The sequence below is a fragment of the Cheilinus undulatus genome, linkage group 2, assembly GCF_018320785.1.
Source record: "Cheilinus undulatus linkage group 2, ASM1832078v1, whole genome shotgun sequence".
Lineage (NCBI taxonomy): Eukaryota > Metazoa > Chordata > Actinopteri > Labriformes > Labridae > Cheilinus > Cheilinus undulatus.
The window spans coordinates 14,333,322-14,602,154 of NC_054866.1; the positions used below are offsets into that span (position 1 = coordinate 14,333,322).

The following is a 268,833-nucleotide window of genomic DNA, read 5'->3' on the forward strand; positions in this document are numbered from 1 at the left end:
TCATTAGCCAAGTAAATTGCAAATGGACCAGTGTTTGGTGTTTTTCTTGTCCTTCATTGTGTCTTTAAATGTTTTTTCAATTGAAGGAGGCATTAAAAAGGTTTTAAATTTGTGCTGTGAGAGACCTGCAGGTCCCAAATCAGGGAATCACACAGTAGAAGAAGAATTAGAAGAGGAAGCAGAGTTGTTTTAGGCTGAAGTTGAAAGTGAATTTGATATTACCTTAAAGTGAAGACTACAGATCTCTTAAATGGCCTGCAATGGTCTAAAGCTTTTATAGAATATCATATTTTTTATAATGCAACCTCTGTTGCATGAAGCCAATCTAGGAGAGTAAAAGAACTGAGCTTCCTTGAATGTCTGGCTTTCAGGCTGGCTGCAGAAGCTCTGGATGTCCCATTTGAAATGCAGAAATAAACATTCTTGTAGCCTGGTTAAAAACATTTGTCTGTCATTGTGTTTATCAGCGCATACTTTACATGGGAAGAATTTTGGCTTAACTTTTATTTAATGTCATGAATGGTTTGAGTTGTGCAGGTATATGGGCGTGGCTGACTGATGCTAGTGCACTTCAAAGTTGTTAGCCAGGAAGCTCAAGGCTTGTTTTGCTCCTGTTCTTTGTCTTTTATCAGGTTGATCTAAAGTTAATTTTAAATGGGTAATGTCACTGGGACTACGCCCAGTTTTATTCAGTCAACCAACAACAGATATCATTGTTTATTTATCTTTATCAGTAGATCAAGCCCGGACTGATGGGTAAAACAAATAGCAGAGAAATATGTAGTATTATGTGTGTGTGAACACTACAGGTTTTTTTTTTAAATTGTCATAATAGTCATTTTATATTAAAAAAAAAACAAAAACAAAATCAGAGGTCTCATGTGAATTTTATATCAATTTAACACTTTTTTTTTCAGCATTTTTATGGGTATGTGCTTGTAGAGTGGTATTATCACCTGATGGTGGCTGTAGTTTATCTGTAAGCTCTTAAATAACAAGATTAAGTTCGAAAAGAAGCAAGCCGTGAAGTTGCCGTATAATATAATATAAGTATTGACAAGAAACATGCAGCATATATTTACTGAAGTAAACTGAAAATAGGTTTGTAGGTCGGGACAGAAGATGCTGTGATTGAGGGCGTATCCATGACACTCGCAGCGTCACTTCAATACAAAAATATATTGTGCATCTTTGTGTTAAGCAGCGTTGTTTCTGGTTGCCAGTTGACCTAAGTTGGTAGAGTAGGCATCCACATACTGAGGCTAATGTCCTCCATGCACTAGTCGCAGGATGGATTCCCAGTCTCGGGGCATGTTTGGTCCATGTCTTCCCCCATTCTCTCTCCCCATATTTCCTGTCTCTCTTTGGCTGTCCTATCAAATAAAGGCAAAAAACTATAATACAGATGCGTCTTCGTCCCTGCTTTATTTGTTTCCCTCTTTTTACCTGGATTGCCCACCACTGCTCGCTTCTCTCACTCTCTTGACCTGTACTCAGTCCTCTTTTCTCTGCATGCTCTTGTTCCTCACTTCCCTTGCTGATGCCCCCACCCCCTATCCCCCTGCAATGGTCCAGCCCGACAAGATTTCAGATGAGAAATCAGTGACTAACCAGTTTGGCAAACTGACTGGATGGTGTCAGCCCTTTAATTTCAAGGGGTTTCAATATCTTTGAAGTTGGAGTGCAAAAGACACTAGGGTAGATATTTTTTAATTTTAGTATGTTATAAGCTCTACATATCACTGGGGTCGGGCCATAACCTTGTATCTTAATTTTTCATGATTTGAATTTGTCTTTATAAATCAGTACAGTCAGTCACCCTTTACATCTGCCAGTGGGTTTATTAAATTAAGCCGCAGCAAAAATGTCAAAAAGAGGCTGACTATTACCGTTCAGTGTTACATTTATAAAAACAAAAAAACTGTGTTTTTTTTTTTTCAATTCCCTAAAAAGTGGGGATTTTGGAAATTCGAGGTTTCTGCCTGACTGCAGTAATATACAAGTTTGTGGTTGTCTCTTTTGAAACCTGCAGATCCAAACAGCTGATCATCACTGAGCTTTAAAAACATAAAGTCTGTTTGTTGCACTGCAAAAGTGCCAAATACAGTAGCTTTCTAGGAAAAAATGCTTTTTAAAATGTATTTATCATTTTCTTTATATTGAACAGTTGAGTCAAAATTGATTCTTGGCCTGTTTTACCCAAAGCTAGACTTGACTACATGGAGCAGCTGTACCTGTCCAAAGGTAGCCTAACTTACTAACACTTTACCCTCTTTCCTTAAAGGGGCAACACAGACTGAAATCTATAGTAGCTATTATAATAACTATTACCAAGTACCTTATGCAACCCAGTTTGAAAAATACTAAAATATCCCTTTAACTAAGAACTATCATGGGAAATAGTTCCTTAAGTTAATATGAGTTCTAAGCAATGCTAAGTCTTTTAGCCTGTTGATGGCAATTTCTATTATGTTTTAGCATCAAGCTAAATAAACTCAGATGTACGTCTTGGTCCATCTTTGCATTAAAAAAAAAATTGCCAGTGTTTTCAATTAAAGTAAACTTCCATGAAATCCACATCCCCATTAAATGCTCAACAACGGATTTTCTAAAAGCTGTTTGTATCATAAATAAGGAGATGGCCTATCCTGAGACAGCAGCTCTACACCAGAGGAAGATCTGTTGCGTCTGACCAGACTGCTGCACACCGCCACCTTCACTGTTTAGTCAGCCATACTGACCATGCAGCAGCCATGTTATCATTTATGTTACACCCACGCTCTTACTTACAGACTGAAGCTAAAGAAGTTGAGTTTTTATGACATCTTTAGACATCTCTTTGGGTCTTACTTGCCACAGTCAAACAGTTGTCAGAGATTGAGTTAAAACATGCGGGTTAAGCTGTAAACTAAATACCTTTAGGGTTATCTTTAGGTCATAACAGACCAATCATAAAATGATGACATGCTGGCAGAATAGAGAAAAGTGGGTTAAGTCTGTTACGTCAGTTTTGATGAGATGAAAACATCTTATCTTATCTCTCAAGCATCATACAGGTCAATGATTGATGAATATGAGGTAACATCAGTGTTAATGGCACATATATATTACATATTAGCCCTTTGTGCTTCAACTTTAGGGAATTCTTACATAGCAGTAACATGGAAAATAACAAATCAAGTCTCTTGATGCTGTATAATCCCCTCTCTAATAATGTTTCCTGGCACTAAGTTGCCTTTCTTTTATATCTTTAAAAACCATGGTTAATTGTTTCACCTAATATCCTGTTTATTTTAATTGAATCAGCATAGTAAGAGATTGGTATTTTAAAGATTTAATTGGTATTAAATGTATGCTGACGGCCTCATTAAAAGGTTCTTAGTGTTTGATGTCCTGGTGGATCAAATGTAAACAGAGCTTAAAACTCTTGATTTCTAGATCAGCCAAACTGCTCTACACTAGAGTCTAGTCCGCTGAGCTGGTTTATATCTGGGTGAGGAAGGGTAGTGCCTGCGACAAGCTTTGATGCATCATTTGACCAGCCTTGTTGGTCTTGTTGGACGTCCTAATTCCGCAAAATATAGTGCTTAACAATGTTATATTTGAAGAAATATGCAGCAGTGCATGTACAAAATGACTAACTGAAGTCCAATGATCCGTGTTTAACGTGACAGCATTGACACTTGTCAGGAGTTTACATTTAGAGTTTTTTTTTAATTCTATAACTTGTATATAAAATGTTTTTGTTTCAGTTGGTTTGTTTTACTATCTCATTTCCATCAAAGTTCTTCTTTTGCTCTTTAATAACACTCACTTACCTGAAAGCAAGCTGGTATCAGCAGGGCGGGAAAGAATATGAAGTTTGATGTCAGGTAAACAAAGTAATCACGAGTGTGTTGGTTCACAAGGGAATTTCACACCATCACAGACACACACACAGTCATGGCCTTTGAACTCAATAAATTCAGTCACTATGGATGCCAAAATCCTGAGCATCTCTGTGTGTTTGTTTTTGTGTTAGCCAGTTTGACCCAACAAGCTTAAATATCACGTCCCACGTGCCTTTCTGCCTGTTTGTTGAAGAGTCAGTTAAGGCAACAGTGGCTTTATTCCTCCCTCTAGGACCAAAGTATGTGTGTGAAGCTGCTGACTGATGTTTGTGAGCTTCATTGGTCACTTTGTTTTCGTGTTAGCTCAATATGACCTTACTAAGCCTGTACAAGATCCCCAATGACGGCACCTTAAACACATATACAAGCACACGTGTGCGTTATTAAATCCCAGTGTCCAACTTTTGCTTATACTTATCATAATATTATGCAGCGTATATGTGGCTGCAGCATCAGAGCAGCCTGTGATCAATTCTTTATTCCCTACTCCATGCATATAGAAACACTCACACATACACACACCTCTGCAGTATCAGAAGCAATCAGTAGTCCTAGTAACTTGCCCTGTGTTGTGAAAGGCTCAATCAAAGGAGATTGATGAGATCAGGCAGCTTTGTAAGTAGTGTGTGTGTGTGCACATCAACCGCCCACTTGCTTTAAGATAGATGGGCATCATTAACCTTAAAGTAATTATAACACACACCTTAATCTCCCTTACTTTTTCTTTTTAAGTTAAAATGTTGAAGGAGGATTCTGGATCACTGCAGTCAGAGCAGTGACAGACGTGGCTGTAGCATAGAGACAAGGATGATACAGAGAGTTAGGGCTGAATAATCAATCATCATTTTATCATTTCTGAAATATAAGCCTGTTTAATTTACAAATCCCCAAAGTCTAAACAATTGTAATAATTAAGAAAACTGAGTTTGTGCAAACAAGCAATGCTTCCTCTGTAAGCATTTTCTAAGCCAGGAGTACACTGAGCGGATTTCAGCCGGTTCAGACACAAATTTTGAATCACGCGACTCACTTGGATGTTGGGACAACTTTTAGCCTGACTGTGCGTTGTTTGTCATGTGGCGTACGGGGGACACAACAGCTGACTGCAGCCCAACCAGCTGCTTATGACCAGGGCTGCCCACAGGGTAAGCGGGCCCTCCCCAGTTGTTATTTAGGGATGATATCGATGCCTGTGTGCAGGATCAGTGGCATTGTTGCTAATGTCCTATCGAAAAGTGATCTCATTTTGAACCTGAAAAGTTTGTTGAACTATTAAGTGGTTCTGATGCTGGAATTATTTATCCATGCTACTTTGTAACCCCTATTCAACACATTTTCATCCTATTTTTACATTTTTTTAATGCCAGTTTATATCCATCTGTGATATTCTTTGCCTTTTATTGCCATGTTTTTGCCACCACTTGCGAATTTACAACCTTTTTTGCCACTTAAACCCTATTTTTGCTGCTTTTCACTCAGTTTTGCCACTTTTTGCTCATGTTTGCCACATCTTTTGGTCAGTTTTAAGCCCATCTATGCTGTATTTTTGCCTTCAATTGCCACATTTTGTTGCTGCTTTGCCAATTTACACCCATTTTTCCCCATTTTTTCCCCCTGCTTTGGCACTTTAAACCCATTTTATGGCTTTTGCCACTTTTAGCACATTTGACACATTTTTTTGCCAAGTTGCAGCCATTTTTGCCACAATTTACCAATTTTACTCCCTTTTTGCGACTTTTGAACCATATTTGCCAAATCTCTTTGCTCGTTTTAGCCCATTTTTGCCATTTTATTCCCATCTTTGCTGTTTCTTGCCCTTTATTGCCACATTTTTGCCACTACTTTGCTAATTTACACCAGTTTTTGCTGCAATTTGCCAGTTTAACGTCCTTTTTGCCACAAGTTGTCTTAGTCTCATCTGCTTTATTCTCTGGCATCCTGACAATTGTCTGACATTACTTTCCAAATTTTTAAGTCCAATATGTCCACCAACAATAAAAAGGTCGTTTTGTTTAAGAAAAGGTGTTACATCTTGAAATTGGTTACATTTTAACTTCAGCATTAATAAATCAAATTCATTGTTGTTGTTGCTTTAATAAGAGTTGTCTGGCAAAAAAAAAAAAAGACAATCACAGCTAACCTTTACGTTGTATCATGTTTTTGCTGACCTCAATAGGCTCCCAACTTGGCTGGGTCCCAAAAGCTCTCTACTTTATTAGATTTGTGCCAGAAAACAGTACATTTAATCCCCAACATCTGTCTCTGCTTTGGCACAGAACCAGGCAGCTGCGCTCTGATCAGAATTTTTTTCTTTTTTTTTAATTTGAGAGGATCATATTTCTCATGGGTGGGTGTGGCTTCACCTGGTTTAACAAACACGCCCACACCATGTTAGAGCAGGTTTACGGCCTCCTTTTTTATGATTTTTTAAAATTTTAATTTCATAAATTTAGGGATGCTTTTCATGAGTCCAATTTAGCCTGGTGATTCAAAACACAGCGGCCTGTCATACAACAAACCTAAAAAAGATTTCATTATCACTTTATGAGGACTTTAAAGTCCAAAACACCTAAAGTATGATTGCATGATTCATTTAATCCAATTTTATCCAATATTTTAGCCAACAGAGACTCACTGTCTTTTTGGAAGAAATTGTTTTTTATTCCTTAAAATGTATCGCAGAAAGAAAAGACAAAACTGTCACTTTTTTCTAATATCTTTCAATCTTAGAGAGAGTACAACTGAACTCAGACAGGAAGTTGTTTTTAAGCCAGAGTTAATCAGCTCAGCTCAGAAAGCAGAACACAGCAGGCCAAATCTGAATAGGTAAGAGTCTGAGCTCAGCCTCAGCAGGTAGAGATGCTAAGTTTGGGTGTAAATGAAATAAAGCCAAACCTTTAACTCCAGTCATTAAGTAGCTAAAGTCCTTCATCAGTAGTTTGGAGTATTAAGTAGAAATGCATTATTTTTTTTATTTTTATTTTTTCGTAACTGGAAATCCCCCCAAAAAGCCTAAATTGAAGCATAACGAAACTCATGACATTTAGAAAAGTCTGTGTTTTTTTGCTCCCAGCAGTAAGGCTGAACAGCAAATCTTTCTGCCTGTTCTCTCAGTCCAGGATTTAGAGCACATTAGTTTTCACTTAAAACTTTAATAGCATTAAGTTTTTTTCTTTTTTTATAGGGTTTCAGTTCCATGGTCTGTATCTGGCATAACAGATGCCCCTTTCTGCACAAAATTAGCTACAAGTTTTTGTTTAAAGAAAATGCGCCTTTTTAATCCTTTTCATTCTTTCATGGATCTCTTTCATGGCCAGGCCTTTGGCACAATCCCTTGATGCTACGCCTGGTTTACCCTTAATGTGCTTGTAAATGTAATACAGCTCCTTCCATACACACATGCAAGCTTTACAAGCACCATCGGCAGTTTTAACAGGATCGGAAACAGATATTTAATTATTAAATCTAAATGTTTAAATATTATTAAGTCTAAAGTCACTGGAAAAAAATACAGTAAAATTTGAATGAAATTGGCGCAAGTGCCAGTGTCTCATTTTCTGGTGTATTCATCTTAGTCTAATTGCTTGGTGCTTAATATACTGGAGATAAGCCGCATTTGGGTAACAAAAGGAGAACTTTAATGACTGGAATGTTAACATAGAAACTATGGATTTTACTTACAACGAAGCAAAATAGATGGTTATATTGATCATTTGCCTAATTGTGAGTTTGGCAATTTCTTTCCTAGTTTCTACAGTCATGGTTATTTGCATTCTTCTTCTTTTGTCAATCAGTGGCAGTAAGTGAACAATTTGCAGATGTGCTGCAGCTACAGCCACCATCTATATAACCATGCACTGGTAAAAATAATGGATAAATATACTTTCAATATAAGATAAAAGTCACAAACACTTAGGGATGGGTAGAGTCAGTCTTTTCACAACCAGATGGTCGAGAGTTCACTCCCCAACCCCCACATTCTCATGTCCACGTGTCTTTGGGCTCAACACTTAACCCCAAACTGTTCCCACTGCTGCTTCAGTGGTGTGTGGATGTGGACAAATGGGATCAGCTTTGCCATCAGTGTGTGAATGTGGAGTGAACAGTGTGAATGGTTAAGTGTGTGAAAAACACTTTGAGTAATCAGATGACTAGAAAAGCTCCATACATGCTCAAGTCCATTTTACCATTTACCACTAAAGTCACTGACTGTTCAAATATGAGAAAATAGAGCCCACTGCACCAAACTGAATCTTAACCTTTATTTTTTTTCACGAAATGAAAGTGGTTGAAAAGCCGGGCAGAATGTTGATAGTCATCCTTTTAACAAAAAAAAAAAAAAAAGAAATGTATATTTTTCCAGTTTTTTTGCATTGACTTTGTTAGGAATGGAACAGTTATCATTTGTTCTAATGATAACTGTTCTCTACTGTTGTGCTAACTGTGCTTAAATATCATGGCATACATAGCTCTGGTGTCTCCATTATTCACGATTTATTTATTCATTTTCATAAATCAGTGCTTTTAGTCACGCTTTACATCTGTCAGTGGCTTATTTCAAATTTAAAGCTAATAAAACATGTGGAAATGATGCTGACAATAACAATTCTACATTTATTCTTTGAAAAATACTTTTTTGTTGTTGATGAATTTAAAAAATGTATCATGATTAATCACATACATATGCTGTGATTAATCATACATGTAAGATGCTATCATTTACTTGCATTTTGGTTGGAGAAGTACAATCATGGTGTTTGAATAAAGAATTTTGTCTCAAACTGGAGTTTTTAAACTTTATTTAACATCTCAGCTTAGTTGTTATAGTTTATAAAATGCAATATCTTAATTTTCTGAGCAATAATAGCCACAAACTGCAAACACATCAGGTGCAAAATAACCTGCAGCAAAATGAATATGAACTGCATCCTAAACTGTTTATACTGCATGGTCTGAAGTCTTTGGCGAACCATTTAGTGAGGATCGGTTCAGGAAATATCCGGGTAAGCATGAAACCACTGGAAATGACTGAAAATGCTGTAGTTCATATGCCAAGCCTGTATGTGGTGCTGTGTTGCACTAAAAGAGAAGAAGAACATCACAGAAAACTGACACAAGCTTTCTTCTAGTTGCCCTTCTGGCTGTTCTCCGCGTTGGATTTAAGAACATAAGATGTGTGCGTTTCGCGGTGGTGGTAAAGGAGCATCAGATTTTTCTGTAAAAGCCATAACAAGCTCAGTAGCTTCTGCAGCATGAACACAACCATGTAGTCCGCTATTATTGTTTTGGCCAGACTTGCGCAGGCGCCTTAAGGGAGCTACGCTGTGTGTGACGTAATCGTTTGGGTAGCTGTCCACACGGAGATGTCGTTTACGGATTTGTGCACTCTGGGACCCATTTTCAACAAGTATCGTTTGCAGTCACCCAAAACGCTGTTTCCGTCTGGATGAAATGCCAATAAGGCAAAAAAACGTTTGCGTATACGCCTGAATTTGCCTCTGTATAGACGGGGCCTGAAATTTGCTGTAAAGCAGATCTGGGGCTGTCTCCTCACTGCTGGCTGTGATTGCTTCACTTGTCACCTTTTCACCTCCCTGACATGTAAACATCCACGCTGGAGGACTACGAGAGGAAGCTGTGGTCAAACTTGGTTATATGATTATCTTTTAAATGTGCTAAGGTTTCCACATTAATCACAGGCATTAATGCGTTAACATTAACAGCCCTAGTTTTTTCTCTTCAGAAAAGTGGTGAATTTGCAGGTTTTGTCCCGTCTGCAGGGATGGGATTGTTTACTGAGGTGAATGGAAGATAAAGCTAACAAGTCTACTGGAGACATAGGGAAAAGCTTTTATGGACCGTAGATATTGCTGTCCTTCTCCTCTGCTCCTCTCTTGTTTGCAGCACAACAATGACTGTCAGCCTGAAATAAAAGAAAAACTCCGACTGTGGGAGTAGCATGCACTAACTAACTTTAGTGTCTTCACAGATCACTGTGAAAAGTACTCACAAACTTTTTAAAAACTAGTTAAAAATATTAACTCAATGATAAAAGCCATGTTGACATAGGTTAATTAAAGTTAGGTTTTTTATGTTTACTTTTAACACATTAATTTTTAAATGTCTTACAGACAAAAAGTGTGTAGCCATCTGTGCTGCTAATTTGATTTATAATGTTTTTTGATTTAAACATGATGAAATACTTCAAACATGATGATCAGTACTTTTGAACATTTTCAGTATTATAACAATACTGTGATAATACTGATATTTTTGTTCATTATTATTGTGATATGAAATTTGATGTCATCATTCTATCTCTAGACTTTTGTTCTAAGCCATCCTTCAGCCTCATTTAGCTCCTACACAGACTTTAAAGTCCCTATAACCTGTTTATATGAGTCAAGGACACATGTACATGTCTGCTTATGTAACTCCAAAGATAGCATAAGGTAATGTACACCTCATACCTATTAGCTCAGACCTCAGCAAACACAGTCTGACACGTAGATCTCCCCGGTCCCTTCAGTTTACAGAAAATCCACCAACATAGAAAAACAACTTTGCTATCTGAAGACTTTTATTAAAGACTGAGCCTCTCCCTGTAGGGGTTTATGTGTGCGGTGCACTTTGGACAACTTTTTTCTCTTGGATCAGTGGACGGGCAGTGGGGATTTTGACAGGGATCTCTGTGTGTTTGTCTGCAGATTTCAGTGTGTGTGTGGTTGTGTGTGTGTTGTGGTTAAAGCAGCAGGAGTGAGGGTACCTGGGGTCTGACAGCAGAGCCTGGACAAACGGTCATCTCACCGTGCCCTGACAACACGACATATTCTGTGGGTGAGATCCTTCACCCCTCTGCCTGGAGTCAAACCAGCTTTATACATTATTTAGAGTATAGATGGCGTGTCTGGACAGAGCCTATGGTTGAAACATCCCTCAATTAATAACTCCTACTCTTCACACACTGCTAGATAGAAACAGTGGGGCTGACGACAGGAAAAGGTATCTGTGAAAGTAGTCAAGGAAAACAAACAATTTGTCATATTATATATTTTTTCTATTACTGTGAGGGATATTCCCGCAGCCAGCTTCCCTGTCAATCAATCAGAAACATTTTCAACACAGAAACTGACGTATATATTTAATGTCTCTTAAATGTGTAGGGTAAAATAATTATTTCCTTCAGCCTGCAGTACTGCAAAGGCTTGTATTTTACATGCTAATGTCCTACGTTGAGAATGATGCGTTAATAAACTAAACATAATGGGTTATGAACGTTGCCCATATGCTTTTAAAGGCTCTATAATTGGTTGAAAGATCCCACTCTATAACCTGAGATGTCCCAGTTATATTTTGCTTCCTGGCTGGACTGCCTGGTTAGCGATATAATCACATTCGCCATAGGTATAATGAATTAAACCAGAGGATGAGGGAAAAAATTGCACTGATTTATGAAAAAAATGAAATTAATAAAAAAAAAATAATAAAGAGAGATAAGAGGTTATGGTCCAATGGCAGGGATATGCTGTTTCAGCACTTTGCCACATCAACCCTGGCTCCCTGATGGCCAGTATCCAGGCCTGCACCAAACCCGTGCCCCATGCTTGCAATCTTTCCATATCTTTCCATGCAAGAGTCCTCCAGAAGAGGAGTCACGTTTCAGGCACCGACTGCCTCAGGTTGAGCTGAAACAGATTAGATCCGGTCTAATACTCCTCAGCACCAACAGTAATGTTCAGCCTGCTTGTACATGTCTGACTGTGTGTATGGAGCTCTGGCTGTGTCATGCTTTCAGTGAAATGACAAACATGACATGGAGGACACACATTACTATGGTGTTGTGGCATCATTATAAATATCTCATGGTGTAAAGAAGGTGAATCTTTGTCACGGCGCTGTTGCACTGTACTGTTTGGCTAAGATAAACGTAACATAAAAGTTACACTTAAAGTAAAGATGTGCTACCTGCAGGATTTTGGATCCCTTGGATAAACTCTCCCTCCAACCAGATGGGTTGCAGCCACAATGTTCGCTCTGTGCTTCTGTTTGGTAAAATATAGATCCTAAAATTTGGATTTTGAAGTTCATTTGTAGTACAGAAGGCCTCACAGCAGCTCTTTGGTATTTGGGCTAATGGTTTGTTTTCCCCCTCAATGCAAAAAAACAGATGTGACATTTTCTGGGCAATCACACTGATTCCAACTGTTTCCATTATGGCAGCATGGCGGTTGCTGTTTACTGGAGCTACAGTGACTACTAGTGGCAGGCCACTGCTTTACAGTTTAGATACAACAGTCACCTGGGATTGCAGGCCTGAATTGGTCAAAAATATTAATTGTGTGGTGTGAGCAACTGCTGGCCTGGCAGCTCCCTCTCTGTGCGTTTTAGTCCTCTAGTTGACTGCAAATAGAAATAAATCGTAAGTAGAAGAAGTCATGGCAAAATCTGCCATGAAGAGATTCATCCTGAATTGCCAGTGCAGCACTATGTACAAATTAGAACTCACAAAAAAAGAAATATTTGTATGCTTATTCTTGATTATGGTTTGGATTTTTTGTCTTTGCAAGAATTAGAAGATAAAATTGACTGTAATCGTTTCATAAAATTATTTTTGAATCAATAATTAAATGCGTTTAAATTACAAACAGTAAAATATAGTTGAACAGCCAAATACTTTTGTCTTTTCTTTGAAAAATGCCCTAAATTCTGGGTTTGCTTTTTAAAATAATCAGATCCATAGGTGATGAAATGAATTCTGCTGAAAACGTCATATTTGCCTCTTTTTACTATTCAGTTGCTTTTTTATTGGTTTTTAAAAACATCAAGAAGAAAAACAGAAGAGATTCCTCACATCATCAGAAGATATTGGAACCACCCCCTTCCTGAAGACTGGCCAACAAAAGGATGAAAATAAATACACTTATCAAAAAAAAAAAAAAAAAATTAAAAATTAAAATAATTACAATAAAATGGTATGAAACAAAACAGGGCAATAAATAAGGCAATAATTACATAAAAATTCCATAAGAAGCAGCAGAAGGCACTAAATTATTTTCCTTTAATGTATACATGATCATAATAGTTCAGAAATACCTGCCATATTTTGTAAATTCCTCCACCGAGCCATGAGTTGTATATCTAATCTTTTCCAGCTTCAGATGAACCATAACATCATTGACCCATGGACTATGCAAAGGTGGCAGGTTGGACTTCCAGTTAAACAAGATGAGGTGTCTTGCAATTAGGGATGAGAATGCCAAAGCGCAGGATTGAGCTTGTGAAAGACCTAGATCTGTCAGAGCCACACCAAATATTGCCAACTGAGGCTCCAGTCCTATGGTCTTATTACACATGTATGAAAAAGTCTCAAAGATCCTGCTCCAAAATTGTCTTATCTCTGAGCATGCCCAGAAAGAGTGGAGAAGCGTTGCTGGGTGCCGATTACACCGCAGAAAGGTTGGATCCAAATCGGGAAAGAGTTGTGCAAGTCTAGACCTTGACGAGAGCCTGTGAAGTACTGTAAAGTACTTTGGCTTGAATAACATTATGTTTGACACATATGGATGCATATTTGCCTCTTTTTAGATTATGATCAGTCATAATTGACTTTCTGAGAGTGTCCTGCATTTTGTGAACATTATAACCCTTAGCAGAGAAAATAAAGTGTCCTTCTTTGTAAAAAGTTGACTATCCCTAGTATAGTTAACGTTGCAAAGCAGATGGATACCCCCATTTCCTTATTTCTCACTGTTGAATCCATCTTGCAAAGCTCCCGTCTGACCGTTTGGGCCCAGTGACAGGACCAATCAGCGACAAGGGGCAGTACTTTCAGGCGCAGTGGAGTCGTGGCGTAAGCTAGCAGCAACAAGAGGCCCGTGCAATTATGGCGGAAGAGATTAGCGTGGATGCTGCTAAAGCGCCAGTTTTATCAGAACTTGACAACATTTCTTTGTTAAAAGAAGAACAAAGAACAGCAGTGAGTTGTTTTCTTTTCAAAAATGACAAAAGTAGTGTACTGACATGTCTATTGTCGCCATGGTTTGTGTTTTCCCTCGGTAGCTGCGCACCTCAGTCACAGCTACCCCACGTGTTTTGTTGCTCTGATCAGCCCGTAAAGATGTGATAGACAGAACGTTCATCCAATCACCTCAGAGTTTTTTTCTGCCCTTTCCCAAACGCTCAGTATTGAAGGTTCGCCAGATGGATGTGTGTCAGGCTACTGTATAGCTGTTTGTTAGCACACATACCTATTTTAATGTTTAGAAGCAGAATGTGATGATCTCTTAAGCACTGACACCCCATGTTTTATTGGAAATAGGAAAATGCAATCAAATGCTGAAACAAAGACATTTCATAATAACAGTGTGCCCTTTTCCATTTTAATGAGAATATGATTGTTTTTCCTCCTGATATGATGTTGAAGTGTACTGGTGTAGTTGTGCTACTGACAATCTCCCAGAAGGATTTTCACCAGGCTGTGTTTTTCACATCAATATGTAGATTATCTTGGTTATAAGTTGTGGATTTTTTTGGCTTTTTTCTGCCTTTAGAGGATGTTTCTCCACCAAAGCTGCTATGATTGCGCGCTCAAGTGTGGGATTGGTTCACATCAGACACACACTGATGCACAACTAATAGTTCTGTTAGTTTATTCATCTCAGCCCCCCTCCTCCTCCTCCTCCTCGTCCTGTACACTTGATCTCTCTCTCTGTCTCTCTGTCTTCCCTCTGCTTTAATTTCAAAACAGTTTTGCTAAAAGCTTTCTTTGTTCACCTTCATGCGTGCGTGAGTAAACATGATTCAGCTAATCTCATCTCACGTGATAAAGCAAAAGAAGTTAATCCCTCACAACAAAGTAAAAGTCACTGCTGTGTGTGTTATGGAGAAGGCTGACCTCTGGGCCTGTGTTTTTAAACTGACAGTGGGACTAATGATGGTGGTGTAAAGCAGAACTCTTTTTAAGTGTATTAGTGTTTTTAACTGGAATAAGATTAAAAGCTAAAAGATACTGTTTTTATTCCAGAGTGTATCTGGACTGTTGATGTTCTGAGATTCATGGAGATAATTTTTAATGATTTCTATGTGATCTTTTTTTTTTCCATGTATGATGAAATATTTTCTTCAAACTTTGCATAAATGTCCACTCTGATTCAGGGATTAATTGATTGGATTTGGATGTCAAGGTCAAAGATCAAGGTCGTTTGGCCTCATATTTAATCCTTACTTGCCAATGGGACATCTGAAGAATGCTTTGAGGGAAACTTGCATGAAGTCATACATGCATTTTTCTGCTTTTTGTATGCTGAGTAAAAAGAGTTTTACAATCTAACAACAAACTAACAACAAAGACGGCCCATCTTTGAGAAATTGTGAACAAATAAGAACAAATAAACTCACCACTGTTTTTCTTAAATGTCCCCTTTATTAACGATGTTGAAAGTTCATTCTAGCTGACCTGACAGGGTCCATGAGTGTAACTTCTGATAATGAAAGCTGACAGTATCAAGCTAATGTGGTTGTCACACACTGCAGCGCACACATGAAGCTATAAAATAAACAATCGGCATGTCTGTGCTGTGAACAGATTGCATATGAGCACTGGAACAAAATGCCACTTAGAGCGAGCAGTCTTACTCACCTGGGATCAAACTTGTGTAATTGAGCATCTGCTGGAGCTTCATGTTGGTGTAGCCAATCTGTGATGTGAGCAGCGTCACCTGTGGCCTGAGCCTACATGCAAGAGACACACTTCCTGCACAGTGCTCAGTTCTCTGACTGCTGTTGGCAATTCATGCTGACTCCAATTCAAATTATACGACAGACTCATCAGAGTTCACTCAAATCCCCTCGTAATGTCAATTTTTATACCCACTGTGTTGTTTTTTTTACACTTTTAAGTGTACTTTAACACAATATTGTGATTTTCTGTTCACTTTGGATGTTAAGTGGAGGCATTTATAACTTAAATGCACCTTTCATACTTAGTTCAAATTGCCACCTTTCATTGAACTCCCGCGGCAAGGTCAGTTGTTTTATAACACGGATGGAGCAAAGATACAGAATGATGCAGAGCTAAAATACACCCTGAGTTGCGAGTCAGACTCATCCTTTGATATAGATCACACCCTGAAACAAGCAGGAAGTGACCAACATAGTGGATTACTTTACTCATGCTGCAGAAGTGTCCTGCATCAAAAACAACAATCTGCAAGAAACATGAGCGAAGAATTCGCAGAAATGATCTGTGTACAACAGACAACATCTGAACACATCTAGAACACATCTTAACACTCTGCCACAGGGTATATGGAGAAAAAAATCCCCCCAGATGTCAAATGGCAGTGGGCCAAGCTTAGATCCATTGACTCTCCATAGAGTTGAATAAAATTGAATGGATCGTCACTGTCAACCAACTCCACCAAAGAAGACCATTTAACTCAGAATGGAGTTAAAATTACACTCAAGGATTTAAAATCAACTCTGAAATGTCTAACACTGAGGTGTCAGTCTGATGTGCTTCAGGTGATGTGACAAACATTGCACATCCTTGCTTGTGACTATTGTGCATACGCACATCATCATTGTGGTTGAAAAAGCATATATCACTCAGCCCTACCACACATGATGGCATATAATGACAGATTTAAAGGGATACTTAAACATTTTGGCAAATTCGCCCATTGCCATAATTCCTATAGTCTTAGTAATAGGTTTGTTTCCTTTAGTTGTCGGTGCAAGCTGTTTGTAGATCTGGGGGACCGATATACCAGCTACACAGCTAACGCTGTGGAAGCAGACAGTATTTTTTGCTTTCCCTCATCAAACTCGTCAAATACACAATCCAACAACTCCAAGATGCTGTCATGGACAAGTTGTGACCTGCACATTCACCTAACCCATGCCTGATTGATATAACATAAACTTAGTGATATAATAGAGCGGTGGCTCATAAATGTTGTGGGTACCTTGAGCCAAGTCTTGGTGTGCCGTAGCAATTTGTACAACCATACATAATTACTGTAACTAAATGATGACTTAAGCTCAGTCAGGACCACTTTGTCAGGAGAAACACATGATTTGAGGTCCTAAATAGTTTTTCTTTATTTGCAGTTGTAAATTTTCACTTATTGCTATTATTCATGTGTGGCTGTTTAAGGAAGGAGGAGCTGGGGGGGAGGAGGATTGTAAGGAAGTGGCAAGCATAGTCATGTTAGAGCAGTTTAAAGTACGTTTAGCCAAAAGGGCTTGCATGAGATCAGCTGATCTTAATTGTATCAAGAAGTGCTTGGCCTGTCTGAAGTAAAGCCGGATTTATTGTAACATGTTTTTATTTTATTTATTTATTGTAACACTGGAATAGAGGAATTAAATGTGCCAGAAATTGTTAATTTTCCTCAGTTTTGGTCTTGATTTTGAAAAGTGTGCAGGAACCATGAATGTATATCCAGCAGTATTTAACTGTGTGGTAGAGTTCACCATAAAATATGCACAGAGACGTGCACACAGGTATGACCTTAATAATCAAAGTGAGACGACGCTCTTTGCTATAATTGGAGCTAAAGGTGTAGAGGATGGATGGATGATGGTGGTGTGCAATGAGGAGTATGCTGACGTCTGCAGGTTCACACACACACTGGTTGATTGGATCCTGTCTCAGGCAGCCTTTATTCCATTACTGATATTGACACAAAACTTGCTCGCCTGGCAATAAGCCGCTCCAGCCCCCAATAAGTCCCTCATCCTCCCCTTCCTCACCCACCGCTCTGAGGATGTGTGTATTTGTGTGTGTGACACTGCAGTCACTGAGTACCAGAGCATGAGGCATTCTTATGCTCTCACCTGGCTCTGTCTCACTGTCTCATGTTCTCTCTCTGTGTTTGTTCTCTTCCTCTCTGTGGAGTTGTGTTTATTTTATGACTCTCAGATTTCAGATTCTCACCTCTTTCCACCTCTCTCTCTCCATCCTCGCTCCTTCAGGGTCAAACCACCTATTTCCATCTCTTCTTGTGTGTTTCCTCCTCTTTCTGTCTCTCAGTCTAGCTTCTCTTTCTTCTCTACTTTTGCTTTTCTCTTTTCTCACTTTCTCAGGCCCGTTATTGTCACAGCTGTGTTTTCTCAGTCGGACTTCAGTGATGAGTTTAGTGGACAGTGTGTCCTCTCCCCTCGTGTCTGCGTGCGTGCGTGTTTCGGGGCCGGTACAGGGCAGTGCCATGGCGATGCCTTCCCACGTCCCCACAAAGCACGTGTGGGAGACAAAACGAGCAGATAGAAAGAGAGAGAGAGGGGAAAAGAAAAACACAGGGAGTCATTGTGCCCAAATGTCTTCTCTCCCCCCTTTTTCTCACTGGGACTCCATTGTCTGCTCTGTTTCTGTTGCTTCTCTTCATGTCAGTTTCAGTATCAGCGTTTGAAAACGAGAGAAACCCTGAGAAGGAACCCTGTGGATAAAAAATGAAGAGGAGGGTACTAATGACACACGGGATGATGAAAAAATATTGATCTACTGATGTATCCCAATATTTAGTTCAGTGAGACTGTATTGATTCTCAAAAACAACATTCGGCCTCTTGCATAAACCGTCCTTAGGAGGAAATTTGTTCCTTAAACCCACTTATCTAGTTTTTTTAAGGAACAAAGTATGTTTAGACATGTGGACCTTAATGGACTAACATGGGACTCATTTATTTGTATGTTGTACAAAAACACCCTATCTCCATTTGAAAAAATGTGAAATTTTAAACTCACTGGTAGTTTTCCCTAGAGTTTTCTCCTACATCACCCTGTCACAAGACCCCATACCATCGGAGATGAAGGCTTTTGAACTGTGCACTAATAACACTGGATATTCCCCCTCCTGCTTTGTCCACAGGAAACAGTTTCCAAAAAGAATTTTAAGCGGTCTGACCACAGAACAGTTTTCCATTTTGACTCAGTCTATTTTAAATGAGTGTTGGCCCTGATTAGATGGCGGCGTACCTGGGTTGTGTTCACATATGGCTTCTTTTTGCATGATACAGCTTTATTTTGCATTTGTGAATGGTACAGTGAACTGAGCTGACAGAGAAAAAGTTCTGAAAGTGTTGCTGAGCCCATGCATACGCCACCTCAGGGCCCTCAAAACCCCTATCACCAGCATCCAAAAACTGACCATTGGCCTTCGGCAATTGTACATTGAACCTTTTTAAATGTTTTTTTTTTTTTTTTCTGAAATCTCTACTTCTGAGAGACTCCGCCTCTCTAAAATGCTTTGTTTAAACCAAGTCATGTTGCCAATTAATTTAATTAGTTGCAAAATGCTCCTCCAGCTGTCTTTCATTCGTACCACTTGTTTGTCCAACTTTTTTTGCCCCGTTCCAACATTTTAAATAGTGCTAACAGGACTAACAGGAGACTCTAATGTCAGTGTTAAACTGTTGGACAATCCATTCTAGTTCTCTAATTTGTATATAACCTGTAAAAACACAAGTAGAGATGAGAGATCATTCAATGTGTGTCTGTATTTTTTTCAATGTATTTAAAAATGAAATAACTATTGATAGTAAATTAAAACACTTAAAATGAATGCAATTGTAAAACAAAATGCAATTTCAGATCAAAGAAAGAAAATTGTTTTGACTAAAAGACTAAAATGTTAGTCATTTTCATTGATGAAAACTGGACTCAAATATTTTTGGGAGTACACTGACTTAAACTCGTCTAAAACTTTCAACTGACTTAAACTGATGAATATTTTAATCTTGGAGTGACTAAGAAGCCTGCTAGTGTAGGTGCATTGATAAAACTTCAGATAACTGGGGTGTAACCTTTTTAATTAATTGGTAAAAAAATAAGGAAGAGGCTTTATTCTAATAGGGATACACAGATGCTTTAACTTTGGAATTGACCAGTAGAGACCCTTTTCACAAACATTAGCCATTGGCGAATAATGTATTACCAGTGTCAGCAGAAGACGTTTATCCATTGTGTGGCGTCAATTTAAACCTACCATTTAGCACATATGGCCGAATCAAATTGAGATTTTATTATTGGACAAACTCTGATTTCTTTTTGTGGTCAAAGATGAGAAAAATTGTTTGCTTAATGGGTGCGTTACACCAGAAAAAGCAATGAAAAAGACATTAAGCCTTGGCTAAATTCTTATAGATTTTTCAAGTTGTGCATCCTAAGTTTCAATGTTGTGACTCCCCATCACTAGGCTTCATAATGTCTCTACATAAATAAAATGGGTGACTTCACTGAGACTAGGTCCATGTTTGCTAAAGTCTGTGATTTGAAGTTATGTCAAGCTATGGATGCCAGACGAACGAGCTAAGGTGATGCTACCAAGCTTGTGAAACCCCGCCAACAAACTCAGGCGAAAGCAAGGAGACAAGGAGAAAGCACTTTTTCATTGTTTTACTCAACTGACTGATTAATGTTTGGTGTACATCAGAGAGAAGTCTCTGCTGATTATTCACTCCTAGCAGAAAGTTTGTGATCAATACACACTGAAGTAATCCGGAGCTCTAATCTGAGCCAATACCGTCTGCTTACAGGCTTTAAATTTTGCACCAAATAGCAGCTTTTTCAAACAAACTAGACTAAAATCTATTGATCAGCAGTTGTAAAAATATTACAAGCTTCATTTCTTGCTATTATGGCCTAACTGTATTTGGAGTTTTAACTCTAAAAGTATTAAACATTTCACGTTCCATTGCTCATTTTACCTTCACAGACTGAATCCATTCACCTGGTTATAAACTACATAAAGGCTGTTGTGCATGAGGGAATGATTTTGCTCCTCCATTTATTTTTACTCCTGATGTGTGTCTTTGAATTTGTGCTGTGCTGAGCTCGCTGTGGTTTGCGTCACAGTGCACTGCTGTCAGCCATGTCACCTGAACAATTCCCCTAATGGGAATCTGTCCACCAGAGCTGCTTCGCCGCTGACACGACACCACCTCTGCTGTGTGTTGGAGTCTGTGTGTGCGCACAGTGTGGGATAAAATGGTAAAAAAGAGGGAGGGGATGGAGGACAAAATCACATTGTATGGGAGGGATTTATAGCCATAAATGCTTGAAATGGGTCTGTTATGGAATAATGTGCTTTCGTCATATTGGGTAGTAAACCTATACCAGTGACATCACTGGTATTGCTTCTGCCACAAAATGGGTTTTTAAAATACCATAATTTCCAGTTTAACACAGACTACGTGTTTGAGTTTTCCACTCTGTCTCAAGTGCAGTGCTGCATTAATATGAAACCCCAATGGCTTAAATACCTGCTTAGGTGTGTTTCAGCTCATGTTTGTGGGCCCTAGTCCAAGATGATCCAAAGAAGCAGGCTGTGAATCTGATCGTGGTCAAAGGAGCTGCTGTAAATACTGTAACTCTGTTTACCATCACTCTAAGTCAGTTGATCTTTTAATAAACACGTTATTTTAGACAAGCTCTTCACAATTAAAGTCCCCTTTTGTTATATTTTTCAAATGTTTTAAGTATGAGACAGCCATATCAAGAAGTGGGGTGTTTTTGGTCACAGCTTAACACAACCAGGCAGGACAGGAAACAAAGCTACACACACACACAAGAAAGCTAAAGCTACAACACTGAGAACTGAGACACTTACAAAGCATCCTTCTGGGATTTTGTACACCAGCATGAGTTGAGTATTTCACCAAGGGCACATTTTAGTGGGGAAAATAGGAATTCTAGTGCTTGAACATTCATTTAAATGCATGAACCTTTGAATTTGTAATACCACAGTTTTATTATGGTACCAAAAAGAGGAAATAAAAAAAATCAGTGGTACAAAGTCATATAATTCTTCTTTATTTCGTCACAATTTTCTCTGGTCCCAGAGCAATGTGATCAACTTTCTAACATCTTGAATCTTTGGCAAAGTTTTTCTCACGCTGCCTGAGCTGCAGCTGCTTAATCACTTGAAACCGTCCTTAATTATACTTTTTTGAGCATCTTTGCTCCAAAGCTACTTTGCTTTAAAAAAGCATTTCAAACATCCTTAACATTAATATTTTCATTTCAGTGTTTGATTTTTGTTGTGTTTAGTGGATAATTTTACATAATGAGGGAGAAAAACAGTTTAAAGGGGCCTTTTTGGGCACCCATTTGACTTGGTTGGTGGAGTGGGTGGTGGGTGGCCATAAATGGAGGTTGTGGTCCTCGATGTGTTGGTTGGGGATTAATTCCAGTCTCTCAACGGTTTAGTTTGTGTCTTCCCCCACTCTCTCTCTCTCTCTCCAGGTTTCCTGTCTCTTTTCAGATGTACTTTGATAATGAAGGCAATAAAGCCCCCAAAAGTGCCCTTCCTGATTAATGACTTGAGCTGCTTGGGAGGCATTTTAGGTCATTTGCAGCACAAAGCGAGAAGCTTGTGCCACTTTTAACAGATTTTCTCCCTCATCATGTGAAATCTGTAACAGGAAATGACCCCGAACTCTGCATGAGATACAGCAACAGAACGGCACCTTTCAGGAGCAGTTCAGGCTCTCTCTTGTAGCAGTCTATGAAGTAACAGGTAGGGGTGTAAATCACCAGTTTCATTCCGATATGGTACGATATCGATATTTTGGAGAACGATGCAATAATTTCTGATATTACAAAATCTGCCACAATAAGATTTTGATGAAATTCAATATAGTGGGCATAGGTTCACTTTCAGGTGATTTTGTTTATAAATTTCACACAGTTACTGAAAAAAGTGTTTCTGCAATTAAATTATTTACAGGTCTCTGTATTCAACAAATACAAATATTTTCTCATTTCTTTAAACTAAGACCCTTGATTACCTTTAAATTAGGAGCATAAAATAAAGATTTGTGTTTAACATGTTAATTTAAAACCGCAAACATTTTCAGTACCACATCCTCAGATCACTCAACAGCACCAATATGGATTTTTTTTTTGCAGCCTTTATAATAAGAATCAAAATGTTTGGCCTGTGTTCCCATTTTAGATTTTTTTTCTTAAACTTATTTACACACATGTGGACTTTAACAGATATTTCTGCTCTATATCAGCCCGCCATACTTTACACAGGGGCCTATTAATGTGGCAGATAGCTCATTTGTAGTTTATTTGTACATTATGAGAATTTAATGAGGTTAAATATGTGACATCTGATATAGTGATTAATTATTATTACTTTAGATTTATTGCAATCTTTGATAAATTTAGAGGTAAGACAAGAGCAAAGTTTTATTCCAAAAGACACTCCTGAGATGAGCAGCCCATAAAAAGATCGAGGGAGTGGGAGATTTAAAGAGAACAGCTGTCCTGCTTGAACCACGTTAAGTTTTGACAGCTCATATTTTCGTTATAAATCTGACGTGCGACATTGAAATAAAATCAGTGTATGAAAGGAGAGATGCAGCAGTGGACTTTTCCCTCTGTTTATCTGGAGACTGCAGCATCAGACAGGGCTAGCGCTACCTCAGCCATGATGAGTTGAGTGGTTTGTTTTATCTGTGAAAAATCTCATGTGGCAGTTGTATGCAGATGAAGATGTAGATGTAGTCGGCAAACTAAGGGGAGAGACCGGCCAATGGTGTCTGTCTGAAATATATCCACGCAACTGAGAGAGGAGCAGGTATCCTCTTTCCCTTATCTGCAAAACTTTAAGTGACTGCCGCTGCTGGGCTAGCTTGCAGCTAGCTTGTAGCTAGCTTGTTGAGGACGCTGCCTGGAGCGGAACCTGTCTGCAGGCGTAAGGGGGGAATTTCTAAATAAAAGTGTAGCATGAAGCGTTGTTTTAGATCAATGTTTTGACTCTCCATCAATGTGATTGGATCATTAATCAACAAATCGATATATCAATATACATCGATGAATCGTTACACCTCTAGTAACAGGACTTCCACAGCAATGATGAACATGTCTCTTCTTTTCATAGCAGCTCTGTTATTATGGCCATCATGATGACACGTCATGTTTCAGCAGTAAAAGTGGAGGGTTGTCTGGTCGTGAAAACCATTGGATGTATTTGAGGTAATGTACTGTATGTATACAACTACAGAATACCTGACATAGGTCTAGTTGTTCTTTAAATTAAGGTAGACATTTCGGAGTAAAAACTCTACATATTGTACCTTTAAGTTGTGCTCTTTTAGTGGATTTTTTCTCATGTTAGATGTTGGTGTTAAAATGTCCAAGTATTGATTCTGGAATAATTATGATTGATTACCAGTCTGCTATGCTGGATGTAATTTCTTGCTGGCTTTGTTTCAGTTACAATAACTTGTAATATGGCGACTATTCTGCTCCCCAGATTCGTAGTGATGCAGTTTTGGAAAAACTAATTGGCCAAAGGTTGATTCAAAAACAAATCAATATCCTCATCGGTTTACAAACTGCATGCAGCTCTAAGCCTCGGATAAAGGGACGGACTGTGGGGAAAGTGGGGTGAAGTATTTGTAAAGAGCTGAGCTCTGTGTGCCAGCAGCAATGAATGTGTCCAAGTAAATATGGGTTTTCTTAATGAGGCAACAGGAGAGAGCACCTGCTGCTCTCTCTGACACACACACTCACACGGCTCAGTCCACAGGTGAATAGAAGTGCTCTCCTGGGTCTGTGGCTTCTCCATAGGGCAGTGGTTTAAGACGTGGCGCTCATACAAATGTGCAGCTGCTCGCCTGCCTTTGGAACTGATTAGTGGAGCGACGGAACGAGACTACAATTCAGTGACAGAAGAAGAGAGAGAGATTCATGGTGTCACTTTAGTGCAGCATCAGTGCTCCTCAGTGTCTGTATAAGAACAGACGGAGCTTCTGTTTTCATGAGTGAAGTCAAAGTGGAAGTGACTTAGAGACTTGATTTTCTTGATAGAAGCATGTCCACCTCTGCTGTGGTATGGCGAATGCCACCGTGGACTTTCTTCTTGTTGACCACTCTGACAAGTTAGCAAGCAGTAAACTGGCTGTATGCTCAACAGTGAAAGTTTTACAGCTCTGTACAATGTGATATTTAAAGACAGACAACATTGTGACCTCTGCTATGCATTTATGCTAATTATCCTCTTTGCTGAAGTCCAGTATGGAAACTGTTGAGCATGCTCAGTAGAACTTCTTTTCCAGTTTGGGTCTGCTTGTATTTTACAAGTGAGTTGGTCCCATCTAATGTAGCTTTGTCAGACTTACACATTTACATGTATTATAAAAGTAGTGTCTTTTTGGACTAACGCAATAATTTGACATTATGGAAACATACTGAGTGATAACAGGACCTTAATCCGTGCTCTATGAATATCAAATTGATCACTCAGTCAAAATGAACATTTGCACTAAGTTCCAACAGAGTCCCTTAAAGCATTCTTGAGCTATGGCATTCAGTATCGCCAATGCACTGATGCATCCTATGACATACTGTAAATGGGCCTTTCTAACATTTGAAAACTTTAAGCATCTGATCTACAATTTTTAAGGGTTAAGAAAGAATTACGAATCATGTTAAATTATTCTGCCAATTTAACTTCTGCTTCCTTTACAGTTACTGTGACATTTTGTTTGACATACACTTTTGACAAAAGTATGACGATTATGCCAACAGGGCCTGTTGGGACTCCACTCTCCTTGAAAGGCTTTCCACAACACTTGGACTGTATCTCTGGGAATTTGTGCCCAATCAGTCATTCTGTTGAGCATTTATGGGGTCAGGCACTGATGCTGGACGAGAAGGCCTGGCTCTCGATCTCCGTTTCAGTTCATCCCAAAGGTGCTCTGTGCTGGCCAGTCAAGTTCTTCCACACTGAACTCATCAACTCACCTTTCTTTGTGCACTGAGGCACAGTCATGTTTGTCCTTCCCCAAACTGTTGCCACAAAGTTGGAAGCATAGCATTGTCCAAAATGTCTTAGTATGCTGAAGCATTAAGACTGGCCTTCACTGGAGATTCAAACATAAACAGCTCCATTATCCCTCCTTCACTAGACTTCTCAGTTGACCCCATGTAGTTTCCCTGGCATCTCCTGAACCCAGACTCACCCATCTGACTGCCAAAAAAAAAAGAATCAGCAGAGCTTTGGCGACCACCAACACCATGCGCCTTAGCAGTCATTGGCCTGCTCTGTGATTTGCTTGTGGTCTTCTGCTTTGTGGCTGAATTGCTCTTGTTCCTAAATGCTTCCACTTTCCAATAATGTCACTTTTGGTTGACTGTGGAGCATCCAGCAGGGATGAAATACCACACACTGATTGCAAAGGTTGCATCCATCACAGACCCACACTTGAAGTCACAGAGCTCTTCAGAACGACACATTTTGTATCACAAATGGAGACTGCATGCCTAGGTGTTTGATTTTATACACATGTGGCAATGGGTCTGATTGAAACACCTGAGTTCAATAATTAACAGGTGTGGCCAAATACTTTTATCTATATCATGTATACACATATATTTCTGTATAGATTAATACAGGAGGCCTTTCCACTTTGATGGAGTGAGTTTATGTAGGCTTAAATATGAGTGTTATAAATTTCATATTATTATCATGATTTAATTGTATTGGATGAATAACCTAATATTGAGAAATCTACAGTACTTTCACCTTTAACTTTAACAACTTAAGACAGTTCCAAACATATCCTATAAATTTGTTTTAGGCCAGTTTAGGGCTCCTCCCTCCCTTGTGGCCCTGCAGTTAATCCAACTTTTACAGCCATGAGTACTCCCATGACCAGGAAGCAAGACTGTTGGCCTAAAATGTTTGCATTTGTGGAACATAATTAAAACGCACTGTATGTATGGTGGAGTGGAGTTTTTTAAGGATAGCAGAACAAGCTAAGATTAATGCGTTTGCACTTTATTGTGTGCATTAGTGTGTGTATGCTGTAATTTGCTGCATTTCTTTGCTCTCCCTATAGAGCTAACATCAGACAGGTGTGAATACTCTATCATTAATCACTAACAACTTTCACTGCTACCCTCTTCTATTCCCCCTTTCCTCCCTCCCTCCATCTTTTTCCCTTCTTCCCCCGACTTCTCTCTCCTCCTGAGTCCACAGTTTCGATCTAAATTCAGCTCACATTGCAGGATGGATTCTGTGTTTAGTGCCAAACTTTAACCGCCCCCTCCTACACACGCACCCATCCTCTTTCCTTTCTCTTGACCTCTCTTTGCATTCTGTCCATCACTGCCCTGCTGCTTTCCTCAAACACCTCCTGTAGCTTTTCCTGCCTCTTATTTTTCTGTCGTCCGTCCATCCATCCATCCATCCTACCTTCTTTTCTTCCATCTGTTTGTCCAGCTCCGGGTCAGTGTGAGAGAGGCCCAGAGGGGTTGGCATGGCAGCCTGGCAGGAGCACACAAGACTCCCAGTTGGCCCCCTGGGGTGCCCCATGGGAGAATTGGGAAACATTTATTTACTGTACATCGCTCTACATCTCACTCCTTCAGCCTTTCTCCCTTTAGGTCTCACTCTGATGCTCTTTTTTTTAGTCGGTTTTATGGCTTCAGTGCAGCTGTTCTTTGTGTCCATTCTGAATAAGAGTCATGCATTTAAGCGACCTCAACTTTATCCAAGAATAATTTATATAGTGGTTATTTTTTCACAAAAACATTGTAACATTGAAACCTTTCTGCTTGCTTCTTCACACCAAACTGCAACTTTTAATGTGCAGTTCAAAATTTAAAGCTTTTAATAAAGAAAAAACACAACATTTTCAGAAGTTTAAGGCCGAGGGTACTTCCTGATAACTACATGTGTGCATGCGTGATAACTGCCATTTCTCCTCTTTGTTGATTTAGCCTGTCAGCTTTCATGTCCTGAAAAACATCTGTGTTGTGGATGCTAGACACATCCATTTGGATGTGAATGATGAGCTGAAACAGTTACCGGTTACCAGCTACTGTAAAACGCCCCCTAAGATTAGTCATACACATCAAATTTTATCATTATTAGAACAGTGCAATATAGGTTAGTCTATTGAGGTGAATCTTAAAAAATTTCAAGAATTAAAGAAAACTTCCAGGGACCAGCAGACATGGCTGTCTCTCTCTTTTGCCCCATCTGACTGAGGGCAGAGCAAAATCACACATACGTTGGAGAAGGAAGGAACACTTCAGCAACCCTCAAACAAACACTGCACCTCTGTGACAGTTTGTGTCTACATGTTTGTGTTTTTTTAAAGTTCAAACACTGTTAAACAACAAGAAAATAACATCTTATTTCTCTGTATTAATGCCAACTACCATCACTCTTTCTTTCTCTATATAATCTCAGTGCCTAGTATTTTAGATCCAGTAGAAGTTAGAATAATCTGATTCAGGTGCCTTTATCAGAGACTTCTAATGTTTTCAATCCAGCCGTCTTTGCTGCTGTAACAGTCAGCAGGCATCAGCCACTGCATTTACCAGCATAGTGAACTTCCCTCAAGGTTAAGAAGGTATCTAGCTATTTATGATGGCCAGACTAGATGACAGTACCCACAAATTGGCAGTGATAATTGGTATTTATTCTGATCTCTGATTTAACATTATAGTTACCTCCTTGAGTGTTACCATGTTTGTAGTGTACATCCCACACAGTAGGTTTGTATACAGCCTGAGCTCTCTTGTGTGCCCTGTAGACTTGTCCCTCAGTACAGTGCGTCACAGAGTCAAGTATATTTACAGTTTTCATTGCAATACATATTCACAAATGGAATATTAAACAACAATTATATTTCCAGCCTAACCCTTAAATTCCACATACTCCATCTGCACAAAGATCCACAGGCAAAGTGAACTCCTTAGCAGATTACACCTTCTCTAATCAATCTTTGCAGTCTGACAGCAGGTGTTCCAGTCTGTCTCAGCTTAATGGGAGTGCCTCTCCAGTCCAGTCTATTTCATATTAATCCTAGTCTTTAGATCAGGGCATAGTGAACCACAGTCATGCACATTCAAAAATAGCCATGTGCATGCTTACATTCTTACATTCTCACCAAATGACCATGTTTTTTTTATATGGGTAAAGTAAACCATTTGAAATCATGTAAAAATATTCTTTGTTTTTTGGAAGACATCTAGCAACCCCCATTTAGTGTTTTTTTTAAACTTTATAGTTTTACTTGATAATTTTAGTCAGTTTTAGTCAATAAAACATCCCTGTATTTTAGTCTCTATTTTTGGTCACATTTATTTTCTTTGAACTGATTAAATTAAGAAAATAATATAAATGTAATTACTGATGTTAATGAACAGTCAACATTTTTTAAAAGTTATATTTTGGGGCTTTTTATGCCTTTATTCATATATGAGAACAGTGGATAGAGTCAGAAACAGTGATGAGAGAGTCAGGGAGAGACGTAGGAAAGGAGCCAGAGCCCGGACTTGCACCAGAGCCGTCGCATACACGGGACGCAACTTAACCGCTAGACCATCTGCACTTTAAAGTATTAACATTATAACTGAGTAGAAATACACTGCAGAAAATACTTACATACCTCATATACCATGGATTTTAAAAGTCTAGCAGTCTGCCACTGACATTTTAGTCTCATTTTTAGTCTCCCTGACAAAATCTAAACTTACTTTTGTTCAGAGTTTTATCAACAAAGACCTTTTTTTAAGCTAGGCTCAGTCTAGTCTTCCTCGTGGAAAAAAAAAACATTGTCCACGATCAACTTTAGTGATAATTATAATCGACAAAATAAACACTGAAACTAGATCTATATACAACAGAGACCACTGACAAAACAGGTCACTCTCTGTTGAGCAGATCAAGTAAACAAAAAAAGAATGAAAATGAGCCTAGTATCCTGTCAACTTCAATATAGAACACAGACTCCTGAGTGTAAATGTAGTCATTAAGTCATCAGTTGGTCACTGGGTCATAGATGTAACTTGGTGCTATGGACAAAGAAAAGTTCAGTTTTGAGTTTTAAAACCACAGAATTATTTGAATTATAAACACTTTAACCACCAAATGTACTCATCCATGGAGGATGCAAAAAAACAAGTTGAACAATAATAACAAAATAAAGGAGAACAGCAAATCAGCTTCAGATAGGCTAGGTAACTAGTTTTTTTACATGCTGTTCTTATTTTGGAAATGTTACCATTTGATTTCACTGCAGCTCAAAGCCATAGTTCTCCCATGAGCTCTAGTCTCCAGTTGCTGAGGGCTGTACATCACTCCAGAAATGCAAACTGTGGCAATGTTGCAGACAGAGTATGTGGAATTTGCAGGTAAGGGTGCAAATGAGAGTGTGAATACTTCAAACTCATTCAAAGGGGTTGAAGACAAAGTACCTTTAGAATATTCCAAATACTTTCCTCAACCCCAAGAGCAAGGGGCTGCAGAGTTCAACAGCATTCTCTGAACTTGAAAAACTTTCAGAGGATGTGGTGTTTTTCCAAACATTTAAATGTCGTTGGGAAATAAAAGTCTTTACACCATCAAATTCCTTCCTCAGTCCCACTCGGTCTCACCCTTTCTTCCCTCAGTCCCCTCAAACAGTCCCTCCTTTAGATTAATTACACAATGACTCTTTCAAATTCTCTTCTTCCTTCCTTCCCACATGAGTGTGCTGACGCAGTGGCACTCACACACATAAAAACAGCAGGAAAAGGTGTGTGTAGCGCTCCCTCCTGTACCTGTTATTGTGTCGATCAGTGTTTTGAAAAGGAAGGTCGGAGCACAGGAACGAGCACCATCTTATTTGTCTCTTTTCACAGCCGTGCTGGCTCTTTGAGTATAAATCAATGTTCTTTGTTTCGTTTTCTTCACACACTCACATGTGCACATGCACACGCACACGCTCTGTCAGGGAGCTCATTAGCTGCAGTGAGTGGTGGCATGCTGGGCTCAAACGGTGAGGCTCTTGGTCATTTGGGGTTGACTGCTTGGACTGGAGCCAACTCTTTCTCGCTGTGTTTGTCTCTCTGTGTTTGTGTATGTGTGATATCAGCTCTCTTGTCTTGTTCTTTTATATATTAGGCTCTTGTTCCCTCATTTGGGGTCCACACTACGGCTACGCCTGACGTGTGTAGTTGGCATCAAACCACATGCAATGCCACACAGGGTGGCAGACACATACACCCACACAGGCTTTTCCCAGTGGCCCCACTCTGCCATCATTTTCACTAACTAGGGTGTCCAAATGATTGAATCTTTTATCACCAACAATCACTGAATGTTGATAGTTACTCTGTATTGATCAAAGTATTAGTCAGATTTACGATGCTTTTATTTTTCTTTAATTTTAAAATAAGTTTTAGAAGACCAGTGCCCCTATTGAGGGAGGTCTGACTGCAGACGGCAGCTCTCAGATGCCCCTGTTGCACTGTGAGACAGAGCACCATCCACAGGGAGGAAGTGATGTAATTTGCCAGTTTATTGTATTTCCTATTTCAGAAGTAGTTACATGAACGTTAGCTCCGTGAGCTCTTCTATGTAAGACAATGTAGCAACAGCAACTTTAGCTCTAGCATTGTTAACTTTAACAAACGTAGCTAAAGCAATTGTAGCTAAACCTTGGTAAAATTTGCTTTAGCCATGCAAGTTAATGTAGCTTTGTTAGTGTTAGCTACGTTTGCTGTGTTGGAGTGTTTTCGTGAAGGACAAGCTTTAAGTCTGTAAGCAGACTGTTTAGTCAGCTACATTAAATGTACTAGTATTATAATTGTGTTTTGCTAGATAGTTTTTTAGCTTTTAACTTTTGGTGTCTAACCCCACCCTAACCTTTACCCTAACTCTAATTGAAGTTTAATTTGACTTTATTTCTACGTTTTTGGGTGTGTCATTATCCTGACAGAGGTGGTGTCTGACAGCAGTGGCCTGTAGAGCAGGCATCTGAGAGAGGCGGTCTGCACCTACACAGTCTAATCTTGATTTGGGAATGGAATGAATGCAAAGATATGCATTTTATGATGGTGACTTTAAGATTTATTATTTAAATGAAAATTGCACTACGTCACTAGTATGGTATTATACCATGGCTTAGATGTACGAGACAGCTTATATCGTCAAATACAGTATTTATCACAGTAGTCATTAAGAAACTTGTAGGAGTGCATGTGCAAAATGACTCATTGAAATCCACTGATCCCTGGACTGCGATAGTATTTAAACTTTTTAGGAGTTCCAGTTTAGCTGATTTCTCTGCTAAAGTAACACAGTTAAGATTAACAGTTAAGCTAAAAGCTTTTCTGAATTAACTTCAATTTTTCATGCTTTTTCTTTGTAATTTACTCTGTCTTGCACAGTATGTCAAATTCCGCCACCAGGGGGATCTCAACTAAAGTAATAAGACAAAGTGATAAGAGCCAACTCTGCCATCCCTGCTCATCTCAGCTTCTTGTTTTGAATCGTGACTCTGTTCATTGAAACAGCACCTCATGAGGCGTATTCGGTAAACGGAAAACCGTTTTATTTCCATTGGTAGAACAAGCAGTAGCATTGCAGAGGTGGGCAGTGCTGAGCAGTGCTGGTCTTAACTTACTGGAAATGTCGAGTATGGCAGGGACAATGTTAAAGATTACAGAAATTCTACATATTGTATCTTTAAGCTAAGATTGCTTTACTTCGGGTTAGGATAAATACCTGCTTCTACTTGGAAAAATCATGTATTGAGTTTCTTGGGGGTAACAACAATAGCAATACTAAAAAAAGAACGTGTAGCAGATTGAGAAGTAGTTAAAGCTAAAGGGAATGGTAACAAAGTGATACGTGCAGAGCAGTGGAGTCCATATTTTACGTCACTGTGAAACAGGGAGATTCTTACTCAAGTAGCACCGTAGTCGTGCTACCAAAGCTCTAGTAGCTTTTCTATGACATGCCTGAAAAACATGATATGAATGCAGCTAGAAAATTTGATCCATTAATTTGTACCCTAATCTCTTCTTGATTACTGTGTTAACACTGAGACCTCTACTTTTTACCACTTTATCCACACAGCTGTTTGTCAGCAGTGCATTTTTATTGGCTCAGTTTTTAATCCATAGAAATATACATGAACAAAACGATAACAGTGAAGTCAATCCAATGCTTGGTTAACCCTCGGTCCCTACTATGTCCGTTTTGAGGACATTCATCATTTTTATCATCGTTTTTTTTTTTTAGTTAATAGTCACATTTTTATAGATTGAGGCATCAAATTTGGCCAAAGTTATTATTTTTCTTCATATTAAAAAATAATTTTAAAAAATGAAAACCGTGTCACCCATAGAACACCCATGACGCGAAATAGCTACACCCAGCCTTGTTTGTCCAAAATCGGACACATAGACTTCCATTCAAAACATGTTTTTTGACTGTGTGTCTAGGGCACCAAAACAACTTTTAGCACCCATTTTTTTGCAGTCAGTCGATCACCAGGTATCTAAATTTCACCATTAAACAGTGATCCAGTGGATAGTGCAGCGCACCATTGTAACCCTTTCAGCAGCGCAGACATGGTTTTCTTTCCATGCGCTCAGAGTGTTTGGAGCGCTATTTAAACATAACCAGAATTAAATGAACTGATTCATGCCACTAGATATGGATGTCTGAGAGTGGGCTAGATGTGTAAGGAAAAGTTTGTGGGCTCCTACGTGTGTGATCGGGATGCGAATCTGCGTGTATGTTTACAAGCGGACATGCCGTAAGTGAAGTGTTTACATTAGGATATGTTACCTGTGGATTCTGCAGCCTGGGACTAAGAAAGAGGGACATTTGGACAATTTCAACTTTGCCCTCACTTCATAGCAAGTGGATTAACAAGCATGAAAATGCACGGGTCCTTTCGATCAATAGGTAAGAATATATCATATCTCAAAGATGCAGTACATTTTGTATCTGCACATAATTGGCGTATTTTGGTTAGAGATGGAAATGCGCGTGTTCTTGGTTCATATCCTGCATATATCCTCTGATTCTTAATGCCTGTACATAAAATAAACCTAACATGAACAAATGCATTCACTCATATTAGATTTGGTAGAGGAGGAAGCGCGAGAAAAGGAGGGTAAAACTGGCGTGTTTTATGTACGGATGGACTCATCTGTTTAGCACGGACGAATCCAAGTCGTAGGCATAGTGTACAATAAGTGGCATAAAAAGGGTGTAACATTGAATTCTTTTAATTTTTTTTTTTTCAGTAGTCAGGGTTGAAGTTGTTGAAGAGATCTGAAGCAGTGAAAGTTTTTTAAAAAGTTGAAAAATTAGTATTTTATTGCCACCTTTCTGCATGTCTGTTTTTGGACAAACAAGGGTGGATGTAGCTAAAATATGGCATTCGGCACTACAGAAAAAATTTTAATGCATCAAAATCAATTTTACTACTCATCATTGGCATGGCCCAGACTCTATTTATTGAAAAAAAGATTTTTTTTCTAGATCATTTTTATATGGGATTTATGGTGTTTTTGTGTTTTTTTACCATAAAAAATAGCAGTGACGTGGTGTACAATAACTGACATAAAAAGCATGTAACATTGAATTTTTAATTTTTTTTTTTTAGTGGTCAGGAAAGAAAGAAGCAGTGAAAGAAAAAAAAAATGTTGAAAAATGATTATTTTATTGCCACCTTTCTGCATGTCCGTTTTCATGACAAACAAGGACAGATGTAGATAAAAATTACAAGGGACCGAGGGTTAACACTATTTAGTGGGTCTTAATTTGTTGTTTCATCATAAACACTGCTAACATTAAATTGTTGAAACATCAGTCTGATTTAGGAAGTAGTAGTGAGTGTTAATCAGTTTCACTTGCTTGGGTGCAAAAACAATAACAGTTCTAGTGGTCCATAACTTTTATCATCACTGTCAGGTGGATACAAAAATAGATGCACAATTATAAAGGATGCTGTCCCTGTTGAAAAAATGAATTTGTTGATGTATGTCTTTTGTATTATAACAGTGCGGTCACTCAAACCCGCAACTTAAGATCTTAAATTACATATAGTCTGATTTCTTTGTGAAAAACTGTAGAATTTAATTTCAGATCAAGCTTGGAAAATAAATTTGTGAATGTGTTTGTGTATCTGAGAGTCCACTGAAACCACGCTGAGCTGATTTAACCCCAGCTGTTAGATCACTCATTAACTGTTGTAAATGGCAGTAGCCTTCGAAGGTGGGGCTGCAGCTGAGCTCCTTGATTGGCTCTTGGAGAAAATGAGGACCTTTGTCAACAATCAGAGCCCATCCTCTTTCCTAGACTTGTTTTTTTCTTCCTCACTGCAGTTTTCTTATAAATAAAGCATGACTTTTCTCCTTATCCCTTGTTGTTTTCATCCCTGCTCTGAGTCCAGAATCCTAAACAGTTTTTCACACTTTTACATAGTCACAAGTCCTGCTTCACTTGTGTGGGGTGGAAATAGTATGACATCAGTTTTGGTACAGTCCTTCTCTGATCCTGTGGGTGAGGATAATGCAATGACCCATTCAATGAAATTCAAAATAACTAATTTCCAGGATTTTTTCCCCAAAGTTTTTTTTCTGGAACACTCCACTTGGTCCAATTTTTTGATGTAAACACAGGATACTTATGCCCTTTAGAAAAATTAAGCTCTCAGTGTCAGGTCAGGCGTGGGAGCATCTGCTGGTTTGGCTCTTTGCTGCATCAGCCTGGTCTTGTACTGCTCTGGCCTTCTGACTGCCATTGTCCAAGCCTGCACCGGGTATCCTCCCAGCTGACCCCTCCACAGCCTACTCATGGTATGGTCCAACCCACTGGGTTCTGGGCACCCAATATGTGGTGAGCTGGATCAGGCCCAGGGAAGGACGCCAGGTGGGAAAGTGCAGCTCTCTTTCCTGTATCAAGTGGCTGACCCTTCCCATCCCAACTTTCTTATGCGTGTCAGCATTAGGCTCATGGTTTTGCCAATAAAACCCAAATATGCGCCGAAGGGAAGTCGTCACAAAGGTGTCCAGTTGGCACCTCTGGGCACTGGTCAACATCCAGGCCTCACACTAGTATAGTAAGACTGGGAGGGCCAAGGACCTAAAGAAAGACTCTTACTTTTGTCGGTATGAGTGAATTCAGCTCAGTGTAGAGCTCCCTAGACCCAGCTAAGCCATCAACATTAACCCCCACAAGTCAACTGCACAGATTGATGGGAAACAAGAAGCCAGCACTTTGCAGGTCGTCAGGTGGGAACCCTCCTTTGCCAATGTTTGGTTCAGTTAGAACTTTCTAGATCCACCCTCTTCCATGCCAGTACTCATTGCCCACCATGCCCACACAGACATTCTTCATCTTAACCACCATACCACTTTGCCAACAACAGCATATCCAGCTTGATCAGACCAATGATTTCTACATGCAAGTTCCATGTAGTGACAACGTTAATACTACCATCCCTAGTTGCACCTACAAAAAGACAACTATTCATGTCTCTACCTTCCCCTCCTCCTTCATTTTCATAAGGAAAAAGAGAAAAGAAAAGAAAAGAGAAAGATCAAGGGAGTTGAGGGTTTTTTGTCCAATTTTATTTCGGCCCTAAACTGACATTGTTCTTCTGCGTACTCCCACCTGTCTATGAAACTGCTGACCTTTGTATAAACCCCTTACTTCCCACTTCTACCAGACAAACCGTCACTTTCCATCCTCATTATTCAGCTTCTGCTCCTTAATGTGCATATCTCAGCTTTTTCCTTTCATACGGTGAATTTTCCCGGGAACATTCACTTTTAAAGGATAAAAAACGTATTTGTTGACTTGCAGACCACAGCACTGTTAGGCCACAGATTAGCGCATGCTATCTCCTGTAGCACGACGACTCTTCCTCTTAAACCGACCTAAATCTCCCAGTCATTAGCACCCTTTAAGTGGCCTCACTGATGCCTGCCTGCAAACCTAAACCTCCAAAAAGCAGGTCAAGGACAGAAGTGGGAGTTCCTACCCATGTCTGTCTTACCCGTTATCTCACCTATGTTGTGCGCCATTAAACGCATGACCCTCGGGGGATATTTATGGTTTATGTCTGACTTGTTAAGGTTTACTATTCAGTCTTTGACCTCTGTTGTTGCACTTTGAAAGCAGATTTCTTGGCTTAATTGTTTTATGGCCCTGCACCATGCAACGCTTCTTGAATTCTTGAATACTCAATTAATCAACAATACTGTTCATATCTACTGTACACTTGTATTATTTGTCACCCATGCCCTTTCCTTTGCCCCGGCTGTCAGGACAATGAGTCCAGGAGAACCCGTTCATCTGGGATCAATTAACCCAGTTAGGCAGGCTCAGCAGTGCCTGTTTTCTGACTGTACTGAGCATAATGATAGGCTTTCAACCAGTAATGCCTTTGTTCTGGATGGGCTTGTTTGTTTTCTTCCTCCAGTCAGAAGCAAAATTCAAGGGGTGCATCTGAGAAGGTCTATTTCTGCCCACTTGTTTTTGGGTCTTTTGAGTTTCCTTTGCGTTTGAACTCTCTATACCTAATTAAAACTTAGGGTTGGAGATCATGAATGCGGCTGAGAATGCAACGCAGAATGGCATCCTGGGTAGAACAGCGGTTGGCATTTGATGTCGGAAACCCCAAATCGCTCCCCAAATGTGTCCCTTCATGATTTGGCCTCCGTTTCCAACTGTTTGTGTTTGTTCTCTTCCTGCTCTCAGATGGGGCTTTCACACGGATCCAGGAAGGTACTTTGAGGCAAGTTGGTCAATTAATGCATCCAGAATAGCAGGGCATGGTACCGACAAATGGTTTCAGTTGAACCGATAACAACTCACAATTGTTTTTCATTCTGTTTTTTAAGGCTAATTTCAAAGTTTCTGATCCCCCCCCCCAACCTTTCCCATACATACTGTGTTCTAAAAGTAAAGCCAGTTTTTTCTTTTTCATCAGTAACAACCTCTTAGGTGAGAGCTTAAATATTCATATTTTTACATGTTCATAGTTGGCTTCATCAGGGAAGAGGTCTTAAGGTCCTCCCCTGAACACACATTTGGACTTTAGACAGAACTCATTCAGCTGCAGCCCTATAAAATTACCCTGTCCATATGTCATTTTCATATGACGGAGTAACTTTAGTTTGTTTATAGACTAGTAAGAATGACATAATATGTAAATTTATGACATATAGTCATGCAGTGAAGTAGTGACCTTGTTTCATTTTTTTTAGTGTCTTGATTATCATTCATAAAGCGGTTTGGAAAATGTTTTACAAAGACAGAGCGGTGACATTTGTATTACTCAGACCTCCCTACACACTGAGGGAGATGAAAGGGAGCTGTAGACTGAGACCACTACATGCAGCATGCCTGTAAATAAATGCATTGTTACCACTGAGGTGGAGACGCTTGCCAACAACAGGATTAGATCTGTCTGCCATGCACTCTCCTTTGCTGACCGTAGTGTGGCTAATCTTCTCTTCCATTTGACTCTTGAGATTTTCAGAAAGTTTGCAAACTTTGTGCAGATTGTGTTTTTTTGTGCCCTAGCAGTGTAGATAAACATGCAGCAGTTCATTATAGCCCAGTTTACAGTTCTTTTTAAGCTCTAAATCTTACATTTATAATTCATTTTTTCCCATTCAGCCTCTGTCGGGAAGCAGAAAGGGATGGTTTAGAGAGATTAGATATGCGATACATAGAACATAGGTCACTTAAAAGCAGATCATGATCTGGATCTGTGCATACCCTAGTGCTACTATCTCAACCTGTGCATCTTTTTTAACATTTACAGCAGTCTATTTTAACAGTCGTCTTTGCAATAGCTATTGCTCAGCTTATCAGATCCCGCTCTCAGCTGAGGAATGGTAAGTGAAGAGAGAGGACAGCAGGTGTATGAGCAGCCAGCCGCTGCAGAGACACAGAGAAGTTGGGGAAGTCTCAGAAACACAGTGGAAAAGGTTTAACAGTAGAACTGCCAACGGGTAAAGGCTGTTCATTAATTGCATCTTACTTGATGTGTATGCAATTTTAAAAACTGTCAATCTTTGACTTTCTTTAATTTTCTATGTGATAGATCATCTTCAAACAGTGATCTGGTTTGATATCTGTGGTTAATAAGCTGTTCAGAGTCAGTGGTTAATTAACAGTCCTTCATCAGTGCTATTTATGAAAATCAAGGCACTTTAATGAAGGGTAAATTTGACCTGTTGGCTGTTTTAGGTGTATAGACATCCACGGTGGTTCTAGTGTTAAGGGAAAAGTAGAGTTGCTTTACATTAACAAAAGAGCCTCTTTATTCAAGTGATATGTTCATATGTTAATAATAACCTTGGGATCATTAAATGATCATTATTAGATTAATGTTAAACATTACTATGAGTCAAAGCACACGTCTTCGAACAGCCACACTGACATCTGATCTGGGGAAGCAGAAAATAAATGAACTTAGAGCCTGTTATACTTGATGACAATTATTCTCTGATCAGCAGTGCTCCCTTAAAGTTATTTTGGCTTCAGGTTGACATAAAACCCCTTAGTTACGCCTAGATTGTGTGCCTGATTTCAGCTCAAATTTAAACTTTTAACAGGATGATCAAGAGAGAAAGATGGAGGAAAGCACAGAGTAAAACTGGTTAGTGATTTGAGATGTTTTTATTTAGAAATTGTCTTTTAAAACTAATTTGTAGAGACAAGAGTAGGGGGAACAAACACTCCATGTTTACCCATGTACATGTTTTTTTAATTAGGTCTTTTATATAAACACTTTTAAAGAGCTGTCTGAAGGAAAATGATTTTATATTTAAACAGTCTATATAGCTTTTTTCACTTGGCAGCAAAAATAATTTATTTGGATTTTCAATGGTTGGATTACTGTAATTTATTATTGCCCTCAGTTCATAAGATATTGTTGTTTTCAGTGTTTTTCATGATCTAGACTGAATTAGTTTACTGGTTAGATGAAATGATGTGCCAGACCTTTGCTTTAGGACATTTTGTCAATTTGGACCTCCAATGATTTTAAATGATGACCCCTGACCCCATAGAATGTGATTCCAAGGTCCATCAGCTTTGGCAGAGTGTCTCTACTCTCTGTTCCTTCACAATCTAAGATTGTCCTCTCGTACACCCCAACTTAGAGGAAAGTTTGGAACTGATGATAAAGAGTTTCTAGATGTGACTAGATACTCTTACAGACTTTGTAAATAACATCCAGAGGGCTTTCCACTGCTGACTCTGAGATCCTAACTCAAAGAGTCAAAGATTGGTGCGAGCAAATAGCTACCAAGACAGAAAATGGGACACTCTTTCTTGTCAACCCCCCATCCTCTTCATTTCCATAATCTTCCTCTTTGCATGACTCAGTTTTCACATGAGGTTTCATTATAAAGGAGTTGATATCACACTGCTTGTTTCTTATTAAAAAGTGCATGCCTTCACACAGAAGACAACTTCAAATCCTGCTCAGTGGTGTAAGTAATAAATTTACAGGAAGTGGCAGTGTTGACAACTTAACTTGACATCACTCATTCACTAGAAAACCTAGAAAACCTGTAATTACTGTGTTAACAAGCATGGAATGCACAAGAGGCCCAGTGACCTTGACCTTTGACCTCCAAAATCTAGCGAGCTCCTCCATTAAAAACATGAATCTCCATCAGCCAACCAGTTCTGATCACTGACCCTTAAGACCGCGACCAGTGAACCGGAGAGGTTTATACTTTACACAGATTTGTGCAACAGTGACTGTGTGTGTTTATGTGTGGCTAAAAATACGAAGCTTGGCTCCTGTTTCTGTCCACAGTAAACAGTACCTTTAAGGTGCAAAGAGCCATTCATAGTTCACCTCTCTATGATTGTTTCCGTCTCTGTGTGTTATTTCAACACATTCTTCCTCCAGGTCATAGAGGCCATGTTTCCAGGAATGCAGACCAGGATCGTCAGTCTGTTTTATCCTGATATGAATTTAAAATACTGAGGACTTGATATCCATGTTCTCTTTTTCCTTGCTGTGTAGAAAATGTATAGGAATGGAAGTGAAAAAAAAATCAATTGTTACGAAATTTCTTTAGATTCTATGTCCAGATTTTTCATGTTTAGCTTTATCAGGACAGGGGATCTAAACACTGCTCCACAATTTGCGGCTTTAGAGTCTCCCAGGTCTCGACCCCACAACAAACCGGTGTTGCAGCATTGCCCGTCAGAGGATGCACCTTAATTGGCACCTCTAGCACACACCAGCAGCTCACATCAATGGTCGAACTCCCCATCAGCCACTGCTGGCCCTGGTGATTGATACCAGAGTTGAGAGCGTGCCAAGGACTCGCCTCTCAGCCTTACTGAATAGGTGAAAAAACAAGAGCAGTGGTATTTCACTGATGAAGGCCTCCAACGCAAGAAGACTCTAATATTCTTCTTTTGTGATCTCAGACAGAGCTGCTACTTTGCAGCCGAGATATATACAAAACAGCAGTGCTCTCAGGACTACACTTTGCCTGCCATGGCCAGCTATGCTGGGAATAGAGTACTTTCAATTTAACAAGATACACTATCTTGATGAAAGTATTTGGACACCTGACCTCTGCACCAACAGGGACTGTAATGACATTGTAGTCAAACACATGTACTTTAATATGGAGCTTGTCCCACTTTTGCAGATATAACATCTCTTCTTGGAAGACTTTCCACAAGATTTTGAGTGTTTCTGTGGGAATTTGTGCTGTACTGTCACATCCATCATGCCAGCTAACGGCTGTCACTGCCAAGTTGTGACTAGGGATGCATCTGATCAGCCAGAATTACTAGTTTGTTAAACAAGTATTTCTGATTGGCACTCATGTCTCTGATGGCCCTGACCAGCTGGTTTATCACTACTTTGATCTAGAAAAAGGGGATAAAGTTGTGCATGAGCTGTATCAGGTTATGTACGCATATGAAAAAAGCATTGAGTGACCAAGTTCAGCACAGGACTGTGGATGTTAACCTGCTAAGAGTATTGTAGACTGCTAAACTTAGCCTATTTTGACAACTTTCTGGAAGTTGTCTTGACCAGGATTACTCAGCTTAACACAATTATTATTTGCATTTAATCAGATGTAAAATTCTTTACATTGGATCAAATCTAGTTGTAACCAGTTAGCTGGAGGTTTGATGGAGATCAGTGCTGCTGCTGTTTATCTCTTCTTATGGTGACTTAAAGGTTGTTACTTTTCTCGCTAGCACCATATTCCATTGCTATTGCACTGCTCTGCAAATGCATACCACCATAACTAGACAGTCTAAACTGTAGCACTACTTTATCTTAAGTGGTGGAGGTTTTGATTTTTGTTTCATCTATTTATCACTGGAAATGTTTCATTTGTGCAACTTAACGGCACTCCTGTCATAACATTTGCTTCGTCTCTTCAGCTTTTCATCTGCATCACAAAAAGACTTAAAAAGACTCTTGCTTCAATCATTTTTCGTTTAAATCAGTGTTGGCATTAACAACCAGACCTCCAATAACACAGACAAATGAAATCAAACTTGTGCATATTTCATTCAAACCTCAAAGGACTGTAGCTTTGCAAATGCTTTGAAATCACCCCCAAAGACTGAACTCTCTAAAAACCTGCAGATTTGTTCAGTGTATACTGTTTTCAGTATGACTAAATGTAGTGTAACTCTCTTTGGTTCTCTCACAAGCAGAGAGACTCTTGTAAAGTTAGAAAATGCATTTAGGATTGAAGCTGCAGTCCTGCAGAGTCTGTTCCCTGTTTCTCCCCTTACCGTGAACTCTAACTGTGCACAAGATGAACTCAACTGAAGTATTCTGGGTGCAAAATGTTCTATCAGTTATATGATTTTGCATAACATCTGTTGATATGAAGTCATAACTGACTAAAAAACGCTGACTCAATCAATCACTTATTTAACAGACTGTACAAAAGTCTTAATAATGTCACCCATTGGTTTCTGAAGAAGCTTTTAAGGCAGCATGATTCCAAAGAGGAGGAATTGAAACAGGTTTTTGATGTCCTGGCAAACAAACATACCATTCTGTCAGTTCAAATGGTCACACACTTTATAATGCAAGATAAGGCCTAACTCTGAGCCTCAGTAATCAAACCAGATAAGTTATCAAAAATATATATCCAAATGCCTTCAATCACTTTTCTTCCTCATTTTGATGCTTAGTTTGAACTTCAGCTGATCGTCTTGACCATGTCTCCATGCCTAAATGGACTGGCTGTTTAGATATTTGTGTTAATAAGCAGTTGCATTGGCTTAACAGAAGCTGCAGTATGAACTCCCCTGACCGGCTCATTTTATGTAAAAAGTTGTCAGTTTGATTGGTGAAGTCATTCACATATTTTCAGATGTTATACAAATAATCAAGTTTGGAAAGAATAAAATCCCAATCAAGCTCATCTCTGCCTGATGAAGGTTATGTAGGGTTATCACGTTTACTGAAAGCTCAGCTGACTCTTGTTTTGCTGTTTTCCAGATGTATGGCCGCTACACCCAGGAGCTCGGGGTGTATGCCAAAGAGGAGGCCGCTCGGCTGAGGGAGAGCGGACAGAGGCGATCGGTCAGCGACCGAAGCCGAACTCTGGACCTTCTGGAGTACGACAAGGGGCGCTGTGCCAAGTGTCGCAGTAAGTTTCGTACAGGGGGGAGTGAAAGATGAAACTATTTGAAGGACTTCAATATAGCACAGATGACTTTTGAGTTAAACTTTTAAGATTTGAGGTAAATTCAAGAAAGAAGAAATAACTTCTTTCTGGCCCAACTAAAAAGAAAAAAGGAACATTATGTCCTTATGAATGGTTTTCTGTGAGAATTACAGTTCAGAGAAGGACTTTCATCTGTGTTACAATTGTGTATGATACCATGGCTCAGTCCCATTTCTAACTTTACCTCTTTCCCCAAGTGTAAATGCCCCCCTGCCCCTTGAATCAGAATCACAAGGGGGGGTGGCTAAGTCTTCCTGTACTTAATGGAATGACCCTTCGAGCTCCTGACATGCCATCAGTAGTCATCATTCTATTTTCAATGCCAAAAGGCCTCAGTATTACAGATTACTATTCTCAATTAAACCATTGTGATTTCTAATAATTAAATGAAAGGGAGAAAATGTTGCATCTCATGATAATTTATTACACCAACATTTGTGTTGTGGGTGTAATAAATTATTATGGTTCAACATATTCTCCCTTTCATTTAATTATTATAAGTGCAAGTAGAACTTGTTAATTTGATGAGATAAAACCAAATTTAAGATTAATTTCAAGGTGCTTTTTCAATTCAGGAACATGAAAGTTACTTGTAATTTTAGAAGTATTTTACTTACATATTTATTCTTCATAAGTGCATATATCTAAAATGTTTTACAGAAAAAATGCAGCCAATTTAATGAAGCGAATTCTTTTAAACAACTAAACATAAACCAGTAATCAAAGATAAGAAAAATGATCTAATTTCATGTTTTGATGGCAGATTTCATGTTTTTTGTATATTTGTACTCATACAAGATACTCATATATGGGAAACATCAAATCATCTTTGTATATAAATTCATTTTTAAGTTGCTGATCAATACAAATAAAATAATCAATAATGATTTAATTAAAAAAAAGGCATTGTACTGGTAGAAGCAGTCCACATGCAGCTTGTTCTTTATGTTCTGGTGTTTTAATCACACAGTTACAGAGACAAAACACTATTATTGTGAGTATTTAATTAGATTTTTTACTGTGCATATTTGTGCAGAATCAAACACCCTTATCAAAGATGTATCATCTCTCTTAAAACACATTTCCTTGAATCTCTCCTTACATCTCTGGTGGGAGGGACTAAGACGCAAAGAAAAGACGCAAGTGAGGGATTTAATGAAGGGAACTAGGATGCAGCCTAAACGTTTCCTGAGTGTTTAAAATTCTAAGCTTAAGGCCCTTTTTTTGCTCTGAAATTGACTAATTTACTCGGGTTTTGCTCTGTGAGATCTGATGTCTGATTGTAGGATAAAAAATAAAGTAGAAGAGATGTTTCAGTGCTGAACAAACATCACAGCTATCATTTGCTGTGCCTCTGCCCTGGCATGTGAATGAAGCCCATATCTAAATGCACGGGTGGATCCATGTGCTCCTGCCAGCTTTCTCCTTGTACTGTTGTTAATGATAATAATTACGTGTGCGTGTACCTGTGTGTGTTTAAAGCAGCTGATAATGAGATTAGATAAGACCGTGTGTAGGACACACAACAGGATATAAAGGCTGTAAACACAAGAGAGGAATGTCATTCAGCTGCCTGAGGAAGACAGAGAAGACTTTAAAGTTTACATTACCCACATACAGGCACACTTTAACAGCAACAGATGTAGATAGTGTGTGTTTGATTGACCTGTAGACATGTAAGAACTAACCTAAGAGAGATCTACCTTAACTCTTGCTTCCTCTCTTTCTGTCATTCTCATTGTGCTTTCTGTCATCACATTGAACCTGCTGTTCTTATATAATCAAGTATGGTTGATCACAAAGGCTTGAAAATTGGTACACTTTTTAAGAGTCTGATTATTTTAATCATGACCTGCCAGGTGGGATGACCAATCAGCTGTCTGCACCTGGTGTTTTATTCTGAAATTGACTGTGTGCTTGATGTGGTGACTTCCTGTTTGGGTCCATCTGCTCTGCTTGAATTGATGTCAGTGTCGCTTCCTGCTCTCCAGAGTGACCACACTCCCTTTTTGGTGAAAACCAACCCTGAGAATGTATTTTTGGTATATAAGAAAACACTAGCCATGTTATTGAACTCAGTTATGTGGTATTATGTGCTGTAAATGATTTAAAAACACAATTCAAAATATTTTTGCCTTTCTCAAAGGGCAAAGGAAGAGTTCTGTGGCTTTGGGATTAAACTTCCGAAATGTGGTCAAATGTGGGACTGGTGTGTTCTTACTAATGGTTTTATGATCCACAATGGGGATTATTCAATCAATTGGTTCATCAGATATGCAGTCAGATTGATAGAAAACATTGATACGCTACCCTTTTATTCTAAAATTCATCATGCTCACCTGTTGACAGTTTCCACCCAGCTGTGTGTCGTCCTGAACCTTCAAACAAATATAGCGGTAGCAGCAGCCAAGCTTGAAAGAATAAAGAGGATGTCCACTCCTCTCTCAGCTCTGGACATATTTTGCACATAGACTACACCAGGGCCGGCCTTTCACTTTTACTTGCTGACTATGTTTGCGTTTTTATTCATACTGTATATGCTCCACAGTCATGTACGGATGGAAACTTCTCTTCCCTCGTTGTCTACCCATTGCTGCAGTTGTATGAGTGGTGTCTGCTTTAGGCTCTTCAGCTAAACAGAGAGGGACAAGTCCACTGCTGCATGCCTCCTTTGATACAATGATTGTAGTCTGACATCTCACACAAAATTTTGCTAAATAAGATTAGGCTGTCCAGCCCCTAAGTGATAGTCGCTGGACACAGCTTTCTTTCTACACCCCCACTCCCACCACCTTCTCTGTGGTCATGAGACTGCTTTGTGTCTTTAAAAATTTAACTTTGTCCTAACACCTCCGTTTGTCAAAATCTAGATTACAGTTGAGCAAAAAGTGAGTGAAACAGTGCCGAAAAGGGTGCTTTAAGATTTATCAGATTACTGGAAAAGAAAAAGAAATGTTGAGGCCTAAAATGTTTGCTGTTTTAAAGTCAAAATGGCTTAATACAAATGTATATTGTCACATTCTTAATTTTAAAGTAATAAAGAGCCCTTAATTGTAAGTGTTGAACAACATCATTTGCACTGTTAAGAGAAAATTTGCTTTCACTGAAAACAGAAATCGTTTAACAGTTAAATTGGCTAACTGCTTTGTTTCTTTAACTGTGTGAAAATGGTGCATAACATCGTCTGATAGTAATTGCTGGCTTCTGATTCAAAATTAAATTCAATTCCAACTGGAATCCTATCATCACACTTTTTGATGCTGGAAAATATGATATTGTTGTCAGATCAATACTCAATATTGTGGTGAAACTGGTGATCCACAGCCCAAGTTCCTTCTGACTTTAAGCCAGTGGTGTCCCTCTAACAGCAGAAGCTATTATTGATGTACCTATTATCCGATTTTCCACACAGCGACCAATGTTAAAACCTCATTTTAAAAGTTAAGATTTAGCTCATTAAACATAGTTGAAATTCACACATATGTGTTTTCAGTCCATGACATCTCTGGTCAAAAGATGGGGCTGTTTGTCCAATTTGATTGAGAGAGTCTGAACAGACACTAATAGATGTCTTTTTTATCTTATAATGCCAGTTCCTGTTCAGAAAAGTCATCGTTTATACGTATAACTCAGAGGTCATTGGATTTGGGCTCTCAGCATTGACTGAACTGTACAGTTTTCTTATTTTAAGCTTTAAAATCGTTAAAGACCCAATCTTGTCCAATTACTGCTGTTCACTACAAATTGATTTTTTTTCACCCTGAAAGCAGAGGACTGGCTCCTTTGAGCAAAGGATGGATCGATCCAGCCATTTAATGCATTGTAGCCACAGAGTGGTGCTTCTGACATGCACCAGAGACGGGCTGCAGCGCATGCTGTGGGAACCTAAAGACTGACTAAAACAGGTGCAGTTTTTCTCTACAGCCCATGTTGGGACAGACTGCTGTATAGATGAACTGTGAAAATTGAAGGTAGTGAAATACTACAACAGATTTGGAAAAGTTGTTCTTATAAAGCATTTTTTGGTTTTAAGGTGAAAAAAGGAAAGATTGTTTTCCAGGAGTCCCCTTTCCATTTTCATGCTTCTTCCTCCCACCTGTTTGACATATTAGTTAAATACTTAAAACAAGTGAACAGGAGGAATATTTGTTTTTTGTAAAAGTAAATGCAGAAAATGTCTGTGGACACAACATGGAGCGTTTTTGCAATTTATTACCAAAGTAAAGTGCTGCAGATCAATGAAGCATCACTGCCTATAGATAAAAATAAAAGTTACTAAAGTGCCAGAGGTTAATAACCTGTGCTAAGCTTTGTGCCTGGATCAGTTCACTATTGAAGTCTACTTTTGTCTGTTTCTTAACAGAAAACAAGTATTCTCTTCTATTGTGGTGCATGTTGTGAACACTCTCCCTCTGCAGCTACCAGTTCAGTGTAAAAGGAGCTCCCTCTGCTGTTTAGAAGCTCTTATTGCACCCAGAATTAATCTAATAGACGCTCATGCTGCAGACCTGAGTGTGTATGAGTATGTGTGTGCTCTGCTCTCATCTCAGTGATGAGTTTCATTGTTGTTTCACTGCTGGCTGATGAGTCAGCTATCAATCTCCCCCTCTTCCCCCTTTTTTTTTTCCAACCTCTTTGGACAGATCAAAACACGAACATGCCGACAACCAAATCGATCCGTTCCTCTGCAGGTCGCTGCAAAGAGACCTGATCTGGATTGAACTGCACACTTTTCACTCTGCATGAGAGAAAAGCCTAAAATAAATGCACTCAGAGTGAGGCAAAAAGCGTGAAATAAAGAGACAACTGGCTGAAAATATATGTAAATATAAAGTGACACACAGTCTTTGTGGCTGCTGTGGATAATGACTGCAGCTGCTGTGAGGGACACGGACGTACTCTCACTCTCACTTCTCACATTAAAATACACTTACTCAAATATTCAGTGCTCTCCTGCTAGTGTTGGCACAATCTCTCTCTCTCTATTATTGCTCACTGTACTGTTTCTGCATCATCCTTTGTATTTGCTGCTGTTAAATGTTGCTGAATGATTCAGGTAGCAACAGAATCTCCAGCATCTCATCAGCACTCTCTGGCCCAGGAGGAGCTGTCATCATTCTTACTCTGCATGCATGCGTCTGTATGAGTGTTTTGATGTGTTTTGCAGCTTTAACAACAGGTAGCATCTCTCTAACTATAGCCTAAGTAGCTGTGCTGCAGATGGCACAAGTCTCAGTTCCAAATCACAGCTGGAGTTCACAATGCTGGATGGCAGGGTTCCCACACGTCCTAGTAAACCTGGAAGTTGTTGATCACAGTTGCAGCCATGGAAAACATGGAAAAAGAAAGGGCAAGGCAACATTTCCTGTAAAATCTTGTGCCATCCAGGAAAATGGTGTAAATATTCTCCTAATTTATTATCACAATTCTCCCAGAAGTGGTCCTCATCATCTGATGGGGCTAAATGATGTGAGGGATCATATAAAATAGTGACAGGAGATCATGGACAGACTAGGCTTCATCTTATAAATACCCCCACATAAGGTTGTCAGGATTTTCAAAACTTAATTTATTTTTCATTACCACTTGCTTTAAAATATACAATAGCTGTTTTATTGAAGTCTTACAGAGAGTGAATATATTTCAACCCAAGCAAGTAGAGAGACTGTGGGCCATGAAATGAGAGAGTTCTGGGTCCTGCTGCTAAAATGGTACAGTGATACAGGAAGATGCCATCTCCTGATTTTTCACAGCAGTTACTCCAAAGAAGTGAGAAACAACAGTAGCAATTTATTTTAGTTGGTCCTAGTTACCCAGTAATTTACCAGTAATTTAATGATGGTGTAATAATCTGAAAAAAAAGCCTTGTAATAAGTTGGACTTTTACTAAGTAATAACTAAAATTGAGAATTTACTGAGTAATAATTGATTAGTAAGCAATTCCATGATTCCCCAATTGCTACTATTGTGGCAGTTCTCTGGTAATTAGTTGATATTTTATCATCACTAATAACTCTGACACCCTAACCCTAACCCTTGTAATGCTGTGGAAATTCTCTGGTAATTAGGTGGTATTTTACCCTAATTTGCACCCCTAAACCTAAGCCTAACCCTCTTAATACTGCGGCAATTCTCCGGTAGTACAGTGGTATTTAACTCTAACCCTTTTAATATTGTTGAAGTTCTCTGGTGATTAGATGGTATTTTTCATATGTGTTGCATGATAATCCCTTTTTTTTTTTTTAATTTTGGCCCAGTAAATTAAAGATGAGTCCTTCCTGAATAATTTTCCAGTAATATTTAGGGTTAGGGCAAAATACTACCTTGAGAATTGCCTCAATTTTACATGGAATTAATTGATAATTGTTACATTATTACTGGGTAAAATGCTTCCTTAATAGTACTGTATTTAAAAGTTATTACTTGGTCAAATGCCAGCTTATTACAAGGTAATTACCACCTTATTCTTGAGAAATTACAAGATAATTACACTTGTCACTATATAATTACCAGGGCCACTAAATAAAGTACTTTACACCGCAACTCCTGCACAAACACAAAGAAAATTCAGGGTTTTTATTTGATCCTGATAATGTGGCCATTTCTGCCAGTTTAGGGCCAGCCTCTATCCTTGCCAAATGTTTGATTTACTGATTGCACATTATTAAGTCCCTTTAGCATCTTTTAGAGACACATGCACTAACAGAGTGTCTGTTACAGACAGGTAGAGCAGGTAGAGAGAGGCAGTGATGTCTCCATATTAGTTTCCCTTTACCTGTGAACTGATGACAGCCTTACTGCCCAGCACATAACCCAACACCCATGAAAGAACTACATATGAGGAAAAAAAGATATTACGGAGAGCTGAATCACTGAAGACATATCTTGTAGTTAGTAATAATTATTCAGGGGAAATTTAGTTTTTAGTAAGAAAAATTAAATGTTTTCTTTTTAAAATCAAAATCACGTTTATTTTGCCTTTTGTTGCGATAAACAGCACTTTAATATGTATGTTTATTTAGAATAGGTGGTAATAGAGTAATACGGTATCCCAGGGGTATGTTAACAGTAGCTATGGTATTGCTTTAATTACAGCCATGAAGGCACTCCTGCATACTGAGTGCATGTTTATAATAAATGCCATAAGAATGTGTGTCTATTTTTAGCAGCAGCACCACTGCCTGTATGTAAAGATGCTATAGAAGTGATGACAGCTGCTGTTAATAATGTCAGACTAATTTGTCAAATAACATACTTATAATTAAAAGGACTCCCTATTTAGACCTGAATCAGCTGGGTTTTTTAATGTGGTAATTAAAGGGACATCATGGCTATTTTCAGCTATATAGGATAGGACATGACTGCCCAACCATATAATTTTCCACACCTTCAGTCATGGTAGTTCTCAGTAAAGAGGCTGAGTTGACTGGCATCTCTTGTAATATACTCAGTGACAAATTCTCCATGCAGTCCAGCCTGAAAAACAACAAACTGTCCCTTTAAGAAAACAACACATTAGTCAAGCAGGTGCACTGGAAAAGCTTTGAGACTAAATTCTGACTTTATATGGATAAACTTTTCAAAAACCTTGAATGAAAGTTTACATAACAAGAAGACTACAGAGACTAAAGTGTAAAACCGGCTCTAACTTTCTTTTTCCTCCACACCTCTGAAGTCTGTCTGGCATTTCTGCAGCTTAGACATCACCTTGCTGCTGATCCTGAAGTCCAATATAACACCTGTGAATTTTTACTCATTCAATTTTTTAGCTTTTAACTGGTGACTTTTAAAGCTTCACTGGCTTTCCCCCTGCAGCTACACTCCACATCTATCATCCCTCTTATGAGGCAGAGTGCAGTCGTGCATCATCAGCTGGGCCACCTTTGGCCTCTCCAAAGCCGAGGAAAAGCTGAGTGGATCTTTTTTGGGGGAGCTGTACATTTGCTCGAGATCAAACAATCACAAGAACTTGTTCTGAATCATCATTTGGAAAAATAGAGATTTATGGGGAACTGGCCAGACCCTGAGGCAGCTTCATAAAGCTGCTTTATCTGCAAGTTTTCTATCCTTGCAGTTTAAGCCAGCCACAGCTACTTCAGGTTTAGTCTTAAGGCCCATGTTTGCTGTAGGTTTGAAACCCATTCGTATAAGGACAGCGCTTCCTGTCGGTACTCATCTTTTATTTTGACTCTACTCTTGCACATTCTTTTAAAGTTTACAAGTACAAACCAAGAATAGCTGGGCGGGCGACAGATGGAGCAGCAGCTGGGGCAGTTGTTGAGGTCCATGTTAGAGAGGTACATATTACCAGCCTTCACTCTGGCAGAGCAGAGAAATATATAAAATTGTGTTATTTAAGCAGCATTTCACAATAAAAGCACATCAGTCAGAGATGGGCATTTTGTTCAGTAAGCTCTCTGGAGCACATGAGGCTGAATGCCCTTACTAAAAAATTACATCAGCAAAGCTGAGTTTAATGACAGGTAAAGGTTTCAGTAATCATCTTTGAATTTGAGGTCCATGTCAAAAACAACATATCTTCATTTATGTCATCAGAAGAAAAGGCTTTCTTTGTCAGTTTTGTGTTTATTAAAGCCATTGTTAGAAATAAGAAGGGTTAAAGCCTAAGACGCTATAACTGTCCAGTCAAAGTGCAGTCTGGTAGATATAGTCCATGTAGATACAACTCCACAGGCAGAGGACTGAAACATATTCGGTCCGTACTGCATTTAGGGTGGAGTGGAAAATGGTCATTTTCACAATGCATGATGATCGATGCAGAGCCAGTGATTAACTGTTGCATTCTGGTGTTGCTTGCATATTTTACCTCTGCAGCTGCACCTACTGTAAATACTGAAATGATAATGATAACCAGTCTCCCTTTCAAACAGGGCTGCTCTCAGTGCACCTAAACAGTAGTCTTTTTCTCAATTTGTGCAGCTTTTTTTTGTCTTCACATGAGTTGCTATTTAACCAATCAACTCCTGTGTTATGACCGGCGCATCAACCTGGAAATGCTAGAGTGCAGTCTACTGACAGAAACATGGTAATGCAGAGGAAGTTAGGGAGAATTAGAAAAGCAGAAATGTCAAACAATTCTACGATACAAAACAAATATGACTCCTTTCTGTGCCTTTATTTTAAGACCTGACTACTCATTTTGTATCTATACTTATCGATCCCCAGTTGGTGAATTACACCTTCAATTTTGCTGGCTGACCACTCCAGTATATTTGTGATAGGTGTTTGGTTCAGACTTTTAATATCAGCCAAAAGATGATCAAAGAGTTGAGCATGTTAAGTCTAATTTACCTCTGATTTAGAGCCATCTGAGGTCCTAGTTTTTTGGGGTTTGGGGGTTTATATCATGAGATTGATACATGTCCTGGTTGTATGGCTGGATTATGAGATAGAGGTATTAAATAGTGAACAGTTGAGCAGACTATTTTGAACAAACTGAAGGGTACAAGCTGTTAAAGTGTAACACCTTTTCTATAGGACTGTCTTTTGGTCATGTTGAAAGTGCATTTGATTTGTTGGCATCCAGAGCGTTTCCTTCTTTCACCCAGGCAGAACAAAGCAGTTTTAACAGACCTGGACATCGTGACTGACCGGTTGACATCGCTATTTGTAGTGCTGTGCTGCTGCTAAAAATAAATAAAATTTAACAAGAGTTGCCAAACGTTTTCAGAAATCAATATGGTCACTCCTCAGGGGGCACTTGGATCACAAAACGTCAGATGGGATGTCACGGGGACGTGCTGGGTCAGGTTAGCTGTCTTCATACGTGGCAGAAGTACTCAGATGTTTTACTCAAACAGAAGTATTATGAGCCAAAATGACTCAATGGGAAAACAAATTACCCATATGAGCCACTTAGAATTAAGGCTGGCACTGTTAAATGGTGCATAAGCATTTTTTAAAACTGTATTGTTAAAGATTAAGTCATCATTATGAAAGCAAAGTGACCTTCAAAATCACATGGGCATCAGTGGTTCTGGGTCTGTTTTCTTTTGGAGCCAAGTCTACAGAATGACAATCCTAATTATGCACTAATTTAAAGGGGGGATTGATTAATTTGTTAATTAAAATATTACCTAACTACAATCATACTTGAGTAAATGTAGCATTTTCCCTCTATATCCGGTTTTCCTTCTTTTTTCTGTCACTGAAACCAGTGATCTTAGTCTTTTGTAATACTCTCTTTCTAATCGAGCCTCTGTAGACGGAGGCTTTGGCTGGCCATAAATTCTCCCAGTTACACATTCTGGCCTAATAAAGGCAGCTGGCATCTTAAAGCAGCCAGGCTGGATGGGTCTCCATGCCCACAGCGCCTCCATTTGGAGACCATAAACTGGAAAACAAGTGCCACAAGAAGGAACAGACGGTGTTTTCACTCACTGTTGGCTGTTCAACCACCCAGTGTGGCCCTTTGGGAGTGCTTCATACTGCGTCAGCTGGACACAAGGGGGCAGCATTGAGCTTTACAGCGACACACACAGCAGGATGCTGAGGGTTGTAAGAAGTGTGTGGAGAGAAGACAGGGACCACGGAGAGTGTGTGATCTTTGTTCTTTATTTCCCAGTTGTGTGTAAGCATCCGTTTTTTTCCCCTTTTAACTTTAACATTGATATATTTTTTCCTGAGAGCGGTCGATTGTCATTCTGTTTGGTCATCTCAGGTGAAATGCAAAGAAAAAATGGTTACATAATGATGTGTTCAATGTCGACTCAGTCAAAAGATTATCAGGCAATGATAAATAATGAAAATAATGATATGATGTGATTAATGTTGTGTTCAAATGCTGCATCAAGAAAAAGATCATTTAGGGTTTGCTAAGAAACTTTAGTATTTTTTTTTAAAGATTTTATTTTTGGCCTTTTTGCCTTTATTTGATAGGACAGTGGTTAGAGTCGGAAACAGGGGAGAGAGCGGGGAGAGACATGCAGGAGATGGTGCCACAGGCCGGATTCGAACCCGGGTCGCCTGTGTATATGGCATGCGCCTTAACCACTCGACTACCAGCACGCCAAACTTTAGTATTTTTCTTTTAGGGGACACATGCGAGCAATTAGAGCAATTTAAAACAGATCTGTTCAAATGCATGGTTTCGTATTTCCACCAAATCGTATTGATAAGATATTAATCAAGACGTAAGATTGCTTAGTAGTATAAAGGTATTAATGATAATAAGAGATGTCAAATGATTACAATTTTATCACAACTAATCTCAGTATCTCAGAAACCTCACTTAAGTCTTTTTTGACATCCCACTATTTTGCATTTAAAACAGTTTTTGTTTCTATTTGGAATTTTGTGCTACCACTAAGGGGTACTGACTTCCTGTTTGGATAAAGGCCTGCTTTTATTTTGAAAGAAAATAGGTAACTACCTTACAAAGAATATAGATTGGTCAGATTCCATGTCTGCATTCAGGTAGATCGCATCTTGCAAAGCTCCAATCTGAAACGTCTGTGCCATGTCCAGGCACAGGCAGGGTTTAGTTACACTGTAAGCTGGTACATATAATGGCTGCTGCTGGAGTGATAAGCCCAGATGTAGCTGTAGCTGTAGTACATGCTGCACATGTGTACGACCACATTTTGTCTTGTGATTGGCCCGTTCCGTAATGAACATGAAGATGGAGAGAATGTTCACCCAATCATGTTTCAAGAATTTTTGAAAAGTCCTGCCTAGAGATTTCCCAGTTGAATGTGAAATATGTCCATTAAAATGGATAGGAACAGCCTATCTGGCATGTCAGGTTAAGGACCTAACTGGAAATCGAAGTTTATGACATAAACTAAGGAAAAAGGAGAGTGTTATGGATCAAAAAAGGATATAAGTGAACAGTAAAAGGGTAAATGTTTGATAAGGATGATGTAAATGACTCCACTGAGCTGTGTGTGGGACACTAAGCCTCAGTGGTGTTCTTGTTTTACATTAATGTTACTGCAGGGAGATACTTTAGTAGCTCAACCAAAGTGTGCCGAAAGGAGCAGTAAAGCATTTGAGTTATGACAATATTAAAAAATATTAAATGCCCTTATTCTAAACCTTAGTTAATTGTGCTAAATAAATTAATTCTGACAGCCTTATAACTATAAAAAAGTACTTTGAGTATTGAGTACAGTGCACTGATTTGAGTGTTTAAGGTTAATTTTAAAAATTTGACTTGAGTGAGTTTAAATAGAGTAAATGTTTTGACTTTAAGTTGTGACTAAAGTAGAAAAAAAAAAAAAATTAAGTTATGGTGAAAACAATTAAAATTTGACCAAAACTAATGGGCATTTCATCCAGAGACTACATCTAAAATAGCTGTCCAAAGAAGTTCTCCATGTCACTTTGCTGCTAGGGTTCATGGCATGAAGTTACTGCATTTAACAGGATGACTTTTTAGATTGAATCCCACAGCAGACTGGCTTAAAAAGGTAGGATTTCATTACTGTTGGTGTGCAGAGAAACGGATTCTGTTAAAGGAGCTCAGCCATGAGAATGGACATAAAATATTCAGCTGACAACAGGAACTTGCTCTGCCACTCTCACCCAGCACAAACACAAATACACACTAGACTACGGTACTTTAAGCACAGCTCACCGATTCAAATCTCAGTTAAGCCCTATTTATCCACAGCGGTGACACAGTGATCTGATGGGAGATGCTGAAGAAAATTCACATCAACCCCATTCATGTGGCCTCCTTTTCCCTCATGGAGATCCTTGCTCTGCTGTTTCTTTTAGCTTCATTTCTCCTTCAGAATCAATTGTGTCATGTTTCCTTTAGGACCCAGAGATCTTTAGTTACAGGACTGCAATTAAATTTATGTCAGTGGCCAACTGAACATTTTCTGATTATATGGATAGAGTTTAGGGGAATAAACACATCAGGACATTGAAATAGTTTCAGTGTACAACTTTCTGTTAAAAGTCACACTAAGTTTATATTTATACAAGGGCTGTCAAAATGAACGCGTTAATGCGGATTAATCCATCATCATGATTAATCTGATTACAAATTTGAATCGTTTGACAGAACTAATTTATACAAACCACTATTCCATAAAAGTTGGAACGTTGTGTAAAATGTGAATGTGAATGTGAATACAGCTGCATTTGAGCTAAACACTTTAGCGGCAGCAGCTATTGTATACACTAGCTACCAGTAAAACTGAACCTGTAACAATCACAAATTAATGCTGAGGCGAGAGGAGAAGGGCAAAAACACATTTTCTGTTCTTTTTTGCTTTTTAAAGAAATGTTTCCTGATTCTGATAAAACTGCTGCTATACTACAGCTAAATTTGACCTAATCGCTCCACTATTGTTTATAACTTCTCCCAGTACAACAACCCTCCTCTCACCCCTCCTCCTGTAACTATCGTAAACTCACGCCAAAGCAGGCCAGCAGAAGAGCAAAATCATCTCTCTGCCATGGTAAGCTTTCAGTGCTGTTCTTTGTTCTTTATTTAATAAAGAAAATGCAGTGACGTTCGAAATAAAATGCTGCCACACAATGGCTACATACAGGTTTACCGTTACCTCAACTCCACTCAACTTTATTTATTTATTTGTATAGCACCTGTCATACATGACATGTATGTATGGGCTTTACGCAAAACAGACAGACAGCAAAGATCAATAAAAACCAAAGAGAACAAAAGATAGTAAGGAATATAAATGATATTTGATATTTTTTTGTGTGATAATATTTCCGAGTGGTGGCATGTAAAGTGAGAATAAAATGACTCCAAGAATGCTTCCTTGTGGGATACCATATTTAAAATCATGAGGCTGGGATACTAGCAGCTAACTAACGGCTTCAAGTACAATTAAACCCCGCCCATAGCTACCACCTAGTTCTCCTCAAATGATTCTGATTGGTTCAAACTGTGTTCTGTTCAAATGTTGTGGACTAGAGTTTTTCAAGATGGATTAGTCTGATGACAGAGATGGAGGCTGGCCCATAAATCTGCTTTGCATGGTTATCAAATCAATGCCTTTTAGTAGCGTTTTGCTATGCAAAAGTCACCACTTGCCCCCCAAGGGGAGCTCTCAGCTGCTGAATGACGACATCAAGTACCTATACAGGGATTTATTTATCCTCTCCAACCTACATAAAATTAAATGCAGCAAAAGACTTTTTTTTTTTTTTCTGAAGATAAAACCTAGCCACAACCTCTGTTATTGAAAAACAAAGTCAATGAGGAAGTGAAACAACTGCTGAGTCCACTTGAGGACACTGGCTTCCCCAGAAGTCCCCTAGATATCCATGTTGACATAGAAGTTAGTCATTTGAAGCTGGGTTCCTACAGGTTTTCACTATTGCCACTTAGCCCAGGTCTTTTGTTTTTTTCCAAAATGACATATAATTCCTTTTATGTCTTTGTATTAATTCCTCTGTGTTTCTCTGTCCCTGGAAAAAGAGGTGAAAGCAGCTTTATAACCCTACTTGTGTGTAGAAACAACCAGGCTTCAGGCTGCTGTCATTCACTCTCACCGCTGGTGTCTCAGGCTCCCACATGGGCTCCTAGCCTTGTGACACATGCCTGTTAACACACAAACAAACACACCAAAGCAGCAGCAGTGTCCATGAGGTGTTGAAACGCACACAGGTGTCTTTTCTCCTCCGTCTCTCTCTGCTCGGTCCACCTGCAAGGCTACACCGTTTAATTGGTTTGGAAACGAACTCCCGTGCAGAAATCCGCAGACAGTGTTTCTCTTCAACAGGTGTGATGTCAGCAGGCACTCAGTGTGGCACCACATGTTGCTATGGTGACCGGCAGGCACCTAGAGACCAACATTTTCTCACACGCTCTTGTCGACGTCTTCCTTTTTTCCTTTTCTTTCGTTTCCTGTCTGTTTACTTTATGTTGTCTCTTCCCCTTATTTTCTTCCTCTCTCCCTCATGTCAGACGCCTCCTGCTGTTGTAAAAGCTGGATTGAAATGAAGCAGAAAAGCAGCTGACAGGCTGATGGAAGGTCCAGGTGTGGGAATCTGACATGATTTGTCACGGGACTCTAACACGTGGATGTAGAGGTGTGAAAACATACACTGCAGAGTTCAAAATTAACTTTTAGACTCAGCCGTCAAAGTGGTGGTCCTACATTTAAAAAATCCAAACAAATTTGGTCACCAATCAGAATAATGAATCGTGTTTTGTGTCACATACTTGTGGGTCATATCATTTCACTGAGTAAACAAGATTTAACCCTCTGAGACCAAGTATGTACATATGAGGATTCTGGCTTTCCCACAGCATTGTAATAAATTCTGCCAGTAGGATTTTTTTTAGATAATTTTCTGGAATTTCCATAAAAGTTGAAGTTCTTTGTTTGGAGTGATAGGGGAATGTGTTAAAAAAATTAAGGAATTTTTTATGACATTTTTTGAGGTATGTTTGTATATTTTTTAATGTTTGATTTTAAGTTTGTTGGGGGTTGCTCTGAAATTTTTAAGTTTTTGCAGAAATTTGAGGGATGTTTTTGTTATCTTTTCTTTATTTGATCCAAAATTTGGGGGCAATTCCTTCTGAATTTTTCCTGATTTTTCATTTAAAATATAGGGATTTGTTTGGATATTTTGGGGTAAATTGTTTGGAATTTTTACATAATTTTCCATGGGTTTTGGTAAATTTTACTGGTATCTTATGGGGAATTTGAATGGAAATTTTGGGGGAAAATTCCTTCCAAATTTTTCCTGAATTTTCAGTGAAATTAAAGGGAATTTATGTAGATGTTTTAGGGTTTTTTTTTTTGTTCCATAATTTTTTGATGGATTTTGGGAAAAAATTGTTGATTGATTGGAAATAAAATGAAATTGAAATTATATGATTGGAAATTTTGAAAGGAATTTGTGTAAAACTTTTTGGGGACATGCTTCAAAATTTTTCTGGAATAATTATTAGATTTGGGGGAATATTTTGGTTAAAATCTTCAGGCTTTTTCAGAAAGTTTCAATGAAACAATCCAGGAATGTTTAAGCATTAAAAAAGGGATTTTAAAAAGATGTTTGAGGATTTTCACAGAAATTTTGGTAATGTCTTTGAAATGCTAGAGAATTTGAGTTGTCTTTTTTAATGTTTTGAAAATCACTAATGATATTGAAATACATTTCCTAAGACCTCAAGGACTTTTAGGGGAAACATAATCTTTGTCACAATTACATCCAAAAAGTCAAGAAATAGTTTAGTTTTGTACTGTTCAGTACACAGGTCTATTGTACTAATAAGCAGACATCATTTTTTTGTGAAAGCTACACCCTTTTCAAAAGCAGGGCTTGTGTTTTATACTTAGCAAGTGCCAAGTTATCTCAGATAATTGAGACTCAGTGATAATTGATTACAAACAAAAGCACAGGTCTTAGGAGGTTTTTGTAATTCATATCAGATCATGTATGTTACTCGTGGATCAGAATATTTTTTAGATCAGCAAAATAACAAAAATGTAAGAAAACATAATTATCCCAATCTACTCTGCTAAAGATGTGTGTGGGGGGCAAATCAGCATTACAGCTAATCTATTTCATATCACTGTGAAAAGCACTAATTGCTAAATCAAAGTACTAATTACTAATTAATCACATTGCTGTCAATGCATGAAGTTACTATGACTGCCACACACTGCAGCACCGCACATGTGAAGCTGTAAAACACATGATCAGTACATCATTGCTGTCAACAGACCATTTATGAACACGAGGGTAGGTTGCTGCTTCTTGTGGGAGGCCACTCACCGAGGATCAGCCATGATAATTGAGCGTCTGCCTGGAGCATCATGCACGTCTATCTGTGATGGTAGCAGCATCACCTGGAGCCTGAAGACACATGTAGAAGACATAGAAATTCTCCCTGCATGATGATCAGTTCTCTGACTCATGGTGATATCAGGTAGACTTAAATTGGCAGCCTCGTGTGTTTCAGTTTATATGTCTTAACATCGCATCCTATGATTTGACTGTTATGCCTGTTAAAGAAATGAAGAGGAAGAGTGGTACAATGCTAAAGCTGAGTGTTTGACTTGAAATTAGCAAAGTTAATCATTCTGCACTTATTTTAGGCTAATCAATAAATCAAGAGGTACTTCTCCCCATGAGAGTGCTAAAAAGTTGCTGGGAACTCAGAAGTAGAAACATCAGGTAAAGTTTTTGCTCAAGGCAAAAGAAGCAGTTGCTCGGCTCTAAATAAAGCAGATTAAACAACAAACAACAACAATAAACTGTGTTCAGTACCAACTGGAACTTCTAAAAGTGATCACAGCGTAGTTTTATCAGTGCCAAAAAGAGCATAGGCTCACAGTAAGTGTGCTCAAACTTTTAACTGCAAAATCTTTGGGACTCCACGTTGTTAAACATGTTTGCTGTTTCATTTGAACATAACATGATGATGTTTAAGCTACCTTAGACCGACAGTCATTTTCCAGAACCAGCCTTAAACACATCACATGCTGCATTTGACTCAGATCTGAGTATCTGTTGAAATGACATATTAACAGAGATTTCAATCAGTCAAACTTTATTTGTATAGCCCCCTTCAGACAAATTCAGTTGCATTTCAAAGGGCGTTACAAGAGAGCAAAAGTGATTGACAAAGAGGTAGCATGATAGATTTATGACAGAATTAAATTCAATTCAGGCATTTTAGATGGGAAGTGTTAAGTTGTAAGGCTTCACTTAATGGGCACTGATAATGATTTGATGTTCACTATCTTTTAATCCATACAGAGTTGGTCTGGGACAGGTGTCATGCCAGGATTAGACTTTGGACTGAGCCTATTAATATCAAAACTTTAAACTATTTCCCCTTTTAATTGCCTTCTAGTTTCTACACTTTTTATGCTGAAGATAAATCTGTATATGTTTCTTTGAAAAAGTAAGCTTACAGTAAAGATAGCTTTTTGTTTACATGCAGACAACTCAGCCATATATAAATGTATTAATTGATGTAAGTAAAGAAAGCAGCGCTTATGATCTTGTTGATTTTATTTTTTGCTAAAGACACATATTAAACACACATCTCTCACTTCTCTTACTATGTTTTCTAAGCTTATTGAAAAAGAAAACTTTGATTGTTCCTTTTAGACAGTCAGATCAGATCATTCAGCACTAGCTCTTGGTTTTCCGTTGGTTATGACTTCACACATGGCACTTTCATAACTAAAATATCCATACAGCTTTCATTGTATTTTAAGAGGCATTTAAAGATCCAATATACATCAGTATGAGTATAAGCAAGAAGAATTTATCTCCCAGTCCTTTAGGGTTGGCCAGTCTAACAAGCAGGTAAGCCCAGGCCTATAAATTGGGATAAGAATCAAAACTGGTACCGAAAAGTTCCGGCAACAACCCCTCATATTCACAAGACCCAAGATTTTTTTTGTCTCAGCTAATGTAGCCAGTCTTTCAGCTAAAAATGTCTCTTCATTTAGTATCGTTTTTTATTTTTTAAATCTTTCAAGCAACAGCAAACACTCTAAAAGAAGGAAAACAAGTTCAAACAGAATTTCTTTTATAAATGAAAGTGGGCATTTCTTTTCCTCAATGGCCTTACCTGGTACCAAATTTGGCAGTTTTTTTTTAGAACCATTTGAAAAAGTAAATAAATCAGAGCTACAAAATGATTCCGGAGCAAAACGTTTCATTGCAAAAAGTCATACCATATACAGTAGCTCAGCCAAAAATCAAGCCACAGAGTCAAGCACTGCCATATATTTGAGATCACTTGATCTTATGCAAGTCATCAGCTAGCCAGCTAATTCACTCTTCACAGGCTATTGGCTAATTGCACTCATGCTGCCATATCTGCACTGCTCTAGCCTAGCTATGCTTTGCTGCTCTCTCTGCAAGCTGCGCTGTGCAACCCTCCTCCACCCCAGCTCCTCCTCTATGCTCTCTCTGACTTGATCAATCGGTTGTCATTGATGTTTGCTCTGCTCTGGGTTTATTGCTGCTTCTCTCCCTGCCTCAGACTTTCCTTGTAGAGAGAGGAAGAGCAGGAATGAGTGCTGTTCCTGCATGATGCTTTCCACATAGGCCCGTGGAAGGGCAGGGCGATCCCAGAACCGCCACACCGCCGAATACAAATAACGGCATTGACAGCAAATTGATAAATGCTAATACAGAAAATTCAGAAACTGCAAATCATGTGTTTTTAGACTGTAATGAATGATAGATAAAAATGAAAAATGTCCCCTTTTGGATGAAAAAGTCCAAAGCCAGACAGCTCATGTCACCCAGCCTGCAGGTATTTCTGTGTGATAGCACTGCTATTCATACTATTGTTCATAAACTGCTATCACTGTTTAATATGATCCTTCATCATCTAGCCTCCAGATAACACTGTCGTATCAATGTTATGAAGAACTGCAGTATGATATTAGGAGTATGCTCCAATAATTTCACGGACTTTGTTTTTTGTCACATTTTGCATGTTTCTGTAAACCTAAAAATCATCTACTGTTTATCCAGGACACTTGGTAGCTCTGAAGAGCCTGAACTTGATAAAGATAACATGCACTTATGCACTGGCATACCAATCTCCACAATCCAAAATCTTTGATAAGGGAAGCCTGTGATACTTTCCATTCTTTTTCTGCTACCTGTGGTGACTCAAAACACTCGAGAGTGTTTAAATTACAGCTTCGATGGAAAGTAATGAAGCCGAGACGGAGCGTGATTGGATTACTCACTTCACTTAAACATAGACTGTATGCACCAAATCAGCAATGAAGGAGGGAATAATGGAGGAACATGCTCTGTTCAGCCTTTGACAGACATTCTCTGACATAAACATGATTTTTAAACATATATGTGAGCTCTGTGTCTGTGAGCGTGTGTTGGGCACCCTGCTGCTGACGCACTGTGGGGGTGTTCAGACGTCATTCGCATTCAGCTGCCAGCCAAGTCCAGGAAGTAACACAACTGATACACATGCACATACACACTGTCAAACTGTTGCCTGTGTGGTTGATGGAGTGTGTGTTTGTGTGTGACAGAGGGAGAGAGAGAGGGAACTTTCACTTTAATATATCAAGTAACCAAGGAGACTTGGGCCTCTGATCAATATTTGATTCAGTGCCACTCGAGCAGATTGTGTGTGTTTATGTGTGGTGAGTCTATTGCTTTTACTATGGAGGTTGTGGCTCTGCTCCAAAGTTAGTGTCAGCAGAGAGAGGGCTCTGTATCCACAGCGTTAGCTCACATTCACTTTGACGTCTAAGGACAGCAGCCTGAGCCAGATTGGAGGCCGTGACAACAATAGTTGGAGCATTAAGATCATTTTTTAATTTTCATACACCTGTCCCAAGGTGCCAGGGGTCTAAGTGAGGGTTCTGTTGGTTTTACTTACAGACATTCAGTTTGAGAGGGACTGCTGCCAAACAGACATAAAGTGTCTAACACCAAGTATGGCGAGTGCCCAGAGTCTGGGTCACAAAACACAGATGGGTCATGGGAGATTTCTTTTTTTTGCCCAATGAGTTTTCAAATTTCCTTCCTATAGTATTAAATGTGACATGTACATCTGCAGTACACAATAGCAACATGTTCTCTGATTCCTGTGCTGTTAGGCATGGGGTGCCACAGGGGTCTGTACTTGGTCCACTGTTGTTCTCGCAAGGGATAGGTGCGGTGAAACAATTACATTTATTTATCAGAATAGCTGGTGTGAGATTTACGAGTTAGTTAAATGATTACCTATAATTTTTTAGAAACACAGGCTTGAAATCCTGGTCTAATAATGTTTTTAAAAACTACACTGAACCTCCTGCCACTAGAGGCCGCTGTAGCTTAGCAGTTATCATGTAGTATGGAAATAAAGAGCTTAATATTCTGTTTTCTAATTATTATATCTTAGATTAGTCGCTCAGACACAGTTTCAATGGGTGTTCAGCCAAATGGGGAAAAAGATGCCAGGGAGCATCCTTAGTTCTCCCTCTATAGGTCAGAGGTTGGGTTCATGAGGAATTGCTTTTCAGTGTTATGCAGATGATTTAAAGTACATGCCAGTCATCCTGAAAAGTGGGTCTGATATAACTTCAGGGCTGTCTGGTTACCAGTTGGTTGAGCAGTTCACCTACCTTGGCAGTGTAGTCCATCAATCTGCTAACTGTGAGGCTTGACATCAACCGCAGGCTTGGACTTGTCCATGGGGGGATGGGTTCGCTGAGCAAGACAGTGTGGCATTCCTGGTATCTGAGCGTGCAGATGTAAGCCAGAGTCTTTCAGTCCTTGGTACTCCTGGTCTTACTATACTTGTGAGGCCTGGGCATTGACTGATAGCCTGTGGTGCTTGACTCCTTTGTGACAACTTTTCTTTGGCGCGTCTTTGGGTATCATTTGCAAGACTTTGTGCCTAATGATGATGTGATCAGGAGAGTGGGTATGGGAACGGCAGCTGTGCTTTTACGGGCACCAGGTCTTTCCGGCTCACTGTATACCGGGTGGCCAAAATCCCAGCTGGCTGGTTCTGGATGCCAGAGGCGACTGTGTGCGTCATGGTGAGGTAGCCTGGGAGGGTGGAGAGATGAGGCCTTGATGATGGCCATCAGGAGACCAGAACAGTACAGGACCAGGGTTGACGTGGGAAGTGCAGAAGGGGCATATGCTCCCATACCTGAGTCTCTGAGGTCAGTGCTGGCCTCTTTTCATTGGCATCCTGTTCAGTTCAGACTTTAAGGTGCTGCTTCCAACTCATAAAATTGTAACTGGTGTTGCACCATCCTATCTTTCTGATTTGGTGAACCCTTATAAAGCTACATGTGGTTTAGCTTCTAGGGAACTGGACTGTTGAATGTCTCCAAGTTCAGTAAGAAGATGGATGGTCAGCAGGTTTTGTCCCTCCTTGCACCAACATTGTGCAATAACCAACCTGTTGACATTTAATAAAAACACAACAGGATGTATCAAACATTACATTATGTTTTGCATTTCTAATGCATCTATGTTAAAATCTTAGTTCTCAGTTTTATTGTTTTTTTTTCTGGCAGAATCCCTTCAATCACCCTCTTTAGAGAAACTTCTGAGGCAGACAGGTAGAGTTTCTCAGTCTTCAGTTTTTTTTCTGATTAAAACCTTTTTCCAGCTACATTATTCGCTTTTCATGATGACAGCTTGGCCATCTATTCTTCTAGGGCTGTTTGGAAAGAAGTCTACTTTTTCCAGGAGTGATACTGTCACTGAGAGACTCACTAAGAGTTGCCAAAGTCATCAAGTTTCTCAGTCTGCTGGGGGCAGTAAGAAAGAGTAATGCTGTACCCAGGTGGAGTTTCTCTTCGCCTGCTCGAAGATTTTGAAAAATGCAACACAGTTAAAGTTAAAGAATGGGGCAGAGTTTCAGCTTTGCTGTTTGGGGCAGGGCAGGGTGGGTGGGGAGGGGGGGTGTTTTCAAGTCAGTCAGAAAAGACTTGAAAAGAAAAGTTTATACAAAAGTTTACTTCCAAAGTATGGGGAGTTAGTCAGAAATGTTCAATATTTTTGTTTGTTTTTTAAGTTACGAAGAGCGAAGAACCACACCAAAAGCATTTATTGCCAGCCTAGGCATGAATTTGTGGTAGATATGGGTGTGTTTAAGTTGTACTGCAAACTGGTAAACAATGGCTGCCATTGCAGCAGTAAGCTGGGATATAGGTTAAAAAAAGGGTAAAAAAAAAACCAAACTTTTCATTTTTTGACAGAAAATATCTTTTTGTGCTTTTTCTGACCAGCCTGATCAAGAGTTTTATTCACCAACTGTCTCCACTGATTAGCATCAACAAATTGGGGACCCATGGAGGTCTGTAAAATCACAGTCCATTGTAATGTTAGGCTGTGATAACTATATTTATTATTTAACCTGAATAATAACCATTCTTATCAAATGCACAAAAAGAAATCATATTTTTATGCTTTTCTGAATTATAGCTTGTTTTCAAAATGAGAACCCCTTTACATAAGACAGAAGTACCTTTTTTATTTGTAATATTAACAGTGTAGATGGGCACACAGAACTAAACCATTAGGAAAGTAATGTCTAACTTCATAGCTACAGCATGATGTTCACAAACAACAAGGTGCCAGAAAATACAGTAAAAGAAACTATGACTTTTTTTTGGAAAATAGATAGTTGTGAAGAGAGGGAAAAAAATATCCAAAAGTGGCAAGAAAGAGGCTAATAGGGGTAAAAACTAGGAAAAAACTTTCAAGAATGGATTAAAAGGAGCAAAAGGAAGTGGCAACGAAGGGCGAAAAGTAGAAAAAATTGATTAGAAACTGCCCAATATAGGTGGAAAATGGCAGAAATGGGTGAAAAGGGGCAAGAAAATATATTTAAATGGTTTAAAATGGCAAAAAGAAACAAAAATGAATGTAAAGTGGCAAAAATGGGTTAAAAAGGGCAAGAAAATATTTAGATTGGCACAGATGGGTGAAAGTTTTTTAAATACGTTAAAAGTGGTTGGAAATGGTTTAAAGTGGCAAAAATCAGGGGAAAAGTGGCAACTAAGGGTTAACAGAGGCAAAAATGGATGGAAAATGGCAAAAAGTGGTGAAAAGGGGAAAACGTGGAACAAATGGATTAAAATGGCAAAAAAATAAGACACTGCTTGAAACATGGTAAAAACGGACTGAAAGGGGCAGAAAAGTGGCATTATAAGGCAAATTCTGTAAAAAAAAAAAAAAGATTAAAATTGGCATTCATTGGCAAAAAGTGGTGAAAATTGGTTAACAGTGGCAACAAGAAGTGACAAAGAATTGGTGAGAGAATTTATGAAATGGATAAAACGTAGCACAGATAAATAATTTCAACATCAGGACCCAATAATAGTTTGAGACTCTTCAGCAACAAACATGGTGTAACCATTAGCTAGGATGCTAGCACCAATGCTTCTGAACCAACACACATAACCATTGTAGAGGGCTCATTCTGTGGGATTTTCACAGTCCTGTCCCAGTCTGTGGGCATGCCTGGGGGCACAGATTCCCCTCTGGCCTGCATCTCTTTTCCTGCATGCTTCCCTGTTTCAGGCTCAATTCACTGTCCTCTCTGCATAATGACATAAAAATCCTAAAAATCTATAAAAAAAAAAAAGAAGAGAAAAACATACAATTAAAACTTTGATTTATCCCAGTTAACTATCAAACTTTAGCAATTGATGGAATCTGAGATACTCAAACATTTTAATATCATTTCAAACATCATTACATTATTCGTGATAATTTGCGATTAAAAATAAATCATTTAACAGCCCATGCGTGTTGTATGTATGTGGTGCTGTGTATTAAAAACCACTAAGGACTTAGCTTTTAGCTTTGCATTTTAATTTCACAGTAAAAGCAAGAATATAGACATATTTCTTCACAGTTGGACCCTTTCTTTCCAAAAAAGATTTAAACAAAGAGAAAACTCTCCCTCACTCTCTTATTATTCCTCCTCCTGTGTTGTTTTAATGCCTGACCCTGATAGTCTCGTGCAGGTGGAGACAGTAAAATCTGGTTTTATTTCTCTGTTAGATACAGTCTGAGGTAAATTCAGAGGTACTACGGTTCCTCAGTGGAGATCAACAAATCAACAAGCTGTTGTGGACAGTCTTTACTGCAGCTGTAACCATGCAGACCAAAGTTTTATTCATGCTATCATTAATTTTTATGTGTTTAGGTTGTGGTTTGAACCTGTGGTTCCTTCACTGTAAAATCAATGGTTATTTAACACCAAAAGCCACGGTGAAGTCAGCGCCGTGTTTCTCTGTTACTTTGCAGGGCTGCTGTTTCCTGCTGTGGTTTGATCTTTTCTGCTTTTTGATCTTCGGGCCCTCATGTTTTTTCCTCATTTGCTTCATTTTTATCTTCATTTATCCTCCATTACCTTCTGTTTTTCCTTATGTTATCTCTCTTTTTTATTACGTATGCTTCTTTTCTCTTTTTCCTTTTTGTGTCCCATCTTTTTTCTCTGTTCCTCCATTCCTCATCGCGTCATCTCCTCCACTACCTTTTCTTCTTTTACCCCCAATCTCCAGCTATTCGTCTTTCAGTTACTCCAGGCCCCCCTCCTCTCATACCCTCGGCTCCCTCAATTCCCTTTGTGAATGTAATCCATCACCGCCTCCTACAGCCCCTATTTCTCCTCTGATCTGAATATGAAATGTGTGTTTGTGGGTGTTGGTGTGCTCCCCACTCTCCATCCATCTCAGCCGTGTTCTGAGTTATTACTCTCTAATCATCAGCGAGCCCAGAGCTGATTCACAACACAGATTTTTCCATCCTTTGCAGTTTTGTATCCAGACGGGGATAAGAAGCAGAAACATTTCATCACTCTTATAAAAGATATGCTTTTCTGTGGGGAAATCTTATGTGGTACCAGCTTTTTAAGAGAAATTTGCTATGAGTTTTTGATTCTTTGAATGTCTTTAATATCCTGATGTAGCGATTTGTCTCTAGTTGATTTCCTCTGGTGTTTTTTTGGCGCCTCATATGATGGATTTGATCCTTTTCACTACTTTTAAGCCACTCATCATGTATTTTTAGCCTGAAGAAAGAGATAAAAGATAGTTTGATACTTTATAGATGTGCCTAAAACTCTTGTATTTAAGTCAAGCTGCTATGCCTGTCAAGTTTTTATTATTATGGCAGGGTTTAGGTTTAAGGTTTGGATTATTACATTTGAAAATTTAATGACTGTGACACTTGATTTAAGCGCGTTCATTCCAAAATTTGACAACAATGACTTTTAAAAAGTCTTGTATTTCACATTAAGGTAGAAAAAGGTATTACCTAATCTCAGCCAGCAATGCATAAGTTAATCGATTTCCGACAGTTTCGTGATTCAATATTACACAGAGGCCATATTATATGTCACAATTCATGTTGATTTGGGAGAGAGACATGTTCTACTCAACAACAAAGGAAACGTTTTAAGGATCCTACACTTTAAAACACTAAATTCAAGATCCTCGAAGATCAGGGAAGTAGATTATTATATTATTTTTAAAATCACTGAACTATGAATGAATGCAAATACAATATTTATTACCTTTTTAAACTTGAAATGTCGCTCACTGTGGCCCTTTTTGTTGTTTTTCATACCTTTCATCAAATAATAATCTGGTTTCACTTTACAGTAAGCCCACTTATATCTGCAAGAATATTTTACTTTACGTCTGCTTCAAACAAAGGCACCAAACTTTCTGTAATAAACCTACAAGTGGGGGTTTAAGCAGCATCAGTCGCACTCAATAAAACAGCTGCATTCGTTATCAGCAACGCTCTCATGTCTTTACAAATAAAGCATAAAGTGCTTGTGTGATCTTAAGGTCCCTTTCAGAAATTGAGAGAAGTGTTGAACTTTACCACATCATTCATCGCTACATGTTTCTGCACACACTAGCTCAGTTAGGGCTGGACGATTATGGTGAAAATAATAATCACGATTATTTTGACTGATATTGAAATCACGATCAATAAACACGATTATTCATTTATTTCAAAATTTAAGTATTTATTGAACCACAACTTAAAAGAACAATCAAAAATGAATTAGTAACAAGTAAAATGATAACAATATATTAAATAATAGCAATAAAAAACAATAAATAAAAATAAATATCCAATCTACATGCACTCCTGTAAAACTTGCAAAATTTGCAACTTTGCAACTTAATACATTTTGATGCAGAGATGTAAATGCATTATAAATCATGGACACAATTAAGTGTCAACTTTTAGAATAGTTTGCCAAAAATGCTATTTTCTTTGATTTTTTATAGGTTTGTCCTATGAAAAATAAGGGACAAAATCACCATTCCTTTTAATGCGATTCATACCGAATTTGCAATAGGAGTCAAAATGATTGCTTGTTTTTAATTGTCCAGACTTCGTTTAATCTATCAAATAGTGTCTTTATTATAGTACAAATGATTTATTGCTTGTGCATTGACAAGTACATACAATGTGGGGGGGGGGGGGTGGTCAATTAGATTTAAACCGTTCAGCCCTACTTCCCTTCAAACTTCCAATTTTCTGTAAAAATCCTGTATGTTTGCTTTCAGTGACTCTCTCATCCATGTTAGCAATTACCTGTTTTGGTCTGAGGCGAGGGCTGCAGTTGGCTTTTTGTTAGCTGCCTTTGCAGTAGGGCTGGGCAATTAATTGCAAATTAGATTAAATCGCAATATAGCCAGCAACTTTCAAATCACAGAGAGTTCAGTATTTCTCTAACCTAAAATTTGAGTTAAAATACAAGTTTAAACCTGTCAAACCCTCTGCATCCCACCTTGGTGGGCTCACATCTTGCTCCCAACCCGCAGCGTCGGCACTCCTCCACCAGCCCGGTATATTTGGCACTCCCTCTTTCAGTGCAGTCCTCCCAAGGGACAGTGAGCTCCAGGAGGACAACCCATTTGGAGGCTGCTGAGATCAGGACCACATCTGGCCTAAGTTGTGGCTACCTTATCTGATAGATAAAAATGGCAATACTAATTTGTAAATAATCACAAGTTAGCTATGAAAGTTGGGAGCTTAATCGCAGTTAAAAATGTTAATCTCTCGACAGCCCTAATAACCATATTTTAACAGAATAACATGACCTGGCTTCATAATCTGGAAAAACTACTTTATACATCAGTTAGTTCTTTCAATGCAAACTCACTGGACAATCAATTTTGTTACAGGTTGTGCTTTATTTTGACTCAGCGATGCATTTTCATTCTGCCAATGCTCCTACAATCACACCTTGTCTTTCATGAGATCATAGAAACTGTTTTTTTCTGTTTAGGTGTTAAAGAATAAAGAAACAGCTCTCAGCCTTGCTTCTCACATTCAAAGAAGTGTTTTAGTGTAATCTGAAGGAAAGTATGGGAATGTGATGCAATTGCCTCTACAGCTCACAACCACAGTCATTGTTAAGGGGTTCAGTTTATCAGTCAGTACATTTATTTATTAAATATAGCCTCCATTAATATGTTATTTTGTGTTTTTACCTAACATGATTATCAGCTACATCAGCCCGAAATCATCCATAACTTGAAGATATTATTAATCTGCCTGTCTTTATTTCCTCTTCTGCCTTATTTCTGTCTTATTTTCTCCCTCCTTATCTCCCTCCCCTCTCCTCCCCCTCCTTCTCCTCTCATATCACCCCTCTCCCAGCACTTATCCATCTCTCTCGGAGCGTTTGCATTCTCCCGTATCACTTGTTCGCCCCTCTCTCCTCGGCCGTTTGTTCATTCGTCGTGCTGCTGAGTTAGCACAGGGCCGACATCAATCACAAACTAATAATGTTATGTAGAAAAATAGTAAAACCGGAGACGTTTCTTTTCTTTTTTTGTGCAGAAACTTGTTTAAAATGAAAGATGGATTATATGGTTAAAACAGATACACAAACAGTGCTTGTGTTTAACTTTGTTATGTGGTCTATCTGTCCTCCAGGGTCAGGGTATCCGTATGTTCTGGAAGGCCCAGCCCAGGACTTTATTTCTGGTAAACAAGCAAACAAGAAAAATGTCCGTTTCATTCCCTTTAACTGCCAGCTCCACTTCAACGCTCACTCTTAGCTAATGCTCCTGCATTAATACTCCATCATTTATCTTTAATAAGTGGTCAATAAGTATGATAGTGCTCCCCTGCCCCCTCATTTTGCGACACATTAATCCTGCCATCAATTAAAAATCTCATGGTTGGTTCCTGCAGATCTAAACTGTGTGTGTGTGTAAGTCTGTGTGTGTCTCAAGGCGTGAAAAACAGAAGAAATAAAGCTCAAATCTGATGATCCTGCAGTTTGTAAAGTGTCGCCTGCTAACACACACAACCCACACATGCACACACACTTTCACCTCCCGGCTTCATATTAATCAACAGGCAACATGAAAAATATCTCCCTGTGCATATTATTCCCATTTCGCTGCCAGAAAAGACTAACTTTCCCAGCCCAGCCTTATTACTGCTCGCCTCGAGCCCTAATAGAAAGTAATAAGGAGCTCTGAACGTCTTAGTTTAGCGCTGTGTGTGCGCTCACATGTGTTTATGAGGTAGGGGGAGATGAATGGTTCTGATTAGGAGGTGCAAGCTGCAGACAAGCACAGTGATCAATGCCTGCCCTCCTCCTGCTGCACCAGGACACACAACATACATGATCACACATGGTCACACACAGGGATGTGTTTTAAGGTTTCTACATGAGCTACAGCTGCTGTCACTGAACCATCTGGCTTTTACAACACATTTTCAAGTCCATATCCACAAATAAAGCATTTTTATCGGTGTTGTACTTGAAACTATCACAGTTTTTTCATTGCATTTTAAAACTCCATTAATTTGCATTTTAAACTTTTATAAGTAATTTTGGATTTTAAGGTCTCCTGTAGCAGATTCTAAGGGTGTAACGACCCAACAATGTATATCAGTGCATTGATTTGTTGATTAATTATCCAATCAGATTGATAGAAAGTAAAAAAAAAAAATCTACACTGTCATCTTTAAGCTATGCTTTTATTTTGAAATTCCTCCCCCATGCCTGTTGACAGTTTCCGCACTGTTGCCAACTTAACGACTTTGTCACTATATTTGGCGAGGATTCAGCCTCTCCAGTGACTCTCTTTCAAAAAAGTAACTGGCCACAAATCTAGCGTTTTTTTCAGGTGTTTTTGGAGACTCCTAGCCTTCACTTTTTTTCGATAAAAGTTGTGGGGAGAAGGGAAGTTTGGTACACTCTGGTTTGATTGAATGCTGGATTTAAAAATGTAAACAGTATTTGCTAAATTTAGGCCAAAGACATTTCAAAACAACTGTAGTTGAAAATAAACGACTGTGGTTTAGCAGTTTTGTCTGCTTCTGCTTTTTTGCTGAAAGTTCTAGCCATAACTATATCTACAGTTGAGGCCCCAGAAAAAAGTGGATACAGTAAGAAATGTACAGGAGTACATGTACAAAATGACTCATTCAATGCCAGTTATACCCAGTTAACCCTCTGAGACCAACATTGTCCCTTATGACAAGAAGAAAGATGAGACAGGTTCTAAAATGTTGGATAACTTTTTATACAGAAAGTGTTGCCACTTTTTCTCTAGAAGCTAGCTGTTGTGCCATTGTAATGTCGCTATCAGGGTATTTGAAGATTAATTCTACACCAGTAAATCCAGAACAAAGCGTCTTTTTATCCATTTCTGAAATCCATTTTTTTATTGTTTGTGGCACTAGCAGCTAATGCCAGCTGTGTTTTTATGTCCCACAATGCTTTGTGAAGGACCTGTTCTGTCGTTGTGTCATGCTTTGTCAAACTGCGCAACTCTGCACAGATCCTGGTGGTGATGGCCTGAATAGCTCATAATGAAGAGATGTGGCCCTCTGTGTTACTAAAGACAGGACCTGCTTTGAATAATGGTTCAAACAGAGCTAACACAAAGAAGCCCAAGGATTCTTTTTTGTAAATATCTGAAATTTTTTTTAACATTTTTTGTCACAGAATGGTCATTTTTTTATCACTTTTTGGCCCCTAAAAAATTGGAGAACAAGCTTATGCTAAAAAATCTTAATCATTATTGTTGACAGTGTGTCACACATAAAAATCGTTGAATTTTTCTTTTGTCTTTTTGGTCTCATAACTTTTTTAAAATTCAAGTGAATGTACTGCAGCACATGCATTCTTAAAGGCAAGGTTGCAATGAAAAAAGGATGTTTAGAGCTTGACTATGCACCACAGGGTTGATGTTTGTACGCTTTTTAAGATGATAAGTCCAGGTGAGACAAAATGGTTAAAAAATTGATTAATGTGACAGCATGTACACTTTTCAGGAGCTCAAGTTTAGTAACTCCATGTGTGGAAGTTACCCACATAAGGTTAGAAATTAAGTTAAATTATTTCCTCATTAAATTGTTATTGTAACTTGTTATATATACTGTCTAAAGCTTAGATAACTTTATTTCTTCTTTAAGATTGAACACTAAAAGCGTTAACATTAAAATCCCTGCTTCAAGCCTCATTCTGAATATTTTTTTTTTGTTTTGGCATTCATCTGTAACTTTAATACTTGTTGTGTCTCCTTAGATTAATAGTTTTCCCCCCATTTTCCTGCTTCAGTGCACACATATGCCATATTTGTAACCTTATGTGTGCAAAACATCCGTCTGTCTGTGTGGTGCTGTCTGTTCAAAGATATGTGTGATGAAAAAACTCTAAAATTAGTTGTGCCAGAGTCTAAAAGTGTAAATCAGTGCACTTGTGTGGCTGCAGAGTACTGCAGAACGGAAGTGCTGACTCGGCAGTAGCAGAGATGGGGGTTGGAGGGAGGGAGGGGATCAGTGTGAGGGTGTGCAAAACAAACAGAGAGAAAGGGGGAGAGAAATTAAAGGATGAGGAGAGGAAATGAAAAGATGATTTAAGGGAGAAGGAGGTGTAAAAGTGAATGAAGGAAGGAGGTGGACAGAATGAGTAAAAAGGAGAGGAATAAGGGAGGGAGAGAAGAAATTGAAAAAAAAAGAGGTGGAGAGGGAGTAAGTGGCAGAGGTTTGATGATTAGATGTTCAAAATCAATTGAGATTGAAAGAGAGTGAAACAAATGAGGGATAAAGAAATGGACAGAGGGATTGCAGCATGTCCTTTTGCTTTTGGTTCAGCGACTTTTATCCAGGAAATGGAACGACTTACCTCTCTCCCCTGTGTGATCGGTTTGGAGACATGCACACATAAAGAGAAGTGATAGACACACTTTTCCTGGGATCATTTGAAAGCCAGGTGCACAAACTCACTCTGCATTTATGTTGGCAGACCTCCATTGTCATCGCCCATGCCTCTGTCAGCCATTTTTGTGATTTTGTGTTGAAAGAGGATTATTGTGTGTTGTAATAAGAAAGTTCATTCTCCTGTTTATTATTTTTGCTGCAGCTTGTCTATTCAGTGTAAATTTTGAATTGTCAAATTGTCAAATATTAACTTTAATCAATATTTATAAAACCATGTCATCATCTTTTAAGACATGAACTTGTGTGCGTTAATTGTGCCTTTGCTATAGCAGGGGCCAGATGCATCATGGTTTCATGTTGTCCATATGAATGTCCATGTGTCATTCTTGTGACAGGACCTATGACTGCTCTCAAGTGGTTTTTTTCTAACTTTGCACAAATGTCCATTCTGACATGAGTTATCTTGTCCAGTCTTTGAACAAATGTCCACCCTGACTCAGTGACAACCTCAGAAGATTTTTTTAGGTCATGATCAAAGTCATTAAGACCCATGTTCATCACATTTTTCTGAAAGGTATTTCCCAAGAACATTTTTGATGGATTTTCTTTAAACTAACCACAAATGTCCAATTCAAAAGAACTGGGTACATTGTGGAAGTCATGGTCTGAGTTCAGGGTCATTGGTCTTTTAGCTAAAGACCACCTTAGGAGATTTCCTTCAAGCTTGTCAACTCTGATTCAGTAATTTACAAAGGAGATTATGGTCATTACAGGTCTGAGTAAAAGACCTTTGGGACTCATGGTCATTCTTGGTTATAATCGCTTTTCCTCAAGAACATTTTGAAGGATTTTCTTCCAACTTTGCATACATGACTCTTACTCATGGCCTTATGTTCTTTCTATCCCCCCTAGGGCATTGGGCCTCATGGTCCCCCCTTGCTCCATGGTTCATGGGGCTTAATGTGCTTCCCTTTCTTCTTAGGTAATTGAGCCTTATGTTCTGTCATTGTCTTCTTGGGTCATTGGGCCCAATTTTCCTTCCTTGCCTCTAGAGTCACTTGGCTTTAGGTTCTTCCCTTGCTTCTTGGTTCACTGGACATAATGATCTTTCCTTGTTTTTTTAGGTCACTGGGCCTCATGTCCTTCCCTTGCTTCTTAGATCACTGAGCCCAACATTCTTTCCTTCCCTTCATGGCCATTTGGCCTTAGGTTCTTTCCTTGCTTATTGGGTCACTGGGCCATATGTTCCTTCTATCCCCTTTAGGACATTTGGCCTTATGCTCGCCCTTTACCCCATGGTTCAGTGAGCTTAATCTCCCTCACTTCTTAGGTAATTGAGCCTTATGTTCTGTCATTGTTTTCGTAAGTCATTGAGCCCAATTTTCCGTCCTTTCCTCTAGGGTCACTTGGCCTTAGGTTCTTCCCTTGTTTCTTGGGACACCTGACATCATGCTCTTTACTTGCTTCTTGGGTCACTGGGCCTCATGTCCTTCCCTTGCTTCTTAGATCATTGGGCCAAATATTCTGTCCTTCCTTCCATAGTAACTTGGCCTAAGCTTCTTTCCTTGCTTTTTAGGTCATTTGGCCCTATCTTCTTTCCTTGGTCCTTGGATCATTGGGTCTCATGTTCTACCCTTGCTTCTTAGGACACTTGGCTTTATATTCTTCCCTTTTTTACTCGGTTACTGGGCATTATGTACTTCTCTTGCTTCTTGGGACACAGGGCTTTATGTTCTTCCCTTTCTTTTATCACTTTGCCGTATGATCTTCCCTTGATTCTGGGGTCATTTTGCCTCTTGTTCCTGTTTTTGACTCTTAGGTCATTACACATTTCACTCTTCCCTTATTTCTTGCGTTATTTTGCCTTATCTTCGTTCTTTGCTTCTTAATTTATTTGGTCTCATGTTCTTTCCTTGTTTCCTGGGCCACTGGGCCACATAAGCTTTCCTTGTTTCTTGGCCCACTAGAGCTTATGTGTTTCTCTTTTTTCTTTGGTCACTGGGCCTCATGTGTTCCCCTTGTTTCTGGGGTCACTGGGCCTCGTGCTTCCCTTTCTTCTTGAGCCACTGGGCCTCATGAGCTTTCCTTATTTCTTGAGCCACTGGGCCTCATTAGCTTTCCTTATTTCTTGAGCCACTGGGCCTCATGTGCTTCCCTTTCTTCTTGAGCCACTGGGCCTCATGAGCTTTCCTTATTTCTTGAGCCACTGGGCCTCATTAGCTTTCCTTGTTTCTTGGGCCACTGGGCCACATTTTGAGGGATTTTCATCAAACTTCTAACAAATGTTAACTCAACGAAATGATTTGATTTTGGAGGTCAAAGGCCAAGGTGTTATAGCCTGATGACCTTACCTTTTTTGTTGGTGCTATTTCTAAGGAAAACTTTAAGGGATTTTCATACAACTTTACACTAAAGTCAACACTTACTCAATAATGGGTTGTTTTTGGAGTCACATGTCTTAAGGTCAAGCTCATTTGGCCTCATGTTCTCCCATTGCTTGCCGATTCTTTTTCTCTGGTAGACTTTGAGGAACTATCCTCACTTTCTGAAACAAGAATGTATCTTTTGGAAGTTGTAGGTCTAAGGTCAGGGTCACTGAGCCTTATGTTCTTCTTTTTGTCAATGCTTTTCTCAAGAACATTAACAGGGATTTTCTTCAAACTGTGTGCAAATGTCCACTCCCAAGCATAAGCCAAATGCACTTTGGGGGTTTTAAGTCTAAGTGACTGTGACCTCACATCTTGTGAGCAAAGTGTTTAAGCAATGCATGGGTGTAATATTTTCAAATCTGGCACAAGCCTGCACTTGAGCTTTGAGGGTGAACTGGTTAGATTTTGGAAATCAAAGCCCACTGCAGTAATTGTATACCTCCTAGTTTCTCATGATAGTCGGATGGTGCTTCCAGTTCTTTAGTACACTCTGAATGCATGGCTGTGTGTATTAGATGAAAACATCAGTTGGAGAATCCTCAGAATCAATCAAATCACCCTGAGTCCCAGATACATTCATTAGTGTTGCTGTAGGGACTGAAGTATTGATCTTTGTGTGTTGGATTGAAGATGAGAAGCTTTATCAATTCAATCCTTATATATGGTGGGAAAAGTTCATCAATCAGACCCAGAGTTAAATGTAGTGCATTAGTGACATACAGTGCTCAACAGATTTATAAGACCACCTGTCATATTTGTCTCAGAGACCATCCAGCATCATGAAGTGCTTTAATGCAGACCCTTTCATTTCCAGTGAGCTCTCCACGTTTTACCATTTTGAACAGGAATGAGGAATTTCAAACTAAATTCACCTTTTTATACCCAAATTTGAGTCAGCTCACTGGGCTTCTCTGAGAAGTCAGAAATTAATCAAGCACAACATTCAACCACTAAAACTCATTTTTCTGTTCAGGAATGCAAGTAAATAACTATAATTTGACGTATTAATCACGAAAAGAAAGATTGAATTTTTTTTTTAAAATGATACTTAATGAAGAGACATTTTTAGCTGAAAGACTGGCTACATTAGCTGAGACAAAAAAATCTTTAAAACAGCCAAAACTCCCCTAGCAAGGCTGGAGAGACGTACAAAAAAACATGCTTTTGGTTTACTAGCAGAACACAGCAGATCATGTCAGTTGGCAGAGAGGTCTTTAGTGAATGCCGGCACTTGATGCATGTACACAACCAAACAAATGTGGATGAAGTCATTCCAGACCAGAACCAGCCTTATGGGTGGGCCTTATGGGTAGAGTTGGGTATCGTTTGGGTTTGTCCTGATACCAAAACTGATCCTTTTTTAATGATTTTTTTGGCTCTTTTGCTTTTATTATGATAGGATAGCTGAAAAGAGACAGGAAGCATGCAGAGAGAGTTGGGGGAAAACATGCACCAAACAGCTTGAGATCAGGAACTGATTCCATGACCAGTGTGTCACAGACTATAGCCTCTGTAAATGGGTGCCTGCTCTACCCACTGAGCCAAGCTGGCGTAGCCTAAATGGTGTCTGACTCAAGAAAAAAGTGTATTGAAAGTTGTTGGGAAAATTAAAATTGTCTTGGTGCAATGAATTACTGAGAGAAAGATTTTCAAAGTGCCAGTAGAGCATGGGAGAAGAAGAGGAAACGGATGTAACTTCTTCATGAAAGAGCGTCAAACAAAGCTATTTTGCTGGTGTTGTGTCAGAGACAAACAATAAAGCAAAAGTGACAGTCAGTGTGACTGTCCTTGGAAGGAAAAATGAGGAGAGCAGAGCCATTGTTCCATACAGCAAAACAATTAAAACACATTCATGGAGTGTTGAAGAACAGAAACAAAGCATTGATGTCTGTGCTGTATTTTGGTCTTGTGAATATGAGGTGCTGTTGCCGGAACTTTTCGGTACCAGGTTTTGATTCTTATCCCAACTTATAGGCCTGGGCTTACCTGCTTGTTAGACTGGCCAACCCTAAAGGATTGGGAGATAAATTCCTCTTGCTTATGCTCATACTGATGTATATTGGATATTTAAATGCCTCTTAAAATACAGTGAAAGCTGTATGGACATTTTAGTTATGAAAGTGTGATGTGTGAAGTCATAACCAGTCTTCTCAGGCCATTTTTTTGCTTCGTAAAAACTTGCACAGGTGCACTCGCACCCCATGCTTCTACACTTAACAGTTGGATCTCATGTATAGTGACTGACTCTGCATCCGCTAAGAGAGTCACATCCAAGTATAGCTGGATTAAAGTTTGCTTATATCCAAAAAAAATCATAATGGAAAGCCAGGAGCTAGTGCTGAATGATCTGATCTGACTGTCTAAAAGGAACAATCAAAGTTTTCTTTTTCCATAAGCTTAGAAAACATAGTAAGAGAAGTGAGAGAAGTATTAGGAAAATTAATATACAGTGCTTAACAAATTTATTAGACCACCTGTCATATTTGTCTCAGAGACCATCCAGCATCATGAAGTGCTTTAATGCGACCTCTTTCATTTTCAGTGAGCTCTCCACATTTTACCATTTTGAACAGGAATGAGGAATTTCAAACTGAATTCACCCAAACTCACTGGGCTTCTCTGAGAAGTCAGAAATGAATCAAGCATAATATAATAATAATAATTATATTTTAGCATTAAAAATATCATTTGGGTTAAAGAGCTTCTACATATTGGTGTATTAACCATTGCAGAAACATAAGAAATGATTTTGGTAATTACCAATGCTGTTAATTTAGGGCAGCTGTGGCATAAACCTTACTTTGGGTGGTGGTCTAAAAAATTTGTTAAGCACTGTACATATGTCCAGACTATCATCCAATAGTTCACCTTGATATGTCTGATATTCTGGTCAAAAAGCAGCTATCCATACACAGTATTTTTTGGAAATAATCACGAAAATAAAGACCTGCTGGTGCCAAACATGAAAGTCCATACCTTTTTATTACACAATTAAAGAGAGAGTACAGAACTGCTTCTCTAGCTATACAGAGGGAAGTACACTTCTTTAATTTAATCTTTACTTCAGTGTGACAAGGATATCCAACAACCTACCTTGCAAGGTCTTAACTCATTGGATATTCAGCTGTAGGGTAATTAAAACTCAGTGTCTGTTTTCAAAATTTTAGTTAACAATCTATTTTTGACAACCTCACAGCAGAGTCACTACTCTCTGTGGATGGCAGCTGGTGCTTGAAGTCTTTTCCTGAAAGACTGAATGTTCATTGCCTTAGCCCATGAGCTCGTTTGCTATCTTTTTGGCTTTAGTGGCGTGATAGGATTAAATGAAACTCATGGATCATATTAGATTGGAGTTGTAATTTTCTGATCTTGCCGCTGATTCACAATGCATTTAAGGAGATTTCACTTGGTTTGAAGTGCACATCTGGAAAATCTCTGAAGAGTCTTGTGCCTCTAGCACTTCGTCCTACACGCTACATTCCTACAAGAACTTGGATAACTGGGCACAACCCATTTTGTGTCACAGATGTTTGCAGATAGAGACTGCTTGAATATGTGATTGATTTTATACACAGGAATTCAGTCATTGGCAGATTTGACCAAATGCTTTTGTCCATATAGTTATCTTACCAACAAAATTAAATCTCTGCACATTTCTGATACTTTTCCAGGCTACACAAGTGTCTCTTCCCTAGAATCACATCTGTAACAGCAGGAACTTAAGCAATTATGGTGATTATAACATAGTGATAATAAAAACAGATCTTTTGGAAGTATTGTAATAAAGAACAACGGTCTTCAGTGATAAAAATTGAGTTTTTCTGCACTGTGACAAGCAAAGGTACAAATATTCAGAATGTTTTTGATAATTGACAGTGTGTTTCTTCATGCTAAGTACACTTTGTACCAATTTATGAACTTTGTAGCATGCTCTGCTTTAAAACTAGGAGAAGTCTCTCAGTTGTGTGAGTAGGTTTTAGTGTCAGTTTCCAAAGAAATATTGAACATCAAAAACTTTAAGTGTCTACTCAAAGAAAACTTTGGTGTTTGTTCTGGTCTGTTTGTGTTGTGTATGTGTGTACTAAATTTGTGTTTGTGTACAACATAACAGCTCATTAAGCAGATGTTGTACTGCAGCCATAAGACACATGTCGCTACCGCCGTTTGTCGATGAGCAAACGCAGTGATTGAGAGCAAGGCGAGGCGCTTTGCCCGCTCGCCTGGGACCAAAAACGTTACAGCGCTTTTACATCTCATTAGCATAGAGAACACATCAACATGGAGGAAGGAGCGGAGGAGGGAGAGATGGATGGATTAATGAATGGATAACTGGGGAGGAGAACAAGAAGGAGATGCTCCAGTTATGGTGTGCTGAGGGAATGAAAATGGCCGTATTAAGTACCAGAGGAACCATTTACAGATGCATTGTTGATTTTATTACTCCTACATAGTTTCTCTTCCGTCTGTAGGGGCCAATTTGTCTTGTTAGTTTTTGCCCTTCTTTTTTCTTGCAGTTAACATTATTCTCCCTTGAGTTACTTTTTCTTTTCTCTTCTCTGTGTCTGCAAATGCAGCTCATTTTCAAATTAAGCTTGTGTCAATGAAACTGGAGAGAGCTCTTGATTCACTCGGGTAAACTTGCTCTGAGCTGTCATAGAAGCCTTTTTTGTTTGTGGGCAGAACATTGACGCCCATGCATCGTCTTTAACTTCACTGTAAATGTCACAGAGATAAGTACGTAAGTAAAACTTTTTAAACAGCACCTTTGAAACACTCAGATAAAAAGTGCTTCACAAATAAATAAACTCGGACAATCAAAAAGGAGACAATTCACATTAGTACTGAGCCATGGAAGAATCAGGCACAAAACACGATCAAATGAAGCACAGATTGAATTGAGTTACATCATCAATCAATCAATATTTGGGGTGCAGGTGGCCTGGTGGTTTAAGGTACGCCCCATGTATGCGGTCAGCCCGGGTTCGAATTCGGCTTGTTGCACTTTCCCGCAGCTCCCACTCCCACTCCTGTTTCCGATTCTATCCACTGTCCCCCGCTGTCAATAAAGGGATAGTAAAACCCAAAAATAAATCTTAAAAAACTTGTAGTCCTTTTCTTTTACCTAATGAAAACCATTTTTATAGCTGACCCTGAAAGAGTCAGCGATTTGAATTGTTAGATCAGAAGAAAATGAGTAGGCTTGGGTTTTGACAGCTTGATCCAAAAAAAAAAAACCTGTTAAATTTGTGCAATGTTTGAAGCAAATCTCAGAGCATTCTTGAGATTTTGTGCTTGCAAACAGGGGGTATACATGTGGCTCAGTGGCATTAACTGTTGACTTTTGACCTCCTAAAGCTGATAAGTTCGTCCTTTATTCAGAGTGGACAATTGTGCAAAGTTTGAAGAAAATTCCTCAAAACAAGAGAAATATGGCCTTTACAAGGAGGGGATGAGCATGTGACCTTGATCCTGAAAACATACCTCAGGTCTATTGCTTGCACAGGGACAAAGAGATATGTTCAAGGTTTTTTAAAGGATGATTTAGAGGTTCGGATCAGAAAAAGTTTTAGTTTAAACAGCAGAAGAGCTGAATGGTCAGATTTTCCTGCCTGAATTAGTTCTAATCTAATTGAGATGCAGGCCTGGAACACAGTAAGGTATTTCTATTTGACTACCCTCCCTTATGCATGAAGCTACATAATGAATGTAGGGGCACATTCTCATGAAATGGGGAACGGGCCACAACTTCATGACTGTGCAAAATACAGTCATTAATGGTTAGCTCATTTACACCAATATAAGACAGTCACCTTCAGTAACATGTTACAGTGTACATTACAGTCACTGTAATTATGTATTTTTCACCGTTACTGTCAAACATCTGTCTTCAAATGTCCCTTTTCATGCTCACTCCCCCCACAGTCATAACTTTACATATGTGATGAAGGCTCTACTACAGGTATCTGTACCTTTGAAAAAATGCTAAATTTACTCTAATGGACCTTTTAAAGGTTGTTGCATCACTAATATCAGCAGTTTGAGTCTAAAATCACAAACTGAACCAAATAAACACAAGCAAACTTGTGTACTCCCTCAGTGTTTCATAATGCAAGGCCAAGAAGGAAGATGCATCGTGTATCCATGGCAACCTAAATTAGTCTCAGCAGGTATGTGGGCATTATGTGTCTTGCTCTGGAGAGGGTGAGCGAGGGTTTAAAGAAAAGAGAGAGGAAGAGGGGGCAGTAGTAATGAGTGATGTGGACCAAAAAGGACACCTTTTCAGCTAAATGGTGTATATCTCAATACTTATTTTTTAATTGTACAGAAATAATAAATGGCTGTCACAATAAGCAAATTTTAAACTCTCTCTAGTAAAACAGTGCATCACTTCCCACTCTCAAGAGTGCCAACAATCCTTACTGGGTAAAACAAGTCCTGAGAATGAATGGCTGTAGAATGGAAAACAGTCGTAGCAATGTGATCAAATGCTACTGTGTTGCATTTTATGATTCAAACAATGAAAAAAACATTTTTTCTGACATATTTTTCACCCTTAAATGTCAAAGGGGTGTAAAAGAAGATCTTTGTGGTTTTGGGCTGAAAGTAGAAACAAATAAAGTGATGAAATGTCAGACTTGTAATAGTTTAGATCTGTTTTTCATGGTAGGAATACACTCATAAGGTATGTTGTTGGTCCAGCCTGAAACTCCATTGACTTATTTGTTCATACGGCCAGTATCTACAGCTGATAGAGGCAGATTTTTGCAGCCAAAAGATCATTTGTTAGTATTTCATATCTGCGTATAATGATGATAATTGACTTTGTAAGCTAATACCTGCGGATGCCAATATCATGTAGATAATGTTATGCATTCCTGTAGATACAAATCTCTCCCATTTACAGCTACTGATTTCAGTTCCACCCAGAAAGAGGTGTGGCCAGCATTGTTTGGGAAAAGTTCATGGATAGATTGCTCTTAGTTGAAACCTGTTAGATACCACGGCACAGCACAGTGGTACGGTGATGATATAATTTTGTAGGCAAAACCCAGAAGTTAGTGTCGCATTGGTTCCCTCTGCAGTGAGCCTGTGGGAAAATAAGTGACTTAGATCATTTTAGATTATATCATTAACTCTAGCAAAACAAAGGAAATTGTTTTGTATCGAAAGGGAAATTTTGGGGAGGAAAAGGTGAAATGTTTAATATCACAACATGCAGAAGACTTTTGACTGGTCCACTGAGCCGTCTTTGTATCTGGATTAATTGAGTGTATTTGAAGCATAATACAGCCAGTGGTTCTTACTGTAAATGATACCAAGCATAAAGCCTGACAAAATTAATATAGACATAAATTATATAAGTGATAATATCGGATGATATGTCTCATTCCATCTTAAAAACTTCATATATTACCCAGCCTCAGGTGAAAGTGCAAAGAATGAAAAAGTAATGTAGAGAGTAGGAGTGTATGGTGGCATTAAAGGAGAGGAGAAAATGAGAGGTAGAGTCAGAGGTTGGATGTGATTAGCAGGAAACAGCAGAAGAAGAAGAAAAAGGTGGAGATGGAGGAGGAGGAGATGATTGGATCAGGAGGGGGAGGGGTGAAGGGGGAGAGAGGTGCAGAGGGTGAGTCAGAAGGCAATGAGAGTGATTGGGAACTAGCACGCTGCTTATTGCATGCCATGAAGAATAAAGTCAGCAACCAGTCTGCAGGGTCAACGTCTGTGTGTATTTGTGTGTGTGTGCGTGTGTGTATGCTGCAAAAAAAAAAAAACTATTAAACAATAAGAGCAGAGACGGAGCAAACCAGATTACAGCTCCAAAACTACAAGATTACACTGCTGTAGACTCACTAATACACACATCACATGAGCAAACACACTTTTCATGTTACATGCTAGCTCTTAGACACAAACACTCATTTACATTGACTAGTGTGTGGGTGACAGGGTCCAAGAACACAGACGGCCTGTGGCTGAGATGACGCACAACTACAAGCACAAACACACACACACAAAGGTCTAAATATACTCTTGAACAAAGCTTTTCTCTCTGAAGTGTCACAGAACAGAGTCAATGAGTGTGTGTTTTTTTGGGATTGTGTACGTGTTTGTCACAGCTGTGTCTGCATGTTTCTGTGCTGTTAAGTGTGCTTCTTTTTTCCCTTCCACTCCTTTAGTATTGATCATTCCCTTCCTGCCCCCTTTCAAATTTGAATTTGGAATTTTGATCAATTTAATCTGTGACAGGTTCCTTTTGCACCTTCCTTGGATCTAACTCAGTGATTCTCAACTGGTCAGGAAACTACCAGTATCTTTGACAACAATCATGAGCCAAATTTCCAAGAAATTCCCACAATGCACATTTAGTAAATGAAAATGTTGCACGTAAGATCTTGGATGGAACAGAATTTATGACACGAGCAACAGACAGGACAAAACTGATATATTCTATACCCCCTTTCCCCATGATAACATGTACATTTTAGCCAATTTTCCAGAGATCTTAAGAAATTACTTAATCAACATGGTAGAAGCTGCTCTTTTATTGCAAGAAAAGGAGAAAAATTAGTTGAAATATTGATAAAACATTTAAATTGTCCAATTATCACAATAAAACAGAGTAAAATAAACGGTATGGTTGCACGTTCTTCATAGACTTTTACTGCCATTTTTTCCAGACACACATTTGTGACCCACTGTAATCTGTTCCGTGACCAACTTTTGGGTCCCAACCCACCAGTTGAGAACCACCGGTCTAGATGAACTCAAAAATGAACAAACTTTTTTCTGCATTATGAATTATCTCTGACCTCTTTTTTAACACTGAAATAAAGGATTCAGAAATGGTCAGGATGCACCTGTATTCATATAACTTCCCTAGCATGATAGCTAGTCAGTATTATAAAGCCTATGAAATATCTCAAAATATTTGTTTTTGTCTTTAAGTCCCTGTAAAGTGAGATCCGAACTTTGTGTCCTAGCACATCAGTCAGGAACACTCTGGTCCTACATATTACCATTTTATTGTAAAATCGATTTACAATTTTACTTTGCAGAAATGGCTCTGCTCCAAAGAAAGGCTGGATGCTTCCTAGTTTAGTCAAGCAATGTGTTAGACTTTCTAGACGTGCATAGCTAGAACCCCCATATGGATGGATACATCAATCACAAGGTGTATTGAATCCAATGCAGTTAGTTCAAAAGCAGTCCATAGTAGCATGAATCTGAATATGAGGAAGCAATAAGCTTTATGCTATAAAGGAGGAGTCTGGGGTGGAGGATGTTATACTTTGGCAGCAGCAGCAACGTGGTGGTGTTTTTGTTCATTGTGGAGCAAATTTTTAAAAATCTATCAGCTGCGGTGGACTGCGGGTCATTAAAAGTATCATAACAGAGAAATTTGGGACAGGAAACAGACCTTGTCTCTGCTCTGGCACAGAGCCAGGCAGCTGTGCTCTGATCAGAAGCGTTTGTTAAATTGGAGAGGATTGTATTTATTGTGAGTTGGCTTCAGCTCATTAAAACAGACACGCCCACACCATCCTAGAGCAGATAATGCTGCCTAATTTTTCATGATTTTGAAGTCTTATTTATAAACTTGGATATTTTTTTCATGACTGAAATTTGGCCTGGTGGTTAAACCCTTAGGGGTCCAAAATCATGCTGGTGTGATGTGATCATGTGCTATTTTTTGACATGTATCATTAAAAACAAAGCCATATTTTGCATTGCTACCACTGAGTGTGGAAAGCATGATTTTTAAGCTTTCTTTCAATTTTTGTGTGATGTTAATAGGCCAAGTAAAAGAGAAAATATGATCATTTGAATTTGATATAAAAATGGAGTTTATACATAGGGGACAGTGGACCATATTGTACAGGACTAGCACTGGTAGTTTTTTCATAATTTCAGCTGTTTGTCATTTCTTTAAAAAAAATGTCAATATATCGTTTTTAAGTAGGAGTCTTAAATCTTTTTTTTGGGGGGGGGGGCATAGTATACATTTTTTTTAAGTGGTTTATATTGTCAAAAGAAAAGTGGCCTGTATCACAACAAACCTAAATTAAAGCTTTTTTTATTACTTCACAGGGTCTTAAATTATGATTGTATCTGTTCACATCAGGGGTGTCGCACTCAATCACAGAAGAGACCGGATTCTGAATTAAGGTCTGACCTGCGGTCAGGGTCCACATTTAACTGTCAACCTCATTTTTTCACCAGTAATAAATTATGGGGAAAAAAAGTAAGCAATGATGATAAATGGTTTTGAGATTTAAAAAGTCAAAATGATAAGTTAAAAGGCTCAAAATCTGAGATAAAATATCAAACTTATTTGTTAAAAAGGTCAAATCATGACGTTAGATGTTACAATAATGTTTTTTTATAGGCAAATATATTAAAAAGTCAGTCACAATCATGTCTTTAAGGCAAAAATATGGCCTAAAATTGAAAATGATGCAACAAAAAGTTCAAAATATGATATCAAGGTTGGAATAATAAATTGAAAAGTTCAAAATATTAGATAAAAAGTGAAAATAATCAATTGAAAAGGTCAAAATATTAGATAAAAAGTGAAATGATAAATTGACGGTTTAAAATATGAGTTAAAAAGTCAAAAATTGTAAATTTAAAAGGTTAAAATATCAGACAAAGTCAAAATTATAAGTTGAAAAGGTCAAAATATGAGACAAAAAGTGAAAATAATAAATTGAAAATGTCCAAATAATAGATTGATGTCATAATTCTAAAATGCAAAACTGAAAACATGAAATTAAAATACAAATTAAATTGTTTTCCCACATTTCTTCTCATCTAGTTATTTTTACTCTTTAATTTCTCACATTTTTATGACTTAAGGATATTTCATATCATCAAGGTTAAGTTTACATTTTTATACTGAAGGAAATCTTTAAACGTCATATTTTAGTTATAATAAGAGTATGATATTATCTTGCAGGTCAGGTGTAACTGTGCCATGGGCTGGATTTGGCCCCTGGGCCTTGAGTTTGACACCCCTGGTTTACATGAACTACTTATCCCAGCCTGCACTGTGTAGTACAAGCATACCAGACAGGAGGCTGTGCTGATTAAATGAGGTGAAGTGAATCTAGACTTCAATACAAACACAGCATCTTTGTGTTGAGTTGAGGATACAGTATGTTGTTTCTTAGTTCTTTAAAGTGTAACTTCTGCGAAACAATCAAAAAATAACTTTCTATTCTGCTTCACTGCTGTTTGTGTCAGTCTTTCTACCAGGATTTTCTAGTGCTGTACACTCCTCTCCTCTCTCCCTCGGCTGTACATCTCTATTTCATTTGCTCGACTTTACGCTCCTGTCATTTCTCATCAAATAAGGTTATCTTCAAGTCAGAGAGGACTTTCATGTAAAATTTGAAAAAAAAGTTTAAAAGGTGACAGACATAGAGACAGATGGATGGACATCCTGAAAACACAATGCCTCAAGCTCTGCTTTTCACCATCATCGATGCGTAATGGCAGGTGCATGAACAGAGGTGGTTTGTGGATGGTATGAAGATAAGGAAGGAGAAAAACAACGGTGGATCCTTTTCTGCCCTGTTACTAACAGTTCTCAAAAAACACCAGAAGAATAGTATAGAAAGTAAATCCAGGCTTTAACTTCTATCTGCCTTACCTTACAACGTTGTAAAGTCTTTCCAGGGTTCACTGAAATACACCAGGCCAGTGAACAAATAATCTGAGCATTACATAAGCTGTTTCTGAATGTCGGAGATGAAAGGAGAACAGAGGAGGAGGACGCAGCGTCTGCGTTGTGAGTTCCATTAGTGTGAGTGACACCCCGCTGTGACCAAGTGTCATTTTACTGCAGAGAGGAGAAGAAAGGAGACAAATCTGGTGTGGACAAGAGACGTTGGCAATTAGTGTGTGTGCATCTCCATTTGAATAAATCACCATTAACCTTATACTTTGTTCTATTAATTAGACTCTTAGTAACTGCATAGGCATGCCTTGTATTAACTGCAGTGCAAAATCCAGGCAAATGTATTGGTCTAATTTGAAAATGTCTCATTACACTTACTATTAGCCACAATACTTGACAACTCCTGATAGCTGACAGGAATTAGCTTTTGTGAGGACAGTGAGAAGGTAGGGTAGTTTCATTGACAGCTTGATTAGAAAAATCGAACTTCTCTGGTGACGTTTTGTTAAAAATGTATTGAGGGTCAACTATGGCTGTTATGATGAAACCTTTTAAAGAACTTTCTTTTTTTTTTTTTTTTTTTTTTTTTTTACATTTTTTCACGCTTGGAGTGCCTGGTTTCCTTTTTGTATATTGGACGTATTTTCTCTGTTTCTAAAGATCACCAAACTTTAAGTTCTTCCTCTTCAGCCACATTGAGCTGTCAGTCATCCTCCCATCTTCTCCCCCAATGCATTGTTGAAGATTTGATCTCCATTCATCCTTGAGTCAGAGAGGTTGTAGGTGCAAAGTTGAAAAGATGCCCTTACCAGAGATACCCTGTCCACATGTTAGGGATAAACATTATGCTCAGTGACGCTGACCTTGAACCTCAATAACAGGTTAAAATCCCTCATTTGTGAAAAGTCTGAGGTCTGCACAATCACCAGCACAAGTATGCATACAGCTGAGGCTGTCCAGAAAATGTTGACATAAAACACTTGGGTACTGTGTTAGTTGCAAGTGCCTTAAAACGGTGAATTAAAAAATAATGTAAAAATGAATAATATACCAGTTATTCTAAATCCAAGGTCATCAACTACATTTGTACAAGCCAGCTTTTTTCTTAGCAAACTCTTTGTAAGCCGGACTTTTGAATAATCCAAAATAACATACTTTAATTTCATCAATTTATATTATTGGATAGGAATTTTTATTTTCTTCCTCAGTGTAAGTAATTTTTTGGCATTAACAATGAGATCAGACTCTATTACCCATGCTACAATTAAAATGTAGCTCCATGTTTTTGGGGCTGCTGTTTTATCTGGTTTTAGGCTAATTTGCTTGACTCCTGATTGCTGAAAAACATGTGTGGGAAACAGGTCTTTTGTCTTGATTCTCGTGGAAAACTGTACTCTACAAGAGCCTAAAGTGGAAAGTTGATACAGAAAAGTGCAGTTTTATGTAGGACTGGACCAGGGCTTGATATTAACTTTGTTGCTCCTTTTGCCTGTTTCTCACTGCCTCAGTGAACTGATTTAGTCTTTTATAACCGTTAATTATCGATTTATGGCAAATTTATCATTAACCCTGAATATACAAACATTTAAAGTTTCAATAACATGGGGAGCAGGTGGCCTAGTGGTTAAAGGCACTCCCCATGTACGCAGGCGGCCCAAGCTCGAATCCGGCCTGAAACCCTTTACCGCATGTCTCTCCCCCACCCTTGACCCTGTTTCCTCCTCTATCTAATAAAGGCACAAAAATGCCCTAAAATAAATCTTAAAAAAACAAAAAAACAAAAGTTTCAATAACATTTAAAGTATGCGCACCTTTGCGGAGGTTTTTATCACTTAGATTGCCCTCAAAAAACAAAGAATATAGATGGAGTATTAATTAAACAATATTTAGACACTCCGCCCACCCTGGCTCGCACGAGCGACAGAGACACATAGCTAGAGCACACACACACATACACATAAACGGCGCTGGCGCGCTGATCCTCCATGGATGGAGAGGCGCTTTAAAGCAGAAGGAGAAAGTTCAGGTCTGAGTTTATCCTGCAAATACTGAAACATTTTCCCTAAACAGACAGAAGCCTTCACTCTAACCAACACATCAGTGTGAGTGTGTGTCCATATATGTCTGTGAGTGTCGCGTTTATGTGTATTATACAGCATCAAAGCCCTTGGCGCTGCGTAAAAACGCATGAATGGATGAAGAGACCAGCCACTTTTCTGTTATATTGGAGGGAAATTTGAGCTTTTATGTGCCGAACGGCCTCTCTGTAACAAGCCTAAATCATAAGGGCTAACAGACAAGCACTTTAAGAGTGAAGCATAAGTTGTGACACTGATAAATTCAACACGCCATCGTGGCTAGAGTCACGCTGCAACCCGCCACGGCCGAAATCAACCCGCATTTGGCTAGTTGGCGGGTGTAAATGTCAAGCCCTGGCCTGGACTAATAATTATGTGTTTATCATGCATCTTAGTTGCTTTTAATGTCCAACTATTGGATTTCTATTTTTAAAAAACAACATTTTTTAACCTCCTTATATTATCAGAATTTAGTAATCTTTTGGGGCTGGATGGGGAGCTGTGGGGGGCCTCCAGTTGATGATCACTGCTCTAAATACTCATTCAGTTTTTTTCCTCTGGCACAGTTGTCTCTATGATAGCTGCTGACTGACAAAGAAGTATTCAGGTAACATAACAGTATGTAGTAACTGAAGTACCACTTGTCCTTCCTGAAATATACCACTACTGAGATGCTTTTCCTCTCCTTTAACTACATTGTTGAACCTGATAAAATTCTATTGAATCATGTTGAAAGCAGCACATCACTGGTGTCATATCCCCCAAATACCAATTAAGACATTAATTTACTACAGGATGTTTTCAGGAAGTGAAATATAGTATAACTCTTACTTATTGTTAGGAATATAGTGAGTGGTTTAATAGCTGGTTTACAAAACCTGCCTCTTAAGGCAGTTAAAAAATCCCCAACAACTAATCATAATAAAAGATATCTCATCCTATGAACTAAAACTTAGGTCAAATAAAACCCTCAAAGATAAGCTTCTGCTTTCAATTGGCAATAGTCAGAATAGAACTGATCCATAAAATAGATTTTTCCAGTAATGTAGTGGTCCATTTTCACACAGTTGTTATTGCATTGTGTGAGATCTCTAAAGAATCATCCATTATCCAAGCCTCAGTGTCAGTGCCTGGGAAGTGTAGTCTTTGTGTGTGCTCTTGTAGTCCCTGACATGTTCTGTTGTGTTCCTTCCATCCCTGTAGTCTGCACGGTTCGCTGTCAGAAGTTCCTGATCTCGCGGGTTGGGGAGGACTGGATCTTCCTCATCCTGCTGGGACTCCTCATGGCCCTGGTCAGCTGGGTGGTGGACTTCTGCATCGCCATCTGTCTACAAGGTGAGGGGGGAGGGGTGGGGGATTTGGCTCGTACCTAAAAAAATGAGTAAAACAAATGTGATTTAAGAGTCTAAGAATTGATATTTTATTAGATAGATAGATAGATAGATAGATAGATAGATAGATAGATAGATAGATAGATCTCAAAGCACAGGAAAAATATGACATAACATGTCATCAACATAATGTGATCACTTGTTTTAAATGAAAATTGGACATTCAAAGACATTCATGGTTACAAATTAAAACTTCTGCCTTTATATGAAACTTTGAGACTTTATCTCTTGTCTCAAAGAAAGTTTTGTGAGAATTGTTTTGGTGCCACTCCCTGGAGTAAATTCATCAGACAGACTCCAGCCTCTGGTGCGCAAAGCTAATTAAACCACTGGTTGGGTAGAGGCAATATTTCTGGATGTGTCAGATGCTTTGACTTTCTTATACTTACTGGCAAGACTAGTTTTATACATACCAGTCAAAACAGACCTGACATCTGCAGTCAGGAGAACTAACAACTCTCCAGCTCTCACCTACAGTACCAAAATAGCCAGAGGAAAAGAGGAGCCGCACAACTTCAACACTCTGGATGATTGCTAAGCTCTTTTAACATACAACACATCCACATAATGCTGTAATTAAATGTGATGTTTTGTGCTGAGATGAGCTTACAGAAAGAGACAAATGCTGAGGTAAAAGCCTGAGGGACAAACATTGAAAACCAGTGCAGAGGATAGTAATGCACTGTCTCTCGTCACTGGAAACACGCATTTAGGGGAGGAAGGAAAAATGTGTCTGAAAGAGGAAATAAAAATGGTTAAGACAGGGTTGATGAACAAGAGTGCATGAGAGTCAGATGAGGAGGGCAAAAGATATCTACCAACAAACTTTATGTGTGGTAACGTAAGAGAGGAGACGTCAGATGAAGGTATAATCAAAGTGGATGTCTAATGAAGGTCAGAGAGAAGTACTTAGAGCTTTAATTCAAATAGATGCCTCTTACTGTTGCGTGCATTTGTGTGGTATGTGGGTGTGCATGTGTTTGAGTGCATTGATTACTGGACTCTCAAAGGAGAAGAGAGTCTCTCAGTTTCTGTTAAAGGATTTAATTGGGTAAAGAACTTTAAAAACCATCACACACACAATTTACACACACTACAACTACTAATAAAAAGGGGTGTGAGTCTCTCCTTCTCAAGATGATTCGGTTTGAATGTCACTGTTCTAGGCTATGATTTGCTTCACTGACAGTTCATCAAAATGTGATTTGGTCTGATCCGAATCGATTCAGTTCAGACCAATTTGATTGTAGGAGTGCGGAGATGAGTATCTGTACTTGTAACTTCGCTTTATTAGGCTTTATTTTAAAAAAGATAATAAATTTTCTTCTTTCATACCTCCTCTTGGCATGAATATTTAGTCTACATGATGCTCAGACATCGTTATCTCCTCTCGCTCTGTATTTGACCGTTCTTGTTTGTTTTATTCTTGGATTTATCTGCAGCTCAGCAAAATACTCTGTGTTTAACTGAAACAGAGAGCATTTCTGTTCGTATTGATTATGTCACCAAATCAATCATTCTGAACAACATATTAAGGGTCAAACCCTGGAGATAAAACGGGCTGTGGGTTCTATGATAAAGAAGATTTTCCCGAGTTTTAACTACGAAAACTATTAAATATTCAGGTGTGTTTACGCTAGTGTTAGTAACTTAGCTAAACTTTAGCTCCACCGTCCCAACTGTTGAGACTTATGTGCTGCTGTGGTAATTAGTGGCTTTTCTCCAAAGGCAGATATTTCGAAGGTTATTCTTCCTTCATACTGATTCCATGTGACTTGATTTCTGTGACTGAAGGACGTTTCAGCGGTGATTTGTGCTACACATACTGCTACCTGGCAAGCACCTACGGCAGGGGTGTCAAACTCAATCACAGCAGAGGCCAGATTCTGGATTCAGGTCAAACCTGAGGGCCTAACAGGGTCAACTTTTAACCAGAAACTGTAAACCTCATTTCACCAGTAATAAAATATAAAAATAACAAACTTAGCACTGATGAATGATTTTGACATTTTAAGAGAAGTTAAAGGCTCACAATCTGAGAAAAGTAATTTTATATGTACAAAAAATGTACAAAAAATGTACAAAAAGGTCAAAACATGAAAATGAAAAATTATGTTCTTTAAATGTAAATATAGTAGAAAGAAAGTCAAAATCATTAGTTTAAAAGGTCAAAATATGAAATAAAATTTGTATTCATGAAATTAAAAGTCCAAATATGATTTAAAATTTTAAATTGTGAGTCTAAAAGGTCAAACTGTGGTGTTATAAGTCAAAGTTTGGAGTTGAATATATGAGATAAATTACAAAATAATTGGTTAAAAAGGTCAAAATTTGACTTTGAATTTAAAATTTGAATCTTAAAGCCCAAAATATTATATGAGAAGTCAAAATAATGAGTTGAAATGCTCAAAGTATGAAATTAAAAATCAAAATCCTAAGTTTGAGTCCTAATTATGAGATGAAAAATTGAAAATATGAATTTAAAACACAAATTATTTTCTTTTCCCACATTTCTGACTTTTTATCTAGATATTTTTACTCCTTACTTTTTCGGATTTTGTGACTTAACGAGGATATCTTAAATCGTCAAGGATAAGTTCACATTTTTCTTCTTGAGGAAATCTGCAGACCTCGTACTGAAGGGCCAGTTACAGTATAACAGAAATTTGAGATCATCTTGCAGGTCGGATTTAACTGTTCCACAGGCCAGATTTGGCCCCCAGGCCTTGAGTTTGATACCCCTGACCTACAGCTAAAATAACTCTCATTTACAGGTAAAAGATGAAAGACTCTGAGCCAAAGCATTGCAGAACAATCTATAATAACTAACAGGACCTCAGTGAACCAATCTCTAACATTAAAGCCAGTCAATAGACTGATTCACACTACATTTTTACAGATCCAGGGCTCCACAGACCAGTGCACTCAGACCTTTGATGTTAAGAAGGGTAAACTGATTTAGATCAGTTTATCTTTACACCACTACTAACTAAAAAAGATGTCATTTATTTTAAAGGCTTATACAAGAGCTCACCCTGATGTGCATGTGTGACATCTTAAGAGCAATTCAAAATGTTTTTGGTAAAGAGTATCATAAACTGTTTATTGATGCTTAATAGGGCTGAACAAAACTGGAAAAAGTGACATGCAATTCCTTTCCATCTGTGATATATATTTATTGAAAAAAACATGCAAACTTCTGTTAAATAGATGCAGTTAGCCTAAATTTGGGGTAAAATTAGCCAAAAATGCTTATCCAGAAATACACGTTAGTCGCTAGCTGTAAACTAAAAATGTCACTTATCTGAAACTTACAGCAGCTGTGTGTGAATAACCAAACGGTTAAAATATAACACTCAGTGTGACTGTGAACCACGTGGATTTAACCTCAGAAGCGAGAGTCACTTTTTAGTTTGTATAATGTGGTATGATGGATGAGGATTAGGGCAACTAAAAGAAAACAAATTGAGAGGCAATTTTTTTTTTTTTACTTGTGAGAAAAAAAGTGAGATTTCTGAGTTTTTCTCACAAGTGAAAAAAAGTGTTTCATTTTTTTTTCAATGTCAGTGTCTTCCATGTGGTGCCTATATACTTATGAACAGTCATTTAATAACTAATTGAATAGTTACAAAAACAATCTTTTGGCCTTCTGGTGGGCCCTCAGATTTTAGATTGGGATTTAAAAATCTAAATCTTACAATTATGATTTTCTTATTTTGGACTGCATGTCTATTTTTATCTCGGACTCACTCAATGAGGGTTCTCAGATGTAGCAGTTTAGACTGTTGATGCCATGGCAAAAGCTGAATTAACATACACATAGTCCACATGCAAACACTTACTAAACATCTATTTTCCTTGTATGTTTTGTGTTTGTGTTCCAGTTAGGGTTTATGTCTTCTCTTCTTTTTTTTTTTTTTTTTTTGTTTTGTTTTTTTGTTGTTTTTTTATTTAGTTGTGTTGCTCCCCAGAAGAGGTAACACTTTCACTTCTGGTGTTGTTTATGTCTTCCAATTGGATCCAAAACATTTAAAAACCACCGTCTTGAAGAAACACACACACAGCCACACATATTTGCCTTTTATTTGAAAAATATGTGATGTATTTGGCCCTGTGTTTCTCTGTATATATGCGTTTTTTCTTTGCAGACAATGCCCAGACTGCTTTTCTTTCTGCATTTTCATGTGTTTCTTATGTGGTGTGCTTGTTTTCTCTTGTTTCATGTGTATATCTTTATGTGTGTGTCCACAGCACAGAAGTGGATGTACGGGGGTCTGGACAGCAACGTGTTTCTACAGTATCTGGCCTGGGTCACCTACCCTGTAGTCCTCATCACCTTCTCTGCCGGCTTCACACAGATTCTCGCCCCACAGGCTGTTGGTAAGACAAGCACAAACAGAACACACACAGATTACTGAGATAAACCACCTATTCACGACATGGGTACTGATAGCATCACAATAAGGTGCCTGATTGTATGCATATTACAGCAGAGTACAGTTCTTTAACTGATGTTTTGCAGATAATTCAGCAATAAACCATGTAATCAGAAAGTAACTATGAGCCATAATAGTGTTTTATCTATGTGAAAGCCATTAACTTAGGCCTTTATAAATACAAACACAAAAACCCCTTCCTTAGGTATAGGCCAGTGAGTGTAAAAATACCTTAGTCTGCAAGGACACCTAACACTGTTTAATATTTAAGTCATAGCACAGAAAATCAGAATCAGCTTCCGGTAGGCATTACAGGTTACTGCATGCAATAACAATTTAACACAGATAAATTTTCTTCCTACAGGCTGTGACTCTGATGACACAGAACAGTCACAGAGTTACTCTGATAATGACTTAACAGTTAAGGAGGTACTCTGATGACTAATCAACAATCCCAGAGTTGTGCGAATGGCCACTCAACAGGCACAGAATTACTCTGATGAAATATCAATCTGCCCACATCCTTGTGTGTGTGTATATATATATATATATATATATATATATATATTTTTTTTTTTTTTTTTTTTTTTTTTTTTTTTACTTCTGATCATGTCTAGTCAGTATTTTTGCACCCTTTGCAAATCTGGCAATCATACCATCAATGCACTCAGACTTGTATGGATTAGAAAAACATATCTAACACAAGCTAACCAGAGTCAAGTTCCTTGGTGTGTAAGCCTTGACTAATAAAGCTGATTCTGATTCTGAAAAAAAAAATAAGTACAAGAATAAAGTATTATCCTGTAATCACACCTCTAACCTTAGATACTCAAGAAGTAAAATTTGACTCCTCCATTGGTAGAATTTCATTATATATTATTTGAACACATTAACAGTCTTACTGACTCCCTCAGTGGAGATAGTATCATATTATTGGTCTGATATTGAAACCTTGCATTTTAATGATCTCTAAATATCTGTGTGTAAACTCTGCTTTGGTGTAACACCTGCCAAACACACTGTATTTCTCCACATCCCATCAGTGGCAGGACAAAAATCATTCTGGAGTTCCCCAAGGCTCCATTCTAGGGCCTATTATCTTTGGCAGCTGGTAAATGGACTTCAGCTTGTGAAGTGCTTTCTAGTTGTCTGACCGCTCGACGTGCTTTTATACCACAGGTCACACTTAACCATTCACACCAATTTACTCGACATTCATATACTGATGAAAAGGTTTCCATGCAGAATGGCAATTACTAATCCCATTCATAAACAACTTTACAAATACAGATCTCACTGATGCAGCAGTGGGAGCAAATTGGAGTTAAGTGTCTTGTCCAAGGCCACACTGACATGTGACTGTAGAAGCTGGGGATATATTGTGATATGAAACGATGCAGTGAGCTAACGTTGGCTTTTCTTTAATATATATAAGTCCATGACTATGCAGATGACATATAGTTCTACATTTCAATGTCTCCAAGTGATCATGGCCCAATAATTGTCCTGGTAATGCATTGAACAAGTATCAAATTCTAGGAATATACTGTAACTTTTATTCTCCCTCTTTGACAAAATGTATTCGTGACTTATGTAAAGCTGTTTGAATGGCCTTGTTACTGAAAGGTGCTATGAAAAGTGCCTTGCCTTGCCTCTCCTCTGGAGGAATTATGGAAAGGAATCCTCCAAACCTGTGTTAACGATTCAAGCATTCAGGTTGGGTTTGTGTGAACACAGTGTCAGTGTCAGTCACAGCACAGTCCTTCGTCAGCTGCCTAAAGTAACCTGTGCTGCAGGTGTAGAAGAGACTTTACCGTCACTCTACATTAAAGAGATGGATGTGCCCCTGAGAGTCTGAGCTATCTCCTTCTATCAGTGAGGCACATCTTCTTTTCGCTTTCTCTCTTCACCACACTGGATTACTGTTTCTCAAAGTTAAATGTTAGGTAGAGGGTTTTCTCACATTGTTTTCTGTTAAGAGAACAATCAGTCAGCCACAGACTCAAATTAATTACCGGTTATTAACGATTGCTTGATGTGTCTTTAACTATCACATGCATGCAGAATATAGAAATTTTCTAGAGAAGGGCATTGCATTGACCAAAGAAAAAAGGAATCTGTCTGCTTTGCACTGGACTAATTCTCATTTTAAGACAAAGACACCAATGGGTGCTATTTGGAGTGCAAGTTCATTTGGTATTCAAAGAAAATGAGCACATGGTGGACATGTTCCCAGTGAGTGTTGGCCTCCACCAGGGCTGCCCCTTATCTTTGATTCCGTTTGTGATTTTCATGGACAGGATCTTGAGGTGCAATTGGGGGGGATTAGGGTTTTCAGTTTGGTGACCTCCAAATTTCACCTCTGCTTTCTGCAGAGGATGTGGTTCTGTTTGCCTCTTCAGCCAGGGACCTTGAGCACACACTGGGGAGGTTTATAGCTAAGTGCGAAGCAGTCGGGATGAAGGTCGGCTCCTCTGAGTCTAAGGCCATGGTTCTCTGCTGGAAAATGGTGGATTGGTCTAGTTCATGAGTGAGGGTAGAAGGGACCGTAAGACTGACAGGTATCAGCAATATTGCAGATAGTGTGACAGACTGATGTGGTAATACTGTGTATGTGAGCTGGAAGGTAAAGCTCTCAATTTGCCTGTCGATCTTTGTTACAACCCTCACCTATGGGTATGATCTATGGGTAATGACAGAAAGAATAAGATCGTGGCTTCAAGCGGTTGAAACGAGATTCCTCAGAAGGGTGGCTGGCTCAGCCACAGAGATAGGGTGAGGAACTTGGACATCTGAAGGGAGCTGGAAGTAGAGCTACTGCTCCTTCGTCTCAAAAGGGTCAGTTGAGGTGGTTCGGGCATCTGATTATGATGCCACCTGATAGTCTCTTTGTGGAGGTCTTCCAACAAGAAATAGACCCCAGGGTAGACTCAGGAATAACTGGAGGGATTATATATCTCATCAGGCCTGGGAACGCCTTGGAATCCCCCAAGAAAAGATGGAAAAAGTTGCTGAGGAGAGGGATGCCTGGGCCTACTAGCTTAGCCTTCTGCCAACATAACTAGACCTCAGGGACACAGAGGAAAATTTTCCAATCAGTTAACAAATAAATGAAATAAACTGCACTTTGTGTTATACGTATTGATTATTTGCCAGATTGGATAGTGGAAGGAGGCCACTGTACCCACAACATCAGCTTCAAGTTGAATTTTTTATACTTGGGACATACCTTTCTGTGGTCTTATTTTAAGTTTTTGATGCATTTAGCCATTATTAGCATCCAGCTGATTCCATTATCAATAGTTGACTGTTAGTAGTCTGACTTGACCAGGTCAGGCTTCTCCATCATACTAAACTGTAGGAGAAGAAGATGTAACAAAACCCCCCTGGCTGACATATCTACCTTACTCCACACTAAAGGTTTTTCAGGTCATGCTGATAAAATTTGAGCTTCCCACCCTGAGCCTGTGTGACATCACAGGAACATAGCCGCCATGGGACTATGGCTTATTGATGAGCATTTGTCAACTTTAAGAGCAACTGACCTTTACGTGAACACACTCAGACTTCATAAGATAACAGCTGTTAACGTCTGCCCTGCTCCCTACAGGTTCAGGCATCCCAGAGATGAAGACCATCCTGAGAGGAGTTGTGCTGAAGGAATACCTCACCTTCAAAACTTTTGTGGCCAAAGTCATCGGACTCACCTGCGCCCTGGGCAGTGGCATGCCTCTGGGCAAAGAGGTAACACATTCATAACATACTCACATGAAATCCCCATCTCAGTCATACTGACTTTGTAAGGCTGAATAGATTTTCAACTTTGCTGCTTCATGTTAGCAAAGCCAGCCAAAGTCAAAAGCTGACCCACATTGGTCATGTTGTTTGCTAACACAGTTTGATTCACAACATTGAATCTCTGTTTGTGATCAAATACAGTCTTGGCTGGCACAGAGCTGTCATCAGGTTTGAATGCCAGCTAACACAGCATCCAAAACAAACCTTCCCTATTAGTATACCAGCTGTCTGCTGCTCCAGCACGGATCATTATCAGTCACTGATGCAGGTCAAAGAGACGCTGCTGGAGCAGGTGAGAGAAACTCACAGGAGCTGTATCATGCCTGTATCAGTGAATAAAACGCTAGAATACACGGAAATATACCCATCTCTGACTCACATAGATTTCTATTCATAGCTTTAAGTTATCTGACTGGCATAGATGCCTGGATGGCAAAAAGAATTTAGGAAAGAGGCAGCTATTATTGGCCACAATGTGGAGCTGTGGCATAGGCTTTTTAATTTTCCCTCTCTTCAACACAGCATATTTATTTCACAAATAAAACAACAGAAAAGCAAAGATATTAACTTAGAATTGAGTTTTTTCTCTCTTTGGACCGTTACACAGCATCTGAGATACTATTTACATTGCTTAGGATGGAAAAGCCCTAGACGGAAGTTTACTATGAAAATTGTTTTTCTCATATTTAATGATATTTACACTGCCACCAGGATGAAATTCTACATATGTAGAGACAGCATTATGTATTTTATGTGGCTCAGTCAATAACCCTGTGATTTGGGTTGTTAAAGTATAGAAATTCTTCATCATTACAGCATAGGCAACTGCAAGCACACTTATTGAGCTAGTTAGTGTTCCCAACAAAAGATAACTGTGACCTGTCACTTTTAGTCAGTGTTTGGGGGCAGTATGGTAGCAGTATTAGGAGAACTCTGTTCAGTGTTTTTGTCTATTATAACCTGCAGAGACAGTGGAACTATTTCCACTGTCTCTGCAGGTTATAAATAGAAGTACTTCTCATAGCATTAAGACCTGTGTCCATAGCCAATGTTACAAAAATCATGCTACTTCCTCCCAAGAAAAACAACTTTGAATGAATTCCAAACATGACAACATAATGTTCGAAGATATTCAAACCCCCACACAATTAAAATATGAACTTTCCCCCATCATTAAAATAAATGTTTGATAAAATATATTGTGTTGTTTGTGTAAGTAATTAATCGACATTAAAGGGTTATTTTGTCAGCGCTTATTATTACCATTATATGCGTGCAAGAAGTAGCAGGAATATGCAAGAAAGATAAAGAGAAAAAAGACAAGTCAGCTGGTTGTGTAACTCTCCAATAAGTTCACCTTGTGTGTTGCTTCATGTAAACCCTTTGGTGTCCACGATCACGCTGGCGTGATTTCATAACCCAATATTTTTGTTACATGATAGCATAAAAACAGAGCCACATTTTGTATTGTAATCACTTAGTGTGTAAAGTGAGATTTTTAAGCTTTCTTTCCATCTTTGTTTGATGTCAATAGGCCAAGAAAAACAGGAAATATGATCATTTAAATTTGATATAAAATATTATTTTACTCCTAGGGCCCTTTTGATCATACTCTGCAGGTCTGACATTGGTATTTTTTTCCCATAATTTCAGCACTTTGTAATTTCTTTTAAAAATGACAGTATATTGTTTAAAATAACTTTTTTCAAAAATCTAGTTTTTAGGGGATTGCGTATTTTGGAGTTCCTATATGTAATACAGTAAATTCAACTTAAAAAATAAATAGTTTTCATTTTGTGGTGCCAAGAAAATGATACCAAATATGAGCTTGGTATACATTGTCTGAGTGGTTTATATTGTTAAAAGAAAAGTTTTAACAAAATGGCAAAATAACCCCTGGACCTCTAAGGGTTGAAACAGATATTTCTTATGCCTCCATTTTAATCATTTCCGATGCTCTACTGCATCCATATTGAATGATCCTCACTGTGCCATGGGTCTTTATCAACAAGCCTTCACACATGCAGATCACCTGTTGTGATAGAACTGTGGCTCCTACAAAAGCAGTTTTTCAGCAATTTGGCTCTCGTTAAGAGCAAGGTTGAGTACCACTGCTATAATTCCACTTGTATTTAAAAGTATGTCTTTTTTCCTTTACATCTGCACTCAACATTGGCACAGCAGTTTCAGATTTAAACAGTGTGACTCACACTCAGTAAACAGCTGCTTGAAGCCATTTCTGTCAGCTACACTGGACAGCTCACGTCTTTACAAATAAAGCATTAAAGTGCTGCTTGTTGCTGTTTAGAAGTTGAGGGAAATTATGACTTTGTAGCATTGTTCAGTGCCGGTGTAGTGAGTCTAGCTTTTGTTGCTAACTAGCCTGGTGCTCTGTCATTTGTAGAGGAAGATTGGTGTTGCTGCAGGGTTTCACCTTGTTTTTGCACATCTCGCATATTACATGACTCATGTCTAACCCCTGACTTTCTGGTTTTTGAAGAAACTGAAACATCCCAGTCTTTTTTCTTTCCATGTTGTCCACAGTCCATAGACTTTTTCAGCATGACGTTTTTTTGATCTTAGGTATGTAGCAGATGCTGCCCCTTGTGGTTCAGCAACTGCTGAAGACAGTTGGCTTTTTTCTCAACTGCATCCTCCACAAAGCATAACTGGCATCACAACATTTGCTCCCAAAATGATTCTGTAACATCTGTATGGATGCGTGTATCAGCAAGGAGTACACAACAGTATATTGCCAAATGGATTTTTTTGAGAACAGGCCCAGTGTTGAGCTCTGAAAATGTAGGGCTATATTGAAAATTTGTCAAAATGCTAACAATGGACAAAGGCTTTTAATCTTCTATTTTCTCCTTTCTGCCTGCTATTTGTGTATTTTTCAATTTTCCTTATGGAGTTCTGTATATGCAAAACCCGGATTTGCCTCCTCATCTGTTAATCCATCTAAGTAAGCGGTAGTCACTAATTTAAAAAAGACATAGATGGCATTTGAAGTCATCAGCTTCTCTGCAGTGTTCAGCAGTAAGAAGCCTTTCTTGCCAGCAAGGTAGCCAGTTCTATAAATGTGTGACAGCCAGTGAAAACTATGAATTCCCAGCATCCCTCTGCATGAATTAAACATGATTCATGAATGGCACATGATGGGCTCATATGCTCAGGATCAGGTCAAATGCAGGGCTGTGAAATCTGCAGTAATAAAGGATAAAGAAAGTAGTTTGAGACCTCTTCTTTAAACCCAGGGAGAGGTAGAGGAATGTTTTTTTCTGGAGGTTTTTGGATCCCCTCCTCCTGCTGTGCAGATGTTGTTTATGTCTTGTGGACTTGTTTCTGTGCATTTGTGGATGAACCAGTCATCCACACTACAATATACCTGGTGTTTTTCAGCAAAAACAGACTCAGGTAAGTATGGCATCACCCCAGAAGACTGTCTAGCCTGAAGACATACTCGCAGGGAAATATATTTCTTCCTAATACACACACTTACCCCCACACCAGCACAAGCCTCAGGCCTTGTTGGTAGCAGAGGCAGCCACAGTTCTGATTCAGCGCAAGCCTTCTTTAACTTAAGCATCACTTTTTCTGATGTGACGCTCTCACTTTTAATCCTGTTAGTTTCACTTTGAACTTCCTCCACAGAATTTTAATATTCACTGCAGATGTGTCTGATGTTGATGTGTTTTCAGAGAGTTTTAATGTGCCGTCTGGTGTGAGACGCACAGCAGGGGGCTGCATTGCTTCTTGACTTGTAACATTTGCACCTGTTTTTCCTCTCTTCCTGCCAGGGTCCGTTCGTTCACATTGCCAGTTTGTGTGCTGCTCTTCTCAGCAAGTTCATGTCTCTGTTCGGAGGGATCTATGAGGTTAGTCTTTCCTCATGTCATTGACATTTATCCCATGAATTGTTCTTGTTTGTCTCTTAAGACTGATGTCACGCTGTTCACTGAGGTTTCGGACATAACTCAATCTTTATCCATTTGTTATTTTCCGTCTTGTTTCATTGTTGCTGTGCACTTCCTATACCACATACAAAAACCATTCTTGTGCTTTACCTCTTCATGTTTAAAATCTGGAACTCAATGCTTCTAAATCTCCCTTTTTTAAGGCCAGAACTCATTTGTACACCATCTATGTACCAGTTTTTAAACTGTGACAGACCACACACACGTAACAAATAATGACAGATTAATAGTTCTGTTCTGAAAGTGTTTAGTGTACAACAACATCACCAACACAGCAAACCACACACAAACAGATCCATTCACCAAAAACTAGTGTCTCCACTCTAGAAACTTAAATTCTTGCTTGGTCAGACACCACTAAACGAGTTAAAACCAACTTAAACAAGGAAAAATGTCTTGCTGTTAGCTACTTGCTACATCGTTAGCGGTAGCAGTTTTGATCCAGCTTCTGTCCTTGTCAGTCTTTTGGTATGTTTTACAGGACACATTGTATAAACACTATATAAATGTATATGTATAATACACACTATATGTATAAATGCTGTTGACACTGTTATCTTCTTTGTATATCCACGATTATCCGTCCTCTTTTATATTTACTATCCTTGCCATGACTGTGTTTGGCCCGCCTCTTTCTTCAGTCAGCTTGGCTCCTGATTGGCTCATTCCATTACACATCACAATTCAGAGGACTTTCAAAATATAGTTTTTTTCCCAAACAGGCATTAAAGTACACTTAGCTTAAGACAGTACAACGTGCAATGTAAAAACATAACAAAGAACAGTTTGTTGAGAAAATCCCATGGATTTTTTGTTAACTTTAACTGTGTTACTTACACAGAGAAAATAACTAAACTGGAACTCCTGTAAATTGTAAATGCAGTCACATTAATCAGGGATCACTGGACTTTAGAGAGTCATCGATTGTGTGCATGCGCCCAGGCATATTTCTTAAAATAATTAAAACACCTTGTTTGAGAGAACTTGAAAGCTGTCTGGTTTCACAGAACAATGGCAGACCAGTGCAGCACTTAACTAAGCAAATCCAAAAGTCATGATATTAAAAATATTTCTTTGCATTCATTCAATTCCCAAATGAAGACACTGGCAAGATTTGCTTTATATTGCCAATATGGGACATGTGATTATATAAGCAGTTCATCCCAATCTACTAGGGATGTTAGAAAATATTGATACAGTAAAATATTTCATGGTGCAATACTGTTGTGAGATTTTAAAATGCTGTATCAATATTTTATTAATCAATAATTTACTTTGTTGGTGCTGTAGTTTTGTGATGTAATTTCAACCTCCGGCCACTAGTTGGCAGCAGGCATTAGACTCTTCCCTCTTCTCCTCTGTTCAGACAGTGATCATGTGAGTCTACTGGCCTAAATGAGCTGGTCGCTCGTTTCTACCCAGCAGAGCGATTCTGCCGCATTCGTAGCGGATGCATGGACTTATTTTGGCTTCCAAAAGTTTAAAGGCAGTACAGACTTAAACAGGAGTCGTCGTTTGCAAAATATGTCATACCAGAGTGAAATACTCAGACAAGATGAATCAAGCTAGACATCATAGCGATAACATTGCAGCTAACGGCTAATGTGAAGGAGCCTGTTGAAGATACTGCTTGTCTCTACTCATGCAATCATACAGTAAATACTTTGTTTTATTTGTAAGGACCTACGCTGTCTTAGTGTTGTTAAGAATGACGGCCTCCGTAATACGATGAAAACACTGTAGCCTGTATGGTCATGATTTCCCCACAACACAGTCCACCAGTCCTAAAAGCTTGAGATGAGGACCAGCTTGTCTCCCATAATCATCCTCCACAAAAACCTTGACATTAAGTGATATACAAACTGATGTAACATGAAATATAGTTTGGAGTACGTTTACTTTATGTTGGTATATTTTTTCTATTTTCTTTCAAAGGCTCTGCAAGCACTTTAATTCATTACAGCAAATGAGGATGATCCTCATCTTCAGATTGCACAAAGATAGTTAAAATGCTAGATGATGCAGGACTATATTTTTTTGTTAAAATCTTCATTCTGTTCTGATATATTATATATTTATTCACTTTAAATTACATAGTAGTTATATTTTATAGATGTATGTGTATACTATTGAAAAATATCACAATATATGGTCCTTGCTCATAGTGTCGCAGCATATCGCTATTAGCACCCCTGTATTGCAATACATATCGTATCGCCAGAATCTTGCTAATACACAGCCCTACAATCTACTATCAAAATTCAGCGATTAATTGCAGTTCAAATTTTTTTTTTTTTTTTGTGCTGCCCTTCAAAGGAATTAACTAGTATTGCAGGTGTTTTTGCATAATTTTGTGGATATTTCTAAAATACAAGAACATTTAGACACTGACAACAATCAGCAGAAGAAATTCTCTGGGTTTTATTCACACCTGCAGATGGGCACAACAACCATGCCTTAAATGGGCCATGGCAGAATATGCAGTGTACATTTTGTCCAGTCCTCTTTTACAGCCATCAGCATGCAATTAGATTACAAAACTGCTTACAAAACAGGTTGCAAAACAGGTTATAAAACTAACTAAAAAAAGGTTATACATTTCAGATTCTTGTCCCAAGGGGCCATAAAACTCCAGTCCAGGTGCCCCCCTTTTTCCCCCAGGACAGGTCATGTCCAAACATAGATGTTCCAAGACACAGAGTAGATGTTTTACCCTTCATGAGTTTTTTCAGAGGTTCTGCCGTTCCCCAACACAATCTATGCGTGGTTACCCAGATGGCTGTGAGACATACCCCATCCAATGTGTACATTAACCAGTCTGGTCTGTCAGCTTAGTTTTTGCAGACAGTTGGGCTGCAGTCTGATGCTGCATTATTATAATTAGGTTGTTTTGGCTTGGCTTTTGCATTCAACTCCTGAAGGCATTTCTTTTTAAGTGGGGCTCTATTTGACCACCTTTCATTTAAAAGCTCAAAAATTGGAGAAAAAGTCCACACATTTTCTAACATCTGTCCTCTTATATTTTTGTCCAATATGTGTAAAACCAAATAGCAGTGAAAAATAACACTAATATTAGAAATGTTTAATCAATTTGTCATCTGTCTACAAAAGATCTTTTCATCTTCAGAGCTAACTTTGCCCAGAGACAAATGCAGCAGGATACAAATGGAAGCTTCATTAAAGGACAGGAAGAGAGAGATGACGAATGAGGATGAAAAAGATGGAAGGAAAGCAAATCATTTCCTACTCCATCTCCTCCTTCTGCTCCTGCTCTTCCTTCCTTTACATCTTCTCTGTCCGTTGGGATAGGAGGTAGAGAAGTTGAGGGAGGGGGAGCAGAGAAAATCTTGACTCTCATCTCTCCTTTCTCTGAAGATGTGAGCACCTCTCATGGGGGGGGGGGTTGAAGAAAGTACAGAGGGGCAGTGAGACAGAGACTTCAGCTGGTGCCAGGGCCCCAGAGTCCCAATGCTGCCTATATAATACACCCTTATACTTATATACACTGTTATGAAGTCAGCTATAATGGCCAAACTGATCTTTTGATTCTGTGATGCATCCAAAATAAGAGTGAAACATTAGAACGACCCATTCTTGTGTTGACCTGAGGTAGAGAGAGTACGAAGACATTACACTCAAATAGAGCTCACTGAGAGTTACAAAAGTTGCTTGATTGAAGTGATTGCCTCAAAAGGTTATGCAACAAAATATTAGGTCAAGGAGACCAGTATGTTCGTCCAGGCCAGTTCATTAGTTTGTTTTTTACAATGATTCTGTTGAACCAGAATTTAGAAGCCATGTCTGATTTTCATTAGTTATGTTTCAGTACATTTTTATTTCTTGTTACTTTTGTCAGTTTCAAGTTGTTTCAGTGACCATTGTGGGTTTTTCTCTCTTGAACAGAAGAGTACCAACATTTTTGTCCACACGTGTATGAAAGCCGCGATGCCAGGAGCTGAAGCTGACATGCACAGCAGCCAAAATACACACTCAGTCAAAAACAGCCATCAAGAAGTAAAACTGCTCTTTGCAGCTGCCATGCTGCTACTGTTACTCATATGTTTTTTGCTACTTACTTGCAATGGACCAAGATTTTTTTCTGACATCGCTTCCACGCTCCGTCCCTACAGCTCCCCCTTGGCAATGCGTAATTCCAGCACCAATTCCCTGGCTTCCATAACTGTGTCGCCCCACTATACATTTCCAAGTTGAGTCTGCACAGCTCAGCTCCGCTCATCTCTGTCCAGCTCCACCAACCTTTGCTGCTCATGACTTCTTTTGAAATGAGGAGTCTTAAAATCGGCTGTATTTACTAAATAGTAAACTACTGTTTTTCTGTTTGTTTTTAGGTTATTTTGGGGCTTTTGGCCTTTATCTAGCTAGGACAGCCAAAGAGAGAAAGGAAATATGGGGATATAGAGCGAGGGAAAGACCTGCACCAAGCTGTAATGACCAGGAATCCCATGACCAGTGAGGACTATAACCTCTGCATATGGGCACCTACTCTACCCACTGAGCTTAACTGGTACCAAAACCAGTGTTTTTTGTTCATTTGCTGAAGGAGAAAAACTGTTAAAAGTGGCAAAAATCCCAAAATGCTTTTAAAGACCCTGTAAAGTGAAATGGTTGCTGTAAACATGTGAAAACACTGAGATCTACATGTGACTGAATTCTGGAGTTAGACTCTCCCTTTCCTGACTTGATTTCATTTGGACAGGACTAATATGTGGGCTCTTGATGTCATGATGAGCCCACGGTAGGGAATGACCCCCGCCCCTCTAACATTACAATATAAATCACTGAGCAGTTCATCTCAGTCCAGTCTGTTGTTAGCTGATGTCACTGCCTTTATTGTAAGTTATCAGTCAGTTAAATGCTGTTTTTGTTCATTGTGAGGTGTATCTGTCAGCAACAGTGGTCTACAGATTTATTTGACTGAGGTTTGATTTAGGGGTTCATAACACAGTTCCCTGTCATACAATAAACCTAAATACAGATTAATTTTCACTTTACAGGGTCTTTTAGTAGTTTACGTCACAAACAAGGAAGTTTTTGCATGTAAAGACAGCTGTAGTCACCGGTTTGGCTACAAAAGGTGAAACCTGAACTTGTTTTTTGAAACAAAGTATTTGTTTTTGCCATTTGTAATGGTGTTAACTGAGCCAGCTCTGGCGTACTGACAAATTTGCCAAATTTAACTTCTGATGGTGCAACTTATACCCAAACATCTGAATCTTGCCTTTAACACTAGTTCATCCATGACACCCACTGATATCTTTTTCAGAAAAAATAAGAGTTTTATTTTCTTGAGTTAATGTCATGTGGTAGAAATATCTGGAAAAGTGTTTTTTGTTGCTGTTTTGCTTGTTTGCATTCATTATGAATTAAGAACCTGTGAATGTTCTTTAAGTTTTATAAGGTGTCAAAAAGTCACTCTTTCCTGATTTTTTTTCCATTTTCCCGTCTAAAGTCGTTTTTAGAATTTCCTACTAACTGTTGACTTTTTATCTCTCTTCTGTTATCTTCATTTTCATCATGCTCTTCATCCTCCTCCTCTTCATCATTTACATTGTTTCCTCGTAACTCTGTCATTTTCCCACCCTCCCCTGTCCCTCGTGTGTTGTGCTGCATTTTACTGCATATTAATGCTGAATTTGTGTGTATTTGTGTGTGTGAAGTGTCCTCCTGCAGCAGTGTCTCTCTCCCTCCCTTTCTCTCCAGAGTTTGAAGTACAGTATGCTAATGTAGCCTGTGGGCTGTTAAAACCTGCTTTCTGTTCCACTCTGCGTTTAGATAGAGAGTCATAAAGAGGGATGAGCACTCCACACACACCTACACACAACTTCACACACACACACACACCCACATGGAAATCTAAACTCCTGGTTTAACAGCAGAAACAGCTTCTGATCATTTAAAATAAAGACTCACTTGATGCATGCCAGGGGATTAATGACAGAGTAGTGTCAAAGATTTTGTTGATGATTGGAGACAGGAGAGTTGTAAATCTGATATCTGTCAAATGTTAGTGCAAATCTTTTAAAGGGGGCATATTATGCAAAAATCACTTTTTCAGGCTTTCCTAACAAAGATATGTGCCCCTGGCCTGTCCACAATCCCCTCAAGTACCAGAAAAATCCATTCCCTCCCCCCCTTTCAGAAAATGTGTGCTAAAACAAGCCGTTCTCAGATTTTACCCTCGTGATATCACATGGGGAGTTAGCACCCAGGTTTGGTTGGCCCTCCCCACTTAGAAGAAAGTTCAACACTCCTCTCCTAGCTAGTGGGTTACCCTGCTGACTGTTGTCTGGGAGATTGATGGTTCGAATCCCAGTCAGGTCCACAACTTTGGATAAAAGTGTCTGTAACATTGTAACATCAGGAGTGCCACATCCATTTCCTGACAGGGGTGTGGTCAAGGGCGGAGTCAGACAGCCACTTACCATTTAAAGACAGACACTGAAACAGCTTGTTTTGAGCAGGGCTGAAGCAGAGGGCTTTTTAGACATGCAAAAATCCAGTACTGGAGTTTTTTTTTCAGCAACAAACTTCACAGGCATGTTTTGGGGACCTCTGAGAACAATATAAACTTGTCTTAAAAGGGTCAAATATGTCCCCTTGATGATACAAACTGAAGTTATTCAGCCCAAACTAGAGTATTAACTTGCTTTTTTTAACTTTCATGCTACATGAAGGACCCTGCAATGAAGGTAAATCCCAGCATGCTCCATTCTTCAGGTCGGTTCCTCATTTTTGCTGTCTGGTTGATTTTTTTTATTTTTCTATTACTGGGAAAAAAGGCTAACACATTTATATTGCAGATTTTTTCAGATTCCTGGTTTTCATATTACTATCCTCATGTTTACATATTAACGTCAGTATCAGCTGACATCAGCCTTTTTGACAAACTTCATCAGCCGATGATGTGGGCATAAACTGATGTCTGAATCTGTATCAGCATCTGCTCTGATTCATACAATCAGTGTATGTCTATATTTTTCTTTCAGTGGAAATGCTCTGTATGTTCCAATTTTAAAATTACGCATGACACAGACAGCAACTTTGAAAAGTTTTGGGTCTCCATTGGATTTTAAAACGGTTATCCAACTCGTGATTTTAACTAATGACAATGTAAAACAGCCTATAAACATAGTGAACCACATAGGTATACTGAACTAAAGCTTTTAGCCCGGTGTGACGCAGGTTATTAAAGTTAAATATCTTTTAAACTATAAGGAGTGAAAGTGTAGCCTCTTAATTTATGTTCTTCTTGAAGCTAGCTAGTGCCTTTCTAATGATGCTATCCATGCCTTTGAATCCCTTACAGAAGCTTTTCAAGCAAGCCTGGTCCTTGGATGACTTTCCGGGGTCTTTAAAGATTAAATCCACACAGATATTTCCGATATTAAATGTATTTTTTTTTATCAATTTTGTAATCTGTTCATATCTTTATATCTTATTTGTCACTTTTGCTGCTTTGCTAACAGCCATACTGGTCTCCCAGAAGCCTTTATGATGAGCTGCATACTAATGGCAGGCTGTACTGTACAGCCAACATAATGAATTCAGATGACAAAATGAACCGGATCCAGTTTAAAAGGAGTGAAAGGTTAGCTGTTCTGTTCTCTCTGTCATCTTACTAGTTTAATCTACTATCTTTGCAAGCACACACAACTAAATTCAAAACATAAAGCTCAGCTATATTATGTTAATTTCCTAAACTTTGGGTTGCAATTTGCACTTGACTTTCCACAAATAAAGTGTCTCCTGTTGAAGTTTCACTAATCTAAACTGAAACTTTTAGTTGATTTTTAATAATCAAATGTCACAAGTTCCTGGTGCCATTCATCAAGCAGAGATATGGAATCTACAAATTTTAACGGAAAATGGAGATTTTTTAATCTTAAGCCTAGTACACAATAAAAGGCTTTTAAAATATTACATGATTTTTAAAATGTGAGACCTCACACATGACTATAAAGACAAATATAACCGTATTGATTTTTTAGTGAGTGGTGTGCAACAAAATGACCAAAACTTCACACCACATACTAACAAATTCTCCACTATCACAACTGGAAATCTTGCGAAGTCAAAGGTGACTTTAGAGTGAATAAGCTGACTGTGGATAGCTGTTAGCAACCTGCTACATCCACTACAGTAGCGATTTGTCTCCAGCTCCTGTTCTTGTCAGCTGAATTATGGTATGTTTTACAGGACACAATGTGCATTAGTGTGGTCGCCAAATATCGACAAGTTGGCCTCCATTTCTTGCGTCCATTTAACTTTATATGACACGTTTACTATCATTGCTGTGGCTGTGTTTGTTGTGTTTCCTCATCGGGTCTTCTTGTTGCCTGACTGGCTATTGTTCCGTTCCACAGGACAGTCCGCAGTGCACGTGCTCGGCTGTCCTTCCCACTAAAGAGGACAGCGGGGGCATAAACAAGGAATGTTGTTGCATTTAGCGCAGTGTTAGTCTGATGATCGTGTTTATAAGGATTGTATATTCCAATCACAGTGTAGCAGAGAGTCATGTATTCAGACAGCAGCAATGAGCATCAAAGTGTCTTCCCCTGCTCTACAATCATGAAAAAGTTCAGAAGGAATTCTGGGTTAAGTTATTTAAACTTGTCGAAAAACAGAAGTTTTACAGCCTGCGGGCTTTTCATAATATTCATTCTAGATAAACACATTTTGCAGAGCAAGCTGTATTTGGGCATGCCTCTTGATAGCTCTTTTATTACTTTGTGTCTGTGTATGCAGTGCAGCATGCTAATCAGACTTCAATTTTATAAGATTAAAAGAATGGGAAAAGCCTTCAGGATGAGTGTACAGTAAGGCACATAATTACATTCATTCTTGTCTTTGTTTCTGACATGCTGAATGAAGGAAACCAGTCTCATTGGAATGAAGGTAAGATCACAATAGGTCCAGAATCCCCATACAGTGCCAGAGCATGATTCCCCCTCTTCCCAGTCCCCCATTGGCCTGCACCCACATTGCTGTAGGCTCCAACCACGCTTGAGCATGGTTACCCCTTATACATACAATGCTTAACAAATTTATTAGACCACCCTAACCCTAACCAAAGTAAGGTTTATGTCACAGCTGCCCTAAATTAACAGCACTGTTAATTACCAAAATATTTTTTTTTATGTTTCTGCAATTGTTAATACACCAATATGTAGAAGCTCTTTAACCCAAATGATATTTTTAATGCTAAAATATAATTATTATTGTTATCCATGAATTTTCAAATTTACTGATTTACAAACAGCTGAAAAAATAGTAAAGCACATTAATATTTCTTGATTAATATGTCAAATTATAGTTATTTACTTGCCTTCCTGAAGAGAAAAATGAGTTTTAGTGGTTGAATGATATGCTTGATTAATTTCTGATTTTTCAGAGAAGCCCAGTGAGCCAGCTCAAATTTGGGTGAATTCAGTTTGAAATCCCTCATTCCTGTTCAAAATGGTAAAACGTGGAGAGCTGACTGAAAATGAAAGAGTTCGCATTAAAGCACTTCATGATTCTGGATGGTCTCTGAGACAAATATGACAGGTGGTCTAATAAATTTGTTAAGCACTGTACATCGTCATGTCATAAGACACATGCATGGTTGATCCAGCTGACTGTGAATTTCAGTGTCTGCTCAAATTTTGAGTAAACACTCTACCTCTGCATTGGATTGTGAATCCTTGCCCTCATTGTTTAAAATGTTGTTGAGAGAATGGTATGTCATCCCCTGGTCGCATACCCATACCTGTGCTTGTGCATGCACACCCATCTGAGGCCCACCTCTTTATACTGTGCCCCAGCTAAGGAAGTGTATGGTGCCTAAGCACAGTATGGAGCACTCACACTGCTCAAACAGAGTGGAATTTTGGGGTTTAAACTGACTTGGGCATGATGGTACGGACTACTTAGTGTTAGTGCGCCTAAATGATTAAACAGATTCCCCTACAATGCATCATGGTTCCCTGCTAAGCAGTCCTACAGTTTGGTCTCTCTTTTTTCTGCTATATTTTACTGGCTGTATATGGTTTGCCTTTATTGGGATATGTTAGTGAAAAGACATGAAATGTTTAGGGTCAGGCTTAAAAATGGGACAGTTGCAAAGACTGTACCCCCTGCACAAGGGTGGCACTCTTTCCACTCAGCTAAACTGCATTCATGTTCAGCCTTACAGGTATTTCCTCCTGTCCGTCCTTCCGTGTGTTGTGCTTACAAAGAGAAATAGTTAAACATGAACTCCTGAAAAGTGTAAATGCTGTCACGTTAACCAGGGTTCATTGGTTGTCAGTGAGTCATTTTGTACATGCACTCCTACATATTTCTTGATGCATAATGGGACAGACCCTGCAGGGACGGATCACTCAGCTCTGCCCAACTCTGCCCAAGTGAATGCTGTTCACTCGAGTTTTGTAAATTCAGGAATCTTCTCAACAAAAACTCTACCTGATGATGTGTATTTTCTAATCAGTAAACCACTGTTGTCATTACAGAAATGAATGTCGCACACAGAGGGAGAGAGGCTGTTTTGAAATTTGTGAGATGCTACACTTAAAATGTTATGGGGACATTTGCAGCATCTACAGGAATAACACTTTAAAATCAGCTTTTCCCCCCAAATATGTAAAATTCATCCATGAAACATAAATGTTGGTTCTACTGTTTAGCAAATGTACTTCATTAAGTTCAGTTTTTTATTGAAAAAAATGGCTTAATTCGAAAAAGAAAGTAAACCGTGAAGGTGGGAAGAGCACAGGGGTCTGTTTTTACATGGACTCATTAAGTGGGGCTGTTCCATATTAGTGTAAACAAGTTGTGGTTCCACGCCATCACTCATCTAGGTATAAATCTAAAAGTCAGTGTCATGAAATGAATTTCTGTACATTAATTTGATTCCCAAATAACAATATTGGTTAATATTGCCTCACATTGTTAGTATGGATTGAAGAATTTGTTTGGCAATGGAGTAAAACTGTTGATCTTGATGATTACAGCTTACAATACAATACAATACAAGAACTTTATTTATCCCCGAAGGGAAATTCAATAATCTGGGAGTCTCATCTGTTTACTTTAGAATTATACAGTCTAATTGCTGATGGTATGAAAGATTTTCTAAATCTTTCTGTCCTGCAGCGTAGAGATAGGAGCCATCCACCACTGTTATGTATGTCACAGCTTTTGCATGTAAAAAGAAAAACAAATAGTGTCCTAAAATTCTAGATATGCTGTCTGCTGATATTGGTCCACTGTGTTTTATTAAGTTCAGAGTCACCACATCTGTCTACAAGGACATTTTTAGCACATCATGCATCCATCAGCTGAGAAGCTTAATGGAGACACTGATTTCCTTTTCTAGTAGGACTTAGCTACAGTTACTGGTTTGCTGACTGTGGTTTTACTGGGACTGACCAACCAGTCCGCCTGACCTGAAGCCCGTAGTGAATCCATGTAATATAGAAGAAACAGCCATAGCAAAGCCAACAGTGTGGACAAGCTGAAGGCTGTCCTCTAAGCCAGTGTTTCCCAACCATTTTTCCTTGGAGCCCACCAAATGCACCCAAGAAAAGCGGAGCCCACCCAGGAACCAAGAGAGAAGAAAAAGTGATACTCTGCCACCAAAAATCAACATAGATTGTAATGGTTTCACTGATTATGGACCCTAAAAAGTCCTGTGCATGCTTGTCTTATCAAAAGACCTTTGTATAAACTACTTAATAACTGCTTTATTATAGTTTTAGTCAATATTTGCATATCTAATTTTGCCAGCATTAGAGCAGACAAAGCCTTGCCCCAGACCCCAGGTTGGGAACCAGTGGTCTAAGAAACACAGGCTTCATAAAACCTCAACAGTGTCACAGGCTGATTGCCTCAATTTCACACTGCACTGATGCAGCCATTTGTGCAAAAGGAGCTCCAGCCAAGTGTTAAGTGATTAGATTAAAATACTTAAAGACTTTTGACATTTTTCTTGGTGTTATGTAATATGATGATATTTCAAGGTCCTGGATTTATGATTTTCATGACTTGTAAGATGCAGTCATCAAGATTTAAACAGAAAAAGGTTTGAGGTCCTTTATTTCATTTAGTTATTCACCAGTTTTAAAGTGAAACCTTTTGAAATAAATTATTTAAAAAATAAATGTTCATAACGTTCACATCTTTTAGATGTACCTGCACTTTACTCCAGTTCATTTTCATGCAGGATTTATATTCCAGCACTTTCGAGGCATGGGTCTTCCAGCTGAAGTGCACCAGAGCTTTTCAGCAATTTTTGAATACCTGTTACGTATTCAAACTTCAGAAAAATTACATAATGGTAACTGTTTGAAATGTCTGAAGAAACAACAATTTTTTTTACAGATTACAGAGATAGAGAATAGTTTTTTACGCTCAGTATATCTAGAAAACTGAAATAAAATGTGTATTTTTGTGTGTTTCAGAATGAGTCAAGAAACATCGAGATGCTGGCAGCTGCCTGTGCTGTGGGAGTGGGATGCTGTTTTGCTGCCCCCATAGGAGGTGAGTCCTCTGAGAAAGATATAGTAGCATAAGTCTGGCACACAGTGGAGAGTAGGCGTGTTGTTTTTATATAGATATTTTATTTACCTTTGTTTTGATGCAACCTATAGTCACACATAGTGAGTGTTATGTGACTCAGTGGGGATATTAAAGTAAGAGTAATTTCTCTGTGTGTACATCTAATATCACCTAAGGATAACTTTAAGCCTGAATATGTACAGATCTACAATATTAGTTTGTGGGAGCGACATCATTTAGTTAGTTTTTCATAACAGTGCTCACCATGTTATTGCCAAGGTAATAAAGGAAAGAATATGAGAGGCGTCTACAAGTATGATGTAGTTTTACTTCTGCAAATTGTTGTCTTCACAGGTTCCCTCTTAGCTGCAACTCTGTATCTCAGTCTTATTTCTATATTTAAAGGAGCATCTACTCTGTGCACACATTATCACAGAAGCCAGTATATCTGTTCTTAATTCTACTGCTGTTGTGTGTTTGTATTCCAGGTGTGTTGTTCAGTATTGAGGTAACATCCACGTTCTTCGCGGTTCGTAACTATTGGAGAGGTTTCTTTGCTGCTACCTTCAGTGCCTTCATCTTCAGAGTACTGGCCGTTTGGAACAGAGACGAAGGTGAGGCTGACCTGTGATCAAATGTTAAGTATACTAATGGGACAGGGTATATATCAAGAATGAATTCCTTTCAGAACAATAGTTCATGGGTTTAGCCTCTATAGTTAGCCTCTGGGAGAAACATATTTTTTCTAACTCCACTATATTTCTGGAAGTTCCACCCTTAATTATATCTACAGCAGGGGCATAGGAATAAGGAGGATACCTTGCAGAGGCATAGTTAACTAGGTGATAGTTCTAGTTTGTATTTTGCCTTCTAGGAAATTGATTAAAAAAATAGCCAGATCACAATGTAGATATTGAGTTACTCAAGCACACCTTTTAACCATGTTACTTTTTTTTTCAAATAAAGCAACAGTTTAACCACAATGCACTGAAAAGACTTGGTCATGGCTAAAGTTTGTCTTACCAGGAGCAGCCCAGCAATGACTGCTATGAGAGGGGCCCTTCTGGTTCTCTGATTGGTGGATCAGCAGACCAGTCAGAGAGCCAACAAAGAGTCAATTGTCTGTGACAGTGGATTCACTGGAAATGTCAGTAGTTGTACTGCTTGGATTAGATTTTTAGAGCTACTGACACCGGTGACAGCCACACAGATCATAATGATGGCACCGAGAAACAGCACAGGTGTAAATGCTAACATTAATGTTGGATGAAGTTAGCCCTGGAACACCTTAATGGCATGCAGCCATCATTATTGTTAACCACACCTGTGTCTCATATCAGCTTATGAAAATGGCCTCAGGCAGGGACAGGTGGGCTGTTTTATTGTGAATGAATTGAAAGATAATTGAGGGTGCTGGCTAGATCTGAAAATGTTGTTTCTAATCGAGCTGAAAACAAACTCAAGCTTCAGTTTCTCAAAGCAGATGTTAAAACTCAAAACCAATCCAATGGCTTCCTCAAGATTTTCAGTGTCTTGTTAACCCAATTTTTGTCAACACTCTCTGTTTCCAAGACTGTACTTTAGCTGTGGAAAGTTCAGTTTGGCATCTGCAGCAGAACTTTCTGTTTACTTCCTGCTTGTTACTTTTCACAACTCAAGATGCCAAAAACTTTTTCAGTGCACTGCATGTGAATGTGAGACCTCAGCCCTGTCACCCGAGTTCAGTGTAATAAACAAAAAGAGTGTGTGGACTTGTTCTCCTTCCCAACTCACAATTTAATTTTTCTCCTCACCAGAGACCATCACAGCTCTTTTCAAAACCCGTTTCCGGCTTGACTTTCCCTTTGACCTCCAGGAGCTTCCTGCCTTTGCCGTCATTGGGTGAGTCTTGACTTCAGGTTTTCCTATTTTCATTAAAAAATGTGATATCAGTTCTAGATTGATTATTTAAATGGGATATATCGTTACTGGCATAATCATAATATCATAAAGATGCTTTACAGAACATCCAGTTGAACACAAAGCTTTACTTTAAAGATTGTCTATCTAGACTCCACTGTTTATAATACACTTAGCTCTGTCTACAGAACATATATCAAAGCATTTCAGCCCAGTACATTGTGTTTCTCACTGGGAATTTTGTGCAAAATGGTGCACAAGCCACATGACAATGGCTCCAGGTTTTCGTGGGCAAGGAACGAGTGTTAATACCATCATTACTTTATTATTCTCCACAAAATGATTTTTTTCAACACTGCTATTACCAGTTAAAACACATGCTTTGTAGTGCTAACACAAGGCCAACTCCAACATTAATAGCCCATCCCTCTAGCCTTGGTGGCATGTAAATAAAAGTAGTGTGTTACAGTGGTTTTGTGATGGACAGGAGCTTATAGTGGTGTTTTAGATTTTTCCCTCTGACACTCAAAGTGCATAGCCGAGCAGGCATTAACACACACTGACCAAATGGCACTGCTTCCTCCTTATGTCATCAGTGTTTACAATTAAGATGAATTGTAACACATTAATCAGGTAAATGTGTGTTTGTCTGTGATATAGGCAACATTAAATAAGTGTGTGTGCTTGAATAGAGCTTTGGCAGGTCTGTTTTGGGTTTCAAGATAAGCTGTGTGCTGGAATGGAAATTTATACATCCACTAAAATGGGTTAAACAACCGCATATGTGTTTTAATTTCAAGTCTTTGTTTTTATAAGTCTAAGATGATAAATGGTGCAGGCTGTGGCTCTGATTGATGTCAAAAATGTGACTGTAAACACTTTTAATACATACACTGCCACTGAAACCTTACTTAAACTACAGATTTGGTTTTACGTGATTATAACCTGAAAACCCCTGGACAACTTTATCCCCATTTTCTAGATCAAAATAGTGCTAAACCATGCTGTTCTGATGAGATGCTATCAGTGCTATCAGTAAGTGGAAGGAGCATTGTTGCAGCAAGGTGGTAGCCATTAGGAACTACTACAGTTACTGCTAGTGGAGGGTGGCTGCGATACAGTTTAGACAGAGCGTTTGACCAGAATTTTGTGCCTGAAATTATTCAAAAAACTTAATAACTAGTTTAATTCTGATTCCAATTACAAACAGATCAGATTTTAACTATTTAGTGGCTAACTATGCGTATCCCTAGGTTGGCACCACTTTTTAACCGCTTTTCTCCCACAAAGGTAATAATCCCACATTGAAGGATTAAGAATGCCATAAGTTAAATGAACTTTGTAGAGTGCACATTTGACTGAAAAGACTCCTCACTTAAGGCCAAGTGACAAGCATAGGAGAACAGACAAAATCATGGGTCGTGAGTCTCCACAACCCTGGCTCAACTACTGTATTATAGCTAGTAGATGAGCAAACTCAATACAGCAAAAACAGTTGGCACGAAAGGCAGCATACAGAAACACAGTTCAAAACAGTTTTTCCTTCTGGAGACTTAAAACCCGACTACAGCACATATACTGAAAAAATAAAGCAGTTTTCTACAACAAAAATGTCCCTGATTCAGCCATTGTAATGGTAATATTAGATTTTTTCTCCTCTAAAACTTGTAGGAGTGTTTGTCTGAAAACTCTAACCCAATCGGGCTTCATAAGAAATGTGTTGATAATGACTCATTTCTAACTAATGCTGGTTCCAGTGTGAAAAAGTTTTTCTTTTTGTTCTCAGAAAGTTAAAAGAAATCCAAACAAGGAGTCATTATTTAGCCCCATCTTGTTGTGCTGACAGGAATTCCCACTTGCAGTGACGGCAGCATTAAATCAGACATTATTCATGAGCTGCACTCACTGTAGCTGGTGAAGGTGTTACCTCAGGGCAGCCTGCATGAGTCACCCAACATGGATAATTCAGCCTGCAACAGTTGCTTTGGCACTGAGGCGTGTCTTATTTCATCCTGCTGTAGCTCGAGGGCTATTCCATCGCTGTGAATGAGACCACTAACTCCTGAGGGGTTTTATACCTCTATACCACTCCCCCTCTCACTCCATCTTAGATAAAGAAGCTCATGCTTGTGTGTTACTCTGCCTAAGCTCCCCAAGAGAAAAGATAACCCTTTTTTCTTTTCTATCTTATTTTCTCTTGGCCTGTTTTCTTTTTTATTTTCATTTTTTTTGTCCTGAGGTGATAACGCCAACTGCAGCAGCAGTGATTCGCTTCCACCTAACACAGCCTCCAGAGTAGGCAGCAGAGCCCGGCTTTACAGTGAGCTGAAGTGTCTGCATCTGTGTTTGTGTCATCTAGAGATGTTCATCTTCACCTTCCTCTGGCTTTTAAACAGGGAAGTCGGTCAGTGTCTCAGTCAACTAGGCCACAAAGAGTTGTTGCGTGCTACACGGAGCAAGTGGCAAATCTTTAAATAGTCACGCTCTCTAATTATTATGTTTACACCCTCGAGTGTTAGAATGAATATTAGAGTCAGAACCAGAAACACTTCATCTATCCCCAGGGGGAAATTTTGTTGTAACAGATGCTCTAATACTCAACATGGCTGCAATAAATAAATGACAAAAATAGGAATAGGATTTGAATAAGAAATACAGGTAAGAAATGAAGGAAAAAAGACAACGTGCAAGATGAATGAGGATATGCAGAAAGAAATGCTGAGAAGTGAAATAGTAAAGCAATATTTACAATAATAATATAATTTCTCTGGATATTGCACAGAAGGCAAAACAGCGTTATTATCTGCAGTAATTGTTGAGCTTCTTGGGAAACATTCTGAATAGTAAACAATGCTTCAAAAAATGTTAAATCATCGTTATTGTGTCAAACGGTTTAAGTAAGACTGACGTCTTCATATATGACAAGAAGAGACACAGGTTACAAAAAGTTCAATAACTTTTGGACCATAAGTCATAGTTACTTTTTTTGCCCCTCCATTGTGTCCTTTGAATAAAGCTATCCATGCCTTCCTTATGCTTAAAGAGGGTTTTCTAGTGAGCCTGGAACTGTGGTGACTTTTCGTGGTCTTTAGAGATTAAACTTACCAGTAACTCCAGCACTGAACATCTTTTTATCTATTTTTTCAAATCAGTTTTTTCGATCGTTTCAACTGCTAGTGACTAGTGTTATCCACCATTTTGTATCCCACAATGCATTGCAACAGGCTGTGACAACCGATGGCAGGTAGTACTGTTAAAACATGCAAGGCGTGAAAATCCAAGATGGTGGAGTTCATGGAGGGGATCCTCCCTCTGATGAATATGAGGCTTATTCCAAGTTAATTAAAGAAAATCAATTCTATATATTCAGGTGATTTAAAGGGGATATATTTTACCCTTTTAAGAAAATGTTATATTGTTCTCAGTGGTCCCCAAAACATGCCAAAGTTTGTTGCTGAAATGTGTCTGTGGTTTTAAATGGTAATTAGCTGTCTGAATCCTCCTCTGACCACACCCCTCTCAGGAAATAGATGTGGCACTCCTGATTTCACAATGTTGCAGACACTTTTATCCAAAGCTGAGGACCTGACTAGGATTCGAACCATCAACCTCAAAAGACAAAAGTCAGCAGAGTAACCCACTGTGCTATACAGCATCTCAGCTGGTAGCTGAGAGGAAGATCAGGAGACAAGGACGGAACTTTCTTCCAAGCAGGGAGGGCCAACCAAACCTGGGGGCGAGTGCTAATTCCCCATGTGACATCATGAGGATAAAATCTGAGGACAGCTTGTTTTAGCACATATTTTCTGAAAAGTGGAGAAAGAGAGGGTGGAAGGGAATGGATTTTTCTGGTACTTGAGGGGATTGTGGAAAGGCCAGTGGCACATTTTTTTGTTAGAAAAGCCTGAAAAAGTGATTTTTGCATATGTCCCCTTTAACACTCATTTATATAGACTCAATAATAAATGTTATGCCGTCTCTATCAAGTTTGTTCTACTTTATTTCACTACTTGGTGAAATATTACACACTGAACCTTTTAAGTCTGAATAAAAAGTTTCAACCAACCAAACAGTCAGTCATAAAAGAGGCATTTTTGTGAGCAGCCATGATAAACATACTCTTGTCAGTCCATTCTTGACTAAAGCTGTGTTTTTGTGCCAATTTTGTGCTTCAGTCTCTTTGAAAGTGCATTTTTCCTCAGTATCAACATGAAAGACATGTTTCCTGTACATGTTTTGACCAGTTCCAACACAGCCTGTTAGCTTCAGATTAAAATATGGAAAAGGATTTCACTATTAAGACTATATATTACATACATTTTGGAGGAAAATAAAAATGAATAAGCAATAATATGCTTATTAGACTAAGATGTTTATTTTATTTTAGTTCATTTAAAGGTCTTCCCAGATAGCATCTTTCAGGAAAACAACTTGCCCTTTTTGGACCTTACATGCTCAATGTTGGAGTGATATTTTTGTTGTATTAATAAAACAGTAATGAGAAAGTTATTGTGGAATTGAAGAGAGATTTACATCGCTAATATAACCTTGTAATTATAAATACATCCATTAAGATTTATGTTGCGCTTTTAATGTTCAAAACCAATGCTAATCAGTCAGGAGGTGCTGAATAACAGTTCAGTCATGACCACTTTGTCAAAAAACACACAGGATTTGGTCTTAAAGATATTTCTCTTTTTTAGCAGTTATCAATTTGCACTTATTACTGTTATTATATTTGGCGGTGTGACCTCATGTAAAGCATCTAGCAGGAGCAACACTTGATGTCCTTCCTGTGCCAACAAGGGAAGCCTGAGGCACAGAGAGAAGCGGCAACAAAACAAGAGCAGAGCAGGCATCAATGACAGTGACACTGATTGAGTCAGAATCAAGATAAAGGAGGAGCTGGGGTGGAGGAGGGTTGCAAAAAAACAGCTTGCAGAGGATGCAACAAAGTAATTTTAAAGAGGTTCTTATTTCAGCATGAAAGCCTAATCCATGGTCCTGTGCACTGAGAAGCTACAATCTCTTTATTTGACATTATAATGCATGATAAAGTATGTTCAAGATAATGACTTACAGGTGAATGATAGAATATGTGGGACTGCTTTAGAGCGCTAGTTTGTAGTGTGAATTCTACCATTCCTTATTACTAGTCAGTGGCTCTGTCAGAGCTCTGGAATTTTACAATATGATTGTATACTTCCAGTTTTATAACAAACATTCAACAGGAGGTCTCACCTCAGCTATGCTATTTGAGTTTTGTTCTTCACTTTGATAACTGTTTTTCATCAAGGTCTCCTCTAGCCATCCACTCATTCTGAAAACCTGCCCATGACCCACTTCTCCACAGAGAGCACATTTCCTCCTCAAATGCTTCACCTTGGACAAAAAAGCACACATTCAGTGCTTTCCTCATCTGCACAACGGGTGCAAAGACTCCTCATCATCCTGTTCATTATTTATTCAGATGTTTCTGACAGAATTAATAATGCAGCAGGATAAATTCATAAGCATTAGGTTGTCTGCATAACTGTCTGTGTCTATTCTTTTGCTCCCCGGCTTTTCTTTCCCTCTCAGCGCCATAAAGCGGACTCCTACTGAGCTTTTAAATGAATGCTTATGTAAACCTCTCTGACTCCTCCGCACTTCTCTATTTGACTGTACCTTCTCTATCTCTCCTGCTCTCTCAGTTTTAATTCCCTGTTGTCCTTTCAATGTATCTTTGTTGTTTTTCTTTTTTTCTCTGCTCTGTTTCTCCTGTAAATGATTCTTTTTTTGTTCTCTCTCTATTGTATTTTTACATATCTCTATTACTGTGTGAGGATTCCACTTCAAATATGATTCAACAGCATTCATTCGCACCTGCTGCTGACACTCGCCTGCTCTGTAGTGGAGACTCATTGTTTTTATATAGCTTTTATTGAGGCTTAATGTAGCAGGGACAACATATGGAGGTGGTGTGTGAGAGATGAAATACTACCACTGATGTGCTGAATGTTTCTAAACTCAGCCTGTAATTTATTCTATCTATCCAGGCTCAGTTTTGTCATTCAGAATGCATTTTTCCACCAAGCTTAAAAAACATATGCCTCCATCTCTGACTAATATATGTGTCTCTCTTTCTCTGCAGCATTGCCAGTGGATTTGGTGGGGCTTTGTTCGTCTACTTGAACCGACTGATTGTCCAGTTCATCAGGAAGCAGAAGGCCATCAACAGATTCCTCATGAAAAAGTAAACTGACTCAGTTATATGGACCAATTATTGTTGCAAAAAAATTTGCAAATGCATAAATAGATCCATAAATATGTACAGAGACCTGCAGATACATTATATGGAGCTATTTATACATATGCACATTATTGTTGATAGCAGTTGCTTATATTTGCTCTGGAATCCTCCTGCACTTCTTCGAGCCTACGTGGAAGGCATCAAGCAGTAAAAGCCCTTGATGCCCTCCCTGTGCCTTCAAGGAAAGCCTGAGCAGCAGAAAACCCAGAGCAGAGCAGCCAACAATGCCAACAGTATGACATTAATTAAGTCAGAAGCAGAATAAAGGAGGAGCTGGGGTGGAGGAGGGTTACAAAAAAGGTCTTGCAATCGGAGCAACAAAGAGTAGGCAAATCAGCTGGCTGTCAGCTGATGAGGATTTGCGTGAGATCAGCTGATCTCAGTCAGTCAATCACTATGTCATTTAGTTTTTGTTTTTATGGTGCCAATTCATAAGCAAAGTTATCTGAAGACACTTAACAAGGAGGGCAGGTCCAGACCACACTCTCTGATTGAGCCAATTATGATAAAGACCAGCGCTAATAACCGTGAGCTCAGCACTAGCAGTATTTACCCCATTACAGTGGAAAGAAAAACTTTACCTTTAAGGGACAAGAATCTCAAGCAGAATGAGACTCCTGTTGACAGGCATCTGTTGAAGCTGCACTGGGGTTTGAAAGGCGTAGGAGAGATGGGGGTGGGGAAAAGCAGGAAGAAGGGGGGGGCAAAATAAACAACAAAACAGCAAATGGAAGACACATTTATGGCTGTTTATAATGGGATCTCAGTTACATGGCAGTGCTTGACTCCATGGCCTGATGAACTAATGCTTTATGCTCAGTTTGTCAAAATCTTGATACTTTATGACTAACAATCTGTAATATAACAATTTGACATGGTAACAACATCTGAATTTCTCACCCTGGGCTTGATGTCACAGGAACATGGCTGCTAATTTAACAGCAGATGCTGGGAGAAAATTACTTAAAGAGTGCAGACATGTATAAATTAGAGACTGCTTCACATTTAGTGTCAAAATTGTTTTTTAAAAAAAGGGGACAAAACAACAAGACACAAAAAGTAAAAATGAACTTCAACACCTGTCCAACAAAGAGAAAAACTCCAGTATGAATATCAGTCATGCAACAGGTCCACATTTAATTAATATCCTTTTATTATTGATGCCTGTTTCAGAAAGTAAATTAAGAGCCTCAGCATTTACTTAAAGTTCTTCTGTACTTAAGGTAGTACTTTCTTTGTTTTAAATTAGTTATGTCATTTCATCTTGACAGATATTCATTGTTGTGCTTTTGCTCTTTTATCTTAAACATGCTCTCTCTCTCTCTGTGTTTTCAGACGTCTGCTGTATCCTGCACTGGTCACTTTACTTGTTTCCACTCTAACATTCCCCCCTGGTTTCGGACAGTTTATGGCTGGCAGGGTATGTTCTGCACACCCACTGAACACATGATGCTATGTTCACACACACCCCTCGGCAGCCTACGTATTATAAAAAAGAAGTACCCGCCATGTTTAACACATCTGTAGAAACAAAGATATCTCACCCACTGATTTAAACAGATACAACTAACTGAACTTGTCTTAACTTAGTAAAGAGCCTCATTTGATTGCCAATCTAATAGTTACAAAGTTGCATTTGAAAGAGAGATTGTTCAGTTTCAGCTATATTAAGGTTTTGATTGTCTATCTTTGTGAAGGTTTTCCTGTTTCTCTAAATTTTTTATTTATGCATATTAATGCAATTTCTAAAAGTAACCTATGTACGTTCAGTCAAACTCCTTAGTGTTTGTATAAATGAATTCAAGGTGGACCGTCCTATTTTGTGTCACCATTGAAGCAGCACCTGGTCTTTAAATCTGTTTCCCAATAGCTCACAATGTCAGAAAAAAAACAATTTAAAGCCTTTCAAAGGAAGTGAAAGCATCTTGAATGGGGTAAAGATAATACCCAAATAGTAAAGTGCAAGCTGTGTTGACAGCTTTTGTCTTCCACGTAACAACTGATATCTCAGCCTACCAATCAGCTTCTACTATGTAAATCTTTAGGCAGGGTATGATCCTTAACTTAACCTGGCATGCCAGATGGATGTGTGAAACACATCCATCTGGAAAACCACTCATAGACAGTGTTTGGGAAAGGGCAGAGCCTTTGAATAAAAACTCGGAGGGTGATTGGATGAACTTTCTGTCTGTCATATCTTTACGGGCCAATCAGAGCAACAAAACATGTGATGTAACCGCTATCGAGCTGCGCCCCTACCGAAGGAGAAAACTCCATAGAGAACTGCATAACGTGAACCATGGCGACTATAGACATGTCAGTACACGACTTTTGTCCTTTTTGAAAAGAAAACAAGTCACCACTGTTCTTTGTTCTTCTTTTAACAAAGAAATGTCATCAAGTTCTGATAAAACTGGTGCTTTAGCAGCATCCACGTTAATGTCTTCCACCATAATTGTGCTGGCCTCTTGTTGGTTGCTGTTTGTTTAAGTCACGACTCTGCTGCACCCAAAAGTACTGCCCCTCATCACTGATTGGTCCTGTCACTTTCTAACTGGGCCCAAGCGGTTCAGACAGGAGCTTTGCAAGATGGATTCACCAGTGAAAAACACGGAAACAGCCGTATCTATCTGCTTTGCAAGGTTACCCCTAACTTACTTGATGTCAAATCTTTAGCAACATCTGTTCGTTTTTTTACGTTTCTTGTTGATATACTGTTCTGGTATAAGTTTATACACAGACACTTGGAAAAGCTACACTAAATGGACAAAAGTATTTGGTCGCCCCACTTTTGCAGCTATAACTGCTTTCGTTCTTCTCAGAAGGCCTTCCACAGAGTGTTTTGTGGGAATTTGTGTCCATTCATTCTGTAGAGTTTTTTGAGGTCAGGCGCTGATGTTGGCCCAGAAAGCCTGGCTTGTAATCTCCTTCCAGTTCATCCCAAAAGTGCTTGGTTGGGTTGAGGTCAGGGCTCTGTGTGGGTCAGTCATGTTCTTCCATTAAACCATGTCCTTATAGTCCTTGCTTTGTTCACTGGTGCACAGTCATGTTGGAATAGAAAAGGGCTCGCCCTAAACTGTTGCCACAAAGTTGGAAGCATAGCATTTTCCAAAATGTCCCGGTATGCTGAAGCATTAAGACTGGCTTTCACTTCGGATAAGGGGCCTAGGATGAAGCCTGGAAAACAGCCCCAACCCATTATCCCTCCTCCACTAAACTCCACAGCTGGCACGATGCAGTCAGGCAGGTAATGTTCTCCCGGCATCTGCCAAACCCAGACTAGCCCATCTGACTGCCAAACAGAGACCTGTGATCCATCACCCCACAGATTAGTTTCCACTGTTCCACAGTCCAGTGTCATTGTGCTTTACACCACCTATCCAACACTTGGCATTGAACTTGGTGATGTGAGACTTGTATGTGGCTGCTCAGCCATGGAAACCCATTCTGTGAAGCTCCCATTGCACAGTTTTTTGTACTTACATTGATGACAGTGGAAGTTCAGAGCTTTTCAGCTATGGATTCAGCAGGGTTGGCAACTATTATGCACCATGGGCCATAGCAGTTGTTGACCCCTGTGATTTGACATGGTCTTCTGCTTCATGGCAGAGTTGCTGTTGTTCCCAAATGCTTTTACTTTCTAATACTAACACTCACAGCTGACTGTGGACTATCCAGAAGGGATGACATTTTCTTAACCATCTTATTGCAAAGGTGGCATCCATCACAATACCTCGCTTGAAGTCACTGAGCTCTTTTGAATGACCCTTTTTGTAAAACAGATGTTTGAATATGGAGACTGCATGACTACGTGTTTGATTTCGTACACCTGTGGCAACGGATCTGGATGAAATGAGTATGGCCAAATAATTTTTTCCATGTAGTTTATGTTAATGTAAATATAAGTTATTATAATGTTTCATAACAGAGAACTGGTTATTATTCATGTCTCTGGGCATAAAAGGATGACACCCCCACCCCAAATCACCACATACATCAGTTTTAGCATATCGATAAACAACTCTATTTATTTTGATTCTTCAGCCACAGAAGATAAAGAGGACGATCTGTATTTTGTTTTACTACTAGCTGACCCAGAAGGAGTCTCTGGTGACGTTACTGGATAACCGGACGTGGGCCAAGCAGGGCATCGCTGAAGAGTTTGACTACATCGGAAACTCTGCAGCCTGGAAACACCCACAGGTCAACGTCTTTGTCACCCTGGTCATCTTCATCATCATGAAGGTAGGAGGAAAAACTCACAATTTTAAAAGTCTTCATGTGACTTTCTGTCACTTTCTGTATGTGGGATATGCACTGCTACACTGTGAAATCTACATTTACAGTGCTCTGCTGGTAGCTATAGTGGCATTAAAGATAAAGGAAGGTCATGAGGAGAGAGTGATTGAACACGAACGTATTATAAATGGGGAGGTTTTGTCCTTTTTATTCAATACTGGCCCCAGGCTAATGGGAAAGTATTGGAACAGAGCCCATCTTCTCTTGTCACTGGTAAAGAACAAAGACAGAGCATGTAAAAAAGTGCTGGAAACTGGCCTATCTCCCTCCCTTTACTGTGTTTCAAAGTTATGTCCCCGGGACGCCATTTAAACTTTAGGTCCACTCTGATGGCGTACTGCTGAGTGTAAGAGCTGATGGGATGCATATAAAAATATATAAGAACATCTTCATAGCACAGTGTTACACTGGGAGTGACTGGGGCTCAGCCTGCTCTCTTTGATGCAAAGGTCAGCTGAAAGGTTTGCAAAGACTATCACATGTTTGAAACTTAAAATCAACTCTTTATACAGAGCAGGAAGAGGACATTGTTTTGTAATTCATCATGTTTGCCTTTAACTTCCTAGGCCCTTGCATGTAGATTTGAGGACATTACATCTTGGCTTTCATATGATATAGTAATAATTTCTGCTATCAGAATTTTTGAGACAGCTGTCGAGAATGCCTAATGAAGTTAAAGAAATTTGCTTGAAATATTGGGAGAATATGCAAATTCTTCAGGAATTTTCAGGGATATTTTTGGAAATGTTTGTATTTCTTGATGGATTTCAAATTTGGGAAATTTATTCAGATATTTGGGTGATTTTTGGGGAGGTCATTTTTTTATTTTATTTAAATTTAGGAAATGTATTGTCATTTTTGGTATTTTGATTTGAATTTTTTGGGTGAATTTTGCTTTACATTTTTAGGTATTTCCAAAAGAAATTGATAAACTTGCTTGTAAGTTTTGGGGGATTTGACTGGGATTGAATTTTCAGGCATTTGCTTGCAAATACAAGAAATGTATTGGTAATTTTTGGGTATTTGATTTGAATTTTTGGGTGGAATTCGCTTTGAAAGATTCAGATATTTTCACAGAAATTTGGGATATAAAATTGAATTTAAGGGGGAATTCGATTGTGAATTTTAGCGTATTTTTAATGTTAATTTGGGAAATGTATTCACATATATTATTTTTACTTGATCTGAATTCTTTAGGGCGGATTTTGCTTCAAAATGTTTAGGTATTTTCACCAAAATTCAGGAAATAAACTTTTACATTTTTGGGAATTTAATTTGGAACTTTGGACTATGGTGTCCATTGATTTTTTAAATATTTTCATGGAAATTTCAGGTCATTTGTTTGGATGTTGGGGGGCTGAATGACAGTCCTCGATTGTAGATATTTGTTAGACATTTCATATTCCTCCAGTTAAGCTACAGCTGCAGTAAACATGGTTTCAAACCATAGAAACTCAGTTTCATTGATTGTATGTATCAAAGAGTTATATTAAACAAAGAGGGATTAACAGAGTGTTAATCCTTGTAGAATATGAACTTAATCCAGGAATTGAATCACATATTATTTAAATAGGTTATTAATTAGCCTATATGTTTTGGCTAACAAACATTGAAAACAATTCCAGTAGAAATCAGGAAATAAAGGCCAAATGAAATAAAGGTTGTGACACAGGTTTCTGGTGTATATTAGTTTGAGTTAAAATTGGGTATGGCCATGTGACTGGCTGCAATTTTAAAGATTTTTATTCTTTTCTAAAAAAAATAAAGTGATAGCCAGTGTTTTATTACTGACATAAAATCAAACATCCATTGAAGAAAGGGTGTTTGGAATTGGCCAACTGAATTGGAGTGGGTGCATCTCTGGTTTAAGTACTACAAGAGCACAAAATTGTTTAAAGAAAACTACATCATATAGACGTAACCTCTTACTTTTTCTCTCAAACTGCACTGGATTAATCTATTTCACTTCAAAAGGTAAACATTTTTGTCCCCCTAGAGAGTTCAGTCCCTCACCATAGTCTCCTGTGGGAGACACTGAAGTGATGCTAGTAAAGTCAACAAGATAGTCCACATAACGCTACAACTAACACAAATCTTTTTTTCTAATAAGGAGGGCATCTCTCCTTTCTGCTCTCAATACAACAAGGTGATAGCAAATGTGTGAAAATCAGACCAAAACAGCACCCAACAAAAAAATATGCAAATAACTAGACCACAGAAGATGGCATTTCCTTCACCGAATGCTGCCAACCTGCCACAAGCCTATTTATCTCAGCTTTTGTGGTTCCCCGTGTTACTGCTGTTGTTAAAAATCAAGCTTTGGCTGCTTGACAGGTGTTTGCCTCATGCTCATCTTGAGACTTACCTGGGCTCTGGGGTCTTTAGTAGCTTTGTTTCACTGCATTTGCAGATGTTTGGAAATATTTAACATAGAATTCGCAGCAGACAGAGAATTGTTTCTAGCCTGGGCACAGTTTACACTTCACCATGATATTCTTGCCATTTTGTGCAACAAATCCAACATAGTGTTCAGATCTCCATGTATCTAGAGATGTCCTTATTTGAACTGCTTTGCCTTTTTCCCTCTCCCTCCTCCATGTACTTGAGCTAATGTGTCAGACACCTTGATCTGAGTGTTGCATGACCGTGAAAAAGGGATGCTTGATTTGTTTACCCTGTGCTCCTGTTTTATACTTAATTGGAGGATTTACAGTAGCACAAGTAATGAGAATATTACTGTAAAGTGATTTCTAAGCTAGCAGCAGTAACGTGTTACACTACTGCATTACTGGAAAATGTAATATGTTTACAGTAATGCATGACTTTGTACCACATTGCATCCAACACTGCTACAGAGACATCACATTTACAGGCAAGGTATCGACAGATGTCCAGTGACCTTGACCTTGACCTCGGCTTCCAAAATCTCATCAGTTCAATCCTGAAGAAAATCTCAAAAAAACATTTTTGAGAAAATGGCACTGACGGACAGACAAGCTTCCCCACAAAATAATGCCTCCAACATCGCTGGCATGAAGGTAGAATAAAACAATTACATTTTATCAACAACTCCATGTCCACACTCCACAGATAGGCTGACCTTACCCTCTGCAGAGAAACCTGCACAGCCAACAGAGGTTAAAAACAAAGTGAGAAGAGTATCTCACACAGGCCAGAAGGTCAGGTGTCAACGTTATATAAGCACAGAGCCAATGAGGTGACAGTCCAGAGTGCTGTGACAACACTAACTGACTCAGTATGTTTTTGTCATTGTCTACAAACTGTACTAAAGAGAATATCTCTCTGCCTTCATTGTTATGATATTTATGAAATCACTTTTCCAGAGTCAACTCTTCTCTTGCAGACAAAGTCATCTGTTCTCTCTTTCCTCCTGTCCCTCTATATCCGGCCCTTTAAAGAGAAACAAAGTGATGGCTTCCAGCGTCATCCTCCTGGTGTGACGTCTGAGCTCCGTTTGTGCATCTGTGAACGCTGTCCACACGCATGAGGTCAACAAAGATGAATGCAGCTTTGCTAGATTTGTCACAGAGATGAGATGAGTAAAGTATTGGGACTATACCACACAAACATGTGCATACTTTTGCAACTTTAATCCTCCAAAACAGCAAAAACCTCAACAGGCTGCTCTCAGCATCTATCTCTTTGCTGTCTCTGACACTCTCACACATTCATACAGAGGCAGTAATGGCTCAGTCTAATTACAGCCTTTGGTTTTTCCTGGATTCCGCCTGATGACTTTGAAAGGAGAGATTGCTCTCCCTCTCTGCCTCTCTGTAATGAATGGTTCTTTCATTCCACGTGGCAGCCATCTTGTTTTATATCTTCTTTCCATGCTCAAACTTCTGGACAGCTCTCATTCCAGCTGCTAAACTTTTCACTGTAAAGGTGCATGCGTGGAAAGTGTGGAGGAAGTCAGCGCTGGCAGCTCTGCAAATGAAGCTGCTCTAAATACTAGTGCATGTGTCTTCTCAGTAATTTGGCATGCTTCCCAGCTAAATGTTAGTGCCAGTGGTGTCTAATTCTTCTCATCATGAGCTCTCAGTGAAGCCTGAGTTTAGTCGTACAGGTGTGTTTCTGTGAGTGTCCTCCAGCCTGGATGAGTCCTCTATTATCTATGACTGTGTGTGTCTGAGAGTGTTTGGGTGTGACAGAGAGCTGGTGGCGCTGTAATTGGAGTGGGAATAGAAATAGGGCCCCTGAGGGTCCCCTGAGGCCCCTAGGCTATAGACTGTCCTCTCAATGTGACACAAACACAGAGGGCTCCAGGATGACTGACAAATTAAATAGAGTATAAATGTCCTGAATACTGCATCATAACTCATAGCCTTGACCTGAGTGTCCTTCACTTGTCCCGCCTCTAACTTTAGTTTTTCTCCTGGTTTGATTTTCTCTTTTTATAAGAGCACCTGCATGCTATCAAATTAAAACTGGGCTCTTTTACTTCTGATATATGTCATACCAAAAAAATCCAAAGTATATATTAGGATTGGATGGTTTTTAAACTCTCCTCAATGGTATTACTGGCTTGTAACTTAAAATCAGATTGGTCATGGGGATTACAGATTACAGTCTAGACCTGCTCTCTTTGTCTTAAGATAACACTCTTAAGAGGAGCGTGTGTGCCTCCATTCTTTAAGAAAATTAGGGATGGGAATATGATAATAGTTTATTGATAGCTATGCTATTATCAGTTATGCTTATCGATTCACTAGTGACAATCACACTTCAATTACTGGCTTTAATAAACAGTTTTGATAACAAAAATGTCAAACATCAAGTGTTTGGGAGTAGAACATGCTAAAATATACAAAATGTATCTTTTTTTCCTGGAAATGTCTGTTTAAACAAACTTCCCTCTGGATCTTCAATCTCTGATCATGAATTAGAATACAACACTACCACTCATTTTCTGTAAAAGATAAAAACTTAAAATAAATATGAAACTATTCTTCTAGATTTTTAGACTTATAAAAATAAATTGAAGGTATACAGACCGCTTTAGACTTTTTTGTGACTGTCCACCATGTTTGCTTCCTTGACTCCTCTGTCCTTGTTTGCTTCAGTGACCATGCTTTTCAAGGCACATGGAAGTAAGGCATTGATAAGGGAAGAGTTAAGAATAAATGTAACTGATGTGGATGGACTGAACCAATTGGAACCAGTTCTCGAATCCCAGCAGAAAGAAAATGTGTCTTCAATAACTCTAAAAATGCCATTAGTAATCCTAATGCTTTTTGCAGCAGTGCTTGAACAGATAGTAGTTCTTCACAAACTTCACTGGTAAACAAAGACATGTCATTACGATGTCAGGCTGTGCAACTACATACTGAATAAAGGGCTGCAATTATTTTTGTATGAAGTTGTGTCGAAAGTTTTCAAAATGCCGGCAGGCCTTTAAGTGTAAAAGAGTGCCACTATTGCACTCTGTGGAACCTTTATTTCAGAAAAGGAAAAACTTTTTCCCCAGGAAATGTTTTAAAATTCTTTTTTTAAAGCAGTTCTGTAAAAGTTAGATTTTCTTGTATTTTTTTAAAGGCTACTTAATATTGTTATGTTTTGAGTTGAGACATACACACTACAAAACTCATAATTTTCTACATTTTCTTTGATAATCAAGCAAGTTGACTCATGTCACTGTTTGTCGTGATCACAACTGCAATATTGTCCAGTTTAATTGCAGTTGCACATTATTACTACATGGTGAAACACTAGAACAGAGGACCAAAAAAAGTTTTGTCCCTATTTCCTCTCCCAAAATGTGTATTGCCAGCTTAATTAAGACACGAGATGGCTCAGTGCGTGTTTTGTCTATGCCAAGCTCTGTTGACATTGGGCAAAATTTACCTAGGGCTGTTCTTCAATTGTGTCTAACTTCATATTAATAAAATATTAAAGTCTTTCAGTCTTGACTTTTCTTAAAAGTTTCTTTTCTAGCACCAGCTGTTGTTTAAAATGATTTGCATTACTCCAAATGTTTTTTTTTTTTTTTTTTTAACCCAGAGCCACCATGTGGATAAAATTTACCCCATAATAAACCATTGGTATTCCTTATGTTTAATTCCTCACCAGAGGATAAACAAAATATGTTGCCACGGAAACAACTTCAACATAGGTTAAAAGACAAGATTTATCATCGTGAAGTTTAAATAGATGTAATCAATGCTTTAAGTGAAGAAGAATCTGATGCAGGGGAAATTTCAGTGATCAGTCCTAAGTTGTTGGGTTACTAGCCCGGTTAGCTGTTCTTCTTACTGTGCATTGCATTCTGGGTTGTACCATCAACCAGTTGCTCCCTGATTCTTTTGTTTTCTCTCCTGACCTGATTGTCACCCTTCAAGCCTCTGTGATATGAAATCCACAGCAGCGTTACCTCCAATTTTCACATACAGCGGCTGTGCTGCAGTCTGCCGGCGAATTGTACTGTGGAGCAAATTGCTCCTTCTCTAGTCTATCAGGACATTTCCACAGCCGGCGCTCCAGTCCAGCAGCAGCACATCCCTGGAGCACCACTCCACTCCGCTTCATTCGAGATACGCTGCAGGTCTGTTTTCAGTCCTAAAAAGACCTGACACCAAGCCGCGTCAATTCCCGTTGATCAGAAAGTTCCAAACAGAAAGTCACAAGCATAGAATATCTGTTTTTTTCATGATCGTAAATCATCGCCATATCAACATTACGTCTCATCTTGCAGCGAAAGCAAAGGATCACAGAGAGGTCAGTGGGTCATAGAGCTACAATTGTGCCATTGATGTGGAAAAGTTCACTTTTGAGGAAATTTAGCCAAAGAATTTTAAATAAAACCACAGATCCTTTAAGCTAACTTTAACCTTTTAACGTCCTAGTGTACTCACCCAATGGCAGAAGCAATAATATCATGGACTTACACCAGAAAGGATGATAAATTAAGCCCAAAAGGTAAAATTGTCCACTGTGGACATACTATTACTGTTTGAACGCGCAGTTCTCCTGTGATCTCTGCCCGCTGATCAGGGATGTGCTGTAGCGCAGCACTCTAGACATGCTTCCAGTGGGCGAGGTCACTCCTTTTGGTCGGAGAAAACCCGCTGCACTTCGGTGCACGGCGCAGTCATCCTATGTGGGAATTGCAGGTTAGTGGAGGTAAAAGATCAGCCAGTCTCACTCATGGATATGTATTGGCAACAAATATGTCATAGACACATCTCTAATAATAGCAAATGAATGACTGTTACTAGCAAATTAAAGTCTTTGTGCAGCCTAATTTTAACACATAAAGGCCAAATTAACATTTAAATCAAACTGAGTCCAATTCAATGGGAGAAGGGCTGCATTTTTCTTGAAATGAAACCTGCCCTTTTAATATCTGCCTATTAAGTTTGGCTCACACACTGAGTGGATTTATGAACTTTTCTACTGGAAATGTTAGCCTCTTAGCAGCTCTATAGCTCTAAGTCTCATTAACACTAATGACAAAATTTATGTGTCTAATTAAATAACTTTTAATTGGATTCTAATGTAAAAAGTTTTCCATAATAGGTTTTTTCTTCAGAACTTTTATGGTTTTAAACCAACAGTCTAATCAAATCTGGGCCTGCTTTTCTTGCCTAAAGGCTTCTTCTTCTACCACTGACAAGTCATCGAAGTCAGCTCCAGGTCGGAGACCCTCATAAATTTTGATGGCCGTGCTCTACCTCAGTGAGACGCACACTTAGTAGATTACATTGGATTAGAGTAAATGAAATATTAATAGTTCTTTTGGAGGAAAGTGAGTCATTCCTGCTGTGAAGAGTTGGTTATAACAATGAAAGGGATGACATAAAGGGTATTAACTTTAAAAAAAAGACAGAAATAGCACTAATGCTTCAATCAACTTCCAGTTAAATCACCATATTAGTACTATTTGAAAAGTAATAAAGGAAGCAGACATAATGTGCTGCAAACTTCAGCTGTACCACGCTGCCCTACAACTTTATCTCAACTTTTACAAAAAGTACACTATTCCTTGAATAGTCGAGATGCAGAAGATGTAATTTAATTATTATTTTTTAAACAAAAGGTCAGGCTTGGGAGTTTTCTGTTGTTCAGGATGCTGCACAGAGTGGGATGATGACTCATTTCCCATCTACATCTTCATTATAACTTCTATCATTACAAGGAAATGAAAATCCACATTAAATACCCTTAAGACATAAAAGTGCGTAGCAGAAGGTATTTTTGTTGGAACCAATGGTATTGTTGATGGGTAAAAGCATGAGGTACAGAGAAGTTTACTCGGCTCCACAGGCAGAGCAGTAGCATTTAAAAGAGGCCAAAGGTCATGTATGTATGAGGCACAGTGGTTTTACAGTGTAACCTTTATGTCAATTTTTGCATAAAAATAGCCACCATAAAATTTTTGAGATGGAATATTTTTTACTGGAAGGTCCAGTCACTGGTTAATCAGTGTTCCTGACTACCATTACATCATGAAGACAAAAGAACACTCCAAGCAACTCAGTGAAAAGATTGAAAAGTATTAGTCAGGGGATGGATACAAACAAATTTCAAGGCCAACATCCTGGAGTTCAGTTAAAGCTATAGAAAGCAATCTATTTTTAGTGTCGTATGCCCACAAAAACAACACAACCCTTCAGAGTCTTGTTATTAAAGCCATCTAACAGATTAACACACTTCTGCAATGCCTCCTCGCACTGCACTCTCACTTGAGGAAAACCAGCAAGGGATGATGCTCCAGCCAGTGAGGAGGCTAGGACTCCCAGCCAATCACGGCTCAGGTCAGAGGGAGTATTGGCCACTTTAGTAGGTGCGCTTCCATCTCTCAGCACAGTGAGAAGTTGATACAATGGCGGAGTTACCAGCGGTGTTTGGTCCTATGTAGAATTTGTTCATGCTAAGATCAAGTGTTTTCTTGCCTGTAATCCGGCCATTGATTTCAGTGGAAATGTAGAGCAAAATCACTCCACGAGAGCTTTGCCACTGCCAGTATGCGATTCACCAGACGTGCACATCCGCGAGGAGGTATGTGAGGAGAGAGGCGGAGCTACGGAGCTCAAACACGGAAAAGAACAGGAAGGGAGGGGTAGTAGAGTTGATTCTACACGGTTCTCATCGAATGTTACATACTCAAGCTTTAAATCCATCATCAAGAAATCGGGAGAATATGGCACATGTGTAAATGTGCCTAGGTCAGGCTGTCCTCACAAACTGAGTGACTGTGCCAGAAGAAGACTAGTGAGAGAGGCCACTAAGAAACCTATGACTACTCTGAAGGAGTTACAAGTTCCAGCAGCTGAGATGGGAGAGACTCTGCATGAAACAACTGTTGCCTGGGTTCTTCACCAGTTGAAGCTTTATGAGAGGGTGGCAAAGAGAAAGCCACTGTTGAAGAAAAAATCATTTTAAATCTTGACTAGAGTTCACTTTAAGGCATGTAGGAGACATCATGGTCAAGTAGAATAAAGTTCTTTGTAATGTCCAGATGTGCAAACATTACTGAGATCTATCCACACAGACTCATTGCTGTGATTGCAGCCAAAGGTTCATCTACTAAATACTGACTTGAAGGGGGTAAATACTTACGCAGTTGCTTATTTTACATGCTGCATTTTATTTGACATCACTTTATATAAATATGTTTTCACCTGACAATACAGATGTTTTTGAAGTTATTTTTTGTCTAAAAAGCCTAATTATATTGACCATGATTGATTTATACAAACAAATAAGGGAAAACATCAAAGGAGTGAATATTTTTTTTATGCACTGTATATGGGATATTGTCATTATGCTTAAAATGTTGATATGATTATTGTTTTTTGTTGTGTACAATAGTCCAAATAGACATAAAATTTTTGGAATGATACGGTAAAAACCTTTAATGAAAGAATTTGATTTATTGCCCTTTAAACCTTGTAACTTCAGTCAAACAAATTTAATGGATAAAAAGGAACAGACAATATGTAAAGATCATATTGTCACGTTGGAAACATTACTAACGGGCACTTAGCTTACCTGTAATACTTATAGTGTTGTACATGTCAGTTTTTCCCACATATTTCTTTTTGCGGTGTTTCTGGAGTGTTTTGTTGCCACTGCACACTTCCTCCAGCACTGGGCACATCTAGGGGTAGCAGCATGCATGCAAACCCAAGTCTTAAGTAGCAATGAGTCCATTTCTCTGGCAACCCTGAGCCACTTGAAGGGTTGCCATCACATGAGTGTGGTTGCCATGGTTAAGACTCCTGTGAACTGGGACTGCAGCCAACATGCTGTCAGTCTCACCTGAGGTTACGGTGTGACTGTGACAGCCATTACTGTGGATAAACCAGCAGCTGGTTCAGGTAACACTATCATCTGCTCTGAGGTTGCTAAAATTAGATTTGCACACAATAAGTAAAAAAGTGAAAGAACATAAATAACTCATATGATCATCGTTGGGTAAGAAGATTTTTGTTCAGGTAGTTTTATTGGATTTAAGCAGAAATAATTTAAATTGATATTAACTTTGACCACAATGTATCAGAATTGCTTGTGTCATTCCTTGGGGAACTCGCATTTTTTTTAAATAAAAGTGGGGAGGGGGTAGCAAAGGAAAAAGGTTGAAAACCACTGTTCCAGAATGTATTAGCTTAACCACAGAGAAAAGGAGCTTGCTATGGATCGAAATGTATTTAAAAACCCAGGAGCTAAGGTAAACAGTCAAATGCTTGATATCATAAGGTTGAAGATTACTTTTGGCTTCGCCTCTACAATGCATGGCTTACTGTAAAATTAAACTGGAGTGAATTGTGTATTTTTATTGATTTGGTCAGTGTCTGTCCAGCAGCTACACATGAAAGCAAACACAGAGTCTGTGATAACGTTAATCCTATGTTATGAGCTCCTGGATCCTTTAAACCCTTTTGAGCTTTTATTAAAGTTTTACAAGCCAGGTGGAAGAGAAAGAATAAAAGAGGAAGTGATGGAGAAAGATGATGATTAAAGAGAGTCACAAAAAAATCTCATACAGTAGTTGTCTCATTTTTCCCATGAGTCCTTTTAATGTTTTTGACTGCTTGTGTATCTGTATCTCTGCGTATCTCTGGCGCCCAGCTGCATTCAGCTCTGATTCTCGTCACCGGGCCTGTGTCATAGTGTGTGCGTAGGTGTGTGTGAACACCTACGCACATATGTGTGTGTGCAGTGTGAGGTGTGAAACAGCAGTGTAAGGTTACAGAAGGAGATCCATTACTTTACCATGGCAGCCGGCCTTAATTACAGCTAACTATAGACGTAGCAGAGGGAGCAGAGAGCGAGAGAGAGGGAGGGAGGTGAGGAGGTGTGGAAAGAGACGCTGCAATGAGCATAATTAAAAAGTCTATTTGAAACCATGACATGATTACAGTGATGAAGTTTGTGTAATGACTTGTACAAAACTCTCATTTATACCTCTTATTTTAAGCTTCCAAATCTCTATCATGAATCCCAGTTTTATTTTTATTTCTTTGTTTGCAGTTGTATGCCTGTCTAAATAGTAGAATTGTTTCTTTACTGAGTAATATATGAAGGGAAATATGGAACTGACAAAATCTTTGCCATTGAAAATACATATAATACAAATAATTAATAAATAAATACAAATAAGTACAAGTTATGCAGAAAAAAATTTGCTGGTATATTTTTTGAATGAATGTTGTGCATGCCTGTGCTTCAGAGTAATCGATCAACATTTTGGGATATGCAGGAGCCTTTTGGTTTTAACCCGCAAAAATCTTGCCTGAAGCCTGCAGACTGCAGCTTAGTAGATTGCAAGGAAATACAATGAGAGGCATCCCTGCCAAGGAATAGTTGGACATCATATTACCTAAAATAACAGTGTTTCCTTATCCCACCTTTTCTGCACACATTTTGGAATAAGAATACAAAGTCAAGTCCAAGTGAAGGTTTGTGCCAAATTTGGTAGAAAAACACTATGCATCCTTAAAATACTGCACTCATAAGATTTTAAGTCACAGTTACCTTGACATTGTACTTTCAAAATGTATTCAGTTTAGCACTGAGTCAGAGAGGGTGTTTTGATCATTTTGAAGAAAATCCATCAAAGTATTCTTGAAATATCCTTTACATAAGCAAGGGGTGAAACCGGTTCCCTATGATCCAGACCAAGACCTTTGAAATCCAAAATTCAGCCGTTCCTCCTTGAGTCAGAGTGGACATTTGTTCAGTCATGAAACATTGCTAGAATTGGCCAGAGTTGGTTATCTCATGACAGAAATTGACAAGAGCGTTCTTAAAGTATCATGATCACAAGCATGGGATTGCTAATGGGTTCAGTGACCTTGAGCTTTGTCCTTCAAAATCTAATCAGTTCTTTCTTAAACTCAAGTGGACAAGTTGTGAATTGAAGTCCCAATGCCCAAGAGTTTGACCTTTGACCACAAAATTCAGTCTTTTCTCCCCAGAGTCAGTGTGCACATTAGTTCAGTCATGAAACATTGCTAGAGTTGGTCATCTTAAAACTGAGTTTTGAATAAAATTACCCAGAGCATTCTTGAGGTATTAATTAAAAGCAACGGATGATTATGAGGTGTACCTTGACCTCTGTACAACAAAATCTAATCAGTTCATCCTTGAACCAGAGTGGACATTTCTGCCACATATTAAAAATATTCCACAGAGCATTCTTGAGCTATCAAAGTGTGAAACTCCGTCCCAATAACCTAGACTTTGACCTTCGACATCCAAAATGTTACAAGTTCCTGCTACAGAATCAGTGTGGACATCTGTTCTGCTGTGAAACAGCAGTAGATTTGGTCACAGTCAAGGAATGGCTATGAAACTCGCTGACCTTGGCCTTTGTACTTCAAAGTTGAATCAGTTCATCTGTATATCAGAGTGGACATTTCTGCAATGTATGAAGAAAATTCCTCCAAGTGTTCTTGAGCTTCAGCATTTAGAAGTCAGAGATGGCACTTTCAATTCAGTTCATCCTCAAGTCAGAGTTTACATTGGTGCAAAGTTTGAAGAAACCCCTCAAACCCCTTTTGAGATATTCTTTTCCCAGGATAAGGGGGACCTGTGGTCCATTGACCTTGACCTTGTCCAACCAAATCTATTCAGTTCTTTCTTGAGTCAAAGTGGACGTTGGTGAACAATTTGGAGAAACACTGTCAAATGGTCTTTTAGATACTGCTTTCATAAGCAAGGGATAAAACAAGACCCCATGTCTTTGACCTTTGGCATTTAAAATCAAACCAGTTTATCTTTGAGTCAGAGTGAACGTTAGTGCTGAGTTTGAAAAAAAAAAAACAATTCCAGGGCATTGTTGATGTATTGCATTTACAAGCAACAGATGAACATGAGGCGGTAACCCTGACCTTTTACCTCCAAAATGTATTCAGTTCATTCCTGAGTGAGTGACATTTATGCAGCGTTTTCCCTCTCCAAGCATTCTTGAGATATTCGGTTTATATCAAGGGATGAACATGAGGACTAATGGCCTTGACATTGATGTTTGGATTCTAAAATCCAGTCAGTTTGTCATTTAGTCAAGTGGACAGTTTTACAAGTACCCAAAGAAAATTCATTAATGTTCTTGAGATATTACATTGACAAGAACAACCTGGATATTTGGGTGGTTGAAAAGATGGATAGGTAGACATACGACCTTGAAATGGAATATATCTTGCCCTTGCAATGGTGGAACAGAGGCATAAAAATCAACCTTTTTACATGGACTCCAGGGGAGGTTTCTTTGAGCAAGACTCAAATGGACACTTAGACAACTTTTTTTTGTACTTTTGCTTTGGCTTCATTATTAACTTTTACTCAGGATATGGACTCTGGGTCATCGTGCTCTTTCAGCCAGTTAGACACAACTAACCCTCCACATTCAGCCGCACCACATTTTAGAGTTTTATCTCTAGGGACAAAGTTTCTAAAGACAGACTGAACAGGGGACTTTATTTTTTTGGTGGTCTTTGGTATAAGTTCAGTTTTTATGCATCAGTCACATTCTTGGACAACTTGATGAGTTTTTAGACTAAGTTTCAACACTTTCTGACTCATTATTCTCTAAGAAAAGGACAAAGTTGGCATTTAAATTTGATTACTATCAACTTGTGTGGATGAATCCTAACATTTTTATGCACTGATGTAATTAATTTGCAGTCTTTCTTTACCACTCATGTCTTTGCATTGACTTTAGCTGCAGTTTGGCTCCCTTTAATTGGATTGTGTTATGTCTGAACACAATGTGAGATGCTGAACTTGTATAAAAATTGGTTTGGTCAATATTGTACACCTTCAATGTCAGGGCTCCTTTGATTGATCATATATTTACTGTAGAATCGATCAATATCACACAGCTATGTGGAGGATAAATTGGATTTTTTGAGACATCTAATCTAACTTCTCATGAGTCACTAGTTTAAAGACTTTGCTTTGATCTTTATAGATCGATTTCCATCTTTAATCAGTGCAGCTCTTTTTACACGGCTTATACCTGCAGATCTCTTAGCTTTAAGTCTCACACCTACGCACACACACCTGCCGTTAATGCTCACACATTGTCATAGTGACATTTCCATTTTTGTTTGCCTTACCTAATTAGCAGTCTTATGCTCGCTTACAATGTCAGCCAATCAGTGGAGCCTGCTTATTACCCAGGGTTTATTTCAGGGTCTTTGTCAAAGGAGGAGTGAAAGTGACAGTTCAATCTAACCTCAGGAATAAGCCATGTGTGGTCGCCTCCTCACTGCTTGTCGAGGATTCAACCTGGCTATGATCTAGGGGGCACACATGGTGGTACTCTGAATCTAATTGAAATGCCATCCTGGTCTTTTTTTGTGTCTTCTCTTTGTTTATCTCTCTCTTTTTCTCTTTTTCTCTTTTAGTTCTGGATGTCTGCGCTAGCCACCACCATCCCAGTGCCCTGTGGAGCCTTCATGCCAGTGTTTGTTATTGGTAAGAAACTTCTGGCCCAAACAGCCTGCGAGAGTAGCTATTACAGTTTTTTAAAGATGTACTAAACAGATAGATATGAGTAAAGTCTGAACAATATCTTGATTTTTTTTCCCCTTAAAATATCAAACAAATTCCTTTACATTAGAAATGTGAAACATTTTTAAAGTGCTTAAAAAAATAAATTGCCCCCTACCTGATTTCTTTCTTTTCTGCATATTTTTCCCATGTCACTGTTTCGGATCATCAAACATAATTTAGTATAAGACAAATATAACCTGTGTAAAATACTGAATGCAGTTTTACACCCAAAGAAATCAAAGAACAGATGACAAAGAAAGTGACTGACACCTCTTTGTCTGGAAAGAGTTACTAAGCCATTTCTCACCAACCATGTGAGTACCATTATTCACAAATGGAGAAAACTTGGAACACTGGTAAACCTTCCCACTAGTGGCTGGCAAACAGAACTACTCAGAGAGCACAGCGACTCATCCAGGAGGTCACAAAACAACCCAGAACAACTTCTAAAGACCTGCAGGTCTCACTTGACACAGTTAAGGTCGGTGTTCATGGGTCAACAGTAGGAAAGAGACTAGGCAAAAAATGGCATCCATGGGAGAGTTCCAAGGGGAAAACCACTGCTGACCAAAAAGAACACAAAGGCTTGTCTCACATTTGCCAAAAAAACATATTGATGATTCCCAAGACTTTTGGAAAACTATTCTGTGCATTGACGTGACAAAGTTGAACTTCTTTTAGAAGGTGAGCATCCTGTTACATCTGGCATAAAACTTACACAGAAGAAAAGAACATCACACCAACAGTCAAACATGGTGATGGTCTGGGGCTGCTAGACAATTTTGCCATAACTGATGGAACCATGAATTCAGTTCAAGACCTCAAGCTCACGTGCACTTTTTTTGCAGCAGAACACTGATCCAAAACATACCAGAAAGTCCAGATCTGATTGGCATTTTGGAGTGGCTTAGTCAAAGTCTGGACTTAAATCCAGTCAAGATGCTGTGGCATGATCTTAAACAGGCCATTCATGCAAAAAAACTTCTATGGTGGGGCTGAATTAAATTCTGCAAAGAAGAGTGGGGCAAAATTCCTCCACAGCGACATGAAAGACTCATTGCCATTTTTCACAAATGCGTGCGGCAGTTGCTGCCAATGGTGGCACAACCAGTTGTTAGGTTTAGGGGGCAATAACTTTTTCACACAGGGTCATGTAGGTTTGAATGGATTTTTCCCTTAATGACTGAGACTATTACACAAATCTAAACCTATTTTTTAAAATGAGCAAAACATTTCTAAAATATTCTTTACATTCCAACTATCCTTCATGTCAACCATTCAAGGTAGACTTACCAGAAGCTACACGACTGAGAAACAATGGTAGAGTACTCAAGTTTGTGTCGTCAACCTTGTTTAGAAGAAAAAATGGTTTTATCACAAAATCAGGGGAAGAGAACTTCACTTCTCATAATCTCAGAGTGTCACAGCAACATGTCTTACATGTGGAGCCTGCTGTTATCCACATATTATGGCTCTTGGCTGACAATGCTCACATTAAGGGTTGTAGGAAAAGTGGGTAGTCACTGCTGAGCTCTGTGGTGACGAAATCTTTCACAAGATCAGCCAATAAAAAACTATTTGTAGTAGCCAGATTACAACCTATAGAGAGAAGTCTCTATGAATATTCTTAAATACTATGCCCTAGTGTCAAGATTTGGACCCTACCTGATCAACATAGCTAAGAGTGAGAATATTTGGAGTAAAAATCATGACTGTGTAGTTTTAGTCCAGTTTATTTTCTTAAAACTGACTTACTAATTAAAACTTGCCCTACACAGTGAAGAGTGAAAATTGCTAAAATGTGACTGAAAGACAATTATTTTCATCTTCAGATTGAGACTAAAGGTATAATAGCTGCCAAAATGTACACTTGGTAGGGTGATAAAAGAAAAAGCTAGTGGAGCTTCTTCCTCCTGACCTGTAAATCACATACCTGTACCACAGTATAGAGGGGTGGAAGTAATAGGTTTCTTTGACCATACACAAGAAGGGGGATGGTTCTTGTCCTTGTATATAAGAGGACGGAATATAAGTGGGAATAAAACCAGTTGTCCTGTGCTTATCACTGCTCTGTGTCTGTTTCTTTGTTCATGTTTGTTTTTTCAGGGGCAGCTTTTGGTCGTCTGGTCGGAGAGAGCATGGCAGCCTGGTTCCCTGATGGCATTCACACAGATGGCACCATCTACCCCATAGTGCCAGGAGGTTACGCTGTCGTGGGTATGTCAAAGATGCATTCATGGTGCTCTCTTCACTCTTTAGTCTGATTTTCTTCATCATACTTTACCATGTCCTGTTGCTTTTGCGTTCACAAAAGCAATTTTTGTTATTCTTACTCACATCTATAAACATTTTTATGAATTCAGATCATGAATTTGTTATTAAAGTTTCATAATTTGAACACATTATGTGTCATTAATTAGAGGCCCAGCTTCTGTTCTGTAATTCCTTAACAGTCCAAACACTTTCTTTTCTTTGCTGAAGCATCACTACATCTGAAAATATTTTCTCACCACCACTCAAAGAAAATGAATGAAGGTAAAAATTTCCTTGAACCTACTGTTTCAGTTTATGGCTCAGAATTAAATGAGACATGACTTATAATTAGCCTCAAATGCTTGCGACAGAATCAATTCCATTTACAAAATTCTCTGGCTAGACTTTACAAGAAAGGATTGCCAAAAAGTTGGCAAACCACAAACTTTGAAAACCATCAGTGCTGCTGTCAAGTGCTCATATTCTTAGGAGAAGTTTAGGAGATGAATACACAACTATGTGCATAATTCAAAACTTCTTATACCAATTACTTGGTACTTTCTGCTCTGTACTGAATGATAGACTAAATTAGAATTTCAGCTATTTCCTTAAACCATTAAAATCCTATAATAATAAAGGGGAAATTTGCAATTTATTTTTTAATTTTCCCTCAGTCAAGCTTAGTGGCTCAGACAATCTTCTAACTGTGAACATTTTTAGTTTCAGTGCCACAGAGTTTCCTTTTACTTTTGACCTTTTACTTTTGGAATTAATGTTTACAATGTGAAGGCAGTGAATCCTCTTTTTGTCAGAGTAGCGCTGTTGATCCCCAACCTGGGGTCCAAGACCCCCAGAGACCCCCCCAGGGGAGGTGCCAAAGACCTTGGGGGGGGGCAAGGCTTTGTTTGCTTTGAGGCTGCCAAAAATAGATTTGCAAGTATTGAATAAAACCATGATAAAGAAGTTAGGTAGTTTATACAAAGGTTCTTTTAATAAGAAAAGCATGCATATGCCTTCTTTGGGGTTTATCAGTGAAACTACTCAAATCTGTTGATTTTTTATTTCTCTTTTGTCCTGGGGGGCTCAACTTTTGTTAGGTACATACGGGGGAGATTGATCCTGGAACCAGTGTTCACCTGCTCTACCAACTGAACTAAAACAGCACCACTTTAAAAAAACGTGATTTCAAATTAAAATACAGACACTTTGAGGAAATACCAGTGACCAGCAGCATTGCCATTTTTAACTCAGCCAAACTATGTACAATATAAATCTGGCTGATGACTGCCATGATTTTTTAGGTTCATTTGCATGGACTAAATAATCTAACACACATACATAAACTAGACTAATAACAAAAAAAATTAACCATGACATATGTAGCCAGACCTCATTGCCAAGTCATGGCTTGAAAAAAAAGGACAAGGAACTGAGCAAACTTTCCAGGGAAATTGTGAATCAAAAGATTACTTGATTGGATACTATGCAGCATTTTGGCCAGGGCTGGGCTGCATCAAATCCTGTTCATACGTTAATGGTCAAAACAGCTCTGAATACAAAAGAACAAAAAAAAAAAAAAAAAAAATTTAAATTAAAACTGTAACACTATTGACCAAATAAATCCTAGTTTTATGTAACTGGGTAGAAAAAAAAATGTACTTCATGTCCAGCAAACACCAGCTGTCCCCTCATATCCATGACATCTCCATGCCCACTGAAGCTGCTCGTCTAATGAGATGCAGCACCGTGATTTCCTCCACCGTGCTACTTGTTGACAGCCGTGCTGATTATACCACTGTTGCAGGTTGGCGGCTGTTTTTCTCAGGCTGCTGATGTTGTTGGTGTGCTGCACTGTAGCTGATGACTCAGCCTGTTAGAGGCCTGACACTCTGATGAGCCTCTTTCATCTTGCGGCCAAGCTTGCTTTAAGGACTAAATGTTAGGCCCAGCAGAGCAAGCGGCAGCATTTATCAGAGGCGGATAGGCAAACATACAAAGGCTTAATTAAGTTACGAGGATGAACAATGAAACCTGCCTTTGTAGGCTCCAACACGCGCCATCTGTTTCTCTCTACTTCCCCCTCGCTTCTGCTTTGTTTGAATGCTTTTTTCCCAGTGTTCATCTCATTCTTTGGATTGGACTCATCCATTTTCTCTGTCAGCGAGCAGTGAAAGCCCACTTCACCTCATGCTGTTCTGTCTGATTTGATGCAGCTTTTATATTGCTCTTTTTACATCTAAAAAGATTTAGAAATATTAAGGTTCCCTTTTGTATTGAATTAGCTGAATAAGTCAATTTTGTCTGTACAGGAATGTGTGGGAAGAGGATGTGGAGGGAATATGAATTCCTTTTGTTGGACTAAGAATAGGTAGAAGATTAAATGTGCTATATCTTGTCAGTAGTACTACATAAAAGGTAACAAAAGTATGTATATTTTATATAGGATTAATGGTGGGGAGGATGGAGTCAAATGCAGTTAGACTTTACCTGCTGTTGCAACATGATAGAGCAATAAAAATCCCAGCAGCCCAACAAAGCCCAAACATTTTAGAAACAGATGCCTGTAAAAGGTAGACAGTGCAACGCTAGAGCTCTGTCATGGTCTATCATGACTCTTTTTAATGGCTCTTAGAATTATTGCTAATTGTGATACAACTAAGTTCCAAAATTAATGAAGAAAATTAAAAAATAACAAAACAATAGCTTAATATTTTGGCACATTGTTGGCCACCACCGTGTCTTCTTGGAGTCAGAGTGATGGAAAAGAATGACCCAGCTGTGCCTCAGAAGTACCACTTATTGGTTATGCTTTCACCAAGTATTAAATTGTCGGACAGTCAAAGTTCAGAGGCTGGTCAAAGAATGACCTTAAATAGACACTTTTTAGAAAAAGACAAATGTTTGTCCACTTCAAAAATAATGCTTTAAAGAAACGCCTCAGAAGCTACAATAAATTGTTTGCAGATGATGCCATGCAAGCGGAGAATCCCCGTTGGGGGGCAAGTAGCGATTTCTGCATGGAAAAGTGCGACCAAAAGGCCAATGATTTCGGGCTGTCAATGACTATGCCAAGCGTTCAAAGAGCAAAAATAAAAACATTCTTAATTATCAAGCTGCTTTTGTGTCCTGAGAGTAGAGAAATAACTTCCAGTAAAATGGCAGCAGGCATGGATTAACAGCCTCCGTCTAAAGCCTGGATGAGCACTGTCACACAACGCTCATGTATGGTCAGTTTCCACAGAACGGCCCAGTTTGGTTCAGCACAGTTTTTCCATAGTTTAGCACAGTAAATTCAGATCTTACCTGTGTTTACCCTAATCTGATGCCCCTTTCAGTCTCGCTTATTGTGTTGGGAAATCTCTCTTTTGAGAGATCCATAGTCTTTGGTTATGTTCTGTAGAAGTGGTTGTTTGGCTCCAAAATGGCTCTTCATTTTGTAAGGGTTTGGCATTTCAAATGTGGAAATATGGACAAAAAAAGAAAGAAAGAAAGAAAACTCAAACAGGAGCTAGCCACTGTGGCTCACATAAAAGAGCCATTTCATAGCTCAGTCCAAGACTCTCAATGGAGCAAAGGTTGGGAACCACTGGGCTAGAGGACGCTAGATGCTAGGAGGTCTGCAAAACGGAGTAATTTGTGATATTGATGGCCTCTACGTCAGGTAAATCAGTTAAAATGTGGTAAAAATCCCTTTTTTTATAAAGTGTAGCAATCACACAGAATGTGTATAGAAATTTTCTGATGATCATTACAGGGAAGAGATCCATTTAGAGCTTTAAAGTACTAACTTTCCTCCATTTCCATTCGTTTCTTATGGCTGTCCCCAACTTCCTGACTCTTCATGGACATTTAAGATCATGTGATTGCAAGCAACCTATTTGATATAAGGTCACTGCGACTTCACAATATGGAAGGTCACACTGAATTTTGACCTTCTAAATGTACAATGTAATTAGATCACCCTGAAGCCAGAGTGGATATTTGCCTGAAGTTTAAGGAAATCTTTTTGATCCAAAATGAATGTCTTTTCTTTGTATGTTAGCTTTGGATCTACTGCAAGTCCTGTATAGTCTTTCAAAATAAAAGCATGTTAATCCAGATGTGAAGCAAAGTAACCTTTTTTTAGGACAATGCAAAAGATCTAAATAAAAGCATAAAAACTGTTTGGAAATGCAAAATAAAGGAATTTTAAACATACAATTAAACACATGAGTCAATCAGTGAAAATCAGCAATTAATCATTAACAAAACAATCTATCATTTGACAGTCTTGTTCTTTTTTAAATCTCATTTTTGATCTCCTCTGTTTTCACATTTATAAAAGAGATAAGAGAGATAAGAGAGACTGAGAGATAAGATAAGATATTCCTTTATTAGTGCCACAAGGGGAAATTCCAATTTACAACAGCAAAAAGTATCTTAGACAAAGCAGACCATTGTCAACAGAAACACAATAGAAATAGACTACAAATAAGAGTAGTGTTGCAAGAGCACTAATAAATACAAAAATATGGAATATAAGGACGTCAACTTACAAATTATAAATAGTATTTACAAACAGTTATGTACAGGTTGGGTATATTACAGATTGGGTGTGGTGGAGATATTAATATGTACACCTATATACACATGTATATACAAACATGTGTACAGATTATACATATAAATTAGTTATTGCACAATTACTTGGAGCAGTTTCTGTTGTGGAGTCTGACAGCTGCAGGAAGGAAAGACCTGCAGTACCTCTCCTTCACACACTTGGGGTGTAGCATCCTGTCACTAATTCAACCTTTCCTGAAGTTAAGATTTCAAAAAGATCATATCACCTCAGTGCAAAGGCTGTGGGCAAAGCAGAAGATAAGGACAGGAGCTAGCTGAAGAACAAAAACATGAATCTGAATTTTATTAATATATTTTTTAACCTTTATATAACCTGGGGAAAATAACTATCTGAGGATAAAAGTTTCTTTTAAAGAGTGTCTTGGCCAAGATAGGTAGCTCTGTGAAAAACAAGAAACAAGTAAAAGAAGTATTTGTCAAGGTAATATACAATCAAAAATACATAATTTATAACATCTGCAGCCAGATGTCTCTGCCGTCAAGTCATCTTTCATCCTCTCAAAAGCATTTAATAAAAGCAAATCAGGTGTTTTGTGATTTATACCAGACGGGAAAGGGTGCAGCATACACAAAAAAAATCCCAGTTCTGTTCTGACCTTTTGATCAGACCATAGGAAAAGTTCCTGTGGCCAAAGATTAAGTTACCACACTCCTCTGGCTGATTGAGATCTAAAGGAAGTAGACCAGGAAGAGTACATCAGTGTTTCAGTCTATGTGGGACAAAGAGAATAATCTAACATGTATACAACAAACAGTGAGGAAATAGGGCTTTAAAATAAGTATAAACCTCAGAGCTCTGTGATCACAGTGTTCAGAGCCAGTGATGTGCAAGTTCACAATTAAAATGAACTAGTTCAAAGCTCAGTTCACACACCTTAAATTGAACTAGTTCAAGTTCAGTTCCCATTTTCTTTTGTTTTCTGGCTGCAATATGCTAGTCTTATACAGTAGTCTATATCTACTATCTACTCTATATCTACTTGATTAATCAACAGAAGAATTGATAGAGTACTTGATCACAAAAAGAATTGATTACTGCAGCCCTACATGTTAAACTTGAAAGCTAAAAAACCCTAAAACACTTGCAACTTAATGTAAAATCATATAGCAGCCCAACTCAAAACAGATTTTTTTCAAAAACAGAGTATTTATTGTAAATATTTCTTATAAAATATGTACTATAAAATGTAACATATGAAAAGACTGCATTGTTTAACAGCTTCAATGAAAACAAACATATAATCCTCAGTAAATATCTCACTAAGTTTGCCTCTGCATTTTGCTGACTTTTATTGCCTAAAGGCAAAGAAGTATCTTGAATACTTAAATAATAAAACAATCACCTTTATAGCAGACATAATGTGTTAGAAATATCAAACTTTCTTTTTATATTTTTAAAATTTAAATTTCGGTACCCTTCGGAATATGAGCAGTCGCTTTGCTTTCCAAGTGAACTGTGCTCACGTCTTAGTTCATGAATTGAAAATTGAACGGTACAGCTTACCGTTTAACAAGAAAAATGAGCGAATTTATTGAACACAGTCATTTTAATGCATTTGGACACAACAGTGGAGTTCATCGTTTACCAAAAATATGAGCGCAGTCATTGAACGCACTCATTTGAACTCGTTCAGGCACAACACTGTTCAGAGCATGAAAGCACTAAGCTGAGGGGTCGATGTCCAGCCATAAAAAATGGCATCCAACAAACTCGTTTTGGATTTGAAAGAGGACAGGGGCAGGATATGATTCTAAAATCAAATCCCAGGGTCAGTTCTTTTTTTTCCCAGCTGCTGAATATGAGGAGTAACACATGGATCTAAATACCAAGATATCTATAGCTCCAAACAAACTTGATCTGTGTACAATGAGGAGTGAAAACTGTAAGACAAAGGCCTTGAAGGTCAACCCACAAACTACAAACTTTATTTTTTTGTCTGTGCTGTGTGTTTAGGATAAGCCATTGTTTTTCAAAAACAGGTGCCATCTTTTGGTGTGGAATCCAGGTCTTTTTGATCGTGACTCCATGAATTTATACTTTTATACGTTGAATAACACCCCTCAGTTATCAGGTGGCAGACACTAATTACAGTATTAATGCAGCATAAAATTCAAAATAGAAGTCACTGTGATTTATAAGGCACAGTCTGTTTTTAGGGGTTTCCAACAGGGATGAAAGGTAAACTGTTTCTTTCTGTGTGATGATTTTCATGCTGTTTTAATGCAGCTGTGTAGCTAGTTAGTCACTGCTTCCAGTGTGGTTGAATTCCCAGCCTAGAATAAATATGATAATATAGAAGCAAGGACTCACAGCCTGGGACCAATTTGCAGAGAGTCATGCTGCTCACCTTCACTGGTCACTTGTTGGCTTTAGTTGAGGAGTCAAACTAGCGCCCAACATTGTTTATTTACTTTACAATATAACACTGATTTATTTAAATGCAGGATTGTGACCTAATGGGGGAAAACTTAAAATGAGGTGCCGCCAGCTTTGTTTGTGTGGCTGTGTGCTCCAGGATGGTGAAATGGTTGCTTGAATTATGTAGTAAATTGGAGTAGCTATTAGTTTACTCATATGCAGTGGGTGATGGTTTGTAATGATTTTTTGTTGCTTCAGTTGGATTCAGCCACCTTTTTAGACAATAATGTATCAAAAGTGTGTCTTAACACCAGATTTTACTGTGTGCAGAAAACGGTGTTGTCACTAAAACAATAATTCATGTACTTCAAAAAAACGTGGCAATGTTTAAGGATCCCAGAGGGGGAATTTCAACAAAGGATTTTTAAACTTGAGAACAACACCTATTTTTGTTTGTTTTTTTTGTCCTGAGTCACTCTTGAGTCACAATTGCTCACCAACCTTCCTCTCCCCCCACCCAAAGGTGCTGCGGCCCTGTCAGGAGCGGTCACCCACACGGTGTCCACAGCTGTCATCGTGTTTGAGCTGACTGGACAGATCTCGCACATCCTGCCGGTGATGATAGCGGTGATCCTGGCCAATGCCGTGGCTCAGTCCTTGCAGCCCTCCCTCTACGACTCCATCATCAGGATCAAGAAACTGCCCTACCTCCCCGAGCTGGGCTGGGGGCATCATGAGTACGTACTCTGAGCATCACACATCACATGACGATGAATTACATAACATAGAGTTGGTTGTTTTGGCAGCAATATTAACAGAAAGTGTTAGGTTTATTCAGGTATTTGATCACACTTTTACCAATCTTACTCCTTGGTTCCCTGTTTTGATAAGTTAAAATGAATGAAATTATGCCACCAGAGCATTTTTTATACAGAAGATAATCCTAAAATTAACTGAGCTTGAGCTAAGATCAGAGTAATGGTGAAGGGCCCTGAAATCCTGTTTAGTTATTAAATTGTATGGCAAAATGTGTTTGACTAATTTTAAACATTAATTTTTACCTTCAATCAATCAGTTAGTTTGAATTTATTAAATGTTAACAATTTAAAAATGATTAAACTAAAATAATCCAAATACATTTGTGGTTGTTTTGGGGTAGTTACAGAACATGAAACAAAATTAGATGATGCAGGTAAGGGTACAGGTAAGGGGGGTAAAAATGTGGTATAAAAAGACAGTTGGTGTGACCATGAGAAGGACAAGCACTTTTTTATGTTGCCTGATACGCATTTTTACATAACCAGTATCATCAATAGCCTTTGTAAGAGATTATTCAGTTCTTAAAACATCTGACCGCTGTAACTTGCTTTATGCTGATGTCTAGAGGAGGGTGGAGTAAATAAAAAAATTCAATTCTGCTAACTCTTAATCCCTAATAAAGATGTTAACATCACTAACATTCAAATGGCCATTAATGTTATCAATAGCTTCGATCAGTTCTATAAAGGAAAACAGCAAAAAGATATTCTTTTTGCAGTATAAGCAAATATGTGTCCAAAATCTGTTGCACACAGTGAGTAAGAATTTATTAAAATTTTCTGAATTTGTAAGGTACACACCTTATTCAAACCTCCTGATCTATGAGAGGGTGCAGACATCAGGTATAGTATTTTCATGTATCACAATAGTCAGCAAATTTACAAAAGCCAGGAAGAATGCCAGCTTTGCAACTAGTTTGTCTTGTTAAACACAGCTGGCAAGAATATGCAAATAGACATTGGGGGACAGGTCTGCTTGCACTGAGCTCAACAAAAACAACAATGATCCAAATAAAAACAGTATTTTGAGATGTCTACACCTGGCTGCAGACATCAGACATCCATAAACAAATGCGCCCCTAGACAGCTATAATCTACGGCCCCACTGAAGATGCCCAAGTGATGATGGACAATTGGAGATCCATGTCTGTTGCCTTGAATCTTTTTGAATTGAAGTGTCTTTTTGTTGAAAAGTGAGCTCCATAAGGTGCAGGTTGCCTAATAAACAGTGAACCAACATTTCATTTTCGAGGATAAATTTCATAACCTGAACAGCCAGATGGATTTGTTTCACACATCAATCTGGTAAACCTCTCATACACAGGGAAAGGGCAGAGCCTTTGAAAAAAACTCAGAGAGTGATTGGGTGAACGATCTTTCTGTCACATCTTTATGGGCCAATCAGAGCAATAAAACACGTGACGTCAAATCCCCAAACCGAGATGCGCAGCTACTGATGAGTAAACTCCACAGAGAGTTGCATAACACAAACCATGGAGACTGTACATGTCAGTAAACGACTTTTGTCCTTTTTGAAATAAAACAACTCAATGCTGTTCTTTTTTCTCCTTTTAACAAAGAAATGTCGTCAAGTTCTGATAAAACTGTCACTTGCTATTGCCATGCTAATGTCTTCCGCTATAATTGCACCGGCCTCTTGTTGCTGCTTGCTTACATCACAACTCTTCGGTGCCCGAAAGTACTGCCCCTCAACGCTGATTGGTCCTGTCACTTTCTAACTGGGCCAAAAACGGTTCAGACGGGAGCTTTGTAAGATGGGTTCGCCAGTGAGATCCGCGGAAACGGGTGAATCCATCTGCTTTACAAGGTTATGAATTTCATACATGGGAATGAAAAGCTGTTTTAAAAGTGATGGCTACACTTCTGATCATCTTCTTTCTCTCAAAATTTGAAATTAATCCATAAAAGTAAAACTTTGGTTTACTGTGTTTTGTACATACACCTTATGAAGTTCAGATTTAATCAATAGACACCTCAATTAAAAATACAGTAGGCAACAGAGGTAGGCAGAGCACAATGTCCCATCAAATCTCCACATGGACAAATGAAGCCATACTGTCAGTGCACATGTGTTTATGGATGTCTGATATCTGCAGCCAGGCTCTCTTTAATATTTTTACCTGCAACAAAAAGTTAATTAATTAATTGTTAAATAATTAGTGTGAACATATAGCTTGTTTATGATGTTAAACTGCTCAACTGCAGCTAACAGTCAACCAAAGTCTTTGAGCCGGATGCTCTGATTAAATATCTCCAAAATTGGTCACTCTCAACAACATAATTCAATCACTCCCATTCATAAATCCCAGCTGGTTAAATGACTAGTTAAGCTTTAGATGGCTAAAGTTTGGGAAGCCGATCTAGTGAAGCCTCATTCTGAAACCATTGTGCCAGGTTTGATGTGTGTGTGAATGTGAAATATATCCGGTGCAATTGATTAATGAAACTGGAGTGTCAGGTTACCATCAGTCAGCTTGCTTCCTGATCGGCTATTTTACCATTCCATGTAACAATTCTGCTCATGCCTGCTCAGCTGTTCTTGGTGTCTTCTTTGCACATGTACTTGTTTAATATTTATGATCTCAAAAGTGGCTCTGATCATCTTTCCAAGAGGTAAATATAACTCTTAACACATGTCAAACTACTGGATAATCTGGCAAGATACTCTTTAACCATCTGGTCATCTTTATTTTAGTTAAGGTTGGTTGGTAGGGTTGACAATCTGGGAGAGAGAGTGAATGACTCACTCAGAAGGAACCACGGACCTGCTCTAAGAAAACAGCCTGTGTACATGGGGCATGCGGACTTAAAGGCTAGGCTACCAGCACCAAAAGTTTTGATGTAATAACCCTTTACCATTATCTTTACCTTACATTACAGCAATCGTATGCCTTCAGATGTATTCATATCATGATGATGGTGAGTGGAGATAGCCAAAGATTGCAACAAAAGACCAGAAAACAGAAAAGAAATTAAAAAGAATGACGTACAGGATCTGCTGTTATCACAGTTTAGTTTTGATGGAAAAATATCGGACCTGTAATGAGACATTGGCACAGTTTGTACAAAATTACAGCTTGCAGCAACACTGTGTAACATGCTAACCTTTAGCCTTTAACATTAAACCTATCAGCCTGTTATGGTTGCATGATAAGATTTTAAAATACATTCTGAAGGAGGCATGGAACTCTAATCATGTGGGCTTGTAGATAGGTAGAATTGCAGCATCCATCCATCTACTTCTGCTTATCTGAGGTCAGGTCATGGTGGCAGCAGGCAAAGTAAGACAACCCAGACATCCCTCCCCAGCAACATTTTCCAGTTCCTCCTGAGAGATTGTGGGGGGGGGGGGGGTCTTCTCCTAGTCCACAATACACATGTAGATTGGATGAGCAAACTCCCATGCCCCTAAAGAGCCCTGCAAGAGTATAGAGCTGGTCCACTGTCCCACAGCCAGGACAGAAACCCAGGGTTTCCACTATATGCAATTGTTGTGGTGCACCATGAATAGATCCATATAAACATATAGTCTATATTTGTGCACATTAACGTACCATAATAAGAGTTTGAAATTGTACAAATGGAATGTGACATACAGGGTGTGTGACTTACAGTGCTTTACAAATTTATTAGACCACCTGTCTCAGAGACATCCAGCATCATGAAGTGCTTTAAGGCGGACTCTTTATTTTCAGTGAGCTCTCGATGTTTTACCATTTTGAACAGGAATGAGGAATTTCAAACTGAAATCACCTTTTTATACCCAAATTTTAGCCGGCTCACTGGGCTTTTCTGAGAAGTCAGAAATGAATCAAGCATAACGTTCAACCACTAAAACTCGTTTTTCTGTTCAGGAATGCAAGTAAATAACTATAATTTGACATATTAATCAAGAAATAATAATGTGCTTTACTATTTTTTCAGTTTTTTTTGTAAATCAGTAAATGTGAAAATTCATTGATAACAATAATAATTATATTTTAGAATTAAAAATATCATTTGGGTTAAAGCGCTTCAACATATTGGTGTATTAACCATTGCAGAAACATAAAAAATGATTTTGGTTTTACCAATTTTTACCAATGCTGTTAATTTAGGGCAGCTGTGGCATAAACCTTACTTTGGGTGGTGGTCTAATAAATTTGTTAAGCACTGTATATGTCGCAAACACTACAAGAAAAGTGGTCTGTGCTACTCTTCATCGCAGAGGTGCGATGACAAGGTGAGAGAGGTGTGTGCATGCCATGTGTACAGTTTTACTTGTTGCCACAAAAACTTTTCTTCAGTTTGATTTGAGAATTGAAGTTCATGCCCAGTCCTTTTATTTTATGTTTCTGGCACATTTTCTGTTCAAGCTGAATGTTATTTTCTCTCGTCATATGTAATCCTTTGTGTTTGGAGTGCAAGCGGCCACGCTCCGCAGCTTATACAATGGTGAGAAAGAGATCTGCAACAGCTCAAACGAGGCAGGCTCAGAGCGTATGCAGTACAGGTGGTCACTGTTGGAGAGAAAAGAGGGATTTATTCATTTACATTCGCTCTGTAAACATTGGAGTAGTACAATAGTACAATATGGACAGAACTCTAACAGTGTTTAATACATTTCTTATAATTTCACAACTATTTTCCTTCTTACTCTGAGTATCAGTAAATATATAAGGGGTGTCCAAACTATGGCCCATGGGCCAAATGTAGTTATTAAAAAAGGCCCACATTAAAACTTATACTTTATTATATTTCTTAGTTTGACTAGGAATGCACAATATTGGGGTTATACAATATGGGGATTTTTACAAATTTGGGGGGGGGGTTAAGGCAAAGCCCTCCCCTACAGTTTCAAAAAATCCTGGAGGAAACCCTGAAACCACATTGTTCCTCCTGTATCTGAGGTTTGACAGTCGGCCAGAGCCTCCTTTTTAGCACCCTAGAATGGACTTTTTCTGGGAGGCAGAGTAGTGTGATATCCTGATAATTCGAGCACATCCTCTGGTCCCTTTTTTAAAAAATGGGAACAACCACCCCGGTCTGCCACTCCACCTGCACTGTCGCAGACCTCCATGCGGCATTGAAAAATCGGCATTGCAGTATGTAAACGTTACCGAAGTATACTGGCTTTTAAATTTGAACATGCTTAATTGAACCCTAGACTGTCTGAAGCTTTCATTTGTTTTTTTATCACTATTTAATGTGTTTGTTTGTTTGCACTGCAACTTTTACGTCTTCCCCTCAGGAAGTTTAATTAGTTATGTAATGGTTTTAAGACCTTGTAAATGTTAAGAGCCTTAATGTTGTGTGCTGAGTGACTGTAACTGTTGTTAGGTATTGCTTTTAATTAAACTAGCATGGCCTCCAACAGCCCACTCTCACACCTTCAGGGTACAGAGAGAATCACACAGTGGGACTGAACTAAAAAACAAGCAGAGGTGGCCATGTCTGGTTCAATGTTACAGCATTACGTAGCTTTTAATTGCTTTAACCCCGATTCATAATTTAAACTAACCACACAATACCTATAGGATTACCAGATGCTTGGTTTGCTCTGAGCTCCACACAGAGGTAGTTTTCATTTAATTGTTAGGAAACAGTTTTGGATGCAGCAAATCATTAGGTAGGGAAGATGCACAAAGTGGGAGTAATGATGAAAACCTTTATTTGATCCTCTGTCTGTTTATCATTTTCTATGTCTGAACCCTGAAGAGGTTTGTCCCTGTCTGCTACTTGACTCATCCACTTCTTTCACCAGCACCTCGTTTGACCGGAGCTATCCATCTCTTTGATATCTATTCCTCTATCACCCTATCTTTGCAGCTGTCTTCTCCTCTGTCTCTCCTTATTATCGACGGTGACCTCATGGCCTCTCCATCCCTTTCTCACCCTCCTGTTCTGTCTGTAAGTGTGAGAGAGAAAGAAGAGAAGAAAGAACAGTGTGTGTAGTGTGAGCTGAGCTGTGGTTTCACTGAGGTGTTGCTTTGTTTGTTATTTTTCCTTCGCTGATTATGTAATGAGGCAAACTTTTCTCACTGCAGAGGCATGGGCAGGATGGACCATGCGTGCTCCCATGCCTCTTGAAATCATTCATGTAATGAAACTGATGCCCACATTTTTAAATTCCTTTTTCAATTAAAGAAAGTATTCATTTTCTAAAGGGTGCTTTCATTCCTGGATAGTTTGAAGAAGTTGTTCCAAAAGAAGAGTGCATTTCCCCCATTGGACAAGTTTAATGGACATATGTGAACACAACTGTTTCCCAACAAAACAAGCAAGCAAAGATCCCCAGGAGAGGTGGTCTCTTCTGGGCAACCTGAGCTGCTTCCAACTAAACCCTGGAGCGGTTCATTTGCAGTGAGAATGCAATCAGCCCAGCCAAAAATACAACAGGCTGACTCATTACATTTTAGTAGCAATTTAAGCAGCAGCAGCTGCAGCATTTGTAGTAAAAATAATGCAACTGGACAACTTTGATTGCATTCGGTGTTACGATAACAATCATCATCATCATTTTCAGCCCAAAAGAGCTCAACATTTTCTGACAACTTTTTCAACAGCTCTGGTTCTGGGGTAAATTTTACCTTACCAAGATAACATGAAAACAATTTAAATGAATCATTTACCTGACATAGGCAGCAGCTCTAGACTCAAAAAACTTTTGAAAAGACAAGTCAGTTCAAGTTGTCTATGCCATTTTCAGAAATCCAGCCCCATTGATTTTAAATGTCTAGTGAGGGAATAGTGACACTTACGAGTGCAGAGTAGTAAGAACTGAAAGTGCATTATAACAATTTTTTAGTCCTGGATGATTTTTTAAAAAATGGGCTGTGTCTCTCTCAACCCAATGTGGGTAAAAATATCAGTTAAGTGTCTCTTTCCTTCTCAATATCATGGAAGACTTTTATTTTGAGGGGCATCATCTTAAAATGAAGTGTAGTCAGCAACTAGTAACTCAAGTATCTAACCACAGAAACTTAAGTTCACATAACAAAAAAAATGAGTATTAGGAAGCCTAATGCTTTTAAATGCAGGATAACAAAATGAAACATGGACTTTTTAGCACTTAATAATTTGCCTGTCATGAATTGAATGTGATTTCAGCTCTGGTGTCTTAAACATAAAGTCCGCCGGTCCAGTAAAGTGAAGTGGACAGATAAGTCCTCCGGTTGTAGCAATTTTTAAAGGTTGAGTGGGCACAGCTGTAGCACATTCAATAGACATGCCCACAGTATCCTAGAGCAGAAATCACTGCCTCCTTTTACATGATTCTGAAACTTTTTCAGATACTTAGGGATGTTTTTCATTGCCAAAATTTGTCAAGATGGTTAATAACACAGGGATATTACAAACCTAAAATACATTTTATAGTTTAACAGACCCATTTAAAAATCTGAAGCTGGAATTCTGAAAATTTTCAGGAAACAAAACATCTTTAACTAGAAAAGCACTCGGAGAGCGCAGACCTCTGCCATTAGCCCTATCTCCCAATAATGAAGAACTCTTCAAAAAATTCCTGGATCCATCCCCATGCGCCCCCCACCACGACATTCGCCGATTACTCCTTCCCTGTTGGGGTGGAAACACGGTGAGGCAAAGCACTGGCTTCGCTATGGGTGCCAACAGATGGACCCATGGTCTCACCGGACAGCTGGAAGTCATGTCAGAGGGTGAATATTCCTCTATTCCTTCCACTATTGTGAGTATTCGCGCTACAATCCGCTGTCTTTCTCTCTGTTACGCTCTGACTTGTCTCCTCGACCGGGCGTGCGTCTTTCAAACTCTATAAACTCCAAAACTTTGAATAGAAACACCCCCAAAAACTGCTGCTGGGATTGAAGTTACTCATGTCCGCCATCTCCTGGTGTAAAGTGGTAACAGCGCAGACCTCTACAATTAGCCCTATCTCCCAATAGTACAGAATCCTTTAAAAATTCCTGGATTTAGATGGTGATCCGGATCACTCCCAAAATCTAATCAGTTCCTCCTTTTGCCATTTCCGACATTTCCTGAAAATTTCATCGGAATCCGTCCATAACTTTTTGAGTTACGTTGCTAGCAGATGAACAAACATGAAACAAACGAACAAACCCACCCGATCACATAACCTCCTTGGCAGAGGTAAAAATAACCATGTTTAATGTGGTAAAACTGTCAGTTTTGTTGATTAAACAATGGCCAAAATGTTAGTCAAGAACCTCTTTCCATGTGAAAGACAAGACTAAGGCAAGCTAGATTTAAATCTTTGGTGATAAAAACTTTACCTTGTAAAGCAGAAAGAGTAGCTGGATTCCATGTCTGTCATCAGGCAAATCCATATTGCAAATTGTACAAGGGCTGAAAATGGCATCATTCAAGGAGAATGAGGCTGTAGCTTCCTACCTAGCAACACACATGATTTGTGGCTATAGATATTTTTCTTAATTAGCAGTTATTATTGTCACTGAGGCAGGGCAAGAAACAGCAAAAAAAAAAAAAAAACCAGACCAGAACTGATTACGTCAGAGGCAGAATAAAGGAGGAGCTGGGGTGGAGGAGGGTTGCAAAAAGTGGCTTGCAGAGGGAGCAACAATACATAGGCAGGCTAAAGCAGTTTAAATATAGAAGCATGAGTGTGATTAGCGAACAGTGAGCTTCGAGTGACTCAACTGGCCCTCAGCTGATGAGGGCTCGACTCTGTGGCCTTACGCTAACTTATGCTAACTTAACTTACGCTACATGCTTGATTTGTACTGGGAGCCAATGGCAATGGCTGCTGCTGGTGTAGCAATTTGCTTGGATGCAACTATAGCATAGCGGCAGTTTGATCACACTGAAACACAGAATTTTTTCTCCATCGTGGGTAACTCTGTCAAAACAAAGTACCTGTAGCTCTTCTGCCTCAGCAGTAGGAAACAGGGATTCTAGGTTTTGCAGAGTGTTTAAAACACACAAGTATTATTTGACACCAGATTCAGGCAAAGAGGGAAAGGTTTTGGCAGAAAAGTGAAGACTGAAGTGTATGATTTTTTTATGGACTAAAGCTTAACTAAAACTGTAAAGGGTAGAATTGACAAATTTGTGACTAAAACTAAAAAACATGTTATTATAATGACTAACGCTTACATAAAAAAGCTGTCTTAATTAACACTGTAAAATAGCTAATGCTTTGACAAAGTCCGTTCTGTTATCCATCATTTTTCCTCATACTCACCTCCTCTCTTTATCCTTACCATGCAGTCAAGTGAGTGCACGCACGGATGTGTGAATTTTATTACTGCGGCATACGAAAGCAGAGGAGGAGGTGCTGCAGGTAGCGTGGCCCCCTCCATGCTGAATGTGATTTTCATTCAAACTGGAAGGGATCCATCTCACACCCACACCATCGTCCAGCCGCCCACACATTCTCTCAGGAAGTCTTGTGTAACGTTGTAATGCATGATAGCATACAATGGCGTGCATATTTTGCACATATATGCAGAGAATTGGATTTTAAATCTCTTATTTTTTGAATAGCTGTTGCTCATATTTAAACATTTGCACGTTTTTCCATTACAGACTTGTTGCTACACATTTACTCTCTCTGTTATCACACACAGTAACACATACGTAACCTTTTCCTTTCTTTTTTTTCACTCCATCCTCATCATTGGCTCACAGTTTTCCTTTAAAAAAAAGTGTTGGAACAATTACATAACATGGCTTTGTGTGTCATTCGTGTCTCTATGTGTCCCTCTTGTGTTTCTTTGCATTTTATAACAGCCAGTTTATCCTTAGTCTGCTGTTGTCTGTTCATCTGACAGAGCGAAGCCACAGGAGATGATCTTATTTTTTCCAGATCATTACAAGCGTCCTTTTATTAGCTCTACGCCCACATTCACACTTACACATTGCAGATAAACACACCCACTAAGTGTCAACACCGCGAGCTTCTACTCTGGACAATATGGATGATCTTTAATCCTGCAGTTATAACGCTATAAGTCTGTTTATCTTGGCTTGAATCTATAAGCCCTGGCTTATTGCGAGATAGCTCAAACTGATCAGTTAGCGGGGAGGAAGGTTCAATTAAGATGAAACCAATCAGATTTCATCAACTGCCTTTGATATCCCGGGGGAAATTAGTGTTGGCAGCGGTTGTGGCCAGTTCAGAGACATGCATTAGATTATTCTCTCAGATCCATGAGCAAATTAATAGAGACTGCCAATGTTCAGAATAAAGCAGATTTCTTCAAGCTGATGTTTATTTCAAAGCTTTTCTATCCATATGTATTTCTCTACCTACTATCACAGACAGAAAAAAGCTGGGATTTAGCCTCTTTTGATTTGCAGGCAGGTGTTTGGTAGATTCATCATAGAGAAGGACATCATCTCATACCACAAATCAATCACAATGGTTCTTTTTTAACAGATCAGAAAGAGAAAGAATAAGAGCATTTGTCTGAACAATGACTGTCGCTATCAAGGGCAAGGAGCAGGGACAGCTAAAGTTCATTTGTGATCAACAGAAAATCTAATTAAAAAGACTTTAGTCACCACAATTTGCTCTATCTGCATCTGGAATAGCCTTAAGCCATCATAAAAACAACCTGAAGGGTTTCTGTGGTTTTCAGATCAAAACCTTGTCTACTTAAGTCTGTTGCCAATAAAAATAGCCATTATAACAAAACCCTGAGACCACTCTTCGAGGTGAAATATACAGTAGGAGAATTCAGTGGGACTGTTGAGAGTCTAAATCTTTTAGCAAAGAGTATTTAAATTATACAGTCAATATTAAATATGTGAATATACTGCTTTGGATGGAGCTTGAAGTAGAGCAGCTACTCCTTTGCATAGTAAGTCAGTGAGACCACTTAGAATCACAGAGCAGGGTCAAGGACTGCTAAGGAGCATAGTGTGTGAAAGTGGCCAACCCTCTGCTGATTCCACAGCTGAAGAGGTCTGAACTTCCACTGCCATTAGTGTAAGCACAGAAACAGTGCTGTGGGAGCTTCACGGAAGTGGTTTCTATGGCCAACAGCTGCATACAAGCCTCACGTCATCAAGTCCAATGGCAAGCGTCGGATGGAGTGGTGCAAAGCCAGGACTGTGGAGCTGTAGAAACATGTTCTTTGGAGTAATGAGTCACTCTTCTCTGTTTGGCAGTCAGATAGGCAAGTCTGGGTTTGTAGGATGCCGGGAGAACATCACCTGCATGATTGCATTGTGCCGACTGTGAAGTTTGTTGGAGGAAGGATAATGGTATGAGACTGTTTTTCAGGGTTTGGGATAGGCCCCTTATCCCCGGTGAAGGGCAGTCTTAATGCTTCAGCGTACCAAAACATTTTGAACAATGCTATGCTGCCAAGTGTGTGGCAACAACTAAGGGAAGGCCCTTTTCTATTTCAACATGACAGTGCCCCAGTGCACAAAGCAAGGACTATAATGACATGGTATGATGAGTTCATTGTGGAAGAACTGGACTGACTCGCATAGAGCCCTTAGCTCAACCCTATCAAGCATCTTTTGGATGAACTGGATTGGAGATTGTAAGCCGGGCATTCTCATCTAACATCAGTACCTAACCTCATAAATTCTCTACAGAATGACTGGGCACATATTTCCATAAAAACACTCCAAAATCTTGTGGAAAGTCTTCCAAGAAGAGTGGAGGCTGTTGTAGCTGCAAAATCGGGGCCAACTCTATATTAAAGTGGCTACTTATAAAATCACTCCCTTCACAGCCAATAAACTCCACTGAACAAAAAAACCTAAAGTTGCAAAATATGTGCATGACTTAAACATCTTCCTAAATAGTAAACTCTTCAAGTTTTTTAATTACTATGTCCTCCAAAGAGAGGTTTTCTCATCAGAAAATCCCCTTTTAAATACATTCACTCTAATATTTAATTAAACTAACCAATTAAGGCAGCAGTAGAGCATATCCTATCATTATTTAATAGCTTAGTTACACCTTTTAATATGTGAAAGAGGAGGCCAGGTTCAAAATTGTCTTTTATGCTGGTTGTTGCAGACCTTTCATCCTCTCTAGCTGGTTATTTGGACCTAAAGAAAACCCTTCAGTAACTTTTTGTTGCAGTTTTGATTTCTGATGTTGCCATTTTCACATGTTACATTCAGGCTTTATAATTTGTAGTAGTCCAAGACAAACTGTGAGCTCTGTTGTTTCAAAGTATAGATTGGGGAGGAAGCTCATCATATTAACTTTTGTTTTCAGAGAGAGGTCAGTGTATTGAGTTGTCACCACAATAAGGAGTGGAGGCTTGGCCGGAGCTTGCGTCCTGGCACAGCTCCGGGACTTGGCAGCAGACACTGGCGAGTGGCTGCTGTCGTGTTTGCAGGTTTTGGCCAGCTCGGACAGGAAGAGAGAGAGCTGAGTGTTTATGACTGGTGTACCGGGGCGTACAATTCTGCTGAGGCAAGATCTGCTCTCACAATGTCACCCACTTCCCCCTACTGTACACATGGCCACACCACCACCAACACCCTCATGATGTGTGGACAGTGACCGCTCGGCAGAGGGAAGGGTGGGCTGTCGGGGGTAGCTATGAATGACAATTGGTGTAAATAAAGAGTTTAAGCATTTTTTAAAAACCTGCAATGATCACCTAAACACAGTTTCATATCATCACTACATAATTATTAATAAAAAGATATGAGTTTCATATCATCATCATTAGTTCACAGTGTATGTCCTCAGATTTGGTACCTCTGCACCATGACAGCCAAGAGGGGTTATGTTTTTGGAGTGCCCGTTAGCACAAGCAATTTTTCTGAACATGATCTCTCAAGAACGCTTTGAGGGATTTCATTCAGACTTTGTACATCACTTGTTTATGATCAGATTTCATCCACACTTGGAGGATGTTTTTAAAAACTGTTGAAATATCCACTCTGATTCAAATCCATTCAGATGTAGAGGTCAAAGGTCAGGGTGCTTGTGCCTCATGTTATCCCTTGTTAATAAAAATGATACACCATATTGCCAAAAGTATTTGCTCACATGCCTTGGCTAACAAATGAACTTAAGTGACATCCCATTGTTAATCCATAGGGTTTAATATGATGTCGGTCCACCCTTTGCAGCTATAACACCTTCAACTCTTCTGGGAAGGCTTTCCACAAGGTTTAGGAGTGTGTTTGTGGGAATTTTTGATCATTCTTCCAGAAGCGCATTTGTGAGGTCACACACTGATGTTGGAGGAGAAGGCCTGGCTCTCAGTCTCCACTCTAATTCATCCCAAAGGTGTTCTATCAGGTTGAGGTCAGGACTCTGTACAGGCCAGTCAAGTTCATCCACACCAAACTCTCTCATCCATGTCTTTATGGACCTTGCTCTGTGCACTGGTGCACAGTCATGTTGGAACAGGAAGGGGCCATCCCCAAACTGTTCCCACAAAGTTGGGAGCATGGAATTGTCCAAAATCTCTTGGTTTGCTGATGCATTCAGAGTTCCTTTCACTGGAACTAAGGGGCCAAGCTCCTGAAAAACGACCCCACATCATAATCCCCCCTCCACCAAACTTTACACTTGGCACAGTGCAGTCAGACAAGTACCATTCTCCTGGCAACCGCCAAACCCAGACTCGTCCATCAGATTGCCAGATGGAGAAGCACGATTTGTCACTCCAGAGAACTCATCTCTGCTGTTCTATAGTCCGGTGGCGGCGTACTTTACACCACTGCATCCGATGCTTTGCATTGCACTTGGTGATGTACGTCTTGGATGCAGCTGCTTGGCCATGAAAACCCATTCCATGAAGCTCTCTACACACTGTTCTTGAGCTAATCTGAAGGCCACATGAAGTTTGGAGGTCTGTAGCGCTTGACTCTGCAGAAAGTTGGTGACCTCTGTGCACTATGTGCCTCAGCATCCGCTGACCCCGCTCCATCATTTTACTTGGCCTACCACTTGGTGGCTGAGTTGCTGTCGTTCCCAATCGCTTCCACTTTGTTATAATACCACTGAAAGTTGACTGTGGAATATTTAGAAGTGAGGAAATTTCATGACTGGACTTGTTGCACAGGTGGCATCCTATCACAGTACCACGCTGGAATTCACTGAGCTCCTGAGAGCGACCCATTCTTTCACAAATGTTTGAAACAGTCTGCATGCCTAGGTGCTTGATTTTATACACCTGTGGCCATGGAAGTGATTGAAACGCATGATTTTAATTATTTGGATGGGTGAGTGAATACTTTTGGCAATATAGTGTATCTCAAAGTCACTTTGAAGGATTTTCTTCCATTTTGCACAAATAATGGCAAAGAGACACAAGCTTGATTAGCGTTTTTATAATCCTCTGACTATTCAAAGCATTGTCACCATGGCTGCCAGCAGTAAAGCATTAATCACAATGGGACCATTATAAGCATATTGATTTTTTAATGGCACTTTGGTTAAGTCATTACAATGTCCCACTGCAGCCACAGTTATACAAAGTTAAGACACCACTGCTCCTGCTTTGCCTAACAGAAGACAAGTCAGTGAACAATTCATAAGTAATCTGCACATTGTTTTATCAAACATTGCCTTTTCTCTTCCCTTATTTCCCTTTCAATACATAAAAAAATTCTGTTTCTCCCATGCCATAGTCTTCAATCTACCTGAAGCTCCTCATTTTCCTTCCAAATAAGAGCAGATCTGTATCTAAACATGAGGTCAGTTAACCTCAGTACAAAAACAAAGATGACACAAAAAACTGTTTTAAATGCAAAATAGAGGGATTCTGAAATACCACAAAATTGAGATAAATTGGGATTAACTAGTGAAACTCAGAGCTTGATTGGGTTGGAATTTAGATAGCTTGACAGCCCTTATTTTCATTAAACCATTTTTGAGCAATTACACCCATTCATAGCCTAAAACACTAGATGGACTGCTTCACATATCTGTTAAATAGGATGGATTTCACAATAGTCTGTGTTTGGGAACAGAATCTTAGAGAAGTTTGTTAAAAGTGATTAGACCGTCACATTTATGACAGGCCAGTCAGAGTGGCATAACATACGACATAATGGGCATGTGCACCCCCAGCGAGGAAACTGCATAGCATGAGCTAGACAAGCAGGTGCTAGCGTTCACTATTGGAGGAGCCAGCTGTTAAATCAAAATCACACCAGGCAAGCCAGAAGAAAAGCAGAAACATCTTTTCCACCAAGAAACGCTTTCAGTGCAGTTCTTTGCTCTTCTCCAAAAGAGATGTCTGAGAGAGACAACCATGATAGATACACCCAAGCTAACTGCTTCACCAGCATCCATTGTGTAATGGCTCATATTATAACTACACCACGCCTGTAGCCTCCACCTTTTTCTCAACAAATGGTGCTGATTGGTCCTTCACTTCTCAGACATGGCGCAATCTATCCGATTGAAACTTTCCTAGATGGATTTGCCTGATCAAAGAAAGGAATATGGCCGATCCATCGGTCTTGCAAGGTTAATCCATTCACACATAGATGACATAAGATGCTGTAGCAATGACTAATTTCATCCCTATACATTCTCATACCAGCAGTGTAAGCAATTTAGGGTTCAGTGTCTTGCCCAAGGGTGGCTGCGCAGCAGTGCAGGGGTTAGCGTTGTTGCCTCACAGCATTGAGTTTCCTGATAAGGGCCTCTAAGCTTGTTAGTTCTACCCGTGCATTCGTGGGTTCTCTTTGGTTACTCCGGCTCTTCGGCTTCCCACCACCTAAGACATGCTCATTAGGTTAACTGGTGACTCTAAATATGCCGAAGGTGTGAGTGTTTGTCTTGTTTGTAGTTTGTTTGTCTCTGTATGTCAGATGGAAGGATTTTTTAATAAACTTTACACTCTGACTCAAGGATGAAGTTACATGTTGGAGGTAAAAGGTCAAGAACCAACCAGTGCTTCTTCTTGATTCACCGCTGTACTTTCACAGTCTGGCAATTGTATGAGTCGAGTTCCACAACCGCCATTCTAGTTTGGATATTTTTTCTCTCAGTTTACTTTTTTTTATTCAAAGATCTTTTTAAACTTACCGCTACTCTTACAGATGTATTCTCTTCTCTCTTCTCTCAGGAAGTATAACATCCGTGTGGAGGACATCATGGTTAGGGATGTGAGGTACATCACACTCAACTGCTGCTACAGAGACCTGCACAACGTCCTGATGACTGGCCACCTCAAAACTCTGGCTCTGGTGGAATCAGCTGGTGAGAAACAAAATCCCACACAGACAAGCTGTTCATTGCTCTAATAATGTTTGTTTTTCAATTAAATACAACAATACCCACCTGCCCCTACAATACCCAGCTGCCCCTACAAAACCCATGTCTTCCCTAGAATTGTATGTATTCTACTCTGACATCAATAATCCCAATGCTTATTCATCACTGCTGTCACCTTTCTGAACACATTGCTATATTGATCCATTTATGCAACTGTGCATAATCATAAATAACTGCTGACTGCTGACTGCTGTATGCTGCACATGACGTCAAAGTCAGAGGTGTCACACAAATACAGCAAGGCATACATGAAGAAAATAGATATCCATGCATGTATCAAGGTTTTTAAATCCATGTCCTTGAATCTCCAAAATGTGTCAAGCTTTCTTTCTTTTCCCCTGAGAAAAATTGAACCCAGTTTGTAGAAAAAGAAAGTACAAGAAAGGTGTTCTTTGACTCATGATCATTTCCATTCCTTTACATTGTTAAAACTAACAAAATGCTGCTTTTTGCTTTTAGCTATATGATAACATAACTGCGAGAAAAGCAAATCTGACCACTCATTGACAAACTGTCTATTCACTGTTTGTTGATTAATTACAAATCTTATTACTGTTGTTTTCTGCAACAGCAGAGAGCTGTTATTAGTGGGGGAGCAAGTTAAACAAACTCTACTCCTCCTTCCTGCCATTAAACTGCTGAGTACTTGTTAGCATTTAGCCACTAAAAGCTGAAATTGTGTTTGTAGGCTGTCAGGATTAAAGTGATAACTGATTATCACAATTAAAGTCTGAATGTAATGCTTATTTTTCATCAAATTACATCATTGATGTTTTGTCCCTTTGGGCAAAATGTAGTCTAGCAGCCAAAGTATCTTCCTAATCCCATAGTGATGGAAAATAAGGACGCTGCTGCTTCTCTATTTTGGCTTTTTGCCTTTATTAGACAGGACAGCTGAAGACAGACGGGACATGAGCAATGAACATGAACCAGGATTGGGAAATCATCCTGCGGCCAGTGTGTTTTGGACTGGGGTTTAGCCTGGAGTGTAGGGGCACCTGTGCGACTCACTGAGCTAAACAGGTGCACTGAATGTCACTCAATAAAAAACAGAAAAAAACATTGCTTAAGTCAATGGTTTGTTGTTACTTTAATCTACCAGAAATTCCTTATTTTCCTTTGAAACAAAAGCATTTTTTAAAAACAGGACTTAAAGTACCTTTGGCTAAAGACAGAGAAAATTGTGAAGTAAAATCATAACATAGAATACTTTGTTGAGAAGGGGGGTTCAGCGCAAGGGGGGTGAGCTTGGGCAGTTGAAGTTGCAACCAATGGCAGCCACCATTAGAGGACAAATCCTGTTACGTTTACAAAAATAATGAATTTTCTTGTTTTGGAAACGGTTAGAAATATTTCAGGCTGTATAAGAACTCAGCTTAAAAATATAAATAACACAGGAGTAGTCATGCTTAGAATAATATAGACAATTAAGTGCAAAATGCAAACAGATGGAATTTCAAAAACACATGATAAATATTTAATTAGTTGAAATTAGTAATAGAAATTGATAATGTGAATTTTATAGATAAATCCTAATAAGATTGTAAGGGTTTTTAAAAACCCAACAGAGCCAACTGATGCCACCAAAGGATTAAAATAATATCTAAATAACTGTACTCAGAAAATTTTTTGTTGTTTCAGAAAGCTAATAACATCCAAGTTGGTTTGATGTGACAGTGTCCACTTAAATAAATCCTTGACTTAATGCTTGTCTTAAGTATAGTTTAGATTTCTTATTACACGAAAAAAAAATTATGTAGTTTTCCCCAACTAAAATCGGCCTCACAACGTTGCGTTTCCACTGTGATGCCTTCTGTGTTGTGGGACTTGCTGATCACTTCATCTGATGTCATATTGATGTCTGTGTTGGTTGTTGCAGAAGTGTCCTTTTTCATCTGTACCCAAAACAAATTGCAGCGACCTTGGTGGCGCGCTCATTAAGGTGATTGATTGATTGACAAACTCGTCAGAGCACAGCTTGCCGATAGCACCGGGCTCACCGCCTCACTGAAGTGTAAATTTGGTATTCCATCGACGTCTCAATTATGCAATCGTGCAGGAACAATTAGCTGCGGCATTTAACCAAATACATAATCAGCACGTACTGTCACAAAGGCAATTACTTAAAGCAAGCAAGCAAGCTGCCACCCTCCCACACACACACACACACACACACACACACACTGTGCTGGGCCCTCGTTATGTAACTCAGCTGAGCTCTCTGCAGTGCTGCAACATGTGTTTGGAGTCTCCTGCAGTCTGCTCAGTCTCCCCTCTAAATACAACTTTTACTTTCTCTTTTTCTCTTCCCTTTTCTTCTCAATGTCTTTCTTTTTCTCCCCTGCATTGATTTCTATTTAATTCCCTCTTTTTCTGCAATTAACTCCTTCCTTCTCCCATTTGTATGTTTTCTCCAGTTTTCTACTGTTTGCTCTTTGTCCTAACCTCTTTTCTCTCTCTGTGTTCTCTCTCTTAGAGTCCATGATCCTGTTGGGCTCCATTGAGCGTGCCCAGCTCCAGTCGCTGCTCTCCCAGCAGCTCGGTCGCCCTCGGCGGCTCGAGTACATCAGGGAGCGAACTGTTGCGGAGAAGAAACGCATGTCAGTTGTGTCAGACCCAGGCAGCGAGGACGGCAGCCATCGGGCCAGTCAGGAAGTTCGCTTCCAGGTGAGGAAAGTCGAGTGAGGTGCAAGTCTGGATGCTTGTGCTTTATGATCCGTTTACACTTCATGTACAGTTCCACACGAAAAATCTGCACAGTAGTTCGCCAGGAAACTACACCTGATGGACAGACAGCCAGCTTGTTAGCTAAAAATTTGATATAAGCCATGACACATGGTTCCTTGAAATCAAACCTTTCTGTTTCAGCCAAACAGAAGCAGAACTGCAGAACCTACAGCTGTATTCACACTTGCTTTCCTGAAAATTTCCTGAGGTAGCATCCGTAACAAATGCAAAAGTGGTGGACAAAGCAACAGAATCCACTGTACAATGCTCTCATTAGATTGATATGTGAAGTTATTGACTATTATAAAACTTATTACTATCTCTAATGATATAAACATGTAGAAGCACTCTGGATAAACATGCAGGAAAAGTGGTTTTAAAAGGGTTAAAGAATGGCAAAAATTGGGTTAAAGAGGATAAAAAGTATTAAAATTGATAAAAGTGGCAAAAATAGCCTAGCAAAGTAGTGAAAAGGGGGGTTAAAATGGGCAAAAAAGAGGCAAAGTTTGATTTAAAAGCGGCAAAAATGATCAAAAATGGGATAAGAGAGGCAAAAAATGTTGCAAAAATGGCCGAATTAAGTCGTGAAAAGGTGTTAAAAGTTGTTTAAATGAGTTGTATTAGTGCTAAATCACAAATCAGGAGGATCCATTCTCTGGGATTCTCATGGGCCCAGACAGTCCTATGGGCAGGTTGGTCTCCCTGGCCTGCTGCATCAAAGATAGAGTCAGATCTCACTGGTAATGCCTGAAAAGTTCCTGCATTTTGAAAGTAAATACAAATACTAATACAATAATATATTAATTAGACCAAAACATTTATTTATTTTTTGTGTATTTGAAAGTGAAGCCCCTAGAGTCTTGGCCAGTACTATATCTGGCCCTTGTGCAGATGTTCTTTATGACCCCTGGTCTAAGGTCACTTCCCTGCCAGTGAATTGCCTTAATATTTCTTGTGGCCTCTCATAATCTCAACCCATCCTATAAGCTCACATGCAGGTCACTCAGAAAAAATGTGGACATTTTCAGGAGATTTTTGCAAATGTGAAAAGAATATACAAGTCATGATGCAAGGAAAAAGAGCTTTACTAAAGTCAACTCATCTTCCTTAAGGGCTAAAGGCAGGGTCTTAGAAATATTGAGGTCCACAAAAACTGAACTAGTTCAGGGGATTTGGGGGCTTGCTCTCCTTTAGTTTTTTAATGTCCCTATGCATAGGTGTTATTTTAGACAGCTGGGGTGCTTGATTTGATAGTAATGTCTTTAAAAACCATTACACTTTGCACTTTACCTTTACTCCATTACTTTCCCATGAGCATCTTAGTTTCAAAGTGAAGTCAGAGTAAATTTGGTAGTCTTCAGCCCATTTTTGTTTGACGTCTCTCTTGCCTCTCCTGCTAAAGTGTATGACAAACAATTTTATAAAACTATAAGGTCCTGAGCACCAACCTTGGGGCCAGGGCCCTGTTGTATCTGTAGGCATTCTTAGATGTAATTATTTTCTTTGGACACTTTCTACGGCTTCTTTTGGGGGCTTTTACATGCCTGTAATGCCCCCAAAAAAACATAGGGGCTCCAAATGTGAGACAGGGAGCTGAGTAAGAGCTACATGCATAAAAATAGGTCCACACATGTATCACGATTACATGAAAAGTCTCTTGGGACCATTAAATGTACAGGAAGCGCACTACAAACTATTGAAAGTCAAAATTTGGCTGTTTTGGGCTGCATCACTTGTGTCACATCTGAAGGATCTCAGCTTACATATTTTACTGTTTTTCTTTTTCCCAATTTCATGTGCTTATTGTAGACAAGGTGGACATCTAAAGTTGTGTAAACTGTGAGTTTTCAGTGTGCCATCTATTTTGATTCAAAATAACTTTGCAGTGCTTATGTCAATCATCACCAAACTTCCCAGTCACAATCACAATTCAATCCTGAATACATTTAAGCATCATTATCTTCACTTCACATCACAGCGCACCCATACTGCCAAACCAAAACTCCCTCCTTTAAATTTTGATTTTTCTTATTTCTCAAAAACAACTTTAAACATTAAGCCCCAACATCATTCAACCTAGGCTTATGATTTCTGGACCGCTCAGGATCATCATCAGATCTACAAAAAAGCCTCTTGAACCAGGCCCTAATCCCAACAGAGAGTCCTCCAGCTTCATTTCTGTCTCAAAATAAGGTGTTTTGATGGTGCCAAATGATTTTAACCAATTGTAACTTTTCTATACATCATTCTGTGGTCTTCTACTCCTCCTATGAAGACAATAGTATCACACTGAGCTCCCATTCAGTGTGTCTTTCACCATCATACACAACCAGTGACTGCTATCAGAGGAGCAAGTCATTCTCTTAGTGTTGTAATATTTTTGCATTGTCACTTGAAAGATATTGTTAAGAATGAACTGCAGAAAAATACAGTGTCCCTGACCTCAGTGACCTAAAGTGAAGTGCTGCCATATTTTCAAGTGACAGTGCAAAGCATTGTCCAGATACTGCCTTCCTCCAGAGTTTATGCATGTTAGCCAAAATCACGTGCTTCCTCTCTAGAAAAAGTCACCCTTGCATTTATTTGTTCTCCTATTGTAATGCAAGGATACCTGTGATGGGGGCGTTAGTGAGACCAAAAGGCATGACCTGGTATTACTTGTTCCCAGCTTTTGATGCATGCAGAGAAGTAACTGCATTGGGATGCTTGTGAAAAGTACAATAGAATCAACAAAAGTAATACCCTGTCGCAGTTTTTCTGACTGCCTGCTTTTGCAGAATCCAGCAGATGAAGGATCAAACCCGTTATCAGTTTACCTGAACTCTAGACAGGGTTTTGACAGTGAAAATTGAGAAAGATGGTTCATGAAAACAAAGCAAGAAGAGATAGATGAGTCTAGTAAGACAGACATTACATCACTTATCTGCTGCTGTGGATCAGATGAGTTTAGAACAAGAAGGATGGCGTTTCTTTAATGTGACAGATAGATAACCTGAACATTTTGAACATGTTTATAGCAGGAGTAAGGTGATTATGTGAGTATGTGTGAGCACTGGACAGATGAGGGGAATATGCAGCTGGAGTTTAAGGCAGATGTCTACTCTGGTTATGTCTTCATTTCTCTTTCATCAGTTTGCAGTGAGTGGCTGAGTAGGAGGCCCTCAGGCGTGGATGTGTGGGTGGGAAAAAGGTGTGTGTGAGTATGTGTGTGTGCAGTTCTCTTATTTCTTAAGTCCTTAACCTGTATGTCCTCCCATGTTTTTACTCTTTCTGCATTACCCTGGTCTGCTCTCGTTGAAGCAACAGTATGAAGGAATTCAGTTTGGTAACCACAGAAGATTACCTCTTGCTTGTTTCACCACACGTAGTGCTGCTACGCCTCCCTCTTATGGGCAATATACAACAATTGACACACGGCGTAGTAAAAACAGTAAAGATATCATGAGAAGCCAAAAATCACTAACAAGGCACAGGAATACTGCTGGATCTTTTTTCAAGATATGACTCTCTAATAGCATCTACATCTACATCTCCCAGTTGCAGCTTGCATTAAATTCAAAACCCTAATCATTGCTTACAAAGCAGCAACCAAAACTGCATTTTACCTGGAGTCCCTCATCCAGGTCTACACTTGTTCTCGCCCACTACGTTCAGCCAGCGAAAGGCGCCTGGTACTTCCAGCACATCAGGCTCCTAAGACTCTACTCTTCTGTTGTCCCGAAATGGAGGAATGAATTACCTAACTCCATTCAATCCGCAGAGTCCCTCTCTACTTTCAAAAGAAAGCTTAAGACCCAGCTCTTTAGAGAACACGATGCACTTAGCTAGACTATTCTCCACTGTTGTCCCCAGTGGTAGAATGAGTCTTAGCTAGACTATTCTCCTCTGTTGTCTAGAATAAGTCTCCCAACTACAGTTGGCTCACACCGTCTTGCTCTGCTTCTGGGATTTTCATGCCCAGCTCTTTGTGAGGGACCCAGCACTTGGTACTTTGGTCATTAATTGTTGTGAAGGCAATTTAATGGATGGTGATGATGAGAGATCTCACATTTTGGTTGTTTCATTGTTGATGTTTATAAAAAGGCAAAACGAAAAAATCTTGTATACATTATGTGCTTTGCCATTAACACTGCATAGCAGCACCTGTGTCCAGTTGGACCTGAAGCACTTTGTGGTACTTACTGATGTTGTTTCTTCTTGTCTAGATGTTTGCTTGTGTTGTTCTTGTTCTCGAATGTACGGCATCTGCTAAATGACACTGTAACATTGTAACATCTTGTATGTTGCAAACTGTTAGCATTTGTGAACAAGGCCGACCATAAGGGGGGATAAAGGGGACAGCTTTCTGGGGCCCAGCCAAAGTGGGGGCCCATGGAGGTCAGCAAAAGCAACGTCCAGTGTTAAGTTAAGCTGTGCTAACCATATTTTATTTGTATTACCTAAGTAACAAGCCCTTATCAAAACAAAATATTTTTTATTTATGTATGCCAAAGTATACAGCCTTTTACAAAGTGTAAACTGGTTTTCTTAAAACAGAATAAAAATGGCTTAAATAGTGGCAAAGTGGGTTTAAAGTGGCAACAAAGGATTATCAGAGGCAAAAAATGGGGGAGGTGGCAATACTCTTCTTGCAAACAAGAAGCTGCTGATGCCAGCAAGACAATAATTTCATAAAATCTTATAAGTTGACTTTACCTTTAGTTGGCATGGTTCGTTGGCTTCTCACATCATCAGCTACATCACTCTCTGTATGTCAATTACTGCATGTTGTCTATGAGGAAGAGTGTCACAGTAGAAGGTGTGTTTTGTAAGAGACTTTCAGTAAGAACCAAAGCTCTCCAAATCCAGCTCCTCCATAATGGTGCTCTAAACAGTGTTAGCAGTATTAGCCTCGTGTATCAGGGACATTAATTAAAATACAAATTGGAAACTCTGCGCATTCACAAGGGAAACAATTACAAACTATTTCTATTCAAGTATTGATGTGTAAAACATGTTATCTTTAAAACCAGAAAGTTCCCTAACTTCAAAACTACATTAACATAACCTCAGCAAAAATACTTTTTTAGGTCATGGAAATGCTAGCCTGAAAAGTCATTGAAGTCATGAAATTTAACATCAAGGCCATCATGAGAGCTCATCTCAGCTCTCATCTCCTGCTGGTTTCTTTTCTTTTGGGGATTTTTTTTCTTTTCTGGTGTTCCTTCTTTTGATTTTCCCTCATCTCATCACTCCGAAGAAGTGTATCCATTTGTCTAATGAGTCCGCAGAAACAGAGAGAGGGCTCATCTCTTAAGCAGGATTGGGCTCTGGGAGTTTTAAAAAGCTATTTCTTATCTTACCATGTGTGTGTCTCTGTGTGTAGATCTCTACAGAGGAGTCCACCTTCAGTCCTGTTCGCCCAGTCCCCCAGAAGCCCCTCAAACCGGCACTAAAGAGACCCTCTGTGGTGGAGAGACCAACCGAGATACCCACCAGTAAGAATCACACACTCACCAGCACTCAGCACGCACACACAGCTACACATCAATAACACGCAAGCACAAATGAGACTTCCCAAACACCAAATGAAGCAATCAGAAGGGGGGGAAAGGTGCAGTAGATCCAGATGGAGTGTAGGTAATGACTTCTTTCTCTCTTTCTCTCTCTCTGAAACAAAAAGATGAGTTCATTCGAAGACATGGCAACTTTTGGTCCGCCATGAAACAGGAAGTTTTCCCAGAGTCTTAAAATGCAGGTTGAGCCATGAATATTAGCACAACAAAAGGAGAGGATTTAAATAAATTTTTGGAAAATTCTACAAAATGCAAGGGGTTTATCATTTCACAAGAATGTAAAATGCCAGTCCACTTTTCAGTCTTTGAAGGGAGTTTGTACCCTATATGTTTAAGACACAGTAACGTGCTTTTATAGGGAGAGACATACAACTTTGATGAGTCGGCACAGCCTTGTCCTGTGAGTTTTGTTTATGTGCAAAAGACAAAACTTGTTTTGTCAGCTCTCTCTGAACTGAAAATTATTTATATTTTAGATAAAAATAACCCCCTTCTGATGGTTTAAATCAAGAAGAAACCTTTGGATTGTGTAGAATTTTCTAAAAAAAATAATATCAATCATCGCCTTTTGTTGTGCTAAGATTCATGGCTCAACCAGTGTTTCAAGACCCAGGAAAAAAAATCTTTCTGTTTCATGGTGAACAAAAGCCTGGCATGACTGCTGTTTTTTTTGATGGACATGAGCTTAAGCTGACTTGAACCCATTTTCACTTGTAAAAAAGGTGAGAATAAACAATGACCACAACTTTCAGTTTTCACATTCACATTGCATTTTGTGAAAAGTTTATTTTGAGAGACAACAATTTTTACCTTCCCAGAAATGTAACAAATCCCTTGCAAATGTATTAGTCATTATGCTAGCTGTAGGCGACTGCTATTTGGTTTGTGGAAAATGTATTATATCTGTGGGATGAAAAGCGGCAAATTTGAATTATGGCTGTGGTTTTTTATGCTTGTGGGCAGAAAATAAAACTTATTCTTATGCTAACTATGCTTAAAGTTTCATTCAACTTGGAAAAAAATCCCCAACATGTTGCTGTGTGTTATCCCTAAAAAAAGAGCAGTGCCACCACCAACTCTCACTCTAAACAGTCCATGGCTGTTTGTGCAAACGTTCAGAATTAAATGCTATTTGCATCTCTTTTAAGTGCCAATTTTTCTTTAAATGACTGCGTAATTTTTCATTTAGATATACAGTTATGTTAAAAATAATAGCGGTGTGTTTGAAAAAGTGAGTAAAGCTCAAAATCCTTACAATAGCTTTAATTTCCATACATGCAAATGCATTGGGAACACTGAATTCTATTCCAAATCAAAATATAAAGAAAAATTCATCAAATTTGTCCCTACTTTACAGAAAATAAGGGGAAAGGAATGTCAGGTGGTTCAAACTCAAACTTCAAAAGCACAAACATTTACTGTATAAACTGAAAAATGCTTGAAGATTGAGCTTTCCTGTGAACTAATATTCAGTTATATGACCACTGTTTCTGAGAACGACTTTACATCTCTGTTGCATGGAGTCAACCAACCTCTGGCACCTGTGAACAGGTACTCCTGTTCACAGGTGACACAATTCCTCTGCATTTCACTATGGTGTTAACCCCACAAGGCCTAACACCATAGTGTGAGAAACGCTCCCATATCATAGTGCTTCAGCCACCATTCTTCACTGTCTTCACAGTGTACTGTGAATTCAGTATGTGGGGGACATCTGACAAACTGCCTGCGGCCCCTAGACCCAGAAAAAACTGTCCTGCTTTCATCAGTCCACAAAATGTTGCATCATTTCTCTTTAGACCAGTCAACATGTTCTCTGGAAAACTGCACCCTCTTCAGCACGTTGTTTTTTTTCAACCGTGGGACCTAGTGGGGGCTTCTTGCTGATAGCTTGGCTTCACATAGCTATCTTCTAATTGTTACAGTACTCACAGGTAACTTTAGACCTTTGATCATCCTGGAACTGATCATTGGCTGAGTCTTTGCCATTTTGGCTTTTCTTCCATTCATATGAATGGTAGTTTTCAGTTTTCTTTCATATCTTTCTGGTTTTGGTTGCCATTTTAAAGCATTTGAGATTATTTTAGCTGAGCTTCTCTGCACTTCTTTTTTTTTTGTTTTCCCCTCTCCAATCAACGTTTTAATCAAACAATTTCTATAATTATAACCACTAAAACCAGCATGTAAAGAATTTGCTGCCTTTATCCTGAAATAAGGGCCACCTGTTTGACACCTGGTATTTCATAGAATGAATGACCTCACTAACTACTATTACTTTACTACATCTACTAGTAAATTATTTCTCATGTAGAAATATGATATCTCCCAAAAAACCTTGATGGATCTGGTAAGTGATGTTGGACTGCTATTATTTTTAAACCGTGTTGGTGCAAATAGATGGGATTTGCGCTGTGGCATGGATGAAGGCACTTCACACTCTTTGATTTTGTGAATAAGAAGGTGTCTTCTTGACTCATTTGCACAGGATCAGCGGGCCCAAAAGCAGTGCTATTCTTTTGTAGATCAGGTTCTGGTTTTCTTTTAGTTGTGTGCAAATTAATTCTCTGTGAGAGCCACTAAGGAGCATGTTTAGATTTCCATTTAAAACAATCTCTTCTCTAGCTTCATCCCTAAAGCCAAAGTCTGACTGATTTTTTGCAGATGGTGCAGCAGTTGTTCCAATCGCTCCATGGATGGGATCAGTAAGATGAGTTATCTGCAGCAGAAGGCTCATCATAAGAGAACAGAAGAAAGATCCGTCTCATCGTTTCACTTATGTTGAATTTCTCCCCCTTTGTCTTCAGGTCCAAATGATAATTCGGGCATTGCTTTGAAGAACCTGTTCTGTGCCAGTCCAGATGCAGAAGGCCTGGAGGTGAGAGCACTAGCCTCGAATTAAAACCAAAAACAACACCATCATCACAAACACATGCTGTCAGCGGCTGACAGTTCACACGCTCTGTACACCCACACAGTCCTATGCTATCTCTCACATACAGTCCTTCACGCTCAACAGTACAGTACCTCCCACGCAGACACATATACACAGCACTCAGACTCATACACAAACTCAGTCTGCCCTAATATAAAACCTTTTTCACTTTGGTTTAGGCCTGCACTCTACAAGGCTTGAAGCAAAATCTCTTTACTTCTGCACTTTCCAACTAATGGCTTGTTTCATAGAACAATTCTCCTTGCCACTGCAGTGAAAACACATTGCAGGATGTCAAAGTGGCGTTGCAAATGTCACACAGACATTGAGGTTGTTGTTAACATTGTGTGCTTGTCTCTGGTCACCTGGAAGAAAAACAACAACGTGGAGAGCCCAACATCTCCTGAGCTCAGGAGACCCTCCAAACGAGTCCGGATATCCGTCGTGGTAAGAGCCACCGATCGGGGCTACCCAAATGCCTGGAATCCGCCCGACAACAGGTTCATCAGCCAATCAACTGATTGTCATCCAGCCATTCCATTCCAGGGCTAATCCCAAATGCCGATGGACTGTGATCTGGGCTAGGCCTAAGCCCATCTGTGTCATCGTGCCATAAAATGTTGAAAAACCTCTTCCTTACACAATCTGTAGCTCCGCCCACTGACCTGTCACTGCCTCTAGTTGCTTATGTGATTGGCTGAGGCTAGAGTCTATTCAACCTAACATGTTTTCATTGGTCACAGGAGATTACAGAGAGCACTTGACAACTGAGATACCACATCTGCAAATTTGCAAAAGTACCCATGCATCATATAACTTCTTAAATGGGTTGTTAAAGCTTTTTTGTGTAGAACTTTAAAACTTGTGACTTGTGTCCTCTCAATGAAAGCATCAGTAGGTCTTTATAGAACTATCAGTGAAAGAAATTGAATTAAGTTTATTCAGCTCAAGTTTATAAGTTGCAGGAAGTGAACTTGAGATGGAGCTTGTTAACTTGAATAGCATGAACTTAATCCTTGTTTCCAATTGAAGCAATTTTACTAAGGCTGACATTATACCTAAACAACTTTTCCTCCGATTTAAAAGTCGCAGACAAAATTCAAAAGTACGAGTAAAATCATGGGAGTCTTGCTAAAGTCGCAGTTCGTTCCCGTTGCCTCAGTCATAAGGTGTAAGGTGGTCATAAGACTCAATTTTAGCAGTTTTAAGGTGGTCTTTCTTCAGTCTTGGCTTTACGATAATATCAAACATGTTTGATATTGTCTTAAGTCTTAAGTCTGATCTTATGCAAATTGTGTTTTTCAGTGATGCGACTGTCGTCTATGACCAATGGGGGCCGTCGTTGTGTGTAAGCCCATTGATTCACTTCATTCTTCAAGAGATTAAAAAAACTTTTCTGCTCAGAGCTGCAGTCAGATCTCTGCACCTGTGTGTTTGTGTGCCTTGTCTGTCAATTCATTCCAGGCTGACATGACAAATATGGTAAACTGCCACTGGGATTTTCAAAGTAAAAGCCCAATCGGTTTGTTTTCGTATGAGACTACTCGTGTTTTTATATGGTCCTTCATTCTGAAGTGTTTTCTGGATAGTCCATTGGTTGTTGCAGTAACATGCAAAGTTGCTTCGGTGTTTATCTTTCCTTTAGTTTCTACTTGATTTAAGTGATTTAAAAGCATCGGATTAAGATCAGATAAGAGATATTAACTCAAATGCGATCTCCATCTCTTTTACACTTTGTTCTCTGCTCAAAAAGTGTTGTGAATTTCCACCAGATGCATGATGGGAAATAATTTCAAAAGGCATCATATTCTAGTCTTGTAGTTAGTGACCACCAGTCAATCTGGATAATTGACCTGTTGTGTCTGTATTTACATCTTTAACACCAGTGGTGTTACCCCATCATAAACAACAGTTACCAGCTAAGTGCTTACGTCGTAGGGACAGATTTTGGCATAGTAAATGAAAAATGTAACTTTATCTGCTGTTAATCTGTTACTTAGACTTAATTGGAATGACTGTTAATTAATTCAGTTTAAAATGAACATAAATTAACTTTAAACCTTGAAAGCCTCTCATAGCACTGTTCCCAACTGATCTTAATCATTCAACAAAAACGCTTCTGTTCCATCAGAAAGTGTCCCCACTATTTAAATCCTGTAAAAGATTTCACTTTGACATAAATATTCCCTTTAAAACTGTTTCCATTTGACAAATGCATTCTAAAGCTACCATTTTAAAACCAAGATGTGGTTGAGATGTTGTCAAGTGGTCTACAAAGATGAGGTTTTTCAACCAAGCATGCTGTGCTGTCCATCATCTGCTGTGTCACCCGAGGTGTCCAATCAGTGACCACCTCCCAGGGCAGGCTTCCCCTGCTCCTGGAGTGACCAGAATCCCATCACATTTGTAGCAATCAAAAAAGAACTGTGGCAATCCATGTGTTAAATGTACAGGGGAGAGAATGAGAGGGTTTGTTGGGGAGGCGTGTTGAAGCGACTTCCTTTAAAGGCTCGGATAGGAGCATCATATCTCTTCGTTAGGAGGAGACAGGTATTTGAATGACAGCGTTCCAGCAGCAGTTCTGATAAAATGATGATGCATGAGAGGTCGATGGCAGTATTGGAAAATTTCATTGCAAACTGGGATGAGGCCTGCTGTCCTATTACCAGTAACAGCATACGCTCCAGCAGCGATGCATGTCAATCAATGAAACAAGTTTCCTGATTATGAATTGTGAAAAATGATTCCACTGTACAAGAACATCCAGCAGGGCATGAAAAATAATGGGGCAACATCGATTTCTGGACAATCAAAGACAATTAAGTGTGAAATAATCATGCTTTCAGACCTGAGTAGGCCTGATTTTATCCATCTATCAGCATTTGTGATTAATTCATCATCTTAATTGAAGTTTGCAAATCAATAAGAGATTCACTCATCACATATGTTGTCATTCCTTCACTAGGAGCCTCCACCCAGCTTAAAGAGTTTCTCAGGGGTGAGCATGCATCCACATTCCTTCTGACCATTTCACTTTGAATTCACTAAAGGACACAAAAGCAGCGCAAAACATGCTAATGCATACAGTCTTGATCATTTGTTATGGGCTGGTCACACATTACACTCGTACAAGGTAGAGCACAGTAAGACTGACAACTGGGTTACAATGTTAGTCATCCTCCATGTTGGTTTTTCCTTAAGTTTGATCACATGAGTTTCTGTGAGATCTCATGTCTGTGGAATCACTGCTGTGAAATTGTTCCAACAAACGGCATGTTTGTGGTCTCATGTTCTTGCCGACTTGTGGGTATGTAGGTTTGCAGAAATATCTTTTTTTTTTTTAATTGTCTGTGGTGTTTTAGGTTTGAAAAATTAGTGAATGTTTGGAAATCATCCAGTGTTGCCAGCAATGTTGTTGACGTTCCAGCTGGTAAATGATACTGCAAAATGTTACCAGTTGACCTACACCAGATATTACTGAAAAGTGTCACAAATATGAGATATTTTTAAATTCAAAATTGTTGTTCTTTTTTAATTTGTGCAATGTAACTGCTGGTTTGTGTTGTTGTTACAACTGTCCACCATTTAAATGCTGGAAAAAAATTCAGTGAAGCTTTTTGAGTCCTGAAAGTGGTGCCACATTCAGGCAAAAGTTTTGAACACTCACAGATGATTGGTAGCAGACTTGGATTAAAAGTCTTGATTTTGTTTGTTCAGTATTTATACCTGAACAAGCCATCCCAGACATCGCTCATGCTTGGTCCATTTCCACCAAGTGTTCTGGTTTGGTTCAGTCCAGTTTGTTTTCACAGGACTATCTTCAGTGTGCTGCACTGTTAGCTGTCACTAGATTATATAATTTATATTATTATATATTATTAACGTGTTCCAAATCGCATACATCTGTACTAATACTTAATATTTTGAGTAAATGAATTTGAACTTTCTTAAGATGAGATTAATAAAGCTTAGTTGAATTGAGTTTAGTTGAGTTTAGTTTAATTTAGTTTATCCTAGTTAAGAGTAGTTTAGTTAAATTTAGTTTAGATTAGTTTAGTTTATCCTAGTTTAGTTATGTTAAATTTAGTGTAGTATAGTTCAGTTAAATTTAGTTGAGTTATGTTTAGTTTATTAAATTTGGTTGAGTTACATTTAGTTTAGTTCAAATAAGTTTAGTTCAGTTTAGTTAAACTCAGTTTAGTTTTATTTATCCTAGTTTGGTTTAGTTCAGTTAATTTTATTTCACTTCAGTTTAGTTCAGATGAATTCAATTGAGTTGAGTTAAGCTGGGTTTAGATGACTTGAGTTGAGCTTAGAGCAGTTTAATTTAGTTGACTTTAGTTTCGTTACTTAAGTTTAGTTTAGTTGAGTTGACTTGAGTTATGTTGACTTGAGTTTTGGACTTTGGTTGGGTTAGTCATGGTAGAGTGTTTTATGCACCCTGCTAAATCTGGGATTCCTGCTTTATACAGCTGAGAAGCAAAATAATTACAAATGCATTCTATTTTGACAGATTTACACACAATGTAGATATATTATGGATTTTGAATGTATTACAAAAACTTAATTACATTTTTGTCTAGTTTTGGATGAAAACAAAACTTACCTTTTTTCCGTTTTAGTCATCAAAGAAATATTTTTGGCTAGTCTTAGTCTAATCTTTCTCATGGTAAAAAGGCTTTCAATGAACATTTATAGCCATAGTTTTAGTTGACGAAATTAACACTGGTTTAGTTGCACATATGTAAAAGCACAGCCAGACAATCTTATTTCAAAACCTCACCCAATGAGGTCAACAAAAAAAAGTCCTAAAACAGAACCTTGTGGTACCCCACACTTTATCCCAGCTCTCTCAGACACTATACCATTAATATTGACATACTGGTTTCTGTTTGTTACACAATTGTCATCCGTATTTAAATAATTTGGCAATTAATATATCATGATTAGTAGTATCAAATGCTTTAGGGGAATCCAGAAAAATTCCACATGCAAACTCCAGATCCAGTTTCGACCTTTTCTACAAACTGTAGTAGAGCCCTATAAGCAGATGGATTCCTCCAGAATCCAAACTGGTGTTTATACAGTTTTATAAACTAGTTTTCTAAATAAGATTTAAAAAAACATGGAAGAACTGAAATGGGAAAGTAATTTGTAACATATCCAAGATCACTTTATTTAAGAAGTGAAATAACTTTTAGGATGTTTTTGTGCCTTATTTAAGTAGACTGTAAAAAAGGAAACTGGCAGAAGTATGTGATTTGGAACACACTGTATGTTCATTTCTCTTCACTTTTTTATTTATTTGCTGTATGTGAAGAGATACACCAGCAGTCATCAAACACTCTTGGTGTTTTGTAGCTTATCTGCTAAATCATTTCCCTTTTCTAATAAGCTACACTTAGTCTAGCTTAGCAGTTAGCTTCTCCTTGGTAAAATGAGATGAGCCGCTTTACAAAAGATGTTTGCAGTCAGTCTGAAACATGTAAGCAGAGATCTTATTTTTTAGTGTAAAACTGGTGTTGTACTTTTTTTGAATGGATAACAGTTCAAAAGAAAACTGGCCTGATTTTTGGTTCTTAGGGGGGAAAAATCAGGTCATTTACATATTTAAAAAGCACCAGTACCATATAAAAAGAGCTTCTCTATTTCCAGGGTTAATTTTCTTTGTCTGCACATTAATCACAAACCTTAAAGAGGACATATTATGCAAAAATCACTTTTTCAGGCTTTTCTAATAAAAATATGTGCCCTTGGCCTGCCCACAATCCCCTCAATTACCAGAACCCCCCCCCCCCCTTCAGAAAATGTGTACTGAAACAAGCTGTTCTCAGATTTTACCCTCATGATGTCATGTGGGGAGTAAGCATCGCCCCCAGGTTCAGTTGGCCCTCCCCACTTTGAATAAAGTTCCATCCTCCTATCCTGATCTTGCAAGCTGAGATGCTGGATAGCTCAGTGGGTTATCCTGTTGCCTTTAATCTGGGAGATTGATGGTTCAAATCCCAGATAGGTCTTTAAATTTTGATATAAGTGTTTTTCAACAACAAACTTCACAGGCATGTTTTGGGCACCTCTGAGACCAATATAAACTTGTCTTAAAGGGTAAAATATGTCCCCTTTAATGGAAATTCAAAAACATCACTGCAATAACACTCAAACAAGAACACACTATTCTTCATCCCCAGTCATTAGCGTGTCAGTGAAAGTCTATTAGCTCTATTAATGATTTATTCCTGAGGCTCTCAAAGAGTGTCATTAGTTTCCCATGTCAGCAACAATTATCAAAGTCACCATAGGTATTCAGTCATTTACAAGCACACACTGATGTCAGAGTGGAACTGTGTTCAAACCAGGGGTTAAAACTGATAGAATGCACAGAAAAAACACTCGAGTGTATTCAAATCATGAAAAATGGCTCTAAAAGAGCTTTTAACACACTATCTTTCAGAAATAATGACATTTTTTTTATTTTTAGTATATTTCATTAGAACTGTCCCAAATTCAGCACCATGGTTCTTTAATACAATTTATGTCACAAAGTTACACCACAGAAGTCAGACTTGCCTCGGAAACTCAAAGAAATAGAAACACAAGAGGCGTGCTGGGAGTGTTTTTTCAATTTTGTGGCATAAAATGTTGCTCCTGAGGGGCTTATTTCACACCATGACAACACAGCCCTCTTGGTTAGATGTGTGGCAGCAGAAGACTTCAGAGACGGCGAGGAAGTTTAGTTTGAGGTGAATGATGAAACCCATTTCTTCATCTGTAGTTATGAAAAAGATTATTAAGAAACTAAATTTCACATATTTGCAGCAGGAGCACTGCTCATTACATGGTCTGTCTGTTTTTGTGGCAATGTCTGTGCAAGATCACGGCACATTTAGACTCCGGCAGTTAGAGGTCTAATTGATTATCCTGACGGGGTGCTCCATTAATGGACAGAGTTTTCTCAAACTTCTCTTAAGTCTTTTGAATTTCACACAATTGAAAACTGTTGCACCACAGTTTTTCATTTGATAGATACTTAAAAGGGATAAATTGTCTAGTTATTGATGCACCACGGCATGCAAAGACGACATTTTTTTATTGATCCCTTTTCAGCAGGCAATAGGTAGTGCACAGTGGGGGGTCAGGAGCATTCAAGGGCCCTGTGGGGGATTTCATAGCTCCCTCTGCAAAATAAATTCCTATTCACACAACACTCATGCATGGGGACCTAAAGGGATTTGTAACAGCTTCAGGGGCTGATTTAACCCTTAATCTATGAGTTCTTTAAATAATCTCAGTAATTTATTGATAAGCCTTTTTTGTACAGGACTTCTACTGCCATGTCTGCTTTTTGACACAAGTTTGTAAAAAAAAAAAATAAGCAAAGTTTGTCAAAAGGGACACGATGGTGTGTAATCTCTGTAATAGAATTCAGATGACCATATACTAATTATTGGTGCTTCAAAAAGATTTTTAAAAGATGTTGAGTCAAGTGTTTTGAGATTTCACACTCATGGTGTCTTCCTTCTCATTTTCCTTTTGGTTTATGGAGATGAACCCCCTAAATTTGTTGTACAAATGCTGTCTGACCTTTCATTTTCAAATTTCAGCCCTAGCTGTCATGATTTGATACAAAGAGTAAGTCTGTGAAAAACATTTTGTAAACAAAAGTACCCTGAAATGCAGCCTAGATCCCCAGATAGTGCAAAATCATCTAACAGTAATCTCCTGAAACTGTCCTGAATTGTTTGGGCTGAGCTGCTGTTCTATTTTCTGCATGATATCAGTGAGCCCTCCACCTTCCCTCCGACAGTCAAAGTCTGCTGTGAGATGCATATGTGAGCAACCCACCCACCCAGGAAGATTTCAGGGGGCAGTCCACCTGAATTTTCCAAACATTTTTGAGTACAAAATTTACAAACGGCTTTTGTAAGCTTACATAGCACAGCCTGCATCCCATCCCATATAAATAACACTGTTCAATCCCGATAGGTGTCTTTTTAACAGCCTCTTCCTTCTTAATAAAGGTTATTAATGATCCAGACTGTAATGGTCGTTATAGAGGATCGGTGTTGAAGCTTATCATGGGAAAGAATTGAAGGGAAAAGGAAAGGGCTTGCTCAGCAGAGATCCATTCAGTAACTAAGTCAAGTGAAAGTAAAGTTCTTAAAACCTAATGAGATGCAGTCTCATTCATGGCATTTCATGAGGATCATTCTATCTTTCAGTGAGCTTAATCTAAACTTCTTGGGACAACTGCACTACTTACTGCTAATCTATGTTAATGTAACCTTTTAGTAGACTTCTCAGATATGTATTTGGATTTTGTCAGTAAATCTGGGAGGAAAAAAAAGACATTTATTAAGACTGAATGCATCACACAGAACACTGAACTTTGGTCATTCAAATAATTTCTATAGAGCCATGACTATGGATGATATTTCTGGATTTTAACTGTTTTTATAGTATCCTTGAGGTTGAGCCTTCACCTTTCCTGTTTCATATTTCAGATAGTGTTATTTTGTCTTGTACCATAGACATCAAATAAAACTTTACTCAAAAGAAAAAGAAATACAATTTAAAGACAAAGACTTGATGAAGTTATGTCAGGATTGTCTGACATAAACAAGGATGGAATGGCCCAGTTTATCTTAAGATGAAAAATATCACATCATTAGCTCCATGTCAACAGTGTGCACCAGTTCTAGCTTTGGGTTAAAAATACAACTTTTAATCTGGTATTTCTTCCACTTCTTAGGTGCTTTTTTGACACTTACAAACTTAATAATAATGGACATCAAATTGGTTATAGCATATGGTATCACAAAATTACCAAAGAATAGAACATTTTGTCAACGGTTTTGGCAAACTTTGAATTGCAAATTTAACAAGGTTATCATACGTTAATATTTCAGTGTTTATAGAAACAAAAAAGTGCACAGTCCTCTATGTTGCCATTCATTTTTTTATTTTTTATACAAAACTTTGTGGATTAATTCTAGTTTGATTTATCCATACTTTTGGATTATTTTCAGCAAATTATGTGACAAAATGGTGATATTAAATTTTCATGTCTCTGGCTGTTTTTTAATAAAATTCCCAGTGGCCCTCATCAGCCACTTCTGATTGGACAGCAGTGACAAATTGCAGTGATTGTATCTATGAGGAGCATATTGCACAGTCAGCACTCAGATGGGGCATTATTAGTGCAGTGAATTTTTGGATGTGTTAAGTGGGTCTAGAAACACATTTAGCCATTATTGCCTCACATTGCGCTAATTATAATGAACCCCTGCAGCACTCTGTGTGTGTGTGTGTGTGGGTGTGTGTGTGTGTGTGTGTGTGTGTGTGTGCGCATTTACTGTAGATTGAGCCTAGGGGCTTGTCACCCCTGCTATCAGGAGTTATTAACATCAGTAGGTGTATAGGTAAGGGTTGTTCCAATGCTTAAGTTTAACATTGATATCAGCCCTTTTGACAAGCAGCGGACTTTGGCAAATAATTTTTCCTGAACAGATGTCAGTAGTCGCTGTCTATTGATTGTCTAATCAATTTGATCTTGACATCAAGTAAAAAAATTTTATTTATTTATTTATTTTTTGTTAATTATTATTAGGTAGAAGAAATTACCTATCAGATGCACTCTAAGGCTACGTTCACACTGCAGGCCTTAATGCTCAATTCTGATCTTTTCTCAGATCAGATTTTTTTGTTCGCCTGTTCACACTGCAGTCAACTTCTAAAAGATCAGGTATGTATCTGATTTAGAACCACATTCGAAAGTGGCCTGATTCTGATTCAAGAAGTTCAGATTCAATGTGACTTGCGCTGTTCACACTGTCAGAAAAAAGTCAGATACAAGTCACATGTGAGCAAAAAAATCAGATTCAGGTCACTTTTAATCGCAGTGAGAACGTAGCCTAACTTGTGTCTATGCTCAGACACTACAGCAGTGGTTTCCAACCTTTTTTCCCTGGAGCCCCCCTTCTCGCACCAAAGATGGACTAGCCCCTCCCCCAAGACCCACACAATTAAAAAAGTGATAGACTGCTGTCAAAAGTCAGCATCAATTTTAATTGTTTCATCAACAAGACCTTGAGAAAAGAGGCCTGCAAATGTTTATCATACCAAAAGACATTTTTAACTAATTAAGGAATGTTTTGCCATATTTTTAGTGAATATATGCCAAACTAACTTATAAATGTAAAGGATTTCTCTGGGGCTGAGACCAGTTGGAAATATTTGAGTTTGATTGTGAATGTTGACATTTTAGTACATAAACTGTAAATATTGTGCCTTCAGAATAGAGTAAAAACCTATGTCTCAAACCCACAGGAGGTCATTTGTGGTTTTACATTATTCTTTCTCTGCTCCCTTTCATTCAGATCTACCCACACAGCTATGCTTTTATTGTTTGTTTTCTGATGTGCAGCTCTTCTCCATACTGTCTTTGTCTATTTTTGCAACTTTTCCAGAGCCTTCTTGCATCCCTGTCAAGTGTATACCCCCCCCCCCATCCTCCCCTTATCTCCTTCCCCCTTCCTCTCTGTCCATCTAGGTTGTGAAATATTGATGCAGGGTAAATGACATCAGTAGTCTGTTGCAGAGAAATGATGCCGCCCAGCCTCCCAGTCACTCCTGGCTGTTTTTCTCATTATTTTCCCCCACTCCTGCGTCTTCGTAATTCCCCCATGCTTTATTTATGATGGCTTGTGGGCACCTTATTTTGGCACCTTGCCTCTCTCTCTTTTATTTCCACAAGCTTCTTTTGTTTCTCTGCATCAATCTCTCTTTCTTTTTCTTCTTCTTTGCATATACACTTTTAAATGTCAACAAGCATCAATTACTTTGCAGGGGAAAAAACTAAGAATATCTTTTCTTCTCACCTTAACAATGCTGTGTGAGAGAGAGAGACCCTTCTCTGCTACCATACCTCATTTCTCATCTGAGTAGCTGTTTTTCTCTCCACACTTCACTGCATCAGTTTCACCCACTGTGGAGTGAAAGAAACCAATCCACAGAAACAAAAATGCATGAAGAAACTGCTTGAATCATTTCTGTTTTTGTTGAATAGATATGAATATTAAAAGTTGCCTACATTTGACAGCAGTTGAAGAAAATGTTAAAAAAAAAACAGTCTCAGACAGCAGAGCAGATTTGAAAGCATCCTGGGCTGAATTTAAGAGAATTTATAAAAATGAATTTATAACTTTAGATGAATCAAGTATCATTGCAGGTTTTTCAAACTTGAAGAAGCCACACTGCACAACTTTTGTGACATTTACCCAAAATTATTATGAAAAATAACTGCAGAATATGCAGAATATCACAATTAATGATGATGTTGGGAGCTAATGAGCTAAGTTGTTGTGACATCTGGTGCCTCCAACTGACACATTTTGTACACTCATTTTATTATTTTTCCCATCCAACTGCACAACATTGGAACTTTTTGTTTTTAATTAATTTTAGTGTGAGAGTGTAGATGGAGTTGTACATACACTATATTGCCTAAAGTATTTGCTCACCTGCCTTGACTAACATATGAACTTAAGTGACATCCCATTGTTAATCCATAGGGTTTAATATGACATCGGTCCACCCTTTGCAGCTATAACAGCTTCAACTCCTCCGGGAAGGCTTTCCACAAGGTTTAGGAGTGTGTTTATGGGAATTTTTCGACCAATCTTCCAGAAGTGCATTTGTGAGGTCACACACTGATGTTGGAGGAGAAAGCCTGGCTCTCAGTCTCCGCTCTAATTCATCCCAAAGGTGTTCTGTGGGGTTGAGGTCAGGACTCTGTGCAGGCCAGTCAAGTTCATCCACACCAAATTCTCTCATCCATGTCTTTATGGACCTTGCTTTGTGCACTGGTGCACAGTCATGTTGGAACAGGAAGGGGCCATCCCCAAACTGTTCCAACAAAGTTGGGAGCATGGAATTGTCCAAAATCTCTTGGTTTGCTTGGGCATTCAGAGTTCCTTTCACTGGAACTAAGGGGCCAAGCCCAGCTCCTGAAAAACAACACCACATCATAATCCCCCCTCCACCAAACTTTACACTTGGCACAATGCAGTCAGACAAGTATCGTTCAAGTACCGTTCTCCTATTTCAGTGAGTTAAAGACTGCACAATTAGTTTTTTTTAGCAAGTGCTTCTCCTTATTATCACATTAATAAAGTCAAAGAATAGCAGATTAGTGCTGGTCTCTACTTGTCTTGATGGAAAATCCTGAGTCTGGCCAGTGTGAGACCGAGACAAGACCGAGTAAAAATGCTCTGTAGTCCGAGATAAGACCAAGACAGTTCTTGAGTGCTATAACACTAGTGTACGGTATTGAAGTATATTTCACTAAAGTATGAGACTGGGACTCTTTCTTTCTGATGCAGCAGGACTGTTTTTGATGGAATATTAGGATTAAGAGATTACAGTGTTTCTTCAAATTGGTGAGTTGTGTCACCTTGGTTAATTTTGTTTGTTTGTAGTCTGACAGATTCATAGTTGGTAGATGATATGCTGGTTTTATCCTGGAATTGTTTACATGGTCAGATTCATGAGAATCATTGCTTTCTGGGAGTGTACAGCATGCTTTATACTTATGAACAGTCATTTTGTGCATATTTTCAATGTTTGTAAGCAGGGCATCACATTTTTCTGAGTAAATTACCATGAATGTAGACAGAATGAATATAAACTAAATTTTCAGGTGTTGAATGTCAGTCCTAAATCTTCTTTAGTGCATCTTGAATCACTTTGCAATATTAGAAATTATGACAGAGGTAATATCAGTGGATGCAGTGTGTTAATAGAGTAAAAAGGGGTTGAGCAAAAAAGAAATCTGTATTACAGAAAACCTACTAAAACATCTCTGATAGAAAGTGAGCTGATGGCTGAGTCTATACCCCAAAGAGAAAAGACTGCTTTTACTGTATTTTACCATCATAGCAGAAGAATGAAGAAGTGAGCAAATATGGTTTAGAAGTCTGTGTGTTCTAATGATCTCCTCTTTAAAGAAGGATGTTTTTATATTCAAGAACCATATGGCAGAACTTAAACAGGGCATTAGATATTAAAATAAGGGTCAAGTATTAGCACTATGAGAATGGGTTCAATGTGAATGAGTTACAAGTTGTATGACACTGACTCCATTAAAATCGTCCTTCAGTAGTCTGATAGGAAGAATATTCAGGGGACAGGATGGAGTGTTCTGAATAATTTCAGACAACACAGCAGATACACAGTGGAGGAGGAGGGGGATCTGAAGGAGATGAGTGTGACTTCCTGTTGTTTGTTTTCAGGGGGAATTGATTAGTTGCTTGATATCAGGTGCATTAGGGGTGAAAAGAATAAAAACTGTGCCCTAACAGTGTGGGAGCGTCAGATATCGATTTGCATCACACAGCATCTGGCCCCCATTGTCCATAATGCATCCATTAAAGATTTAATTCTCTGCCCTGTGAATTACAGTTTCCCTTTAAACAGTATAACATCTAGCACTTTTTTTTAACGTATAGTAGCAGAAGTGTGGAGCTTTGTAATGATGAGCATTTGATGGCGGCAATACAAATAGTTTTGCCTCAATATTAACGCAAGTCATAGTTCAGTTTTTCAACACTGATGTGGATGTTCTTAATGCACTGATATTTCCACTGTGTTAAATAAGCAAGATCAACAAACATGAAACATAAGAACAAACAGGAGCAAACAGGATATATTTAGGAAGAAAGCTGGAAAAAAAAATTACCACATTTTTTTTTTTTTTTTTTTGTGAGACAAAAGGGGTCGCTCACGAGGCTTAAGCCAATTTTTTTTTTATTATTTTCAAAAGCCCCTTTTGGATTGGTAAAAAGTATGTTGCTGTAGAGTGTTACAATAGAGAAATGCAAATATAAATGTTTTATAAGAAACAAATAGACCCTCCTAAACAGCATTTTCATAGCCAAGCTAAAAAAAAGTTTAGCCATAATTTTCTACTTTTAAGACCTAATACACCTGAAAAAGACCTAATATAAAACACCACAGTGTTAAAAAAGGATGTTTAAAACCAAAAATATTAACAATAACCACATCTTTATAAGCAAATAGCAAAATAACTGAAACTGCATATTTTACATTTCACTGCTATACTTTATTCCTACCATTTATATGTTATGTAATTTAAGAAATAAGCATTTTTGTGCCCTTTATTTTTGAGGCAGAAGTGACATTTTTAATATTCAATAAGTATCATGGTTTAAGAGTAGAAGAACTTTGAGACTAATCAGATACTCAAAAATGCTGTTGGTTCTAAATTGTCTGGTTTGTTTTTTTAAGCATAACTTTACCTTTTTTGCCAATAAATAGGTTTGATTATGCTTTTTAATTCTAAATTTGTATCTAGAATGGCTTGGAGATAGTACTTATTACTGCCTGATAAGCAAAAAAGTTTGGGCTAGGCCAGAATAAATAAACTTCTGGCTCTACCCCTAAGACAGTCCTGGTCCTTGTCATCTCCCTCCCACTCCCTTCCTCAAGAGGAACATAGAAACAGAGGTAAAAAGAGGTGTTGTATCATGCTGCATTACTTGCATAGTGTTTGAAAACTATGATAGGAAACAATTAAAATTAGCATTTTTGTCAGCAGTAATGTTGGAACTGTTTCAGCATTTTACTCAAATGATCTCAAGGTAGCTAGATTCACAGCTTTGTCCGCTGTACCATCATTTTTCTCACCACAGTTTGAAAAAAAATACTATTTAACACTGTTATACATTAATAAATAAGCAGGAGCGCACATACAAATGACTAACAGGAGTCCAACCATCCTTGTTTAATGTTCTAATTTAGTTTATTTCTCTGTGGCAGTAACACAGTTGGTCTTTGTTACGCTATTACTGTATTATTTGTCCGGTTTAAACTAGGGTACTTTACTTCCTATTTGGAAAAATCTACTTCTGTGTTGATAATAAAATAAAGAACCTATGGTAGATTGAAAGTTAAAATGTATATGGGAAAGAAAGAACTTGCAACAGATAGAAAAGCAAATTAAAATAGCTAAAGTGAATAGTAAAACACGGAGTAGGGGCTGATGCATATTAGATTTTATTCGACATGTAGCTGTCTGAGTTTTACAAAGTAATCGAGACATTGAAAGGAGCAACAGTGTTATTATTATCAATCACCATTGTAGCAGGGAGACACTGCAGTGACTAAACTACAGTGTGCATACATGGACATTAAAGCAAGCGATTGCAATTACTGAATGATAAAATTGCTGACCTTACATTGCAAGAAAGCGTCAACACTCAACAACCCTGGTTTGTGGATGTGACACATAAAAGATTAAGTAGTTTGACAACATCCAGTTTGATCATTTAAAAACAGAAAACCTGTTTGAGCATATTTAGATATTTCTTTGTTGACTGACTCAGTCTTTGGGCATTTTCCAAATGACTATCATTGCTCCCCCCTCTGCTATGATTGCTTTTAGTGGAGTTGTTTGAAAGGTTTAGAAATAGAACAGATTCTCCATTGAGTACAAACCAAAGTTAGAAAGTAATGAGTGAATTACCTGCAAGAAAATTAGCATTTAACTTCCTGCACATTCATAATGAGTAATTGTTGTTGGGACTTTTCCCTGTTGTGCTGCTAAGTGTTTATTTGAGCAGCTTCAGTACCCATCAGTCTATAAATATAATCAGTGAAGTAAGAGATTGATGAGTAGGCTAATGTCCTACTTCTGTTCTTTTTTAACAGAGGACATGCTTTTCTCTGGACATTCAGATGAGGCTATAAATGACCGACAGCACACACAATCGTTCACAACTTCCAAACCAGCATTATTGCTCATACCACTCTAGTTTAAACATTTGAATGGTGTAATTTAGTTGTTTAAGGGGCTCAGACATTTAATTAGATACATTCATAAAGCAGTAATAAGATTTAGTGGTACTAATGAGCAGAAGGAGCTCTAGTAGCGGGGAAATCAGCCGTTAACTGCCTGCACATGAATGATAAGTATTATTATTGCAGTGTTCTTCTATTACACCATTAAGTGTTGGTTATAGACAGCAGTAAGTGAAACAGACATCACAATATTGAGCTTAAGCACAAGAGATAAACTTGATTGCCTCTTTTGTCATCACCGAACCGATAGAGAGAGCTACTCTGAAGACAGAGTGCAGGACGCTAATGATAATGATGCTGATGTGAGGGAGTCCACCTACATTTAGACAGACTGCATCCCAGTATTAATCTCACTCATATAATACTGTTTGGCACTATCTTATTCATCTAAGTAAATTTCAATTTATCTGTCATGGGTATGATCTTTTTTAAAGAGGTATCTTTGCAATGATCCAATCATTTCCAGTGCTGTGACACCTTCTGCCCTACCCAAACACCATCTGTGTAGATGTAAATCACAAGCTGTAACCTTCTTGCTGGCTAATTTAAGGCCTGCTTCATGTTTCACTGTGGATACTACCTGTCAAGCAAGTTTGTATTGGAATCTGAGAAAAAATATCATCTTCCACTGCTGTAAACAAATATTTCCCCCTCACTGATTTCTTATTTTTTGAATACTTATCACACTTAAATGTTCAAGTCGTCACCCCTTTATTAAGGGGAAAAGCCAATTCAAACCTACTTGCCCTATTAGTGAAAAGTAATTGCCCCTTTATTAAAATGTTAACAAGGAAAAATAAACACATATAGTGTCTTATGTATATTTACTTCCACATTATAAAGTTATTTGAATCCAAAATATTCATTTTGTAAGACATGCTGAGGTTTTCTTTTGATTCTGACCTCCTCTCGAAGCAAGACATGACTGGCTTCATAATACTGTATAGGTAATGGTGGTACCACCAGTTCTAACTTATAATTCCAACAGGACACCTATAATAAACACAAATATTGACTAACTAGATGAGTTTTAGCAGTGATGTGGTTCCCATTGAAAAAAAATGATTTACTTCCTTGAAATTTAATAAAATTGTTATACTTTCTTAAAACTGACCAAAATCACATATATTTCACTAGTTATCCATCCATCCATCTTCTTCCGCTTATCCGAGATCGGGTCGCGGGGGCAGCAGCCTAAGCAGGGAAGCCCAGACTTCCCTCTCTCCACTTCTCGCCACTTCCTCCAGCTCTTCCAGAGGGATCCCAAGGCGTTCCCAGGCCAGCCGAGCGACATCGTCTCTCCCGCATGTCCTGGGTCTTCCCCAGGGGCCTCCTTCCAGTGGGACTTGCCCGGAGCACCTTACCAGGGAGGCGTCCAGGAGGCATCCAGACCAGGTGCCTGAGCCACCTCATCTGGCTCCTCTAAATTCAGAGGAGCAGCGCCTCTACTCCGAGTCTCTCCCGGATGGCCGAGCTTCTTGCCCTATCTCTAAGGGAGAGCCCAGACACCCTACGGAGGAAACTCATTTCAGCTGCCTGTATCCGCATCACTGCCAACGCCGCACCGATCCACCTGTCGATCTCTTGCTCCAGTCTTCCTTCACTTGTGAACAAGACCCCAAGATATTGATACCACTTTTTTTTTTTTTTTTGTTTTCTTTTGTAATTCCACCAGGTAATATAAGAAAAAAAAATCACAAATATTAAATGTCTTAATAAATTTAAGCAGAAATAGGTCTCACAATAAAAATTAATCTGTTATAAACCACATAAGTACAATAAAACTGTTACAAGGTTATAAAACTGACAAAAATCAATCTGATTTTGATTATTTTACTTTGAATATTTCTTGAAATTAGTGAAATGTACTACTGGATCGCTCTTTAATTTTTCCACAAACATGGCAAAATCCAACTACACTACTGGAGTACTGCTACAGTACTGCTCCTACACTAAAATGAGTTATTTGTCAAGAAAATATCCTTGGTATGGCTTGCTAGATAAATTGGCTTTATGTTTTAACATAGACAACATTTTATACCCCTGAACAGGTGTATGTCCAAATATGGTTCCTCCATTTTTCATGCTAAAATTTCAGTAATTTCTGGAAATCTAACATGAACAAAGCCTATCATGATCACTACTGTTCACCTTTTTAAATGTGCGAGATCAAACAACTTATCATGGTTGTTTATGATTATAGGGCCATTTTTTTGGGACCATAAGAGACTTAGAACTGTTATCAAGCTTTGGAGAAACAGGAAGTTTGAGATGCTCAAGGCCACTCCTGACTGATCAGATGGTGTGATGTCACTTTCTTTGAAATTGACTGATCTGCACTGACTGGCTGAGAAAAATCATTTGGATTGGGTTTTGTGTGTATTCCAGAGATTTTGGGGGAGGCCATGGAGGAAGTCAACCAAAGTGGCCTTATATTGTTCTTTGTGCCATGCAAGCAGCAAAATAGTCCCAGACCAACACACAACCACTGTGTTTGACTGTCAGTATGATGTTCTTTTGATGACATTCTGTGATAGTTTTACTTCAGATGTAACGAGAACTTTCCTTCCCAAAAGTTCAACTTATGTCTCATCACTCCACAGATTTTTTTCCCCAAAAGTCTTTGGGATCATCAGGATGTTTTTTGTCAAATATGAGGTGAGCCTTTGTGTCCCCTCTGGCCAGCAGTGGTTTTGGCCTTGGAACTTCCCCATGGATGTCATTCTTGCCCAGTCTCTTTCTTATTGTTAAATCATGAACACTGACCTTGACCAAGTCTTGTGAGGCCTGCAAGTCTTTAGATGTTGTTCTGGGTTCTTTTGTGACCATCCTGGATGAGTCCTTGATGTGCTCTTGGAGTAATTTTAGCTGGCCGGCCGCTCCTGGGAAGGTTCACCACTGTTCAAAGTTTTCTCCATTTGTGGGTAATGGATCTCACCATGGTTTGCAGGAGTCCCAAAGCATTAGAAATGGCTGTGTGACCCTTTCAAGTCTGATAAATGTCAGTTTCTTTGTTTCTCATCTGTTCCTTACTTTTTAAAGATCAAAGCATGGTGTGTAAATCTTTTAGGCTACTTCACTTTTTCAGACAGGTTCTGTTCAAGGGATTTCTTGATTCAACAGGTCTGGCAGTAGACAGACCTGTGAAAGTGTAAGTGTGTAGTATGGTGTTAGATGACACCGTTAGAGTTGAAGAAAGGACTCCCAGTAGCACCACATTAAATAGGATCATTACGATTCAGTGATGTTGTCCAGATGGCATGTAACCTATATGATTTTGTTCCAGATTGTTCAGCCCTAGTTCTTGCCTTCTCATACAGGCCAAAATCTACTCCTCTCCTTATGCAAATGTTACATGAGTAAAGACAGCCTGAGCACCTCCACTTGTACCTGCTGGAGGCTAAAGGACCCACATTTTTCCCCACATATCATCACGTAAAACTCTTGTCATTATATACTCAGGCTGACTGCATAATCATGCAGAGAGAGTGTGAGAGTATGCGTGTATGATACAGCAGTCTCTGGGTCTAGATTGTGTCTGTTCACTGCTGACCCAGTCTTGGATGGTTGCCACTGATTGGGTGATCGGCTGGATGGAGGGAGTGATGGATTACTGCAGGAGGAAGGAGGGAGGAAGGGAGAGGAAGAGGAACAGACCTTTCAGCAAAGCAAGCAATACGGCTTCATCTGCTTATTGTCAGCACTCTGGAGTCTCTCTCCACACGCAGATCCTCATTCAGACCTCATTTGAATATGCCCACACACTTCCTCCTATTTCACTCTCAGTTGCATGCAGAAGTTTCTCTCCCTCCTCCCATACACACACTTCTGCCAAACTGTGTATCCAGAAGCACAGATTTGCTCCCTTAATAGAGCAGCTAATCTTTCTGAAAGCACCTATTTTGCATGCACAGTCCCACCTCTCTCCTCTGTCTTTCAAAAAAAATCCCTTCTTCTGCAAAAACACAGAAAAAAATCCCGTTCACAGAAGCTGTTTGATGTTCCCTTGTCTCTTCAGTTTACCTTTAATGACTTTCAGAATGTCCTTGTGACAAACAGAAGGATCTAAAAGACAGCAGAGATAAAGTGCTGCAGGTTTGTTTAGTCTCATCAACTCCAAGCACGTTTGGCCTCTGTTTGCATAATGCTACAGTAGGGCATCTCTTTCTACCCCGCGGCAACAGTTGCCAGGGTTACCGACAGGTCGGCAACCGCAGCAATGAGGATAAATGAGCTCAGTGCTCCTGTCGATCTCTGGGTTGTACTTACTCTGCCTTTCTCACCCTAACACGCATGCATATGTTCTCCTGAAAGTAAATACCTGTACTCAGGCACATTCACACATCCTGCGGCAGCCTTCTCTCATACTAAGCTGTAAATTTCCCTGCTGCATCATCTTCAGGGTTGCTGGTTTGATTCTAGCTTGTCAAACAGCCTCGACAGCATCAGCCTGTCACTTCTGAGCCGTAAGCTCTGAGTGTGCCGCAGATCCATCATTATAATGATCATCTGCTCCGACATCTCATACATCACATCCCCCGCACTCATTAAATGTACTGTAGTCGCTCCTTTAGTCACTCATTCCATTTCTGCCCATCTGTCTCAAGACAGCGGCGCTGCATAACACTCATGATGTGTTGCATGGGTGATTTTGTGTTTTTAATGTGTCGTTTTAGCCTGTGTGCACTGATGTAGTGCTGAAGGCATGCTGATGTGTAAAAATATATATTTATACAGATAATAACCAACTGCAGTGTATTGTTTATCTTCCATTTGTTTACTATTCTATCACTGCTTGTGCATATGTCTAACTGCTGTCTTGTTGCTTCTATTCTCAGGATGATGGAGATGTGGAGGATGACATGACCATAAGAGAGGTAAGACAGACAGCCAAATACACTACATCATATTTATTATCTGACATTTATTTAACGGGTACACACAGTAACATTGCTGTGATCACGCACAGGTCCCAGATGCACCGCTCTAAGTGTTTATAGGAGTGATAATTTTCAACATCTGTCCACAGGACGCTTTTAGAGGTTAAAGTTAGGAATAAAGGAACATGAGAAAAGCAAAGAAATACCAAAACAACATAGTTCATTTTCAAATACAGTGAAGTTAAAATATTCAATGGTGATGAAATACAAATCTAATTAAACTAGAAGGCTGTGTAGTTACTGTAGATAAGCAGGCATGTAAGCACATGTTTTATGTGTGGGAACATTATTGTAGCTCCTTTAGCCAAGATTTAATACCTTTTGTTAAAATCTGTAAAATTATGTTGCATTTTAAACTCAGTGGGTAGACTACTCCAAAGTTTTGCTGCGTTAACAGAAAAGGCTGATTGTCCAAAAGAGGTTTTGCACAGAGGGATGCAACAGTATCCTTTTTCTGAAGACTGTGGCTGTGTCCGAAACCACTCACTCATTCCTTACTCCCTATCCGCTATATAGTGAACTGCATATAGTGGACTATAAAGTGCACTCACTTTCAATACACAAAACGGTTTTGGATACTACTCCAGCTGCGGGCAATGACATCATCGCCGTCTCACTATTAAAATGTTAAGCAACAATGGCTCGTAGATTTCCATGACAACGGCTGAGGATTGAAATTAACAGTAGAATTTCACTGAAAACTGATACAAAATGTAACATATTTTCACACACACAAAAAAAAATTCTAATAGATTATTTTTTCAGCAAAGTACCCCCTAAACAGTGAAAAGCATTTTAGGCTGAACAGTGCCGTGGCATCAGTGTCTGATTTAGTAAGTTTTGTTACTGATCAACACTTTCAAATTTCAAACATCAGATTATTATTTTTTTTTTTCAACATTTTAAAACGTTAATATGCATGACTAAATTCATGGCAAATCTTCTCATCAATAAAATGTCAGTATTAAAACCGTGACTGGACTGGCACTCCATCAGTGTACAAAACACTGATCATTTGTTGTGGTCTCTCGTTAACTATCTGGAACAAACAATTGTAAGCATGTTTAACAAAAACGAATAATTATTTACCTAATTATTGATAAAAATGTGTGCACACATAAATAGTTGAGAGCTTAGTGCCCTCTTTTGGGATCATAATAAAGATCTCTTCTCAAACTGAAATTAAGAACTTAGTCGTAGATAAACATTTCTTCCCCAAAAAAAGAAATCATAAATGTATTTATGAATAGAGTGATTGAGAATACAGTTATTGACAGGTGATGTCATGTGGCATGTGCCAGGGTAGGACAATCCATCCTGCCATTGGGGAGACTATGGGTTTTTTAGGATAATGAAAGTGAATAACCTACTAAATAAAACATTCACTTTATGAACTTACAGTTATATTTGATATATTTCTAAGTTATTTTAAGGGATTTTTCCAAGGATACTAATTTTTAAATATACAGTCCTTAACAAATTATGGCTTAACAAATTTATTAGACCACCACCCAAAGTAAGGTTTATGCCACAGCTGCCCTAAATTAACAGCATTGATAAAACCAGAATCATTTTTTATGTTTCTTCAATGCTTAATACACCAATATGTAGAAGCTCTTTAACTGAAATGATATTTTTAATGCTAAAATATAGCTATTATTGTTATCAATGAATTTTCAAATTTACTGATCTACAAAAACCTGAAAAAATAGTAAAGCACATTAATATTTCTTGATTAATATGTCAAATTATAGCACTGAAAATAAAGAGTCTACAATAAAGCACTTCATGATGCTGGATGGTCTCTGAGATAGGTGGTCTAATAAATTTGTTAAGCACTGTATATACTTTAAAATCTTTCATACCCCTTGGCGTGCCTTCACATACCCCCAGTGGTATGCTTACCCCTATTTGAGAACCACTTGATTAGAGTCCTGATATCTTGTAAAAAACAAAAAAACAATCACCAAACATAGATGGAGTCAAACCATGCAAATATTAGAAAATCTATTTAAGATCGTTGTAGCTGAAGAAGCTTTCAAAGCAAAACATTGTTGGCAAAACCAAAACCTCATATCTCAATTTGTCAGGATTTTTTCATAAATCTGTGTTATTGATCCCCCTTCACATCTGTCAGTGGGTTTTACCAGTTTTAATCCAATAAAAATTTTTAAAAAGATGCTCTCCATCACCATTAAGTGTTCAAGTAATTTGAAATGTACAGGGTTTTTTCCTTTCCTGAAAAGTGGTCATATCAGAGATAGAAGGTTTTGGTACAACACAGCGACATGTTGTGTTTTTCTAATACAAGACAATGGTGTCAAATGGTGCCATATAATTTATATATACACATTTACCAAGGATTAGGTGGTATGCATTTTTTTTACAATGTTAAACCTTCCCAAAATTTTCCAATGGTATACTTGGTGGAATTGTTGCCAGGTGTAACATTTTACAAGAAGCATGTCAGACCAAGCACTTGCTTCCATGCACACACAGGTACAGTGAGCAGACGCATGTCTCTACAGGCATTTCATTCAATCCTTTTTCAAAATGATTTGAGTTTTTTGAAAAAAATAAATAAAAATTAGGACTCTTATGACAGGTTTTTACACTTCACAGGTAAGCTGAGTTACATCAGCTCAGAGGATCACATGAAGTTTTGTCTCTTTCTTTCCTCTATCTCTGTGCGTAATGGTGCATATGTGCTCTCTTTTGCTCCATGCAAAGAGGCAAAACTATTTTCAGACAGGGTCGAGGAATATTAAATATGTCCTGTGTGCTTTAAACAGATAAAGTTGGGCCCTAAATGTGTTTTTTTTTTTCAAATTGCACAACAACGGTGAGCTCTGGGAGTTCACTCTGCAGGAGGCTAATGCAACGTTACAGACTACAACCAACAAGTACTTTGGCACTTCAAATGCCATCTATTTTAATGGTATACAAATCTCCTGGCAGTTGAGCTCAGCCTGCAGTAGTGAGACAGACTTGCACCTCATGAGTTCATCTGTCCTCCTCCACCTGTCACTTGTTGTCCTTAATGAAGAGTGTTCTCTGTCACACCGGGGCCCCACAAGGGGGGGAAGCTGTTAAAAAAAGTGGTGCCAACCCCTTCCAGTGTGGTTTGTGTTGTGATGTATTGCAGCTCCTCCTGAGCAAAGAAGCTAAAGCAGCTGCTTGTAATTCACCAGGGATGTCCAAACTTTTTCCACTAACAGCTATATACAAAAATATATAATGATGATGGGACCGCTTTCATATACCTCACCTTGAGAATATTTAGGTGAGTAAAACCAATCAATATGCTCACATTTCTAGTGAATGCCTTACAAGGCAAATATTATTGCTATTGGTTCTGCTATTGGCTGCTGTAATAAACATGGGCATTAGAAAGCTACCTCTCCAGTATCAATGTTTTTCCCAGCTCTACTAAGAACTATCTGTCCTATCAATCAGCTACCAAATACTTCAGTTTTTTTATATTTCAGATTGGACATCAGTTTATCAAAACCTGTTTTTATGTAACGTGTAACTTGCACCTAGTGACATAACATCCCTTCACACCCAGGTCTTCAATACCTCAATATCTCCAGACCATCTGATTATCCTGAAGTCTTATATTTTTGGATATGACATCATCCATAATTCATCCATCAACAGCACCTCTCATTTCCTCTCTGTCATCTGCACATTCCTCACACTTTTCTCCCTCCTTCCCCTCTTTTTTCCCCCGAATCACTCATCGTTCACCCCTCATACATCTGCCTTGTCGCCGCTCCTCGCAACGTCTCCCTTCCGTGTTTGCCATTTACCTTCCTCGCCGCCCATCGACGTAGGTTTGGTTTGATTTATAGAGTCATTCAGAGCGGTGCCCGGTCCATTGATTGTCTATCAGAGGAAGGTGATTTGTCAGGAGGTGGACTGGAATGATTTGATGCCTTTGTCTTCTTATTAGTGACTGGCACTTTATATAAAGACATCATCTGCTAACGGGGTAGATCACGCACACAGTCAGAAAAATCAGGACAAATAAGCAAAAATATGACACAAAGAAGTCAACTTTTTATTAAAGATTAAAATGAAGCCAGACGTGTCTGACTCTGATTTAATTGTGTATGATGTAATGCTTTTGATTACCTTTATTTATGAAGTAATCAATACCAGACTGCCTGTTCAAGGTCTCAAACAGCAAGAAGACAAAGAATGACTTCATTTGGCTCCTAAGGGGAGATTTTACTGTTCACTCAATTATCATATCTGGCTCTCTCATCTAGACCTGTAATACACAAGCGTACATTTAGGACCAGATATTCAGTTTGATTGAGTGTTTGTTAGCCCTTGTCCAGTTAATCAAGATGGGCTGGTTAGTTGGAGTTAATTCCCATTTCAGGAATAAACAGTTGCATGTCAGATATATCTCTAAAATTCTCTGTCACATGTGCATACAGTTTTTCACGAGCTCATCTTAATCTCTAGTAAGAAATTTGGTTTATGTGATTAGATTACAATTGAATATTTTTACTAGCTTAATAGAGGCACGTTGGTTAAGTTGACTGGTTTTGATCAGGTCATGTTTTTCCAACTAACATTTCTATATGGAAGATATTGGTGTTTAAGATCTGGATTAACATTTTGAAATATGAGAAATTTGTTGTCTTTAACTGAAATTTTTACCAGTCAAAACTTCTCTTGGGACTAACCAGTTTTGTTGCAATAAACTATTGCTATAACTGCTAATGCTGTGATGTGAGACTGCATTGAGAATGTGGGGTAGTATTCCCAACCTTGGCAATCCACACTGTTCATTGTCATTTTTGGCTCATTCCTAAACTCCCATCATCCCTCTGTGTGTTTTTACAGATTGCAGAGTGGGAGGAGATGCAGCTTGATGAGCAGGTCAACTTCAACAACTGTAAGATCGACCCCGCCCCATTCCAGCTGGTGGAACGCACGTCGCTGCATAAGGTCTGTAGTAAATATGGCTATTGTTCACTCTCTGTGTGTTCCTATCATACTGAAACATAAAAGCTTTGGCTGTTCCTTTCAAAGATACAATATGTTAATTTTTTGCACTGGGATATCTATACTAACTTAAAGAGTGGCCATTCCTATGTTATATATTTTAAGTTAAGGTCTTACAGTAATTCAAATATTCCTAAAGCTCTCAAAGACAGAGATACTCTTCAATTCTATAAATGTAATAGGATGTGTCTTGTCATGATGGCTGCCATAGGTTGCAAGTTCAATTGCCCAAACTCAGCTCCATAATATGTAGCCCATTCACCCAGCATTTCCAGGGAGTTAAGACAAGCACTGCTCAGTACCGCCCACCTCCACAGCCTCCTTCCAAATACTACTTCTCCCACAATGCACTTGTGCACTGGAAGCAAAGCTAAAGTGCATGCACATCCTGAGACCCTTCTGGCATGAACACTGAAGCTCACTTTTAAGTGCATTTTTAAATAAAGTAATTGTGATGCTCTTGGAATGTACTGCTTAGTGCTGGTTACCTCCGCCAAGGAGGTTATGTGATCGGGTGGGTTTGTTTGTTTGTTAGTTAGTTAGTTTGTTAGCAACATAACTCAAAAAGTTTTGGATGGATTTTGATGATATTTTCAGGAAATGTCAGAAATGGCATAAGGAAGAACTGATTAGATTTTGGGAGTGATGCGGATCACTGTCTGGATCCAGGAATTTTTTGAAGGATTCTGTACTATAGGGAGATAAGGCTAATGTCGGAGGTCTGCGCTCTCTGAGTGCTTTTCTAGTTTAGTTCTGATGGTAGAGCGGGTGCCCACATGCAACAGCTATAGCCCTTGACGCACTGGTTGTGGGATCAAATCCTGATCCCAGTGCTGTTGGTGCTTGTCTTCCACCACTCTCTCTCCCTTTATGTCGCCTGTATCTCAACGACATTCCCTCAAACAAAAACAAGTTAAAAATAAAATGATAAAATGGTATATACAGTATGCAGCCTCACTTGATGTAATGTGTGCTCTAGTCATATTCAAGGTGTTGCACCAGCTAATGTAGTTTTAACATAGGCTTAGGTAACAACATAAATCTTACACCTGCCTCTTAGCAGGATTAGAGTCGTCTATAAGTACAGCTGTCATGGTGAATTTTTATAACGGTGAGATGACCTGGAGGAAGATGAACAGCAGAGGTTATTACTTGCTCTTTGTGTTGCATTTTCTATGTGTGTTCTATTTTTCTCACGTTGTGCTAATCATGTTTGCACACTGACACTGATATTTTGTGGAGCAGGTTTGATTTTATGAATTTTTTGCATCTTCCAAGTCATTTAAGTGGGGGATTGATGATACAAAGGAGTAGCTGCAGCTCACCTCTTGCTCACTCACTCGCCAATTTTTCCATGATTGTGAAATGAAGTGAAAACTTCAACATTTTGGTCATTTTGAAACACACTGTACAAGTTAAGCCTGATTTATGCTTCTGAGTCGCGTTGATGGCGTAGCTACACGTAGCCCTTTGCGTCGACGCGGACCCCTACGCCGTAGCCTGGCGCGCACCTCCAAAAAAATTCTAACTACGCATCGCAGCGATGCGGACTACAAGGGCTGTGATTGGTCCGCTCAAAACATCATTTCCAGCAGTTGCTTTTTCTCAACGTCGGTCTCTGTGCTGACAGCGCACAGAGGGGCTGCTGCAACCTGCAAGTGTTTCAGTACACAGGTCAGCATGTAGAGGCCTTTGCACAATGAGCCCGTTTCATGTTGTTTTAATCATGTCTGCACACTGATGCCAAAATTGTCATTTTATTCCCTATTTCTTTCATAACAGGTTCGATTTAATGCGAAATTTCGTATGTGTCCAAGGTGACCGATGAGTCATAACAGTTCCTGCTGCTTCCACCTCGCTTGCTCACCACTGAAACATCACTTTTTAACACTAAAGTTTGCTCATTTATCATGTGGATTTCAACCATGGAAATACAACAAAAAAGAGATGGGTGAATGATGATTCAGATCAGCGCCTGTTGCTTTATTCTCTCTCACTCGCTCACCCCCACCCGACCCTCCTCTCTCTCTCTCTCTCTCTCTCTCTCTCTGAAACCTCACTTTAACACTGAGATAAAGGCCAGATAAAGGCATACATTTCTAACCTACTCACAGGTCATAACAGAGACAGAATTTAAAAGTTGTTCTTCATCTCTCCACCTTGTCTCTGCGCTGACGCATGAGCGTGTGCTGTATGAAGCTCTCAGGATGGATCCAACGGGATTTTAAAGGAGTGACGGACAACAAAAAAGTCCAGCGCAACCTCTGGTTTGTGCTTATGTGCAAACAACATATCGACTACTAGTTGTAATCACACACCCAAGCATCCACTCTTTTATTAAAAACAGACGTTGTACAGTTCAGCGGAGAGCGACACAGCCGCTCGGATGTGACCCCTCTGAAACCCCACACACACAGCCACACCCCCCTAGCGTCATGGTGGTGAATTGCAGAGCAACGCGTTCACTCGACGCAGAACTTCAAATGGTCAATGACGGCGTCGCGTCGACGACGTACCTATGCCGTACCTACGCCGTACCTACGCCGTGGACGCTACGCAGAAGCATAAATCAGGCTTTAAAATGAACCTTTCATGTCTGAGGTGCAACCAAACAATAGCATAACACATGTTAGAACTTAAGTAGCTCATTGCACTGTAGGGTTAATGTGAACTTCACTTAAAACACTACTAATGTATACCTGGTGCAGAAGCCCACAGAGTTCTTGGCTCACTTTTGCTGTGTCATGTTATTGACAAAGCATTTAATCAATCCAAAAAACACACACAAGCCAATTTCTCCTCTGCTGAGAGAAGGAAAACTGAAACAACAGCATAAAAAGGTGCTTTGGCTCTATAGAGCTTATGTTGATTTAGTTTTCTTACGGCACAAATGCACACCACAGAAAAAGGCTTTGTTTCCAGCACACATACACCCTGGTTCTTTCTGGTTTGCCAGCGGCTGTGGCAGTGCCTAATGTTCTCCATTCATAATGCTACCTTCCTTCTCTCCCTCTCTCACCCTATGGGCTTGGTGTGAATACTCTTTAAACATTTAAAAGAGAAATCCTGCACCAATCCATCTCCCTCTTTCCCCTCCACTGCACACTGGCAAAAGCCAATACCACGCACAATCTCCTTCAGCATATTAAACACTGCCCACCGCCATTGCTGCTGCTCTATACAGATGTATGCATTATAGTGTGTGTGTGTGTGTGTGAAGTTATTCCCCCTACATCTTTCCTGGTCTCCCTGGATCTGGTCATCATTTATCACAAGCTGTTTACTGCTGTTGGCGTGCAGCGTGTCTGCAGGTGCTTTTGTGCTGGGGAAATCTGTCTTTTGGAATATTTACATGACAGTTTGTCTACACAGTTACAGTGGAGTTTTGTCCCTTGGCCATTGTTGGTTTGTATGAGGTAATGGCTTATAGAGCTCAACAGTGCCCAACCAGTTTTCAGTTCCTTATATCAACGTTTTTAATCCAGGGACTAAGCCAACAAGCCACCTGAATAGTCATAAAACATTTGATTTGGCACAAAAATGAAATTAAAAAACAAAGGAAAGGTAAAGGTACAAGACTGTGTAGATATTTTTTGAGAATGAAGGAACTACATATCCCACAATCTATTGCAATTATTTTGTATTCATTGTTAGTTATAGGTTTTTAAACTTTTAGACTGTGCATGTACTGTCCTTCTACATTTGTCTTTATTTTAGTATTCACATTTTAAACAGTAGAGTTGAAATATATCATAATTTGCCTCATACTACAGCAGCTTGTATTGTCATCATCAAAAGCCAACAGTCCTTTGCAGGCTTGAAGACATTTCCGTGGTTATGCCAGGCCCCACCAATCAGAGAAGCTGCTGTGTCACTCTAGGATACTTTAGCATGTTTGGTCAAGATCACTAATACACTCTTTTCTTAAACAGAGGTTGATATCATATGAGTTTTTGTCTCGTACAGGAGCATATAACATCGATTCATGCTCAGGTAACTTGTGGTAAATCTAACTTGGATGTTTTTGACATTATAGCTAACAATTGAATCCACTACAGAGAAAATGAACAGCTTTTTTTTACTGCTGGAAACACACTGTTGAGCTCTTAAAGGTTCAAATAAACCCTTACATGTATTATCTTTTTGTACTCTTAAAAAAAAAAAATCTCACCATGTTGAGGGAGATCATTCTGGTCACTCACTGAGTGTGAATCAGTCAGTGCAGTGCCAGGTGTGTTTGTGGCTGATTGCCCCTGATTGGGGCCAGGTGTGGGAAGCTTATATATTCTCTTGGGCTGCAACACTCTGTGCTGACTCATTATCTCACCTTCAGAGGTAGTGAGAGGATCTTGTTGTGTTTCCTTGTGGGTTTGGGGATTTTTAGAGTCTGCCAAAGCATTTTCAGAATCTTATTTATTAGAATTACTGGTTGCTCCAAGATGGTTGTGTGTCAGTGCATTTAGTTAGTAGTGTGCCAGTCTGCTGGTTTAGTTTCTTACAATATTTACAGTGGGAGCTTTTGGGTTAGCACTTTAAACATTTAGTTTTCCTTGTATTCCCTTCATTTTTAAGTGAGGATGACTTTGAGTGATTATCCTTTTAGAATAACTTTTAGTAATAGGTTCATCCATGAACCTCGCAAAGCAGATGGGTTCGCCCATTTCTGAGTTTTTCACTGGCAAATCCATCTTGCCAAGCTCCCATCTGAACAGATTGGGCCCTGTAAGAAAGTGACAGGACCAATCAGGAGTAAGAGTCACTTCTTTCGGGCGTGGCAGAACAAAGAACGGCATTGAGTTGTTTACTTTGCAAAAATGACAAAAGTTGTGCACTGACATGTCTACAGTCACCATGGTTTGCGTTGTACAGTTCTATATGGAGTTTACTCTTCGGTAGCGGCACACTTCTGCCCTTTCCCAAACACAGTCTATAAGAGGTTTTCCAGATGGATGTGTGGCGTGTCAGGTTATTCATCCATAATTATGTCCCAATACCTCCTGTCATGACACATCTAAAAATGTACAAAAATTAGGATGGTTCAAACCAAATCCCTAAAAAATCTCTATATTATTTAAAATTAATCAAAGTGATTTAAACACAGAATGTAAATTCTACCCCGAGGGGGGTCTTAATCAAAGTAGTAACAGAAGTTAACTAGTACAGATGGGCTGCTCTGCATTTCATGAAAAACCATAATATCTATTTACGAAAGAGTAAACCACTCTTTTTGTTTCATGGATAAATTTCACATAATAAGAGCGGTCAAAAGTGGCCTTCCAGGTCAATGCAGTGAGCCATCCCATAATGCTTTAAAAGTACCAAAAAGCATTTATGAAGAAAGCCACCTTTAGCAGCTTTTCTCCCTCATGTGAAATTCACCCATGAAACAAAATCAGTGGTTTACTATTTGGAATTTGGAATTTTTAGTGGGACCACAAGGTTACAGGTGTTGCAGGGTGGTGGTGGGGATATAATACACATCACAAGGATGATATCATCACAAGTAAGCAGCAAAAAACATGAAAGCAATACAGCAACTTACAGTAGCATTTCATGCTTGTATTCATGCATGTCAAGGCTGCTCTGTCTCTGTGAAAAGAAAATAATGTTGCAGTTATAAAAAGTAAGAATTTCTCTGGCCTCTCTGGTTAAAGCCATTCTTTGTTCATTTTCTGGTGATTTTTTACAGTTCAGAACTCTGCATCTTCAGGAGAGACATTTCTTTACTTTAAAAGTCTTTCTGCTGTCTCAAGGTCTAATTCACAAAGCCTCAACAGTAGCACAAGTGATAGACGCTCTGAGACCCAAAGAGATGTCCTGCTTGGTGCTGTTTGCTTTCTCTGTCTGGTTGAATGTCGAGCGCCTGACAGCCCAGGACTGATTTAATAATAGAAATGTCAAAGTCGTATTTGAAGACCTGCAGATCATTATTTTAAGTCATACAGAGGAAATACTGTTTTTCTGAACATGTTTGAGTTTGCATGTGACAATTTTTGTGAATTTCACAGCAAAGTTAAAGGTGGTATTTGTGATGTGGTCATGTTTTCACTGCAACTGCGTGTGGCTGAATTAGATGGGTTTTTTTTTTTTGCAATGAGGCTGTATGCATAAAAAGGATGCAATTTTCCCCAAATGAATACATATTGGCTCATTTAGTTATGCACAAATAGCACTGGTGTGCAGAAACAATGCTGTTGAGAAGCATTTAACCCTCTTTGTTGTTTTAGTTGTAAGGCAGCATTTTGCTTTATTCACACAGGTTTAGCAGGTGAATATGCCAAACAATCCCTTTGTTAATCAAGCCTGATATGTTAGAGTCAGTAATAGCTAAGACAATCACAGCATTGAGACAAAACGGGTTTATTTCCATTTTTTATCTGTTGCTAAGAGATAGACACAGAAGATCTCTAGTCTAACTTACAACAGACTTTGCTGCTGATTAAGCTGGCAGATCCAAACAGCGGTTCAGATACGCTGAGGCGGAAGAACACGTAGCCCACTGCCAGAGCTTGCATTGCAAAATAGTGCCAAACACAGCAGCTTTCTGGGTGAAAAATAAAACACTTCAAATAATTTTGATAAAGTGTAAAATTCAGACTACATTGTTTTTTGGCCCATTTTTATCAAAACCCTGCTAAAAAAAGACTATACAGCAACTGTACCCACCTGTAGCACTGTATAGCCTAGCTTTCCAATGTGGTTAAGAAAATCCATTGTTCTTTTTGCTAAAAAGATCGATTTTTCTTCTGAATCAATCAAAATTGCATTGTGGCAGTCTTTGTGATATTGAAGATTATCATACTATTGCCCAAAGAATTGATATTGTATCGTATTGTGATGGAAGTTGTCATATGCACCACTGCCTCAAACCTTTGGAGCCAAATATTTCAAGAATGCACTTGAAATTTTTTGTCAGACCTAGTGCAAGAATTCACCTCGACTTAAGCGTAAACTGACTTGATTTTAGTGATGTTTAATATATCTCGGTTTTATTTATATTTATCTAATGCATCAGTAAGACCCTGCATGCACATATGAGGACATTACATTCGGCCTTTCAAACAACATTATAGCAATTTCTACTGTTAGAATTTCAGAAAAAATGTCTGTACTATCCACTGAAATTAAAGTTATTCATTTAAAATACTGGGAGAATTTTCCATTTAATTTTCAGGAATTTTCACCAATAGTTTTGAGGTTATATCTGGGAAATTTTCCCAAATTTTTATGGAAAATGTGGGAGATTTTTTTATATTTTTGAGAGCTTCATTAGAAGTGTTTTTACGTAAAAATTTGGTAGTTTCTGCATGAAAAATTTGAATTTATTTTTTAATGTTTAGGTTGTTTTTTTTTATTTGCAGTCACTTTGTGTTAATTAAGGAAATGTATTTGTAATTTTTTGAGAAATTGGGGGGAAATCATATCTAACTTATTTGGGAAAACTTTGCTTCGAAATTCTTAAGTATGCTCATAGGATCTTGGGACATTTATTTTTTAAGTTTGGGAATTTGTGGATTTGGAAGTGGGGGATCCTTTGAAATTTCTAGAATTTAATGGAATTTTCAGGGAATTTGTTGGCATATTTTGGAGCATTTTCCTTCATTTTTCATGGAATCTTGGGGAATATATTTGTACGCTTTGGGCATATGGCTTTGAGAATTTTTAAGAATGTGGGGGGAATTTTTTAGGCTTCATGATAAAGTGTCACTGAAAAATTTGAGGATTATATAAAGAAATTTAGGGGTGATTTTTTTTATGGGAAACTCTTCAAAAATGTGTTTTTCAGAACTTTTCACAGTCAAAGGCTGAGCTTTAGAAGTTATGAGGTTCAAATTATTCCAAATAAGTGGAAGAAAATAAAAATGCATTCCAAACAAAAAGGAGGAAGATCTCTACCATTCACACAACTACAACAATCCCAGCCCTTCACCTTGATCTACCACTGTACCGTCTCTTTGACAATTGTAGATAGATTAGATAGGACAAGTTAATTTAATTTCCATCCATACTTATTCTGCAGAAAAAGTAGCATCTAATACTGGAAGTGCATCTCCAAACAATGCTACAATGGTTCTTTTATTATCTCTAGAAGTGACTAACACTAAATGTGGCTCAATATATCTGTGTGAGATCTTTCTTAAAGTGTCTCTGCTGATGATCAGTTGATTCTACAATTCTATTAGCACCATTAATCAGGGAGTTGCATTTTAAATAGATGTGAATGGGCCGAACTGGAGGTTAGCTGATTCTGTCTCCAGAGGAGATACTATTACATTATGACTCCTTTCCTTAAAACAATCTTTTTCTTGGCTCAGCTTCACTTTGCTTGGCACAGTAGGATCAATTTCAGACGTCCCAGTAGCCCATTTGGGCAAAGCAGAAAGTCCCATTAAACCCTAAAAGGGTCTAGAACACAAAGTCCTGTTGGCTTTAGTCCCGCTTCTTCTCTGATCAGGAGCTGAAATTTTTCCTCTTGCTTTTAGCTGCACTAAGCTTCTCTCCCCTGCCATAACTCTAGTAGTGAGATAAGAAGAAATGAAACTTTAATGATCCCAGGGGGAAACCAGGTTGTTGCATCAGCAAATACAGTACTAATAGGGCAGAGAGCACAAATAGAGCAAAACAGGGTCATAAAACCTAACAATCTGAAAGAAAGAGAAATAAAGGGCAAATGTAAGAATAAAGGCAGGGATGATTCTAATAGGACATAATGACAATTTCCGTTTTCACAAAGCGTTTTAGCACTGTGGTTTTTGTAATTTGGACTGCATTAAAATGGGACTTTCTAATTTTCCATAGGAAATTACCACTATAAAAGAAGAAGGGCTTAAAAAGTTTGAAATGAATATGCTCAGGAAATTAAGCAGGGTATTAGCTTTTGACAAGGATTGAAATATCTCTAATATTTTAGATACTCTAATTAGTCTAGCTGGTCTAAATGATGAAAGTGACGTCAGTACTAATAATAGAAATTAGTCTTGACTTTTATCCCCCATTTATGGAAGAGGCTATCACCCTTTAACATCTTCTACTTGTGTTGCTGATCCCATTCATGAGACAGCTGTCTCAGGTTAATGTGTGGTCATCATCATTAGAGGAGACTCAAGTCTACAGGTAGAGTTTCACACAAACCAATCCATTTGTCTGCCTGTCCGCCCGTCCATCTTTGTTTTCTTCCCTTGCAGGGTTGCCGGGATGTAGGGCTGCAGAAATATACTTGTTGTTTCACCTTGTCCAACTGTGTCATGAGAATTTCTGTACATACATCCACTTTTATGCATCACTTGAAGATTCCTCTAGAGGACTCAGGCTGCTAACATTAACAACTGGTGACCATAGATGAGGTTACAGTAATGTTAATTCTGAGATCCGAGCAAACATGAAATTAACACCAATAATTACTAGTAACCCCATGGCCAGAGGGCTGTCTGCACTTTATTTCTACAACATTTCGGTGGGAGTTGCCCGGAACACCTCACCAGGGAGATGTCCAGGAGGCATCCGGACCAGATACCCGAGCCATCTCATCTGGCTCATCTCGATGCGCAGGAGCAGCGAATCTACTCCAAGTCCCTCCCAGGTGGTTGAGCTTCTCACCTTATCTCTAAGGAAGAGCCCAGACACCCTGTGGAGGAAACTCATTTCGGCCGCCTGTATCCGTGATCTCGTTCTTCCAGTCACTACCCACAGCTCGTGCCCACAGGTGAGGGTAGGAACGTAGATCGAGCGGTAAATCGAGAGCTTTGCCTTTCGACTCAGCTCCTTCTCCACCATTACAGACCAATGCAGAGACCGCATCACTGCCGACGCCACACCAATCCGCCGGTCGATCTCCCGCTCCATTCTTCCCTCACTTGTGAACAAGACGCCGAGATACTTGAACTCCTCCACTTGGGGCAGGATGGCATTCCCACCCTGGACCATGGCCTCAGATTTGGAGGTGCTGATTCTCATTCCAGCCGCTTCACACTTGGTTGCGAACCGTTCCAGTGAGAGCTGAAGGTCGCAGCCTGATGAAGCAACAGAACCACATAATCTGCAAAAAGTGGAGACCCAATCCTGAGGCCACCAAAGCGGAACCCCTCAACACACTGGACTTCCGGCAATGCGGACCAAACTCTGACACCGGTCATTCAGGGACCGACCAGCCCATATCAGGGGGTCCGGTACCCCATACTCCCAGAGCACCCTCCACAGGATTCCCCAAGGGACACGGTGGAATACCTTCTCCAGGTCCACAAAACACATATAGACTGGTTGGGCAAACTCCCATGCACCCTCCAGGACCCAACAGAGAGTGTAGAGCTGGTCCACTGTTCCACAACTAGGACAAAAACCACATTGCTCCTCCTGAATCCGAGGTGCGACTATCCAACGGACCCTCCTCTCCAGGACCCCCGAATAGACTTTACCAGGGAGGCTGAGAAGTGTGATCCCCCTATAATTGGAACACACCATCCTGTCCCCCTTCCTAAAGAGGGGTACCACCACCCCACTCTGCCGGTCCAGGGGTACTGTCCCTGATATCCACACGATGTTGCAGAGGTGTGTCAACCAAGACAGCCACACAACATCCAGAGCCTTGAGGAACTCAGGGCAGATCTCATCTACCCCCGGGGCCCTGCCACTGAGGAGCTTTTTGACCACCTCAGAACATGGTTAAAGCTCTGTTGGACGTTTATAGTTTTACATTTTATTAAAAATATACTAAGCAGCAATGTATGAGGTTAAAAAATAAGTTCATAGCACAGACACAAGTACACTCTGGCTAAAGTAATCCTGTTAGCACATTCACTGATTGAACTTTAATACCAGTGTCATTTTCGTTATTTCACAGGTATAAACACTGACTTTTACAACAGAACTTGTCAGTCATCAGCTGGATTCTCTCTGTCCAGTGACAATAACACGTGGATTGAGTGTCGTGTGGATAATTGTGGTTTTGGTCTACCATTTCGTCCTTAAAAATTTGGTTTGTTTGGTGTCTCTGCTTTTAAGCTGACTGCCCCACCTCTGCTGCTACCACACTGCCTCTACCACACATGTGCATATTATTTCACAAAGCTACTCAGTTGGGAATGTCAGTGAAAATGAACTTTATGGCACTTAATTACATTTCAGTCAGTCAATTTACGTTATAGTTTTTCAAGCATTTATTTCTTAAATGCAAACAATATACTTTTTGACATCTAGGCTCCAACAATATTACTCCTGGCATAATTACATGCAGGATTTTAAAGGAGTGATGATATACTTATGACCCCCTGTTGGAGCCAACAGGTGGATGCTGCTGAGGAAGGGGGATTTAAGAGCAGCACTGACAAAGGCAGCATAGCAAGGCAGAGACCAGGGATTTTGGAGTTTGAAGGGATACTTTAACATTTTGGCAAATTTGCCCATTGCCATAATTCCTATAGTCTTAGTAATAGGTTCGTTTCCTTTAGTTGTCCGTGCATGCTATTTTTAGATCGGCGTTGCCGAGTTCGGAGCTGCTGTGCCAACTCAATGGAGACAGATGGTATTTTTGGCTTTCCCTCATCAAACTCATCAAATACACAATCCAACAACTCCAAAATGCTCTTGTGGACAAGTTGTGATCTGCACATTCACCACACTATGAAATAATCATGGAATGTTACAAGACGGAGATGTTTTAAAGCTAAAGGCAAAGCCTGAACTACCAAGTAACTACGGCACTGCCACAGACGTGCCCAGTGTCACTCCGCCCAGTGGTTTACTCAGAAAGAAGTTCCAAGTATTAGCTTCATGTGTCTTAATGTTACATAATTATACATTATTGTTTCATAGTGTGGTGAATGTGCAGATCACAACTTGTCAACGAGAGCGTTTTGGAGTTGTTGGATTGTGTATTTGAAGAGTTTGATGAGGGAAAGCCACAAATACCCCCTGCCTCCATAGCATTAACTGCACAGCTGGTATATTGGTCCCTCCAGATCTAGAAACAGCTTGCACGGACAACTAAAGAAAACGAACCTATTACTAAGACTATAGGAATTATGGCAATGGGCAAATTTGCCAAAATGTTGAAGTATCCCTTTAAGTAAGCTGCGGAATTGGGAGAAATGTTTGTGATAGGAGAATGTGACAGTGACATGAATGAATTTGATTGGCGCTACTCAAGTTGCTCACAGAATAGCTTGCTTGCTTCGCTTCATTTTCTCCACTATTGGACATGTGCCCGCATGATGACATTTTTTCAGGTTTTGCCTATTAAGAGGGTACTTCATCTCATTTTGCCCACTTAGACAACACCAAAGAGGGTATATTGTCAAATTTGTCCAATAAGAGGGGATCCTATAGTGACATTTTTCCATTTTTCTCCATGTGAAAGGCGCCCTAGGGACGTGTTTCATTAACTTTTCACTGGTGGCCCACTTTCTATGAGGTGCAAGCTAGAGTGACCAAACAACTTTGTTTTACGTATGTTATTGTCAAGTCTGTCTCCCAGGCACTAGTTTGATTGATTCCCGGTCTCAGCGATGTTTGATGTGGGAGGGTTGAGAGTTTATTTTTCACTGCCGGAGAATTAAAACAAAATTTATTTTTCCTTTATTGTTTTTCACCACTGAGGATGATAGCCCCAGAATTATGGGGCTTAAATATCTCAATCACCCCCTTGTGGCTTGTTGTAGTATAGGGATTCAGCTGTGTGAATAGGGACTGAGTTCACTGCTAAAGGATAAAGATAAGGAACATTTCAAAGAAAATACAATTATTTCAACAAAAACATTTGTTTTATTTAGTTCATTTAATGTGCTGGCCCTAATAGTGTCTGCATAGACATAAGCTAGTCCTTATACAGATGTGGCTGATGACCTCTGTCCTAGAGGGCACTTTGTCCAATTTAGTCCAGTTTAAAGGCACCTCATCAATCTTTTTCCTATGTAGAGGGCACAAAGATGGATATCCTCAAGTATTGTCCACTCTAAGAGCTCCCTAGAGGGCACTTTATCCTGTTTATCTTCCATAGAGGCATCAAAGAGGCCGTTTTCAGTGTGCTTTTCAAATGTTAGGGCACCCTTGGCCCCCCCTCTGAGTCCACCAGTGTTTTGAAGCTATTTTTTGTTGATCTGTTGTACTTCTTTCTCTTATTTTCTTTTTACAGTACAAGCAGATTTTCATTACTTGTTTGTTTCTGTTTTAAATTAAGCAACCAGTTAACTTTGAATGTCCCGGTTACACATTTCCCAAAGTGATTGTTTCCCATTTGGTGTAAGATTTGACTATTAAAATGAATCCATTGGTAAATGAAGTTGTCAGAGTTGGATAATTGGAGTCAGTGGTGCTTTTCCCTAACTGCGCCTTATTTTCCTTTTAAAGTAGGAACCAAGCACAGCATGATCTCTTATGTGAACTGTTTTTATAGCCACATTGATTGTTTCCAACTGTTTCTCTGCAGACCCACACCATCTTCTCTCTGCTCGGCCTTGACCATGCCTACGTCACCAGCATTGGACGCCTCATCGGGGTGGTTTCCCTCAAAGAGGTAAATGTCATGTAGGAGAAATTGTAACATTGTAAATGTAGTAGAGATCTATATTTGAAACCTTTTTTGGTTGATTTTCGGGGTACAAAGCTTTGAGTAGAAAGTCATGAGTGTCATCATTCACACAAGCAGCATATTCACTGCTTTCATAACTGTAAAATCACTGTCAAAGTCATCAGGAGTGCTGTCACGGTGCTGTACATACACATAAAGAGCCTTCAGTCAACATTAATGATTCCTCCTCCCTCTGCCTGTTATGTACTGTGACAGACAAAAGGCTGCTTAATATTGCTGTCTTCCTCCATTGTCTCTCTGTCTGTTCTCTGCCCCCCCTCCCTCTCTTTCCATCTCGACTGCCTCACAAACAACTAAAAACCCCTCGCTCGTCGTGAATTGGCCAGGAAGTGGTGAGAGGATTGTTGCTAAGTGCAGCGCCGCTTGCCTGTCCCTGACATTTAGGCTTTTTTGTTCTGTGTTCCACCAGCAGACAAAACCCAGCCACGGCAGATAAAGCCCATCCTCTCCCAGTCTGCCTGTCCGTCACACAGACACGCTGTTACATCAGGACCTTGCTGGTCCATGTGGAAGAGAAGAATTGCAGGGATGTTTTTGTGCATGATTATCATGCATTATTTCCACCTAACAGTATGCAGAGGCTGCTCTGTGTAGCGCTGCCACAGGATCTGTGAAAGCTAAATCCTTCAGCCTTTATCAGCCAAAAGACAAACTTGGCCTGGCCGAGCAGAAGATTCAATAATACGCTATTATGCTGAGATCAAAGAGATACCATGAAAGGGACTTGCAGACATTTTTTGCATAAATCCAGGAGTTTGAACATTGTTTTATATGTCTTTGAAGGTATTGAAAATAATTTATGGAGACCTATTGGATGCAATTTTGTTTTTTAATCCTCTCTCTAAACAGATGCTAGTACTTTTAAAGATAAGTGCATGCTGTCCTAAATGGTCTCGGCTGTCTCTTTACATTTCGGAAAAGGTTGGAATTAGGGCTGTGCATGACTAGCTGGCTCAACATTAAGCATTGAACTCAGATTGGTAGTCGGTGCTGATAGTTAAATTATTATTATTATTATTTTTTTTTTAATCAGTTTCACAATCCATATCAAACTCTGGCCTCATCCACATGGAGACGAATTCAGGAGTATACGCAAAAAATTTTTGTCATTTCGGCATTCCATCCACACGGAAATGGCGTTTTGGGAGGCCGTCAATGCCACTTTTTGAAACCGGGTCCCAGAGTGAACAAATCTGTAAACGCTTAACGTTTTGTCTCATTGTGGAGAGGCAACCGCATCTTTCTTGAAATGATTACATCATACATAGCATAGCCCACTTACGTCACATGCGCTGTCGAACCAAACAACAATTGCAGATTATAGGGTTGTGTACGTGCTGTAGAAGCTATTGAGCCTATTATGGATTTCACAGCAAAATCTGTTGCTCCTTTACCACCACAGCGAATAGCATACACCAGATGTTCTTAAATCCACCACAGAGAACAACCAGAAGGGCAACTAGGAGAAAGTTTTTGGCAGTTTCTGTAATCTTCTTCTCTCTTTTGGTGCTTTTCCGTGGCAGTGTTACAGCGGCACTTACAGGCTTGGCATATATACAACAGCGTTTTCAGTGGTTTCATGCTTATGCGGACATTTCCTGAAATGATCCCGTATTTACAGAAAGCATTTTCAAAACGTTTCTGTGTGGACAAGGCCCCTGTCTAAACTGCAATGCAGCCACCCACCACTAGTGGCCACTGTAGTTCTAGTTAATGGTCTTCAACCCAACAGCATACAACAGTGAACTGAAAGAACCAATAGCATCCTGTACGAAAGACATCATGCATCAATATTTTGATCTGGAAAATGGAGATGAAGGTGTTTACGTGTTTCGTTAAGTTATACTCGCCTATTACCCAAAGCAATAAATACAGGAATGTTAATGTTAACCTAAAAGAAGTATCAAGAGCCAGTAATGCGAGCACTGCTAACATCAATCAGGCCATATACTATACAATACTTGTGCTCATTATCAGCCTGATTGCCCCCCATCAGACCAAAGGCCCTACAAATGGATTATCTTGTCGAATCATCTTGTGCATCTGATAAAAGGGCATTCAGAGGCACCCAACCTCAAGATTGTGTGTATTACAGATGTTCAATATTTATGATCAGAAATCCTCTTGAGAATAGATGAGCAGTCATGTGCAGAATTCTTGCATGAATAGAGCAATGGAGGAACAACTTGTTAATTTGTAGGAACAAACAAGTTTTTGACCACATGTACTGTAAAACATTAAACAGACAAACTGACAGGGGAGGGAGCTGGACCAAAATTGCAACCGCAATGGATGTAGCATGAAGCTAACAGCTACAGCAACCACACGTTGCAAACCAACTCCCCATTGTTAACCTGCTGATGCTGTGATCCCTACATTACAAAAACTGTGTTAAATTTTAGCCATTTCTAAGTATTTTCCATAGACTAGTCAATAAAACAGGATTAAAATTGATACATATTTGTGTTTAAAAAGATTCAACTATGGCAATGGTTCTCAAATGGTACGGCAAGACACACTGGTGTGCCTTTAGCTAAGTCTTTGTGCCATAGCAATTTGTCCAACCATACATAATTACTGCAACTATACAATAAATTAAGCTCAGTCAGGACCACTTTGTCAAGAAACACACATGATTTGTGGTCATGAACAGTTTTTTCTTTATTAGCTGTTGTAAAGTTTCACTTATTGCTGTTATTCATATGTGGCTGTTCTAGGAAGGAGGAGCTGGGGTGGAGAAGGGTTGTAAAAAGTGTTTTGCAGAGGTTGAAAAAAGGTTGAAAACCACTGACCTATGAGATGTGATGGCATTGATGAATACTGTCTTAGTGTTGTGATTCAAATAAATGAAACTTATTATAAAGACGGCAAAAAGTTTCAACCGATAGCCTCAATGTGTGCTTTAAAATAAGTTGGTAAACATAGCAATTCACAATTCAAATGGTTCCCAAAAGTAGTGAATAAACATCTAGAATTGTTAGCTTAAAGAAGTATATGCTACTAAATAAAGAAGAAAAGTTTAGATATTAATTTAAGGGAGATAAATACTCTTGACACATAATTAAAGGTATTTTTAATTTCTGTCTTGACTATACAGTACAAATTGTTACCCTAAAGTAGTGGATGTAGTCCGCATCAAGTTAAAGGCCAAGAAAATGTCATATCTGATTTACACTGAGGAAGAAAACAAACCATTTACCCCAATGCTGAAGAGTGGCTGGGTGGCCTTCTGAATCACAAACAAACTTAATAATCTGAGTCTGATGGAAGATATTTACCAAACCAAAGCACCAAGCCGAGTAGGAGAACACTGTGGCTTCCAGCCAAGCAGCAGGAGGACAAGCTTTGTCCTTGGAACCCAAACATATGCACATCTGCAGTCAGCACTTTATCCCATTTAACTTTTGTTAAATTTAAATGTTATGTTCACCTTATTCAAACAGTGTTACTAATGTTTCAGGGGGATCAGGGATGTTGGATTATTTATAATGCTAAGTTTAAGAATCATATCTGCTGCTCATGATTTTTTGTATCTTTCCAGGCAATATAACTAGAAAGCAAAATAGATGTGGTAAAGGCATGTCAGGTCTTTGAGTTGCAACATCAGTCTAAGTCTTCTACAGTTGACAGTGGGATCCTATTCTTTCACATTTATTAATGTATTGTCCTTTCTCAGTTGACAGTAATGACCCTATCCAGGACATTACAGCTTGCTAGCATTATCATTGATACCTGCATGTTTGCAGCATGAAAGACTGTGGGAAATTGTTCTTTTCCCCCATGAGGAGCTCCACTCCCAGGAGTGATGCAATGCTGAATATCTGTCCAGGATGTGCATTTCAAGGGTCAATTTCTCTACAACGGTCATGGGAAATTATTTTTTAAAAATTAAAGATTGTACGAGTTGGCCCTGGATGTAAATCTGAGTTTGTCAGCTTGTTAGCTGTTGATTGTCTTTATATAAAGCATAATATTTTAAATATGTTGGTAAATGTGCTGCATATATAGTCCAAACATCCGATAAAGATGAGAAAATAAAGCTAAAAATGGTTTAGACATGCTTTTAAAAATAGTGAATATGTATTTACCTTAATGAACTCAATTTAGTAAATAAAGTGCTATATGCTCTGAATAGCAGTAAAAATAGTTGCCCTTCGGTGAATATGAAGTTTAAATAGATTAAAAGAGCCCAGTTAAAATTGATGGATTAAATAGCTAGCTCTATAATCAGTTTTCTTCTTAATGATACCAGTACCAATGATTTTTTTTAATGAACCATGGGGAGATAAACCAGAATCAAAGACTTTTAATAGAGCCTGAAAATTTGTCAGAGGCTTTTCTTTTAAATTTGAATGCAAATATGATCAGTAGATTGGTCAGTACCATCAAGAGCAACATATATAATTTATTTTTCCTGCATTTGAATTCTTATCCCTTTTACATTTCTGGCAAAACTACAAAAATGCTTTTAAACTTGAGTTGCATTTCTCCAAAATCCTGAAAGTGTCACCCACAGTCTAACCCACAATGATTTCCTCTATTTAATGGTCATTTTCAGAGGATTGTTTAAAGGCAGACTGCTGCTGTGGCTACTGTAGCAGAAGCCGCTTGGACCCTGTGAGTGAACATTTTTAAATCATTTCTGCTGTGTGTGGGAGGCTGGAGAACCGCAGAGATTAAAAATGTGGAATCGCTTCCGCTTCTCATTTCTCTTCTGTGAAATAATTCAGAAAGCACAGGCAAGTGCCAAAGTCAGTTCGACCTCAGTTCCAGTGCATTCTGCCCTCTGATCGTGATCACTCCCTGTATTACATTTTATAAATGACTCTGTGTTTGTGCGTCACATCGGAAACCACTGACATGATCACTGCAGGGAAAGGCCAGTAAAGCATAGAGGTTAGCGGTTTCATTTCCACTGAACTAAGCCATGACAGAGCTGAGTGCAGCATAGAAAATAACCTGTACCATTTAGCAGGAAGAGGATCATTTTATCTAAAGGCTATCCATGTTACACATTTGTCACAGTGGCATAAAAGTTCACAATTAATGCACCCAATTATTTTGTTCATATCAGCTGAATGTTATTTTATTCATTATATTTAAGCTACTATCATGGAGCAGCTTTGGATGCTGCCCATGAAAGTGGGATTTTTTCATCTACTTTTAAATCCATAGCAAATAGTTTTTTCTGCAGTTGAGCTAATGTCATTTCCTGCCAGAAGTTCCTTATTTTCCCTCAAATTAAAAGCCGGTTGGGGGAGCAGGTGGCCTAGTGGTCAAAGGCGCTCCCCATGTACACGGGCGGCCCGGGTTCAAATCCGGCCTGAGGCCCTGTACCGCATGTCTCTCCCCCACTCTTGACCCTGTTTCCAACTCTATCCACTGTCCTCCTCTATCTAATAAAGGCACAAAAATAAATCTTAAATAAATAAAAAAACAGTTAAAAAGCCCTTTTTTGTCCAAATAGGAAGTAAAGCACTGTTAGCTAAGGACAGTAAAAACATCAAAGGTACAGCAAAAAACAACTCTGGAGAAAATATCTAAACTTACTGTAACTTGTGCCAAAGCATGCATGAGCCTCAAAGTCCAATTTGTTTGATGTGAGTGCTCCATATGAAGTTCAGGCACAGTACACTTCATTGGCCCTGGTACAGATGGAAGAGGTGGGCACAACGGAAAGCTATATCTTACCAAAAACAGGTTATTGTGCTGGCTCTCAGATCCTATTCAGGGCAACTGCCAGACTTTTTGGACTGGGTAGGGCCAACAGTGGCAGTGAATTATGTAGAGGTGACCCGCGGTATGTGCACTCACAAGATTGAATAACAATTATTTGTACAATACAGTACTATATATATTTACAGTAAATACATAGTTACAGCATACAAGTCCTTCTAGCTTCATCTTTAAGGACTTATGAAGAAGATGTCAGAATTCACAATTCCAAGTACCTGAAAAGCAAATGTGCCATGCAAAGAGTGTTGCAATCACCCTGCAACTTAACCTGACAAGTTGAATAAAGTACAAGTCCTCCTTCGATGTAGCACATAGCCAATATTATAGCTGAAAAATTATGGGTTGCCAGGCAGATTTCTAGGTTTGCCATAGGTACACTTATGACTGTGGGTTTTGTAAACTGAGCATGTCATATTACAATATGATGACATATCGGTGCTCAGGCCTGGCTGATCTTTGCCTAGGATCACCAGACTTCACTGGATCATTGTGTACATGCACTCCTGTATGTTTCTTGATGTACATTAAGTGTATATTTTTTAATTCATTTAATTCCTTTTTGAGTAAACAGGTAATAGGTAAAAGGCAAAAACTAGTGTTGAATTCTCAGTGTTGAACATTTCAGGGTTGAGTTGACCCCTGAAGTGTAATTTTAACTCCATTCTGGATTAAAAGGCCTTCAGTGTTGTAGTTATTTGACAGTGTTGATCCATCAATGTGTCAAACTCTGTAAAGAGTGATTGATCTAAGTTCCTCCCCCTGCCAGCCAAATCTGCAGAGTCTTCCCATCCTGCCCTTGGGCAAACTGTTTGGATTTGTTTAAGATGTTTTTAGATGTACTCATACATGTTTAGATGTTGCTTGTTGTACAGTGATCACTGCTAGGATTCCTTCGCTCATGTGTCTGGAAAATGACTGTTGTTTTTTATGTTACACACTTCTGCACCATGAATGAAGTTATCCATTGAATTAGCCACTTCTTGCCTTTGGCATGGGATAGTGTACAGTCAAGGGTGGTGTGCTGATTTTCATTAAAGAGCATGTCCTAGCTCTGCAATTGTCTGCACTTTGCAAGAAGACACCTGACTTTGCCACACGTGTTCAATACAAGGTGGCAATCTTTATCAAGTGTGAAGAGTGCATTTCAAAGTCTCAGTAAGTAAAATTGTAAATATTTAGGATGTATACACATAGTGAGAGGAAATAACACAGTGATGTATTATAAATACACTTTGATTTGTAAAAAAACAAAACACTGTGTTAGAAATGAAGATTACAAGAAAGTAAAAACATTAACACATTCCATTTAACTTGGAACCAGTGAGAATTATATAAACCCTTAAAAAAATTAAATTCAACACTTTGGGAGTTGAATTGGCACTGACTGTTTAAACTGCAGTTAATTGTAATTAACTATCAAAATTCTGGGATTAATTATGATTAAAACAGATGTAATGGTTTCAAAGCCCTAGTTGAAGCAACAGATTCATCCATAGCTTTATTTGAGTGTTTCCTGTGCGATATTTAGACCCCAGCCTTCCTCTATAACTGTTTGGTCTTTCTCCACCAGCTTCGCAAGGCCATCGAGGGTTCTGTGACCGTGAAAGGGGTGAAAGTGCGTCCTCCTCTGGCCAGCTTCAGGGACAGTGGCACCAGCAGCAGCGAGAATGAAGCCACTGAGCTCCACAAGCTGTGGGACCGCCACAAGAGCATGTCACTGCCCCGCGAACACACCCCCTCCGAGTCTGACGAGAAGTCCCAGTGAGGGAAAGGAGAAGAGGAGGAGAACAAAGAGGAGCAGGTGGAGGAAGAGAAAGAGGAGGCACTGAGATCTTTAATCCCCCCCCCCCCCCCCCAAAGCCACAAACATGCAAAAATCCTCAGGGCTAAGGATCAATATTTAATTCTGGAAAGACTTCCACTGCTACGCCAGCCTCTCTGTAACCCCTCATTTCTCTCCTCGTCTACTTCTCTCTTTCTCCTTCTCCCACTTTGAATCACCTGTACTTCCCCCAGGAGTCTTGCACTGACCAAGCCACACTCCACCAGGGAGTGGAACACAACTCAGCCTGTGCCCTGCTCTCCATTTTCCCTTGGGAACCCACAGCAGAGTGAATGTGGATTAGGGAGAAAAAGAAAAAAAGACACATGTTGGTTGAATCCAACAAAGGGAGTGGGAATGGGTTCAAACCTTAAGAAAAAGGGAATTTTTTTAAGCTGATTTTTTTTCACTTGTGTATCTTTAGAGTTTGATCAAAGTTTGGACTTCTAAAAGTTTTCTTTTGGAAAGAGTCTTCCACTTGAGTAGAAAAATTGAGAAACAATGACAAGGAATAATATTCCAAGTGAGTACTGTAAGTGAGAGTGTATGAAGTGAACAAATGTGTGTGCATGAAGAGGGAGGTAGCAAACAGAGGAGTACTAGGGCCAGGCACAAGAACAAAAAAGACGAGGATATTTTTATTCCTGCATTAGTCCAAGGCAAAAGAAAAACTGGTGTTTTTTTGTTTTATTTATCTAAAGACAGTGCTGAAGTCTGCAAATATTTTAAGATATTTGGCCAATTTTGGCATAAATTCCTTACCAAGATATTCTTTCACCTATATTTTCCTGAAGATGTTTAGTACCACCTATAGGAAAGCCCGTGAGAGCTGCTGAAAGTTTGGGTACCCAGAATTTAAAATGCTTACCACTGTCAGTAGATGACCTGGGAGGGGTCAAACTAGCAAACTGTTGCAAGCATTTCTTTTCATAGATATTGCTGGGTGCATGTAAATTATGAGTTAACTTATATGCCTTTGTATTTACTTATCATGTACTGGTTACTACTGTAGTTGACTGGCATTTCCAGTGAATGAGTGAGTTTTGAATTGCAAGCAACCAAAATGCTTAAGCTGTTTGGTAAATCACTGACACATTAGACTCCATTCATATTAATTAACTATTCTTCACTCACCAAGTTACTGCAAAGTAATTTGCATCTAATATGTCAGTGCAGTCTAACCTTTTAACAACTGGAAAATGTCATGTATTTGCACTGATAATGCATATTGAAAAATTTATATACAGAGTATAATTACACCATCATCAAATTTGCTAACTTGCCAGCTAGCTAGCAAACGGTTCTTCACTGTATTAGTCAGCTAACTTCCACTTGTGTATTAGCATGAACCGTAGAAAACACCAGATGGAGCCTGAATAACATCAGCCGTTTGCTTACTGAGGGGTTTTCGAGTGCTATCTGCTACAGCTGTTATATTGAAAATGCTGTCTCAACTAACTTTAGATCAATCTTGTAACAAGACAAAGTGATGGAGTTTAGGCAAACTAGCAAGCAGGCTAGCTGGCTAGCATTTTTATCAGCCATGCCCCTAACAATGCATAAACCAAAATGAATGTTATTTAAATCAAAACAGTCACCCCTTGTACAGCGTGTGCCCATAAGGACTGAGGGTGAACAACTTCTGAAAATAATCTAATTGCAATTTTTTCCCGCAATACAGCGATTGTGATTTAATATGCAATCATTTAGGTTCCTCATTTTATGTGTTGATCAACAAACATAAGCAAGAGATCATTCTATATTATAACAAGCACAATATTAGATAAGTTAAACTAGAGATAAACAATTTAGAAAAAGATATCTTATTACGATTTTGGCCCGTATAGCCAATTTGATATCAATTGCTATATTGAAGGGGATGGTCATTTCTCGTGTTATTCTCATTTTGATGAAGAAAAATAAATACATGAGCAAGGAAAGTAGGATTTTTGTCAAAAAATATAAAAATGAAAAAGACACTTGAATGTTTGAATAATTTGTAAGGCGTAAAAAAGAAAAAAGATTGTATCAAACTGGTTATTTTCACACTTTTCAGGTTAAAGCATTATTGCACTGTCTGCGATTTGAAAATTGTGGCATGCCAAATAGCGATTTAATCTAACTTGCGATCAATTGCCCAGCCCTAATAAGGACATGAATAATTCGGACCAAAATTGTTTTTTTAACAAGGCTGCAAACATGTTTAACAAGTCTGTAATTCATAACAGGGTGTTTATGTGACCTCTGGTGCTTTTGTAGACAGCCTCAAGTGGACACTTAAGGAACTACCTTTTTTTTTTGCAATTCCACATTGGCTTCATTATTTAGTCACAGAGGTTGCTGCACCCCAAGCACATCTGTCTTGCTCTGAAGGCTAGTGCTGTAGGCTAATTAGCAAGCTTGCTTTTTTGTTGTTGTTGTTGTGGTTTCTGTATGGTTTTTGCAGTTACTGTATATTTGATGCCCTATTTAAAATACAACACGTTCAGGCTACACCACTGTTGGCAATCATTTCTGAATCTAAAAAGCTCCTAGTTTGACCCCTCAAAAACTACCTTAGCCAGAGGTAAGCATTTTCAGTTTTTCACTGATAACATTCTGGGTAGGCCAACATCCACAGCTCTCACAGATTTTCTACAGAAAGTTGCCTTTAAATTTCTCATAGGTGTTATAAGACAAATTTATGGACACACTAATGAGGAAATATAAAGAGCTCAACAGTGCCTGCCTACTTTTTCAGCAGTTCTGGTTCTGGAAGTAAAATTCACCTTCAAATCCCCCATAGACATTTGACTAAATCCTTATTACAACATGTTAAATGTATGAACGAAGCTAACCAGCTACTTGAGTACTTGTGACCATAAAACATTTGATTTGAAAAACAGGATCTGAAAATTGAGAAGAAGGCAAAGGTACAAGACTGTATATATATTTTATTTTTACGAGGATCAAGGTACTGCATATCCCACAATCGATTCATGTTATTCGTTTTAAAGGATAGTTTTTGTAGCTTACAAGCCACATATGTATCTTGACGACATGTTTTAATGTAGTGTTTACATTTTTAATCATAGTGTTTTAATATATCATAGTTTGCGTATATTCTGCTTCATATTACAGAGGCATGTATTATTGTCAATAACCTTTGAGCGTGGTAGATGTTTCCGGGATTACAGGAGACCTCACCAATCAGAGATGTAGCTGTGACACTCTAGGACTGTGGGTACTGTAGTAGTTTTGGTAGAGATTTCAAATAAACTATGTTTTTCTTAAAAAGAGGTTGATATCTTCCAAACTTCTTACGTCTTCTACAGGAGCACATACCATTGTTTCACACTGGGTAGCTTGTTGTAAGTCTACCCTGGATACTGCTGACAATATGGCAAATAATCAAATCTCCCATAGAGTAAATGAGTGGGAATTCTGCGTCCAGAACCACAATGTTGAGCTCTGCTGTTAAGGACTTCATTACCATATCTTCCCAATATTCCCTATGTATAAATCTTGACAAACATCTAGCAGGAAATTGGGGAGGTCAGGAATAAAATATGACTTTTGAGTTTAATTGTGAGGCATCAGATATAAAACAGTTAGTGGGGGGTTCAGCAAAAAGTCATTCTCAGAACCTGAAAAAAAAGAAAGTTGAAATTGTCTTTCTTCTTTTCTTATCTTTTGACTTCTTATTCCTGGCCCAGGTACTCTTCCATATAAGTGACTTTTTGAAACTTCTTTTTAACTCAAAACACATTTCAGTCTTTGTTTTCCATATTCATAATTTAATTTCCAGGTGGTCTTGATTTAACTGGAATATGCCATTGCACAATTTCTTTGTAAATTACACTACAGTTTGTCCAACTGAGAAGCATTGGACTATGGATGAATGCCTTTTAATTATTTTTTAAGTCAGTTCATGTTTTTTCTTGTTTCTCCGCTAAAGACTTTAAATGGTCAGATGAGAGTACAGTCTATGCAAGCAGACATACCTGTGGGCAGCGGAGGAAGCACCTGTAGCCCTTTTTAGCATGTACACTCCTCTTATACTGTAGCTATAGTCTTACATCACAAAGACACATTAGAGACCCACAAACAAGACGGCGGCGATGCACTCCGAGAGTTTTCTGCTTATCTAAATTTAGCTCTTAATAACTGTTCTGCTGAAGGTTGGGGCGGATGGAGAGGGCAGGAAGCGGGGGAGAGACGGAGAACAGGGAGCAAATGGATGGCTGAAAGACTGAAGACATCATTACCTAACCAGCTGCTTTGGGCCCTCTCATCAATCTGCTTTTGATTTCCATGTTCACTTATCTCCATGACTATCAGAGACAGTAGACCCCCCCCATAAAGGCAATATGAAGTAATGGTTTATGGCTTATTTAAGACCTTATTGTTGACATAACGTCAGACGACATAAAATATCTCATCAGCCTGATTAATGCAGCTCTGTAGCTATAGTGAAGCATAATCACTGTTGCCAGATGGACAGTAAAATAAGTATTTGTACAATAATACGCAGTTTTCTGTGTACGCCATGTTCCATCTGCTTTGTGTGTTCAGGAGCTGACGGCACCCTCTTTAGTCAGTGCTTGTGTTTCCACAGCAGCACATGCACAATACGGCGTAACTCCACTCTTCTACCTATGAGATACACACCCAGTCTTTCTTCTTTCATATGGTACTAAAAGGTCAGAGATTTAACTGAGAGCTAGGCCATAAAGAGCTTTAAAAGTAGTTGGTAAAAAAAGACTAAAACATACAAGGAGCCTATGTAAAGATGCTAAAACAGGAGTGACTTGTTTGTGCTTTTTTTGTCATTGTCATAAGCCTGGCAGCTGAGTTCTTTACCATCTAAAGTCAAGCTATAGATTTCAGGTACTGGTAGGTTAAAAATATTTTGAAATAACTGAGGCTTGATGAGATATTGGTGCGTAAAACTGTCCCTGTGTCATTAAAAAAAGGTAAACCTGACACGCTAGATACATATCCATATAAAAATATTGATTGTGGCTATTATTGTTGTTCGCTATCAGTGGAGCCAGTTTGAAAGAACAATTTTGTGGCAGCTGGTATGAAGAAGAAGAAATAAATATTTTCTGCCAATAAAACTACAACAGCTTCATCCAAGCTAATTGCTCCACTTGCAGCCATTGTTTGCAGTGCAGTTAATCATACCCGTAGCTACCGCAAACTCATGGCAATCGGGAGAAGAAAAAAAATCTTTTCTGCCAAGATAAGCTTTTAGTGTGTTTCTTTGCTCTTCTTTTGATTGAGAAATGTGGTCCAGTTTTATCAAAACTGCCACTGTGGCTACATTCCAGCTAATCAGCAGTCGCCATTTTTTTCTTGCAGTACAACTTAACCTGCCCATAGCTACTTGCTGAAATCATCTTAATGACACTGATTGGAACAGTCCTTCTTACACTAGACACAAACAATTCAGATTGAGTCTGTGCAAGATAGATCAGCTATGACAGTCATGGAATCTGGCCAATCCACTGGCTTTACATGGTTTAAAATAAGTTCAAATTTGAATTTCAGATGAAAAGTTTAGATGCAAATTGCAGTATTTTCCTTTTTTTTTGTTGTAACCAATATGGATTTTTGCTGATACCCAATATGCCAATATTGACAAAAATAATTTTAGCAGATATTGATATCAATACCGATATTTTAATGTAATTCAGACAAAAAAAATTCAGTCCTTAAAAAAAACTATTTAAAGTTTGACCAACAACTTAACAAATTTCCAAGCTGAAAACACCCCAAGTGTAAGTAATCATGATGAATAAAGAAAATAATCAGCTGAACTAGGTCTGTTTTTCCAGACTTAAATTTGGCAAACGTATTTTTTTTGAAATGCCAACATTTGCACCTGTTATAGGCTGATGTTTATAGCCAAAATATCAGTTGTAAATAGTGGCAGAAATTTTCTTATAGTGCATCCCTAGTATCCTGGCACCATCCAATGTTTTCTTGGTTTATATTATATTTTTGTTAAAATAAAATCATCTTAAGCTCAAGTACTTTTTCATTTCCATCTGGCAACACTGAACATCACGTAGTGAGACTGACCCAGCTAAAAACAAAAATGGATAATCATAGCACATTGTGAGAGGTGGAAGAAGTTTAACTATTAAGTTATTCAAGTCAAAAGTATTGTTTAATTACCACTACAGCTACGAGCCATAGCAGACTGATGGAATGTTGACCTGGACCCATTAATGTTTTTAATGGCAGCCTGGTTACTGATTCAGCAAGCACTCCGACATAACAGATGATGTATACATGCTGTGTGTTTAATAATTCATGTCTTCCATAATGCTTGATGCTTGTCAGTGAGCTCCCCGCTCATCGAAAGAAACACATTGATTTGTTTTCCGTCTCTCAAACCCTCCATCCCGTCTTCCACTCCCATATTATTTTTTTTTAGCTACTGACCACAAATGCATCCTCTTAGACACACTCCTTTTTCTATATACATTTTTAATGTTTTTAAGACCAGGCAAGAATGTCCACTACTACCTACTAGCTCTACTGTTTGGAGGCCTTAAATATGCACTCATAGCCAGCTTCTTTGTGGTAACTTAGCGTTTGTTGCATCGCATGGATTTAGTTTTTAGTGGTTTCTTGTCTTGCTGCGTACCACTGAAAGTAATACACTCAGTAAAATAGCATGGCTTTGCATGCAGAGAGTGCACGTAAGATTTGATTTATAAGATCAAAATGAACCAAAAACATAAACTTGACAGACTGAATATGGGACGAATGAATGATGTTTGCCATTATGTGCCTGTATGTTGTATATCCTTACAGTATCTTCTTTTATACTTAAAGTGTCTGATAGTTTCACTTTGATTGGCATCCTCCATTCATCCAGTGAGCTTTACTCATTGCCTGATTTTGACCTGGGGGTGGGTTAGCACATAATGCTTACAGATTAATATATTTAACATCATTTCTGTATTATGAAATCATAATTTAATGTCTAATCTAAAATTGTTGACTATTCTCTGTTTGAAGAGATTTTTGGGGCGGTTTTATAATATTTTTTGTATTTGTATCACATTTGAAGATTTGAAGGTTTGATTTTAATGCTGTCTCTTTTTGTTTCTTAATGTTTTGACATGCTGTCTCAACATTTCTACTAAGAGAAGTGCAAATAACACTAACAGGTGAAGGCTGGTAGTGGCTTACTGATGGGAAAGCAAAAATTAAATGTTATTGCGAGGCCAAGAGGAATTTAGGGATTATGACATTTAGCAACCAGGTTCTTTTCTTGTGTATTTCTGGGTCAGCATCTAAGGCTGGAGATATACTTGCTGCTAACAATGTAAGTGTGACGGTTGCCTCGCTGTGCATGCCTTCAAAAAGTGGCGAGCGTGAGATGTAGTACACTCATGACCAGTAGGGGCAGAGGAGAAGTGGTGGAGTCAACACAGCAGCAGAGCAATATTGCCAAAAAGAGCAGTTAGTTTAGCTTAACCGGTAGAGTATTCACCCATGTACAGAGGCTCAACACTTAAATGCAATAGTCCCAAGACTTAAACCTGGTACTGGCACTGTTTGGTGCACTCTTCCTCCCCAGAAACCTTTTTGAGAATTCCCCACAGTGGGCAGCGGAGCTGCCGGTGTTGACATTAGGCTACTGTGCATTTAAGTTGATAAAAAAGAACACTCAAAGGTGTATTTCAGAGCCAGAAACGTAGGAGAAAGCATTGAATTAGCCCTCTTGACACAAATGTCAGTGGCTGTGTCAGAGGAGCTGAGTCACCTCGGGGTTACTCACAAAGAAACTTGCAGAGACCTGACTGATAGGGGCGTCTCTGTACACAGTTAGTGATGTAAAAGCTTACAAAAGCCTTGTTGCCTACATAGATTTCCACACTCATACCTCTTAGTTAAGTGTTGCATTTAAATGTCAAAATATGCTCATCAGACTTCACAATAACCATTCAAGTACTCCTTCTGTTTTCAACATCCCATTTGGTTGAAAGTCACCGGTAAACTGGGTCATGTTTTAAATCATGGCATCATTGGCATTAGCATTAACCCATCCAGTGCCTCTGTTACAAATGAGATGTTGCTATGGAATATGCTGGTTTACAGTTCCTAAAATGATCTACAACCCTTTAATTCTGATATTTCAAGCTTTCTAAGCCCTCTGTGTTCGCTACATAGATTACCCTGGGGAATTTGTGGACTATAGTTTTATTTAACTCTAGCACCATGATTATACACCAGTGAGTAGGATGTCCCTTTTGCTGTCCAGACAGGATGGGACAGGGTGCAATAGGCTGATTGAAACTTCTTTAAAATGACCCTGTAAACTGATGGCTTGAGTCAAGTGGGTCTATCGCATTTGCATTTGTTTAGCTTTTGGTTTGATAAATGTCTGAGTATATTTTGACACAATAATGTAAAACTGAACAAAAAGACATGTAAGTGCAACTCTAAGCCATTAGCTAACGTGATCACTCTTTAAACCCAAACACCAGGAAACTGTTATGGCTGTACTCAGAGGAAAATGTTGGAGAAACAATGCCAAAACAACAATGCTAATTGCTATTAATTATTTCAGACCTAACCCTAGAATTAACATAACAATAAAAAAGTCTTTGAGTGGCACCATATTTGTAGTTTACATCCTACACACCAGGTAGTTGTGTCTGGCCTGAACTTTCTGGTATGCCCTCGAGAGGTATTGTCCAAGATATGTTGCATTTAAGCAATTGCATTTATGAGTACAATCATGCCAGATATACAGTTTCACATAGCTATTGTAAAGGATATACTTCATATCCATCTGGAAGATCTCCACAGCCTATGTTTTGAAAGGACAGAGCCATTCAAATAAATCGAGCTGTATGATTGGATGAACATTCTGTCATATTCATTACATGCCAGTCTAAGCAATCAAACATGTAACATAGTAGGCATTTACAGCCCCAAACTATACAATATAATCTTGACAGGCAGCCATTATCATTGCTATCAGTGGAGCAAGGTGGTGAATCAAGCTCTTGTTGAAACCAGCTGGGAAAAAACATCTTTCCAACAAGAAACGCTTCCTGTAGTGCAGTTCTTTACTCTTCTTATAATAAAAGAACTGTTCCCTAGTTCTGATAAAACTGCCGCTATAACTACTTCCACATTGCCATTGTTTACAGGCCTGCAGTGAAGATAAACCTTACTTGTAGCTACCACATCTGATTGGTCCAATCAGTCTCATACTGGCACAATTTTTTAGCTCGAAGCTTTGCAATATGAGTCCATTTGATCCATCAGCTCTGAAAGGTTAGCTGTTTTTAGTGGTCTGGATCATGTGACTCAGCTCAGTAAGACAAGTAAGACAAGTCAGCTCTTCGCCTCCCTAGCAGCTCTTCTCATGCAATTATTTTCTTCTTGTGGGCCCAATGAAACTGCTCACTGGCTGGGCTGTATGACACCCATGGTATAAAACATTACAGTCATACATCAGGCATGTATAACTCTGGTAGAGCATATTGGAAAAAAGATCATCTCTATTCTGTCAAGAAAATATCAAAATTGTAAATAAAAAAAACTTTTTTAACAGGATCCAAATCCCGTGGTTCACATAAAAGAGCTCTCTTTAAACTGTCTCTATCACATCACTACAAGGTTAAACAGCAAGTACATCTCCAGACCTATAGGAACAAAAAGATCTTAAATGACATCTGTAAATCATCAGCTGGCAGTCACGTCACAGCTGAGGTTAAAAGTAATCTATGATGACAAATGTGCCATATCTGAGTGCAAATATCATTCCAGGGACAGATTTCTACAGAGATGGAACTTTTTTGTTTCAGAGTAGGGCGCTTTATCAATTTGTAAAATGACATTACATCACTCTCTTCAGAGCCATCGGACTCAATCAGCAACAACAGTCATCTCAGCCTCCAAAACACAGGAACAGATTCTCTGCTGCTTCTTGGAAGAACTGCTTTATTCAGTCTTATTGTTTGTGAATAAAGATTATGGTTTCTCCCACTCTTACAACAAGCAAAAACGAAAAAAAATATACATCAATTCAGGCAGATTCTGTTTTCTTTGAAATGAAATGACTGTTTTTGTCAGTGATGGGGGTCCAAGGCTTTGAAGAGAGAAGCTTTACAGCTGTCGTATAAATATCTGTCTCTGTCAGGATCCTTTTGAGGGCAAGGGTCGCTGACTTTTTAAAATTTCATTCATTTATGTATTAAAATTTTCTTTTCCAATTCTGAAATTTAAGTCAAAATTCTGAGATCAAAGTCAGAATCCGGAGATTAAAGCAGAATCCCAAATTATAATCAAAATCAAAGTCCAAATTCTGATATATAAATCAGAGTTCTAAGAGTAAAGTCAGAAGAGATTCTGAGATCAATGTTAGAATTCTGAGATTAAGGCAGATTTAAGGCAGATTGCTGGGTTTAAGTCACAATTAAAGTCAGAATCCTGAAATTAAAATTAGAATTGAAATGCATAATCCTGAAATCAAGGTGAGAATTCTGAGATTCAAGTCAGATTTGTGGGATAAAAGTGAGAAGTAAAGTCAGGATTCTGAGATGAAACTCAGAACTCTAAGATTTTTGTAAGAATTTCAGTCATTGATCTGAGATTAAAGTCAGAAATCTTTGATGAAAGCCAGAATTGTCAGATTAAAGTCAGAATTTAGGTCATAATCCTGAAATTAAAGCAGAATTAAAGTCATAGTCATGACATTAAAGTCAGAGTTAAAGGCAGGTTTCTGAGATTGAAGTTAGAATTGAAGTGATTATTCTGAGATTAAAGTTAGAATTAAAGTCAGAACTCTGAGGTTAAAGTTAGATTTAAAAGAATTATCTTGAGATTAAAACCAATAGCTAGATTAAATTCAGAATCCTGGGATTAAAGAGAATTCAGACTTTTTCTTCAGCATTCTGACTTAAATCTCACATTTCATATATTTTTCTCATAGTTGGAAAAGTAGAATTGCATCTCAAATTATTTTCTATTTGAGTGGCCCTGATTCTCTGCCGTATTTATGTTCGTTTCAGACAAAGAACAGTAGTCTGAGTTTGTCAGTGGTAAACTAAGACAAACATGAACACTCTTTTTGGGGGCACATTTGTCTTAAAAAAACTTGGAGTTGCAGCGACTAAAGCCTGTTTCACCATGACTGAATGAAGCATTTGTTCCTAACTTCCAATTGAGAGTAATGAAGACCCTGAAATATGTTAAATCAGTACCCATTTTTATAAAATCCTCAAATCCCTGCTGAGTTTTGAAGAGGCCTGCATGTGGTGTGATGGTTACATGTTCATTTCACAAGTGCCTGCATCCACCTTCCTTCTCAACAATAAGCAATTGATAAGTGTTTGTTTTTCTAGTGTTATGCATGTAGACAAGGCACTTTTCATACACGCATGCACAAAAATGTAAGCAGGGTGGATGATGTGTCAGCTCAGGGTGCAGTTATCACCATGGCAACCTGACATTGTGTCCCCTTTTGCCTCCCAGACTGACTGAGATCCACTCATCTGATCTGGTTCTGTTCATTTGTTTGTGCTTTTCATTGATTTCTGCCTTCTACCACCAGAGCCTTCCCCTCCTCAGACATTTCATCTAATTTTTTCACATAGACAGAGGTGGATGCATATTTATTAGTGCATATTAATCAAAGTAGAAGTTGTAAATCTTTTTGTCTCGTTCTTTTTATGGATGATCTACTTGTAGGTAATCAGATTTGTGCAATAACGGTTGTTCATCTCACTTTGTAACCCACTTTTAATTGATGACATGAATGCAAGATAACCTTATTTTTGTAAAGAAACCTGAAAAGTGTAAAAAGATGTATGTATATGTGTAGAAGTGATGCTCACATGGGAGCCTGTGTGTGATAATGAGATCTTTAAATGGTGGTTCAAAGAAGGAAGTGTTTCCCAAAGTCAGCATGGAGGCTGTTAGTCACCTTGAACGTTTAATATGCAACCTTTGAGCAGAAATCAACCATTTCCTTATCTTCCACATTAAGGCATTTCTAAAAAAGAGTGAGATCAAACTCACTGAAAGACTGATAGACCGTTTTTTAAGTGCAAGATCTACTGGACAACTGCTCTGAAAGTCAAATATAAAACCTTTAGGGTGGTGTTTAAAAACAAACATGTCAGATTCCTGATCTCGACTTTGGGAAACCTTCCCTGTCTGGTTTTCAGAGGCCTGTGGTGACTCCTGCTGCATGGACTGTTGTCGGCGCTCTTATAAAAGGCCCTCCCCCTCAGGCACTGATGCTGACTCGGTTTTATCATGCTGTCCTCTCCTTTTATCTGAGCCAGTTTGATAAGACCACACACTCGCATCAGATGTTGAGGTTTTATCTTTTTTTGTTTCCACTCCTTAAGGCTCTTAGGGACTGTATATTGTACATAGAGGCCTCCACTACGGCAAACCTTGAAGGCCAAACCAGATGGAGCTGAACAAAATCCAGAGTTATTTTTCACAAAGGAAAATAAAACTTTGTTTTGTATATCAGGGATGAATAAATGAGATTTTAACAAACAGGAAGATGACTCAGTGTTTTTTTTTGTTTTTTTTTTTTTATTTCTCTCTGAGTGGTTTTCCTCTGCAGCCGTGATGTTCTCCTGCCTGCTCTCATTCCCTTCAGTAACAGCTGGGAAGCACCTGGAGTGTTGTTATTGTCCCGTACTGATACTCCCAGTGGGGCAGCAAACACAGTTATGTCATAATAATGATCAAATTACTTGTTTTTTTTCTCCCATATCTTTTTATAGCTCACAGATTCAAAGGCTTCCACAACATTTGGTAGAGGCGCTGCTTTTTGATTGGCTGAAGTGTCCTACATGCAAAACTCAATTTTATTCCATTATAATTCAATCTTCCTTGAAGATTGAACCTACAATTACATAACCAATTTGTAGTTTATCTTCACTGATCTTTTCAGCGCTGATTGTTTATTTGTTTATTGGGTGTATGTTTTCTATTAATCTGTGACACACAGAGGCCTGAACTCAATGCATTTTTGATCCTTATCTTACATCAACAGTTTGACCATCAGTACTTTTACAGGCTATATAACAAAAAGCAGTGCCAATAGAGAAATTGATTCTAATAATCCAAGTGGCCTGGATATATTTCTTTCAGGAGAGACTTAAATATGAGTGGACAATGATTTGCTTACAACCCTAATTCCTAAAAAGATGGGGCACTGTGTAAAAAAATCAGAGTGCAACGATTCACAAATCTCATAAATCATTTTTTTAAATCACAATAGAACATATCAGGTGTTGAAACTGAGACATTTTAACATTTCAAGAAAAACTATCGACTTCCTTTTAATTTGATAACACTAACACATCTCAAAAAAGTATGGACAGGGCCATGCTTACCATTGTGCAGCATCACCTTTTCTTTTCAAAACAGTCTGTAAATGTCTAGAAAGTGAGGAGACTACTGTGAAAGTTTTGGGAGAAGAATGTTGTCCCATTCTTGTCTGATGTATTATTCTAGCTGCTCAACAGTCCTGGGTCTTCTTCAATGTTTTTTTTATTTAATGATGTTCCAAATGTTCAGGCCACTTGGACTCTTCTATTGTTAATCCATGCTGTTGTGATGGATGTTGTGTATGGTTAAGCATTGTCTAACTGAAACATGCAGGGCCTCTCCTGAAAAGATGTTGTCAGGATGGGAGCATTTGTTGCCTAAAACCTCTATAACCTTTCCAGATGTGTAAGCTGCACATGGCATAGGCACTAATGCAAACCCATACCACCAGAGATGCAGGCTTTTGAACTGTGGGCTGAAGCTGCTGGTTCCCAAAAAGAATTTCAAATTTTGATTCATCCGACCACAGAACAGTTTTCCATTTTGCCTCAGCCCTTCTTAAAATTAACTTTGGCCCAGAGAAGACGGTGGTGTTACTGGATAGTGTTCACATATGGCTTCTTCTTTGTATGATAGAGTTTTAACTTGCATCTGTGGATGGCACAGTGAACTGTGTTGACAGTGTTCTTCTTTAATGTCGCCCAACTTGAAGATCACTAGTCCAGTGTTGACTTTTGGCCTTGTCCCTTGGGCACAGACATTTCTCCAGATTCTCTGAATCTTTTGATGACATCATGCACTGTAGATGGTGAAATATTAAAAGTCCTGTCCATTTTATGTTGACGACCATTTTTGCTGAAAGTTTTCCACAACTTTTAATCACAGTTTTTCAAAGGTTGGTAAACTTCTGCCCATCTTTACTTCTGAAGGACTCTGTCTCTTCAAAATGTTCCTTTTATACCCAGTCTCATTACTGACCTGTTTTCAGTGAACCTTAATAGTTGCAAATTGATCCTCCAGCTGTTTTTTTCATTAGTATGGATTACTTTTCCAGCCTTTTGTTGCCCTGTCCCTACTTTTTTAGATGTGTTTCTGCCATTATATTCAAAATGAGGTAATAGTTCTCATAAGATGGTAAAATGTGTTATTTTCAACATGTGAATGTCTATGTTCTATTGTGAATTAAATATGGGTTTATGAGAACTGCAAATCAATACATTCTATTTATTTTTATTTAACACAGTGTCCCAACATTTTTTGGGATTTTTAAAAATTGATTTATTTTTGCAACAGACTCTGGATTACAGAGCTAGTTAAGTATATGGGATAATATTGTCATGAAATAAAGACCTTCCAAATATGACAAAAATCCTGAATGCTTCCTTAAAATATCTGCTTAATATTATCAATATTATTATTAATATGATCAAATATATAACAGAGACCTTGGCATGGGATATTTTTCCAAAGTAAAGAAAATGATGCTCAGTGAAATTGACCTTTGACCTATGCCCTCCAAAATCAGACCAGGTTGTCCTTGAATCAGAGTAGATGTTTGTCCAAAGTTCAAAGAAAATCTTTCAAAGCATTCTTGTCTAATAATTTATCACGTTCACAAGAACAACTCTGATGGATGTTTGTACAAAAAGATGGATCACCTGAAAACATAACTCCTCCAGCCCTGGCTGTCCCTGGCACAATGGGCCTAAAAACATTACAGTTTGTCAGTATAGTCATGGTATAGCTTCACTGGAAGCTTAACCAAAATGTTCCATTATAAGTTTTACTATCTTCAGTACCAGCCTCCCTCAGCATTTGACGTAGTCAGGATTTTCAACCCTGAAAGTTTTTCATTGACCTATGTTGGTGTTTTTCTGTCCTCTCCTTCTGGTGTATCCTCATGAAAAAATGCCCTCACAGACTCACACTCCTCTGTACTGTTGTTTCACAGAGTGTGAATGGGAGGAGAGCATCTGGACTGTAATGGTTAGAAAGAGCAAGAGTAAAAGCTTAATGAGCTAAATGAGCTCATTCGTTAAGTAGGCTGCAGCTCAGTCCCTAGGAGAGCTTCAGGTGGAAGAATGAGGCTTTCTCTGGAGAGACTGAGTCAGACATGTCTGCCTCTGTATGAGCTTAAAGTCACTGTTTAGCACTTTTTTGAAGCTTCTGTTGTGGTTTATACCTCCCATATTATCTTTAATCCACTGTAATCTCACTGCAGCTTAACAGCTGTGGTGATGTGCACTAACACCACTATATCCTGTTTCTTGACCTGGTAATCAAAGTGTTCATGTGCCTCAGTGTGCATACATGTGTGTTTCCCTGTCAGAGATAGAGAAGTCAAAACTGTGGGAAAAATCACAGCATCACAGCGGCCCGTCTGTATCGCAGCGAATGAGGATGGAAACACATGATGTAGAGCAGAGCGCCATCTGTCCATGCGGTCGTCGCCCTCGCTCTGATGGATGCTAAATATTCATCAGGTTTCTCTCAAAAAGAGTCTTCCTGCTCTCAGTTATTGCTACAGTGGAGGAAAAGCTCATCTCACTTGGAGACAGATTGATGTAATGGCTGGTAAGAGGTGCAGACAGGCCTCTGGAGACAGATGCACTCAGCTCTGCATCTCTGTGTGAATGCATGTGACTTTTTCAACACTGTATCTCCTACAAAGAAGAGGAAAAAGTCAGTGATAGTATGCAAATTCATTTTCCATTGCCTCTATGCATCAGTTTTAATTTTGTTGATGAAAACTATGACCAAAAACGTCCATCGACCACCTTCTAAGACTAGCTAAAAATAGATCTTTGATCATAAATTATCTGATAAATAAAGGTTTTGTCTTTATCAAGGAGACATAGATGAGACTAAATTGTTAGTACTGCATTGGCTTACTTTAAAGACCATATGTCTCCTCTGAGCATACAATAGTGCATTAATCTAAGTGTGTTACTGCTGTATTAGTTTTACACTGTGACTAATTTTAACTATTGCAAGCAGATGGATTGACCGGACTCCATGTCAGTCATCTGGCAGATCCATCTTGCTAAGCGCCAATCTGACACCCTTGTGCCAGGTCTGAGAACGGACCTGACCAATCAGCGTAATTTGAGGAAAACAAGGCGGTAGCTAGGGGTGGGGTTTGGTTGAACTGGAAGATGGTAGCAATGGCTGCCGCTGCTGTAGTGTATAGCTCAGGTGTAGTCATAGTATAGCGTCAATTTTATCAGAATTGTGCCAAATTGTTTTATTAAAATGAGCAAAGAGCCACACTGAAAACTTCTCTTGGCAGAGAAAATGTTATTGCACTTCACCCAATCAGCCTTGCTATGAGTTTTATCCACCAAGCTTGACCGTTCATAAACTACACCTGCCAGTAGAGCTCAGGTTGCACATGTCTACCACCTCATTTTGTCTTGTTGCTCTAATATTCCATAATGAATGTGACAGACAGAACATTTGTCCAATCACCTGCCAAGAATGTTTTGAAAAGTCCCGCCCTTCCCAAAAGCTGTAAATGGGAAACCAGATGAATGTAAAATTTTTCTCATGAAATGGATATTTGAAACTGTCTGCTGTGTTAGGTGAAACAACAACAAAACTACTGGTTGGTACTTCCCTCCTCATTAAAGCACTCAGTACCAGACCAAAGGTCTTTGCATACTGTTATTTTCAGATACATTTCTTTCAGACCCATTGTAGGTACCAGATCCGTCCGGGGTCAGATCTGTCCAGGGCCTTTAACTTCTGATGACGAGGTACATTATGATTGGCTGTGATGACGTCGCGTTATTAGTGGCTGGATGCTTATATAGTGAACCTTTTAGCTCTCTACAAAGCTAACTCTGAAAGCTAACTTTAGCATCATAACATTATTCATACCATGACTTTCTTTTTACCTCCAAATCACCATCTTTCAACCCTACTTTTTAAGGTGATGTTTAATTCTTTGACATTTAAAGTCATAACTCTCTGTTTGTTCTTGCTATATATCGGGACAGTCTGTGATTGATGTCTTACATAATATTTAATAAGTGAGAGAACAAATAATAATTTAATTTATTACTTAACTATAAAACTAGATCTTGTGTGTAGATGTGTCACTCTTATGCTTTTATTAACCAAAACATTTTTCATTACAAATATATTTCTAGTATTGCATGATTGAATTATAATTTTTACCTACAAAATAAGGATCTTTATGAAACAAGGTAAAAATCCCTGTACTTGCAGTAAAAAAAAAAAGGAAAACAAATTTTTAAAAATCTGTCATTTTCAAAATAAAACATTAAAAATATCTATCTTAAACTGAACGATTAGGATATCTATTGATCTATCAACTCTGCGGTATCATGGTTTGTCACCTTGGAGTTGCCATATTTAATAATATTTGCGACGTTATCATTAGGCATAGGCCCCAGGACAGATCTGTCAGTCTGGACATACACTATATTGCCAAAAGTATTCACTCACCCATCCAAACAATTGAAATCAGGTGTTCCAATCACTTCCATGGCCACAGGTGTATAAAATCAAGCACCTAGGCATGCAGACTGTTTCTACAAACATTTGTGAAAGAATGGGTCGCTCTCAGGAGCTCAGTGAATTCCAGAGTGGTACTGTGATAGGATGCCACCTGTGCAGCAAGTCCAGTCGTGAAATTTCCTTGCTCCTAAATATTCCACAGTCACCTGTCAGTGGTATTATAACAAAGTGGAAGTAATTGGGAATGACAGCAACTCAGCCACCAAGTGGTAGGCCACATAAAATGACGGAGCGGGGTCAGCGGATACTGAGGAGCATAGTGTGCAGAGGTCACCAACTTTCTGCAGTCAATCACTACAGACCTTTAAACTTCATGCGACCTCGGCGCGCCGGTAGTCGAGTGGTTAAGGCGCATGCCATATACGCAGGCGACCCGGGTTCGTGGCACTATTTCCTGCATGTCTCTCCCTGTTTCCGACTCTATCCACTGTCCTATCAAATAAAGGCAAAAAGGCCAAAAATAAATCTTAAAAAAAAAAAAAAAAAAAACTTCATGCGACCTTCAGATTAGCTCAAGAACAGTGCGTAGAGAGCTTCATGGAATGGGTTTCCAAGCCATACAACACCAAGTGGAATGCAAAGCGTTGGATGCAGTGGTGTAAAGCACGCTGCCACTGGACTCTAAAGCAGATAGAACACCTTTGGGATGAATTAGAGCGGAGACTGAGAGCCAGGCCTTCTCATCCAACATCAGTGTGTGACCTCACAAATGCGCTTCTGGAAGAATGGTCAAAAATTCCCATAAACACACTCTTAAATCTTGTGGAAAGCCTTCCCAGAAGAGTTGAACCTGTTACAGCTGCAAAGGGTGGACCAACATCAAATTAAACCCTATGAATTAAGAATGGGATGTCACTTAGAGTAAGTTCATATGCGAGTCAATGCAGGTGAGCAAATACTTTTGGCAATATAGTGTATCTGGTACCTACGCCGTAATGCAAGAAAAACGTACTCCAACCTTGCACTATGAGTACAATATGTTTTAGTATTCAATGCAGAATTTCGTATAACGTGGCAAAGTGTTTCATACTGCAAAGAGGAAAAAAGAGCTAAAGTGGCGGTTTGATCGATCCTGACAGAGATCTTCATTTGGTGCAAGCTCGCGTCACAGCAGTGTGCCAAAAAAAAAAGAAAAAAAAAAAAGCACAAAATAATTGAACCTGCTCTTGAAAAAACAATGATGGACAAACGTTTTGGAGTCATTGTGCAAACACTGTTAGAGCAACGTAAGTTTTTCTTTTTTAGAGTGCAAACGTTTTGTAAGAAAAAACAGGCTCAGTGTGCAAAGGCTTTAACATTACAAAACTAGCTTTTATGGCTAGCATGGCAGCTAACAATGAAGTAATCTTATTTGAAGAATCTACAACAATCTCGAGAAAGACTGAACTTACATGGTACCTTCCCAAACTCATCAGTAAAATCTGCCATTTTCAAGTTTGTCACAAACCTCTTGTTGTTTGTATGATATTGTTGCTTCTTTGTCTGCTCTTCCTCATTTCCCGCCTTCACTGAGCAGTGCAGTGACATCACAAAAAAGCAGCATCTGATTAGTTCTCTTTTGTTTTTCTCCAGTGCTGATTGGCCCACAGATAGAAACTTACAGAACCAAGTAAGACTGTGACTTTGCAATTGTAACTGTGTGTTTTCATTATTATACATCTAGAAATATATATGGAAGTTGTCAAAAAGTAAGGATGTTTGTATATATCTCAATTTTGACAAACACGTCAGAAAGAACCTTAAAATTAAAATGTTAAGTGATGTCTGGATGTACTGACCAGTAGTCCAAGTAGTTGTTGTCCATGCAGCTTTAATTTCTCTTCATTGATTCAAGATGCAAAAATCACAAGTTTTAAAAGACAAAAACACCATCTGATATTCATTCTAAGAGTGGGTGATGTACAGTAAAACAAGATCACAGGTCAAAGGTGAGCTTCGCTGCGATAGATCAGGACACTCTGGGGCTCCGGTGCTGTGGTCCGGCGGACGCTCACAACTAGAGTACCATCAGGATTAATGTTCCCACTGACAGACAAGGGGTCCATATCCTCTGGGAACAGGGACTTATGGGTGAAAGTGTCACTGACACTTCCATCATCGTGGATCTGGGGAAATAAAAACAATAGTCAAAATAAGAAAATAGAGTTTGAGAAAGGAGGAGTTGCTGTGAGAAAAGGTCAGCAAAACACTGGAGGCCATCCAGGGACAGAAAGTGGGAAGAAGAACAACAGGGCCAAGAGAGGTGCAAGGGTGAGAAAAGAGGATGAGAACCAGAGAAAGAAAGCGCTGTGACAGGTCAGTGCTGCTTAGCCGGTGGAGAGAGAGAGGAAAGATGAACAGTGACTAGTTCACTCTGATAATGCTTTACTAAGACCTTAAAGGTAAGTCAATGGTTGCTGATATTAGCCAAAATCCCTGCTGACCACAGTTAAAATGATCGTCCTACACTGTAAACACTCACTTTCTTTTCTTCTTCTACTCTCTAGACTTTAAAGCAGCATTATATAGCGACAAGGAGTCTTTGTTGGTGCCCACTAAGTGTCTTTAAATGCAGCTCAGACAACATGTGGAAAATGGTGAAGCCAGTGAGAAGCCAGAGAACATGCTGACAAGGAACAGTAATACTGCAAGATTTAGTGATTTAAATAAATGTATTCAATTATAACAATAAAGTTTATAGTCTGTAGTATATGGGATAAGTTGGAGAAGGTCATCTATTACATGCTGGTTGACACAGCTTTCTAAGCCTGGATTTGCAGAAGAGCAGAAATACACCTCATTCACAAACACAAACCTTCTCTGCATGAACGACAACGTGGTGGTTGAAGGCCATCACTACCACATCGTGCGGCTCAAACTGGCTCACATCAGCTGACATGTAGTAACTGTCTCCCAAGCAATGCACACCACCACCTGTACTGCTCTGTCGGGCTGTCACAGCACCACCTACGGGAGCTGAAGAATTATACACAGAAAGGAGGCTTAAAACAACACAAGATGTTTAGAAAATAACACCAAAAGCAGAACCAGGATGTTAAAGTAGTGAGTTCAGTGTTTCAATTTTTATTCTTTATTTTATATGGATATTTAATATGCACTTTAACACTGGCTAAGTAAAAGAGCATGCAATTGATTTTGAGATGTTATAGCTATTGCTAATGTCAAACTCTTGTCCTGAAATGCAAAAAGCAATTAAAAACCCTGTGAAATCTTAGGGCTATTTCAGACTCTGTGTATTGGTTGTGTTATGGTTGCTGTATGTTAAGACTCGTGTGTTTTTATCTCTTACACAGCGAAAATTCGCAGAAAGTTTCTAACTGTTTCGTATTGTGAGTCTGTGGCTCTGTCACTCCTTTAAAACTACACCAGATCCATCCATGCATCCAAGTTGGAGAGATGGAGAACTACTTTTTTATTGAGTCTCAGTTATGACCTTATTTATATGTTATATATACGTTATATTTCCACATAACACACAAGCAAATCACGGTGTTTAAAGCAGTGGTTCTCAACTGTTGGGTCGGGTCCTAAAAATGGGTCCTGAAATGGTTGTGTTATGCAAACGGTTATGTTTTCTCCTGTTTTATTGTTTTGTTACACCTTTTATACTGTCTTAGGCCCAAGCTCTGCTATTTTTTATCATGTACATCTGATTAACCAAAAAGATTTCCAAAATTTGGGTCACAATTCTCCTTGAGGGATTTATGGTGTGTGCCGTGACTCAACCAGCTGAGAACCACTGGTTTAAAGTGAGGTTTCAGTGTGAGAGAGAGAAGGGAGGGGTCAGCAGGGCTAAGAGAGCAAGTGAGAAAGAAGTAGCAGGCACTGATCTGAATCATCAGTTACCCATTTAAATGACTTGGTTTGATGTGAAAATTTACATGAAAAGAACCTGTTCCTAAAAAAAATAATGATGGACAAAATTCTGGTATCAGTGTGCATACATGATAAGAACAACATCAGATCAAATTTATTTTTTTACTGCCAAAAGATTTGGACGATAAAAATAAACTCAGTGTACAGAGATCTTTGCAGTGTGTATTAATGACTGAAACACGCACTCAGAACCAGGGTAAGCTCTGCCATTATGCCTAGCACCCCATACATGACACTCCCACATAGAGTATTACAGGCAGGAGACCTCTAACTAAGTGGGTAACTTCACTCATGGTGCAAAAGTTTCTAATGTCCCATGGCATGAGGAAACTCCGATTAACGGATGATTGTGAAACAATTTCACTGAAATGACAAAAAATACTTAGCTGGAGTACACAGGCCGTAACTTAAAATTTCAAAAACATCAACAGACACACAAAAGTTGAATTCACAGAAATTGTGTGTTGTTGTCACACGCAATTGCTTAAATGGCCAAGGCTGTTAAGTTTCTTCTTCTTTTTCTGCTTGTTGGAGTGTCGCTTTAACCTGGTTGCCGCCACTTACTGGACGGTGGCGTGAATCAGAAAATTGGCAGCTCAGACCTTAGATCAGTGATTCCAACCTGTGGGCCGCGAAGGTATTGCAAGTGGGCCGCCAAATCATTTCCAAAATAGTATGATGTTTGTTGTGTTTAAAAGGATATTAAAAATGTTCAAATATTCTTTTCATTATTTTGTTGTTTTTCCTTCAAGTATCAGACATGTGACAAGCAAATGAGAGATAGGAACTTTTGTTGTTATCTAGAGGTTATTGTGTGGACAGCTCCTTGAAAACTGTAATACTGGAGGTGTTGCAATATGTTACAGATGCTGTGTTAGCGACTGTGAAGCTTCCAACAAGTTTCTCCTGTATTCAGTTCAGTCCTTTATGATCAATCGTTAATAAAAAATCGCTCTGAGAACGCCTCTGTATTTATGGGGTCAGAGGTGGGCCGCGAAAATTTTTGAGACTTAAAAGTGGGCCCTGAGTTGGAAGTGGTTGGGAACCACTGCTGTAGATGTTACTTTCTTACTTCCTTGAAACAACAATAATATGGTTTCCCCTTACCCTGATATTAAACATTACTTCACAGAACCTAATGATAAGTACATATTGTATGCTTGACTATCAACTGAAGTTAATTTATGTGAGCCTAGCTATCAGGGTTTACAGTGAAGAACTAACTTGATCCCATAATGATTAGAAATAGTTCATTCATACATGGCTATTAACTGGAGCTGTGAGTAAGCTCACCTTTGACTTAAAGGGGACATATTTTACCCTTTTAAGATAAGTTTATAATGGTCTCCAAACATGCTTGTGAAGTCTGCTGCTGAAAAAACACTTCAGTATTGGAGTATTGGATTTTTGCATGCCTGAAACCCCTCTGTTTCAGCCCTGCTCAGAACGAGCTGTTCTGTGTGTGTGGCTTTAAATGTTGCTGAGCTGTCTGACTCCGCCTCTGACCACGCCCCTCTCAGGAAATGAATGTGGCTTAATGGATATGGCTCTCCTGATCCTCCTCTTAGCTGGCAGCTGAGAGCAGGATCAGGAGAGGGGGGCGGAGCTTTCTTCCAAGCAGGGAGGGAAAACACCTAGGGTTGGTGCTGACTCCCCACATGACATCATGAGGGGAAAATCTGAGAAGGGCTTGTTTCAGCACACATTTTCTGAAAGGTCAAGAAAGAGAGGGGGAGGGTATGAATTTTTTTTGGTACTTGAGGTGATTGCGGACAGAAGAGGCATATATTTTTATTAGAAAAGCCTAAATAAGTTATTTTTGTATAATATGACCACTTTAAGTTATGGTAAGTAGATCTGTGTTTTCAGAGGACCTGCATATTTACTCAGCCATGGAAACAGTGCCTTTTCTAACTTTACATTTTCAGGCACCAAAACAGCTGATTTTAATGAAACAAACAGGCAAAGCAGAACAAAAGGCTACTGTTTTCGGCAGTAAAATTTCAGCTTTATTTTAGATAGTTCTGTTGTATATACGTTTTCTTTTAATTCAAAATTTGGCACAGACTTACACTTCAAATTGCATTCGAACTATGTAGATTGCCAAGAAAAAAAGGGTAAATTTTGTGCATCATTACAACCCCAATACACAACTAGATTTTCCCTTAATTTATTACAAAACTTGCACCAACACTAATTAAAAAAACAATATTTCTGCTAATCACTACCCAGTTTTCATGCATATATTTTAATCATTGAACACTCTTTGCCTTTTTATACAAGCCAAGCTTTATAGCTCTTCTTATTTATTGCTTTGTTTTGGTATTTTATGTTCAGGCAGAAAGCAGGACTGTTTAGGAAGAAGGAGGGACTGAATCTTACATTTTGACAGTAAATTCATTTTACTGCATGTCAGGAAACAAAAATCTCTCAGTAATAAAAAGCTTTACTAGGGATTTTTAATCACGTGCATTTTCTTTTTATTCCATCTGATGTGTGGGCGCTGGAATATTCCACGTGAGTCAGTGAAATCAAATTATATCCCAATAATTGATTATGGTTTAATTGTCCTGTTGTGTCATGCTGGCCATTAAGCTTTTATTTTATTTTGCCTCTCACTGCTTTGTGTGAATGTTAATGCTTCGTAATATTTCTTCAGGCCCCCGTGTTTTATATCAGCTTGGTTCTTTTTCCACCCTTGCTTCAGTTTGTTATGCGGCCCAGTAGACGTTGTCTGGAGACGAACCAAGTCTTCTTGGTTTCAGACGCCGTTATGACTTTGGATCATTACTTTCTCAGTGCTGAAGGTTTTTTTCTTCTTTCTACTCCTTTTTATTTCAATCAAGCCATCGCTGTAATGTGAGAACTAATGCTTCTCTCCTGCTGGTGCAGGAAATGAACAGAAGCAACTCTTTTACCCCTCAGGAAATACTGCAAACGTGCCTACGACCAAGGCACTAAAGCTCCTAGAGGCTCCAGTAGAGCCCCTTAAGTATGATGGGAGAGAGGATGAGTCAGTTCTCTTATGTAACACTTCATGCCCTGTGATAAACAAACCAAGAAAGATTTACCTGAGTTTGTTTGAACATCGGGCCAAATTCACCATCGTCTTTCTGAGATTTTTCTTAAATATGTTCTAAAAAGTTCTGTGTCTACTGAAGTAGATCTAAATGGTATGCCGCTCAAAATGAAAACCAAACAGGCTGATCTAAGGACAGAATATTTATTAGTGTCAGTCTAAAGGAATTATTAGATTCTGATGGAAATGGAAACTGTGACAGTAGGTTCTCACGGTTTTAAATAAGTGTCTATGAAAACAGAATCTTACAAAATTGATAAGCTTTTATTCATAGTTTACTATCTTGCAGTTTAGATCAAACACTACGTGATTTAAATCAGTGGTTCCCATCAGAAGCTCTTTCCAGTGGGTTCAACTCATCTATATCTTAACCCCCATGACTAAATAAGCTCCCTGAGATAATGAGGAAATTCCTTGAGAAATTATAAGTGGTGTAAAGATAATCCGATATGGATCGGTTAACCGATCTTGACGTCAGCAGTCCAAGTGCATCGGTCTGCGGAGCACTGGATTGGTAAAAATGTGGCACAAGCCGGTCTTTGGACTGGTTTTAATGTTAGAGACCGGTTCATACAGACTCTGCTGCTTGTTTTCACAGCCTGTTCCACCATGCTTTGGCTCTTGCAAGACCCGCGGTGACCTTTTACCTTTAAACGAGAGTTCCGTTCTCCGTAGGTGCTCGCTAGGTAGCTGGATGTGTTTCATTGGTCGCCACCTAAACGTCTTTCAGTTACAGTTCTGCACCAAAGGAAAAGTCATGTGAACTTTAAATGAAGGAAGGATAACTTGCGAAATGTCTGCCTGTCTGTACACTTAGGAGAACAGCGATTAAGAACTACGGCAGCTCATAAATCTCACCTGTTGAGACGGAGCTAAAGTTTAGCTAAGATGCTAACTCTAAACGCAGCACAAACAGACCCGAACAGAAACACTTTTCTGAGTTAAAACTTGGAGAAGTCTCCAGTTATCACCATAACAACAGCCCCTTTAATCACGGGTTTTACAGCGGTAACATGTTGTTGGGAGTGATTGATTTGGAGGCATAATCAATACATCTGAGCCCACTGATATGGTATTTAACAAAGAGGACTTCACTGAGCTGAGATCAGCTGTTCTCCAGTGTTCTCTAGTGAATACTTACATTAAGAAGAATTATAAAAGGAAAAAAATGTATAGAAAGCTGTTTTAATTAGACTTCTTTCAATATTATTTTAACCCCTTGTTCTCCTGTACTAGCAGACACACAGAGCTCTGTCCATCCAAATCTCCATGTGACTTTAAATTTGTTTTATTTGTGCTTCTTGGGAAAATTTGATATTTGGTTTGTACTGTTAATGGGATTAATTATGCTAAGGAAGTTACAAGTACAGAAGGACAAACATGTACCCAATTTATTGTCAAAGTAAGACACCTGGGTACCTGGGCGTGATGAAAACTTTCTTAAACATAATTTTAGATGTAAGCACAAGAGGCCTGGCATTTAGTCTCTTTTATAAATAAGATCAAATAAACTTAGATTATTATGACATTATCTTGCCCCCCCCCTTTTTTTTTTTTTGCTAATTTTTGTTAAAGTAAAAAGTTATTTTGATTCTATAATTAGATTGTCCCAGATCAAATTGCACTGAACTGAATCGGATCGGATCGGACCGAATCGTTCTGTATTTTAATGAATCATCAGTGAATCAATCGTAGTCTGAGAATCGAGTTTCAAAATGAATTATCCTGAGAAGGAGAGATTCACACCCCTAGAAATGACCAAATTCTCAAGCTGTCTGAGGAAAACTGAGTAAAATAAAACGTAAAAATGCATGCCCTTCAATAATGATGCACTTTTCAAACATGAAAATGTTTGTTTTGCCCTTTTTCTTTGTTCATTCATGTTTTCTTCCATTAAGGTTAACATTTTTCATCATTGGAAATGATTGAATGATTTCAGGAACGTGGGTCGTGATTGGTTGACAAGGAGGTGGTGGTGGGTCCTGGCTCTAGACCAGTTGAAAACCACTGATTTGGAAAAGGATGACTTATACACCTGTGTAAAGTACTAAGACATCCAGTCTCATAAACTGCAGATATGTGCAGCTTCCTATCGAAATGAAAATCCATCCCCATTCATTGTGTACTGCAACCAGTTGCTTCAGCTTCACTTCTCAGGACGTGTTGGAATATTGAAGACAAACCAAACCAGCAGGGGTTGGTGCTATTTGTTAACTGTTTTCCCTCCTCATTATGTCATAATCATGCATTTGGAGAAAACAGGTGTTTAGGTAAATAATCCATGTGGATCACTGGTTTGACAAAAAACACTCCGCAGTAAGGACAAGTGGTGGGCAGAGGAAAGCAGTGACTTGCGGGCCGTCAGTCTGTCTCATCACTGCAGGCTGAGAGCTCAGCTACTGTACTGTAGTTAATAGATGTGCAGACTCCATAGGGCTAAAACAGATGGTACTGAAAGAGCAGCTCAGCTGCACAGAAACTGACAAACAAATTTTAAATCAGTGCAGGAAGACAGTTCAAACCTTTTCCACCTTCACAAAATTTTAAAACAGACCGCACATGTTGATACATGTGTGTTGCTTGTCAGCCAAGGTCAAGCTCAATGGCATCTCTTTCACACCCGGAAATACGCCCGGAGACCGCAGACAATTATCAAGTCCTTGGGCAGCCACAGCATGACCAGGGACTTGTCATAGCCCTACTACCCACCCAGACTGTATGCAAGGCCCTGCTCACTCACGTCCACCCCTTACTCCACCCGAATGGTGTGAACTTAATTAATTTTTCATGAGATTATTTTCCCATGCTCCTGGTAATATGCAAGGACATCTAGCACATGTTTGGGGATGTGTCAATCTTCCTACCTGTCCCAAAGTGCCCTCAGGCAGCTTACTTGCTACATCTATACCTGCAGCCTTAATTTTTTTTTTCAAATATGCCTAAAACTTCTACACAGGGTCTATGTACATATACCAGTACTAAGTTCTCCGCCCTCTCCACAAACATCTTGTTCCAGGCCACCATTTTTTCCCTGGTGTCCCTGGCTCCCAAACTGCTGACACAGACTTTGTACACCCAGGCAACATCTGAGCAGGTATAGCTTGTTTTGTCTACACACATATCACAGGTACAGGTGTAGTGAACCTTCCCCAAGGGTCCAGACTAGTTGCTTACCGTGCCCTGACACCATGTCATAGCTACATGCAAAGTAGATTGCAGCAACAAAATTGTAATCGTAGTGCTATTGTAGTGTCCCTACAGCATGCAAGCAATGCAATACAGCAGCATGCAGGATGGCATTCTATTCGATTCTCCTCTTGCAATAATAAAGATGAGGAGCAAAGAAACAGGTGGAGGACAAGGGATCAGGAGTGTTGGACATTAATATTTTCTTTTATTTGCTCACTCAACAGAGCTTGTTAGCAGAAGTGGAAACAGTTATGCATTAACAAAATCCAAAATTCATGTTAGAAATGTTACACAGACCTGAGTCAATATGGAGTCAAAACTATGCGGCTCAAAGCTGTAAAAGGCTTGTCATTAGAAAGCACCACACTTCTGATTGTCTTCATTCAAAATACAGATATAATATAGATGTATTTATTACAAACTGAAATTTACAGGGCAGAAGAATGAGTATTTAACAGATGCAGTGCAGACAGCGTATGCTTTTAGTCTGAGAAATGCAGTAGCCTACATAGCTCAAAATTGACATTTATCAAATAAATATTACAGTATTGGGTTGTTTCTGATTCTAAAGGTATCATATATGTAATAAGACAGCTCTTTAGAAACTGGAAAATGTGTTTTTATGGCCCCCTTCCTCTCTCTTAGACTAAATAGACATAGTTGCATGAATTAGGATTTTTTTTCCAATAAAATTTCCTCACCCATTTGTCCAAAGGAGGATCTGCTGCGTCTGCTAAAGGGGTCCAAACAGTTTTGACCTCCGGAGCCCTCTTCTCTAAACAAACTGGAGTAACCGTCAGAGTCAAGAAATGGCTCAAAGAGTGGATCCAGGGAATCAGACGATCTGTCCAGTGAGCCCTCTGACCTGAAGGAGCTGGAGGTGCTGTAACGAGAAGATGAGTGGAAGGACGAGGAAGATCTGCGGCTGGAGGATGTGACAGAAGCCATGACAGAGGATATACAGCAGACTGTGAGAATTTCTACAAATTAGCTTTCGGACAACTGCTCAGCGCTAATACAGAGAAACGAATTTTTAAAAAGTTACTAGAAGCCCTTTCAGCCTTTCTCACTGTGCAGGGGTCCGTCTGGAGTTTTTATAAAGTCCTGGTGCATTGTGGGTCAGTAGAGCAGTGTGGGTTTCATTTCTATCTTTCTGCAGCCTTAAATGGCAGTTTGTCGGACCACTGGTGCCAAGAATGTAACGGACAAACTGATAAGAAGTGGAGACCCCTTCTTATTCAGACAGCAGAGATAAGGCTGAAGGGGCCCTCTCAGAGACGCTTCAAGCATGTGGTCAGAAATAGCAAAGTGTTGGAGCGGTCAGATCGGCCGTTAGAATGACTGAGCAGCCATGTGAACACTATTAATAATGCAAGACAAAATTGTCCATTAGTGTTTTGTACCTGCAAGCTGCTATAGGCTGAGACTGTCCTAGCACACTGAGCTCTTCTCTCTGTATGATTAAAGCATGTCACTAACTGTGAACCTTCATGTATTCATTTAAAACCTCTGGTTACTCAAGTCCACAAAAACCTTCAATATTTATGATCAAATACAGACACTGTTTACTATAATGGAAAAGAAGAGCTGAGCTAGAGTCCCATCTACACGAGTGTTAACAGAACTACCTGCTTAGTCTGCTCCTCAGTTTAAGCTAACTTAACACTGCTCTTACAAATGTAACTCCTCAGTACAGGGGGGAGTGGATTATCCTTAGCAAGGATAAACAAGGAAGGATCAAGTTATGTAATTCTGTATCAGATGTCATAGGTTTTAATATCTAAGATTCTCTAAGTTCACCTTTACCAAAGAAGTAAAAAAATATGTCCACTTTCAGAGTTTCCAATTTATTAGCTTGTTAAGGAGAATGGTAATAGCCAGCTCTGTCAGGAACAGTGTGACCTCGAGGCCACACAAAAACACACAAGATACTGACGTTTGAAGTTATAGAAATAACAAAATTTGTAATGCAGATTTTGTTTCAGAATAACACAGTTGTGTTCTCAATAAGGGAACTGTCCCTTCATAAGTACAAAACAAAATGTATACTCAGAAAAACAAAAATAAACAACTAGTAAGATTGATCACTTTTAAAATAAATAGCCCTTTGCTGCACAAAAAAATGAAATTTGACCTCTTTAAATGTCTCAAGCTTTGATAATTGTCCTTCAATCCTTTAAGTTACCCTTAAAGTTGAGAGAATATATACATTTTTTTGTCCCTCAATGTGTGTTTCAGTCTCTGTTATTGCTTTTTGGCCAAAAAAAAAAAAAAAAAAAAAAATGTACTAAGATCCCGGAAAAAATTAAAGTGCAAATAAAACTGGGAGCTCCTCAGTAAGTTTCCATGTGATGTGCATCCTACCACCCCTTGGAACGGGACGGCATCCAAAGATCAGCTTCCAGATGATACGACATAATCTAATTCTAACACCACTTTGATAAACTTTGGGATGATAATTTTGGTCCCCATGAACATTTTTACATAATTTTGTTATACAGATATCAAACAGTGAACACCAATAATGATTTCACATTTCTTTACCCTCCTCCCTGCTGGACAACATACACTGTTTTTACCTAACATGCATTACATTCATTAGTTTCAATTCTAAAGGTCTTTACACACTGAGCCCGTTTTTTTTTTTTTTTTTGGTCCAAATTTTTTGCATGTTTAAAAAGAAAATCAAGCTCATGTTCCATCGTGTTTGTACACTGATGCCAAAATTTCCGTCATATTCTTTTTGGAACAGGTTCAATTTTATGCAAAATTCTGCATCAGTCCAAGTCATTTAAATGGGTGATTGATGATTGAAAACAGTTCCTCCTGCCTCTTCTTGCTCACCCCTGTCCAACCCCTCCCCTCTCTTGCACCGAAACCTCAGCCAGTTTGCCAGTGTATAATGTGGATATCAGCCATGGAAATTAAAGATAATTGCATGTGTTTGTAGCCTACTTACAGGTCATAACAGAGACTAAACTAGAAAAGCACTCAGAGAGCGCAGACCTCTGCCATTAGCCCTATCTCCCAATAGTAACAAATCCTTTAAAAAAAATCCATGGATCCAGACAGTGATCCGGATCACTCCCAAAATCTAAAAAGTTCTTCCTTATGCCATTTCTGACATTTCCTGAAAATTTCATCAAAATCCATCCACAACTTTTTGAATTATGTTGCTAACAAACTAACAAACAATTTAACTAACAAACCCTCCCGATCATAACCTCCTTGGTGGAGGTAATACAAAAGTTTCTCTTCATCCCTCCAACTTTGCTCAGTGCTATGACGCATGAGCAGATCCTGTATGAAGCTCTCTGTCAGGATGGACAGATCCAGCAGGATTTTAAAGGAATGACAGATCCACAGGCTCGCAGTATGAAACAAGTTGCCACATTCGATGAATATTTACAGTGAAGACAAATAAAAACACACTGGACTCAGTGTGCAAGGTCTGAGTGCATGATGTTTTTTACATCCATAAATAACAGACCCAGTGTGTAAAGACCTTAACACATCATAATTTTGATCTATTTCCTGTTCTTTTCTGGGGTTTTTTCCATATGTTGCCCACCTACCATTGTTCAGTTTTGTTTTTTACAGCTTTTGTTAGTTAGCTTGCTTGAGTTTTGCAACAATAATGAAGCCATACAGTAGCTTCCAAAAACTGAAGCTTTAATGAGGACAAGGCGGGTGGATCAAAACATTTAAATGGGCTCTTGAGTTTGGCAACAGTAATAACTTCATACATTAACAATAACTTTCAAAAGAGAGAATAGTGTCTACCCTATTTCCAAAGACTGCTCAAGCCCACCTCGTCTCAGTATCAACATTATTAAACGGCAGATTCATTACAATTTTAAAAAGCTGGGTAACACTTTATCTGAAGTTTTATTCACAAGACTGACATGCTGTCATAATCATGGCATGACACCTCACATGTCAAATCAAATACCGCAAATGTCAAGTTATCATGATTATGCCTTCCGAAAAAGTGTCAACTTTGCGGTAAAGGTGTCATAATTTAGAGAATGACACTTAATGGCGACATTCATGAACGCCTATTCATCCCTATTAATGGCAGGTGTCATTTCATGATTATGACAGCATAATCTGTCAGTCTTATGAATAAAACTTCAAATAAAGTGTTACTAAGATGACTTCAGCACAATGTTAACTGACAGCTTTCTACACTAAGAGGCAGAATGGCTACAGATGCAGCGTTTTTTTGACAGATTTACCCACAGTGGAGAAATATCACGGATTTTGAATGTCCAAAGGAAACTAATTTACATTTTAGTCTTGTTTTGGTCATCATCTTAATGAAAACTTAATTTACTTTAGTCAGTTTTAGTCATCAAAGAGCTACCTTTGGCTATTCTTTGTCTCGTCTTTCTCATGGAAAAAAGGCTGTCTACAAACATTTTTAGTCATAGTTTTAGTTGATGGAAATGCTTTTGCACCAAATCCACTAAAGAATCAACCCTTGACATACCCAGGCACCAAAGCACCCTAGATTTGGCCACCACACGCACCTTGCACGCTCTTTTCCACAGGTAAAGTGGCACACACATGGCCGTGTGCTAGGATTTACGACACCAAAATGACAGAGTGAGACGGAAAAAAATACAATTTTTATACCAAGAACTTGTTCATGCTGCTAAACGCACAACTGTCTGCATATCAGACAATTAGATGATCATGTGCAACCCAAACACAGAGAATAATAAAAACAAACGCACTGACATCTTTGTCTCTGCTGTTATTATTAGATTGCATAGGACACAATTATCAGATAAATAAACTGGTATGTTTGTAAATCAGTAAGTCAAAAACAGACATCTTCAAACTGGCTAACATTAAAAAGTAGGAACCTGTCAAATGAAGCCCTTATATACTGTGATTTCTTTAACCAAATACTCGTATGATCTGAGAGGCAGCTTTCATGTTGTCAGAGTTTCCATTCACTCAGCATTGCCACAGCATGCAGATGTGTTTATTACACAAACTAAAAATGGTGAATATAAACTTAAGAAACATGATAAAACTTTAAGTTTCTGAGTGAAAAGTATTTTCAGATTGCGATAGAGCTCCAGATTCATCAGGAGCATGACTACTCTGTTTTTTATTGTAAATGTGCAAACTGAGACTCAGAGATGTTTTTGCTGCTGTGAGTTCACTGCAGGTGGTATCATTAATTGGGAGAGGGGCTACACACCAGTGAAATGTTGACAGTGGCTTTTCTTACAAGAATGGCTCATGGCACACAAAGAAAATATAAGATGCTGAAACAATCACTGCGCTCTGCCTTGAAAGCCCAACTGGTATCATGAGCAGCACATGGAGGCGGTACTCTGATGTGATTTGCAGCACTGCTGCATCCTTGAAATGCTGTATGAGATTTAGACTTTATCTGTATGACTGTAGAAAGAATTACCATAGTTTCTGAAAGTAGGAACAGCAAAATTCAGTGTCTCCTGTATTTCTATCTCAGTTGTAATTCCTGTCGGAGAGATCTGCTGTTCACAGAGTTCGGTCTCAGGGTGGACCATACTCGTTTTCAGAGCCCAGAACAGTCTCCGTCTTGACCTCTAAAAGATGGTGTACTTGATAAGTTTGGATTCAGACGAGTGATGAAATGATGTTAATGACGCAAAAGGAGCAAAAAAAGAACATCAAAGGCGCTTCTTTGAGCACATCCAAGCATCAATTAATCATTGTCAAATCAGTCGTGAGCCTCTGAAGTCCTGTATGGACTTCACGGCCTAGACGAGGGACTGGGTTTCATATCTGTATTTTTTTTTTTTTTTTCTGCTATGTCAGGATGTTGCAACTGGTAGAAATTCTGGAAAAAAATCTGATATGTTCACTTGTGCATGGGTCAGCAGAGCCATGATGTACATCAAACATTAGACCGCACAAATGTGTTTGCTCTCAGGCATATTTGCACCTGATTTGGGCCGAACGTTAACTTGATCTCCATTAATTTTGACCCACTCTGGTCCAAAGCTGTTACACATTCATCATTTCAGTCCACAGCAGATCAGGTCCAAAAGACAGTAGGCTGGACCCACTTCCCCCAGTGTGGTCTGAAAATTAGAGTACATCTGTCCCATGCCTGGTCCAGTCACATTTTTTATATCTGGGCACTGTAACTCACTTTGCCAAACACTTAACTAGCAGCAGTGGACAATCATTACAAATCTCTCTAAAGAAATTATTAATCTTGTCGTGCAGGTCTTACTTGCCTTTGTACGTCATTAAAGGGTCATAAATATTATTTTCAGGCTGTTTCCTAGCACAAGCCCTGCCCAGCCTCTCGCCCAATGACAGCTGGGATAGGCCCCAGACCCCAAATGGGATAAGCGGTGTAGAAAATGGATGGATCAATATTTCATAACATACTGAAAGATGTTGACCAATATGTCATTCTAAAAGGAAACATATTTCAGTGCACTTCTGGATTTTCACCATCATTTTCACATTTAGATCAATCAAAGAGCATTGGTGTTAAAGAGGGGGTATTGTGCCTTTTTTTCAAGGCTTTACACCATCTCTGATTCCCATGTAGTAGCTTCACATAGTTTACAGGACAGGAATGCCCTGCCACATTCATAAAGGGCCAATCAGAGCAACAAAACATGGTGTCGTGTGAAACACCGTTGATTACATAAAGTAAGCTCCACAGGCAGACGCTATTGTTGTTCACTATCAGTGGAGCCAGTGGGTGAATCAAACTCTTGCTGAAGCCAGACAGGAGAAGAGCAAAAACATTTTTTTTCAATCAAAAAGGAGCATTCAATTCTGTTATCTTCTATTCTAAAGAAATGCTGTCTGGTTCTGACAAAACTTCTGCTAGCTACAAACAAGATAATTGGTTCACTGGCAGCAGCTACTGCTTAGCAACTAAACCATTCCTGTAGCTACTGCACAAACGTTTTAGATTGCATATTTGCAAGATGTCATCTGCCAGATGACAGGAATGGAATCTGGCTTATCCATCGGCTTTGCACGTTTACATTATTAAGTGTTCCTGTGGCAACTTGCAAATTTCTCACAATAAAGTATCCATTTTCAATAGGAAGCATGCAACAACATACTGTACCATGCTATCATTCTGTTTCGTCCTGGCACACAGATCGTGGAGCTGCTGGTGATACAAAATCAAGCCTTGTGTATCTGAGTGATCCTCCTCACTCTGCCGAGCTGCTCCTGGGTCACCAGTGTTTGAAGCACCAGGCTCTCTGGCAGCTCATTTTAGTAGAAGTGCTTTGCTTGGCTTGGTGCTTTATGAGATTAGAATTACTCCTGGTGGTGGACACCTCTGCATAAACTACAACTCACTGCTAACCACATCTGATTGGGGCACAGGTGGGCTGGTGGCTTATGGCGCGCCTCATGTATGCAGTCAGCCTGGGTTCAAATCTGGCCTGTTGCACTTTCCATCATGTCCATTAGCCTCCTCTGTTCATAAAGGCATAGAAAGCCCAAAAATGAATCTAAAAAAACATATCTGATTGTAATATTTTGACATAAATACAGGGGGAAAAGTCTAAACAAAGAGGCATTTGCAAGGAACTCTCTTTTAGCAGCTGCTGTATGACAGCATCCAATGCAGTCGGCTGAAAGTCACCGGGTAACACGGTCACTAATCAAATGGATACACCATGAGCGTTAGACAGACAGAGCTGACCTGACCACAAGTCATCAGTCTGAGCCGGTCTGTTGTTATTATTGGTTTCTGATGTTTGCTACATTCATTTTGGGCTCAGAATTATCAACGTATTCACTGTATTCATGTTTGGAGTTCAAATCTTTGACATCAGATAGTGGCCTCTAGATCACAAAACAGCAGGCCCAATACATCTGTGCATGGAAGAAAATGACTGTTGCACTGGTTGTAGTTTAAATAAATACAACACATCAGTTGTAAATGGCCTGAGCTCTCAGGAATGTTCTCTAGAGGTATCCTGCACATCACATATGGGTAATAGAATATATTTTCAATTATCATGACACAGCTGAACACATGTGAACACAGGGTTGAGTAGCAGGGAGAGAATCTTGGTTTTCCTTAATTTAAACACCATCACATGTCATAGGAACAAACCATTTTGAACACATTTCTTTCGCTTTATTAGCATACAGTTCAATCAATCAGCAGTCTTATGGAGTTAAAGGATTCCAACCCTAATAATTACACACTAGCCTTTGTTCAAAATCCTCCATGTCCTGTTGTGATATCTCCCCCCTCTCCCTGACAACCCCTATAATGGATTATTGAGCTCCCTGGGGGCCCATGATGTCATGGAGGAATGAAATACCTACTGCAGGAGGATCAGTAAGACTGGCTTGACTGCTGTCCTTTGCTCCGGTAATAACCTCATAATGATGATGTCCTAGTGTCAGGGAGCTAATTGTGCTGTGTGTACCGCAGTGAAAGTCCAGTAGTAAATGATGTTGAAAGAGGTGAATGTGGCAGTTCATTATCCTATCATAGCCATAAAACACTTCATAGAATTAAGTGAGATTAACTGAGCTCTCTAGGCGTCTCCTCCCATCTATCTGGAATATCTGTAGATACACCACAGTGAGCTCTTACAAGGACTGTAACATTGAAATATGGTTAAAAACAACCATTTATCAAGCAAATGAAATATGTGTATAACATCAAAATATAATTCATGTTGTATGATTTTAGAAACTTCTTCATTTTAGGGTTACAAGGACAAAATAAAATATGACTGTTTCAGACTAAGTCAATAATCATGTTGCAGTGACTCTCAGTGAGGCCATTTCTGTGTGAAAATGATACTTCAGCAGATCTTAATAAAAAAATCATAAACGTGTTGCTTTACTGGCTTTGTGATGTTAATAAGAAGGGTCAAGGACACTCTGAATTCTTCACTGTGTCAGATAATTTGCACAGAAAAGGAAGAAATAAGACCGAGAAGGTGCCGGTAATTGAGCTCTGCAGTCCCTGGGTGCTGACGTAGGTTGACTAGTAAGCCCAGGATTAGGAGCAGATATATGTTTGTTTGAATTCAGCTTGACCAATTGATTTTTCCACTGTTGCATTTGATGCACTTCTCACTTAGTCAATAATTTCAGCAACAGTATAAAGGATTTAACGACAATTTAATCAGACTTAAAATTCATCATTTATATGTGTCGAAATTAATGATGTTGTGATTGGTTGGCCACTGGTCATTATGAGCTAATTGCAATTAAATTATGTGATGACTGGATGGGAATTAAAGCTTTATTTATTGATCCCCAAACCAATCAAGTTTGTAAATACCCTAGTACAAGGGTCGTCAACTACATTTGTAGGGCCAGGTCCAATGAAATAAACATAATGGTGAATTTGAGATATTGTATTTAAATTATTTTGTTTCCAAAATGCATGCAATTTTTTGCCTTTGAAAGTGAGACCTGCCCTTATTACATATTCTACAGCCAGCCACATTGACACATTTTAGCCACATATGTTTTGAGCCTGCCATGTTCTCCATCACTGAGTTTAACACCAGTATACCACACCATGATTGGTCAAAAACACGTGCAAGAAACAGGTCTTTGGTTTTCATACTTAGACAGGAAAACCTGCACTCTAAAAGAGCCAAAGTTGACACAACAATCCTCAACTTTAATAGAGAATGTATTGATTTACTCTACCTGTGTGCCTTCTCTCCTGTTGCAGCTTTTCTTGGAGCTGAGTGTTTGCATGGATTCCACCCTGCTGATATATGAATCCGTCTTCAGGGCTTTACTGAATACAACGGATTTTGAAATGAAGAGGAAATAGATAACTTTTGGATCGGTGTTCTTTTTTACGCAGAGCGCATTTCAAAGGTGGGATAGGACGTGCTTCTTTGTTGTGGCTCCAACCCACTGTAGAGAAAACCCGCCAATGTATCTCACAGACTTTGAAGAGTTACTCTGACTTTGGTGTTTTTGGAGGTTTTCATTCAGACTTTGAGAAAAAAGTTAAACAACAGGCTGTAAAATAAGAAAACAAAATGTTTAAACTACCAATCTTTCCTCATTTTTACTGTTAGTGAGACAATATTGTGTTTCATATTGGAATGATGTAACAAAGTTAAGCTTGGCTTAGTTAGCAGCCTACCAGAAATAGTGGTCAAGGAATGTACTTTTATGGAACTGAAGTGGTCACATGGTCGCCTCCCTGGATCTGGCGTTGTGTATAAATGACTGTCAATGTGTGCATTCTTTATCTTTGGCCTGTGCATTTGTCAATGACTGCAGCTGCTACGAAGTAAATTAAGAGAGAACCCCAGTCTTCTTGTCTCTATGAAGTTTCTGAATCTTCCTCTCATGCCAATACATTTATTTCCACATAACACCTACCTCAAATTTCCACATACTCCACTTGCTGTGCTGCGATTGCTTTGCTCTGACTGATGGAAAATTACCTTGCACACTGGAAACTTGTCAGGAGTGCTGTGCAGCGCCATGCAGTCTTGAGCAGATCAAGACTCAAGATCGCCGAAGAGTAATGAGTTCCAGCGGGAATATAAATAGCAGATTATTTTGCCTGTCTTGTGTTGATTTGCTGTTCATTTCAACATGATTCAATGATTTTATTGCTTCTGGCATGGGTGAATATATAATGAAGTTAAAAGATTTATAATTTCTACAAAAGATGTGGGGTTTCATGTAATTTTATTTTTTCACTTCAAAAGTTCACTTATTCTCATTAATGGTGTGATTTGCTCTGCATTGTCCTTTGCGAGCAGATTACAGTGCAGGTGTGCATGTGGAAACTTGAGGTTGGATGTATGTAGACAGGATAAGGAAAGCAGAACTTTGTAGTCATGAAAAGAATTTAGAAATCCTTTTATGTGTGCCAGGTTTTAGAAGCAGCCATGATTGGCCACTCTACCTTGTTCACACCGCACAACCAACAGCATAGAGTGGCACTTCTGGCAGGGATGTAGCTAGGGATTACAGACCTTCGATATCTAAAGTCTTTTTCTTTGTTCATCCTTATACCTTAAACTGGAAAGTGTGGTTTAAGGACCCAAGTTTTATGTCTGAACTAATTTAGTAAATTTGTATTGATATTGTTTAAAATGAATGGTAAATATCAGTATATTGGATATCTGCAAAAATCCAATGCCATACATCCCTAGAATATGTCAGTAACTATGAGAGAAGAAATAATGACACCAGATCAATCCTTGTTGCAAAGAACAATAACAATATTTTATTAACTTGAAATCATATCAGATGCAGCAAACAAAGATTCATTATTCAAATCCAAGGTGGCATATTCAAATAATTACATTCAGCCAAAGGAGGAAGAAATGAATCAAAGAAGGAAAAGAGAAACAGAAAGGTTGAAGTTTCAGAGGGAGAGGAAGGTTGAGTTTGAGTGTTCCAGTGATGCTGTGATGAAATGAAACCAGTGAGGATGTGGGTGGGACAGTACATT

The 268,833-nt window shown here is 38.9% G+C and overlaps 2 protein-coding genes across 3 annotated transcripts; one reads left to right on the plus strand and one right to left on the minus strand.

The window, feature by feature from the left end:
• The first annotated feature begins 43,171 nt into the window (after positions 1-43,171).
• On the plus strand, positions 43,172-229,370 carry clcn2c (chloride channel 2c). 2 transcript variants are annotated; one of them, XM_041802650.1, is made up of 23 exons: positions 43,172-43,322; positions 92,432-92,563; positions 96,871-96,999; positions 100,666-100,799; positions 104,654-104,731; positions 117,292-117,370; positions 117,877-118,002; positions 119,185-119,269; positions 125,421-125,522; positions 126,915-126,999; positions 129,669-129,824; positions 144,752-144,821; positions 147,006-147,116; positions 154,655-154,868; positions 170,978-171,111; positions 173,663-173,853; positions 179,279-179,390; positions 182,273-182,343; positions 185,366-185,398; positions 203,115-203,153; positions 208,077-208,181; positions 221,659-221,745; positions 229,127-229,370. In XM_041802650.1, the coding sequence occupies exons 1-23, from the start codon at positions 43,172-43,174 to the stop codon at positions 229,319-229,321; spliced, it is 2,619 nt and encodes an 872-aa protein (XP_041658584.1). In that variant the 3' UTR covers positions 229,322-229,370. The 2 variants fall into 2 exon arrangements, with proteins under 2 accessions (XP_041658584.1, XP_041658592.1); XM_041802658.1 differs by lacking the exon at positions 185,366-185,398.
• A 19,786-nt stretch (positions 229,371-249,156) lies between these two features.
• Positions 249,157-258,326, minus strand: LOC121522336 (heat shock protein beta-7-like). The gene is made up of 3 exons (XM_041806571.1): positions 258,080-258,326; positions 250,029-250,189; positions 249,157-249,339 (listed from the first exon to the last, which is right to left on the minus strand). The coding sequence occupies exons 1-3, from the start codon at positions 258,324-258,326 to the stop codon at positions 249,157-249,159; spliced, it is 591 nt and encodes a 196-aa protein (XP_041662505.1).
• Positions 258,327-268,833: the final 10,507 nt, after the last annotated feature.

Excerpts from the sequence above, each read along its gene's own strand:
- clcn2c (XM_041802650.1), top strand. The coding sequence starts at position 43,172 with ATGTATGGCCGCTACACCCAGGAGCTCGGGGTGTATGCCAAAGAGGAG. Across the intron at positions 129,825-144,751 it reads TCATCTTCATCATCATGAAG|TTCTGGATGTCTGCGCTAGC; the intron begins GTAGGAGGAAAA and ends TTTCTCTTTTAG. Across the intron at positions 147,117-154,654 it reads AGGAGGTTACGCTGTCGTGG|GTGCTGCGGCCCTGTCAGGA; the intron begins GTATGTCAAAGA and ends CCCCACCCAAAG.
- LOC121522336 (XM_041806571.1), bottom strand. The coding sequence starts at position 258,326 with ATGGCTTCTGTCACATCCTCCAGCCGCAGATCTTCCTCGTCCTTCCAC. Across the intron at positions 250,190-258,079 it reads ATCCTCCTTTGGACAAATGG|CTCCCGTAGGTGGTGCTGTG; the intron begins GTGAGGAAATTT and ends ATAATTCTTCAG. Across the intron at positions 249,340-250,028 it reads TTGTCGTTCATGCAGAGAAG|ATCCACGATGATGGAAGTGT; the intron begins GTTTGTGTTTGT and ends TTATTTCCCCAG.